General features: G+C 45.7%; 3 protein-coding genes across 15 annotated transcripts in view; 2 read left to right on the top strand and 1 right to left on the bottom strand.

The window, feature by feature from the left end:
• Positions 1-97,289, top strand: part of EXTL3 (exostosin like glycosyltransferase 3) — a 147,212-nt gene extending 49,923 nt beyond the window's left edge. For 2 of the 8 annotated variants that reach the window (XM_036379655.2, XM_036379651.2), the window contains exons 3-8: positions 43,940-44,042; positions 65,629-68,253; positions 89,222-89,349; positions 92,119-92,263; positions 92,698-92,826; positions 93,990-97,289. In XM_036379655.2, the coding sequence (XP_036235548.1) occupies positions 66,106-68,253; positions 89,222-89,349; positions 92,119-92,263; positions 92,698-92,826; positions 93,990-94,199 (2,760 nt within the window). In that variant the 5' untranslated portion in view covers positions 43,940-44,042; positions 65,629-66,105 and the 3' untranslated portion in view covers positions 94,200-97,289. Of the gene's footprint in view, positions 1-23,798; positions 23,934-24,420; positions 24,468-43,066; positions 43,163-43,939; positions 44,043-53,942; positions 54,050-59,452; positions 59,577-65,628; positions 68,254-89,221; positions 89,350-92,118; positions 92,264-92,697; positions 92,827-93,989 lie in introns of those variants that run through there. The other 6 variants (XM_036379654.2, XM_036379657.2, XM_036379656.1 and 3 more) reach the window with 6 other exon arrangements.
• A 3,621-nt stretch (positions 97,290-100,910) lies between these two features.
• On the bottom strand, positions 100,911-162,469 carry INTS9 (integrator complex subunit 9). Its single transcript, XM_036381021.2, has 17 exons — positions 162,398-162,469; positions 157,833-157,960; positions 153,548-153,608; positions 151,314-151,376; positions 147,694-147,833; positions 145,996-146,082; positions 141,750-141,870; positions 139,913-140,047; positions 137,201-137,312; positions 130,972-131,152; positions 128,699-128,759; positions 121,761-121,932; positions 116,852-116,976; positions 114,898-115,065; positions 104,239-104,337; positions 103,068-103,205; positions 100,911-102,164 (listed from the first exon to the last, which is right to left on the bottom strand). The coding sequence occupies exons 1-17, from the start codon at positions 162,404-162,406 to the stop codon at positions 101,988-101,990; spliced, it is 1,977 nt and encodes a 658-aa protein (XP_036236914.1). The 5' UTR covers positions 162,407-162,469; the 3' UTR covers positions 100,911-101,987.
• A 478-nt stretch (positions 162,470-162,947) lies between these two features.
• On the top strand, positions 162,948-284,099 carry HMBOX1 (homeobox containing 1). Of its 6 annotated transcripts, none has more exons than XM_036379709.2 (11): positions 162,948-163,024; positions 208,990-209,073; positions 221,445-221,924; positions 223,992-224,077; positions 232,319-232,429; positions 240,966-241,119; positions 261,420-261,502; positions 263,802-263,897; positions 265,301-265,389; positions 265,553-265,621; positions 268,651-284,099. In XM_036379709.2, the coding sequence occupies exons 2-11, from the start codon at positions 209,051-209,053 to the stop codon at positions 268,786-268,788; spliced, it is 1,329 nt and encodes a 442-aa protein (XP_036235602.1). In that variant the 5' UTR covers positions 162,948-163,024; positions 208,990-209,050; the 3' UTR covers positions 268,789-284,099. The 6 variants fall into 6 exon arrangements, with proteins under 6 accessions (XP_036235602.1, XP_036235598.1, XP_036235601.1 ...); XM_036379705.2 differs by having other exon boundaries at positions 265,553-265,654; XM_036379708.2 differs by having other exon boundaries at positions 265,298-265,389.
• The last annotated feature ends 1,906 nt before the right edge of the window (positions 284,100-286,005 follow it).

The following is a 286,005-nucleotide window of genomic DNA, read 5'->3' as shown; positions in this document are numbered from 1 at the left end:
GTGGCACATCACAAAGCCAGCAGTATGTGCTGGAGTGCTCCTGCTTGCTGAGCTTGGAATGTCAGCCTGGCTTCTGTTCTCCTCCCTTCCCTCCAGGAGCTGCTTCACATTTGGGGAGAATAAGTCACTGTTTGTGTGTTTAATTCATTTCTGCTCCCAGTTCTTGGATCACACAGAGGGTTAGAGGGAAGGAGCTCCAGCGAGGTGAAAGCCATCAGGTTGCTGTGAGATCCTCCATGGTGTGTTAGTGCAGGGCTGCAATTCCCCAGGCCTCTTCTTGCTCCCTGACAGGAGGTTGTGGGGAGGTGGAGGTCAGGTCTTCTCTCAGGTAAGAGGAAACAGCCTCAGGTTGTGCCAGGGGAGGTTAAATTTGGAAAAATTCCTTCATGGCAAGGGTTGTCAAGCACTGGAATGGGCTGCCCAGGGCAGTGGTGGAATCACCATCACTGGAAGTGTTCAAAAAATGTGTGGATGTGGCACTTGAGGACCTGGTGTAGTGGTGAGCGTGGTGGTGCTGAGCTGATGGCTGGATTTTTGTGATTTTCCAACCTTAAAGATTCCCTGATTCTTCTCTTGGTCTTGCTGTTTCTTTTCATTGTTAAATAACAGTGTTAACAATAACATTGTTAAACTCACCCTGTGGAACGGGATGAGTTTTGAGGTCCTTTCCAATCCAACCCATTCCATGAACTTGAGGCTTCATTTATCCAACAGCAGATACTGAGAGCCCTCTCTGGAACTCATTTCAGTTTATCTGACCTCAGACACCTGGGAAGGGAACAGTGCTGGGATGAGAACCCTGCAAGGAACAAAGCCTGAGAACAAATGAAAACTTCTTTGTGATATGAAAATGTTGCAGTAATTATTTATTATAATAAAACTGTTTCAAAGTGGTTAAAAATTATTAAAAGGGCTCCCCAGGAGGTTTGCATTACTGTAGCAGTGACTGGGGAGTGAGAAACAATGGCAGTAGCACAAATTTGGTTCTGTGAGTGAGCTCTAGAGACAGCTGGGTGTAAATGCTGGGTGTAAATGCTGGGTGTAAATGCTTTCTAGATCTCCTCAGACTTGTAAAAACTTGGGAACTTCTGCTGGGGATAAAAGTGGATTAGCTCACATTGGCAGTGAAGCTTTTTCTACACTGCAGGTTCACCTGGCAGTTCAGAGCGAGGCCCTTGGGAGTAATTGTGGGAAGCACAAGTGAAATCCTCCTTGCTTTTGTTGTAAGGAAGTTCCCAGCACAACTCCATCACAGAGGGCCCTGAAACGAGAAGGGTTTTACTTTGTGAATTGTTCTGTCATCACTCAGCAGGATAATTGACTTCTGATTAGGGAGGAAATCTAGCTGCAGGTTGGTGTCTGAGGTTCTGAAGTCCTCTTGAAAAGGCAGAACTCCTCCTCAAACATCCACGGCTCTCCCGAGAACAGGATGCTGGAGACTCCATTAAACTGGCATTGATGTAACAGCTGTTCCTGTTCAAACAAGTTTATTTCTTCCTCCTCCTGTTGCGAATCAAAGGAAGAGTGGGAATCAGTGGTGTTGTTGTTGTTTGTTCAGAATTAATAACAAGGTTATTAAATTTTTTACTGCTGGAGATGTTTTTGTCACGTGCTTCCTGCACTCGGTGGCTCTCAGACCTGCTGCTGCTCTCTGGGTGTTTTTAGCTGGTGATGCTGATGACTGAAGGATTCTTATTCCTTCTGTTCCCAGCTCCCAAGTGACTCAGGAGCTAAAAGCAAGCCAAGATCTGTGCCTCCCACAGGCAGCAGAAAGGCTGATGTGGAAGTCACGGGCATCTTGCTGTGAAGATGATGCTTAAAATTTTAGAAGAGGAGTTTTTCTTGGTCCAGAGTAGTGAGCAAGGGAGGCAGCTTTACCTCTCCAGGGAGGCTCCTGGGCAGAAGGAGCTGCCTCTGAGGCTGGCTTCAGCCTGGACCTGTATTAGGTAGTGCTGCAAAAAAAAAACTACCTGGAATTTAAGAATATCCTGAGCTGGAAGGGACTCATAAAGATTATCCAGTTCAACTCCTGGTCCTGCACAGACACTCCAGCAATCCCACCCTGTGCCTGAGAGCACTGTCCAAATGCTCCCAGAGCTCTGGCAGCCTTTGTTTTGCATATTAGTGTTTGAAAAGAGAGGGGGAAGAATTTGGAGGCTGGTGCTGAGTGGGGCTGGATCTGTAATGGGACCAGAGTCGTTGCACGGTGCCTCAGCCCTCTGTACCAGTGGCATTTTTAGAGGAGAGATTTAACCTGGGAGGGGATTGCAGTGCACTGAAACTGCCCCTAAGGAAAGGAGGATTTACTTCTGCCCTCTTCCCTCCCGTGTGGGGCTGCCTGAACTCTCTGCTTCATCCTGCTGGTCCAGCTGCTGCCTTTCCCTGTGGACAGATTTAGAGTCCTTTTAATTCTGTCTGGAGCGCTCACCGTGAGGCTGATGCCTTTGAGGAGGGAAAGGAGCCTTTGTCAGGTCTCCAGGGAGCTAATTTATACAGATCCTCTTGGGTTCACTGGCCAAGTGTGTCTTTGTTGCCATGTGCTTTTGCCTCTGAGATGGAATCCTAAGAGCAAGGCCAAGTGTCAGGCTGCTGCTGGTGGCGGGGCTGCAGCTGCACAGCTCATCCTTGAAGGAGGGAAAATTGCCAAAGTTTTTGAGCTGAATTAGCTGTCTCAGCCTTTCTGGTCAAAGTTGGCTTTTGTTGTTCCAAAGTTGTGGATTTTGTCAACCTTTAACCTTTAGACTAAAGCACTTTTTAATAATGAGTTTATTTTATCAGAGATATAAGCAGGAGATTAGAAGATGTGTGGGAAAAGAGTGATCTTGCCCTTGCCAGCTCTGATAGGTATCACTGGTATATTACTGTCTGCTGGATTTTATGGATTTTATTTTATACAGCTAAAAAATCATGAATGTTTAAAAAAGTGTTATAGCTGCATTTTTTTCCAAGCCACGATTATAAAAGGATAAAAAAATTGAGACAGAAATTGACTACTTGCTGTTGAACAGTGAGATCTGCCTAATAACCAAAATTAAAAGTTTTTATGAACAGTCTCTCCAGAAACTTCTTAAGAGTAGAGCTCAGCCTGAATGGGGAAAGCTTTTAAAAAGTCTGTTGGAAATCCCAAACCAGCAGGGGGTAGATGGAAATATCAACAGGAGAAAACAACTTCTGCACAGCCCAAATTTGTTTTTGGAGAGGTTTTCCCTTCTCCAGAGAAGGAGGAAATGCAGAGTGACAGAGAAGTGACTGGTGAAACCCAATGCCACTGCTGGGTCTCCTGATGGTTTTTCCTGCCCAAATGAAGGCCCCTGGTTTTTTTTTTTTTTCTTTGCCTCTGTTCATTTTATTCAGACTAAGTGTTCCCATTATCCGGTGCTGCGTGTGAAAGGCTCCTGGCCTGCTGCCTGAGCTGGATAATAAGGGAGTAAGCCAAGAGCAGCCTAATTTATAACTTGTGAAGTGATTCTCTTCAGAGCACTAATGAGCAGTGACCCAAGCACAGGTAAATTATCTGTAGGGTTTTTTTTTTTTCTCCCCTTTCCTCTTAAATCTCTGATCATTTCTCTCCCCAGGCAACCTGTCTTTCACCACCATTAGCGTTTGCTCAGTTTTTGTCTACGTTCCAAAGTTGAACCACTTTATCCACAATTGATGTGTGCTCCTCTAGGGTGGAGAGCACAATGTTGGTATAAAAGCATTTATAATAGCATGGCTCATTCTTGTGTTGGAGAGGAATAATGGATGTGGGATAGAGCTTTAGAGTTAGAAAGCTCTCTAAATTTAGAGTGTGCCTGTGCATTGCAGCTGAACTGATCTCATGGCAAGCTGGTGATGCAAGGAAAGGTTTTTGCTCCCACTGATCTTTTTGCACTGATACAGATCCGATTCCTTCCCTCTCAGTCCAGACAGTTTCCTTCCAGCCTAACTCCTTGATTCAGGCTTGGAAGTTGGGAAGGAGATCTCTCTTTTCAGCAGCACCAGGCCATGAGATCAGCTGAGCAGCAGTGCAAAACCACATCCTAAACAAAGCCTCTTGTGCCAGGAGCCTGTCACTGTCCTAAAGGTGTTCCCAGTAACTCTGCTCCCTCCCTGCTGGCATTATAGGGCAAAAATCAGGGTTTTCCTACTGCTTGGTTATCCTGAGTAAAGTTACTCCTCCTGGGAGTAGCTGTCTGTGAAAAACGCCAATCACTTGTTTTGAGAATTTTAAAAGTTTCAGAGTAATAGAATGGTTATAAAAATAGTAATACAATAAGAGTAATAATAATTTGGACAACTTGAATTAGGACAATAAAAGAAAGAGTTATGGATGTCTGGGTACCTTTTCTGGGAAAAAGGACACACATTAACAGAGGATTAACCCTTAAAAACAACAGTCTGTTGCATATTCATACTCTTCATACATGATGCATAAATTCCATTCAAACACAGGATTCTGTCTGGTCATCCTCAGCTTCTTCCTCTGAATCCTGACAGCGCCTTCAAGGTGGGAAGCTCAGTTTTCCTGATAATGGACCAATAAATTCTCTTTCTCTGAAAGATTCAGGTGTCCTGTGGCTGCTATTTCACTGTGAGTCCTTTCTTTATAGAAAGTATCCTACATAGCATGGTTTCTATTTGAACATATTTTATAACCTAAAACTCTATTTAACACAGTACTTAATAGAATGAATCCAGCATTACTTTCTAACACAACACATACAATATTCATTTGAATATTTGCGAAAAGCCAATCATAAAACACATGCATTTTTCACACTGTCTTTGCTGACAGTCCCCAAAAGAATGCAGAGAATTGTGGGCAGGCACATGCTCTGTGATATTCTGTGTGCTACAGCCAGCTTGAAAAATAATTAAAACCCGAATGTTTTGCTGTTTTTTTGATGGATGTTGTTGGATACTTAATGGAGCTCGTTGGCAGTAAACACTCCTTCCCTGGGGATCTTTCCAGAGTCATTAAATCTGGGGAGGGATAATCTGGAATAGTCTCCTGTTTGTCTGGAACATTTGCTGGACATAGGAGCTGCAAAAAGGGGCCCTGTCAGGCATCCCTGAGCAGCTGCAGGGTGAAAACAGAGGTGAAGGGCCAGCAGAGGGGTTACTGAAAATATTAATTACAGATGATGTCTGATTCTGTAAATAAGAAATACAGATGATGCTGTGGTGGTGAAAAAAACCCCAACCTTTAACTCTTAAGGGCAGTGTTGATCCCCCAAAGGAAAATTATAAAAGGCCACAAGCAGCGACTGAGAGTAACAAAGTGGCTTTTAGTCCGAGACGTGCAGATTCCAAACATTAATTTGGGTGGGAAAAAAGGGAATTAGTTCAACAGCTGCTGGGCTCTTTCTAAGCCATTTTTGAGGGGGCTTTGAGTTGGTGCCTGCAGCAGGTTGTACTTGATGTAGGAGGTTTTGAGCTCGTTTATATCCAGTGTCAAATTCCAGGCTACCAAGCGCTGCTTGTTTTGTGTGTGGTGTTTGCTCCCCCAGGAGAGGGTGAGCACAGGTGGGGACATTGATCTCCAGAAGGTCACAACAACAGCTGCAAGGTGGCCTTTGCAAAATGCTTCACTTGCAAAGGGATGTGCTGCAAAAATTCTCTGCTTTCTGGCTCACTTGGGGCTTTCTTTTGGCAAAACATTCACTTTTAAGAAGGATTTAAATAAGATTTCCAGATGTTAATGTGATAGTGGGTTTAATGCTGTATTTTGAGGGAGCAGCCTTTGCTGAATGTAACCTTGGGCAAAGTTTAAAACAAGCAACCAAAAAAAAAAAGCAGAAAGGGAAGTGATAAAGATCTGGCAGCCATACAAATATGGATTTGTGTGGGAAGGCCAAAAATGTGCTGGGTCTCTTATCGGAAAGTGTGGAATAACAAGGCCTGGCCCCTGCCCCTTGCCTGGAGCCCCCTGCTCCTGCTGCAGCCTCGAGTGCTGAGCCTCCCACCTCTCCTGAGAGTTTGGAACAGGGCTGCTCACCTGGCAGAGTGGCAGCAGATCAGAACCAGTCCAAACCCTTCAAAGTGTTTGTGGGGAAAAGCCCAGAGCAGCAGCCAGGAAAGGTCAGTGCAGCTGCCTTGCATTGCAGCATGTGTTAAAACACAGCAGCAGTTCCCAGCTGGAATTGCCCTAATTCCAGCCTTGTCATCAAGATGAAGTGGACTGCAAATACATTTCTATGGGAATTGCTCTGGATGCAGAGCACCTGTAATAATGTCTCAATATCTACCTCACTGTGTGCAGTTCTAATATAACCAAAAGCCAAGGGCACAGATGGAATTATCAGCCAAAATACTTTGACTTGGCTGCTAAAAACTGCACTAAAACATTATTTTAATGCCTGTAGTACCATGACTGAGCACACTGGAGAAGTAACTCTGAGCTGGAGGGCAAAGAATCACAGAGAGAGAATATCCTGAGTTGGAAGGGATTCATAAGGACCATGGAGTGCAGCTCCTGGCCCTGCACCAGACACCCCAAAAATCCCACCCTGAGAGCATTGTCCAAACACTCCTGGAGCTCTGGCAGCCTTGGGAGTGTCACCATTCCCTGGGGAGCTGTTCCACCCTCTGGGGAAGAGCCTTTCCCTGCTGTCTGTGCATGGGAAGGGCAGGAGCTGGGTCTGGGTGCTGGAGTGAGCCTGGAAAGGGTTGGCAGAGAGGGGAGCTGAATGCAGCAGCAAACATCTGCTGCCTCTGCTCTGGGTTTGTCTCCTGGCTGTGCCACGCTGCAGCAGCACAGGTGGGAAAAATGCACGGATTTTATGATTGGCTTTTGGCAAATATTCAAATGAATATTGTATGTGTTGTGTTAGAAAGTAATGCTGGATTCATTCTATTAAGTAGTGTGGTAAATAGAGTTTTAGGTTATAAAAAATGTTCAAATAGAAACTATGCTATGTAGGATACTTACTTTAAAGAAAGGACTTGCACTGAGATAGCAGCCACAGGACACCTGAATCTTTCAGAGAAATTGAATTTATTGCTCCATTATCAGAAGAAATCAACTTCCCACCTTGAAGGCAGCTGTCAGGATTCAGAGGAAGAAGCTGAGGATGACCAGACAGAATCCTGTGTTTGAATGGAATTTATGCATCATGTATGAGGTGTATGAATATGCAACAGGCTGTTGTTTTTAAGGGTCAATCCTTTGTTAATGTGTGTCCTTGTTCGGGCTTATTTTGCCCAGAAAAAGGTACCCGGACGTCTGTAACTCTTTGTCTCTATTGTCTCATATTGTCCTAATTCAGATTGTCCAGATTAGTATTACTCTATTGTATTACTATTTTTATAACCATTTTATTACTATTAAACTTTTAAAATTTTCAAACCAAGTGATTGACGTTTTTCACAACAGGTAGTGCTGGAATTGCACAACCTCCTTCCCTGGGGAGGTTTCAGGTTTCTCCTGGCTCTTTGGAGCTTCCTGTACCTTGGATTAGCAGTGAGGAAATGCCCCACCTGAGTGGGACAGTGACAAAGCTGAGTTAGGGGTGCTGGCCCCTTGTGCTGTGGCATGGACCAGCCTGGTTTTGCAAGCAGGACCTTTGAGCTCCTAAAGTTCCTGTGATCATGCAAGCTCCCAAGAAAGCCAGCTGATGTCACAGACATCTTTTATGAAAAATCCTTTCCTTAGGATTTTTTTTCTCCTGAGAAGCTGAGAGGCCTCAGGACAAAATGTAACCAATGATTATCTGCTGCTGTGGAATGCAACAGGTGCATCTGGGATTGGTCTCATGGGGTTGTTTCTAATTAATGGCCAATCACAGCCAGCTGTCTGGACTGTCTGCGTCAGTCACAAGCCTTTGTTATCATTCTTTCTTTTTCTATTCTTAGTCAGCCTTCTGATGAAACCCTTTCTTCTATTCTTTTAGTATAGTTTTAATAGAATATATATCATAAAATAATAAGCCTTCTTTTAGTATAGTTTTAATAGAATATATATCATAAAATAATAAGTCTTCTGTAATATATATCATAAAAATGTTTCAGCCTTCTGAAACATGGAGTCAACATTCTCGTCTCTTCCCTCATCCTGGGACCCCTGTGAGCACCAGCACAAGCTGAGGCACTGGGTTAGCCTAGGAAAAGCTTTTCAGCCCCTGTGCTTGCTCTGAATGCAGCTTGCAGCCCTGGACAGTCTCCTCAGCTGCTGGGTGCTGGTGAATTGTGTGCTGTGCCCTGTGGGTTACACTGCAAACATAAATGGAATATAAATACAGATCCATAAAACCATTACACACTGTGTGTGTAATCACACTCCTTTGTAATCAGTGTGTGCCTTTGGGTGTGAGCTCTGGGGAAGGGACTCTGTCCCACAGCATTTCTGCTGGACAGTCTTTGAAAATGCTCTGCTTACTCTTAGGTTTCCTTTGCAACTGCATCCTCAAATGTATTTCCAACTGAAATATATCCTAAATCAGCTGCTTCAGGGGTTTGGGTTGTTGTTTTTTAACAGGAAGGAACTCCAAATATGTTTATTTTCATGGTAAGATCACAGGCATCGACCACCACTGTGTGTTTTGGTGTTTTAGTTCACATGTGTGTTTATGCATTTTCTTCCTGACCTTGCAGATGTTCTCAGCTACTCTTTTATAGATCCAACAAACTGACCCTCCCCTCCTAAATACCAAATGTTCCATGTCCATTTAGCAAATACTGGAGTGGTTTTCTTCTGAGGAAAAGCTCTTTTTTCCAGGACACTTTTTTCCAGGTGCTCCTGCCCTGCCAGTGTAGGTGCCTCAAATGCTTTGTGCCTCTTTTGTCTTTTTTGGTAATGATTTCACTGCTCCTTTGTATTTCCACTGGTTCTGCCTGCTTTCACTCACTCTTTTGGCTTAAATTGACCCTATTACTGTTTCATCCTGTTGGGGAACGGTGTTTTATGGAATAGGAAGCTTGTTTGGAATGGTGGGAGCAGCTACAAAGAGGGACTGAGGTCACTGGGCTCTCCAGCCTGGAGGAGGCTGAGGGAGACTCATCAAGGGCTGCAGCTTCTTCCTGAGGGACAGCTCCAATTTCTGCTCCCTGTGACAGGGACGGGATCCAGGGAACAGCTGGGGCTGTGTCAGGTTTGGGTTGGATATCAGGGAAAGGCTCTTCCCCAGAGGGTGCTGAGGCTCCCCAGGGAATGGTGACATTCCCAAGGCTGCCAGAATTCCAGGAGTGTTTGGACAATGCTCCCGGGGGGATTATTGAGGTGTCTGTGCAGGGCCAGGAGTTGGATCAGTGTTCCTTATGAATCCCTTCCAACTCAGGTTATTCCATGATTTTAGACCTGGGAAAAGCTGTCACCAAAGGAAGAGCAGTTGAATTTATTTGAATTTTTTTCTTTTCCAACTCACCAAGGGTCGATGTTCTTTTAAAGCTCATTTGTAGTGCCCATATTCGTCTCAGAGTTTGGTTTTTCTGCAGAGTCAAGGCTTCTGTTGGGGCAAAAATCAGAGAGAAGTGAGAGGGGTCAGCTCCACTCTGGCTATGCTGGACTGGGAAGGTTAATTTGTGTTTTTAATGGTGCATCTGTGGGGCACTTCCTAACTACAAAGAGCAGCTTTAACCTTAAGTTAAAAGTGCCTGAGATACTCATTCCCCTCTCTGCAAAAGAGGGATAAATACTTCTTGATCTGCCAAAAAGGGGCTGTGTGGGTTTAATTAACATTTGCAAAGTGCTTGTGGATAACATCTTTCATCTGAGTCTCTGAAGCGAAATATTCTCGGCATCCTCGCTCAGCATCGCAATTATTCCTCCAGCTGTCGTGAGCTGTGCCAACAAAAACTACTCTGCTGTCATCAAGGGATTGTTGATGCCTTGTGACTTGTTTGGATTTTGATACTCTCTTCCCCCTTCTCCTTATCCCCATTGCTGTGTAAAATATCCTGTATTCTTCAGATCTGAGGGAGAGAATAAACCTGCTCCTTTCCTCCACAAACTTATTTGTGTCCTGTGTTTAGTTCTTGTTTGTAGCTCTTTTTTTGGTCTATGCCCTTGGAGTAGAACTGTCTTATTTTTTTTTCCCCTCTATTCTTAAAATACTTTTGGTCCTTTTTTTAAGCTTGGTTTTTTTTTGTATCTCTTTTTAAAATACTGCCATAATTTATTAAACACCAGTCACTCCAGAGAGGCTTGCTGGCCCATGCACTGTCATTTCTTATTTCAAGGTGGATGTGAAGAACCAGATGAATTCCTTCACTCCCTGGTCTTGAGTTCTCCCAAGTTCCCCACTCACAGCATTTGGGGAGTTAAAACTTCCAGCTTTGTTCTCCCAAATGCTACCTTTATTACTAACAGTGCTTTGTGAAATCCTCTTTAAAATCAATATTTCTCAAATCTACTTTTAAAGGAACGCTTGTACATGTGTAGTCTCCAAGGCAATAATACTACCCCTAAGAATTTATTAATTTAATAGCTCCAGGTCCTAGCCAGGTTGAGGTTCAGCCTTTCTGCAAAACCAGAAGCACATCAGAGCCCCCCCCCCAGTCTATCACTCGGGTAACTGTGGCCATTGCTGTGATTTCTGTGAGGATTCATTAATCCTGACTTAAAAGGCATATGACATCTAAAATGTGTTTTTATATATATATATACTTGAAGGAAGCACAAAGTATCATTTGAAGTCTTGGAACCTCTAAGCTCATAATTATCTGTGGGAATGAAGACTACAAAGAAATGACTTCAAGAGCAGCTGTGTACAGCCTCTTTCATCAACCTGTGTGTTAAAGCTGCCTCTGTTTGCTTTAGCACTTAAACCCTTGCTCCTGTTTGCCCTTCACATGGAATAAAGCTGTGGGAGAAGGAGCTGGGGTCTGTCCCACCCTGTGCTGCTCCTTTGGGAAGGGAGCTGGTGCTTAGTGACATTCTGTTGTTATTGGCAAGGGTTTTAGGGGCAGAAAAATGAAATGCAGCACAAGAACTCCTCTTCCCCTTCTTGAAATTCCAGGTCATAAATCGCAGAGCGCGCAGCGAAATGTGGTTATTCTCTGCCTGCTGCTTTTGGCTTGAGGGGTTTGATGCTCCAAATTGAAATTAATAGCCCTGGTTCCCACTGAGGGAGGGGGAGTTGTGACTTCCCCAAGATTTGTGTCTGTGTTTGTCAGTGTGAACTCCATTATGGGAGAAGGGATGTCTGACTCCCACGTCAAACGTGGCAAGTTTCATCTTCCCAGATGAGAGTTCTGAATTCTGCCAAGTGTGTCAGTGGTGGTTTTAAAGATAATAAATCTGACCGTGGTGCATGCACTTCCTCCCTACCAGGGACTGGGATGTGGTGGGTGAGTACAGCAGGAGCTGGGATGTGATCCACCACTGCCTCCTGTGCTTTGGGCTCCAGGGGGAATGGAAAACCTTTGAGTGAGTGATGCCTTAACCAACAGCTTTGATTAAAAACCGAGATCAGCCCATCGGAGCACCTTGAAAATCATTTGCTCTTCATGCAGCTGCTGAGATCTGAGCTTATGGCAGCACCTTTTCTGCGGTGCATGGTATCCAAGAGGGGCATTCCCAGTGCTCCTCTCAGCTGGGGGAGGTTTTCTAGTTACCTTTTTGGCTAAAAAGCTTTTGATGTCTTCTTGAGAAATGTCAGTGTGAAAAACACCAATCACTTGTTTTGAAAATTCTAAAAGTTTCATAGTAATAAAATGGTTATAAAAATAATAGTACAATTAGAGTACTAATAATTTGAACAATTTGAATTAGGACGATATGAGACAGTAAAAACAAAGAGTTATGGACGTCCGGGTACCTTTTTCTGGGCAAAATAAGCCCGAAAAAGGACACACATTAACAAAGGATTAACCCTTAAAAACAACAGCCTGTTGCATATTCATACACCTCATCCATGATGCATAAATTCCATTCAAACACAGGATTCTGTCTGGTCATCCTCAGCTTCTTCCTCTGAATCCTGACAGCGCCTTCGAGGTGGGAAGAAGTTCATTTCTTCTGATAAGAGGGCAATAAATTCATTTTCTCTGAAAGATTCAGGTGTCCTGTGGCTGCTATCTCACTGTGAGTCCTTCTTTAAAATAAGTATCCTACACAGCACAGTTTATATTTGAACATTTTTTTATAACCCAAAACTATATTTACCACACTACCTAAGAGAATGAATCCAGCATTACTTTCTTACACAACACATATAATATTCATTTGAATATTTGCAAAAAGCCAATCATAAAATATGCTTTTTTTCAAAGTCAGGAAATGTTGCCTGATATTTGGAAGTCAGTTTTGCTTCCCTGTGTTGGAAGGGTTGAGTTTTCCCTTCCTCTTTCCTGTCTGAGGCCTGTGGCACTGCAGGTGGCAACTTGGATTTTCATGCCCAGCAAATCTGGGTGGGGGAATCAGAGAAAGCTGGAATGGTTTGGGGCAAAAGGGACCTTAAAGCCCATCCAGTGCCACCCCCTGCCATGGGCAGGGACACCTCCCACTATTCCAGATTCCTCCAAGCCCCATCCAACCTGGCCTTGGACACTTGCAGGGATCCAGGAGCAGCCACAGCTTCTCTGAAGACAAGTGGCTGTGAGGAGAGACCTGGAAGAGGAAAAGACAGCGTGAAAAATGCATGTATTTTATGATTGGCTTTTCACAAATATTCAAATGAATATTATATGTGTTGTGTAAGAAAGTAATGCTGGATTCATTCTATTAAGTACTGTGTTAAATATAGTTTTAGGTTATAAAATATGTTCAAATAGAAACCATGCTATGTAGATACTTTTTTTAAAGAAAGGACTTGCACGGAGATAGCAGCCACAGGACACCTGAATCTTTCAGAGAAAGAGAATTTATTGCCCTCTTATCAGAGAAATGAACTTCTTCCCACCTCGAAGGTGCTGTCAGGATTCAGAGGAAGAAGCTGAGGATGACCAGACAGAATCCTGTGTTTGAATGGAATTTATGCATCATGGATGAGGTGTATGAATATGCAACAGGCTGTTGTTTTTAAGGGTTAATCCTTTGTTAATGTGTGTCCTTGTTCGGGCTTATTTTGCCCAGAAAAAGGTACCCAGACGTCCATAACTCTTTGTTTTTACTGTCTCATATTGTCCTAATTCAAATTGTTCAAATTATTGTTACTCTAATTGTACTACTATTTTTATAATCATTTTATTACTTTGAAACTTTTAAAATTTTCAAAACAGGTGACTGGCGTTTTTCACAGATAGCAAATAGAGCAGCTATTTGATCAGAGCTTGTTTCTGTAACCCTGAGCTCTGGTTGTGAGCAGCTCTGTGCCCTAATGACCCTCCCAGCTATGGGTGAGTGGAGCAGGATGAGCATCCAGGGGAGTTACTGAGTTCTGCCCCTGCACTGGGAGCCAAACTGCTTCTCCAGCGTGTGTCATCCTGTGGTTTTATTGCTGAAAGATGGGGCTCCCACTCCCTCTCTTAAGGGACTTTTTGATGTTCCAGCAGAGCTTCATCACCTGAAGAAAGCTCAGAATTACATCTGTGAAACTGTAATGTTGTCACAGAAGCACAGCCTTGTGTATCATTGGCAGATATTTCCTCTCTCTCCAAGTACCCCCAGCCATCAGTGTGTGCTCCTTTTTTAGCTGCTATTCACTCTGGGACTCTTCTCTTCCTGGAGCAGAGGTGATCAACAAGTGAGTTTGTCATCATTTGTTTCCTTACATATTCCTTAATTACTGCACTTGAGAGATTTTTCCTTTCCCTCCCTCAGTTTGTCTCATTGTAAGCCTTTTTTGGGGCTGGGTTTAATTGGTGAGCTGTGTCTCAGGAACTTCAGCTGGTCTTCAGAAATCCATTCCTAGTGTCAGACCTCTTCTCTGTCTGCCTGCCCCAGTGGCCTTTTCTCTTTATTTTGAGCAAACTGGCATTTTTAAAGCCAATTGAATTATTCCCCCCCACCTCTGGGCCATTTTTTTCCCTGAACTGCTATGATTGATTCCATCCACTCCCTTTAAGCAGCCCTTTTCATTTAGCAGAGTCAACACAGTAAAACGAACTTGGAAAACAGCTTTCTTACTCCTTAATATTTCAAACTCCCCAGCCTCCCATTTTTAGTTTATTTTAACAGAAACCTCCTCTGGAAATCTTTTGTTGGAGGATTTTATCTCGTTTGATGGCTGGCTCTGGGCTCCAGCACTCAACACACGTTTAATGGCCTTAAGCATCATCTAATGCTTCCCATTCCCAGGATCTGGGGGCCTTAGACAGCTCAACACTCTCAGCTCTGGAAATGCAACCATCTGGGAGGTTAATTGGTAAAAAAAACAATTATTGACAGGAAGAGCAGCATCAGTCTGGGAGCAGAAAGTTGGGCTGAGGGTGCTGGGGGGTTCATGTCTCATCTGCATTTGGATACACAGGCAAATTAATCAGAATTCAGCTTCTCAGGTTTGATTGTTTGAAGTTTATGAAATTTAGTTCTTGCTCTGAATTAAATTTGCCTGAAGGTTTGTCTTAATTTACTTCCAGAGGTAAAATTAAGGTAATTGGAAAGAAGGTCACTTTTGCAAATAGAGGTTTTGTATTGTTGGACTAATTGACTTGGATTAATACCTTTTTACCTAAAAATAGAGTAATTTTCACTAAGTGAAGTCAGAGCTGGGGCAGGACCCAAGTATTCTTGCTGTTTTCAAAGGGATTCTGATTTACTTTGATTTATTCCCCATTTCTGTGGTGGCTGGGTCCTGAGTGTTTGTCACTGACCCTGGGCTCCTGTGTGTTGTGCACAGCAAATCCACCCCATCACCAAGGAAAGTCTGCCTTCCCTGAGAAATAAAATGCTTGAGTCTTGCAGAGCAGTTTTAATTGAAAATTTATTTTAAAGCAAGCAGTGTTTTTTATCTGGCACAGTAAAGTAGTAAAGAAGAAAAGCTCCCTGGATGCTTGTAGGAAATGTCAGTTTTTGTTTTTAATTTTATTCTTTCTGAAATCTCTAATGAAAACAACATTTCTGTGCAATGTAAAGGTTTTAAAGACAGTCCAAATGAAAGCTTGGGCAGCTTTTCACGGATCTGTTTTCCTATGGAAAATGCTTCTTCCTTGTGGATGTAATAAAGGCTGAAAAATCTTGCTTACAATTTGATTCTCAGATTTCAGTGCAAGTCTGCTTTAAACCTCTTGAATCTACACACATAATTCATCCTCCTGGCAAAAGCTCTGGTGCTGATTTTCCTTGCAAAATCAATAAACAGAGATAAAGAGGGAAGAGATGTGCTGAGATCCTTGAGCGAAGGGGTGTGCTGCTGCTTTTGCAGGTACTTGGGAGAAATGAAATTTAAGGCAATTTCCTCATCTCAAGCTGCTGTTCTTTTTTGTAGGTATTGACTTTTAAATCTTGTTCCTTCTCCAGTTCCTGCAAGGAGAGGAACACTTGCACTGAGCTGAACTCGAGCAGATGGTGTTGGAAAAGTGTGAGCAGGAGAGAGGGACCTGCCACTGCTTTCAAGCACAGACTAAACTCAATTTCTCTCTGTGAAAGCCCCTCTTAACATTAGACCTTGGCTATTTTACCTTGAGTATCATCCTTTCCACTTGAATTGCAGTACTGCAGTTTAATTGTAATAAATTACCAAGCTTAAATGTGGTGAAATGGTGTTTCAAAAGCTTGGATTTTGCCTGCCTGATATTTGGCTATGGCTAGCTCTGATTGGCATCAGGAATTACTGTCTGGGCATTGAATTCAGCACAGTGGACAATCATAAAATCCCAGACTGGTTTGGGGTGGAAGGAACCTTAAAGTTCATCCTGCTCCACTTTCCACTGTCCCAGGTTGCTCCAAGCCCCATCCAGCCTGGCCTTGGACATTCCCAGGGATCCAGGGGCAGCCACAGCTTCTCTGGGAATTCTGTGCCAGGGCCTCCCCACCCTCACAGCTGAGAATTCCTCCCCAGTATCCCATTGAAATCTGCCCTCTCTCAGCCCAAAGCCTGTCCCCCTTGTCCTGTCACCTCATGCCTTTGCAAAATGTCCTTTTCCAGCTCTCCTGTAAGGCCCCCTTGGTTATCTGTACTGATAAGGGATGGACATTGTGCTGGCTCTTAGCACTTCTTCGGTCTTGGGTTGGTTTCAGAGAGGTTTGGGGAAGAAAAAAAGCATTGGCTTAATTTCTTTCCCTTCCCTTCCCTTCCCTTCCCTTCCCTTCCCTTCCCTTCCCTTCCCTTCCCTTCCCTTCCCTTCCCTTCCCTTCCCTTCCCTTCCCTTCCCTTCCCTTCCCTTCCCTTCCCTTCCCTTCCCTTCCCTTCCCTTCCCTTCCCTTCCCTTCCCTTCCCTTCCCTTCCCTTCCCTTCCCTTCCCTTCCCTTCCCTTCCCTTCCCTTCCCTTCCCTTCCCCCCTTTCCTTTTTCCCTTTCTTTCTCTCTTTCTTCTCTTTCTCTCTTTCTTTCTTTAAGCCAGAAGGTTTCTTTGGGCTCACTGGAAGCCCAAAGCTGCTTCCCTTGGAGCTGAGGTGTCTCAGGGTGATGCTGGAATATGCAGAGCAGAGAGAGAGCTTGAAGTGTCTCCAGAAGTGCTCAAAGAAGGAGATTTCTCAGATCTTTTCCAGTAGAAAGTGTTTTAGTCACTGATGGTGGCTTTTGGCAGGACCTTTGCAGTGAGGGCTCTTTCATCTCATGGTGGGATCAGAGTGGGACAGGCAGTCCATGGAGTCTGTCTGGTGCCATGGGGAGCAATTGCTGCTCTTGGGGGAGGATGTGAAGCCACTTCACATCTTCTCTGCTGAGGATTTGGTGTATTCCTGCTAGAATTCCATCAGCAGGGGCACTGGAGGGTTTTCCCCAAAGAAACTTTTACCTGCACTGTCCCCTCCATATCCACCCCCAGGCCTCTCCCTGGATGCTGTCTGGGAGCAGCTCTGGATGTCACTGGTGAGCGCTGTCAGCCAAGCTGTGACATTCCTGCCCTATCCCACCTGGCACAGCCTGGACATGATCCCACAGTTAAACTTCCAGCCCCAAAATCAGAACAACTTGGTCCCAGGTGCAAGGTCCTGCCAAGCAGAACCTGGACACGATCCCACAGTTAAATTTCCAGCTCCAAAATCAGAACACCCTGGTCCCAGCTCTCTTTTCACACATTCCCCAGCCTATCCCATTTCCTGATCCTTATCTTGGACTGTTTGGGTTCACTCTGGCTTGGTTTAACTCACTATTATGGGTACAACCCCTGGGTTTAGTCCTTGTCCCTGTCATTTAATATCTGATTATTGTGTCACCTCTCTGTGTGGGAACTGAGCCCTTCCAGGTGAGGGACATTTCTCCAGGATGGTGCCCATGGACCATGTTCTTAGGGTCATCTCTATTCACACTAATATTGGCAGGAAATTTGCTGATAATAAATAATTGGTGTTCCCATGGCAGGGTTGGCCCTTTTCTAATTTTTCTTGTCTGACTTGACTATGAAAGTGTTAAAGTGTCAGAGGCTTTCTCTGTAGTCCTTTCTGGAACCTCAAAACTGTAATTTTGTCACAACACAGGACCTCTCTGTGATTGGTCTTTATGCTAACATGCCAAATTCCCTCCTCTGCCAATGGGAATTAAATTAAACCATGGGAAATCCAAACTACTTCAGCAAAAAACTCCAATTTCTGGTCACGGGGTGGTTCAGGGTGGGTGGGGCAGCAGTGCTGATGGAAGTCTGCACCATCCAAGGGCTCCCTCAGCACAAGATGCTAAAATCAGCAGCAAAAGAGAGATAATTGGCTGTATATTTCTCAATTTGTGTGGTTTTAATCCATTCAATCATTTACAAAATGCAGTCCCAGGTGGTTTAAGGTTTATGGGGAGGGAGAACAAGGCTGCTTTCTCTTGGTGAGCAAAGAAATTCAAAAGCAATAGGTTGCCTTAGGTGGTACCTCACTAACTCTATTTCTTCATCCCATGGCTACAACTTCAGACTTTACAAAAACTGGTGGTTGGGTTTTTTTAGGGGTTTTGTTTTAGGGTTTTTTTTTTTTTTAGGAGAAATCCAAGACAAATATTGAAACATCTTAGGTATTCATATTTGAGGCATGTCAAACATCTCGTCTTGGCAGAACCAGGCACACTACATAAAAGTGTAATAAAATAGATATTTTGCTCCTGTCTACTGTGACTATGAAATTCCCATTTCAATTTCACTTTTTTTTGAACAAAACAGTACCTTTTAATGTTTAATCCAGATCTGTAAGGGATGCTGAGCTTTCAAGTTCATGTGCACCTTTCCTGGCTGGGATGTCTCATTCTAAGGATGTGGGACTCTGTGGGCTGTGACAGTGGAAGCAAGGAACTGGTTTTATTTCTTTAGTGCTTCTTCACAGTTTCTGCAGGCTGCAAGTGCCTCCTTCCAGAAGCAACATAAAATCAAAAGGAGATCTGAGGTTTTCAGTGTTGTGGTTCTTCTCTTTGCACAGCTGGTGCTTCTCAGAGATGTTTCAGATGGGGAAGTGAAACCCCCAGCTTTTATCTGTAGAGTGCTGTGTGTTGATTGCTTGAAGTATTGCAAACTCCCAAGTAGTTAAGTGAAATTTCCAGGAAATTACCATTATTTAGGTCAGCTAAGTGCCTTTGAGATGCCTTTTGTGCGTATCTGTTTCTTGTTGCGGCCATGCTTCAGAAAAAAGAAATGCAGCTGAAAGAGCAAACTGCTTTGTTTGTGGCAGGATCATGGAATGGTTGGGGTGGGAAGGGACCTGACAGATCTCATTTCAAACCCCTGCCATGGCCAGGGACACCTTCCACTGTCCCAGGCTGCTCCTTGGACACTGCCAGGGATCCAGGGGCAGCCACACCTTCTCTGGGAATTCTATTCCAGGGTTTCCCCACCCTCCCAGGGAACAACTCCTTCCCAATATCCCATCCATCCCTGCCCTCTGGCAATGGGAGGCCATTCCCTGTGTCCTGTCCCTCCATCCCTTGTCCCCAGTCCCTCTCCAGCTCTCCTGGAGCCCCTTTAGGCTCTGGAAGGGGCTCTGAGCTCTCCTGGAGCCTTCTCCTCTCAAGGTGAGCACCCCCAGCTGATCCAATTCCCACCATCCTCAAAACTTTGGTTTCTTCTGTGAAGTTTCCCAGGTTATGTTTTAGTGCAAGGGAAATGGCCTCAAGTTGCACCAGGGGATATTTAAGTTACATATGAGGAGGGGAAAAATCATCGAAAGGTTTGTAGAGTATTGGAACAGCTGCTCAGAGCAGGGCTGGAGTCACTAAAAATGGGTGTCCTCTTGTTCTGTCACTGGGCAGCACTGACAGAACCAGAGGACACAGTCTCAAGCTGCATCAGGGAAGGTACAGGTTGGATATTAGGAAAAAGTTTTTCACAGAAAGAATAATAAAGTACTGGAATGTTCTTCCCAGGGAGGTGGCAGAATCACCATCTCTGGATGTGTTTCAAAAAAGACTGGACATGGCACTTGGTGCTGTGCTCTAGTTGAGGTGTTAGGGCATAGGTGATCTTAGAGGTCTCTTCCAACCTCATCATTCTGTGATTCTGTGATTCTGTGTGGATGTGGCACTTGAGGACACGGTTTAGTGGTGACTCTGGTGATGCTGGTTGATGGTTGGACTTGATGATCTTGGAAAACTTTTCCAACCTTAATGATTCCAGGATGGTGTGAAACCCAGCAGAGCCTTTGGAGAAGTCTGTGCTGTGTGAAGTGTGTGGCACAAAATTAAATCAGACAAGGTGCTCCCCCCGTGCCGTGGGCAATGGAGTGTTGGAATTGAAGGCAGCAGGGTGTTAATGGCAGAGCTGCCTGTCCCTGCCTGGCTTGGTGGCACCTTGGAGCACTCCTGCCAAACACCATCAGTGTCACATCTCCAGGAGATCAGGGGGTGGAGGCTCTGGCAGCTGGGAGCGTTTATTCCATGAGCACTGTCTGTAGTGCTTGTTCTCTGTGGTGACTCTGCCTTTGGTGCTGGGATGAGGCACGAGGGTTTAGGAGAATCCAGGACTGAGTGGAGCTCTCAGGGTTCAAGTTCTGCCTCCCTGGCTTGGAGTGACCCCCATGGGCCACCAAGGGTGTGCTTCCCTAAGTTGGAATGATCCCCATGAATCACCAAGGCCATGTCTCCCTGCATTGGAATGATCCCCATGAATCACCAAGGCTATGTCTCCCTGATGTGCAGTGACCCCCATGAGCCACCAAGGCCATGTCTCCCTAAGTTGGAATGATCTCCATGAGCCACCAAGGCCATGTCTCCCTAAGTTGGAATGATCTCCATGAGCCACCAAGGCCATGCTTCCCTGGCTCCCTCCCATGAGCCACCAAGGCCTGGCTCAGAGTGACCCCCACAAGCCACCAAGGCCTGGCTCAGTGACCTCCACGAGCCACCAAGGCTGTGTCTCCCTAAGTTGGAGTGACCCCCATGGGCCACCAAGGCCTGGCTCAGAGTGATCTCCACAGGCCACCAAGGCTGTGTCTCCCTAACTTGGAGTGATCCCCATGAGCAGCCAAGGCCAGGCTCAGAGTGATCCCACGAATCACCAAGGCCATATCTCTTTAACTTGGAGTGACCCCCATAAGCCACCAAGGCCATGTCTCCCTAACTTGGAATGACCCCCATGAGCCACCAAGGCCTGGCTCAGAGAAATCCCCACAGGCCACCAAGGCCATGTCTTACTAACATGGAGTGATCCCCATGAGCCACCCAGGCTGTGCCTCCCTAAGTTGAAGTGACCCCAGGAGCCACCAAGGCTGTGTCTCCCTAACTTGGAGTGATCCTCATGAGCAACCAAGGCCTGGCTCAGAGTGATCCCTACGAGCCACCAAGGCCATGTCTCCCTAGCTTGGAGTGACCCCCAGGAGCCACCAAGGCCGTGCCTCGCTGCCCATGGCAGATCCATGGAGGCTCAGGGAAGCAGGGCTGGGCTCTCTGTGAACAAATGGCTCATTTGCATGGTGGGCTCACATGTTTGCAGAGTCTGTTTTGGGCTGGAAAGTGCTCAGCTTCACTTTCTGGTGAGCAGGTGTTTGGCAAGGAAGGAGCCATCACACCATCAGCTGGGAGAGAGGAGGAATCTGCTCCCTGAGTGTTGATTCAGAAGTCATGGCTGCTGTTCAGGAAACTTTTATTGAAAGAGTTTTCTGAAGTTCTTCCCTTGAAATTGAAACGAGACACCTGCTGGGCTCCCACTCTTGTGCTTGTAACTCCCTTCTTCCCTGGGAGAAATCCTGACTCCTGTCAGGAGTTCTGCAGAGCCACAAGGTCCCTCCTGAGCCTCCTTTTCTCCAGGCTGAGCCCCTTTCCCAGCTCCCTCAGCCCCTCCTGGTGCTCCAGCCCCTTCCCCAGCTCTGTTCCCATCCCTGGACACACTCCAGCCCTCAATGTCCTTGTGAGGGGCTCAGAAGTGTCCCCAGGGCTGGAGGTGCCTCAGCAGTGCCAGGCACAGAGGGACCATCACCGCCCTGGTCCTGCTGGCCGCACTATTAAATTGATAATTAAATTAGTCACTGTTGCCTTGTCTCTTAGTTACTGTGGAGTTCTCATTTATCTTTTTGGTGCTTGCAAGGTTTCCTTTAGGACTGAATTTCTGGACATGACTCAAAATAAAGCCACAACTCCAGATTTGATTCAGACCTCAGCAGGTGCCCTGAAGGGATTCTCGGGCTCTGTGGTGATTTTTGCTCATCCTGGTATATCCTGTTTGTATCTGGTGTGTTCCTGAGTTGCCAAATGGATGAGTTTAGGCTCTTTTGCTCTTTTTTTCCTGACTCCATGGATCCCTGAGGTGATGGCTGTGGCTGGAGCTGTGGGACTCTGTGTGGGCTCTTCCTCCTCAGCATTCCCACGTCCCTGTCTGTAGGTTTTGTTTGGATTGGCAAATGGGAATTACCATTTTTTTAAAACACTCCTGCAGCTTTGCAAGCTTTCATCCTGAAAAAATGAAGCCTGTCTGCCCTTTCCTTCTGGAATGATTACAGAAAGGTTTTAGCTTTAGGGAGCATATTGGACAGAAGCTGCTGTTGGAAGGCAGAGGTGCAAATGGGATTTCCTAAACGCTGCCTTGCTCCAGCTCTGCCCTTGTGTAACACAGTGGCAAAAATAGCAGCTCTTTCTGGGAAAACTGGAGCACTCTTGGAAGGTCCCACCTGTTCTGTGCTCCTTAGAGTTCCTTTATGTTCCTTACAGTGCATTTTCCAGAGGGATTTTGGCACTCTGGGAGCTGGGCACGGCAGCAGCCATGGAGCTGGGGCTGTTGCCTTTTTCTGTGGCCCTTTTGTGGGGATAAGTAGGTCAGTGGCACCAGTGCTGCTCGTGACACTTCCCCCTGAAAGCAGAGCAGAGCTCTGGGGCTGTGTCCTGGCCTCTTGCTTTATTCAGGGTTACGTGTTTGGCCTTCAAACTGGCCCAGGGTGATGACTCCGGTCTGCTGCTGTGGCACTGCCTTTCCTCTGAGGCTCTGAGCCCCTCATCCCACAGCACAAACAGGCTGAGGGACTCAGGGGATCCCTGTGCTGCTGCTGGGTCTGGGTATGGAAAGGTGATGGGAGAAAATGCTGGCAAGGGCTTCCCATTTCTACCGCAGCCTTTTATTCCAGATTAGCCCACGCTGCTTCCCCGGTGGTGAAGCCCCTGTGAAGGGTTAATACATTGTCTCAGCAATTTAGAGTTGATGTGGAGTGAGTTTTGGACTGGAGTTCTGTTATTCATTGTTTTGGCCTTCATTTTGAGGACCTCAAAGCATTTTACAAAGAACTATCCCTGCTCTGGAAAACCAGCAGAAGGTCCTGGGTACTGGAATATGTTCTCTTCCAAACAAAAACCCCAAACTTCAGAGCTACATGGCTGAAGGGTCAGCACCCTTTCCTCCTTCCTTTCATTCTTTTATTGTGTTTAACTTGTGGGTGTTCAATGCCTTTTTTTAAATTATTTTTTTAATGCTTCCAGTTTGAGTTTTTGTATGTTGCTGGCATTTCTTGCTCCCGTGCTCAGATTTTATTTCAGTCAGAGCTATGAAATAGTTGAAGTCAGACCAGCACAAGATGATTAATTTTTCCTGTCTCCCAAGATCATCTTTGGAGACTATCAAGACATATGTTCTCAAATAGACTCCCTGGTAGCGTGGGGGTTATGGGAATGGCTGAGCAAGGCTGTGCCCTTTCCTTCCTGTAAAACTTGGGATGGTTGGAAGATGCCAATCAATCAATTTTGTGTAGTGCTTACATCTTTTGCTCAAAACAAATTTGCAAGATGCCTTACATCCTGCTGAACAGGAAGTAGCTTTTGCTTATATTTCTCCTCTCAGCTGCTATTTGTGACCCATGAGCTCCCTGGTGAATTCCCAAGGAATGCTGCGAGCCAGGGAACAGGAGCAGAATTCCCTGAGGTTGTTCAGAAGGGTCTGAGGCACAGCTGGGAACCAAACCCCACACCCTGCCCTTGCCTTAACTACTGTACAAGAATTTCCTCCTCCTGTGCCTCTAATAGAAACTGCAGGGCCAAATGAAGTGGGCAGATTGTAATCACTGCTGCTGAGTTATCCCAGCGGTGGAATTACTGCAGCCCTCTGCTTTTCCCTACTAATTTGGAAAGTTTGCTGCCTCTTCCCTCCCCCCCTTCCCTCCCAGAGCTCCACCTTGCCACATTCCAGGCTCTGCCTTGTGGGAAAAAGAGCCCGAATGACCAGAAAGAGCCCAGATGTTGTGGCTGGGGGCAGGAAGCACAAGTCAGCTCTGCCTGATTTGTGAAGCTAAAAATAGTGAGAGCATTAATACAAATTTCTTCTTTCAGCTGGCTGGGCAGCCTGGCCTCTCCAGAGGCATCTTCCTTGTGGGAGTCCTGAGCACAGGGAGCAGGGCAGGCAGCTCGTTAGATTAATTCCTCAGTGCCTTGGTTCCTTGTTTTATTTGCATTACAGGAGTGCCTGCAGGCCTGAGTGCAGCTGTGTGAGCCTAAAGATGCTCGGGATGAATTTCAGAGTAAGGAAACGTAGTGAGTGACAGGGAGGGGACAGAACCTGCAGCCACGTGGCACCGACAGCAATAAACCTGGGGTGAGTTGTTTATTTTCTGTTACCAGCACAGCGAATGCCTTCAGCTCTTCCCCAGGCTCCTCACTGGGAGCTGTGGGATGCCTGGTGGATAATTGGGAAAAGCAGGCACTGTCCCCTTCCTGAAGCAGTACAGGAGGGTGGTTGCTTGGGATGGTCTGTCTGCATGGTGAATGTCCTGCACAACCTTCCAGAGTCACTCTAAATCCCCTTTTCAGTGATTTCATGTCAGGAAAAGCCAGTGGGAGAGCACATTTGGGCATCTGGGGGACTGGGGAGTGTCTGGACAGCATTTTCCAGCCTTATGGGTGGGGAGGGTAGGAACAACGTGATCAAAGTGGCTTTTGTTCCCTGCAGCATAGATTATAGTAATGTTGCTATGGCCACAAATCTCCCTCAAATTGCTGCAGACAATTCATGAATTTCCTTTTTTATTACATCCTAACACTGAAAACCAGCGAGGCTGCCAGAAACCTCTCTCAGGGAAATCTGTAACCGCTGGAGATGTCAGGAGCTGCAGGAGGGGCTGGAATACAGGTAGTGTGAATATTGCTGTACTGGGGGATGCTGTAAAAAGGGAATCTCTTGTTGCTGGAACTTTGGGATTATTTTGAGGTGAAGTAATTAAATTAACCCAAAATATCTAGCTGCTCACTTTGATCCCATGACTCCTGATTAATTAGTTATTCCCATCTCCAGGGTAATTGGAGTACCAGCATGCCTGAGTCATAGGCAGTGCAGCCCTGTAAGCTTTATCCTGTTTTGCTTCCTTTCCCAAGGAAGCTGTGTGGTCAGGAGAGCCTCACCTGGCACAGCAGTGGGAGATCCCTGGCTGGGAGATCCCTGGCAGTGCTTCCTGCTGCTGCTGCAGCACATGGGAAGTTTTATTTTTTCCTCCTGTTTGTAGCTTTGCTCGCTCACAAAGGAGCAGAATTCGGGTGCTCTGAGCACTGGGGGTGAGGGATTTGTGATTGGTTTCTTTCTGGTTTATGTCAGGCTGTACATCTTGTGTGAAATCACTCATCAGAAACTCTTGTCTTTGTGGGCAGAGAGGGAGGGAGAGGGGAGGAAGTCGGTTTAGGTTGCAGCAGAGCTTTCTCACCCCACAGCTCCCTGTGAATTGGTCTGTGGGGGTTCTCTCAGGGCTTGGGGAACAGGGCTGTGAACAAGACTCCTAAACACCACTTGGTCACTGCCTTCTGTGGCCCTGGGCAAGTCATTTAGCTCTCTCTTGCTTAAATTAGCCTAATTAGTGCCTTTAAGGTATCTCAAATTTCTGGTAATTGTTGCTTCTGGTTGTACACCAAGGCAGTGACCAAGAGCCCTGGGCATGTTCAGCCTGGTTCCCTGTTGGTCTGCAGCCAAATAAACATCAAAACTCCTTTTGCTGTTTGATGTGGCAGCTTGGAGGTGATGCCTGAGCTTAGAATCCCAGAGGTTTGGGCTGGAGGGACCTTAAAGCTCATCTCATTCCACCCCCTGCCATGAGCAGGGACACCTTCCACTGTCCCAGGTTGCTCCAGCCTGGCCTGGGACACTTCCAGAGGTGGGGCAGCCACAGCTTCACCCAAAGCATGGCTGTGGCCATTCCAGCACTCAGATTGTACTCCTGTGACCTTGTTTGAAAATCAAACCTCATGTTATTTTCATCCATTTGTTAGTTTGATCCCCGTTGAAACCCATCCTTGGTCCTTGTCCTCTTCTGGATCATGGGGTAGATTTTTTGGTTCCATGTGACAGAGCACGAGCTTTTCTCTTCATTTCACAGGCTGAGATTCACATTTTGTGTGTCTGCATTTTGTATTATTTGAGGAACTGCCAGATTTATGCTTATTAAATATGATGGAACCTTTCTGTCCAAGAGTAGAAATCACAGAAACACAGGATTTGGGTTTTCAGGGACCCTAAAGATGGAGTTCCAACCCCCTCCCCTGGGCAGGTTGTGCCTTTCAAGTGTCTGGGTAAAGCCCAGCCAGTGTTTTGGTTCTTTCATATTTATGGTTTATTCTTCTTGGGCTGCCTGGTTTTTGTGGGTATTGTGGGTCTCTTGTGTAGTGCTTCAGCAAGGATCAGCATTTTGGGGTGACTCTACACAAAGCTCAGGGAGAAATCCTGATGATTCACTGGAGCCTCCTGGAGCACTTCTGTGAGGAGACAGAGAAGGACAAATGTGTAGGAGCTCAGAAATGGAATAAGGATTGTGGTGGAGATGGAAGAAAGGAGGGAAGTGTCCTGGAGGAGGAATGGGGGATGAGGTGACACATTCAGTTTGTGGGCAGAGGCCATACACCCTCATTTCATTCTCTTTTTTTCTCCTGTGTTTTTTACTTCCTTCTCGTGCACTGCACCCGCACTTTTCGTTAATTTCTAAGAAGAGAAATAAAATACTGAAACTGTTTTGGCAGCTTCAAAAGCAGGAAATCCACATTACTGTGGTGTGGCTTTATCAGCCCCTTCTCACACTGGTGGCCTGAGCTTTTCCACCCTCAAGTGCCCTTCCCATGGCACAGTGAGCTCAGACTGGGCTGCTGGGCCTCTCTGAGCTCCATGTCTGGCTGGAGAAATCCAGACTATCCAGAATGGATGGGCTTGGACAGCTCCAGCACCCACTGACCTGCTCAGTGCAGTTCTGATGTCCCACATCCATGGTGAATTCTCATGTTCACCCCACACATGGTCTTGTAACTGATTGAGCAGAAAGATTTATGTTCAGGGGAAGTCATAAATGAGCTCTTTAGTGTGCTAAATGTTAGTGTGATGTTTTTCTTCTCCAGAACTGGAATGCTTGGCACAAGAAGGATGTGGATCTCTTAGAGTGGGTCCAGAGGAGGCCATGGAGATGCTCCAAGGCTGGAGCCCCTCTGCTCTGGAGCCAGGCTGGGAGAGCTGGGGGTGCTCACCTGGAGAGGAGAAGGATCCAGGGAGAGCTCAGAGCCCCTTCAAGGGCTAAAGGGGCTCCAGGAGAGCTGGAGAGGGACTGGGGACAAGGGATGGAGGGACAGGACACAGGGAATGGCTTCCCAGTGCCAGAGGGAAGGGATGGATGGGAATTTGGGAAGGAATTGTTCCCTGGGAGGGTGGTGAGGCCCTGGAATAGAATTCCCAGAGCAGCTGTGGCTGTCCCTGGATCCCTGGCAGTGTCCAAGGCCAGGCTGGGACAGGCCTTGGAGCATCCTGGGACAGTGGAAGGTGTCCCTGCCCATGGCAGGGAGTTGATTTTTTAAGAGTCTCCTACAAGATGATCTTTCAGGTCCCTTCAACCCAGACCATTCTGTGATGATTTGAGGTGTCACAAATGTGTGTCAAATGCGGGTCCTTTGTAGTCTCTCTGGCCACATTTTGCAGAGGACACAGCATGCAGCAAACAGCACACGTGGCTCCAGGTATGTTCCCTGTGAGAGGGATGGATCCATCCTCTGGTGTAGGGAATTCTCTGTCATGCAGCAGGTGGAATGTGCTGCTTCTCACCCAGAACTTGCTGATTTTTCCTCTCCTTCTTTTTCACGGAATTCTTCACTTCCAGGCTTGGGTGGGCTCAGGAGCTTTGTCATAAAAAGCTTCCAGCTCTAATCCCTCAGTGTGCCATCAAAACACAGATAAAAAATGCTACAGTTCCTCCTTGGTGTGTGTGTGGAGGCAGAGAGGGGCTGGGAGGTGGATTTTTGGAGGAAGGACTGTGTGGAAATCTTTGCCAATTCCATTCCTGTAATCTGTGTTTAACATTCTTGTTCTGTGCTTCAGCCCCTCACCTTTAACTGCAGAGCTCTGAGATTGCTTATCTGAAAGAGATGGAGGTTCATTATGTTAATTGGCTCTGAAATGACTGCAGCAAATATCAGTAATTGGTATTATTATTCTGCTCTTGTTGTGGCCTAGGGTTTCCAGGGAGCAGAAGTGAATATGGAAACCTGCTCTTTGTGCTGTGCTTGCTGTCAGAACCTCACGTGAGGCTGGGGTTTCAAGAGCTGTTCAGTGATTCTGGTAGCAAAGAGTGGGACTGGTGACATGGAGAGGGGAAAGATCCCTGCTCAGAAATGTTTGTGTTTAATCCCAGCTCCAGGAGAGCCCCCTGCAACGACTGAGGGGAGTCAAAACTGTGAATGCAGCAAAGACACGGCCACTTGCCTGATGAACTATGGATGTGTGGCTGGAAAATTGATTTCAGGAGGGAGCAAGCGTGGAATAAACTGGTGCTGCCACTCCTGACTGTGCTGCCTAAAATTGTTTGGAGAAGGGATAACTCCTCCTGGCATGGTGTGTCTGCCTGCTGCTGACAGCACTATTTCTACCCAGTTATGAGATGGTTTTTCCTCAAAACTCTTCTCTCCCAGCTCTCTGCTTTGTCCAGAATGGTTTTGTCCCTCATGAGGCAGAGTGGAGCTTTCCTGCTGGTGCTGACAGGAGTGAGCTGGGGCATAACTTGATCCTCTCTAAGCTGCAAAGCAGAGCAGCATTTTGGTAATTTGCTCTAATGGGATCTCTGTGCTCAGCAGAATTTGTAATGTCAGTTGGGATTTGGTGTGGATGGGAGGACATCAGAAACAAGGGAGAGTGGCTGGATAATTCCTCCTGAGGGGCAACAGTGGGGCAGCTCTGATCCCTCTGTGAGCAGGGACAGGACACAGGGAGTGGCTGGAGCCAGGAATGTCCAACCTAACCCAGGAAGGTTTAGGTTGGATATTAGGAAAAGGTTCTTCCCCCAGAGGGTATCAGGCACTGGAACAGCTCCCCAGGGAATGGGCACAGCCCAGAAGCTGCCAGAGCTCCAGGAGAGTTTGGACAATGCTCTCAGGGATGCACAGTTGGTATTGTTGGGGTGTCTGTGCAGAGCCAGGATTGGATTGAGATCCTTGAGGTCCAACCCATGATATTCTATGATTCTATAATGGATGAGGAATTTAAGAAATTCGGGGTAGGAGGCAGAAGCTGGAGTAAGGACAGCATTAGCAGGTAAGAGATCAGCTCCACAGGCAGGAAATGAGAGTGCTGGTGTTCACAGGGGTCCCAGGATGGGGGAAGAGATGAGAATGTTGACTCCATGTTTCAGAAGGCTTGATTTCTTATTTTATGATATATATTATATTAAAAATATACTAAAAGACTAGAAGCAAGGATTTCATCAGAATGCTGACTAAGAATAGAAAAGGGATGATAACAAAGGCTTGTGACTGACGCAGACAGTCCAGACAGCTGGGCTGTGATTGGCCATTAATTAGAAACAACCCCATGAGACCAATCCCAGATGCACCTGTTGCATTCCACAGCAGCAGATAATCAATGCTTACATTTTGTCCCTGAGGCCTCTCAGCTTCTCAGGAGAAAAAAATCCTAAGGAAAGGATTTTTCATCAAACATGTCTGTGAGAAATGAGAGTGAAGGAAATGTGAAACTGCTTCTAGTTCCTTTCTTTCTAAGCCCATCTGTTTGTTTCCACTCTGTTCCCAGGTCATCCCTAGGGGTCTGGCTCTGGCAGAGGGCTGGAGGGTGACCTGCTGAGGAGTGCTGGGCTGCTGTTGAGCCATGGATAGCCATGACTGGGATATGGCCAGGACACCCAGGAGGGGTTTGGGAGAGGGATGTGGCCATCCTGACTGGAGGGAGAGTAAACCATGCTCAGTGTGAAAAACGCCAATCACTTGTTTTGAAAATTTTAAAAGTTTCATAGTAATAAAATGGTTATAAAAATAGTAATACAATTAGAGTAATAATAATTTGGACAATCTGAATTAGGACAATATGAGACAATAAATACAAAGAGTTATGGACGTCAGGGTACCTTTTTCTGGGCAGCAGGAGCCTGAAAAAGGACACACAATAACAAAGGATTAACCTCTAAAAGCAACAGCCTGCTGCATATTCATACACCTCATCCATGATGCATAAATTCCATTCAAACACAGGATTCTGTCTGGTCATCCTCAGCTTCTTCCTCTGAATCCTGACAGCGCCTTCGAGGTAGAAGAAGTTCGTTTCTTCTGATAAGAGGGCAATAAATTCTTTTTCTCTGAAAGATTCAGGTGTCCTGTGGCTGCTATCTCAGTGCAAGTCCTTTCTTTAAAAAAAGTGTCTTACATAGCATGGTTTCTATTTGAACATTTTTTTATAACCTAAAACTGGATTTACCACACTCCTTAAGAGAATGAATCCAGCATTACTTTCTAACACAACACATCTAATATTCATTTGAATATTTGTGAAAAGCCAATAATAAAATACATGCATTTTTCACACTCTGTGTGTAGAGCACAGGAGTTATTCCTTCTGCATCGTGGAAGAGCAGGTGTTTGTAACGATTCCCCTCCTGTTCCCTCCTGTCCTGTAGCAGCCAGGCTGGAAGTTACCAAGGGAGTTGCTTTTTCCATCCCTGGGGTCCTGTAATCAAGCCCCAACTACATTTGTCCAGACCAAATCACAAATACCTGAGGGTATTTGTATTATAATAGCTGTAAATCAAGCCAGGTGCTGATTGCACTTTTACCCTCATCTACAGCTCCAAGCATCCTGGTTTCTTCTCCCTGCTTTTCCAAGCATTAGTTTGCTTGACAACACCAGATCTGCATCACCTATCCAGCACTGGAATCACTGCTGATGCTCATTAAAAGCTGAGTTCCACTTTTGGAGGTGCTGTGAGTTGGGAAGAGTGTTAGAGCCATGTTACAGCTGTATGGGATACTTAAAAAGAATGGAAAATACTGATTTGCAGAAGGAGAGCTGCTTGGAGGCAGTGGATGAGAACATGGTGGGCAAGGGAATCCTTTTTTTCTCTCCAGCTGCCTCCTGGATGCCTGAAGCTTTGTGAAGAAATTTGCCACAGTCTGATGCACTCATTGGGGAATTAAGGACAAACTTTGATGCTACTGTTTTAGGACTGTTTCCTTATTATTTGAATCTTTGCTCAGAAAAAAGTCTCAAGGTTTTTTTTCACCGTGTCTCTGAGCCCTCTCTGAGCAGCACAAGACACTGCTGACCTTTCAGCAGACTCAGATTTTCCGAAGTTTCACCACTTTTTATTTAATTTTTTATTTTTAAAAATAAATTATTCCTTAGATTGAAGCTGGAATGATACAACTTCCACCTGGGAACTATTTTAGATGTAATTTGAAAAAACAGACTGTAAAACACACACTCATAAAAACAGTTTGTCCTTTCCAATGTACTAGAAAATGATTCTCAGCAGCCTCTTAACGCCCTCTGCTCGCCTGTATTTAAGCTCCATGGCATGCTCAGAGACACAGTTACAGTGGATTTTAATACTGAGTCATACATAAATTCCCAGTATGGATCATTTGGGGGAGATTAATATGGAGGATATGTTAATAGTAAAGAATTTGAAGTCATTGCAGATTTTGCAGCACCGAGTGTGCACGAGGAGCTCGGTGACTGTAAAGTTGCTGTCCGGTTTGGCTTGAAAATGAGATCGCTCAAAAAATGTGCCTTTAACTTTGGAAATTCTGTGGGTGTGCACAAATATTCCTGCCTTAGAACCATGGAATCCCAGAGTGGTTCGGGCTGGAAGGGACTTTAGAGGTCATCTCGTCCCTTGCCATGGCCAGGGACACATCCCACCATCCCAGGTTGATCCAAGCCCTGTCCAGCCTGGCCTTGGACACTTCCAGGGATGGACAAGCCACAGCTTCTCTGGGCACCATGTGCCAGGGCTTCCTCACCCTCCCAGCCAAGAATTCCCTCCCAATATCCCATCTAACCCTGCCTTGTTAGATGGGATATTGGGAAGGAATTCTTGGCTGGGAGGGTGAGAAGCCATTCCCTGTGCCTGGGGTCTCACCACGCTCCCAGCCAAGAATTCCCTCCCAATATCCCATCTAACCCTGCCCTGTGTCCTGTCCTTGTCCCATTCCTTGTGCCTGGGGTCTCACCACCCTCCCAGCCAAGAATTCCTTCCCAAATCCCATCTAACCCTGCCCTGTGTCCTGTTGTCCTGTCCTTGTCCCATTCCCTGTGTCAGGAGCCTCCCCACCCTCCCAGCCAAGAATTCCTTCCCAGTATCCCATCTAACCCTGCCTTGTGTCTGTGGGAAGCCATTCCCTCTGCCTGGGGTCTCACCACCCTCCCAGCCAAGAATTCCTTCCCAAATCCCATCTAACCCTGCCCTGTGTCCTGTTGTCCTGTCCTTGTCCCATTCCCTGTGCCTGGGGTCTCACCACCCTCCCAGCCAAGAATTCCTTCCCAAATCCCATCTAACCCTGCCCTTTGTCTGTGGGAAGCCATTCCCTGTGTCAGGAGCTTCCCCACCCTCCCAGCCAAGAATTCCTTCCCAATATCCCATCTAACCCTGCCTCGTGTCCTGTCCTTGTCCCATTCCCTGTGCCTGGGGTCTCACCACCCTCCCAGCCAAGAATTCCTTCCCAGTATCCCATCTAATCCTGCCTCGTGTCCTGTCCTTGTCCCATTCCCTGTGTCCTGTCCCTCGTGGCACTATCCAAAGGTGTGGATCAGTTTTTTGCAGGTTTCTGGAACCCAGCTCCCCACTTTTTGCTTTTTAGCATTCCTTGTGCCTCCATCTCTAGTCAGGGCAATTTTTGGGCACGAGGCAGGAGCGAGGCACCACTTACCAGCTTAAGGATTTACCAGCTGATCCCATCAATTTTCCATAGGGTGCCACTGATTTCCCAGGCTTTGATTTGATGCTGTTTTTCGTGAGCATCTCCCTCAGCCCCAGGGAGGTCCCTTGATTAAGTCATTAGTGCTCTGTGGGACCTCATGGGGAGCCCAGGCTGCCTCAAATAATGAGCTGAGACAAGAGTGGCAGCATCAGATGGATCCTGCCCCATCCCTTCTCCTTCTGGTTCTTTATTTTTCATGGTGGGCTTGGTTACGGTGCCATTTGATTTTTGTGAGAGGGATTTTTTATGTGGAGAAATAAAATTGTGCAAGGATCATGTAAAAATAATGTCTGGCCATGTTTGGCCTGCCCTTCCTCTTCTTCATCCCCAGCTTCAGGGTTTGCTGGAGACTTAAAAAAAAACACAAACAAAACAAACCAAACACCAAATTGCTTTTGAGTAACGTGAAATCCCAATTATGGAAATGTGAATAATGTATCACAACACACATTCATGTTCTGCCTGCTCAGAAATCCTGTTGGTGGCCTGTGCATGGGCATCTAAAGGGAATTAAAAAAAAAACAAACTTGTTGGGGTGGCTGTGTGAAACCAATACCTTCATGATGGTTTTGGGTGAAAAGCAGCACTGATGTGTAATTTATGGACAAATAAACTACTGAGGTCTTTTCTAAAGGACCAGGCAGCCTGAATTGGGTATTGCAGCAAAGCCAAGCAGCAGAGAAGGGTGGGTGAGGAGCCCTGAGAGGGGATTGATGGATGTTCTTAATCTGGGAGAGGGGAATGGTGGCGTTCCTAAGCTTTTTCTGTGTTTGAAAATCCTGTTTTCAATTGTTCTTATCATGCCAAACTTCAGGTAGAACAGAACATTCCAACTAATTGCTTGCTGGTGCTTTTTGGGAAGACTGTAATGCAAACTGTTCAGCTGTGTTGGAGGATGAGACTGAGCAAATACATTTCCTCACAATTAAAAATAAATACAAATAAAGGCAGGGTGACCAATTCAAGTCACGGTGCCTCTGCACTTGGGAGCAATGACTGGATATTTGGCAAATACCTCCTTTGCAGTTCCCATAAAAATCCACCAAAGCTGGGCCAGTTTGAAAACACTGAGGGAATAAGGGCAGGGAATTCAGAGGGAGAGGAGGGAGAAAAGTTGTATTTCTTAATCATCACTGAATGCCACCCTCGGGTTGGATCCTGTCCTCACTGTTCCCATTGCCTGTGTCATTTTGGGGAATGCTGGAAACAATCTCTTCAGAAATATTCTTCCCAGAGCACTGGTTTTGAACAGCCTGGATTTAGTTTTTGTAGGGATGATGGAATTCAGTGGGACCTGCCCTCTCTGTGTGTGCCTGTATGTGAAAATACGTATTTATATCTAGGTGTATGGTGGTGAAGGTGATAAAATATCCCTGTATGTAAATGTGAAAGTCTTTAAGGATGGGGTTTGGGGCAGCCTGGGGTAGTGGAAAGTGTCTCTGCCCGTGCCAGGGGGTGGAACTGGATGAGCTTTTGGGTCCCTTTCAACCCAAACCATTCTGTGATATATTAAAATCTGAGGCATTTCCTCATGAGCAGAAGCTGCTGGTCCTTGCCCATCCTCTGTGGCTCCTTGTGGAAGGACAATGTTGGTGCTTTAAGAGCTTCATCCTGGGCCAAATTTGGGTTCAAACAGCTTCAGAAGATTTTAGAAAACACAGCTGAACACATTTTATTTCTGTAGGAATCCAGGCTGGAGGTGGGATGGTGCATTGGGCTCTTGGCTTGGAGCCTCATGGGGGACAGTGGGGATAAAAACCTTTATTTTTCTTTTGGTGGAGGTGGTGACCTGCAAGAAAAATAAACATGGTGAAGCATTGAAGAGTATTTTGGACCTATCTTCCTGATACAGGAAATTTTTCCTGGCACAGCAGCTGAGATGACCACACATGTCCCCCATGCTCACTTAACCCAGCAGGAATTAGTGCAGGAGATGCTCCTGTGTAACAAACCAAACCAACAAAAACCTGCTTGGCTTTGAGATGGAGCCTGTGGCAAAATGAGCAGAGCTCTGGACTTCACAGCCTCCTAATAAAGGTTTTGCAGGTGTTGAAGTTACAGAATTAAACACCACTGCTGGTGGCACCACCCACTGTGCCTGTGGTGACAAAAGCCTGCAGGAATTGCAGGTAACAGGAGGAAAATGTGAGAGTCCCTGAAGGATGATTTGTCTTATCTGCTGGGCAAACACTCAGATTTGCCAGTTTTTCACGTTATTTTTGTTTGATAGAGAGCAGATAGGCAGATTCATTTTTTAAGCACCTCTTCTTGTGCTTAATCAATTTTCACCTGTCTGTAGTGAAAAGAAATTGAGTGTCAAATTTGTGCTTAAAGGGAGGAGTGGGTTCTCTGTGAGCTGCTCTGAACAAATCCATCTTTGTGTGACCAGGCAGCATCAGAGCTGTCATGAAGGTCCTGTGAGCCCCTGTCTCTGCTCTTTTTTTAATCAGGATAGGAAATAAAAGTCATGGAAAAGCTGTGATAAAGCTGTAAATGTGATCATGGGAGTTCTTAGGAGAGTAGCTGCATCCTGGCCCTTGTGATTTTCATCAAGTACAGAGAACAAGAAAATCTGTGGAGTTCAAAACACCAGTGGAGTAATAAATAGTTCCAAGAATATGATAAATGACTTGGAGCAATGCAGATGATTTTTAAACTGGAGGGTGGAGTGAGCGGGGTGGGCTGTGCCTGGGGCAGAGGGCTCAGCCCTCCAGGAACTGTGCAAAGATACTTGTGGTTGGACTGAGCAGCCAAATCTCCTTCAGTTCCCCAAATAGCAAGTGTTTAATGCCATCTGTGTCAGCTGGGAAATAGGAACAAAGAATGGTTTTACTGCAAAAACTGAATTTCTGAAAATACTGATCAGGTGTTAGCTACGATACCCGTGTGTTAAAATAGATGTGGGAAAAGCTGGAGATCCTGCAGAAGGAGCAGCAGGGCAGCTTTTGGATCAGGGTGAAAATATCTAGAGTTGAACTTTTAAACTCTCCCACTGTGCTTATGGGTCAGGAGAGAGACGAAAACTTGAATCCCTTCTCTTGGAGAAGCTGCTTGGAAGGTGACATTGAAAAGTAGACATGGGCTGGGATGAATCACTGCAGCAAACTCCCAGGAAGGGATGGATTTGCTGCCTCTCAGTTTATCTTTAGAGGTGGAACTTGCTTTTTCTTTACCTGTGGGAATGCTGAGATATCCAGAGAGGGTGACACCAGCTTGGTGGCAGCAAGCAAAGGAAGTTTCCATTGCCTTTCTTGAAGACAAAATCTCATGGCACATTTTCTGCAGTGAAAGCAAAATGCTGTCATGGAACAGAGGGTGGCTTTGCACCATAAAATCCTGGAAATTCTTGCTTGGATCAGTTCCTTTCAAATAAATTTTGGCAGTGGGCTGGGAGCTTAGGAGAATTTTCTGGAAGGGGATTGTTGTCACTTCTATGTGTTCTTCCTGCTGGAGAAGGAAGAACTGTGCCAAGACAGATTCTGGTGCGCCTCGAGTTATTCTTTGCAGCAATTCATTTACCCCTGCTGAGCATCCCTGACTTCATGGTAATTCTCTGTGCCACTCAACTGGTTTAAGGTGAAAAGGATTTGTAAAATCCCCAGCTGTTGGTTCAGGTGAAAAGGAACACCAAGAACCTTAATTTGAAGGTTCAGTTTTTATCCCTGAAAGTCTTGAGCCTCTGGAGTGTGTGCAGAGTGATTCCTTTAATAAAGTTTTTCTGAGTTAGATGGGAAAAAATATTCCTTCTTTCCTCTCAAAATTAAGTCCTAATCATGGAATCATTTAGGATGGAAGACTACTCTAAGATTATTGAGTCCAGCTCTGCCAAAGCCACCACTGATCCTTGTCCCCAAGTGTCACATCCACACAGCATCTAAATCCCTCCAGGGATGGGGGCTCCACCACTGCCCTGGGCAGCTGTGCCAGGGCTGGACAACTCTTTTGTTGATATTTTTGTTTAATAAGAAATTATTCCTAATACCCAATTGAAATAATGTCTTTTGTCTTGTTAATCCTTGTTGATAAATGTAGGAGTAACAGTTCCATGGTAAATGTCCTGTTTTCCTTATCCACCCTCATTTCCACCTTGGAAATCCCTGTTCATTCCTTCTTTTCCTCTCTATGGTTTTCAGACTTGAGCTTGCTGAGGAAATTTTAAAGGGAATTTTTAAAGGGAATCTTTGTCCCTTTGGGATTTCAGTGGTCACTTGGCCGTACAAAGGTCAAGGTTGAGAGTTGTGTCTCTCCTGCAAGAGGGCAAGAAAGGAGAATTTTGGCACCTGGGGTGGGTGATTGGGAGCACACAGAGCTCTCAGTGGAGCATTTCCAGCCTGAGTTACATCCTGCCTTGTGTGCTGGCAGCCTCCTGCTCAGCTGAAGGTAAATTAATACCTTAAATCCCTTTCCCTTGTGGTGACTCAGCAGCTTTTAGGGCATCTCCAACCTGCCTAAATTTGGATCTGAGTCTGAACCCAGCCCTGCAAAGTCTGTGAAGGTGCAGGATAAGGACAAGGAAAAACTTGGCAGGTTTGGACTTGACTCTTGGGGCCAGGGAGGATAATTTCCCAATTTGTTTCTGGGAAATCACTTGGTTTTGTTCAGGTTTATGGAAGAAACTAACAGTTTATCCTTCACCAGCCTCTTAAAATTCCTTTCTCACAGCGGGATCATAAAATCTTTGACTTTCCTTCTGCTTGCAACAACAGGTTTTGATTTCCCTGTTTGTGGGAAATTGGGGCTCTCTGGAGTTTTCTTGTGGGGATTTCTCCCCCCACAGACCCCTCCTGTGTTATCCCACTCATAATATCAGGATTCTCAAGCACCCCTTCATTTCCAGCTCTGCTCTACATGTCCCTTTCTGGAGGATTAATGTGCTGGGTAACCTCTGTGCATAAACAATCCAGGAGCAAATGCTGGAGAGCAAATGCACTTAATGGACCCTGATGGTTTTTTGGCCATTTTTATGGGACATGATGCCTGAATTAGCCTGGGAAATTTTTCTGCTCTTAAATATCAGAGCTCAATTTAATGTTTTGTGTTGTCCAAACATCTGCTGGACTTTGGCATCTCCTTAATGGCACTTGGAGTGGGAGTGCCAGGAACGCTTTCCAGAGCTCTGGATCTGGGCTTGTGTTGCTCTGTCTCCATCAGGTTGGCCTTCAGCTCAGGTTGGAGAATCCCAGGATTTATTTCCTGGTCATATTTCTGTATTAGGTTGTAATATTTGTCTGCACTAATGGAGGAGAATGAGTTTAAATAATTGTACTGAAACCAAATTTTAGATTTGCAGTGGCACGTCTGACAGTGGGAGAAATAATGGTGGTGCAGGCAGGTGAGGGAAAGAAAAAAACAGTCTGGATAAGAGCCTTGAAAGAAGAGAAAATAGGGAAGCAAGTGGAGATAATTGTCAGGGAAGAGTGAGATGGAAGCAGATTGGGATGTTTTTGTAACCAGGAGTAAAGGAAAAAGCTTTTTGGTGAACTGTGCGAGGATGAGCAGAGGAAAATGGACAAATTTCTCTGGCTGGTGACAAGATGAGGTGAGAAAATAAAACTGAGAGCATTAAAATATCCCAAGATGCCATTTAGTGCTATGTGTTCCCTCCCCCATGAACAGGGATTGCTCCAGGCCACCTGGGGCTGCAAATTCTCCATCCCTGTTTCCTGTGGGGCAGGAGGAGATCTGTGTACATATCTGAGAGGCTGGGTTTAATTTCCAGGAGGATGTAGGTCTTGTTTATGTTGGAGCAGCAAGCAGGAGAGGCCAGGAAGGGACCATGTGTGTAAGAGCAGGGCTGGATTCCCTGTGGAGCAGAGGAGCCTTCCTGGGCATCTCTCCACAGCTGCTCTCTGCATCAGGAATGGAAAAAAAAAAAAGAAAAAGGCAATTAAAATGTTCTTTAGAAAAGATAACAACAGCAAAGTTCTGTTTCAAAGGATGGAAGGCTCCTTACCCACTAAATTCCTCCCATCACACAGATTCCTGTGATCTCCAGAGACTTTTAGGAGCTGCAGCTCACCACATCAAAGGAGTGTCCGTGGGGCTTGGAGTGCAACCATGGAATATTCAGGTGCCATAGGGGGTTCACAAGGCTCTGAGTCCGTGCCCAGGGAACAGATATTCCCTTGCTAAGACACCATCTGACAGCCTCCCTCTTCCAGACAACTCTGCATCAAAGGTGACCTGGAAAACTTCTTTTTAATACATTAAAACATGTCCCAGACTTAAAAATGCCAAAGTCCAGGTTTAAGAACTTTCCCTCTGCTTAAAAGATGTTCCTTTGAAAGGAAGTTTTGCTTGTCCTCACAGATTTTAAGCTCTGGGAACCATGGACCTCTCCTGGCACAATGTCTGCATGTGCTGATGGGGGACACGGAGGGACCCACAGCAGGGGACAGCTGAGAATGATCCATGCTCCAAAACTTGGGTGGCATCATCTGATATCCTGCTGGCTTCCCACTTGCCAGAGGGCAGGGCCGGATGGGATTTTGGGAAGAAATTCTTGGCTGGGAGGGTGGGGAGGCCCTGGCACAGGTTTCCCAGAGAAGCTGTGGCTGCCCCTGGATCCCTGGCAGTACCCAAGGCCAGGGTGGATGGGGTGAGGATGAGGATTTCTCCCCTCTGCCCGTGGCACAGAGTGCCTGGGGTCCTGCAGTGTCCCCTCTGTGCTGAGTCAGGATCAGTGCAGGTCCCTGTGAGCCCTTCCAGCCTTGGCTCTCCCTCTCTGCAAGCACCCCAAGAGCCGGTTTGGGGTGACCCGCGTGTACTTCACGGCTCACTGTGTGTGGGTAGGAGATGGGGACCTCAGGAAAGCTCAGCACCCTGGGGGACAGTGGGGACACCAGGCTCAGTCCCACCACTGTCTGCTGCCCAAAGCCCTGCAGAGCTTTGACCAGGAATGGCCCTTGTTCCTGTGACCTGGAATGGCCCTGGAATGGCCCTTGTTCCTTCCACCCTCCCACAAAGGACCTGTTCCAGATTGCAAGGCAAGATGTGTTCTGTCACCATCTGTATGGCAGCTGTCTTGTCAAGTGGGCAGCTTGCCTTATCTCTTCCACACCCACTCCTCCCTCTGGAGGGACATCTGCTGATAACAGCTATTGAATGTCACTGCATGGCTGATAAGAACTACAGCATCCCATTGGGAGATGTGAGCCCAGAGGGAGGAGCCAAGCATTGCTACCCGGATATAATCTGGAGATCCTGGCATACCAGCACAGCTTCTGCACTGGATTCCCAGAGGAACAGCAGCTGCCTCTTCTGGATCTTTGGAGGAAGACGACCTGTGAGGATGAGGCTGAGGGGTCTGAGGATGAGGGAAGAGGCGAGGATCTGACTCCATGTTTCAGAAGGCTTGATTTCTTATTTTATGATATATATTATATTAAAACTATACTAAAAGAATAGAAGAAAGAATTTAATCAGAAGGCTGGCTAAGAATAGAAAAAGAAAGAATGAATAACAAAGGCTTGTGGCTCGGACAGAGAGTCTGAGCCAGCTGACTGTGATTGGCCATTAATTAGAAACAACCACATGAGCCCAATCCCAGATGCACCTGTTGCATTCCACAGCAGCAGATAACCATTGGTTGCATTTTGTTCCTGAGGCCTCTCAGCTTCTCAGGAGAAAAAATCCTAAGGAAAGGATTTTTCATAAAAGATGTCTGTGACAACTGCCCCCTTTTCTACAGGATCCCTGCTCCAGCAGATCCACCCCTGACGCTGCAGGAGGGCTGCAGCCACATTTCCAATGGGACTGCTACCTGACCCACACGGTGTCAGGTTGTGTTCTGACTCTGTCAGTGTTGTTTTAGTTTACTGCATTGTTTATTTTATCCTTTTATTTTTCTGCCCTATGAAAGAACTGTTATTTCCTGCTCCCATATTTTTGCCTGAGAGCCCCTTAATTTAAAATCTATAGCAATTCAGAGGGGTGGGGAGGGTTTACATTCTCCATTTCAGGGGAGGCTCCTGCCTTCCTTAGCAGACTCCTGTCTTTCCAAACTGAGATATTTCCCTGTTTTCCTGGGATAGTTTCCCTAATGGGATGTGGAATGGAGTGCCAGGCAAGCAGCCAGCAGACATCTCAGCATCTCTGTGTTCCTCCCCTCCAGCCCTGCAGTGTCCAGGGCAGCTGGCTGAGGCCACCACTGAACGAGTGAGTGAACAGAGCAGCCCCTCCTGTCCCAAACCTGAGCTGTGCTCCCATCTGGGAGCAAAACCTGCATTTGAAAAATCCCACTTTTACACCACTCCACGGCATTCAGTAACAAATAAATCCCACCAACCTGGGGAGGGTTTTTACTCCAGCATGTATAAAGGAGATGTTGAAGTGACAGGGAACTTCCCTGCCTGCCTTTTGTGGGGACAGCACAAACCAGCAGAGCAGAAAGAAATCCAAAACATCCCTTTTCAAAGCAGCAACAGATCTTTGTGTCAAAGGAGAGATTTCACAAGGATGGGCATGGCTGGATTCATGGCAAAACAATCAATGGGGATGAAAACCAACATTTCCCACCAGCCTGGGGTGGTGAGGCTGGTCCCTGAGTTCAAGGAATTAATTTTATTTTGATCATCCATAGGGAGGAGTCCAGCAGAACCCTGGGCTGCTGCTGGGACAGGAATCCTCAAAACATTTCTCCTCTGGCCAGCACTCCTGGAGGCTTTCCTGGACTGGGTCTGTGCCAGCCTCCTTGTGCTCCAGTTTGTCACCTGCCTTGCTGTGTCCCAGCAGAAGTGACAGAGCACTGCTGGCTCCTGATGGTGGGAAGAGTTTCTGTGTGTTCCTGGGGTTTGGCAGAACTGCAGAAATCAGCATTTCCCCCCTGTTTTATTGTTTTATGCATCCCCCTCCCCTTCTGCCAAGTGGGAATAACATTGCAGAAAGTGCCTGGAGTTGCTGAGTCTTGAGCAGCTTCTGCTGGTCCAGCCAGTTCTTTGAAAGTTGGAATTTTTTGATTTTTTGGGGACTTTTTTTTTTTTTTTTGCTCAAATAGCAGCTTGTGATGGGCCAGGAACTTTTGTGGCAGTGCCTCTAAAATCCTTAAGCTGCTTGAATCACTCCAAGGAGCCAGGCAATAAAAGAGCTGGAATAAAATGTATCCCTCAATGTCCTTCACTTCTGCTGACAACTGCAGTTTAAATTACTGGTGCAACCCTTTAGCATAGCTGGCTTGTAAAAACTATTAAAATATAAAATGAAGTTAGAACAGAGACTTGCCACCTCTTCTCTGGTGGAGAGCAGAGAGAAATCACACTTTTTTTGGGGGGTGAGCCTCTGCTGGGGTGCTGTTACTGCTTTAATGACAGTGATCAGAATAAAATATTAATATATGCTGGAATTTTTACATCATATTGATTATATAGTGTTTATTAGACAAGGGCCTTGACTTTGACCATAAAGTGGCATTTATTCTATGAAGAATCTGATGTTTTCCAGAGCTTACATTAAAATTAGGCTTTTTTAAAAACACTCTTAAGCTCTCTTCTAGTGGGAGGTGTCCCTGCCGATGGCAGGGGGTTGAACGAGATGATATTTGAGATTCCTTTTGACCCAGACAATTCTGGGACTCTCAGGAGAGTGGTTTGTTTGGGATTTGGGCATCCCATTGCCACCTGCTCTGATTCTCCTTTGCCCCAAGTGACCAGAGTTTCAGGGACAATACTTGGTGGCTTTGAATGAAAAAAAAAAAAGACAGATTTTTATTTTGTAAACTGTCAGCATCCCAAGATTCCAGATCCATGAAACATCTCCAGGGTTCCTTTTAACCCAGACAATTCTGGGACTCTCAGGAGTGTGGTTTGTTTGCCTGATGGATTTGGGCATCCCATTGCCACATGCTCTGATTCCTTGCTCCTTTGCCCCAGGTGACCAGAGTTTCAGGGACAATACTTGGTGGCTTTGAATTACAAAAATGGCAGATTTTTATTTTGTAAGCATTCCAAGCTTGCCATGAAACATCTCCAGAGCTGGGAGAGGCAGCGAGGGCTGCGCAGATGCTGCAGCGTGGGTGAGGTTTGGAGTGGATATTTCACAGGTCACCTTGAGATGAAACCCTCAGCTGTGGCTGTTGAGAAACATCTTCACTCTCCTGGAGATCCCTGGGAGGAACTTTGCAATCAGGGAAGGAAGGAGGGTTCTGTAGAAGGGTCCTGGCTGTTCTTGTTTCTGCAAACATTTTGTAGCTGATGGAACCGTGCCAGGACCTGCAGCCTGCCAGGAGGGACCAGCTCCCATCACCAAGTGTTTCCTCCTTTGTATCCCAAAGATGTGGGCACTCAGGAAGTGTTTTGCCAGCTGAAGTGAAAGGGATGGAATTGAAAGGGATGGAAGGGGTTGGAAGCAGCCTTTATAAAGCAGCAGCAGCATCCAAGGACCAGCCCTGAGTCCCTGCTGGGAGCTGGGGCTGAGGAGAGGCTGCGAGTATGGAACACATTAGTGAGAGTCAGGGTGGGGAGAGGGAGGTTGGGATGCTCTGCTGTCCCAGAGGCTGTGTGGGAGGATGAAGGCAGGATGTGGATGATCCTTTTTGTTTTAAAACAAAGGGAAATGCCACTGACTTCACCCGAGAAGGATAATCCTGGAGCCTTGGGATTTTCTTAACAAAAGGTATTTTATTTTTGTTTTATTTTTTTTTTTCTGTTTGTCTGCTTAGATCAGAGGGGTTGTTTGCAGCAGAGGTGTGGCTGAGAGAGGATTTGAGCTAGGGCAGAAACTGGATGAAGAATTGGTGGGAATTGCTGGGCTTGAGGCTGGACTTGGTGGGTGGAACTCGTGGTGTGTCCTGGAACAGGTCGGCCTGGGTGGCTTGCAATGATCCTCTTGGACCTTGGCACTTATGGAACAATGGAGATAATGACTTTATTTAATGTTTTTGTGGGAAATGATCCCATGGGTGTAACCTGAGAGCTGTCAATTATCAGGTGTTGTGCTGGAAGAATTTTGGGTGAAGTGAGGAAGTTGAGAATGCCTGGAAGGGGCTCAGAGCGGATGGAGCAGGGAGCTGATGACCCTCATCTGATCCCTTTTAGATTTGCAATGTCCCTTCTCCAGGTGGTCTCATTTCTGCCTGATTCCCCCTTCAGCCTCCCTTACTCCCCAGCAGCCCAAATTGTCAAACTTGTGGCAGCTTCCAGGCTTAAGACCACGTCATAAATCACAGAATGCCAGAATGGTTTGGGAGGCAAGGAACCTTAAAGCTCATCTTGTTCCACACCCTGCCATGGGCAGGGCCACCTTCCACTCCCCCAGGTTGCTCAGTCCCTGTTTGGAGAGGTCCAGAAGGAATGTTTGTGTCAGAGTGCCTCTCTCGCACGATGCCTCGAGGCCATGCAGAACTTATTTCATGAGTCCATGTGGTTTTGTCTGTGTTTCTCTGTTAAACAGGAGGGAAACCCTTGAGATCAGCACTGGGAGAAAGAAGAGAGGTGGAGAAGGAGTCGATGTGGGATGTGGGACAGGTCTGAGCCAAGGAGCTGAGGGACAGCAGGTAAAGCACAAAGGAGCTCTGCAGTGTCAGGCTGCCCCATGCCTGGGGTTAAGTTGCTTCTTCCCTTGCTGGATTTTAACATAATTCACCAAAACGTCTCACACCCTTCTAAAAACACTCTCCTCCTCCCCATAGTCCAGTTGAAATAATGTTGAGATGAGAAAAGCTTGTAAAAATAGGGCAGGACCAGTACAGTGCCACCCCCAGAGCTTTAATCAAGCTCCTTACATATTTTTTGGCCATCAGCTCTTTCATTTAATCATCCATTAATTGCTGAAAGTTTTAGCCAAATTCATTTGGCAGCAGTTGCAGGCGAAGAAGCAGCATTTCACAATACTCTGGTTTCAGCACTTTTCAATTCTGATTTTAAAAGCAGTGTTGAATGTCACTAATGGTCTGAGCTCAGTGTCTGGGTGCCTTGGGATCCAAATCCCTGCACACAGCTCAGGGAGAAGTTGGGCTCTGAACATTTTTCTTCTTTAGCATCATTCTCTGGGCAGATTCTTGTCCCCAAAGTCTTTGTAATCAAGGTGTGAGGATTAGTCCATGGGTGCTGATCACAGCTCTGGTGGGGTGTGTGGTGCTCTGGGAGCCTTCCAACCTCACTGCAGAGGCTGGAATTGCTGCCAGCAGCACATTTCTCCTTCCCCAGTTTTCTTCTCACTCCTGTAAGGAAGCCAGAGGATGAGATGAGATTTTGTGCCCTGTGCTGAGCTCCTTCAGGCAAACTCAGGCTCTGGAGTATTGTCAGAATTGCTGCTGAGTTTGGGCTCCAGCAAAGGTGTCAGGAGTGAAGCAGAGGAGTCAGGGAGTGGCATTTCCTGGCACAGAGACACAAGGACACCACGGGGCAGTGGCATCCTGCACAAAGCTGCTCTGTCAGCCCAAGTTCTGGAGTGGAAGCAGCACGTGGATTGTGACTGGGAGCCACCAGAATCTGGCTGCTAAATCTGATTCCTGCTCTCAGGAAAACTTGGATGAGGTGTGATGGGCTGTGGTTCAGCACAAAGCACACGAGGTGCTCTCAAGGTCCCTTGTGGCCATGAACTCTGCTCCTCTGTGAAGAGATCACAGCTGCAGCTCCAATGACACACACACATGGCCAGTCCAAGCCCCTGCTTTGATTCCCTGTCAGAGGATTTCTGCAGGAGCACTGTGTCCTTGGGAGCCGTGCTTGGAGCATCTGCTCTGTGTATTCTTGGGCCGAGCTGCTTCCAGCAGGCTTAGCAACTGTGCCTGTGATTTCCTGCAGGAAATCCAACCATGCAGGGTGGTGTTCAGCTTATGGGACTGTGACTATCAAACCATCATGGCATTCTTAAGTTGCCTTCCTTATTACTTTTAAAAAAACCTGTTAGCTGTCTCCCCACCCCCAACCCCATATCTGTGCATCTATGGAGTTTTTCTTTCCTGCCTTGTTCAAGTGCAAGAGTAAATCCTTTTTGATTTATTCCAGAGCAGCCCTCGAGCTCAGCTCCTGTGAGAGCCTGCTGACTTGGAGTTCAAAAGATCTCACAGCTTTGAGGCCAGGCTGTGGTCTTCCATCTTGCCTCAAAGTTAAACTGAAAGAGAAAATTCCTTTTCTTCTTGAAAAGAAAATCACCATGCTGTGTAAGGGAATCAGACTTACCTGGAGCAGCAGAGAGTGCCAACATGCAGAATTCCAGGTTAAAAATCTGGTTGTTTAGCAAGGCTTTATTTTCAAGCACTGAGCACGTTGTTTAGGAAGTGTTTTATGGAGATAAATACTCCTTTAAAAGCAGTGCTGTTGCCTGGCTGGGATCCAGCCTGTGATCCTACATTAAAGCATTTTTTGGGTGTTTAAACCACTACATTACCACGGTGGCTAGAAATGGAAGTTCTTATCCCTGACTTCCTGCAGATCTGCAGGGTTAGATGACATTTTAGGAAGAAATTCTTTACTCTAAGAGTGCTGATGAAGTGAATGGAATTCTCAGAGAAACTGTGACTGCCTCTGGATTTCTGGGAGTGTCCAAGGCCAGGTTGGACAGGGTTTGGAGCAACCTGGGATTGTGGAAGGTGTCCCTGCCCATGGCAGGGGTGGAATGGGATGAGCTTTAAAGTCCTTTCCAGCTATAATCATTCCATGATTCAATGAGGTGCAGACATATCTGGCAAATATATATATGTGTTTGTATGATTTATATACATATATAGAACAAAACAAACCTGTAAGAACTATTTATATCCTATTTCACTTCTACAGGGCCCTGCTTAGTCCAGATTTATGCAGTTGTGGCTGCAGCTGTGAGCTTGGAAGTGCAGAGATAATGGATGGAAGACTTTTAATAACTGTAGGGACCCTGCTTTTAAAATCCAGCTCATCTGAGCAAGGTGACCTTGGCTCTGACTTGGAAATCCAGCCCTGCAGGGGAAGGAGATGCTGATCCACAGAGCAAAATCTTGGCCAGACAGCAGCAGAAGAGCAGCCCCAAAGCACAGGTTGGGCTGGTGGAGTTTTCAGCACTCTTGAAGTTGTCAGGCTTGCAGTTCAAGCTATGGGTGCTCTCCCAAATTTGAATTTACACCTGGCAGTGGTGTATCTCTGTTTTTACAAAGCTCCAGTCCTGGAGTGGAGAGAGAACCAGCTTTTTTACAGCAGCACAAAGGACTGGCAGCACAAGTGACAGCTCAGGGAGCCCTCAGAGGTGTGAGGGAAATCTCACATGGTGTTTTGCCAGCCTTTCTCAGCAGAACTCTTCCAGAAATCCTTTCCTTCAAAGTTTTTGGGTCTGTGAAGAGTGTGCATGGGAACACCTTGGTGTTTTATCCCCCCTTCCAGGAAAAAAATGTGCAGAAAGCTGAAAGTGCAGTGATTCTCTGGCATGTGTGGGTACAGTAAAGGCACAGAGCTCAGGTGACAGGAAAGGACAGGGAGCAGAGTGGCTCTTCTGCTGTTCTGTCCTGACCTTTCCTGTTCTTCCTTCAGCAGAGAAACGCCACATCCTGACCTTCTCCCGTGTTCTGAGCCAGCAATAAAGTAGGAATATGTTTTTTTTTCCCCCCAAATCTAATTTGAAACATGATGACTGGACCGTTCTTAAACAGCTTCCAACTTAACAATAAAGAAACTTCACAGAGTGCTTGGCAGGAGCCTCTGTACATAATTTAGATCATAATCAGATGCATTAACACATTTTATATGGATCTCATGGGGGCCAGGAAGATGAGATGTGCTGGGTAATTTCTTTCCAGATTTCTTTACCTGATTGTTTATTACTCTTGGGGACTTCATTTGTGGTCCAAATGTCACCATCAGAATCCTGCTGCTTCATGTGCCTGCATTCAGAGTAGCTGCTAGTGAGGCTTCCAGTTCCTTAATTTCTCTGTTCTCCTCAGTCTTTCCATCCAAGGGGAGGATGGGGAGGGAGAGAGGGAAGGGGAACAAAAGGAGGGACCCAAATCCTGCAAACTGCTGAGCTTCCCCTCTGCCTGGAGCTCCATGGGAGGGAAAGTGCTGAGAGTGCTCCTTGTTTCCCACTGAGTACAATCAGAAGCTGCTGCTGGAGAGCTGCATGGGGGAAACACTTCCTCTCCCTCCCTTTCCCTTTGAGATGTTCAACAGCAGCAGCTTTAATTTTATAAATCTCCTGAAAGCTTTTCCACTCTCAGGAAAGAGAAATGGTCGTGTGTCTCTTGCTTTTGCTTGATTGTTTTGCCATGAATCCAGCCATGCCCATCCTTGTGAAATCTCTCCTTTGACACAAAGATCTGTTGCTGCTTTGAAAAGGGATGTTTTGGATGTCTTTCTGCTCTGCTGGTTTGTGCTGTCCCCACAAAAGGCAGGCAGGGAAGTTCCCTGTCACTTCAACATCTCCTTTATGCATGCTGGAGTAAAAACCCTCCCCAGGTTGGTGGGATTTATTTGTTACTGAATGCCGTGGAGTGGTGTAAAAGTGGGATTTTTCAAATGCTCCCAGATGGGAGCACAGCTCAGGTTTGGGACATGAGGAGCTGCTCTGTTCACTCACTTGTCCACCAGTGGTGGCCTCAGCCAGCTGCCATTGATTCACAAGTTGGCAAAACCAGGAATGAAACCTCCAAGGCAAGTCAGATGTGGCCTGGCTGTTTGGGCAGGTGAGAAAGCTCAAGAATATGAAAATGGCTGGCTTACACCCCTGGATTTGGGCCAGAGAACACACCCAAAACAGGACCACAGCAGCCCATAACAAAAACACAGAGCTCCTTCTTCCCCTTTTATCAGTGCCTGATAATATGTACTGATAAAAAAAAACCACCCCAGGCCAGAGGAGAAGGATTTGTTTGCCTCTTTTTTATTTTTTCTCTTCAATAATTGTTTATCAACATCAGGTGATGATGCAACAGCATCCCAGATCAGCTGAGCTTGTAAAGTGGCTTTTACCACAGAGCATAATGATGATTGAGAAGTGAGTATCCTTAAAAATCAGAGTTGATGGGGCTGCTGAAGTTCCATTTTGTGTGCTGAGTGAATCCCTGTGTCTCACCCTGTGCCTCCAGTGCCTTGTGCTGTTGAAATGTCCACAGGGAGAGGGTGAAGAGCTGAGAGTTTGGGGCCTCTCTCACAAACTCCTGCCTTTCCCTGGGTTTTCCAGCTAAATGCTGAGAAATGGTGTTACTTGCAGGATATTCTCCCTCAAGATATAAAAGTTACGATTGTTTTGCTCTCCTGACAAACCCTTTAACCTCCATCTCATGATTGAAAATTGGCAGGAGAGCCTCAGAGCAGCCTGATGCAGGCTCTGAAGGGTTTGTGTGAGCAGGGCAGGCAGGAGAACACGAGAGGGAGAAAATATCCCCAGTCCCTTTGCTGTTTATAGCCATGTCACAGACATTTCCTTGCTGCCAGTGCCCAAGTTCCCAGCTGGAAATGATGAATTCTCCTTAAGTCAGTGGCACACACAGTTTGGACAAGCTTGATGGCTTCTGGGTCCAGCCAGCAGAGCTGCTGCTGAGCAGGAGGAATGAGAAATTCAGGTTCTGTTTAGCACAGGAATATACTCTGCTACTTTAAACTGACAGAGGGCAGAGTTAGGTTGGATTTTAGGAAGAAATTATTTACTCAGAAGGGGGGGAGGCCTGGCACAGGGTGCCCAGAGAAGCTGTGGCTGCTCCTGGATCCCTGGAAGTGTCCAAGGCCAGGCTGGATGGGGCTTGGAGCAACCTGGGATAGTGGAAGGTGCCCCTGCCTATGGCAGGGGGTGGCACTGGATGACTTTTAAGGTCCCTTCTAACCCAAACCTTTCTGTAATTCTGTGATTCTGTATGGGGAATACACAAGGAAGGGAATAGACATAAATAAGGCAGAATGGAAAGATGAAACGACTCTTCTGGTGGTTGGGAATGGGAACAAAGTGCATTTTTGTGTATCAGGCAGAAGGATGCTGCCTGTTGTCAACGTGTGTGGTTGCCCTCCTCTGGTTGGAAGCAGAAAAACCTCCCAAGACTGGAGACTTTTTTGGGGGCAGAACTGTTGAGTTTCTTCAGAGTGACTTTGAAAAGAGTCAGGATCATTTTAGATGCTGGGAGTTGATCAGTGCAAGGTCTCATCCTTCATCTGCAAAGCCACCCTGGGCAAGGGGTGACTTCTGAGCTGCTGCATGGGGACAGATGGTGCAGAGCCAAGGGATGCACCAAAGCCAGAACGTGTCACTAAGCACAGGACAGACTCTGCAGAGGTGGGTGCAGGGCTTGGAGAGGCTGCAGAGCACAGCTTGCTGTAAGATGTGGCTCTGAGGAATCTGTCACCAAGGCCTGGTGACCGCACAGCCCTGTCACACCTCAGAGCAGGCAGCTGACCCCTGCCTGCCGCTCTGCTCGGCGGAGCTGGCTTGAGTTACGCATCAGGCTGAGAATGATGTGACAGATTTCATTAGCAAATCATTTGCTGACCTTCAGTTTTATGAAAATAGTCTGAAAGTTGAGTTTATCAGCAGTTAGCTGTTCCAGCAGAGAAGCAGAGGCTTAGAGGATTTAAGGGAGCTGCATCCAGCACTGGTGATTTCCACTCGGCTGTGTTAGACCGTGTCCTTGAAGGATGCTGATACTAATCCAGGTAATCCTGGTCAGCAAAAAAACTGACTTGTGCTTTTTGGGATTTTTTTTTTTCCATCTGGATCAGGACCAGCAAAGTCAGGGAGATAGCTGTGTGCCTTGCTAGAGTGTCTTAAGGGTGAAGCCTTTGCTCTGCATTTGGAGCCATTCCAAAATGTGAATCCTAGGAACTATAGATTTTGTCTTCTATGGATTTTGGCAAGACAGTTGGAGCAGCTGAAAGGGAAATGAACCTGAGAGGAGCTTTTGACTTTGGTGAAACTCAATAGTTACTTTCCAGTAACAGAGAGGCATTAAAAGGCCAAACCTGGTGACATCTGCAATTCAGACAGCATCTAATCCATGCTTTTTTTTCCTTCCACTACAGCAACCAGGCAGGATCCAGGGTGGGATGTGCACACCTTTTCCCTGCATGTTGGATACATGGAAGGATCTGTGGAAATGATTGTGTAGTGGCTGAGCAGAGAGCTGGTCCTTAAAAGGCTGTCCCTTGAATGTCTTTTAATGCCAGCCCAACCCATTTAGTCTCACAGCGTTGCTCTCATGAATGTTTTATACCTCCTACAAGTATTAAGTCCTACAATACCACTAAAACACGTTGAATTTTAGTGTGAAAGTGGTGAAAATGTCTTAACTGAAGAGATGGATTCCTGTGTCCAGAGGTAAATGTTAAAGAGAGGGAAGCACAGTGTGCTGGGAGGCTCCTCTGCCACCAGCTCATACATCCAGTGAAAAACTCACTAAGAGTTATTTTTATTATCCATTACAGCTTTATCTAGTTCAGATGTCTGCAGGAAAGGCTTCCACCTTCTCTCTGTCATTTCTGTGAATTGTGAACAAACAAGTTTGGAAGGGATCTTTGGAAGTCCCTAATTCAATGTCCTGCTTGTGGCAGAGGTAGATGAGATTGCTCAAGGCTTTGTCCAGTTCAGGTTTGACTCTGCTGGGCTGGAGGGTCCACCAGCTCTGCAGGCTCCTCTTCCCATCATTGGTTTTCCTACTGAATATCCACACAGGAGGCTATTCAGTAACCTGAATAGCCACACAGGAGGCTACATCAGAAACCTTGCTGCTGTCAGGGTAATCAGCATCTGCCAAGGATGGTTTCAGAAGACAAATCAACGAGGTTCAGTTTGCCCACAGCACATCTCCTTACCCTTCATGGCCATGGGAATGGATTCCAGGAGGATTTGCTGCATTCATCCCTGCCCACAGGCTTCAGCTGGCAGCAAGGTGTTGCTGTCCTCTTTACTCCAGGTACAACCCCTCTGCAGGATGAGTTTGTGCTGTCAAAGTTAATGCTCAGAAAGTGAGTGCAGGTAACCTTGGCTTCCTCTTGGCTTGGCTGCTCGTGAGCTTTCATTGCCTTCTCTAATAAAACCTTCACAATTGCTTAGAGACACTTAAAAGTTGTTAATGTTTAAATAAAGGGATTAATTTCAGGCCTCCTGCTGCTAAACTTGTACATTGGAATTTTGAGGAAGTGCCTTTTCCCCGCGAGGTGTGAGCAAAGCCTTTGATCAGCTAAATGGGCTGGAGCTCGTGGTGAGGAGCCACTGAACTCCTCAGCATTGATCTGAGCTTGCCAGGCAATGGAAACTATTAAAATGGCTCCAGGAAGAGGAAATACACAAGGATTTTAGGGCATGGATATAGGCAGGTGCCTCAGGAACACCTGCCCCTTAAACCTGTTCCTGCTGTTGATTTTATTGATGATTGAATTGGTATTTTAACATTTCCATGCCTTTGTTTCCCCACCTATAAATGACTCGTGCCTTCCTTTTGGGTTATTGAGCTTGACACATATAAAAATTGTCAAGGTAGGGTGCCAAGAGCGCACAAACTATTTTATTTTTAGTGTCTTTTGAAATCTTGGACTTTTTGTTCTCCCTTTTATCTGTCTCTTTTTAATCACACCAAATGGAAATAAATTCAATCACAGCTGGTGCTGGAGAAGAATCATTAAGCCCATCCAGCTGGCTGTCTCGAGGCCAGAGTGGGATTGTTCCCTGTGCTGCATTTCCAAAGTATTTTATCTCCTTTAGCCCCGTGTTTGTGGAGTGATGAGCTCCTTTCACTTCTGTCTGCTCCCGTCATCGATCCAAACGGGAAGGGCTATTTTTAGGTGGCTGTAAGTAAATGGACATCAGGCACCGTGGAAAGGGGACTGGGTTATTTTTGGAAACCCATCAGCAGCCGTTCTGGCAGGTCCTGCTGTGGGATTTGTCTTCAGCTGGGCTGTCTCAGGTTGTGGTATCAGTTCCCAAGGTTGTGAACCTCATTTCTCGGATGTGATCTGCACTCTGAGTGTGGAATTAGCAGCTGCTGGAGATGGTGTTGATGGCATCAGTTCCTGGGATTTAATTCCCCCTAGGCCAGGTTGGATGGGGCCCTGAGCAACCTGATCTAGTGAGTGGCATCCCTGCTGGAAGGAGATGAGCCTTAAGGTCTTTTCCAACCCAAACCACTCTGGGATTCTGGGATTCTAAACCAGCGTGGATGGGAGGGATGCAGGGTGGTGGTTGAGCTGCAGATTTTGGGGCAGAAGATGAGGTTGGCTTAGGGGCAATGTGGGAAATGCACCTGGAGTGGAGCCAAGCCATGGAGATGATCTCACAGTCAGAGCCATTGATGAATGTGCAGACTTGGCATCTGCTGGTGGCCACAGGGCAGGTTTTGGGGTGCTCTTGGGAGTTTGGGCTTGTTCTGCTTCAGTGGATCGCAGAAGGGTGATGTTTCCTTGGTTTTGCTTAGTCCTTTTCATAATTTTGTCATTTGGAGACATGGTTTAGGGTGGGCTTGGCAGCCCTGGGTTGTGAGTTGGACTCAGTGATCTCAGAGGGCTTTTCCAGCCTTGATGATTCTGCGATTCCATCAGCATTTTGGGACAGCTGTGGCACAGTTTATGTGTGGAGCTGATGCTGCTTGGAGCCTCTGGGCTCTCCAGTCACTCAGCTGTGAATGTGCAAGTTGGAACCTGGGGGCAGTGGCCAAATCAACACCAGCACTGTGGGGAGCTCAGAAAGCCTGAGCTGAAAACCTCCTGTGGGGGCTTTAGCTGCGCGTTATCTTCTCTCTCTGCCTCAGCAAAGACCCAAATCTAATTTCAAAGGTCAGAACATGCTCTCACCTGGGTGTTCCCAGACTTTTATAGAGTGGTTGAAGGCCATTTCCTAAAATTAGCTGCTGCAGGGGAAAGCTGATACTGGCTCTGTATCAGACCCTTTCCAAAGCTCTGGATAATCATTTACTTGATTACTCCTATTGACACTCATGGGTAAAAGGTAGAAAAATGGAAGAAAACCAGAACCTGGTGCTGCTTCCTAACAGAGAAATACAACCATGTGGGTTTTGGGGCAGAATTCCTCTTCTTGGTTGTTTTTGGAGGTGTTTTTTTTTGTTTTCCTGAAGTTTTCCCAGGCAGGCCAGTGGCCTGCCTTTAGAATCAGATTTATTTTTGTTTTCCTCAAACTTCCTGGTGATCCAAACATGCTGGGGAGCTCTGGGAAGGGGAGCATGTGACTCTGAAGGAGGCTGAAATGGTAAAGCACACTCAGATCTGCTAAGCAACAGCATTGACACGTTTAAATAAATCTGCTGTTGACTAATATAGAGTGACATATTGAGAGCAATTAAAAATAAAAAATAAAAAGGAAACTAGGCACAAATTTGGGAAATGAGTGGAATGGGAACAGAACAAAGATGTTAGAGAGGACGCTGGATAAAAGAGAGGGAGGGCTGCTCCACAAAAGGAGTGTTCTGGAGAACCAGGGTGTCCATCAGGAAGGGGGAGACAATAGCAGAAGTGCAGATTTGTGCTGGAATTATCCTTGGCAGTAGGATCCTTGTATTTCTGCTTCCCTGCCAACTCTGCTGGCTGCCAGGATTGAAAAGATTTGTGCTGCCTGGTGCAGAGAGGAGCATGTGGTGGGATGTCAGGCAGCTTGGAGAAGGTAAGGTGGCTCTTCTTGTGCTCGTGGTGGCTTTGGGACTGTTGTTCCTTTGGATCTGCTGTGATTTGGGTGTGAGTCCTGTCATTCCACATCCCTGTGGATGTGTGTAATGCTGGAGAAGGGAGCAGGGACTAAATTAGGAGTGTTGGGTTTGAAAGGAAAGGAAATCCCTTAAAAATCACAGAATGGCTTGGATGGGAAGGAACCTCAGAGCTCATCCCATTCCAATCCCCTGCCATGGGCAGGGACACTTCCCACTATCCCAGGCTGCTCCAAGCCCTGTCCAGCCTGGCCTTGGACACTTCCAGGGATCCAGAGGCAGCCACAGCTGCTCTGGGCAACTTGCAGAACTCATCTGTGGAAGTTGCTGCTGCAGGAAGCTGTGAAACTGAGTGCTTGGTGTGTTTTCCCTTCCCCTTCCCCTTCCCCTTCCCCTTCCCCTTCCCTTCCCTTCCCTTCCCTTCCCTTCCCTTCCCTTCCCTTCCCTCCCCTTCCCTTCCCTTCCCCTTCCCCTTCCCTTCCCCTTTTTTCTTTAACAGCTCAGACTCTGTACTATTAAGAATGTATGTGATTGATTGCTTAAAAAAAAAAAAAAAGGTATTTTGGTGGACAGCTGTTATTCTTCAAGGGCTCCTACAATTCCTATTTGTTAATGGTTTGGGGGAAATTGTCCTGAATAAACTGTTCCATGCCCATGATTTATGGTTATTTTACACCAAAGAGGCTGGAAATGAGGAGTGAGGGGCTGAAGTGAACGGATCATTGGCCTGATCTAATACTGTTTTATTCCAATGTAACACAGCCATCCTAGTGCTTCCTTAATATTTTTTTTGGATTCTCTACAGAGGCCAAATTGAGTTGTGAATTTTGTGCCCATCTTAATGACTTTGTTCCAGGCTGATGCCTTCGTGTCCATCCTCGTGGCACCTTCACAGTGGAACTGTGTTTGCCAGCAGCTTTCCCACCTCTGGGAATGGCTTCCCTTTTCCATCAGGTGTTTCCTCTGGCCACCACCAGCAGCCTTTGTGCAGTGGGTGGCAATAGAAAACTCACACACTGTCCAGCCTGGGATGGTGTGAGGCTGAAAGGGAGAGAGCTCTGCTGTCCCTCAGGGAAATTTTGTGCAATCAGAACCAGCACTGAGATGAGAGTGAGATGGCACAGCTTGGGGCTGGCTCTTCTGTCCAAAATAACTACTGGGAATGGCCAGAAGAGGCGTTTGTGGATTGCTCATCCATTAGCACCTCTCACCATCTATTTTCCAAATGGTCCCTGAAGTGAGCTGGAACCAGTTCCGTGAGTTGGAACCAGTCTGATCTTTGGGATGATGGCTGGGAGACAGCAGCTTGTGTTGGAAGCAGTTCCTTCATCTGCATGAGCCTTGTGCTGGCACTGTGGCCCATTTTTTGAGCTGCTCTGAGGACATTTGGCCCCTCTTCCCTCCAACAATAGCTGCTGTGTGTTGGAGATTCCTGCCTGGAGGATTTGGGAGCCAACAGGAGCTCCAGCCTTCCCAGATGTGCCCTCTCTGCTGACATTTGGGTTCCCTCCACCCTGTGCTGTGGGCAGGCAGGGGGGACTGCATGGTGAGGGTTATTTGGGTGCTCTCTGGAGTGCAGGGTGTTCCCACAATATCCATGGTTCCTCTGGGATTTCCCCTCCTGGCCATGGAATCACATTTGTGATGTGAACTATTCAAAACCCTACCAACAAGCTCTGTCCTGAAAATCCTGCTGCCAGTCCAGGGGAGCTGTTAAACCACTAACTCTGCAAGAACTTGGCTGCTTTGAGGTGCTCAGTGACAGCAGCAGCCTCAGCACTCGTGGCTGAAGCATTTGGGCTTGCTGTGATTGCAGCAGACAGATTGTCTCAAAGCCACAAGGTATTAATTGGCTTTCATGTTCGATACCAGTTAATAAAAATTTCCTTTAAAAGACACATTGCTTAGCTTTAGATGCTCTTTAATGTTGTCAGAGGGTTCTAATAAAACAGGGCTTTGGCATCTGCTCTTACCTGTTAGTCTTCCAATAACTGTTGAATCCATCAGCTGTTTGCACTCAGGTTTGAGGGATGGAGCTCACCAAAGCAGTAACTCCGTATAAATGTTCTGGAAATAAGGAACTGAAAACTCTTTATGGGGTACTGGAGAACCCCATGGAAAACTGAAGGCATCAAACATTAAGAACTCAGCTTATTTGTGCTGCTGTTCCCAGAACTCACGGGGGCACGTTGACACCACAGATATTTTTCTCAAAATACCACGCTGAGCATTGCAGGGCCATTAGAAGCACTTGACTAAATAATCATTCCAGCTCCTTCTCCAGCTAAGAGGACACCATTAAATTCAGGAGAGCAGCTGGGAAGTGCATTTGGACCAGGCTTTAAGCTTGACAAGTTTTGGGTTTCAAAGGCATATTAAAAGTGCTCCCCCAGCTCACACAAGGAGCCATGCTTTGGTGCCTTGGCCTGGAAGGCAGCGTGGGAGCTAAGAAATCTATTAGTGAGCTTCAATTTACTCAGGAAAAATCCTTCCCTGAGGATTGCTCTTGTTCTCTGGAATTACAGGGTTTGGTTTTTTTGATAACATTTTTCTCCTTAATTTGTCCCTTTTGCACTTCCTTGGTGCGAGCAGGGAAAGCAGCAGCAAAACTCCAGCAGGAGAGAGGTCGAGGGTTCTTTTGGACCAGGAGATGTGTGGAGGGTGCAGAAGGAACAGTGAGGCTGCAGAGCTGTGAGAGAGGGAGGACAGGAAAGACCCAAATGGGTGGAAGTGGGATTTGGACAGCAGGGAAAAGCTGGTGAGAGAGGGGGGCAAAGAAAACCATCTCAGCAGCTGCATTTTGTGCGGCCACTCCTGTATCCTGCAGCTGTTCATTAGAAATTCTGTTTATGCCACAGGGAGTTTTGGAGTCTCTGAAGCTGACACAGTTTTAATAGACAAAGACATTTTGAGTGCAGCACATCTGCTCTGGGATGCTAAGGAAGAGGCTCCATGCAGTACTGCCATTGGTAGAAGCATTTCATCGTGCTTTTTTTAATTTTAAGACCTCTCTTTTATCCTAAAAAGTAAATTTTGAGGTCAAAAGAAGTGCTGTGTTTGCTCATTAAGTTTGCAGCCCTTAAACTGAGAGTCCTGCTGTATTCTTCCTAATATCCCTAAGTTCCCAGCCCTGGGAGCAGGCAGAATCACCTCTGACTTGGGACGATCCTAAAGCACTTCCCATCACAGAAGCACAAGCACAGGCCTGGGGGCAGGAGGGTGCTGCTCCAGAGCAGAGACCTTTGGCCAATGCTGCATTATTAAATATCTGATGAGTAGGTCTTAAATTGATCAATTGCTTTCTCTGCAGGCTCAATCTAACCCTCAGCTTAACTTTTATAACCCGTGGCTTTCCAAAGCCCATCTCATCTTGCTCGGTGATTGAATCCACCTTGTGCAGCTTTAAAGTTAATTCCTTCCTTCACCTCCAGCTCTGGTCAGGTTCCTTGGATCCCTCCTTGCCTGACCTCTCTCTTAGCCTTCCAATAAACAGAACAGTGTCGCTTTGCCCTTCCTAACTGCTGTTATTGCTACATCTGCCCTGCAGCATCTTCTGGATATTTTCTACCTTCCTGTCTCAGTAGGAGCAGTTTCCATGCTGGATGCACGTCTGAGTGGGGTTTGCCATCTCCCCTCCTGCCTTTTCCAAGTGTGTTGGACTTCTCCAGCCAGGAACAGCTTGAGAAGAGGTTTCTTTTTGTTGTATTTCTTGCTGATCTCTTGGAAGGGAAGCACTGAGCAGCAGTGACAAGGCAGAGCACAGCGTGTGTGGAATGATCCGTGATCCAGCATCCCAAATCCAAGCGGTGGCAGCGCTTTGTAGGAATTTAATTACCATGGGTTGTGGTGCTGCTTGTCTCCTATCATCCACTCTGCTGCTGGTTAATGATTTCATCAGGCACACACACAAACCTCATGTGCTGTGTTCTTTCTTCTTGGGGTGTTTTGAAGTTTTTGGCCATGTCCGCATCTGCATGTCCTGTGGAGTGGAGTGTCCTGCAGGGACCTTGGTTAGGTGTTATAGAATCCCAGAATGGTTTGGATGGGAAGGACCTTAAAGCTCATCTTGTTCCACTCCCTGCCATGGACAGGGACACCTTCCACTGTCCCAGGTTTGGATGGGAAGGACCTTAAAGCTTATCTTGTTCCACACCCTGCCATGGACAGGGACACCTTCCACTGTCCCCAGTTGCTCCAAGCCCTGGTTCAGCTTTGCTCAGGAAGGAGAAATGGAGATACACAGAGATGCTCCAAGGACTGGAGCCCCTCTGCTCTGGAGCCAGGCTGGGAGAGCTGGGGGGGTTCAGCTGGAGAAGAGAAGGATCCAGGGAGAGCTCAGAGCCCCTGCCAGAGCCTAAAGGGGCTCCAGGAGAGCTGGAGAGGGACTGGGGACAAGGGATGGAGGGACAGGACACAGGGAAATGGTTTCCCACTGCCAGAGGGCAGGGATAGATGGGATATTGGGAAGGAATTGTTCCCTGTGAGGGTGGGGAGGTCCTGTCAGAGGCTTCCCAGAGAAGCTGTGGCTGCCCCTGGATCCCTGGCAGTGTCCAAGGCCAGGCTGGACAGGGCTTGGATCAACCTGGGATAGTGGAAGGTGTCCCTGCCCATGCTAGGGGGTGGAGTGGGATGATCTTTCAGGTTCCTTCCCTCCCAAACCATTCTGTGATGAATTTCCAGCTTGCTTTGCAATAAACTGTGTGGGATAAAGCCCCACCTGCTCTATAAATATGGGTGATCCAACACTTCAGGTAATTTAATTTTTCTGATGTGATTGATCAGGCTGTCTGGAACAGAACAGCTCCCATTTAGGTGGTGATGAAGCATCTCCAGAAAGTGCAGAAGACCCTGATCTTGACATTGACCCCATGCAGCTAAGAGAGGAGGGAGCAGCTGGAGCTGGGCACAGCAGCAGGGATAACATGGGAGCAGGTGAAGGAGCTGTTTCAGGGAGGGAAGGTACATTTGGAGCTGGTTAATTTGGCCATGTGGCACTGATGAATGTCACTGAACCTTGCTCAGATGTAGCAGCCAAGGCTCCCAGGTTTCTCTTGGCTTTCCCTGGATGTGAACTTCCCGCTGTCCCTGGGTTGTGAGGACTCAGTGCTGAGCTGCCTCCTTGCCCCCTGAGGTGCACAAGAAACCATCTGTGTGGTTTCATGTTTGTTAGAGGCCTCTCAGTGGAGGTGCTGAGTCTCCAGAACTTTATTCCCTGTATGCAGGAAAGGGGCAAACTTCCATAAACCCCACACAGATGGATTATTTCCCATAGAGACCCACCCTGCTGAGTGAGATGCTGTTAAACTCTCTGTGTGTTTCTGTGCTTTTCAAGCAGTATTTCCTTTTCCTTATCACTTCCCCAGGACAATGAAACTTTTAAATTTGTGCTTAATGATGACCTGAAGCTTCTGTCGGAGAGCAGGAGCCTGAACCTGCCACGTGGTTATTTCCAGCTGTGGGAGCAGCAACGAGGGTGTTTCAGGGGAGGTGAGAGAGTTTTGTGGTTTTGCCTTGGGGAAAATAACGTGCCTGAGCAATCTAGGGCTGGAAACCACAAAGAATACCAAGGATTTGAGCTGTCTCATGGAGTCAGGGTTTGGGAAACCAGTCCTCTCTTCCTGCCTGGAGTTGACCTCCTCCTCATGCTTCTTTCATGTGACAGGGAGCGCCCGGCTCTTGGCTGTGGTTTAACCTCAGGAGAGTTCTTGTTCATTAATTACTTCAAGGTAAAAGCAGAGAGAGGCTTTGCTTCCTCCCACACCTAATTTATCCCTTTTAGAAGCAAGTAAAAGCTTGTGCCACTGCATCCTGGAGCATCCTTGGTTTGCTTCCCACGTCCCAAAATATCTCCAGCACTTTGTCAGTGGGAATGTGGTGAGCACTGCAACATCAGCCAGGATGGTTTTAGGGATTTTCCAGCTTTCTTGGAAAACTCTGCCCTCTGGTCCCTTGCTCTGAGCTTTGGAGAGGAGAGGGGTGAATTCTGCATCCAGGATTTTCTGCCACTCCATCCCACAGGACACAGAAGGATTTGCTCCTATGCCGGATGTTCCTTTGAGCAGAGAAGTGCTTGTGCACAGCCTGGAAGAATAAATGAAACACTGTGACTGCTTTATTACCAGAAAACAACACTAAATAATAAATTTAAGAGCTAAAAGCTCTATATGTAAAGTAGATTTCACTATGCATTATGCAAAAAGCAGAAAGGCACTGGAGAAGGAATCCACTGGAAGAAGGCAGGCTGGGAAGATGGATGATCTTGCAGACAGGACGAGGAGATGTGGAGTGAATCCCAAGCTGGCTCAGCCTCTCAAGTGACCTTGGGCAAGTTGTTTCTCCACACCTCCATTACCTGCTCTCTAAAACCAGGATGTGGTTTTCCTGTCTCCAGGATTTCATCAGAATAAAGGAGTGTTTGTGAAGCGCTGGGCTGAGCTGGGCCGAGGCGCGGGGACAGCCTTTGGCAGAGGGCAGAGCTCAGGTATCTGTGAGCACCTGGGGGAGAGGTTTCTGTGTTTTCTCAGCACTTGGGGGAGAGGTTTCTGTGTTTTCTCAACACTGAGCCTCTCCTGGAGCACGCCCTTGTCCCAGTGCCCAGATGAGAACACAAAGCTGAGAGCCAGACTCAGTTCTTCACTCATCTGCCTTGAAGAGTTTGAGGTCACCTTTGCTTTGTGGAGACAGAGATGGGGGCCTGGGGGTGTCTGATTTCCTCTGGGTGCTGGAGAGAGGTGGTGTTGGAGCTGGGGGAAGGCCCAGGACATCTTAACTCCAGGTTTCCCCTCACATTTCTGAATTGCTTCCCCTTGGGAGCCTGGACACTGAGCCATGCAATCATTTAGGTGGGAAGGGACCTCGGGATGTCTCTGAACGTGGGCATTGTCCAGTGAGTTTTGGATATCTGTTAGTCTCAAATCCTCCTTCAAATCCTATTTAAAGCTCTTTCCCTGAGCCCTCCTAACTCCTGCAGGATGATCCTTTTCTCCCTTTGAAACAGCTGAACCCTGTCTGTTGCCACCAGACCTGGTGTGGTGTAAACCAATCCATGATCCAAAGCCCCAAAATTCCACCTGCTTGGAGCCAGGTGTTGATCTGTTGGCTCTTCCTGCTTTTCCCTTCATCATTCCCTGCAGCTGGGAGGAGAGAGGAGAGCATCACTTGTGTGCTGTGGTGGCAGGAGTGCCCTTCTTCCTCAAGAACTTGATGTGGGAAACTCAGAATTCCTCAAATGTCACTTCTAAAGCCCCTGCCTTCTTCAGCACCTCTGGTTTCCCACTTTTTCAGGATGAGCACATGGAGGGGCTCTTGGAGCATTTTTCCAGGATCCCTTTACCCCACACATGCCCATGTGGATGAGGAGCAGGGCCGGGAGCAGGTTTGGCTTTGCGTGGAGCTGCAAACGTGCAGAATGTTCCTTGCTTTGGATAAAACTCCCTGAAGGCAGGGCTGCAGTTTATCCCTGGAATTTCCAGATTACAGAACCTTTTACCTGTGCATATAACAGCATTGATCTGAGCCTGGGGGAATTGCTCTGTACCTGTGAGCTCTGGAGATGGTACAAATCCCTCAGGATGATCCCTAAGACTGCTGCTTGCAATCTCAGAGTGAATTTTCCATCTGCTCCTTTGATGGATCTGCTCCCAACCAACTGTACCTTAAAGCACACACCTGATAGATTTATTCTCCTTGTTCAACTGCTCCTGTTCCCAAAGTGATTGGGAGATTTGGGATGTAATCCTTCCCTTTGAGAGCATTAGGAGACAGAAAGCTATCATTGCTGAAGGGTTGTTTGGAGTTCATTTTCTTCCACTACGGCCTGTTCTGAAGGGTAGAATGTGCTGTATTTTTATTTTCTCTCTTTGATTTCATTCCTAATGCTGATGAAAGAGAGACTTGGCAATAGAAGGTGTCTCTCCAAGCCCAGATAAAGCATGGGAGCCACTTCCACACTCCCTGAGGTCCTTGTCTGTTTGCCAGGAGGGAGCTGGCGTGGCAGAGGTGGGTTTGTTCTCCGTGGAGAGCAGCAGAACTTTGTGGATGATAATACTGTAGACCCCTCATTTCTTAAGGAAAGGGACTCAGGATGAATATGGATGCACACAGAGAGTTTGGGAACTCTGATTTAGCAGGTGCAGGAGGATCCCTGTGGATTTTCCTCCCCACGGTGCAGTCATGTTCTGCCTCATGGTTGTGCATTGCTCTGCTGAGCTCTGAAGGACCCTAAGTTTAAATTTTCCAGGCTCTGTTCACAAATATGCTGAGAAAGGAGCAGCATTTCCCTGATTTTATAGCAAGATGGGTAACAGAAGTGTAAGCAGGGAGGAGTAGGTGTGCTCAAGTCTTTGAATATTTGCAGAGTAATGGCTCCACAAACACTCACAGATCAGACCAGCTGGGTTATTTCTAGAAATGCAAAAAGAGGGAGAACCTCAGGTAATTCCCATAACTCCACTGGCACAGGGAGTGCCTGCTGTGGAGCTGAGGAAAGCTGGGAATGCAGCCCAGGCTTTGACAATGTGCTCTGAGCAGCTGAGTTTGGTGGGAGGAGGAGCTGCAGTGTGCAGACCTGTGGTGCCTGAGAATTCAGTCAGGTTGGCATTTGGGAAGAGGCTCTGGTAATTATTGATCTTCTGATCCCCTAAGAGCTCTTCCTGCCTCTTTCTGTGTGTGTGTAATCAGCTCCATCAGGCAGCAACATTGTGCTATAACACCAACAAGAGTTTTCAGCGTGGAGTTTGGTGAGTTTAAAGAACTAAACAGTACTTGGGAGTGAGAGGGATGAGTTGGCTGGAAAGCTCAGCAGCTATCCTGCTTCTCCTCCTCCCAGATTTCTTTTTGGGAATGAAGGGAAATCAGCAGCCTTTTTCCCCAGGGCTGATAAACACAGCCCTGAAGTTTCTCTTGATAAAATCACAGATTGGGTTTTTACTTTGTCTTTTTTTTACAAGTCCTAAATGGCAACATGTGACAACCTCAGGCTCGATTGAGTTGATGAGGAATAAAGTCTTAATAGTGAAGAAGAGTCCAGGAGTGTGTTTAAAGTGCTCATTTTATCACCAGCACATATTTCATACTGACAGTCCATACTTTTAGCTAATCCCAAGCCACGTGTGGTGCATTTTAAATCCGTCCTCAGCCTGCTCTGGTCTTTCCCTTGTGGTGTTTTCCAGGAGAGCAATGGAGTCACATTGGCAACCTTAGACTTCTGAGCACACAGAAGTTTTTAATTCACAACCCATATTTTGAGGTGAGGAGGATGAATTTTGTTCTGTGTCAAGGAAGAGAAGGAGCAGAGGAGCCACTGTGGCAGAACAGCTGCTGAGGATCAGGCATGGGGTGATGGATTTGGCTTTTCCGAGACCCCAGTTGCCATTTTAGGGAGTCCAGTTTGCCATTTCATTACCAATTATGGTTTATAAAAAGCCAAAGTAGCCACAAAGGAATAAGGTTTTGATGCAGTCTTACCTTTGGGGCTCCAGTGCCCACATTTATGATTTCTGTGTTGCCTCAACACCCTGCAGCGTTTGACCCCACTTACCCCATGGCACCCCAAATAAAAAAACCCAGCAAAGCTTGTTTTCCCCTTGAAGTTAAGCTGATTTTTAGATTCTGGTGGTGTTCAAGTGAGTGTGTGCTTTGGCATTTCTCTCAGGAAAAGCATTATTAGGGCAGCTCATCTCCTGGCCAGCTGTTTGCAGAAAACTGGTGGCAACTGGAGGATCTTTGCAGCCCCCGTGAGACCTGAAATAGCAGGGACTGGCACACACACACCCAGCATGAGCTTTGCTTCCTGCAGAGGGCCTGAAAAGGGGGGGAAAGAAAGAATGAAAAATAAAATTAAAACTTAAAAAAAAATTAATATTATTATTAGTTTTTTGCCTTTGGTTGCTAAAATCCTGCTGCTGGGCAGAGCAGTCCCAGAGGCTGGAGCCTCCCATCTGCCCACAGCCATGTGCTGCCAAGATCCAAGAAAGCTGATTTAGCCTTTTGCTGACTTTTTAGCCGCTTTATCCTCCTGGCTTTCTGAGATTTACGCCACTGCTGTTTGCCAATGTCATGAATTTAAAATCTGCCTTAGTTTTAGGCCTTCATTCTGCTGTGCAACTGGGTTGTGGGTCACGTTGGTGGGAGGGGATGGAAATCCCATTTAATCATGGGGTGTTAAGTAAGTGACAACAAATGGCTGTGTATCAATAGCCCTGGGGATTGTGCTTTATTACCCCACATATTTCCCCTCTTCATGATGATTTTTCATGGTTAAAATCAAATTTCCCCTTTATTTTCTCTGACGTGTGTTGAGTACAAGGCTGAAAATTCCTCCTGACTTCTCTTTGCTGCTTTAAGGTGAACTTTTTTGCCTTGGCCCATTTCCAGATCTCTCTTTCAGCTGAGATTTGCATCCTCACCTTCTTTCTGGGAATTCTTGATGAGTAGATGAGAAGGGCATTAAATAGATTTAGTGAAAAATGACCGTCACCAGCATGGATGACTTTCTTCTAATTAAAAATTGAAACGGAAATGAATGAGCTCCTCTTGAGGCTGTGCAGGAGCTGGTGCTAAGCCCAGCTCTATATTCATCAGTGCTGTGGGAAGTCCAGTGTATGAAAGAATATCCCAGAAGCTTCAATACCTTGGAGGATGCCAACAAAAGGGGAGATTTTCTAGTGACAGCATATTGATGTGGCCTAGATTTAAATCTCTTGGCCTAGAGCTGAGTCAGAGCTGAATTCCATAGAATCACAGAATGGATTGGGTGGGGAGGGACCTTAAAACTCACCCAGTTCCACCTGCCATGGGCAAGGACACCTTCCACTATCCCAGGTTGCCCCAAACCCTGTCCAGCCTGGCCTTGGACACTTCTAGGGATCTGTGGGCAACCACAGCTTCTCTGGGCACCCTGTTCCACCCTCACAAGGAACAATTTCTCCCAAGAGGCTCCCAACAGATCCTAACTTCAGCATCTTTGCTTTGATGTACGGTGTAAACTTTTCTAGTGTTGACCAGAAATTCCCTCATACACAGCCAGCCATTTAAATCGTAACCAACACAAGTACGTTCCCTTTAAACTTCCTCATGCAATGAATCAAAATTTTCCAGCAGGAAATGAAAGCAAAACACTTCATCTAAAAATTCCTCATCAGCTCTAGTCACCAGAGCAGAACAATGGCGATTACACTCAGTTATGCAGTGCAAATTCCCAGCACTGCTGCATCCCGGGATCACAGCAGGGCGGGCAGGGAGAGCAGGTGTACGTCAGCGCCTCTGGTTTGGATGTGAGGAGAGGTGGGAAAAACAGGGATCCAGGTCCAGAGCTGAGGAGGTTGTGTGGTCTGGAGCAACCCTACACAACCCTAATGAGGAGCAGAGCGCCTGGAGCAAGCTGTGTGTCCACATGTCATGGATCCCGCCACCTTCTCAGGTGACAGCCCAGAGGTTGTTCTTTTGAGAGAGGACAATTGCTTTTAAATCTAACCATGTCTTAGGTCACTAGTGGGTCGTTTTGGTTGTGTTGCCTGACCATGTGGTTGTTCTCTTGTAGGAATGGCAGAGCTTCACCCTCCCAGCAGCGATGACAGAGACTGACAGTGCTACCAGTCCCTTCTGGCTCCGTCTGCACGACGGCTGCTGCCTCTGCATATTCATTGGATGGTAATGCAGGATGTCGGCAGCCGCGGTAGAGTTTGGCTCGGTCCCACTGCGTTTTTCTTCTGCCGGTTGTGACTCTGAATCACCATGACAACGCTGTGACACTTCCAGCAAAGGTTGCCCGCGGACCAAGGGTGGGCTGGGGGTGGGCGAGAAGGTCAATGATCGAGTCTAACGGGGTCAGAAGTTGCGCCTGCAGCAAAGCGACTGTGGAAGAGCCGCCGGCACGGCAAGAAGATGAAATTCCCCTTCCATTGGCTTCTTGTTGAGCAGGCACAATAACATTTCCCTTTGAGAGGTTCGCTGTAAAAACTCTTTTGGTTATGGCTACTGATCCAACGTGATTGCGCGCGTGGCGACTTTGGAACTCATGACTGGCTATACGATGTTGCGCAATGGGGGAGTGGGGAACGGAGGCCAGCCGTGGGTGTTGAGGTGGTCCAGTCGGATCCGGCTCACCTGGCTTAGCTTCACCCTCTTCGTCATCCTTGTTTTCTTCCCCCTCATCGCCCACTACTACCTGACCACCATCGACGACGCGGACGATGCCGGCAAGCGCATCTTTGGCCCCCGCACCGGCAACGAGCTGTGCGAGGTGAAGCACGTGCAGGACCTGTGCCGCATCCGCGAGTCGGTCAGCGAGGAGCTGCTCCAGCTCGAGGCCAAGCGGCAGGAGCTCAACAGCGAGATCGCCAAGCTCAACTTGAAGATCGAGGCCTGCAAGAAGAGCATTGAAAATGCCAAGCAGGACCTGCTGCAGCTGAAGAACGTCATCAGTCAGACTGAGCATTCCTACAAAGAGCTGATGGCTCAGAACCAGCCCAAGCTCTCCTTGCCCATCCGGCTGCTGCCAGATAAGGACGATGCGACTTTCCCCCTGCCAAAATCCAACAGGAACTGCAGGCTGCACAACTGCTTTGACTACTCACGCTGCCCGCTGACGTCTGGCTTTCCAGTCTATGTCTACAACAGTGACGATTACCCTTTTGGTAGTTCCTTAGACCCTTTAATTAAACAGGCCTTTGAGGCGACTGTCAGAACTAATGTTTATGTCACTGAAAATGCAAATATTGCTTGTGTGTATATAATTTTAGTGGGGGAAATGCAAGAGCCCGTTATGCCAAAACCTACTGAACTAGAGCAACAGTTGCACTCTTTGCCATATTGGAGGACTGATGGACACAACCATCTCATCATCAATCTATCGAGGAAGTCGGAAACTCAGAACTTCATTTACAACATCAGCACGGGGCGCGCCATGATCGCCCAGTCCACCTTTTACGACGCCCAGTATCGACCGGGCTTTGACATCGTGGTGTCACCTCTGGTCCACGCCATGTCCGAGCCCAACTTCCTGGAGATCCCGCCCCAGGTGCCGGTCAAGCGTAAGTACCTGTTCAGTTTCCAGGGGGAGAAGATCGAGTCCCTCCGCTCCAGCTTGCAGGAGGTTCGCTCTTTCGAAGAGGAGATCGAAGGCAACGCCCCGGCCGACTACGACGACCGGATCATCACCACCTTGAAGGCTGTTCAGGACAGCAAGCTGGACTTTGTTCTGGTGGAGTTCACGTGTAAGAACCAGCCTAAGGCGAGTCTGCCCACTGAGTGGGCTCTGTGTGGAGAAAGGGAAGACAGACTAGAGCTACTGAAGCTTTCTACTTTTGCACTGATCATCACCCCCGGGGACACCCATTTAGTGATCTCCGCCGGGTGTACCATGAGACTGTTTGAGGCTCTGGAAGTCGGGGCCATCCCGGTGGTTCTCGGAGAGCAAGTTCAGCTACCCTACAACGACGTGATCCGGTGGAACGAGGCAGCCTTAATCATACCAAAGCCACGTATCACAGAAGTGCACTTTCTTCTGAGAAGCATTTCTGACAACGATCTCCTTGCCATGAGGAGGCAGGGCCGCTTCTTGTGGGAGACCTACTTCTCCACCTCCGACAACGTCTTCAGCACAGTCTTAGCCATCATAAGGACTCGAATCCAAATCCCAGCTGCTCCTATCCGAGAAGAACCCGCCGTGGAGATCCCCCACCGGTCTGGCAAAGCTGCTGGTACAGACCCCAATATGGCAGACAATGGTGACCTGGACTTGGGGCCCGTGGAAACAGAGCCACCCTACGCCTCTCCCAAATATCTCCGCAATTTCACCCTCACCGCGATGGATATCTACAGGAATTGGAATTCTGCCCCAGGGCCTTTCCACCTCTTCCCCTACACTCCCTTTGACCCCGTTTTACCATCAGAAGCAAAATTTTTGGGGTCTGGGACTGGATTTCGACCAATTGGTGGAGGAGCAGGTGGCTCTGGGAAGGAGTTCCAGGCTGCTTTGGGTGGCAACGTCCCGCGGGAGCAGTTCACGGTGGTGATGTTGACTTACGAGCGGGAGGAAGTGTTGATGAACTCCCTAGAAAGGCTCAATGGTCTCCCCTACTTAAACAAAGTTGTGGTGGTGTGGAACTCTCCCAAGCTTCCCTCCGAGGATCTCTTGTGGCCGGACATTGGCGTCCCAATCATGGTAAGACAGATGTAGCTACAGTGGGCTTGTTCATGGTGGGGTTTGCATGTTAGAGTCGTCTGTGTCAGCTCAGCTTCAGTCCTGGGGGATGGCTGAAGGTGTCTGTACCTCTTTTGGGTATTTTTATCAGTGGGGAAAAACAAGAGGTGCCAGGTATTTAGCACTCAGTGAATGAGAATTGCTTTTGAGGAGCCTAATGTGAATTTTGATGCTGAAAGCTAAAGATTGTTGCTCGTTGGAAATCTTTGCTTAGGCTCTTTTAAGTGCCTCCCTGTGAGGACAGTTGACACCTTATAAATTCCTAAGTAGTAACTGTTTCTGCACTTTGCCAGATGAATTTTTTATTAAAACAAAAGAGGGACCCACTGAATTAGTGTCGACTGCAAAGACCTCAAAACTCAATTCTCACATTATGTTACAAGGGTTGGCAGAGAAGAAATTACAAGCCAAGGCTGACATGACTGTGAGAGCTTCCATGCTCCCAAGGTTGTAGCTGACTTTTGCATATATTTGAGTTGATTATTTTTTTTTCCTCAGCCAAACTGAAGAAGTGACACCTTCAAAAGCCAACATTCATTTTCAGACCCATGAAAAATGTACTCACTTGGACATTGACTTGTAAGGAGTGAATTCTACTCCAAATTTTTATTTATTTTAGGTCTTCCTTGTCATCCCAGCATAATCTCCTTCACTGGCCGTTGTTAAAAATCAGAATTAAATATAAATCTCCCCTCATAAAGAGAGCAAAGGCAGGGAGCTGCTAACAAGAACTGAGTGCTCTGAATCTGGTTGTGTTTAGAGGACAAATGGAAGGATAATGCCTTACAAATTAGGGAAGGGAAAAATAAAAGAGGGAGATGGTGCTTAAATACACAAACTGCGTGTGGTTTATGTGACAGGATGCTACTGAGCTTAATAGCAATGTGAGCTTTATGCTGCATGCAAAGAGATTCATTGATTTAATGTTTCCTTTTATTATTATTGTGATGAATAAATCCTTCTGCTCACATTTAAAAACCCTTATGGTCCGGGAACAATGAGGAGAGAAAATTGCTTGGTTAATTGCGAAATAATCTTTCACATTAGTGCTTTTGAACCTGCGAATTCTACAAAATCTTTGCATTGTGTCTGCCGAAAAAACCGCGTCCTCCTTCGGAGCAGGGATTGTTCTCCTTGGAGCTGCTAATGGGTGTTATTTGTGAAAGAAAAATGCATTTGTGTTGATGGAAGATAATGGCTTTTTGTACCTGGCTCTCATCTGCACATCTGTTGTGTTGGAGCCCTGCTGGTTTTTTGGGGACTTGACACACACAGGAGTTGCTTTGTGTCACCTTCGAGCCACGCGCTGTGGGGAACGTTGGGGACCAACATTTGGGAGCGTGTGCGGTTCCAGAGGAGGGAATTGTTGTGGGCCTGAGTTGGGGAGGTGGATGGTGACACTGTGGAGTGGCTGGGTCACAGGGAGATTCTGCAGGTCCTTTCTGAAGGTGTGTGTTGGTCTCATAATAACTCTGCTTTCTTCCCGTTTTTCTAAATCTCAGTTTTTAAAAGAGCCCAAATCTGGGATTTCTCACAGGAGGGTTAACCCTGAGCAGCTTCCAGGCATCCATCCCTCTGTTGCTAAGCCCATCTCCAGACTGGGTGTTTAATCCTGTTGGAAGTTTGTACCATTCCTCTACAAGGATGGTTTGGTGTGGCAGTGATGGAAAACTTCCCTGTTGGGAGTTTGTGCCAAGGATGGAAAACTTCCCTGTTGGGAGTTTGTACCATTCCTCTACAAGGATGGTTTGGTGTGGCAATGATAGAAAACTTCCCTGTTGGGAGTTTGTGCCAAGGATGGAAAACTTCCCTGTTGGGAGTTTGTACCATTCCTCTACAAGGATGGTTTGGTGTGGCAATGATGGAAAACTTCCCTGTTGGGAGTTTGTACCAAGGATGGAAAACTTCCCTGTTGGGAGTTTGTACCATTCCTCTACAAGGATGGTTTGGTGTGGCAATGATGGAAAACTTCCCTGGGCTTCATCAGACAGTGAGAAATCCCAAAGTCTGCTCTGGAAAAGGGTGGCAAGAGCACTGGGAGCAGAGGTGAGGCTCTGTTTGAGCCTTGCTGGCTGAGCTGTGGGATGTGCTGGCCAGAAGAAGAGGCAGCTGGGGATGTGGGAGTGGCAGGAGACACCAGCCAGTGTGTGCCAGTGTCAGAAGAAAGTGAGGAGCTGTGATTCTGATTTCCTTATGAGGGAAAAAAGCTCTTTTGATGGGGAATATCCAATTCTCTCAGATCTGCCAGTGCTGCTGCATCTCTGTGTAACAAATACGTTCCCAGTGACTTTGGGATGCAAGGAATTGCTCTGTGTTCAGGTCCCAAAGCACAGAGCTTTGTGGGGAAACTTGAGGGAGAGAAGAGAAGGGGATGAAGGTGGATTTGGGCTGTGATTGAAGTGGGTCCAGGCACCACCTGGCTCTGAGGAGCAGCACAGCAGCAGCACATGTGTGCCAGCATGATCCAGGATCAAAGCACCTGGAGCCAGAAGGTCACTGAAGAAAACCCAGCCTCAGAAAGATGTGGAACTGAGTCCAGAGGAGGCCATGGAGCTGCTCTGGATCCAGGCTGGGAGAGCTGGGGAGGTTCAGCTGGAGAAGGGAAGGCTCCAGGGAGACCTCAGAGCCTAAAGGGGCTCCAGGAGAGCTGGAGAGAGACTTGGGACAGGGGATGGGGGGACAGGACACAGGGAATGGCTGCACACTGCCAGAGGGCAGGGATAGATGGGATATTGGGAAGGAATTGTTCCCTGTGAGGGTGGGGAGAGTCTGGAATAGAATTCCCAGAGAAGCTGTGGCTGCCCTTGGATCCCTGGAAGTGTCCAAGGCTGGGTTGGACAGGGCTTGGAGCAACCTGGGATGGTGGAAGGTGTCCCTGCCCATGGCAGGGGTGGGATGAGATGGGCTTTCAGGTCCCTTCCAACCCAAACCATTTTATCATTTAATGCAAATTACAAGCTAATGAGACAAAGCACTGTCTGTAGCACGTTAAAGAGCCTTTGGAAACAAAACAGAGCCCTGAACCCCAGCAGGGCCTGCTGGTAGCAAGAGATGTGTGGCTCTGGGCTAGCAGAATTCCCCAAAGGAGAGCTGGAGTTCTCCTTCCTCCATGTGTTGACCTTATTTATTGATGTGCTCCTTGAAACAGCGTTTGCAAACTGCTCTGCTTGGCTGTGATTTGGGGCTTGTCCTCCCAAGCAGAATTCTTTTCCCTGGTGGGCTGGGAATTAATCAAGAGCCAAGCTCAAAGCTGCATTGAAACTTTGAATCTTTCATGGATAACGAGATAAACAGGGCTACAGAATATATTTGATTTTTTTAAAAAAATACTTTGACTTAAATATAGATGGCATAATTTACTAAAACATCAGTAAAATTCCTAAGCTGCACAGGAGTCTGATCAAATATTCTGTCCCTGTCCCCAGCCTGAAGTGAGTAGGTGGAAATCCAGTGTAATGTGAAGTAGTTTGTAGTCACTCAGGTCTGCCCCTGGAACAGATGCTGGCACTTTACCCTCACATTTAAAGCTGTAAAAACTCTTCCCATCTCCCATTATTTGGGATTGCAGCAAAACCCAAAGGCTGTGAGTGAGAAATCTTGTTTGTGCAAGCTCAAAACCTGACTTTTCCCCAAGTGTCTGTATCTCTAGCACTGCCTTAGGAGACCTCCCCAGGACAGGAGTGTGACAGTTCCAGCTCCAGCAGCCACGCCACAGCCACTGCTGAAGTTCTGTGTTGTCCAGAGGATCTGTGGCTGCCCCTGGATCCCTGGAAACATTCCAGGCCAGGCTGGAGGGGGCTTGGAGCAGCCTGGGCTAGTGGAAGGTGTCCCTGCCCATGGCAGGGGGTGGAATGCAATGAATTTTAAGGTCCTTTCCCACCCAAACCATTCTGGGATTTGAATTTCCAGCTTGCTTTGCAGTAAACTGTGTGGGATAAAACCCCACCTGCTGTATAAATATAATATAAAAATATCCAGCACATTAGTGATTTAATTTTTTTGGTGTGATTGACCGGGTGAGCTTTAAGGTCTTTTCCCACCCAAACCATTCTGGGATTTTGTGATTTGGGGCTAAACCTTATTTAGCCCAAAGCAGTATTTTCACAACCTCTGCTCACATTCCAAGATGTGACAGCCAGATCTTGCAGCTCCTCTCCCTCTGCTGGGTTTGTGAGGGCCCTCAGTGGCTGGAAAAGCCCTGCAGCAGTTTGGTTTCTCCTCCTGCTGGGGGCTGAGGTGGGCTGGGAGTGCTGGAGGCATCTCTGAGCACTTAGGCTGGGTTCAGTGCCAGCTCCTGTGCCTGCCAGCAGTGACTAATCCCTTCCTCCAGCTTTGTTCCAGAATAAGTCGCCGCCTTTGATCCCTGCAGCCACTTCCAGTGGTGTAACATCCTTTGCTGCTGGCCTGGTGGCTGGCTGAGAGGGCTCATTCCATTCACAGCTGCTTGTTTGAAAAGGAATCAGCTGTGGAAAAGGGCTCATCTGGAAGCTGCTGGGCTTGCAGACCTGTTTGGCTGCGCGTGGCATTTGTTAATCAGGAGCAGGCTGGCCAGGGAATGCTGTCCTGACTTTCCCTTCTCTTTGGGCTCTGTGAATGTGCTGGCTCTGAAGCTCAGATGCCTGAGTCCTTTCCAGCAGAAGCACTCAAAGGGTTTTTCATATCTCCCTTTTAAGGAGCACGGCAGAGTCTGTGGGTGATGCTTCTGAGGAGGAGGAGGAGGACAGAACCTGGACAGGCTGGTGGCCATGGTGGCACAATGAGCTTCTCTGCTTGTCCTTCAGCAAGCAGCTGGATCCTCAGGCTTGGTTTTCTGATAAGAGCAGCATCAACCTTCCAAACTAACCAGGAGCTGGAGATGAGCTGCAGTGCTGTGTGTGATCCAGAGTGAGATCATCACACTGACCAGGAGTTAAAAAGAGAATAAAACCTCCATGCTGATCAACACCATCATTTCAGTCAATCCTTTCCCTTCCTGGGAGCTTTGCCTAAAATCCAGCTCAGGGCCTGGTTCAGCTTGGTAGTTCAGCATTTACCAAACTCTTCCTTGCTGATGTGACTTGGGCTTTTCTGGGCCAGCTCACCTGCAGGAACTCTTTGGTGAGTCCCAGCTTTATCCTGCTTTTCCCTGCCTTACTTGGACTCACAGCTCTTGTGTTCCAAATCAGGAAAAACCCAACTTTGCTTTGAGGTCCTGGATTACATTTGGGAGTGGGGAGCTCCAGGTTTACTTCCAGGAGGAACAATTCACACAAAAGCAGCTGAGAAAATCCCTGTTTCTTAGCACTGAGTCACTTCCCACAGGAGATTTGCCCCATCCCTGGGATGAACAGCCTGTATTCAGTGCACCAGCATTACCAGCAGTGCATCCCAGGTTTGTGGGCTCAGTTTCTCCACGGGAGCAGTTTCAGAGGGCAGGGAGATGTTCCACAGAAGTGCTGGGTGCTGCTGTCAGGTTTGCAGCACCACCTGCTGCCCGCGGAGCCGGCACTGCCGGGGAGGCAACCGAGTTCTGAAATCCCTGTGAGTTTCACCATCTCCATATGTGGTTTTTTCTGTTGTGTAGCAGCAGAGGAAGGAACAAATTTGCTGCTTAGTTTACCTGGGAATCCTAAAATCCAGATTCTTGTCACTGCAGAGCCCGAGCAAAGGTGCAGCGATGTGTGACCGCGGGATGATAATGAACAAGCAGTGCCGACTCCTGGGAATGTGCGCTTGGAATATTAACTCCAGCACCCTCCCAGTCCTCTCTGCTACTGCCTAGAGCCATCCCTTCATTCTCCCCCGTGCCATGTGCTGGTTTGTGGTGGCTTTTCCACAGATAAAACCCAGCTCTCCGAATCCCCTTGGCTCGGGATGCAGCTGATGGGGTGGGTGACCCGAAGGAAGTGTGGTTGGGGCACTGGAATGGAGAATCAAGGGAGGGAAGTGTCCTTGCATGGTGCTGGGGATGTAATTGGGTGGGTTTTGTCACCTGTGAAGGTGTCACAGGGGCCAGTCCCTGTGCTGAAGCCATTAACCATCACCACAAAAGCTGCCTGTGCACCTCAAACTCTCCCTGTTTGCAGCAGCTCTGTCACAGCTGCTGGGGGACAAAAGCAGCACGGCAGGCCTTGGCAGCAGGGGCAGGGCAGCAGCAAAACCCACACTGATTTTCCAGGGCTGCATTGCTGCTACTTTTAGGGTTTGAATTGTGACCTGTTGAAATACCAACAGAATGCCAAATGTCCCCAGATTGTGCCATGTGCTGGTTTGTGATGGCTTTTCCACAGATAAAACCTTCCTGGAGCTCCAGCTCTCCTACCAACAGAATACCAAATGTGACTTGTTGAAATACCAGCAGAATACCAAATGTCCCCAAATTATTCCACTGGGACAAGCGTGGGGGGAATGGAGTGTATGGGTGCATTTTCTCTCTTTTTTTCCTTTTGTTTTCACCTACTTTTCATCCTCTGTGACTTTGTGATGATGGAACTGAGTGTTGACATCCACTTCCCATAAAGTCCCAGAGCCTGGATATCTGCATTTCCTTTCTTCCCAGGCTTTTATCTGTCCTGGTGGAGCAGTTCTGCTGTGCAGAGCCATTTGATTGTGCATTCTGCACAGGCTGCCTTATTTGTGAAGACAGCCTTGTCTCCCAGAGTGGCCATAAGTTGATGTTGTGCCACAGGACACGGATGGATCCCCTGGCACAGGAGCAGGACTCGCTGAGGTCAGGAATTTGGGGTAATAAATAGAGAGGAAAAAAGAAAATCTGTGTTTGCTGGAACAGGAGGGACCTCGTGGGGCATTGGGACACCAAAGAGGCAGCTGTGAGGGACACGAGGAGGTTACAAAGAGGAAGGTGCCTCTTGGATATGAGGTTAGGGGAGCAGGAGACAGGTTTTAATCACTGCTTGTTGCTGAGTGTCTGATGGAGCTCCCAGCTGCCTCCCCAGGCTCTGTGGATCGATCAGCAAAGACATTGCAGCTCTCAAGGAGAAGGGGGTGATTTACTCCCAGGGTTTTGGGACACTCTCCTGCCCCTTTTGCCCACAGTTCCTTCCCCTTCCCTCACCTGTGCCTGGTGAGGAAGCAGATGCTGCTCTCTTATCAAACCCATGGATGCTTTTTTTCCCATTTTCATGAAGTCAAACTGTGGTTGGTGATAAAACCTGATGGGTCTCCCTGCCCTCCTGGGCATATGGAGTGCTCCCCTCTCCAAAAAGCAGCACCTGGATTTTCCTGGACTTCTGGAGAAGTTTCATCTCCTGTGAAAAACCATTGAGAGCAGGTGATGGAGCAGCTGGATTCAGAACCAAGGGCTGCAGTTTGTTTTCCCCTTGTCTCCAGAATCCCTGGAATCAGTTGTTTCCCTGCAAGCCCCCAGGGAGGATGGAGCTTTTTCTGATGACAGTGAGGGGATGTCATCTTAGAGCCTATGAGAAAATCAGACACTTCCATTTATTTAAAGCTTTTAGTTAATTCATGAAAATCTGTGTAAGTCCTGTAAAAAAAAGTGAGGATTTTTTTTCCTTCCCCTGAAATTGGCCAAATTTCAGCATCAGCAAGGAGCTAAGGGCACTAGAGGGAAACTGAGGCACAGAGAAAGCCACACCTGGTCACTGAAATATCCATTGTATGTTTCCATATAAATTCACAGAAATCCTGTTTTCAGATTTTTAGAAAATCTGTATTCCCAGATTTTCTAACAGCAGAAAGATGGGAAATCTGAAGCTTTTATCTTCCCAGATAACACTTTCACATCCAAACAGTTCAGCAAAGTCTTCAGCTTCCTGAATGCTCATTTGAACTGAACTCTGAGGGGTTTGAGCTTCATGGAGGGAAGAGAGATGGGTTTTGTTCTTCACATTGAAAGCATTTGGGGCAGGGAAGTTCCATTTCCAGCCTGGTCATGGCTTTGATCTCTGAGCTGCCCAGAGCCTGGCTTGTGGGAGCCTGGCTTATCTCTGTGATAAGGGACTGCCACTTCTTGGCCTGTGACAGGAGAGACCTGAGAGGGAATAGAAAAAGCTTCAGGGCAGCCATAAACTGAATAATTCTTTCCACTAGGGCTCATTTTCCTCTTGCTCTCAGTGCAGGTGATAACACAAATTGCTTTCAAACCACTGGTATTAATTCGGTTGATTTTATCAGAAATTTATAAAAGGAATTGTTTTGAATTGTGACTCATTTGTGTGATCTCTGTAATTTCTAACACATGCTGGTCCTTAATTCCCAACTCATACTGGTTTGTGGGAGTCTGGATTCATCCCAGCCATGTGTTTGGCACTAATTATTGATGGAAGCATTTTTTCCTCCTGGATTTTGTTGGAGCAAGTATTAAAAGCCTTGGGATAAATCAAGCTTTGAAGGGCACGACATTGCCCATGGCTTGAGTTCTCTGCTCTTCTGGGTAGAAGAGTGATGAGCTGGTGTGAGACATGGACCGGGTAAAGCAGGATTTAGTCAAGGATTCCAGCAATTAGGATCCAGAAACTGAAGTTTATGAGCAAAGGGAAATTCTGTAGAAACCTGTCTAGACCTGGTATCCAGACTGGCTCTGCCACCTGGAGGGAAAATTGTGTGTTTGTGGAAAATGCCTCTCCCTTTATTTGGCCACATTCAGGGGGACATCCCAGCCCTGTCCTGTGCTGTTGGAGCTGATGGAAATTGCAGTTCTCCATGAGTTGTGCTCCTGGAACAGCAGGAACAAGGGCCAAAATTCCCATTTGGGGTTTGTGGTGTGGGTGCTGGGACAGTTCCATAAAGGAGCTCTCGTCCCTCCACGATGGATTTGAGGGCAGGCATGCTGGCAGCAAAGCTGTTCTCATTTCACCCAGAGCTTCCCCAGTGAGATCTCAGCCTTCTCATCTCAGAAGTCCCTGGAAGGCTCCTGGTCTGGAATCCACCTGGAAGCCAAAAGTGAGTTTATGTGCCTGAGTGCTTTATGGTTGCTGCTCCCAGGCACATAAACATGAATAAATCCACTGTCTTCTTCCCATCAAAACAATAACCTCCCTGCAAACTTGATGGCTTCTTGGCTCTGCTTCTGTATCAGAGTCTATATTCCAGGTTTTTAGTAGCTGCTCAGTGAGTTACAGCCTGACTCCAATTCCCTCCTCCCTTTGTTGGGCTGTGATGTTCATTTGGATGCCCTCAGATACAAATTTTTGCACTGAAGCTCTTGTGGGATGGGTCAGAGCAGCTTTGAAATGCTGGAAACATCTCGGAGCATCCTTGGGTGTGATGTATTCCAAAGAATGAGATGCACCAATGGGAACAAATGTACAAATAATGGCACCTGCTCTGTCAGGTGTTTTGTTTTCCTGCTGGGGTGGAAATCCTGTCTGACAGATCTCCAGGAGGAACCTGCTGAAGAAGTGATTGCACAACAATACAGAGGATTTGCACTGAGAAAGCCTCTGGTAATTAAAGCAGCCGGGCTGTCAGCCAAAGAGCAAAGTGTGGAGAGATAAGCTCTGCCTCACTTGGTGAGCAGAAAGGAGGTATTTCCAATAATCCCCTGGGACCACAGCCCTTGGATTTCCAGCACTCTGCTGCTCCTCTCTGCCTCTCTGCTGTGCATTTCTGTGGCTCCAGCATGGAAGTTGTGGGATTTCCTCCCATGCCATGGCCTGGTGCTGCACGGCTCCGATGTCCTGGCAAGGGGAGGAGACCTCAGGGGTGCTCCTGATCCCCCTCCTGACTTTTCCATCTCCTGTCTCACAGATGAGATGTGACAGCCCCTCTCAAATCCACCCCAAGCTCCCAGTCTGTTTGCTGCCAGACTTCTCAGCAGGGATCAGGGGACTGGCAATGTGCCTTTTCCAGGGAAATCGGAAGTGCAGGAATTAGCTGAGGGAGATCTGGGCTTTCAAACTTTAGAAGTTTTGGGGTTTTGATTCTTTATTGAAATCTGGTTTTGGGGAGCTGCAGCCTGTGAATGGTTCTTGGGCTCTTGTGTAGCTGTTCCAGGCTCTCCTTTGGCTCTTCCAGGGGTAACAAGGAGCTCCTACCTGCCCTGACACAGCTCTGGGTGCTCCACTGGGACAGTGAGGCAGGCAGGGAAAATGAAGATGTTTGCCAAAATAAGGCCAGGCTTCCCCAGTCAGTTCCTAGTGCAGCTCTGCCCTGCCTGGTGCAGTGGCAGCTTCCCTGTGATTCCCAAAACAGACCCAGGAGATGGAAACCAGTTCAGAACAAGCTGCTGTGCTCCTCAGGCTCTCTCTGCTCCAGGGATCTGCAGCTGGCCCTGCCAAACTCCTGCTGAGTCCCAGGGCTCTGAGTTATGTCAGACAGGAGGGTGGGACCTGTCCCCAGGCTCACTGGCTGCACACATCATTCCTGAGCTGTTGGTGTTTGCCAGGCTGGGAAGTTTTTGCTACCCACAAGTGATTTGAATCCCTCATCCCTGAGCTCCAGGAAGGATCACTGCACCTTTTGGATGGAGTTAGGAGCTGCTGCCTGCCCTTTTTGTGTGTTCTCTTTCTCAGCATTGGTCCCAAATGGCATCTCTGTGTTTTCTCTGATATTAGCAGAGTGGGTTTGGTACAGGCAGTGTGAGGAAGGTGTCCCCATTTCATCAGAACAACCTCTCTGCTGTTAAAATTGCCACTAAAGCAGCCAAGGGGTATTTGGAGAGGAAGAAGAGGCACAGAGGATGAAGCTCAGAGTTGACAAATAACAGTGTGCAGATGTCCTGGTGGTGCTGAATCCCTGCTGGGGACACTCCTGCTGCCATCCATTGTCACCCTGGGGTGTTCCAGCTCTGGCATCTGGGACTGGGCAGAATTCCATTGGAATTTTCAGGCCTTGAATACCAAGACAGGATTTGCCAGGTGAAAACAGCCAGGTTGATCCAGCTGCAGCTTGAGAGAGAATTGAGAAAGAACAGTGACATCTGTCAGGACATCACACGTGGCACATGCTGGGGCACCTCCAATGCCAGGTTCAGTTTGGGGACCCTTGTGGCAAGAGAGACCCTGAGGGGCTGGAGAGTGTCCAGGGATGGGAATGGGGCTGGGGAAGGGGCTGGAGCACCAGGAGGGGCTGAGGGAGCTGGGAAAGGGGCTCAGCCTGCAGAAAAGGAGGCTCAGGGGGGCCCCTGTGGCTCTGCACAACTCCTGACAGGAGGGGACAGCCAGGGGGGTCGGGCTCTGCTCCCAGGGAACAGGGACAGGAGGAGAGGGAACGGCCTCAAGCTGTGCCAGGGGAGGGACATCAGGAGGGATTTCTCCATGGAAAGGGTGGACAGGCACTGGAAGTGCCCAGGGCAGGGCTGGAGTCCCCATCCCTGAGGTGGTTTTAGAACATGTGGATGTGCTGGGTGTGGATCATGGATTAATGGTTTGATCCCCTTTGATCTCTCCAGCCTTAATGATTCTGTGATTCCATGAGGACACCTTTGGGAATTGCCCATTCCACTGCAAAAAAAACCTAAAAATTTGGGTTATCAGTATCAAAACTCTCAAAAGAGCGAGCTCTTTCTTCTTGAAATGACTTTTTTTTGGCTTCCCAGCAAACAGCAGCTCATAAATCTGGCTCGTGGTCCCAGACCTGCCAGTGGAAGTTGGATCATGAGCTTTGCACTCTGCAGTTTTTCCCTGTGAGCTTTCATGAAAAGCACACACAGGAATTTTGGGAAGTTGAGAAGGGAATGAGCTGCAGCAGTGGAAGTATTGGAACATGACAGCGTGTTATCCCAGGGACCTTCTTTGAGCCAAATAATTACAATTAATTGTAAAATAAATCTAATTGGACAGCCAGCTCCATGTGCATCTCTAATTGCACAGCCACTAACAGCAACACACAGAGAATAAAAATCAGAATCTGCATCCCTTTCATGTTAAAAGGAGCATCCTTCTCCTTTCCTTTCTCTGGGAAGATGCACAGCTGCTCCTGTATGAAAATGAACAAATAATCAGTTTTATTTGGATCTCAAGCTGTTTTCTCCTCTCAGAGATGAGCGACCCACTGATCTCAGCTGAGGAGTTTATAGGGAGACCAAGTGTTTGCACATTTTCTGTGCATGGACACAGCATCATAAAAAAAAGCCTTTCCATGGTGTCTTCCTGTGTGGTTTTGTTCTCAGCAGGGGATAATTTATGCTGGGTTTTATGTTGCATTATTTAATTACACGTATTTTTAAAATGCCTCTGTTTTGCCAATTTACATTCAGCCTGCGCTGCCTTCGGATGGCTTTGGAGCTAAATACCCTTCTGATACCTCTGGAGATGAGTCTTAAAATAGTCTATAAATCCTTTTAATTCAGAGTTGGAAAATGCTCTAAGTCAGAGGTAGCAAAGCTGGGGGTTCAGGGCATAAAGGAGGGGCTGTGGCTGTTTCAAGGTGAAGAGGAAGGAGCAGGGAATAATTAATACAGGACAAAGGGATAACAGTAACTTCCCAATCCATCTTTACAAGGCAGGATTAAAGGGAAAACAAGAAGGTGAAGAATTGCCAGGGGAAACCACTGTAAAAACCAGGGACAGCTCCTCAGGCAATGCATGACTGAGGAAACATCCTGCTAAGAGTGTCAGGGCTGGGCTGGATGCTCAGATAAATGGATTTTTTTGGAAATCCAGAGGATTTCTATGGGATGGGTGAGGACCGATGTCCCCCTTGGACACCACAGCTCCATCCAAGCACGTCCTGGGACTCATCCAGTCCTGGAACAAAGCTGGGAATGGTGAGGGTGGTTGGTGGGGACAGACCAGTCCCGAGAGGAGCACATCCCCTGTGGCTTTGCCTGGATGCAGGAGGATCCAGGATCTCCCTCAGGATGGATCTGGATGTGCCTTTAGGAGCTGAGGTCCCAGCCATTCCCATTTATTGATTTATCAGGATCGTGTTAACCCCAGGGTAACACCCAAATATCTTCGTCCAAACACCTCAGAGCTGCTTTTTGTGTATCTGCGATTTCACCTCCACATCCCAAGTTTTTTAAACATTCATTATCACAAACACAAAAGAACATCTATTTTTTTTTTTTTTTTTACAAAATGCCAGCCTGCTCAGTCAGATCTGGCAGTGTGTCTGGAAGGAGCTTTGACACCCTGCTCACACAGTGTCAAAGTGCAGGGCAGCAATTCCTGCTGGATTTGCAGCTCATCCAGAGCTGCCACCAACGCCCTGGAGCCCCGTGTTGTGCCAGACTCATTTCCTCGAGTTTTTGGGTCTGTCTTGGGAAAAAAGAGCGTGGTTTTGGGGAGGAAAGGCATCATCCCAGGGGCTTGGCTCTGGTGGAAATGCCATGCTGGCATCCCATCTCCTCCCTGCCCATGAGCCTCACATTGTATCGAGCGAGGCCAGATTATTTTATTTCTCATGAAATGAAGAACTCCTGGCTGAGCCAAAGGCCTGGATCTGTGCTGCTGGCTTTGGAAAGCAGGATGCTGGCCAGCAGGAGCTGGATGAATTTCTCTCCTCTGAGGGTTTTCTCATGGTGGGAGTTGAGGTTGGCAGGAGGGAGAAGGTTCTGCCTGGGCAGGGCAGGACATCAGCGCCGCTGGGTGTGAGGCTGCACTTGGAAACCTTCAATGAGCACCACCATGGTTGTCCTTGGTAGGGGCAGCCAAGCAGATTTGAGGTCTGGGCTGAGAGCCACAGTGATCCCTGCCAGCTTTTGTGGAGCAGCTCAGCTTGCCCAGAACAGGTAGTGATAAAACACTGAGAAAATGGAGTTTAAAATGTGGCCGTGGTCAGGCTCACGGGATTGCCTCCAATGTCATCTCACTGGGATTGGGCTGCAGAGATCTTGGGTGGCACCTCTGGTGGTGACAGAGCTCCTTTGGCTGCTCCTTGGCACCTGCCCTGGCAGAGAGCTTGGCTGCTTGTCATGGAGCCAGCGTGCCTGGACTCAGCCTCTTCTCTCCTTCCATGGAACGAGACAGAGCTCAGAGACACCAGGATCAAAGCAAAGGGAACCTCAGGGGTGTAGTTTCCATATGGAGCCTCGCCCAGTGCCAGAATTCCTGCTGGAGCCAGGATGTTGAGAGAATCACAGAATCATTCAGGCTGCAAAAACCCTTCAGGGCCATCGAGTCCAGGCTGTGCCCAATCCCCACCTTGTCACCGAGTGCCACATCCAGCCCTTCCCGGGACACCTCCAGGAATGGGGACTCCAGACCTCCCTGGGCAGCCCCTTCCAATGCCCAACCACCCTTTCCATGAGGAAATTCCTGCTCTTTACCCAGCCTGAGGCTTTGTCCCTGTCTGACACCCCACATTTGTTGCTTGGCTCAGTGCAAACTCGTTCTGAGAGCTTCACTTCCAAAAAAAATGACCCAGCTTCCAGGAGATGCTGTTTGGTGGCACCAGGCAGAGTTTTTGTCTTTCTTCTGCCCATCTCTGGTTTCATTTGCAGAGCAGAAAGTGCCAGTCTGATCTCACACCTCATCTGCAGGGGAGCAGGAGTGGGAGTAAAGGATGTGATTTATTCAGTTTATGGATCTGCACGCCCTTCCCTCCTTCCAGGGAGTGTTGTCAATAACCCCAGCACTTGGGCCTGATGTGTAGAGGGAAGGGACTCTGGTGGATCTCAGTCTGTGGGTCTCAACTGCCAATCCAGGCAACTTTCTTAATAAAAACATGTCTGGATTTGGCCAAATTCAGTTGTTGAAAATAAAGGATGAAAATAAAAAATTCAGGAGTTGAAAAGAAATGTATGTGACAGGGTGGCTTCAGGGATACTTGGGACTCATTGTTCCCTTTTCCCAGATTTGCCACCTCCCAAAGTCCTCCAACAGAGCCCTTCCTGACCTCTCTTAAGCCTCAATTGGCTGATTTTTAATTGATTTCTTCCCCACATGTGCACATAGGAGAGCTGGAGAAGCCTTGGCAGAGAGGAAGGAGGGTGGGAAGGGACCCTGCTCAGCTGGGAAGGAGGATGTGGGTGGGATGAAGATCAGCAATGGTGGCACCTCTGGAGCCAAGTTCCAAGCCTGGGCTGCTCAGACTGATCACCCACTGTGAGAAATGGATTTATAAATAATTCCCAAAACCTGACAGAAGGCTCACACAGTTCTGTACATCTGGATGCAAAGTCTGAGATAAGGTGAGCTGCCTTAGCAAGGCCATGGAATAGAGATGACATTGTTGAGAGAGAGATTGAACCAGGAACAAGTTTCAACAAGTTTCAAAATATGGCCTTGCAAAAAGACCAGATATTTTAATGAATTAGAACTGTGCAAGATGCATTGTGGGGTAAAAATAAAGGTGATTGGTGTTAGAAGTGTTAGCAGCATTGTGTGGCAAAAGCTGGGAAACATTTCTAAGGTATTGTAACCAGGAAATAGGGTGGCTTCTGCTGGAATGATGTTGAGTTTTACATCTCTTGTGTCTCACCCTTCTACAAGACTGAAAATGGAATAAAATTGTTTAAAAAGCCTCTCAGCTGCCCCATCTCTGTAAAAGCTGGGAAAACCAAGAAGTGTCCTGATCCAGGAGATGAGTTAACCCTTTCTGATCCAGGAGATGAGTTAACCCTTTCTGCATGGAGAGGGTCCAAGTCCTGTTCTTCAGAGAAGCAAAGGGAGCTCGTGGTGTCCCCACCCCACCCTGCTTTTCCCCCCAGCCCATTGGGGTAGAATCTCTCACCTTTGGCAAAGATGGAAATTTGGTTCCTTCTCCTGAGAGCTCGTTCACAGCTCTCCTAAGGGCACCCTCCAGGCTTTTTTCCCCTGACAGAGACCTGACATGAGCAATGAGGCACCCAGGTTCTTGCAGAGTTTGCTCTTTGCCCAGGAATCAATCCAGTTCACTGAGCTGAGCTGTCAAAACTTCTCCAAGGGCACAGGCATTCCTCATGTTTTCACCATCAAATGATATGTGACACTTAATTTAAAGCTTAAGCATGAAGCCTCACCAGCAAGGAGATTGCTGGAAGGTATTGATTTTGCTGCTTTTTTTGGTGTTTATGTATAAAAATGTACTTTAAAGTATTGGTAAAAGGACATTATTGCTGGGCAGACTCTGGATTTATGCTCTGGTTTAGTTTTCTCTCAGTTTTTTTTAAGATTCATTTGTCCAGTGTGTCTGTGAACAACAAAATAATGGCAGGAAATGGATGTGATGGATTTGTGGGGTTTTGTGCTCCTCTAATCAAACAAATCCCAGGTTGTGGAACTGAATCACCTGGAACTGATTTTCTAACTGATTTTCTTCTCCTTCTAAAAGGAGTAGAAGCTTCTGATGTGGTCTCTTGGGTGCTTAGAGGCATTTTAGGTGTCTCCAAACTTTGCAAAGTGCTCAGGAGATTCATGGGTTTGAGCTCTGGGCCTTTTAGCTGATGGCAAAGCATTTTAAAGAGAATTAGTCCCAAACAAAAGTCAAAAATAACCAAAATAAGGCAGAGTCTGGGGTCTGGAGGAGTTGGAATTTGGTGCAGGACCCAGCACTGGTGCTCTGCTCTGAGTTTGGAGCTCTTGCTGTGAGGGGAGGTGGGGGCTGGTGATGGGCTGGGGTCTCTCTTGGGATTCTCTGGCTGATTTTGTGTCCTCCTCACTGCTTGAATCCCCTTGGGAAGGAGAACTGCTGACTCCCTGTGCTACAGCTAGGGCTGAGGGAACATCTTTCCTTGGGGTTCGACAAAGCTCTTGGCTCCAGACCATGAAGGAGCAAAGTTGTGGCAAAATTGGTCATTAAAATGATGGAAGGGCAGGAGAAGCAGTGCTGGGAGAGAGACTGAGACCTCAGAGTCTGAAAAAGGACAGAGAGAGGGTTGGTGATGGCATCTCTGGGCTCTTCTGGGGGTGAGACCCACCAGGGCAGGGGTGGGAGCTGAAGGGAGACAATTCCCAAGGAGCAGGGCTGGTGTTTGAGAGGAGAGGTGGATTCTGCCACTCTGGCTGGGAGCTCCTGGCAGAGCTCTCCCAGAGCCAGCCCCTCTGCCCTGGAGCTCACAGGAGGTTCATGTTGGTGGCTTTGAGGGTTCCAGAATGGTTTGGGTGGGAAGGAACCTTAAAGCCCATCTCATCCCACCCCTGCCATGGCCAGGGACAGCTCCCACCATCCCAGGTTGATCCAAGCCCTGTCCAGCCTGGCCTTGGATACTCCAGGGATCCAGGAGCAGCCACAGCTTCTCTGGGAATTCTATTCCAGGGCCTCCCCACCCTCCCAGGGAACAATTCCTTCCCAATATCCCATCTATCCCTGCCCTCTGGCAGTGGAAGCCATTCCCTGTGTCCTGTCCCTCCATCCCTTGTCCCAAGTCCCTCTCCTCTTGTATTTGCAGGGTTCCCAGATAAAGGAAGGAATGATGAATCTGACTCCATGTTCTTAGAAGGCTAATTTATTATTTTATGATACTATATTATATTAAAGAATACTATATTGTATAAAAGAATACTATACTAAACTATACAAAGAATACAGAAAGGATGCAGACAGAAGGCTAAAAGATAATAAAAACACAATAAAGAAAACTGGTGACTCTTTCCAGAGCCTCGAGACAGCTTGGCCATGATTGGCCAAAAGTCAAAACAATTCACATGAAACCAATGAAACAATCACCTGTTGGATAAACAATCTCCAAACACATTCCAAAGCAGCAAAACACAGGAGAAGCAAATCAGATCATTATTGTTTTCCTTTTTCTCTGAGGCCTCTCAGCTTCCCAGGAGAGGGATCCTGGGCAAAGAGATTTTTCCAGAAAATAGGATGGTGACACTCTCCAGCTCTCCTGGAGCCCCTTTAGGCTCTGGGATGGGCTCTGAGCTCTCCCTGGAGCCTTCCCTTCTCCAGGCTGGACTCACTCCAGCAGATCCAGCTCCTTCCCAGAGCTGGACACAGAGTGTGGAGTTGTCTCCTCCTGCTTCCCTCCTCACCCCATCCCCACCCTGATTCCTGCATCCCCTTTTCCAGCAGTTCCCAGGCAGAGAAGGAACCCCTGGGAGCATCCGCTGGCTCTGGATAACCCTTCAGCCAAGCCAGACACTGAGCTGAGTTTTGTGATGCTTCTCCACCTTGGGAAGGAGCAGGATCAGGAGCTCCTGTGCCAACATTGTCCCTGCTTTGTCCATGTCCTGATGAAACCACAGAGCTCCTGGGGTGGGAATGCTGCTGGCTCAGCTCTGGCCCTGCTTTTCCATAGCCCAGAGCTGCCCAGTTTGCTCACTTGCAGTAAATTGTTGGTGCTTTTGATGGCTCTTCAGTGCAATATTCAACATGTTTCTGCTGAGTTTTCCATCCCCCCTGGAGCTGTCAGCAGATGAAAGCTCCAAGACTGGCTTTCCATGGGAATTTAATCATCCCAGCTGTCACGCAGATCCCGATACAAATATTTCCACTGTTAATGGTTTCAGCGTGGGCTTTTTTGTGGGATCAGATGTAATCGTATTTAATGGAGTTCTCTTGCTGTGATGCTTTGGTCTTTTCACCAGGCTGGGCTTAATTTTTTAAATTAAGATTGTTCAGAGCAGAAGCAGGGAAAGGACTGGAGGGATTGAATGGGGTGGGAAATGTGGCATGGACAGAGTGGCTTTGGATCAGCTGAAAGTGTAAGAGCAGGGGAAAGGATGCAGGGTGGATGGGGCTGTCAGGAACGATGTGAAACTGTGCCAAGGGAAGGTTAGGGTGGATATCAGGAAAAGGTGCTTCCCTAGAGGGTGTCAGGCACTGGAACAGCTCCCCAGGGCTTGGTGACATTCCCAAGGCTGCCAGGAGCATTTGGACAGTGCCCTCAGGGGTGCACAGGGTGGGATGGTTGGGGTGTCTGTGCAGGGATTGGACTGGGTGGTCCTGGTGTGCTCCTTCCAGCCCCATGATTCTATCCCATGATTCTTGGAAGAGGGAGAAATTCAGGAGGATTTTCCAGGTGTGTGGTTGAGGTGGGGGAATTGCTGGAGCTGCTGCTGGGCTGAGCCAACACTTGGTGGCTTCGGAGCACTCCCCATCCCAGGGCCACTGTGGAGACCCTGGGGGACATTCCCTGGTTTAGGGAGACCCAAGAAGCTTTCCTCGAAAAGCTGTTAGACCCCATTGGCTCAGAGACCTTGGCACGGAGTCACAAACACCTGTGCCTTTGATTTCAGCCCATGGAAACAATTGCCAACTTTGTGTGAAGAGTTACAAGCCACAAGAGTTTGAGTAGAATGATAGTGAATTTGTCATGGGGTGAAAATGTAGAATTTTGGGGTTTTTAGAATGGGGGTTCAAGAGGCAAGATGGAGGAATCTGGGCGTGTCCTGTCCTTCTTCTCCTTCTTCTTGGCCTCCATTTTCTGCTGTGATGCTGGCACTTTTGGATTGGTTTAGAGTAGAAGCTCACTGTCTAACATAGGTGATAGGTACTGGAAAATTATTGTAAATAAAGTACACCTAATTTTTAGTTTAAAAAGATAACACCACCCTGAGGGCGGGCACTGTGCCACAACCCAACCTGCTGGACAGATCTCAGCAGGTCAGAGAAATAATGTAATAGATGTATTAGATAAGAGAAAATGTAATAGATAAGAGAAAATAAACAACCTTGAAAACCAGAGCTGAGGAATCTCGACTTCTTCTTCGGTCGCAGGGCTTGGAAAAAAGACTCTTTAATACCTCGGGAGCCATTTCAGTAACACAAAACCCGAACCTCACCTTGTGTCCTGCAGCCCCATAAATGTCACTGCCACCTGCAGTCCTCAGGGCCACCACAGCTGGCACAGCCCAGCCCCAAACCCTCACCTTGTGCCCTGCAGCCCCATAAATGTCCCTGATGCCACTGCCACCCGCAGCTGTCTGGGCCACTCTCGGAGTCTCTGTGGTCAGGATGAGCCCGAGATGTGTCAGAGTCTCTTTTCCCAGCCTGGCAGCTGAAGAGGGAGTCAGGATTCTTCTGTTCTGGTTTTCAAGGTTGTTTATTTGCTTTGTCTATAAAATTCTTTCTCTGGCCTGCTGAGGTCCGTTCAGCAGGTCAGACAGCGGCACACTGACCACCTCAGGGTGCTGTTATCTTTTCATACTAAAAACCACGTGTACATTATTTACAATAATTTTCCAATACCTATCACTTACGCTAGACAGTTTGTCTCCACTCTAAACCAATCCAAAAGTGCCAACATCACCCAGAAGATGGAGGCTAAGAAGGAGGAAGAAGGACAAAGCATGCCCAAATCCCTCCATCTTGGCCTCTGAACCCCCATTCTAAAAACTCAAAATTCTACATTTTCACCCTGTGATAAATTCACTATCATTCTATTCAAACTCTTGTGGCTTGTACATCTTCATATGAAGTTGGTAATTGTTTCCAAGGGCTAAAATCCAAGGCTCGGGTGTTTGTGACTCCATGCCAAGGTCTCTGAGCCCCCTGCCAGGGTCTCGAGTCCTCCAGGGCAGCCAGAGGAATGTCCTTGGTTCCCACAGGCCACCACAGCTGGCACAGCCCAGCCCCAAACCCCCACCCTGGGCTCTGCAGCCCCATAAATGTCAGTGCCACCCACAGGTCATCAGGGCCACCACAGCTGGCACAGCCCAGCCCCAAACCCCCACCCTGGGCTCTGCACCCCATAAATGTCACTGCCACCCGCAGTCCTCAGGGCCACCACAGCTGGCACAGCCCCAGCCCCAAACCCTCACCCTGGGCTCTGCACCCCATAAATGTCACTGCCACCCGCAGTCCTCAGGGCCACCACAGCTGGCACAGCCCCAGCCCCAAACCCCCACCCTGGGCTCTCACCCCATAAATGTCACTGCCACCCGCAGTCCTCAGGGCCACCACAGCTGGCAGCCAGCCCCAGCCCCAAACCCTCACCCTGGGCTCTGCACCCCATAAATGTCACTGCCACCCGCAGTCCTCAGGGCCACCACAGCTGGCACAGCCCCAACTCCAGCGCCCCACCCCTGGGCTCTGCAGCCCCTTAAGTGTCACTGCCACCCGAAGGTGTTCAGGGCCACCACAGCCCCTGCCCCAGACCTCCACCTGGTGCCCTGCAGCCCCATAAATGTCCCTGATGTCCCTGATGTCACCGCAGGTGGTGCGCACGGAGAAGAACAGCCTCAACAACCGCTTCCTGCCCTGGGATGAGATCGAGACCGAGGCCATCCTGTCCATCGACGACGACGCCCACCTGCGCCACGACGAGATCATGTTCGGCTTCAGGTGAGCCCTCCCCAAAACTGCTCCTCTCCACAGCCAGGATCTGCCCAGGGAGCAGCCAGGGGCACAGACAGGGCGGATCTGCCCAGGGATGGGCACAGCAGGCACAAATGTCCCTCCATGATGTGAATGTCCCCCAGCAAAGGGAGATGATGTCCCCCTTGGAGATGATGTCACCCCAAAGGCAGAATGTCCCAGCAAAGGGAGATGATTTCCCCAGCTGGGAGATGGTCCCTTTTCAAATGGAGATGATGTCCTGTGGCAAAGGGAGATGATGTTCCTAAAGGCCCAGCAAAGGGAGATGAGCCACAGCAAGGGAGATGATGTCCCCAGGGGAGATGATGCTGCCTCCCTGTGACACTGGGTGTGACAGTCCAGCAGGCAAAGGCAGATGATGTCCCCCAGCAAAGGGAGATGATGTCCCCCAGGAGATGATGTCCCCCCAAAGGGAGATGATGTCCCCCCAAAGGGAGATGATGTCCCCAGCAAAGGGAGATGATGTCCCCCCAAAGGGAGATGATGTCCTCCAGGAAAGGCAGATGATGTCCCCCAGCAAAGGGAGATGATGTCCCCCCAAAGGGAGATGATGTCCCCCCAAAGGCAGATGATGTCTCCCACCAAAGGCAGGTTGTGCTGCTCTCACTCCCACCCTGTTCTGCTCCACATCCAGCTTTCCCCTGACTTTTCCCTGGCAAAAGCTTCCTGCTCACAGGGATGAGGGGGCTCCTGCTGGGGAGCTTTGTGCCAGCTGCTCCTGCAGCTCCTGCAGCCAGAGCTCCCTCCCTGCCAGGAGCTGCTGGGGAGCCACAAGGAGCCACAAGGAGCCACAAGGAGCCACAAGGAGCCACAAGGAGCCACAAGGAGCCACAAGGAGCCACAAGGAGCAGGGGCTGCCATTCCCAGTCAGAGAACACCCAGCAGCTGCCTGGGGGTGGGAGATGGGGACCAAAACCTGCTTGGGAGGGGAATTTAAAGGCACAAAATGCCTGGAAACCCACCAGGCTCCCTCAGAGAGATGAGAAATGAGGTGTGAGAGGGATTAAAGTGCAGGAGGAGGCGTCAGAATTCCTGGCTTCCTTTCCCTGCCCCATTCCAGGCTGTTTATCCAAACTTGGCTGTTTTCTCCCTTTTTTTGGTCTCTGTTTTGCTGATTAGCCCTGGAGAGCATCAAATGAAGGCCATTAAGTGCCCTGTGTTAATCTCACTCATATCCTTGCTTACAGACACCAGTTCCCACAAAGGCTCCCTGTGTTAACACATTCCCAGGAGCTGCCCACAGCAACTGTGCTTTGTCAAAACCTTGCTCCAGGCTTTGATTTTTGGGGCCAAAAGCATCGTGTTTGCCACTCAGGAGGGAGCTGGAGGCAGCTCTCTGAGCACCCCCAGAACGATTCTCCAGAGAAATCCTGATTTTTGTGGCTGAGCTGGGAGGGAAAAAGTGAAGATGTGGGAGAAGTGAAATGGTTTCAACTTCCAGCTTTTCTAAACAATCACCCTGGATTGACAGAACTGCAGCAAACAAGTACTGGGGGGAGGACAGAGGCAGGGAAGCTGCTGGTGGTGTTGATTCCTCAGGATAATCTTGGAATTTCGTTAATTGGAGGATTGAACAACAAACAAGTTTGTGCTCCGTCAGTGTAAGGAAAGCTCAGGGAATCTTCTGCTCTCCTCCTGTAGCTCTCCCAGAACAAGGCTTGTGGGAGAAACTCACATCCAAATGAGGGAAAAACCCAAAACTGGCACTTACTGCCCAGTTTTGTGCCTGGCAAGAAGGGAAAACCCTTCTGTGTGCACAGGGAGTTCTCTCCTGCAGTCTGGAGTCACAGCTTGGGCGCTGAGCAGCAGGGAGGGGAATGAACCATCCAAAGGAAGCCAAGCACCCCTGCCTGTGGAAGCTGGGTTTGTTTCCCAGCTCAGGCACCAGGCAGTGACTTTTTCCCTAATTATTGCAGCCAGTGTTGCAGCTCTCCTGGGGGATTTCTCTGGAGGAGCGTGAGCTGCAGATGAGAGCAGAACATTAAGCAATCCCACGCTCCACATGCAAAATTCAGGATTTCATTCCCAAGGCTGGACTGTGAGCACGTGTCAGGGTGAGGGAGGCACTCAGGGCTCTGGAGGCTTTTCCTCTGGGGCCAGAGCCCAGGGAGCTGCAGTTTGGGATGAGGAGCATCCTTGGCAATCCAGGCCTTCCCTCAGGAGACACTGGGGCCTTCAGCATCTCAGCAGCTTTTCACAGAATTATGGAATTACGGAATTTCCAGAGTCCTGGAATGGTTTGGATAGGAAGGGACCTCAAAGCTCATCCAGTCCCACCCCTGCCATGGCCAGGGACACCGTCTACTATCCCAGGGTGCTCCAAGCCCCGTCCAATCTGGCCTTGAAGCTTTCCTTAAGGGAGGTTGATGTTATCTGGGCTTTACTGAGCTGCTGGGAGATGGAAAGTCCCAGCGATTTGGGGAAGAGGCCAGGAGATGTTGGGCTCCTCCCAGGCTGAGCCTGGGCTGCTCTGGCTTTAGTTTTCTTTTAAACCTCCAGAACAGCCCTTATGAGCTACAAAATCCCTGATTTATGGATTAGGAGCCCTTTCCCTGTGCATGAGCAGCTGGGCTGTGCTCTAGGACAGGAACACATTGAACACATTTTCCTTTTTGCCCTTTGGGCATTCCTTGGATAAGCAGTTGCCAAACTCCTTTATGTACAGACCCCTCCATCCCTCAGGAGCTCTGGGTGGGCTCCCAGGTCAGGGTCTCATGGGCAGTTCTGTGTTTGCAGGGTGTGGAGAGAGGCCAGGGATCGCATCGTGGGCTTCCCGGGCCGCTACCACGCCTGGGACATCCCCCACCAGTCCTGGCTCTACAACTCCAACTACTCCTGCGAGCTCTCCATGGTGCTCACTGGTGCTGCCTTCTTCCACAAGGTGAGACCTCCCCACCCAGGGCTGCCCCTTCCTGCTCACAGCCACCTGAGGCTGCAGATCTGGGGGGTTGTGGTTTTTTTAAGGACAAATGTGGGAGCTTTCTGCTCCTTCCCCCTCACTTTCTCCAAACTGAAGCACAGCCAGAACCTGGTCCTGAGAAGGATCTGCAGTGGCTGTTCCTGCTGAATCCACAGCAGCATAGAACAGGATCTGAGGGGGCTGGAACCCCCATTCCTCAATTCCTGAGCTTCCAGGAGAGGGTGGTGGCTGTGGGAGGTTTGCTGCTGCTGTGGATCTCAGTGCGGGATCAACTCCATTATGGGGAACATCTCCACTGGGGTCCTTGAGTTTTGAGCCAGCCACACCCCACATGTCCCACGTGTTGCTGTCACCTGTGGGGCACCTGGAGGACACTGTGCCTTTCCCTGTTGCAGTACTATGCCTACCTGTACTCCTACGTGATGCCCCAGGCCATCAGGGACATGGTGGACGAGTACATCAACTGCGAGGACATCGCCATGAACTTCCTGGTGTCCCACCTGACCAGGAAACCTCCCATCAAGGTAAAGCACTGGCAGCCAGGGCCTTGTCCCAGGGCTGGCACTGCTGGAGAAGCTCTGCCTGGGAAGTGGGTGGTGTCTGCTCCAGGGAAATCCAGCTGCAGTGGGAAAGCTCAGCCTTTGGAATCAGCCACAGAGCAGGTGAAGTGAGGTTTGACATTACAGGATTGATCAGACTGAATTCCCTGTCTGGTGGAAGGTTCCCTGCCCATGACAGAGATGATCTCTGCTCTGGAGCCAGGCTGGGAGAGCTGGGGGTGCTCACCTGGAGAAGAGAAAGATCCAGGGAGAGCTCAGAGCCCCTTCCAGGGCTCTCTCCAGGAGAGCTGGAGAGGGACTTTGGACAGGGGATGGAGGGACACGACACAGGGAATGGCTTCCCACTGCCAGAGGGCAGGGATGGATGGGATATTGGGAAGGGATTGTTCCCTGTGAGGGTGGGGAGGCCCTGGCACAGGGGATCCACAGAGCAGCTGTGGCTGCCCCTGGATCCCTGGCAGTGTCCAAGGCCAGGCTGGAGCACCCTGGGACATTGGAGGGTGTCCCTGGCCATGGCAGGGGTGGGACAGGATGAGCTTTGAGCTCCCTTCCAACTCAACCCCTGCTGAGGTTCCCTCTGTATCCGAGCCCCCTGGCAGTGCCCGGGCTGGGCTGTGGGCAGTGTGGCACTGACACCTCTGTCCCTCCTGGCAGTGCCCGGGCTGGGCTGTGGCACTGACACCTCTGTCCCTCCTGGCAGTGCCCGGGCTGGGCTGTGTGGCACTGACACCTCTGTCCCTCCTGGCAGTGCCTGGGCTGGGCTGTGGCACTGACACCTCTGTCCCTCCTGGCAGTGCCTGGGCTGGGCTGTGGCACTGACACCTCTGTCCCTCCTGGCAGTGCCTGGGCTGGGCTGTGGCACTGACACCTCTGTCCCTCCTGGCAGTGCCCGGGCTGGGCTCAGGCACTGACACCTCTGTCCCTCCTGGCAGTGCCCGGGCTGGGCTGTGTGGCACTGACACCTCTGTCCCTCCTGGCAGTGCCTGGGCTGGGCTGTGGCACTGACACCTCTGTCCCTCCTGGCAGTGCCCAGGCTGGGCTGTGGGCAGTGTGGCACTGACACCTCTGTCCCTCCTGGCAGTGCCCGGGCTGGGCTGTGGCACTGACACCTCTGTCCCTCCTGGCAGGTGACCTCCCGCTGGACCTTCCGCTGCCCCGGCTGCCCCCAGGCGCTTTCCCACGACGATTCCCACTTCCACGAGCGGCACAAGTGCATCAACTTCTTCGTGAAGGTGTACGGGTACATGCCCCTGCTCTACACCCAGTTCCGCGTCGACTCGGTCCTCTTCAAGACCCGCCTGCCCCACGACAAGACCAAATGCTTCAAGTTCATCTAGGATGGGAGAGCTGGACCCTGCCAGCTCCCAGCTGAGGCAGGAGAGGCCGGCACGGGGCTGCTTTGGTGGGCTGTGAGTGCAGAAGGCTGTGGCAAATGGGCCAGCCTGGATTGGGATGGGCTCTTCCCTCTTCCCAAAGTGACTCACCCGGACAGGGAATGGGACCCTGTGGCTGCTGTGAGGACACACCCACGGATCATACACTGAGGAATGGCTCGCTGGCCACTGGCTCTGCCCCTTCGCTAGCCAAGGGCAGCCGTTCTTTTTAATTATAATTATTGTTATTTAAAATGAAAGTGTTTTAGATTTGCCACGTGAGGCGCTTTTTTTGTTTTCTTTTCCCTCCCCTCTCCCCACCTCATTTCCCCCTCTGGACCCTTCAGCCCATCCCAGGGTGCTGTAGCAAGGCCAGGTTGGAGGTGTTTGGGTGCAGCATCAGGGCAGCTCCTGTTATCTTCTGTCCCCATCCTTCCTCCCATGGCACAGCCCTTCCCACCCACCAGATCCTGGCTTCTCTTGCCCTGTGGCTACTACTGAGGCCTCTCAGGTGTCACCTGGTGAGGAGCCCTTTGCTCTGCTCCCCACTCTGATCCCCTGGAGAGGGGTGAGGTTGGCCTGGATGGTCCTGCCTGGCTCCAGCTCTGGCCCTGTGCTGCAGCCCAGGGGGTTCAGCTGCTGCTGTCTCAGTGTCTTTTCCCACCGTGTCCTGCTGATCCTCTAAAGACTGAGAATGTGTTTGGGGCTTAGGGAAGATCCACCTGCAGCACAGCCAGGGCTGGGGGTGCTGCAGGCTTCTGGAGGCTCTGACCCTTCTCTGTGCTCAGCCTGGGTGTGCCAGAGCTGCAATTCCCATTCTGCCTTGTCCCCATCCCAGAGCACACTGTGCCCGTGTTGGGTTTGCCATGGGCCTCAGCACAGCTGCCTTAACCCCAGCCCATCCTCACAGCCTGGCTTTGGGCTGTGTCTGAGGTTTAATGCCAACAGGAGCTTCCCAGAATCCCATCTTCACTGAGATCCTGTTGGGATCAGGTTCACAGCGTGGGTTTGGAGCTGGTTCCTCTCCCCCAGAGCAAAATGCTGTCACACTGTGACCACCCGAGCTCAGCTGCTGCTCCATCCTGCCTCAGCCCAGCTGGACATGAGGGAAGCACAGGAGGGAAGGGCAGAGCTTGGCCTCATGTGATGCTCTCCCTCAGCACATCCCAGATGTTTGTGAGCAGCCTGGAGAAGCTCTTGCTGGGTAGGTGGGAAGGTGACACTTGTGTGGTCACCTCAATGTCCCTGGTTTTCCTGGATGTCACCCCTGGTGTGTCTCTGGTGTGTGGGAGCAGGGATGGTCCAGCAGCAGCTCCTGGGCTGATTCCCAAGGCCAGCCCTGCCCATGTTCCTCCTGCACTACATTTTGGGGCCTCTCCAAACTCCTCTCCCCAGGTTTTCCTATCAGCACTGACACTTCCACCGTGGGAAGGGGAGGGAAGGAGCAGCCTGTTCCCAGCAGAGCCCACAGCTCGTGCCTTCACCAGCACCACTGACCACAGCAAAACACGGATCAAGAAATCTTTTCCTATGGTTTTCTTTCCCCCCTTTCCATTCCCTTTTTGTTTTAACATCAGATGCCCAAAATGCAGCACATGAAGTCTCAGAGTCTCCTTAAAAATGCCACGGGAAACTCCTGCGAGCTCTGGAACACCTGGAAGGATTCTCTGCCCCTGCCAGGGTGGAAATGTGGCACTTGTGAGGAGCTGTGTCAGCTCCAGCATTCCCAAGGGGCCTGAGCTCCTCTTGCAGGGCTTTAATTCCTTCCTCATTAGTGGAGGTTCGTTAGCAGTGATGCCGTGGCTCAGGTCCAGCCCAGGCCCGGGGTCAGCTCTGCCTTCCCAGCCCTCCTGGAGCACAGAGTGATGTGGGATGGACTGAACTTCATCCAAACACAGGCACTGCTCAGCAGCCTTCAGCCTTCCAAAATCCACAGGGAAATGTTACTCCAGGGAGAGCCTGGGGGAGCATGGATGGGAAGGGAAGTGTTGGCATTCCTTGTGGAGCTCAGGATGCTCAGGGTGTCAGAGCCCCAAGGCTGGGAATTCTGCTCTCCCTTGCTGAGTTTCAATTTGAGTTTCAATTCTGCTCTCCCTTGCTGAGTTTCAAGATGAGGCCAAATTGAGATCAGGGATCAGCAGAACAAATCCAGCTGTTCTTCCTCCCTCTCTTTGGCATTTTCCGAAGCTGTTTTTTTTTGTTGGGAGGGTCCCCCTGTCCACTGTGCTGGAGGAGGGACAGGATGTGCAGTGGGATCTCTCTGTCATGGGATGAATTCCTCCTTGCTCAGCGCCCCTAAAGGGAAGGATTTGGGGTGAAGGGGTAAAGAGGCTGCTCCTGGGAGATACCTGGGCAGCGGCAGCGTTGGGAGGGATGGAATTCTGTGGGGAAATGAAATGCCAGCAGGAACATCTTCCCCACCACAGGGCTGGTGCTGCCCCTCCCAGAGCTGCTGCAGCTCATTCCCAAATCATCCCAAACACCATGGAACCTCCTGGGTTACAGGATTGGCCTTCACAGCCCAGCTTTCTGCTCCTGGGACATGCCAGCACCTGAGCTGTCCTGAGGCCCCTCCACCAGGGAGGAGCACACTTTTCCAGAGAGTGCTCCTTCCCGTGCCACCATCCCAAACATCCTTCCTTGCTCCCAACCCGTTGTTCTCCCGGGATTTTCAGGGCATCCCAGGGTCACTCTGAAGCTCAGGTTTGGTTGGATGATACATCCCAGCTCCTGGGGCGCGTGGCCTCCACCATCCCAGCCCTGAGGAGCCGGGGAGGGCTCTTGGCAGCTGCACCTTTTCCCTGTTGCAGAGTTCCTGCTGCTTCCCCCGGGCACGGAGCGAGGCCTTTCCCGCTGTAAATAGCAACGACCGAGGTGACACGGCCCCGGCCCCGCCCATGTCACACGGCCCCTGCCCTCCCCTTGTGCCCACGGTGCTGCGAGCACCGGGATTTCAAATCCAACAGGAACTGAGAGACAAGGAACACTCCTTCGACACGAGCACAATGTTGAGTTTTTTGTAAAAGGTTCCAATAAATGGAGAGTTTAACTTGGGAGAGTCTTGGTGCCTCTTTGCTGGGGCTGGGAGAGGGGCCCAGCAACGGGGCTGTTGCTGCTCCTGGCCCTGGGACACCCCAAAACCAGGGACACCCCAAAACTTGGGACACCCCAAAACCAGGCATCTCCTGGGCTTCTGTTCCCACGGGGCAGGTGAGCTGGTCTGGCATGCTGGAAACTCCTCAGGGATGGCAGTGCCTGGAGCTAAACCCCACCGTGTCCCTGGTGAGCTCATGGCTGGGCCAGGAGAGCCCCTGGGAGGGGTTGGACCCTGAGTGGCTTCCAGGGATATCCCATCCCAGTTGTGCTGCTTGGGTGGGTGTTTGTAGGCAATTAAAGCAAACCTGCCCATCCTTGCCTGGGGATCCAGAGCCCAGAACCTTTAGGGACAGCTCCTGTGGCATTGCTGGCTCAGGATGCTCCTGGTTCCTCCTGTGCAGGAGGCTGAGTGGAAAATCCAAAAGGATCCACGAGGTTTGTAAAGAGATTCCCAGCTTCAAACCTGCAGGGCAGGAATGGAGCCAGCTGGGCCATGAGCCATGGGATCCCCTCCATGCTGGGCTGGGAATCCCCCAGGATTTCCTGCATGTGGCTGGATTTCCTCTCTTCCTTCCGGCTGCCTTTTGTTTTTTGCCCTCCCTCCTGAGCAGCTGCTTCCTCTGTGGTCACTTTTTACCTCTGTTGTCATTTTTCACCTCCTTTCACTTCCTGCCCTTGCTGCTGCTCCCACTGGGAATTGTGTCCTTTCTTTTCCCTTCTGCCTTGGAGTAAGGCGTGCTTTGTGCTTGGGTTTGTTTCCAGGAGAGGTTTCAGGGAAACTCCAGAGGATTTTAGTCCTGGAGGGAGGAGGTGGATGCTCAGCCTCCCAAATGCCTGTGGTTTCTCCCCAGAACATTGCAGGGAGGCAGGGCCATCCCTGGCAGGGAAGGGCACAGAATTCCCCACTCCAGGACCCTGGCCTGGCAGCAGCAGTGGGATTTTGGTTTGGGATATGGCTCCCAAATGAGCCCAGCAGCATCTTGGGCACGGACTCAGGTGGAGCCCATCTTCTCCTGAGGCTTTTCCTGAGGTAAAAATCTCCTGATCAATATTTTTTCCTGCTGTAACTGCTGTGTTTGGTGAGAGGAGCCACAGCTCCGGTTCCATTTCCGTTTCTCTGTGAGGGTTTGTGCCCTGGGATGAGGAAACAGAGGCAATAAATCCTGTTAATAATTCCCTCCCCGCTCCCAGAGGGAGGGCAGGGTGAAGTGCTTTACACTCCACTCCTCTGCACTACAAAGTGCCCTCCATTTTCCCTTCTGGATGATGCACTCCTTGATAAAAACCAATTTCACTGGAATTGCTCCCGTTCCCCTGTTCTGAGCAGTGCCATGAAAGCCACCAGCTCCTGCTGGAGGCCAGCAAAGGATCTGATGCCACCCATTCTGGGTGACTGGCCCCAGGTGATGGCTCCTTGAGGGAGCACCTGTCCCCTTCATGGTCTTCTGAGGTCACAGTCCATGGATCCTTGAGGGATGGGGTCACAGTCCATGGATCCTTGAGGGAAGAATTCACAATCCATGGATCCTCGAGGGATAAGGTCACAGTTGATAGATCCTTGAGGGATGGGGTCACAGTCCATGGATCCTTGAGGGATGGGGGTCACAGTCCATGGATCCTCGAGGGATGGGGTCACAGTCCATGGATCCTCGAGGGATGGGGTTACAGTTCATAGATCCTCAATGAGTTGATAGTTCATGGATTCTTGAGGGAAGAACTCACAATCCATGGATCCTCAAGGGATAAGGTCACAGCTGATGGATCTTTCAGGGATGGGGTCACAGTCCATGGATCCTTGAGGGATGAACTCAAGGTCCACAGATCCTCAAGGGATGAGGTCGCAGCTGATGGATCCTTGAGGGATGGGGTCACAGTTCATGGATCCTTGAGGGATGGGGTCAGTGTTCATGGATCCTAGAGGCCTGAACTCACAGTCCATGGATCCTAGAGGGGTGGGGTCACAGTTCATGGATCCTTGATGGATGGGGTCACAGTTCATGGATCCTCAAGCACTGAATTCATAGTTCATGGATCCTCGAGGGATGAACTCACAGTCCATGGATCCTTGAGGGATGGGGTCACAATCCATGAATCCTCGAGGGATGGGGTCACAGTCCATGGCTCCCAGGTGACAGCTCACCTGTGACAGGTGACAAGGCCTGTCAGATCCCACCTTTCCCACCATGAGCCTGCCCAGGCCATGATGTGCAGCCAATCCCAAATCCCTCTGCTTTCATTCCCACTCCTCCCAAAGGCTGAGCTGCTGGTGGGGCACAGATCCAGCACCTGGCCCCAGTTTCCCTCTGCTCCTCCTGTCCAGGTGCCCACAGAGGGGACAGATCCCAGTGACAGTGACTGAACCTGGGCAGGGACCTGGCATTGACTGAACTGGTCCAGTTGTTTTCGTTTTCACTTCACATTAATGGAGTGAAACCACAATGAACTCCTCTCTACCCAGGAACAGCTGCTCCGTAAAAGCCATCCAAGAGCAGAAACCTGATTTTAACCTTTCCTCCCCATTATTTCTGTGGGAGCACAGGGTTGGGAAGTCACTGGGAATGAATCACTTGCCACTAATTGTGTTTAATGAGGAGAGCAGCTCAGGGAGGGATGTGGGATCCAGGGAATGGGGATGGCCATGGCACAAGGGCCAAGGGGATTTATTTTCCCTTCTGGAAGAAGGAGAGTGAATGAAGCCAGGAACATTTGCTGTTCTTTGGCCATTAAATTCTGGATAAAGCCTGGATTGCATCCATGGTATTCTTCCCCTGGCAGCACCCTGGGCTGCCACAGTTCCCTCTGCAGGACTGACCCAGCCCAAAGAAATGCTATTTGTTTTTCTCTCTCTGTGCAGAAGGAACAAGCACTTCTTTTTCCAGTTTAAGTAGGGTTTCTCATTAAAGAATTCCCCTCCCAGCATGTTCGTTTCTCCAGCACACACAGCTTAAATATAACAAAGCAATCCACTCTCAGCTGCTGGACTGATGGAACAATGAGAAGTTTTCCTGCTCAAAATGACAGGAAGAAAAATGTAAAAGCTTTTAATTTTGATTTTCTCCCCGAGGAGGGTGGGAAAGCCTTGGGAATGTGAAAAGGAAGGCACTGGAGCAGTGGGATCAGTGCTGGAGCTGAGGTAACCAGCAGAAAGATGAGTTTATCCCACTACTTCTCTGGGTTAGGAATAATCCCTTTGGAGTTTATTAAAGTGAAATTATCCCAGTCCTTTGTTTTTAAGTGATGCTAAAGCAGCAAAGCTGCAAACCCTGATGAGGATTTAATTCCACTGCCCCAAGTTTTTCCTGCTGGTGACACCACTCCTCACACAGCCATGACACACACAGGATAAAGGTGTGGGTGCTGGGATCTGCACACCCAACCCAGCAGAAATTCTTCATGGGAATGAGATGGGATGGGGGCACTGCAGTGGCAAAGAGATTTTATCACAGAGCTGCTTCCACTGCCTGCATCTCCTCAAAGGGATGAACTGGAGGAGCTGCTTTATTTCCCAAAGGTGTCAGGACAAGGATGTGGAATGGGCATGGAGAGGCTTTTATAAACCACAGGATGTGCTCCCTCCTGGGCAGTCTCACTCTGCTTTTTATTTTTAACATCAAATAAATACAAAACAATCCAATAAAAAATCAACAGCAGTAAATCTGAGAGATGGGTTGTCTTTAAGAGCAATACTATTGACTGAGGTGAGGCCCCAAATATGAGATTTGGGGAGGGAAAAGCCTCCCCAGGTCTGCAGTACAGATGGCTTTGGATAAATGACTCAGAATTCCATCCAGGATTTGAGATGGGGGGGCTGAAAGGACAAGTTTTTGGAAGGTAGAAACAAGAGGCACTTAAATCTCAAAAGGTTTTTTATGAGCATTAGGAATTTTCCTACTTTATGGACTTCCCTAAGTGGCCTCCTGAGGTGTTCCCTCCACTGCTGATGGAGGAACCCAGGAGGAACCAGCTTTAGTGAAGGGCCTGGAGCTCCATGGACAGATCTGGATGTAACAGGTGAGGCTGCAGCATCAATAAACACTTGAATTCCTACAGGATAAAGCTTTTCCAAAGTGCCTCTGCTGGTGCAGGGAATGGCCAGGCTCTTCCCACTGTTCTCCATGTCCACCAGACCCCCTTTTTTCCATTTTTATTTGTACAATCTTTGCCTCACCAGCTCTCCTGTTCTTGTGCCGGGGAAGGACACATGAAGAACACACAGGGAGGAGAGGCAGGGAATGGGATCTGGGGATTGGGAAGAAGCAGTGGGAGGAAAAAGGCCATTGTTCCAATATTCCTGCAGAGTTCTGTCAGGTGAAGGACTGGGGCAGAGACTGCTGAGGGACACAGCGGAGCAGCAGTTCACCCTGGTGGAAATAAACACTCCAGTTATTTACTCTGCAGCTCCTATCTCCTGTAAGATTCCCAGCTCCCAATTTTACACAACAGGAATCTCCTCCAAAGTATTCCAAAACAGCTTAAAAATAAGATTTTAAAAATAGATATTAAAAAATACTCCCTTGCTCCTCCATGAAGGGGAAGGTGGTTTCTGGTCTCTCTGAATCACAAAATTCTCTCTCGCTCTCTCTCCCTCTCTCTCCTTGGACTCCAAGTTCTGCTGCTCCAGGCTCTCTCCTTGCAAAGCCTCCTGATGTCCATGAGCTAAAATTTCTGCAGGAATTTGAGCACCAGGTCCCTCAGTTTGACCCTCAGGGGCTCATCATTGTCACAGATGATGTGGGTGGAGTCCTCCTCCAGCTGGATCAGGGTCTCTGCCTCCTGCAGCAGCACAATGTGGCCCTTGGCCGTGTCCTCCACCTTCACATCACTGAAGCCGTGCTGGATTTGGGGTGGGAGGGGGAGAGAGAGGGAAATCAGCACAGCTCAGGAAAACTGGGACAGAGGAGAGAGGGAATTTTCCCCAGGGCACAGGGGTGAGGGAGTTTCATGGAATCACAGATTGCTTTGGCTGGGAAGGGCCTTAAATCTCATCCAGTGCCACCCCCTGACATGGCAGGGACACCTTCCACTATCCCAAACTGCTCCAAGCCCTGTCCACCCTGGCCTGGGACACTGCCAGGGATCCAGGGACAGCCACAGCTTCTCTGGGAATTCTATTCCAGGGCCTCCTCACCCTCACAGGGAACAATTCCTTCCCAAATTCCATCCATCCCTGCCCTCTGGCAGTGGGAAGCCATTCCCTGTGTCCTGTCCCTCCATCCCTTGTCCCAAATCCCTCTCCAGCTCTCCTGGAGCCCCTTTAGGCCCTGGAAGTCTGCAATCTTTTATCTCCTGCAGGTGAGAATGAGATTCCACAGAGCAGCAACCAAATTTGTGCAGCTTCCTCAGGAGGCTCCTCCACCAATGGAGACATTTCCAGGATCTCTTCTTCACTTGGTCACCTTCTTACTAATCTTGTGGAAATTTAAATGCTTTTGAGAGTCCCTCAGCTGCTGAATCCAAAAGTTCTGTGAGGCAAATCAACCACCCAAAAGCTCTGCTTCCATGGGAAACAGGAGGGGATCACTGACATGAAACCTGCACAGCAGGACAAAGCTCCACAGGGAACAGTTCCCTCTATTCTGAACTGCAGGGACACCCTGGAGCACTTTAGCAACTCAGTGGCCTTTCTCCATTTCAAGCTGCACTAAAATGATTCCCCCCTCTCTCTGCTACCAGAGCAGCACCTCTGAGATGTGCAGAAATCTGCTGGAATCCCACCTGCCACCAAAGACTCCTCACCTTCTCCAGAGTCTGCACAAACTGGTCCATGGGGATGGAGCCACTCAGCAGAGGCTTCAGAGATTTGCACTCGGGCACATCATCACTCACCCGCTTCCTCTTCTTGCTGGCAGGAGGCTGGGGAGGTTTTGGAGGGAGCTGATGGATGAGAAGGAAAAAAAAAGGATACAACAGGTTGGGAAACAGGCAGATTTCCCACTCTAAAGGATGCAACAGGTTGGGAAACAGGCAAATTCAGAGAGAGCAGCTACTCAGGGAATGAGAACATGGCTTAGCTCCAGCCATTTATGAGGATTCTGGCATTTTAAGCCCAGGTCTAAGTTTATTTGGCAGCAGGAATGAGTGGAGAAGGGAGAAAATGAACAACAGCAGCCTCAGACCAATTCCATTGCAGCACTTCAAGGCTCCCAGAGCTGCTGAGGGTTTCAGGGAAGCAGCTTGGGAAGAGGGGGGCAGCCTGTCTGCTGTGCTCTGACAGAAACCCTCACCAACCTTCACATCCCTGACATTTGCACACTGGGCTGTCTCCCCAAGTGTCCTGGGCCCAGCCAGCTCTGCTGCCCAGTGTGGGAAGGGTTGCTCAGTGAGGCCCTGCAGGCTCATGGCTCTGAGAGAAAGGGGACCAGGGCAGGTCCCTGGACATCACCTCCTCCTGCAGAGCACTCATGCCAGGAATTTCAGTGCCAGCCTGAAGGGGGTGGCAGGAAGGGAGAGTAGAGGTGTACAGCCTCCAGGGAAACTGAAGGCAGATGGTCCCTTCCCAAGCAGGAAGGGAGAATAGAGGTGTACAGCCTCCAGGGAAACTGAAGGCAGATGGTCTCCCTTCCCCAGCCTGATGTCCCAGGTCATCTCTCTCCTCTAACCCTTGGTCCTGAGAGGTTGACTGATGCTGCTTCTGACTGTGGAAGACAGCAGGATGATCTGTAGCCTCTCTTCAGGAATTATCTCACTTCCCCATTCATCTCAGCCAGGCACATGGCCAAGGAAAAGAGGGCAGAGAGATTTATTTGCATCCCACTCCCTGCTCTGGGTGTAATTCCTCACCTGCACATGCCAGGGCAAAGCCTCTGCCAAGGGCTCTGCCCCAGTGGGAAGGAGCTGCAGGAGGGGTCCTGGATGGCAGGAGAAGCCAGAGTAAGGATATTTTTCTCCATTCCCCATCAGACTGTACCTGCAGCACGTGTTTGTTGTCCTTAGTATGCAGCACAGCAGAAACTGTTGCCAAGGAAATACCAGGCTTGATCTCCAAGGGCACGAGGGAATCTGCAAGCTGAAGCAAAAGGAGATTTTGTTCAGCAAGTGATCAGCTCAAAATGTGCATGAACCCAGCTGTGAGATAAATTGGCAGTGTGGTATTTTTAAACATGGGCTAATGAACTGTAAACACAAAGCCACGCATAGACTGAGAGCTCCTCGGACCTGCCCAGCCTCCTTCCAGCTCCCAAAATTATGGATTTCACACCATGAGCAGAGCAGCACGAGGTTTGCAGGAACCAGGGCTGGTCTCAAAAACCATAATAAACACAAAGAACCCTTGTGTGAAAAGACAATTGCTTCATTAATAATTTTAGTTAGTAAAACTCGTGGTCTAATCCAGCATTAGTATGTTTGTGATGCTGATGGACAATGAAAAATCAGTGAGTTTACTTTCAGTCCCTGGCTGCAGAATATCTGGAATAAGAACTGTTTGTCCTTAAAACCCCAATGTTTTCAATCAACCCACTGTTGATTAGTTTGAAATTATTCCAACAATGCTGCACAAAACCCTCTTCACTGCCTTTTTATGTAATTCTTCCCTGAAAGACATAAAATCTAGTTTTGGCTTGGAGCTTGGATCTAACACTGCTGGCAGTGCCTGGAGTGGGCAGTGCTGCACCTGCTGAGTCCAGAGGAAGTTGGCCAGTTGGGAAGAACCTCTTCCAGCCACTTTTCCAAAGGAATTCTACAGAAAACAGTGCTCATGAATGGAGGAAATGATTCCCTTTTCCCCTCCAAGGGAATTGAAGGTGCCAGGATGCCCAGTCCTTTTGCCATGAAAGCACTGAGAGAGTTTTTCCGTTGGCTGGATGGGGGCAAAGTTCTTTTAATAAGTTCTGCAAATCTCACCTGCCACTGTTAAAGCTGCAGGAACATTTTTTAGAGCAGCTCTTTGGAATAAAGCAGTTGGTGTGTTGGAAAAACACAGGCTACATTAAAAATCCCTAAATTCTGTCTGTATTCAGCTGTGGTGAATCCTAGAAATCCAAACTGGATGGGGCAATTCAGCTCACTGTTACTCTGGGACTCTGTTCAAGATCTTTAAAGCAGGCAATTTGAATACAGCCTTTATGATCTGTTGTTGAAGGCAAAGAGAATGAAAATATAATGACAATCATTGCTTCAGATTTCTCCTGGGATCTAAACACAGCAGCACTTGCAGCAGGGAGTTCTGCTGCCTTCCCAGTGGTTGTAGGCACTTTCCATTCCAACCACCTTCCAGAGGAGGATCGATACAAACCAGGCTCTGATGGAGAGCAAAATGACAAATCCTGTGAAGAGAAAGATCCTTAAAGAACAGGGAGTGGCTTGGAACCAAAGTCTTCTCCTGCCACTGAAGTATTTTGCTATTAACATTTCTGCAGGCTTTAAACAGGCTAAATAGCAACACTGGGATTCTTTACAGTCAGAAGGACAGTAGGACAGGCATTCATTTTGATTTCCTCCCCAGCTCACAGCCCTCTCCATGTGGCAGCCAATCCTTTTATTACACAAACTCAGTGACCCAAAGCAAAAAGGTCATTTAATCACATCCAGTAATTCACCCACCAAGGCCAGGCAGCACTGCTCCACTCCTTTCAAGTGACCTCCTGCACACACAAATCACAGAACTCCTCCAGAATGCTGCATTAAAGAAATCCTTTTCACAGAGGCAGCAAGTCTTGTCTGAACTCCAAGCTATGGCAACTCCACTGTTTCCCCTCACAAATGGTTTCAAACTTTAATTCTCCTGGCAGCCAGGAAGCCGTGTCTCATTTCAAGGTTGAATTTGTCCAACTTGCAGTGGCTGGCTCTTGTTGTGCCTTTGTGTGTGAGATTGAAAAGCCCCCCACCAAGCAGGAGTAAATGAGTCTTCCTTCCAGTCATTATCCCGAGCCCAGTGTCACATGCTGGCACCAGGAAAGCCACCAAAGCCGGGACACTGAGATCTAACAGCACATTAATCAGTCCCCTGCCCATGGATGAGCACTTGGACTGCCTTAGGAGAAATCTGGGGGGGGATGTGTGCAGTATTTCAGTTTTTAGCTTGGGATGTTCTCCTCCGGTGATCAGAGCTGTCCGCCCACGCTAAAGCAGAGGAAAGATATTTTTACCATGAATTTTTACCATGAAATATTTTTACCCTTCTTTCCTGAAGGGTTGCATTTCCCACCCCAAAAGAGGATTTGACACACACCCTGTGAGCACAAACACTGGCTGTTGGCTAAACTACAGATGTTGATAAAGAACAATGTGGGTTAAGTCACTCTTAAAAGTCTCCTGAAGACTTCAATGGGGACAACTCTCCCCAGGTTTAAGTTGTCTTCAGTCACCAGCCAAAAATCCTCTTGTTGGCAATGAGGTGCTGAACAACCCCTGAGGATGGGACCTGAAACTTCACAGTAAAAATAAAATGAGGCTGAATAATCAGTGAATAACATCAGGGAAGGACCAGACTTCCAGCACACATGGTCTTGGTTCTCTGGAGGATTCTCCCAGGGACAGACATGCTGGATGTAAAACAGTATTTTAACATCCCAGTTCCAGTAATTTCTTCTTAGATTTTTGGGACACCTCCCCAAGCTCCTCCCTTTTCCCTTTTCACCTCTGGCTTACACTGGAGAGGGTGCAGGAAGGCTGACCCAGCAGGGAGAGGCAAAGTTTGGGCTGGGTGAGGTGAGCTGGATATGGAGAACAAGCAGGAGCTCAGCAAAGTGACCAGCAGTTAAAATCCCCTGAAACTGCAGGATCTGAAATCACTGATGTGTACATTAGATTATAGCATGTGTATTTAGAAAGGGGCCCTGCTGGGTATTTACATCATTAAATGTGGTTTCCAAATTTTCAAACTCAAATTTTCAAATGCATAAATGTGGGATCTCTGCATGAAAGGTGGGATTAAACCAGAGAAGCAGATGGGAAACCCCAGACTGCGGATTCCTCTGGCAGTCCTGAGGTGGGGAAAGCTCTGGCTAAAGGAAAGAGATTCCCAGGGAACTCCTGGGCTGCTGCTGCAATTCCTGAAGGGCCATTAATGAAACTCCCAGTTTTTATTAATGACCTCAGCACAGAATGAGGAGGAGTGTTCAGAAGGTCCCACTGAAGTTTGTAGGGCACCTTGAACAGAAAACAGGACCAGGCTGTGAGAGAGGAAAAACTCAAAGACAAGAATTGGATGAGAAAACCAAGATGAAATTCAATGGCACAAATGAAGGCCAAGGATGGGGCTAATACTGAGAATTTCTGCTGTGGGCTGGCAGCTGCTGCAAAGGACAGAGCTCAAGGGTTCAGGTTTATTCGTCCATCCCAAGAGAGTCACAAATGTGACATGGCCATGAAAAAGCTAAATGCAAGCCCAGAAAGTATCAGGTAATTCTCTCTGAGATGAGCTATCCCACTTTACATTGGGCCTGGCAAGATTTCATCTGAACTACTTGCAAATTGTGGGTAATTTCAGTTCAAGTAAGAGATTCTGAAGGGTAAAATAAGGCAGGAGGAGCTGTCTTGTAAGGGAAAATGAAATACCTTGGCTTGTTTAGCCTGGCAAAAAAGAAAGCCAAAGGGAGAATTTGATTATTCTACATAAACACCACAGGGAAAATACCAACAAAAGGGAAAATGTATTTATGCCCAAACATGATGTTAGGAATAAATGTGTGCAGGCCAGCAGTGAATATGTGTAGGCTGGAAATTAGGATGTTTTTGGCCATCAGAGACAGTGGGGGCTTGAACAGCATCTATTGAGAACAGCAGGGGCAAAAGTCTCTGCAATTTCAAGTCTTACATTTTTTGGAGGCACATTATAAACACTGTTGGTAACTGCAGCTGGGTTCTGGCCACGTGAGCCCCGAGGGCACTTCCATTTCTAGGTGGGAATGATGGAATACAGCCTTGGAGCTTGCTGGGTATGAAGCAATTCAGATCCCTGAATAGGATGGAATTTGTATGAGACAAAAAAAAAAAAAAAATCTCCTGCCAATTACTAGAGAAGCCCAAGGATTTTAAAATCTGCCTGAGTTCAGAGAAAGCCATGGAGGTCACACCTGCAGAGGTTTTTATTGTAACCACTCCTCAGCAAAACCTGAATGGAGAACCTGCCCCATCCTCCATCCCTCCACTCCCCTGCTCCTCACACACACCAAATCCAGTTTCTAGGTGCAGGAAAGCATCTTTAGTAGGACAAAAATTGCTTCAAGGCTGTGCAGCAGCCTTTTCACAAGCAGGGAGGGTCTGTAGAGTCAGTATTGTAAGCAGAATGAAAACCATGGTCTTTGCCATGTCACTTAAATTTGGATGGTGGTCTGAGGAGAGAAGGATAATTTCCCTCACCTCTTACTTCCTTGCCTCCTCTCAGCCTTTAATTTTTAAAGTATTTTAATTACTAATTTATTAATTCTTGAAGTACCAGGAGCTCTGATGGCCAGGCCCTTGTAGCCAGACACAGGAGGAGTCTCCAACAGATCCATCCTTGGTTTTACAGCCCCAGCTAAACCAGGGGCCAAGAGCAGGAATTCTGCAAGTATCAGATCCTTCAGAGTGACAAAAAAATGTGGGGTCAAACACAAGGGGTGAAAGGGGAATTGAAATGTGCCTGTGGATTTGTGAGCAGCAGGCACAGGGAACAAGGCACAGGCACACTGCAGGCAGGATGGAAATTGGGGAATTTTGCTTCGGAGACCTAAAGGACCAAAGGCTTTTCCAGCAGAGAACAGCCCAGAAATGAAGGGCATCTATGGGATCATTAGTGGGTGATCTGAGGCAGGTGCTGTTGGGCTTTCAGCCTCACATTTGACACAATCCAAGGGTTTTAATTCAGCTGCTGAGTTACCCCCAACTTCACAGAGCTGTCACTCGCTGGGGGTCTCCCACAGCTCTCTCTGGAGCAGATTTTAAGGTCTCATTAACTTCAGTGGATAAAGAATCATACCATGAATATCTAAAGGTTTTGCTATCACTTGCAAAAGCCCAGATCTTGGCTTTGGGCTTCCACAGAGACCAAATTTTTTCATCCAGTGAAGAAATAAAAAAGCCTGAGGTGCAGTCTGCAGATTTGAGCAATGAATTGAAGCTCTTCTTTTCCATGGGCATATTCTATGTGCAGCTACTGGACCAGGGCTCCAGATCAGCAGGAGGACCCTTGTCCCCAAACCCTTGTCCCCAAACCAGAGACATCAGCCAACCACCAGGGAATAATTCTGGGTGGGATTCCAAGCACCAGAACTCACTCTAACCACTCAGCACTAACTGTAACCACTGCTTTTGCCAATCCTGTGCCAAAAAAGCAGTTTAAGGAATATTTAAGGAGTGCAATGAAGGAGATTTATGGCTGTTTAATGAAGCTCTTCCCCAGGAGCCTGGGAGCAGGCAGGGAACAGTTGTTTGAGAAACTTAAGAAAGGATGGTGGAAAACAGAACCAGCAGAAAGAGAAATTAGGCTTGGATTTGAATGAAAAATGACAGGTAGGGGAAGCAAGGACATGAAATATCTTCAAAGTAAAGGCAGTAAAGCTTGCAGATGCAAGAGATGAGTCATTTGAAAGACATAAAAACTGCATAAATCAAAATATTCAAAATATAGTAACCATTTTATGGGTCAGAATGTCAAGTCAGGATGGGATGTTGTTGTTGAAGCTGACTGGGAAGAGAGAGCTGAGTGCCTGCCTAGAAAAGTGTTATCTTACAGCCAGCCATCAGAAATGAAAGGAAAAACAAACCTAGACACTAATACAGGCAGGCAAAGGCAGGCTGGAAGCAGAAAAGCAGATCTGAGTTCCACCTGACTAAACAGGACAACCTGTGGGTAAGACCAACCACAGAAAAGGTACAGCAACAAAAAAAAAAAAGGCAAAGGAAATGAAGGATAACACATTCCAAGCACAAAAAAGAGAGGAGGAGGGAGGAGAACTCTCTCAGGCTGAATGGCCAGGAGAGAAGAGACACCAGAGTGAGGTGGGAGACATTTCTAAGGAGAAAATAAAGGCTGCACTGAGCTCTGCTGATGTAAATCAGGGGGATTTATCAGCGCTGGTTCTGGCTTTGTGTGAGGAAAGTTGGTCAAAGCTGGGAAAGAACATTTTTGGTGGAATGTCAAAAGGTGAGATCCAGCTCAGAGAGAGACTCCAGGCAATTCTGCAGTGAGCTGGGAGCTGGGGCAGGGCTGAGCAGCAGAAGCAAACAGGTTTTATTTCACTTCAACAGGTTCTATTTCATTTAAACAGGTTCTATTTCATTTAAACAGGTTGTATTTCACTTACTTCTTGTGAGGCTACAGCACACTGGACCCAGGGGGAATAGTCAGGAAAAAAGGAACACAGAGGTCAGAGATTGGATAATGTGGGGTCACCAAAATGAGCTGAGGGTGGGAAGAAGGACAGAATTCAAAACTCTTTAGTCCCTGAAACACAGAAGAAGTTGGAAAGGTCAGGTAAAAGTCAGGAAAAGGAGTCAAGATGAAACCTCCATAATTATGATGGCTGTTTTGCTAATTCTTCTCCGCAGTATTTTCTGATAATTTCACTTGCTGTCAGGCTGTGCCTTGTACACTGACACTCTCCTGACTGGGCTGTGTCCTGAAGAACACAAAATGGAGTATTTGAAGAGCACAGAGCCCTGAGTGAAGTGTCAGCTGCAGGCACCGAGTGATCCGCACCATTGTTCAGCTGTAATTAAACTGGAGGCACTTTATTTGCTCAGACACTACTGTTTAATTTTATCTGTTTGCTCCAGAAGGTGTTTTCCATTTTCCCATCTTTCTCTTGTGAGCAGACAATGCCTAACCAATTTCCAGGAAGCAGTCTTTTTTTATAATTTTTTTTTTTTAAGTGAAAGGCAGACGCGGAGAAGAAATTATTTAAAGTGTAAAGGTTTGCACAATCCCTGGAAGAGCCATTCCAGCCTGATGCCTTGGGATTGTTAAAAACTCTCTCCAAACAAAGGCTGCTGTGAGTGTAAATCTCATTATCATACAACAGGCCTGCCTGACCTGCCTTTGCTCCTCGCTGAAGTGATTGAAATATAGACAAGGTCCAGCAGTAAAAAAGTAAATTTCCATTAGTCTGACAGGCCAGGATCTGAATCACTGCAAGTTTGGGGAAGGAAATTTCACTCCACCATAGCATCAGACTGCACTGAGTCTGAGCCATGCTGAGCCAACCCTTTGGTTTTCAAAAGCTGGAAGAATCCAGGCAGAACTTTGAGTTGGGAAAGGGACTGGGGGTGTCAGGAGGGGGCCCTGATCAGGATTTCACTGCAGCAGCCATTCTTTTATGAGACTTTCAGGTTTACTTCACACACAAATCCCAGCCCTGCAGCACATCTAGCAATTACTGGTTTTTCCAGGGTGGATTTCATCATTCCATTTCAGGCTAACATGGTTTTGACAAATAACAAGCCACTGCAAGGTTTCTAGGAGCTATAAAATGCCCTTTTCAATTGCCACTTGAGCCTGCACAGAACCCCAGGGCTGGTGGGAGCCCATATTAAACAAATGCCCTTTCCTTGCACTACAGAAATTCCTATATTCAGAAACCCTAAACTACTGAAAAAGGAACATTAAGCAGCAAATACTCCCACACCAGGGAGCCCCATCCATCATGTCTGAAATCTGTCTTGCACAACCCACTCAGCAGAAGGGGAAGCTGTATCCATTTTTTACCAGGACCATGTAGTTCCCTTAAAAAGAAGGAGCAAGATCCTTTTTTTGGAGGATGATTTGCATGTCTTGGAGCTGGGGAATGGCATCCTGTTAACAGTCCTGAAGCACAGCCTTGCTCTCAGGAGTCTTTTCAGGAGCATCACCACAGACCAAGCAGATTTGTAACGAGTTGTGAAGAGCAACTTTGGAACCAGGGAAATCCCAGAATGGATTGGGTGGGGAGGAACCTTAAATCTCACCCAGTGCCACCCCCTGCCACAGGCAGGGACACTTTCCACTATCCCAAGTTGCTCCAAGCCCCATCTAGCCTGACTTTGGTCACTTCCAGGAATCCAGGGGCAACCACAACTTCTCTGGGAATTCTATTCCAGGGCCTCCCCACCCTCACAGGGAAGATTTTATCCCCAATATCCCATCCAACCCTGCCCTGTGGCAATGGGAGCTATTCCCCCTTGTCCTGGCACTCCACCCCTTGTCCAAAGTTCCTCTCCAGCTTTCCTGGAGTCCCCTTCAGGTGCTGAAAGGTCACTCCAGAGCCTTCCCAGGCTGAACAATCAGCCCGAAGAATCCCTGGATATGGACAATCACAAGATATTTCTCCTCCCTGAGCATGGATAGCTCTGAAATTAGGACTGTTGTGTGAATATAATTGGATTTTAGTTGTTAAGGGAGGGGAAAAAAAGGCCATTTCTTTCCTTTTTTCAGATTTCTGCTGGATCTCTCCAAGTTAAAGGGAATGCAATAGAAACCAGCTGCTTTTCCTAGGTTGGTGATGCCACATTCCATGCAGAGCATCCTCCCTCCCAGCAGCTTTGGGAAGCGCAGGAGAGCTGGAATCCAGTCCCTTCAGAGGCTGACACAAGGGACAGGCTCTCACATAAAGGCTGCACCTCAGAGTTTAGGTGGAAACCCAAAGCCTCAGTGGGATTTGAATAATCAGTGAGCCCCAGGCTGGCTCCCTGCACTCTGAACTCAGGATTGGTTTCATGCTGGTGAATTGAAGCCAAGTTTCACCAGTCTTAGGTTTAACAGGATCCAATAAATATGTAAATTTCCAAAACAATTAAATATACATGCCAAGATGGAACTGCAGCCAAGCATATTTTGAAATTCAAGCCCTCTCCTTGTCTCCAAGCAGTGGGCTGGGCAGGCTCCTCACAGAAATGGTGTGAAATGGTGGCAGTGGGTGTTGTGGGCTGGCTGAGGGATTTGTTACTGGGTGGCTCCCAGTTCTGCACTTCATATTAGGTTCACCTAAAGGATGCTTCCTCCTTCTACACTCCAATGAAAAGTCACTCAATATTCCAGTTTCTAAAGGGCAGTAATGCCTGTTTGCAAAAAGCCACTGCCACCTTTGATCCAAGGACACATTTGTGCTGATTGGATTGTCAAAAAAATATTTTAAGCTCATGTCTGTCAGAATATGGGTCACCCTTGGTAATATGGGTACATTTGGATTTGACTTAAGGGGTTAATAAATCATTAATAGATGTTGTGGGGATAAGTAATCCACATTTTAGATGGCTACAGGCAATCCATTAACCTGCTGGGCTCCTGCAGCCTGTAGGAATTAACCATTTATAGAAATTGTTGGAGTACAAATAAGCCTTTTCATTGCTTCTTTATCATGACTGAAAGCTGATCCTTAATGGGAAGGGTATTTCTAACAGCAGGTGAGTTTGGGGAAGGAGAAAGACAACTCCTGGGTGCTGACTCTGGATTCTCAGGATCCTTTCCATGGTCCTGGGGCACTAATTCAAACTGCTCTGCCCAAAACTTCCTCATATTGAAACTGGAGGTGGCTGGTTACTTCACACATGGCAGAGATCACTGTTTGTCTTGTGGGATGGGATTTTCTTGCAAAGGACAACTCATCTGAACACAGTTTTTGCCTGCTCACAGAATCATGGAATGGTTTGGGTTGGAAGGAACCTTGAAGCTCATCCCACTCCAATCCTGACACCTTCCACTGGCCCAGGGTGCTCCAGCCTGGCCTTGGACATTTCCAGGGATCCAGAGGCAGCCACAGCTTCTCTGGAAATTCCAGCCCAGCCCCTCCCCACCCTCACAACCAGGAATTCCTTCCCAAGATCCCACCCTAATTTCCTTTTTCCCAGCAGGAAGCCATTCCCTGTGCCCTGTCCCTCCATGCCTTATCCCAAGTCCCTCTCCTGCTCTCCTGGACTCCCTTTAGGCTCTGGAAGGGGCTCTGAAGTCTCCTCCAGGCTGAACAGCTCTCTCAGCCAACCAATGGGGTTTTTTTAGCTCCCATTAGTTTATAGAGTGAAATTATCTCTCAAAAGTGGTTCTTTCCTAGCTCTCCAGTTGACAGAATGTGCTTTACATGATGAGAGTCAACTGTAAATTTCAGCCACAAGACATCTTAGGGACAAATACTTTTAGTTCTGAGGCTGCACCTCCAGTCCTGAGGACACTTCTGGGTCCTTCAAGACAAGAAGGACATTGATGGGCTGGAGCATGTCCAGGGAGGGGAATGGAGCTGGGGAAGGGGCTGGAGCACCAGGAGGGGCTGAGGGAGCTGGGAAAGGGGTTCAGCCTGGAGAAAAGGAGGCTCAGGGGGGCCCTTGTGGCTCTGCACAACTCCTGACAGGAGGGGACAGCCAGGGGAAGTTGAGCTCTGCTCCCAGGGAACAGAGACAGGAGGAGAGGAAACAGCCTCAAGTAGCACCAGAGGAGGTTTAGGTTGGATATTAGGAACAACTCCCTCATGTAAAGGAAGGTGGAGGAGTCCCCACCCCTGGAAGTGGCACTCGAGGCCAACCACAGCAGTGGTGCTGGCTGACAGATCAAATGATGCCCTGAAGACTTTTCCCAATCACAACAGCTCTGCCATTCCACGCCTTCCCAGAGGCTGCTGAGCTGGAATCTGGCTGTGTGAGCAGGAACCCCCCACCATGCCTGTGCCCTGCAGGGACTCACATCAGGCATGATCTCGATCTTCTCGTAGCGGCGCTTGTAGGGCAGCGTGAGCACCTCGGCGCGGCGGTAGGACATGGCCGGGGGCTGGCAGTCGATCATCAGGTCCGTGCGGTGGGACTGCGTGGGAGGGGGCTGTGTGTACTGCTCAGGGCACACCACGTGCAGGGGCTGCAAGAAAACAGGGTGGAATTCCCATCAGCATTGCTAGAAACTGCTCCAGGAGTTGGAGGTGTGTGCAGGGTGACCCGCCCGGAATTTATGTCTTGTCGCCCCTTTGATATCGTCCTTGCCTCAAGGAGAGAAAGATAAAAATATGAAATAGGTTTTCTCCCAAATCCTTGCCAAATTAACTGGAAGGCAATGCTAACATCCCAATGTCAACTTGTGGGGCTGCAGAAAGCTCGGCCATCAATAATCAAGGCTGCAAAAACAACTCCTGGAGTTTTGCAGCAATATGTTAAGAAAGCATAAACAGGCTGGTTGCCACTGCAGGGTTTAAGGAAGCCAAAGGAGAAGCCAGTTCTGCAAACTGGAAGCCAAAGAGGAAGCCAAAGGAGAAGCCAGTTCTGCAAACTGGAAGCCAAAGGAGAAGCCAAAGGAGAAGCCAATTCTGCAAACTGGAAGCCAAAGGAGAAGCCAGTTCTGCAAACTGGAAGCGGCGACTCTCCTGGAATTTATGTCTTATCGCCACTTATCAGAATTTATGTCTTGCCACTGTGGCAAGATATCGTACTTGCCTCAAGGAGAGAAAAATAAAAATATGAAATAAGAGTTTTCTCCCAAATCCTTGCCAGATTAACTGGAAGGAAATGGTAACAGTGGTGGAGACCATCCCAATGTCAAGATGTGGGGCTGCAGAAACCTTGGCTGTCAATAATCAAGGCTGCAAAAACAACACCAGGAGTCTTCCAGCAATATGTTAAGAAAGCATAAACAGGCTGGTTGTCACTGCAGGGTTTAAGGAAGCCAAAGGAGAAGCCAGTTCTGCAAACTGGAAGCCAAAGAGGAAGCCAAAGGAGAAGCCAGTTCTGCAAACTGGAAGCCAAAGGAGAAGCCAAAGGAGAAGCCAATTCTGCAAACTGGAAGCCAAAGGAGAAGCCAGTTCTGCAAACTGGAAGCGGCGACTCTCCTGGAATTTATGTCTTATCGCCACTTATCAGAATTTATGTCTTGCCACTGTGGCAAGATATCGTACTTGCCTCAAGGAGAGAAAAATAAAAATATGAAATAAGAGTTTTCTCCCAAATCCTTGCCAGATTAACTGGAAGGAAATGGTAACAGTGGTGGAGACCATCCCAATGTCAAGATGTGGGGCTGCAGAAACCTTGGCTGTCAATAATCAAGGCTGCAAAAACAACACCAGGAGTCTTCCAGCAATATGTTAAGAAAGCATAAACAGGCTGGTTGTCACTGCAGGGTTTAAGGAAGCCAAAGGAGAAGCCAGTGGCTCTGCAAGCTGCCCTGGAGACAGCACAACACATCAGCAGTAACATGAAGGAGATGTTTATGCAAAGGCAGGCAGGGGCAGCTCTGTGAGTTTGCAGTGACAAGCCAGGTTGCAGAACAATGAGATAAAGAGATGCAGGCATTGTAAGGAGGTTTGGGAGAATGTGTATTTCAGAGTTCAGCAAGATAGAAAACAGGGAAATACTCAGCCAGGAAAAAAATCTGGTTGTTATTTTAATTATGTCATGAGTCAGAAAGCAAATTTTAGTAGAATCAAATGGGATGGGCCACTAAAGCACAAAGCCTTGAGAGGGAACAGCAGATACTACAAGAACCCTCTTTTTCTTAGACCTCTTCTAAAGCAGAGCTCAATGCTGTATTTTCTTCATGGAGAAAAGGATGTGGGTGTTGTCTCAATATTTGTTTAAGGCAACATTTCCCCACAATTCATTTATTTAATTTCAGCTGTGTGAAGAAATGTAAGAAAAGGCAGCAGAAAATTGATTACCTGGACTTCTTTGAGTAATTTAGACACCTGAATAAAGTTGAGTCTTGTGTCAATGGGACAGTAAACACATTTCATTGCCAAGGGCTGATAGGGAGCCAGAGCATCCAGGTAAGAGAAATCAGGTTCTGGAAAGAGAAATGTTGAAAACACTCAAAGCCCATTAACAACAAAAATGACCCAATTCCTCTCTAATTCCACTTTAGTCAGAGCTGTTGCTCAATGTTAATTCTGTTACAGATTTCTCTTCCCTTCCTCCTTCCCCCACCCATTATTTTCAATTAATTTGATGAAAATTACGCCCACAATTAGTCTTACCTTAATCAAGCAACAGAGCAATACTATTTCATTTGAACACATTATTGCATGACTTTTAGAACAAATTTAATCAAGACAAAACCATCGTCTCTTATTTTTAATCAGATCCTGTAAAGGAAGGCAAAATGTAGGCATTTTGAGTCTTGTGAGGTGATTCAAATGGCAAGTTGGTTTTCACTGTGACAAAAATGCAGCATAAATATGATATCCTGATATATAAATATATATATATATATATATATATTCTTTTGAATCTAAGAGTCAGGTTTAGACTGGTGGGAAACTAAGGTTTCTTTTATTACTGGATTAGAGGTTTGCCAGGGAAAAGTCAGGCACTGAATGGGCTTTTACTCCCACAGAGAGTAATAAAACATTGAGAATACTACAGAAAAAATTTTTTTTTGGTGAATGACAAATGTAGATCTCAGGTGACACAGTACAGGTAACCTCTTGATTCTGAGGGCCACCAACTAATGGTGGAAAAGATTATGCCATCCCTATCTCTCTGATAATTGTGGGATAGATGGGACAAAGGGAATGCTGGAAAAAAAAAAGGAACTGGTATGAGTTTGATAAGTAGAGAATGGGAAAAGAGAAGGGGATGCATAAAAGTCTCATCTGCTGGATTATCCTGAACCACAGGGCCCCAAAGGACACCAGGCAGAGCAAAGTGCAGTTCAAGCCTGGCTGGAACACAGCAGGAGGAATTCTCTGGGACCTGCTTTACTTGAAAGGATGAAATTAAAGGAAACTGAAATTCAAAGCCCCCATACAGGGGGGGCTTTGATTCTAGATCTTTGAATCTAAATGCCTCAGATTTAAAGAGGCATCTAAGATGTTCTGACATGGCAGCAGAGCAGAACACTGGTTGGATTTCTCATGCAGACAGCAAGAAAAAATCTCCTTCAAACCTTACCAGGGGAAGTTCAGCACCAGTGTGACATCCAACAAAAAGACAGGTTAATTGCTCACCTAAAAATCTAAAAATCTCCAAATCTGCTGCTGGCTAAGCAGCACTGAGCACCAGGTGGGGATATTTACCCTGAGAGAGCAGAACATAGCACCAGGCAACGATACAAATGTTTGGAACTGTCAAAGGGATAATTTCCCCAAGTTTAAAGCAATTGTCAGAGGAGCTGCCTGGGAACATTAAAGTGAGAAATATTAACAAAAAATGAATGTTGTACAAGGACGTGTACATGAAGCCATGAATCCACAAACATGAAGTAAAATTACACTGGGCAAAAAGCCATGGTATTAAAAGCAGATGTGGTGGTGGCAATAAAACAAAGCCTAAAAATATCGATGTAAAAATGGCATTTTATGTCAGTTAATAGCCATGAATAGAAATGTAAAAATAGGAGTACTGAGAAAGTTGCTGGTTGAAGAATGATCAGTTAGGGTTAAATGACAAGGCATTAAAAAAGTAGTAAGGGGAAAACAGAAAGTTTAAGTCAGGCAGAGGTTCTCTACTATAAAGATGTGCCATGAAATTGTAAAAATTGAGTTAAAAAAGTTACCAGAAGGGAGGTTTTCCATCCCATCTAGCATGTGGAGGACACAGAGATTTGAGGCAGCACCTGTTCAGCATTTCTCAATCAGCAGGTACAGGGAATGGTACAGACATGGAGTTCTGGTCTAGGAATCCCATATAAAATCCAATCCAAAGCCTCTCTGAACTCCTAATAAGGACAGGAGAGCCTTGGAAAAGGGAGAAATTCTAGGGAAGGAATCCTAACACAGGACTGGGGAGATTTAGAATGTTAAAAACACAACTTGAGCTGGGCTCACGGGGAACTCATGTGACACACAGGAGCTGCTGTTTTGAAACCACCCAAAATCCCAAAGTCACCTGTCTGGAGGCAGCAAGTGCTTGTCAAGGACACATATTGACTTTTCCTGACAGAATTACAGGTCTTTAGCTTCTCCCCCAAGACTCCTGATTTACTGCTGCATGACACTGAGTTATAAAACCTTCCACTGTACAGCACTGACGTGCATGAGCTGGTTTTAACATCTCCCAGGGAGTTGGTTTTTAAAGGAGACTTCTTTATACCGTGTCTTCTCCTAGAATTTCTTTGTGGTTCAGAGGTATTCGATATTTTGAATCAATAATCTCCTCAATACTGCTCCAGCAGTGATGGCTGCAGGTGACACCAGCCAGCAGAGTAGCACCACAGTTCCCTCACAGCCAGGTCCTGCCTGCTGGCAGCTTTAATTTATATTCTTGTCATTGGTTTTTTTACATTACAGATTGGAAAGGTGGAGATTGACTGGTTCCTGTGGACTGAACAAGCAGTGCTCATTAACAATGCAGGATGGTCTGGAGTTTAAAGGTTCTAATTACCAGAAACCAAGAGTTTTTCACAGGAAAATCTACAACATCATCTGCTCTCACACACTGCTCCAATGGACTGAGGTTCTTTTAGATCCACAGGAGATTTCAGCTTAAAACAGAAAAGTAATTAAATAATGGAAATCAGTGGCATCAGTGGAGGTGCTTCAGATTTTCACTGGTACTAAGAACAGGAGAATTTAATCTGCTAAGAATTTCTACAGACATAGAATCATTTAGGCTGGGAAAAAAACCTCTAAGGTCATCAAGTCCAACTGCCAAACCCAACACTAAATTCTGTGTTTTGTTCCAGCTGAGACAACCATAAGGAAATAGGTCTAGGACTAGACAGTCATAAGGCACTGGACTTATGGATAGTCCATAAAAGCCATGGATAAAAAGAATTTAGGGAAAAAAAACCCCACAAGCATCTGGAATCACTGTGCATTCCAAGGTCACCCAAGTAAAGCATCTCTCAACTGGAGTTTCACTAAGTACCAAGTGGGAATGAATCTCCAAGCCCATGACCTGCTGCACCCCCAGGTTGTCAGGAGTGACATTTCCATGCCTTGACAAGCTGCCAGGGCCAGGCTCTGACAGAAGTGCTCGATTGCCTCGGCTCACTGAAGGATTGGGATCTCACACAGAAAGGTCAAGTGCCTCTCCTTGCAGGAGACACAGAGGAAGAGTTCCTGCCATTAAAGGCCAGTTCCTGACACCCTGGGCAGCACATTCACAACGTGATTAATGCCACTGCTTCCCCTGGGATTCATGGAACACACAGCCCAGCAAAGCTCTGCAAACTCTGGCTTCATTGAAGTCCTGACTGGAGTAAAATTCACTCTTTTCAGACAATGCATATCCACATTGTAATTTAACCCAATTACTGTAATTAGGGCATGTCTCCAGAACTTCCTCAAAGGTCAGGAGGGGTGGGCCCTGCAGCAGCTGTACCTTTAGTGCTGTGGTACCTTGCACCATTTCCCAGCACAGAAACAGTCTGGATTCAAGTTCCCTGCAGGAACTCCCTTGTATCTCCCCTCCCATTGAATAAGGTTAATTATACACTAAAAATATCCCCAAATTGGCTTAACAGTATCATGCTACTCTCACGCTTTTTGGTGGCAATATTGTGAAAAGGACTTGCTTGTCACTAGCCTCAAGTCTACAGTTAAAAAAAGAAAGAAGAAGGAAATAACCCTTTCCCAGCCCTCTTTTCTTCAGGTTTTGTGCTTCCCAGCAGCTTTCCTATTCACTAAAAACTGGAGGAAAATAAACTTAACAGTGGGACTCCACTGCACCCTTGCTGTGGGAGTAGCTTTGATTTGTTCCTCAGGGCTCTCCTCCCCAGTTCTAATTACTTTGTCCAAAAATCCACACATTTTTTACCTGGCTAAGTCATATAGAGCACACCTCCCATTATCTCAGAGCTCCTTAGACACAAAATCAGGAGTAAGGACCTGAAGGATTATTGTTTGCCTTCTCAGATCAGGACAATGCCCACTGCAGGGCTCTGTCAGGGTGACACATCAGGTACAAATACACCTGCACAGAACCTCAGCTCCAGGGAAAGCCTTGAAGGATTTTTAATCAGGGTCAGCACTAGAAGCAGATGGAGAGAAATGGAAGAACTTAAAAGACCTGTTGAGCACTGAGAAAGGAAACAGCTCCCCTGGGGAATGAGCCAGAGCTGTACCTTCAGCTACAAATGTGTCTGCCAGGCAAAAACCATCTGAACAAAGCTCAGCCCAAAGGCAGGAAGAGCTCAGATCCCTGTGCCAGGTCTGTGTGGGGTGCACACTTCTGGGACAGCAGAGAGGACAGAAGCCTCTTCAGAAACCCTGAAAGATGAAAAGGCAGGAGAAGGGATGAGGGGAAGTTTCTTCCTGGAACAGTTTCTTCCTTTCTGACCAGCATCCATTAGGTCTTGCCTGGGTTTAACTTGCAGCCAGCTGCTTTTAATTCAAAAATTAATTTCCTGTAGGCATTTTACTGCTGTGCATAACGAAGACTTTGCTCAGACGTGGCAGGAATAGACTCTGCATGGCAAAGGTTGACTCTGCAGGGCTACACTGAATTAAATGGCACAATAATTACATTTGTGCCTGCAGTCAGTCCTGGGGCCTTAATTTAGATAAGCTCCTACTGAAGTGAAAAACTTCTGTCCCAGAACAAATGAGTAAAGCCCCAAGGATGTGGCCACACTTAACCAGAGTGCATGAACTGTTAATCTGATAATGATATCAGCATTTCACTTACCTGTGAATATAACAGTGTTCAAGCTGGATTTTCCCCACAGCTCCATGAAATGCACCACATCCCCAAATCTGAGAGAGGGATGTCCAGTGAACACAACACAGGGCTGCTTGAAGTCATTGCTGAAGTCTCCATGGATGCTGGGGTAATGTTTCAATTTGTTTGTCTGAATGAGCTGAAAGAAAAACAAAAAAATCCAGACAGTGCAACTTTTCATGCCTCTGTGCTTGAGTGTGTTTATTTACATGAGATTATAAATGTTCTACAATTTATTCCTAACTCATCAGAGAGTCCCTTAGATTTTCCCAACAAATTTACTCATGACTGTCATAAATGTTATGAAAGGGAAATCAGAACATGGGGCCTCCAAGTCCCTGCTCTCACTTCTTTGGTACCAGCAGGGTGGTGACTGGGAGGAAATTCTCCAAACACTCCCTGCTTCGACTTCCCTGTTGTGAGCAGAGTGCTCAGCTGCCAAATTCACAATAAGCTCCTTTTTTCCTATTTGCCATGTCTGCAAAGAGCTCTGGGCTCATGTTTAACCTGCTTTTCTTGCATCACAGCAGTACCAGGCACTTTTGCCTTCAGCAGAATGTTGTTGAGCTTCCCTGGTCTAAAGGGTTCACACAAAGTCAAAGCAGCTGAAAAAGAACAGACTGACTTTCCCTTCCTTAACTGTCTCTGAAACCAGCAATAAACATGAACTAAGAGCAATAAGATGTTTTGCAGACACAGTGCAATCAGCTCTGCAGGTGGAACAGATTTCTTTACTGAGATGGAGAAGTTTATTTATCAAGGCACTATTCAAAGAGTTTTGCTTTATTTCTCCTGCCACTGTTTTCTAATCTGCAAAACAAGGTGCAACTTAAAAAGCAATTTAACAACCAGGCTGTGAAGCACTTTCATGCAATATTTTGCAAGTTTTTCCTTGGCAGGTATATGCTTCCATCTCCAGCATGAAAATAACTGTAAATACAGTTTAAAAAGCAAGGAATTTAACACATGAAATCACAGACTGAATAGATGAGAGAAAGATCATGGAGATAAAGAGTGTGAGGGAGGGAGGGAAGGGGGCTTCCTTTGTCAGCCAATTTCCAAAGGAGGTTGGGCTGTTCAACAAATCATAGAATCCTGGAATGGTTTGGGTTGGAAAGGAACCTTAAAGCTCATCCTGTTCCACCCCCTGCCATGGGCAGGGTCACCTCCCACTGCCCCAGGAGCTCCAAGCCCCCTCCAGTCTGGCCTTGGACACTTCCAGGGATGGAGCAGCCACAGCTTCTCTGGGCAACCTGTGCCAGGGCCTCCCCACCCTCACAGGGAAGATTTTCTCCCTAATATCTCATCTAAACCTTCCTCACTTCAGTTTAAAGCCATTTCCCCATGTCCTGTGTTACTTTTTACCATGGCTGATCAAAGGTGCCTGCATGGAAATGAAGAGAAACTGAGAATTCTCAGCAACTTGTGCACCACAAAGCAGAATTCAAGGTTATTACACAATTCTGTAGATGCACATGGATCATTTCCACGTGGATCCTTGAATCATGGAGGAAGTAGAAACTGGACTACATTTTCTGCAGTTTACAAGGAATAGCTAATTCCCATTTAATCTTCAAGAGGGAAATTGGAAAAAAACACCCAATAACTGCTCTGGCAGTTGATAGGCACCGAATCTCAAAAACATTCCTGCAATTATACTGGTAAAGATTTCTGATTAACACATCTGGAGTGCAGGGTTTAGAATCTAAACTTAGCTTCAGTAATAAAAGCTGCAGTTTAGCAGACAATGGGTAAAACAAATTTGAACCCATAAAATACAGACATTTAAATGAACTTGTAGGAAATGACCTCAAAAAGCTTTTTTCTGTTTGGTTTTTTTTTTTTGAGGGAAGTCAAGTGTCTCAAAACTGAAATTGCAGAAGCACTTCCAACTGGGCAAACTGGAAGAGGAGGATGATTTCTATTTCAAGCATTAAATGGGATATGTGACATTCCAGGGGAAAACTTTTCCAGAGACAGGCAGATTGGTCAGGGAAAGACATTTCTACAGCCAGCATTGACCTAAGACACTCCTGAAAATCACAGACTGTTGTTCCAGCATCTTCTTTCACAGGTTTCTTCAAACGATATTTATTTGCATGCAGCATTCGGATTTTTGGGAAGATGTGAGGGCAGCACTGGATGTGGAAAGCAGTGAACAGCTCATTTCCCTGCCATCCCTCCACAAACATTCACTGCTCAGCAACATAAAAGCTGTATTTTCTTCAAAGCCTTATGGAAGCTTCAAATCCCCTCCTATTGCTTTGTAAAGAGACACAGGAGCTCTAATCCAGTTTTCAGGAGCTCGTTGGTGATGATTCTTTTTTCATCTTTTCTTTTTATCTTGCCAGATCTTTTCTGCTAAGTCTGGTGAGGCTTCAGAGCTCAGCTCACAATCCCTGACTCCCACAGGTGGACAGAGCAGGGGTGAAAGGCTACAAAAACAAGTTTAGAGACATTCTGCTCACTCCAGGGAGAAAGCAGCTGCTGGATTTTAGTGTCTACAGTAAAGTCTCTTCTAATCACCCCATCAAAAATATACGGAGCTGAACTTGCACAACAGGTCCAACAAAATTTCCCAGGTCATTAAGGGGACTGAGTTTGTAATGATTTGTGCAGGTTTTTTGTATCTTCAGATGAGATGGGCTGTGTAAACTTTGCTGTGCCACGGTCAGACCTCCAGCTGGGCCAAACCCAATGCCTGGCACTAAGCCAGTCAGTATTTCCACAGTGGGCTTGGTTTCTGGAAAGCACAAGCAACATTCAGAACATCTTTTTACAGAAAGAATCACTATTGACTGAAAGCTTAAGAGATAGGGGCTGGTAAAGTACTGAATCAGGAGTGAGACCTGCGTTTTTCTGAAATCCCAAATGGTTCTGTGCTTCCCTTTAAAGCTGTACACTTGATTTACAGGGTCAGCAACTGCTGCTATAAACAGGATCCATCTCCAGAGCCTTTGTGTACCCTTTGTTGAAGTGAGCCAAAATACACTGATATTTTACTGTGTGTGTGTGTGTGTGTGTGTGTGTGCTCTGTATCCAGAATTTGGAACAGATGTGGCTCCTATCAGGGAATGAGAGATGCATTTATTACTTCACCTCCCTCACTCCATCAGATCAACACTAACAAAGACCTAATTTTATCACAGAATATCCAGAGCTGGAAGGGAACCTCATGGATCATTGAGCCCAACTCCTATATGATAGTATTTATTATAAAACAAACCATAATACTCCAAATCACCTGGTTCCAGGTATTTATTGAAATGTGTTATGCAGGAACTGGTAAATGGAGGAGAGAATCAAAGATGAAGAAGACACATGGTGGTTTTTAAGATCACAAAATCAATATTACTCCCACCCTGGCTCTTTTTTGAGTCAGAAAAAAAGGGGCTTTGCAGCCATTTCTCTTAGATCTAGCTAACAGAATCCTTAATAAGAGCACGGTAAATCCAAATCCTCCCTCCACTGGCAAATACTGATCAATACAAATTACCTCTCAAATTTTATTGTTGCAGACATTTAGAGGAGTCTGGATTCACTTATCTTAGAGCCTGAAATTGTCCATGTAAAGATCGAAGGGAGAGGACAATTCAGCTACAACAATTGAGCCATTCCTTTATAAACACAAAGCCTCCACCTCCACAAAAGGGATGGGGCAGAGTGCACAGTCCATGGATCCTGTTAAAATGATCAAGGAGACCCCTAATTGCTCATCTGGGGCTGTGCTGGGATGGGATATTGCCATATGGAATTTGGTGAGACACCACACATTGGTTCTGGGATACCAGAATAACAAATCTAAGGTAAACAAATTACTGGTTTGTGCTCCACAGTATTTAGCAAGGCACTGAGGAGCTTCAGTTTGAGCCTATTTGGACAGTTGATCCTTGGATATAATGGATACAGGGGCTTGGAAGTGAAAGCCACCCCCTGCCTTGCCAGCTGTGTTGACAAATATTTGGGATCTCCAGTTTTTGACTTTGCAGTCAGAGCAGCTCTTCTCTCAGAAACACCTTTAAAAAGAAGCTCTTTTAGTTAGTGCACCACTAAAAGGCTGCAGGAGAGACTTCAACAAGAACCTGGACACTCCATTTTTACTAATTTTAGTATGAACTGATGTTCAAATCCATCCCTATAATCCTGAAGCACTTCAGCCCACATTCCTTGCTCCTAAGAGAGGGAGAGTATTCCCTATTCACTCAGACTGGATGTTAGGAAGCAAACTGCCACCACAAGAACTGCACCAGGACTGTGTAGGAGGAGGTAAGATGAACATCTACTGCTCCATTAAAGTGGGATTAAACAAGGAGGGAGAAATGTTTTAGGTTCTCTGCAGAGCTGAACATGTGTCTGGCTTTATTCAGCAGAGCAGAACAAGGAATGAGTTCAAAACACGCAACATAAATCATAAAATGAAAATTTCCATGCAGAGAGAATGCAAAAGCTTCAAACAACTGAGTGTAGAGAGTGAGGAGAAATAAAAATAGTAATTGTAGAGACAATGAAGATGCTTTTATTTACCCTCTTGTGACAATAATAAAGGCATAGTTAAGTGAAATGCCAAATACAATCACAGCTGATTAAAGGAAGGAATTATTCTGTTCTATCACACATCAGGCACTGCTGGAACTCATTGCTGCAAGGGACAACATCGAGGATTTGGGGGATTTTTTGCCTTCTTTGTTTTTAAATCTTGCTGTTTATACAACTAACAGGAACATCAAATTTCAGGACCAGCAGCATGCTGGGCTGGGCTTGTTCTGTGGATAATTAGAAGCTTATTTTCTGGCCTGTCCCTCTCTGATGTATCATGCCAGGCATGTTATTAATGCTTCCTAAGAAGTAAGAGGCATGTCTGAGTAATTCCCTATTTTTCTCCAACAACTGAGCACTTAAGCACATCTTTTCATGATGGGCAATTTCAGCACAGGTTACATTGCACAAGCCTAGCATTACTTTGAAAAAAGGCAAGCAATTCTCCACTAACAACCTCTCTGATAGAAACCATCATTCACTGTCTGCTTCTGATACTCATTAAAAATCCCCTGAAGTGCCAGTAAGCAAAGCTCCTGCCTGGGGAGGGGGGGTTGTGGAGGCCCAGGATTATGGTGGAAAGAGATTTTCTGGATGTGTCACACTGTGTGAATGAAATACAGTGTCAGGTGTGAGATTTTGGAGATTTAACAAGGGACACAAGGCAGGTGCTGAGCACTGGGGCCTGGTATGGACATCCTGTGGGATGTTCCATGCTGCACCTGGAACAAACACATTCCTCCCTCTGTGCAGGGAAGCTGAGCTGGGATCCACTGCTGGGAGGCCTTTCCTACATAATTACCCTGATCTATACATGAAGCACAGAGTAGTTCTTGCAAAGATGTTCCAATAATTTAGCAAAATCTCATAATCAACAGGCCCCAAGAGAATATAAAATGTCCCAGGAATTAGAGGACAAAGTTATCACTTTATAAACACAAAGACCCATTGTATAAGATGGGTTAATTAATCCAGTCTTTGACAGCTGCATGTTTGGCTTCTCAGTTTTGGATGGGTTTTCACTTAAATCTGCCAGTTCCAGTGAATATTGTAAATCAGAATATGGGCTGTCAGTGAATCCAATGACACTGTGGATCAACAAGGACATCCCAGAAAGCAGGGATGGAGGGCAAGACAGAAAGCACAGCCACAGCAAGGCTGCAGAGCCTCCTACTCAGAGAATCTGGAATTGATTTATCAGTAGGAATGAATTTTTTGGTTATAAAATAAGTGGTGAACAGGTGCTTGCCCTGCAGTCCACATTATTCTTGGTAACAGATTATACATAATTCACTGCACATCCTGCTTGCAACACATTCAAGCATCTGGAAAGAGTGAGGGCTCCTGGTCAGATCCTACTTCCAACAATGCCTTTGAAGCACCTACAGATGATAGATATGACGGGTTATGGCAATTTCCAGAACAAGTCCCTGGATGAGATATCTCAGAGGAAAAAAAAACACCCAGTGTCTGTAAAAGCATCGAATTTCTGGGCTCTTAAACCTGCCATGGCCCCTCTGCACATCTCATCAAACAGTCTGGACCACAGCAACTGAAAGGGCCAAGTTTCTGCACGTCCCAAGTGGTTCAGTGGCTCACAGGAGTGGGATTTAGGTAAAATTTTCAGTCCTGTTTCTTCCTTTCCCAGCTTGCCTGTTGTTTACTTCAGTGGGAAAGCTACCTGTTCCCAGAGGAGAATTTCCTGTCCTGCTGTGTGAGGTAACTCTGAAGGCATCAGTTATATTTAATATCTGCTTGGCTAAAGCTTCCCCTAAAATTATGGAATTATTTCGTTGCAGGAAAATCTTCCAAATTTAGGAGCCTCGTTCCTCTTTCCTTCATTACAACGCTCAAGTAATTTCATTTAAAATTGCCACAGACGGCACTCAGTGCTGCAAACTTTAAATTTTGATATAAAAATCTCTCTCTCAAGATATCATTCCTCCTGCAGCAGACATGATGCCTGCTTCAGTGAGGGAGGAAGGAGCTGGCATGACTAAGCTGTCTCTGATAACAAGCTCTTAGTTTCACAGACTTGGAAATAAACTGCTTGGACAAAGGGAATGCTCGTGGTTGCAGCTGATAAGAGCAAACATCCCACACCAGATCTCCTTCTGTGGGGGAAGGAGTGAACCAGGCCAGCCTGTGCAAGTGATAGGCTGGAATAAACAGGGTAATTTTGGAGTTTAGGGAACACCATCACTCATTCCTCCCCCATGCTCCCAAATTCATCACAGAAATCAAAGGAAAAAAACACTTTTATGAAAAATTAAACAAAACTTAAATAGCTGTAGAAGGGTTCATGAGAAAAATGACAGCTACACTGGGAGATTGTGATCCAGAAAATGAACAAGACCATGGTAACTCACCTCAGCATGGGGAAAAGGAGGTTCTGGAAGATACACCTTTGTTTGTTTGTTATGACACAACCTTTAAAAGAAAAGGAAAGCAGCCAGAGTTAGAGGTGCAGCACATCCTGCAGCATCTGCTGCCATCTACTGTTACACTCTTGGAGCAAACTGGTTTGGATCTGAGGCACCAGGTGCAAAATCCCCAATTTGTCCTGTTGCTGCCAGAGCTTGTGCTTGGAGGCCCCACACCTACAGGACACAGCACATCAGTCACAGCAGGATCACACAGAGATGGTGCAAGGCAGCTGAAGGTAATTCTGCACACACTGGAACACAGCTCCTCTGCTGCTCAAGACAGATCTGTAACCCAGCATCCACAATGGATCCAGATCTCAGCAGCTTTTGCAAAGCCAAATCATCTGTCAACAGAAAAATCCCACTTGCCTCATCCCACTTCTCAGCAGTGACTTGGTCTTTTTGGTCATTCTAATCCAATTTTCCTGTGCATTTTATTATTGGTAAATTGCCTCTCCCCATGGCCCAAGGCTCACAGTGACCTGGCATTTTCCATCAATCACTTATCTTTAAAACAGATATTGAGAGCTGTTGATGAGCTCTACCCAGACTCCTGATTCATCCTATTACAGCAGCTAAAAAAAGCTGCTTGTCAGAGGTCTGGGTGATGTGACAATGATCTGCAGTGACACTGTCCTGGTGGCTTTTCTGGGAAACACTGCCTGGCTCATGCTTGCACTTTATTAAAAAGAAATGAGCCTGGGTCAAACTAATTTTGATAAAGTCTAAGGGATACTTGATAAAGTCTAAGGGATACTAAGAGCAAGGCACTTCCTTTAGCTAAGTAAGGGGTAGAATTAAAGGCTGGAATCCCTGAGTATCAACCACAGCTCTGACCCCAAAGTTCTATTTTACAGATGTTCAACCTTTGCCTGCATTTCCATGTAAATCCACCAGATTTTAACCATCTTTACAATTCTCCTGAGGGATCAAATCCCACAAGATTTCCAGGATCTGTCATTTCTTTCCTGAATTCCAGAATCTGGAGAGGAAGAAGAGAAGAGCTACCTTATTGTATTTAATACTCTAGAGCATGTCTCCATTGGTAAGAATTTAGAAAGAGTTCCAAGGGGTTGGGTTCTGCTTTCCAGGGCTCAGAATCACAGAATGGTTGAGGTTGGGAGGGACCTCCGGAGATCACCAAGTCCAAGCTCTGTTCAAGCACTCGCAGCAGAGCAGATCATCCAGGACTGTGTCCAGCTGGATTTTGATGTCTCCACAGCAAAGTCTGCATGACCTCTTTGCACAGAGGCTGCAGTGTTTCACAGAATCATGGAAAGGTTTGGGCTGGAAGGGATCTGATCATCAAGTTGCAACCCCTGCCATGGACTGGGACACCTTCCACCACCCCAGGCTGCTCAAAACCCCATCCAACCTGGCCTTGGACACTTCCAGGGGAGGAGCAGTCACAGCTTCTCTGGGCAACTTGTGCCAGGGCTCACCATCCTCACAGGGAACAATTTCTTCCCAATATCCCATCTAACCCTGTCCTCTGGCAGTTTGAATCCCCTGCCCTGATGGAACTTCACGTGTTTTGATTTGTTCTGCCAGTGGGCCCTGCTGAAGAGACTGAGCCCTGACCCTCATTACATCCTAGCAGGTATTTCTACACAATGATCAGATCCCCCTCAGCCTTCTGCTCTCCAGGCTGGAGAGTCCCAGCTGCCACAGCCTCCTCTCATCTCCTTGGCCCTGTGCTGGCCTCATTCCAGAAATGCCACATCCTTCTGGTACTGGGGAGACCAGAACCACATAGAACACTGTCCCCGTGCCCTCAGCAGTGCTGAGCAGAGCAGGATCTCCTCTCCTGACCTACTGGCTCTGCTCTGCCTCATGCAGCCCAGGACACTCTTGGCCTTTTCTTGCCATGGCTCAGCAAAATTAAGCCTGAAAACTCTATTTTGCTTAGCCAGGAACATCATGGTAGAATCTGGGGGGGCTAAGACTTGCAAACTTGCACAGCTAAAACTTACTCAAGTCAGGAACATAATTTCCTCATATGGGTAAGCACCAAAAAGCAGAGATTGAGTTTGCACATTCTGTAGGAAATGATCCTTCCCTAATTATAGAATATATTCTTACACACACACACACACCCCTGGTGACTCCAGGAACATGTTCACAATCCTAACCAGGTGTATTTTAGAATCTGTCAGGTAGAGATAACCTGCACCTGCCTCTTCCCACAGCTGAGGGTGTTGCCCTGGCACACTTACCACTCAGCAAAAATCTGGGAGAACTCCAGGGAGCTGTTGGCAACAGGTGAGATGAAATAAAAGGGGACATTGGAGAGTCCTGCAGAGTCAATGTACTGATAGAGGCACTCCAGCAGGTCGTAGATCACTCCAGAGGGGTAACAGGGAACCAGGACATTGCCTCCATTCCGGACAGTCATCGCTAGGGGAGAGACAACGAGAGAAATCAATTCACTGCTTGTGAATTTAAACTTTTAATAAATTCCTTTCACCCAAATTTATAGAAAAAGCAACTTTTGCATGAATTATGCACATGAGTTGGGAAGAAGTTTGGAAGTAACAGGGAACCAGGACACTGCCTCCATTCCGGACAGTCATCGCTAGGGGAGAGACAACGAGAGAAATCAATTCACTGCTTGTGAATTTAAACTTTTAATAAATTCCTTTCACCCAAGTTTATATAAAAAACAGCTTTTGCATGAATTAGCACAACACATTATGCACATGAGTTGGGAAGAAGTTTAGAAGTAACAGGGAACCAGGACATTGCCTCCATTCCAGGCAGTCATCGCTAGGGGAGAGACAACGAGAAAAATCAATTCACTGCCTTTGAATTTAAACTTTTAATAAATTCCTTTCACCCAAATTTATAGAAAAAGCAACTTTTGCATGAATTATGCACATGAGTTGGGAAGAAGTTTGGAAGTAACAGGGAACCAGGACATTGCCTCCATTCTGGACTGCCATCGCTAGGGGAAGAGACATTGAGAGAAATCAATTAATTGCCTTTGAATTTAAACTTTTAATAAATTCCTTTCACCCAAGTTTATATAAAAAGCAGCTTTTGCATGAATTATGCACATGAGTTGGGAAGAAGTTTGGAAGTAACAGGGAACCAGGACATTGCCTCCATTCCAGGCAGTCATCACTAGGGGAGAGACAACGAGAGAAATCAATTCACTGCCTTTGAATTTAAACTTTTAATAAATTCCTCTCACCCAAATTTATATAAAAAGCAGCTTTTGCATGAATTAGCACAACACATTATGCACCTGAGTTGGGAAGAAAATACATTTATTACCTGCCATCTCCAGGCTAAGTGGAGTGATTCTACTCCTTTAGCTGGAGGCACATGGAAAACTCCTGACAGGAGAGGGCAGCCGTGCACTGGCACAGGAGGATAAAGGAGTGACACAAACCACCTCACCATCGAAATAAACTCTGCTCCACCTCTTAGCTGCGTCCAGAGGGGAAGGACAACAACTCCCAGGTCTCAGCCAAAAGCACTGCACATGGTGAACTGTTCAGTGCTTGGATTTCAGATGAAAAGCTGAAGGTTTGGTTATTTCAAACAGCACTCAGAGCCAGAAATGGGTGATGGAATGTTTGGCCTTTTTAAAAACTCTAAATATTTCTGTCCTTTCTGTATAACAAGAACAATTTAAAACTTGTAGACAGCGTCAGACTAGATAAATATGAGGAGAAGAAAAAGGAAATATAGGTTTACTCTGTAATTGAGACAGATCTGAGCACAACAGCAAAAGCAAGCAGAGCAAACAGTTGTGTTCTTTTGGTAGAATGAATTACAAAAATACTGCACCTTCTGGGAAAGCAGAAATACTTTGTTCAGCTCAGTGAACAATTTCACCTGTGGGGTAAAACCATCCACTGCTGTTAAATGCAGTGCAGCAGCAATAACAGAATGCACCAAGCATTCCACAGAAGGCTGTGGAAGAGTCTGAAAATACAAATATTGCATCCCCCCCAAATCCCCTCCTTGACTTCAACTTCTTGCTGAGCTTTGCTGGGGTATGGATTTAACACTTTAAGGGTCTTTTTGCCCCTGATGGGGGCAGAATCTTCCTCAAGGAAGACTTTTCTGGCTGAATGTTTAAGTTTTATGGAGTTCAGGGAGATGCACAGCCTAGCAGGATTTTCCACATGCATTTGGGGTTGTTTTACTCCTTGTAGCAGTCAGTGCCTCTGACACTGCTATCAACAACTGCTGATCAAAGGCCCCTTGTTTATCACTTCTAATACAACTGCAGGGTAGTGGATTTATTTCTCCAGGCCATATGCAAACTATACCACCCAAATATTTGTGGAAATGAACAGCAATAGCTCACATTTGTCCAGAACTCGAGATGTTCCCAAACATCCCAGCAATGTGTGACATTATCCCCCTCACCTGGGCAAATCTAAACTATCCCAGCTGTAAACAGGATGTGAAGAGAGCAATGAGGAGGTTAAGAACAACATTTTCAAAGCCATCTGGAGGTGGAAGTTGAGGCTGTGGCTCCAAGACTTGAATTTACACACAGACATCACACACCCAAAAATTCTGCAGAGGGAAGTACCTACACCCACTGCAGCAGGAATGGTGCACAGGCCAGGGATGGGAGGCAGAACAGAGGTTAAAGAATGTGTCAGGCCACAAAAAAAGTGAGTTCCATTCCTTTGTGGTGCTTTGACCCTGGCTGGAGGCTGGGTGCCCACCAAAGCTGCTCTATCACCCAGCTGGGCAGGGGAGAAAATGGAACAAAAAGCTTGTGGGGAGAGTTAAAACCAGGGAGAGATCAATGACTAATTACCATCATGGACAAAATGGACTTGACTTGAGGAAATTAGCTCAATTTATTTCACCTCTCTCCACAGGGCACAGCCTGGCCAGGACCCTGCTCTAGTGTGGGGTCACAGCTCCTGCAGGCATCCCCTGCTCCAGTGTGGGGTCACAGCTCCTTCAGGCATCCCCTGCTCCAGTGTGGGGTCACAGCTCCTGCAGGCATCCCCTGCTCCAGTGTGGGGTCACAGCTCCTTCAGGCATCCCCTGCTCCAGTGTGGGGTCACAGCTCCTGCAGGCATCCCCTGCTCCAGTGTGGGGTCTCCAGGTGGATTTCTGCACCCCCTGGGCCCCCACGGGCTGCAGGGGCACAGCTGCCCCTCCCTGGGCTGGGAATCTCAGCTTTGGTGCCTGGAGCAGTCCTGCCTCTTCTTCCTCACTGCCCTGGGGGTCTGCAGGGCTGTTCCTCACTAATCCTCACTCTCCTCTCCCCTGGCTGCAACTGCTCCTGCACAGTAACTTCCTTCTCCCCTTCACTCTGATATCTCACAAGTGCTGCCACCCCTGATGGGCTTGGCCTTGGCCAGCAGTGGGTCCATCCTGGAGCCAGCTGGGATGGGGGAAACTTCTGGAAACCCCTCACAGAAAGCAGCCCTGTAGCCCCACACTATCAAAACCTGGCCATGCCAAAGCCAATACAGCCTGAATTCCCAGCTCTCCCTTCCCCACAGCCACTGGTTCCCTGGAAACCTCAACATTTTCTGCTGGAAACAAGCAGAAGTTCAAGATTCCTGGGGCCACAGAAGAAATAACAGAGGGCAAAGTCTTGGAGGAGATGTCAGCTTGAGTTTCTGTCCCCAGCAAAACTGCAGAGCTATTTTGAGCAATAATGGATATAAAATCACAATCCTGGCAGTGGAGAATGTTCCAGCCAGGTGCCCACCAAGCCAGGGATCCACAAAGGGATAAGAATCACCTCCCAGCTTCTGCAAAACAGGGGTGAAAACCTTTCCAAGAATATTGCTTTCCACACAAGCAGCAGGTCCAGTCTGGCTCTCTGCAGCACTAAAACAACTTTTCAGAGTTGTCAGTAAGAGGACACATCTATCTGAAAGTTGTTTAAAGCCCAATTTATCTTGGTGACTGATGGATGCTCTCTCCTGATAAAAGTTGTATAATAATCTTGGCATTTCAAATTTAGTCTCCTTCAGCAGCTCCATAACAAGTTGTTCAATTTACAACTCACAAAGAGATCCTTGCTTTCCCAACAGCTGCTGCCACAAGGTCGAGTTGGCACCTAAAAAGCAAACTGTGCTCTTTTCTGCTCTCTATAAACACACACAGCCTCACACTCACACAAAATATCACCAACTGTCCCCACAGACAGACTGGCAGCTTTGCTGCTGCTGCCCAAGGCAATGTGGAAATAAAACTGCTCTCCTTAATAAAGCTGCAGAGTGCTGGTGCTGCAGAGCTGAGCAGGGAAAAAAGGGGCTTGGGGTAAACTGGATGAAAACAGAGACTGAGGTGGAATTTTCTGGGATGAAAACAGAGACTGAGGTGGAATTTTCATACTTCCATTTCTGTGCCTCACACCTCTCCTTCACAAGCCTGCTGGTACCCCCTCATACACACTTTTGGTGAATTTTGGTCTGCTTTAGAGTTTTTACCTTGAGTATTCTGAGCTGCTTGTGCACTCCCTTGAATATTTTGGAAGTGAGAAAACACAGTAGTAAAAACTACTGTGCTCAGCCTGGCTACTCAATTGCTTTGCCCAGTCCATTGCTTCTGGACTTTTTTACATATTTGAAAGAAAACTGATTTTCTCTTTTCCTGATATTGGGTAGATAAATATAGCTGGTGTCATGTAAAAGACAGCCCTAAACTGCATTAATATAGAATTATTTAATTTCTTCAGATTGCTGGTTTTTGGCAAGAATCACTCAAATTCCAGGTTCTTACAATGGCATTATTTTAATGATGTATCTCCCTTTGGTCTTTAATGCTTTTCTCATTTCTCCGAGTTTGTCTCATTCAAGACAGAAACTGGCTTGAGGACCTGCAAACCCCTGAAAATAGTTCAGAATGTTTCTGTAAACCAGAACAAGTTGTGCAGACAAAAAGCCACCATGCACTGACACATGTAACATGTTTATTTATACACAGTCAACTCCTGGATTCTGCTTTGGCTCAACTACAGCTCTAAGACTTTAATTTGTAAATGCATTTTAATTAACAGTCTCACTCTTGTTTACTCAGTGTTATAGGAGGGGATTGTGCCACTGTTTGTCAGAGGGACAGTGACCCCCATGAAGGTCCAGAGAAGGGCAGCACATCTGGATTTAGCAAAACAAGGTCACCAGAGCTGATCTGTGGCAGCTCACAGGATAATAAAATTGACAGTATTTAAAAACAATGAAAAGGCAGGTGAGATATACACACACACATGTAAAAAACCACACATTTAGGAAAGGAAGTCACAGGTGTTAACACAGCTTCAAGGGGAGGTTGAACAAAACCACTGGGCATCATTAACTACACAAACACATCTAATTCAGGAAATTCCTGAAATAAAAATACTTAAAGATCATGAGAGCAAAGTATCCCAGAATCCCACCCTGCTCTCCTGCTCTTCTTCAGGCATATGCACACAGTTCCTGTTGGAGCCAGGATGCTGGCAGAGAGGATCTTTAATAAGACCCATAATTATCATTCTTATAAAATGCCAAAATGTGCTCTATTAACAGATATTTAGGATCATTGAGTGGGTTGGGTTGGAAGGGACCTTAGGGATCACCCAGTTCCAACCCCCCCTGCCATGGGCAGGATCCCATTCCATCAGACCAGGAATTTAGTCTGATTTAATTTTCTCATGTCTTTTGGTAACCTTTGTCAGGATCTTCCTATCACAAGCTTTTTAGTTTTATTTGTAAAAAGTAGTGAATTTAAAATAAAGGGAAGATTTCTGATAAAAGAACAGGGAACGCAGGGCAGGACAGCCATGGAAAAGTGGTTTGATGAAAGAAGGATGAGAGCACAGACAAACTGAGCAGGGGGAAGGGGAGAAAAGGAGAGAACAGCACTGGATGTGACATTGCAAACAGGCTGGAAAATGCTGCCATTCACACTGATATCACAGCTTTGCAATTATCAGCTTTTCCAGCTGTGAAAGCGTCTGATTAGGTTTTATATATCTGGGGGTCTATAAATATATCTTGACTTTTTTTTTTTTTTAAACAGAGATTGTGCTGTTTGCTTTTGATATATTTAAAAGTCAGGTGTAAGAAGGGAAGCAGATGTGCTTGTTTTCAAAACTGAAAGTCATAAAAAAGCATAAGAAGATTTTACTCTGGCTGATACACAGGAAGGAAATAGTAATATTTCAGCTGGGAACAATATCCACATAGCCTGTTGGCAGCCAAGTGACATACTTAGCAAACCAGGAGCAGCAAGTGATTAAATCTCATTATACCTGTTCCATTCCAAAACATTTTAGGTACAACTTGTGTCTCTCCAAGCACTTACTGTATTAATGACATCAAGAGCACATCGTAAAATCTAAACAGGTAGTTTTATGCCAGGAGCTATAGCTGGACAACTTATTCAATTCCAGGAATCTCAGAATTATTTCCCACCCAAAGCCATGAATAAGATGATAAAACAGGCAGGATATTTCTCTCAGTGACCTACCCAGGTTGCTGCAGAACTCTCCCACCATTCCATCGGGGTTGGCAGTGGGGATCTGGGTCAGCCCTGTCAGGATGAGAACATCGCTGTTTTTCAGAGAAGCCTGGTCCATGGGCTGGAACAGAGCACAGGGAAATAAAATCAGGAATGGCAGAGTTTCTCCAGGCAGGACAGGATGAAAACAGTCACCAAACATTTTACACTTCACACTCCTCCACCTGTGGAAAACTAACTTGTTTTATTAAAGCAGAATGAAAATGCAAACCCATTTCTCTGCATTAGCAAACAGAGAGTAGATATTCAGAAATTAGATGCTAGTGTGACACTAAATACATATTCTTGACACTGAAAATGTGGCATGATCCAATCTTGATAAGGTAAAATCCAATTCTCTGTCTGCAGATTGGGAAAAGGTAACTTTGAGCCTCACTCTGGGTTGGGATGCCCTTCCCACAGCTACTGATTAAGCAAAAGTGGGCAACTGCTTGGCAGCTGTGTGGTATTTTATGGTTATTTACTCTCAATAAACAACTCTCGACAGTCTCACCAATCAGGAAAGATTTCTGCCAGAAGAGACAGATGAAGAGATTTCCTCTGCTGAACCTCCAAGACCACTGTAAGGTCAATTCCCCTGCTCACAGCTCTCCAGAGCCATTCCGAAGCAGTTGAGAAGGACCCTGCTCTGTTAAACATGCAGGGGAGTTTCATATTAACTCTGACAGGAGTTGAAACTGTGCACCCCCTTGTAGGATCAGACCTGACACGTGAGATTTATCACAATCTTTGACTCTCTCCAGTGTGTCCATGAAAATGAAATGCCAATAATGCAATAAAAAATAATATGGAATCTGTCTGTGATAATGTACATAATGATTATGGTATATTAGATCCACATAATTTCAGATGCCATTGCACTGAGAGGGCCTGCATTGATTTTTGTGGGTTAATGTAAAGAATATGTCTTAAAAGGCTTTTAGTGACATGTCTGAACCTGTGCTGTCAACTGCTGTTCTCCACTTCAGTGGCAATGGTGTCAATCCAGCATCAGGAGAGGGGGAGACAAAATTTCAATGGAAACCTTCTGCCAGAAGAACAGGGAACAGACAGTGGTGCCAGGTCTAAATCCCAATTCACTGGAAAAGCAGCTCTGGATATGTTCAAAGTAAATTCTATTTTAAAACAAAATGCAGTGACTTTTTTCACACCCTGCTAAAAAAAAAAGGGAATTTCATGATGAACTTTTCATCGTGATCATATGGAGAACCAGGACAGACAAACAACTTCTCACTCCCTGAGGAACAACTGATTTGTTGCTCACAATTCTGACTCTGTGCCACTTGAGATACTGTTATCATTACATATTGTCTGTCAAACATCAAAGAGATGATGAAGAGCTGGTTGGAAGCTCCCAAAACCCACACACAGAAACACCAGATTGTAGCAGCCTGTGCTGGTGCTCCCAGGGATTAACACCAGGACAAAAACTATCCATTGTCCTCAAAAAGCATCTGGAAGCAAATGCAAGACAGTGATGATATGGGGTAACATCTGTGATGTGGTAAATAACAAGAAAGTACAAACTGAATGGGATTTTAACTATCTGTTAAACTATTCCTTCTAAAGATGTGTCTGTGAGCAGTTCACTCACACCATTCTCTGCCACTGGGACTTAATTTCCTTAAAAACAGATTTTACCAGAAGCTTCCAGAGAAATGTTCACCTTTGGAAAATGATGAAGTCTGATCTGATAACCTGAATCCCTTTTCATGTCAGTGAGGAGAAAACATTCTCAGCTACCAAATTACTTTGTACAGGGCAAAGTTTCTCCTCACAGAAATGTTGCATTCACACATTATTAAATACTGCTGCTCCTTCTCTAGGAGGGGATGAGAGCACAGCCCAGGATGGAATGAGGCTGATGAGAAACAGGGATTTAGAGGCTCTGATACATTTTGTGCACCTAAGGATGGCCATACTATTAAGGATCATTTATCTACTGTAGTTTCTCAGCTGAGAACAAGCTTTTAAGAGAGGGATGCTCAGAAGCAAAGCTCTCCAGCAGACACCCACCTTGGGGGAAATCACTTAGTGATCAAAAACCTGACACATCTTCTAAATTATTTTTAAATACCTCCTGCAATAATGCTTTTAACTATTTTGACAACTTCTGAAGCGCACGGCACTGCAAACTTCAAGCCTTTCTTTTCAGTAAGAATTTATGGATCTAGAGAGAATTAATTTACTGGAAATTACATCTACAGCACTATAAAGACTTTGCCCTTAGCAGAGCGGGGTGGAAAAGTTGGCAGCCACTGAGCTATCATTCCTCCTAAGGAAGGATGTTTCAGAAGTGATATAAAGCAGTCTGTGAACTGTCTGTGAAGATTCTTCAGTCAAATATGGATTTTTTTTAAAGTCACTAATGCTCTTTTGTTTAACTCTATTGAAAATTTCCTCTCTAGAGTGAAAGACAATTCCACAGTTTTAAGTGAACATCAAATCACCAATAACAAAGAATTTTAGTTATCTTTCCCTCATAACTATTGATACCTGTCATTTGTCAGGGTATGTCTTATCAATGCCCATTAAGTCCAGGCACTGATAACGCAGTTTCCTTAGAGTAGCCTCTACCTTAAACCTGATCCCAGCTGGAATAACCCCTTTTTTTTGGAGCAAAAATTCCTCCTAAAGACTAAGAAAAGTCAGGGGCTGTACCTGAGGGTGTGTTGTAAGCAGAGAAGATCCTGAAACATAAGAAACCTTTTCATAGTGTGACTGGATAATCCAATTGGAACTCCCAAGAGCGTAGCCCGAGCTCAGAGGGGTGACCTGCACAGCACCAAACAGCTCCTGAAACACACAGTGAGAGACATAAACTTGAGAGAGCCCCAAAAGAAATCAGGACAGGTCATTTTGTCATCAGTGATAGTAATTTCAAAAGCAGTTCTGCTGCTCAAAGCCTTTGTGGAGCTGTTCTCCTGAGAATTGCATTTGCTGGTTTTACTCACCCATGTCTAGCAGGACACATGCTCTGAGAAAAACTTTTCCTGAGGCAGGGCCTCCATAAAGTCTCTCTTGCATGTGAATTTCATGGCATCTGAGTTCACACTGAACAATACCTCAAAATGAAGGAATCAATCTTGATCCTTGATCCTCTGCCTGTCTCTGCTGTATTGAAGAAGTTTGTGGGAGCTTTGCATCTTTGAAGACCGTTCTCCTTTAGTCAAATTAAATTGGTATTGGCCAGCAGGAGAGAAGGAAGGACAAGTACTTCTATATTGATATAAAAACTCTGCTTGGGTTGCAAATTTTACTGTGGAAAACAAACTTAACCTCAAACTCACTAGCTTTCTAACTTTATTTCTTTTCAAATGCTACCTGCTGGTAATTTAGCAACAACACCCTGCAAACTCAATCCACATTTTAGTTTCAGTGTAAGCAACTTTACAGTTGCCTACTTTCCAGGTATCATTAGGAATTGTATTCCTTCATCTGCACCCAGGAATGTGGAATACTTGTTTGGAGAAAGGAAAATAAACCTCCCTAATGTGATCTACCTTCTGGTTACTGAATAATAGAACAAGCATCTGATTCATGCAATACAATGATTTTTCTAGTATTTCAATACATATTTGGATGCCTTGAAAAACAAGGCAGGGTGCCTTCATTCCTCAGAGTGTGTAAGCCAAAGCTCTAAAGTTTGATTATTTGAAAAGTTAGCTTTGGGAAGAGAAAAAATAGAGTTTTTTCCCCCAGTAACTACAAAAGAATGATTGGCTCAGATACATACATCAAAAATTAAGGGAGATGCATCCACAGTGTGAGGACAGTCAAAAATTAACTGAAACAATCCATGGATAATGAGGAGTCACAACTTACTTTAACCCATATTTTATTTTTAAGGCCTTTGAGCAGCAAAAGCAGGTATCACAGCCCAAACAAGAGCAGGTTTCATGGCACACATGCTGCCAACAATCCATATGGGATCTGCAGACTATGGAACTGTGGGTTCACTTCATTCTGGAAAATACACTGGATTATAGTCAACAGCATTACAGTCAATAACTGTTAGCTGGAAGCCCTGGGAAAGGAGTTTCTGAAGTTCACATTCAACCATTAGGTTTTGTTTACAGTCCCTAATTTACAGTATGAAACAAAGTGGAGGCTAAAGCACTCTAAAGATTCCCAGAAGTGAGATTGGGGAGCTGGGAAGGGGATGTGGCTTAGAGACAGAGAGGATACATTCACTCCCTGCATCCTCCCAGCTCTCAGTGGGCCAGCCATCAGCTCCAAATTTGAGGGCACGCTGCCTTAAAATTGGCCTCCCCAAGGAAGAGAAGAAACAAATGGAAATTCCCTGATTTCACCAAACAAGAGCCCTTCCTGGGAGGCAGACTGAGGGGCAGTCTGTGTAATCCTGTCTTGCTTGCCTGTGCCAGGGTAACTAGATCCAACCAACGCAGGATTTGGAGGGGGAAAGCTGGGGAACAGCTGTTGAGGAGTTGCTGAGGAGTTTTGGTGTTGCCCTGAGGGCAGCTGTCCAGGTACTCACGATTTTCTGGGAGTAGCCCACCAGCTGGATCTTGCTGAGAGCTGCGTTCACCTCAGGCATGGTGTAGCACTTCCTCCACATGGACACCTCCACTGCATCCTTCAGTGGGGCTGGCAGCAACCTGTGAACACCAGTGGGAGGTTCTGTGGGGATCCAGACAACAGCTGGTGCTGGACCAGCTTCTACAACCATTTATATTCTCCACATCTTTCATTTTACCCTTTTAAATTTTTATCTTCAGTGTGCCTGGTGCTTCAAAGTGAGGAGCAAAGCCACACTTCCCAGTCTGCCTCACCCTGAGGACTGCTCTCCTCCAGCTCTCTTTGCTGCTGTTCTGTCCAGCCCTTGCATCAAAGAAGTAGCTGTGATCAAGGTGTTACCACAACTCTTGGGGTATTTTCATCACTGATGAAAGGTGCTGGCTGATCTGAGATGTCAACATGTAATGTACCTCCAGCACTAGGATTTCGGATCAGTGCCTATTTTTTATATCATAACAATATCATTTTTTATATCACAATAATCTGAATAATACCCTAATAATCTGTAACAATCTGGTGATTAAAGTACAGTTACCAGATCACGAGCAGGGATGGCCCTGCCCTGATTTCTGCCACTGGTCTCTTCCAAGAGCACATGTCCCTGCAGCTCAGCTTCCCTGCCTTCAACCCCACTTCCCTTCTGAGTGCCCTGGCAGGGACACACGAGCTGACACTGCAGAGCTCTTTGAAATCCCCTCCACGGAAGTATTTAAGATGTTCTACACCAAAGTGAGATCCATCCATTCTGCTCCTCACAGACACTGCAAGTCAGCTGGCCGGCGTTGTCAAGGGAAGAAGTGAACTATAATGTCACAGGCTGGAAGAGGGATGGCTAACTTCTGGGAAATAAATCTTCCTCAGCAACATGAACTGAGGGAGGAAGCAGCACAGCTGCCAAATGCATAAGAAGAATAGGATTTTTTTTTTTGTATATTAAACCAATGCTAAATCAAAGGCTAATTCAAACCAATTTCCAAAGATTTATGGAAATTGGTCAAGTTTCTTTGATCAATTTGTTTAAAGGAATTTAATTTATTGTTATATCTACTAGGTCAGTGAACTCCTCCATAATTTAAGATACTGAAGAAAGGATTAAGGACAGCTCTTGCCAAGACCACAGCACAGGTCCAGAACGATAACTGCAATTCCAGCACACGCTGGCTGAAAGCACCCTGTGCTTCAGGAAACAAACAAAGCCTTCAAGGTCTTTTTTGGGAAGTCGTAAGCAACAAAAGGAGACACAATGTGGAGAGTTGTCCACCACTGCACTGAAGCAAATTGCCTGTAAAAGCCTTTAACCTACCATAAGAAGCATTTAGTGTTGGATGCTTTCAGGAGCTTCTCTTCTGGGAAGAGGAAAATGTTTCTCCAGGTAATGGAGAAAGTGGGGAATTGTCCTTGGTGAAGGAAGCTTCTCTTAGCCTCGACTGTGGCTACACTGAAAATACTCTGATCCCTGGCAGAGACCAGTGGCACCAGTCTCCAGTGGTTCCATGAAGCTGAGTGACAACGAGGTGCTGGTCCCTCAGGTGCATTGAGTCTGTCATCTCACTTCTAAGATTCCCACAGAGTAACCAGAGGATATTTTGTGGTCTGGAATAAATCTACTGCCACCATGGCAACATCCTGTAAACGATCACCTCCCAGCAGCCAGATGTGTGAGGGCAGATGCTGGGACAGCCATAAATGGGGAGGTACCACGAATCCACATGGTTGAGGATACAAAATTCACCCTTAAAAAACTCAGGGATTTGTATTTTCCCCTGGGATCTGCATGGAGACAGCCCCTCCTGGTCAATGCAAAGGGTGGCATTTAATGTATGATGTAAAATCCCAGAATTGTTTGAAGGGAGAGGAGGATGGCAGCACCAAACTACATCAGGCCACAGACTCTCTCGTGCCCTGCTCAGCCTCAGGAAACTGCCTGTTTCAAACACTTCAAAAGATATGGGAAACCATCAAACAAGAAGTCAAAAAAATGCCTTTCATAAGGCAAACTTCCTCTTTAGCCCCTGAATCCCCATCAGTGTGAAAGATATCCTGGCTGACATCTCCAGAGCTTCCATGAGACTGCTCACTTGAAATAAAAGCCAGTGGCAATAAAACAGGCTAAGCAATTAGTTCAGACTGGATCTGATAATGGAAAAATGTAAACCACTATAATGAACTTATTATATTTTATACAGTATTTGCATTTAAAATGCTCCAGTGCTTTATCTAATGAAGATGATAATACTTTGTGTTTTATACTAACTGTTTGGAGGAGAACTAGCTGAACTGTAAAGTAGTAATGGGGATTGATCAGCCTGAAAAATTAAAGTTAGGCTCAGAAGTAATAAGTATTCTGTTCTAGCAACAGCCAAGTAGGAAAAAAAAAAACCCAATTCATCAAGATCACATTTTCTTAAGTAACGGATGTCAGTCCAAGGCTGCATGTGCCATTAGCCAGGTGCTAATTTGGGGATCAGTAGATGTTTTGCTCTAATAATCAGTTCCATTCACGCCTGCGTGACACTTGTCACCAGGCATCTCAAAACACTTTGCAAACATTAATTAAAGTCCCCGGGTGCCCTCTGTGCTGGATGGGAGCTCTGTTTTACAGATGCACACAGAGGTGAAGGGGGAAACTCGGGGCACAGGTGGGGCAGAGGTGGAGAGGGAGGTCACATTTGTCCCCTTGTTCCAGCTCAAAGATAACATTGGTTCATACCAGCAGAGTGTTTTATATACAAATTTATGTTATTAAACTGATGTTTATAGCTCCCATCTTCCTGCTAGCCCTTTACAACAGCTACAGGATGGAACTGTGAATTTTGGAGGACATGCCCAGCAATAGGAGAGAGGAACATGTATTTTAAGTACCACTTCAAGGAAAAAAAGGCTCCAGTCTTCTACAGCAGCTGAATCAGAACAAAAATTCCCTCTCTGTGTTCTCCTCTGGAATAATCAGCAGCATGCAAAGTGCCAGGCAGCACTTTTCCTAAAATACGACCACCAGGAAAGTGACATTATATGAGCTGCAAGATATATGATTCTCCTTTAATCCATGCATACAAAACATGCCTGGTGTGACAGGAATGATGGCTCCAGTCCTCTCTCCCCACACACTGGGAGTATCAGCAGTGGCTCTGGGCAGGCCAGTGGACCCCAAAATTTAAAAATAAACCCCACTATTCTAAAAATCCTGCTGAACTTCAGTGTATTTAGTTTTGCTTTACATCCAAGTTGACATCTGCTTGTGTTCTTCAGAAGAGTGAGAGTTACAGTGTAAAGACTGCTCCTAAATTCAGCAGGGGAGCACAATATACAGCTAAAACTGTGATAATTTGGATTTTCAATTTTTGCTTCGTGATATTGGGAAATATCAAGGCTACTCTTCTAATGTAAGAAATAATTCACTTTTAGGAAACTTCTAAATCAAACCATCTTAAGATTTAGGAGTATAAAAAGGGAGATCAATTTAAAATGCACAAAGCAGCTTTTAAAAATAACTTTTTAATCAACCAACCCTATCTTTAAAATGTGCTAAAAACAAAACTGTCTCCTCCAAGGAACATGCTGTGCACCTGAAATTGTTTTTATTCCCAAGGAAAGCATCAGCTACAATTAGTAAACTGTATGGATGATTTTTAGATTCCATAGGCTTTCAAAACTTTGAGCATCTTGTTTTGATGTATATCTGGAATAATGGACATGGTGCTTCCAAATAAGCTTTTTTATTCAGATTTTAATTTGTTTTTAAGCTTTGAAAAGCCAAAAAGCCCACCTCTGCTGCTCAGGTGTAAAGATGGGAAGAAAGGTAACACCAGTGACCTCCAATAGCTGTGTCTTGACTTTCTTAGTATGCCAGCAAACATAAATGTAAATACCATTTAAATTTAAATTATTCTAATGCAGTGTCATTAAATTTAAAGAGTCTTCTCATTTCAACAACTTTTTATGATGTTACTACCAAAATCTCATGGGTTTATCTACCATCATGGAGCTGAACTGTGTGAGGGGAGATCAGGGGAAGCTCTGCTGTTACCAAGTCTTTCTGCAGAAACAAATTTGTGAAGTTGGAAAACCAACAATGTGCAGAAATGATTAAAGAAATAGGAAGTCACAGCAGCAAATCTCAAGTGGTGGGAGCTGAGCCATCCTCAAAGAGACTCCCAAACTTTGGTGCTTTGGCACAATCACCTTTCCTGGGACTCGTTCCTTACCTTTGCACCTCCTTGTTCTTCCACATGGAGGCAGACTGAGCCTTTGGCACGCGTTCAATGGAATTCACCAGCTCTTCCATCAGGAGCCTGAAAAAATCAAACCTAAATTAGCAGTGCCTCCTCTCACACAGGAGAGAACTTTGGCCCAAATCTTTCCAAAATACCACAGAAATTGTAACACTCGGAGGGGGGTTCTTCCCACAGAGGCCATGACCAGCACTGCCCCTGTTTATCCAAGGAGTGTTTCCAATTCCATCTGCTTGCAACAGAGGAGGATCTGGCCCACTGGGTTATGGGCTATTTGGATAATTTCTTCATTACTGACTGCTTGTGATAAGTAATGAGACAAAACACACAACAAAACCTCCTCAGCTGCTGCCTGTCTATCACTTAGGGAAATCAAGCATGCTGTCAGAGTGAACTCTCCTCATCTGCCAACGCATATTTGAGACAGGAAAAGGTGTCAAGCCTTAGAAATTGTCACTGCAGATTTCCCTGCCCAAAACTAAACAGCATTTGTGATTGTGTGCAGGCTTTCCCTTGAAGTTTGGAGCACAAGGACAGCATCTGGAATGACTTGGGGTGGGGAGAACCACACCAGTGCACTCTCCCACAAGACTGCACTTGCTACCTCCAGCTCTGGAGCAGTAAAACCCAGAGGTCTACTACTCGTTCCTATTTACACAATTCCTTTCACCTACAAGGGCCTTCAGTTTCTGTTTGTTTTCACACAATGGGGGAATTACTCTGGCATGGGAAGTTTGCACAGGACCTTCAGTGGACAAAGATTCCTGCCCTAAAGTGCTTACAGAGTAGTCCAGATAGGAGGGCCTAATCTGGCTCCTAATTACTGAATGTAGCAGCTCTGCAGGAGAGAGGAACAGAGCTCAGTTCCAGTTAGGCCTCACCTGCAGCATTTGGTGTTGACCCATCCAATCAACAAGACAATTTTGTAAAAATAAACTGGCAAGTTTGATGACTCTTCTGGTTTTGACTGCACTGTCATATCTTTTTCTATCTCAGTCTCCTATTTCTGCCATTTTTCTTAGTGCTTCTCTCTGGAGTTCAGAGCTCACATAGCTCAGCTGTCATTTGAGATGATGTCAGCCTGAATTCCTTTCTGTGGGGTGGAGGAAGGTGTGATTATATAGAATCATAAAATCCTAGAATGGTTTGGTGGAAGGGACCTTGAGGATCATTTAGTTCCAACACCTGCCATGGGCAGGGACACCTCCCACTAGACCTGGTGGCTCTAAGTCCTGTCCAACCTGGCCTTGAACACTTCCAGGGATGGGGCAGCCACAGCTTCTGTGGGGAACAAGTCCATTTTCTGATTGGGAAGTCTCCTTTTGGTTAAGGGGAACAGAGAAGAGCAGGAGAGCTCTTTGATCCATGGTTTTTGAAGGTCTGAAGTTGTCTATGTGGCAATTACTGAGGTGTCTCAGCCCACTCAAATTCCACTGTCCCACATCTATGGCCTGGACTCAACACAAAGCACCTGCTGGAAATGCTGATGGTTCCAGAGGTTGGGAAACATGGAGTTAACACATTTGCAGCACTAAGGACTTGGCTGGAGTTCAGCTCCTGCCTGAAAGCCTCTTTGCAACATTAGACACCACTCCTCTCCCCACATTGTCCTTTACACCTTCTCCTCAGCAGTGATGAAAGAGGAGCAGAGAATCTGAAGGGGCTTTTTACCTGCCAATTTGAACAGTGGGCTCTGTGGCATAAACTGTTCCAGTGAATCCTGTGTACTCTGTGATGTAGGGCAGGGCCATCATGCAGTGATAGTTGGAGATCAAGATTACATCCACTGTGGAGAGGTCAAGCAGTTCAGTCTGAAAACAAGAGCAGAGATAAGCAACTTGTAACCCTTTCGTGCAGTTTAATAAATGGCAGAAAAACTTCTTCTATTTTTTTAAACTTTATTGCAAGAATGTAACTGGTTTATAAAAGCATCTCTCAGCTGTGGCAAAGATTAATGTTGCCTTTAAATTAAGAAGATTTATTTTAAAAGCCCCCTAAAATTATTCCATTCTCCAACCTGGAGAGGAAACCATGTCCTGGGTTTTTCTGTCTTTCAGGTGATGAAATGGCTGCTGTTATGAGATCCATGATTATTTTACTTGTAGCAAAGAACTGATGTATGCACCTCCTTAGGGAGGAAGAGACACCAAAATTTCTGCATCAGTGAATTAGGGTATCTCTTTTTTTTTATGCAGCACATCTTACTGTACCCCAAGAAAGAGATGAATGAAGATTGTATTTATTCATATGCTTAAAAATAATCCCCATATTTTCCCAAAGTAAATGTTTGGCATCTTTCTCATTCACATTTTCTACAGCAGGAGATAAAGCCCATTCACAGGATACAACAAAATGGATGGGTGGGCCCAATTAGTTTTGATGTGACAGTTTAGACAAGAGTTCTGAGGCTGAAAGAAGATTTCACACATTGTTAAAAGAATTTTAATTAGAAATATTTACTGGTAATGCTATAACACAAATGGTGTCAAGTCAGAAATTTACAAGATTACTGACCTCTAACTCAGTTATTATAGAGCAGCTAATGGAATTCAACACTCATCAAGCACATATTATCTGATTACAAGGCTTGGTCCAGCAATTTGAATAAAAAAGGCAAGAAAGTAGGTCAGTCTGCTTTGCAGAGGGCTGACACAGTGCTCTGGTGACAAGCTGCTTAACTCCTCCTAAGCACTCATGGTTTCAATCCATGATCAGCAATGATCTCTGAGCTGACAACAGGAGGTGAAACATCACCCTCAGCTCCATGGCAGGGCACCTTTTATCTTCCTGGGCTTCCTGGCAGGAACATACTCCTGCAAGGTATCAAAGGATCTGCTGAAGCCTGCTCCTGCCAAAGCTTGGATTGTCCACACCTTGGTTTGGACAGCTTTCAGCTGTGTCCAGACTGTACAGGATCAAATTCTGGACTGGTTTGATTGAGAAGGCCTTTAAAGACCAAACTGTTCCACCCAGGGACATCTTCCACTATCCCAGATTGCTCCAAGTCTCATCCAGCCTGACCTTGGACACTTCCATGGATCCAGGGGAAGCCACAGCTTCTCTGGGAAGCCTCTGCCAGGGTCTCCTCACCCTCCTAGCCAAGAATTCCTTCCCAATATTCCATCTATCCCTGCTCTCTGGCAGTGGAAAACCATTCCTTGTGTCCTGTCCCTGAACATCCCTTATCCCAAGTCCCTCTCCAGCTCTTCTGGAGCCCCTTTAGGCTCTGGAAGGGGCTCTGAGGTCTCCCTGGAGCCTTCTCTTCTCCAGGTGACCATTCCCAGCTCTCAGCCTGGCTCCAGAGCAGAGGGGCTCCAGCCCAGGAGAGCCCTCAGGAGGATACACACCAGCACTTTCCAACCTTTAGCATGCTGCATCTCAGCACCCTAGAAGCAGCATTTACTGATAGCATGAAAAGGGTGGCAAAACCAAAACAAAGTGAAATCTTCCCTGGGGCTTCCAGCGATTTCACTGAAGTGCCTTTGAGCTGAAGAGGCTTAAAAATGTTTCTTGCATGTGAAGTGAGAGAGCAGAAAGTTGCCAAGCAAAGAGAGGGCTGCACCCTGCACTCTGACATATGTGAGAGCACTCTGCTGCTGAGACAGCCTCATCTCACCTTGTGGCTGCTGGATTAGACCCAAATCTTGGCTTGCTCTGGCAATGGTGTTCTGGAAGGGATACAGAGATTCTCTGGCTAACTGCTTCTGCAGACAAGTTTGTTCAAAAGAAGTGGCATGGAAGGAGATAAAGTAAAAGCCTCTTTCACACAAGCTCCCTCTTATCCCGTGTTGCCAAACAGCAGCAACACTTCCACTCTGTTTGCAGCTGGCCATGACTCCTGAACCTCCTGCAGACAGGTGAGCTCAAGGTGTGAGCTGGGTGTCACAGCAGATCTCTTTCCAGTGTTCCTGGAGGAGATGTGGCATCTGCTGGGAATTTTGGGAAACATCTCAGAGGCCCTTTTTGAAGTTCCTGCAATGGTGATGTGCAGTTGGTTGTCATGTTCTGGTTGTAGGATGGGCTGCTGGGAAGCAGCTTTGTGCAGTGGTAACAGGAGTAAGATGAAGCAGTGACTCCCTGTCTCTCATATTCAGAGCTACACATGTGGGTATTTTCCAGCCCAAAATAACCAGAAAGTCTGGCTGAAGCACCCTAAACCCTAGCAGATAATCATTCCAAAGACATAAACCCTGTCCTTCCCAAGATCTGGGCCATAATAGCACTTACTACACACACAGATGCTTCCCACATCCCTCAGTTTCACAGGACAGTAACCAAAAGGCTCACAAAAACTCAGAATTATTAGGGTTTTGGGCTGGTCTTTTTTGGTGTGATTGGATTATGACAATTCCAGCTGAGTTGGAACGGTTGTAATCTGTTGGAACCACTTGCCAAAACCAGTACCAGAGCTGCCAACTTGTTGGGAAGAATCAAGATGACAAGAGTGATGCCAGAGGTGAGTTCCATGAGATCCACACATGGGAACAATATTGCCAGAACCTCAGCAGGCTGACACAACCTTCCAGGAGTGTTTTGGGCTTCCTGTCTGCAAGGTCAGGCAGAAAGGAAAAAAAATTTTGCCCTCTGAACACACTGAGGAAAGGGATATATTCCCATGCTACTCTCCATTATTTATCCCCACCTCTCTCTGCTCAGCTTTTTATATCTTTATTTCTCCTACAGCACTCCCCATATCCACTGGGTGATTCCAGGTAATCCAAACATCTTCAATGGTCTTGCTTGCTTTTTCTAAATCCAGAAATTCCAGTAAAAACCAGCTTGAGCAGCCACTTGCATGAAGGCCTCTCAAAGAGGCTGTAAAAGTTTTTAACCTGAAAGTGCTGCTGGCAGAAGTGCAGCCAGCAGAATCCAACCTGGCTTAACCACAGCTGGCTCCCCAGGCATGTCCTGCATCTGTGGTTAGAGACAAGCAGCTTTCCTCACCTTCATGCCCTGCCCTCATCTAGATCAGCACATGGAACCTGTCAGTCAGCCCAGCTCAGTCTGGTTGTCTTTGAAAAGCCCACAAAAAGGGACAGTTCAGTCTTATTCTTGTGTCAGATTATTTGTTCAAGGAGACCTTCCATGTCTCCCAAAACCATGGTTGAAAAGGGTTGTTTCCATCCTTTTTCCAGTGTCATAGGGCTTGAAAGCACCTTAACAACACAGAGTTTTAGCAGTATTAATACTGAGTATTAATAAATTAGCAGGAACCTGGTAATAACTCCACAGGTTTCTCCCATGTGATTGAATGGAGTCAGATTTTTCAGTAAGGCTTTGAACAAACTCACCTCTGGCAAGCAGAACTCGGGCACAGAGTCTACAAACACATGGCCAGAGCACTCCTTCAGTTCCTGTAAAAAACCACACCAACAGAGGAGGAACAAAAATACAACACAGTGTTAGCCAAGGCAGCACATTTTGGATTTTCCAGACACTTTCTTTATCACAGGTAATTTCCAGCCCATTACTACAGGACATTTATCCCCCTTCTAGACACGGTTTGGTGCAGGCAGATCTGCTGAAATTGCTTTCATGGCAGATGAGGCTGCTTGGTACCTGAAGGGATCAAATCCTCCTTGGGAAGGACAGAGAGAGCACTCTGGTAGGTAAAGAAAGAGCCCTGGGAATGACCAGGAAGGCAAGTTTGGAATTGGTTCCAAATAACATCCAACCTCTTCTGTCTTACTAGAACCTAAGTACAATTTATAGCCCCTGTCTCAGAGTATTTGATGACACAACTTTTGGGGATCTAATTTCCACATGGCACATTTTGTTAAACTCTATTCCCTATTTTCTTCCTCTTTTTTAAGGCTGACATCAAAAACTTTTGTCACATGAGAAGTCACATTCCTCAGGGGTGGAACAAAAACATTTCCAACTCTACTCCTAGCACAACTCACAGGTTCCCTACCACCCACCCTCCTTCTCTCCTGTCCCAAAGCAAGTGGTCTCAGCCAGCTTCAGACTGACAGAATTAAAGATTGAATCCAATTCTTAATAATTACAGTGCACCTGCCAACTAATAACGAATGAGCAATTACATCTAGTGGCAGAAGTCTCCTAACCTCATCTCAAGGGAGTTCAAAATGATTAAAAGTAGATCACAGCACATTTCAATGCCTCTCCAGGACTGAAGTTTTAAAACTGAGTGCTGTAACAGGAATGTCCACCTCACATGATAAAACACCCCCCTTTGACTCCTTCCCTTGGCTTTTTCCAGCATGGGTCAAAGAATTTACCATTCCAAGCACTTACAGTAGTCAAGGTGAAGTTAAGAGATGCTGCCTTTGAATTTTTAACATGATTTCCATTGCCATTGTGTGAGTTTGGAGGTTTCTCCTGAGCACACATTGCAGCAGCAGCATCCCAGAAATTTAAATATATTCCAAATAAAACTACAGTGACAATCTGTCCGTTCTTTGGAGCCCAAAGCTCTGACACCAAAGCTGGGGTTCAGGAGACACAAATTTCCAGGGAATTCAAACTGAGCAACTCCATTTCTGCCCCTGAGCCTCTGCAGCCCTGCAACTGCCAGTTAGCAAGTGCTCTGAATAGAGCTGTTACTATTTTACCAACAGAAATGCTGCCTGCACAGTTTCTTTTGTCTCCAATGAGAAGAAAAATCGGGTCTTTAATCTATGATCTTCAGCTCCCTTGTCTGTAAAAATCAGATCAATCCATTTTGTCCACCTCAAAGTCCCCTACAAAAGCAACTATTATCACTGTTTGCTTTAATGTTCCCATAGTCAGAGAACAGTCTATTAAGCATTTTCTCCACTGGTACCTATTGCTGCCCACATTTGAAATGTATCTGCCTATTTTACTAACATCTGACATATTTTTGTGCTCATTGTTCCCTTATGGCAGATCAAGCTGGCCGCTGCAGTGCCAAGTTTTGGTTGAAGCCTCAGATAAATTCTGCCTCCAAAACTGATGCAATGAAAAGAGGGGGGAAAAAAAAAAGAGCAATTCTGTGTCTCTCGTGTTGCTGAGGAAGTTCTGTGTCTTAGAACCAGGAGGCTGGAGATAATATCCTCCCTGCTATGTCCAGCAGCAGAACACATGTTGATTTCAGAGGCCAAAGCCATGCTTTTCCTCTCTGAGAGACCTCCCATAGGCAAACCATTGCCTTTCTCATAGCTCTGCCTGAAAAAGGGTATGAAACCAACCTCATTTATAGGCATGCTCTGAAGCCTCAGTGTCAGAAAAGTGAGACTGTGGAATAAAAGGCACTCTAAGAAGGCGAAGCACTATTATTTATGGAGCTTCATGAAATACAAAAATATTCATACTGACGACTTCTGCATTTTAAGCAGATTTTTTTTATAATCTAGGCTACCTCTGAAGCCTGAGAGTTGCTATTAGCATTTTGTTTCAAAACGTTCTCTGCTCTGCAAGGACATCCTGGCTGCTAGAGGTACACAGAGAAACCTTTGGGATGAGTCAGCTCCTGCAGCACAAGCTCTCAACCTGTCAGGTGGCTTTTTGCATGGCAAGAAAATTCCAAGCATCACTCCTGTACCTTGTCCAGAAACATGCTTCCATCTTTTAAAACCCAGCCGGGAAGTTTGGAAAGCCTGGGGCTGTGGAAAGAAAGAAAGAAGAAAAATTATTTCAATATGAACTGAATTATTATCAGTGGCTAAGCACAGACCTTCTATTTGGTGTCATACAGGCAGAGAACACAATTCCTGTCTGAGGGAAGTAACAGTCCCAATAAAACAGACAGACAGTTTCACTGTGGTTAAGTGTTCACCAAAATGACTTTTACAAATCATGATTATGACACTTATAAGTAAAAATAAATCAGAGGACAAAGCACACAGGGAGTTTTTAGTCATTTATGGTGAGGATTTTAAAAAGGCTCAGTGCTGCTGAGTTCCCTGTGGTGAAAGTGGATGAATAAACAGAAGTTAGGGCAGCAACAAACTCTGTGCTTGAAACAACAGAAAAGCACCATAAAACTGTTCTGGGACAGAGGACAACAGACAAATATTCCCATCAGCAGTGGCAGGGAAAGACTGATGCTCTGGACTGAGTCATTTATAGACACAGGTTGGGATTTTATATCCACATAAAGCATGGCTTTGTGCCTGGGTGTCACCCTGAAGACCCACACCAACAGCTGTACAGGACACAGGGGCAAGGAGGCTTTGCTGTGAACTGCAGGTTCTAAGCAACAGCAGAGCCCTATTTTTCATTGTTTCAAATGCTAATAAAGGAATTTAAAGGTAGACTGAGTTTACAGCAGTAATGGCTGCAGCATTTCTTGCTACATAACTGAGAGACTTATTTATATTTCATAGTGACATCTGATTTTTGTATGAGCCTACACCTTAGCTCTAAAGATACTCTCTGCCCAGACTGAAGTTTATTTACACAAATAAAAAAAAACTATTGAGTAAACAAGAGAATTGAACCCACCTGAAACCAAACCCTGCAACAAGTTCAGATTTGGACACAGAACCTGGTTGCAATGCACTTTGCAAGTGCTGTGCACTAAGCTCTACAGCAGGCATATCCTAAAAGCACTTTCAAATTCAACATCTTGAAATTAGGAAGTGATTCAAGGAATCACTCAAAGGAATGCTGTGTTCAGACTAACAGCAGTATAAAAGAACAAATTCTGACACCCCAGTAAGTCACAAGGAAGGAAAAAGGGGAATCCATGAGTCAAGGAATGAAGGCAGAAGGTAAGAGGTGAGAGCAGAAGGATCTGTCATGGAGGAGCTGTGCCAGAAGGGCAATTCCCTTCTCAGGATAAAGAGCAAGGCTGAAGAAATCTGATGACAGAAAAGATGAAGTGACTAAATGTGCTGCCCAGTGCATTGTTCAAAAGCACAATTTAGGAGCAGTAATTTGGAGACTGAGGGGGCTGAGTAGAATTGGTGCAGTGAGTTTAAAAGAGTTATGAAAAAAGCAAGAAGAAACCACTCTGATATGGAACAACTCTGTCAGATACAGGGGGATAGGACAGGAAGCTTGGCTGGAAGGGCCACCTGGAGAGCTGCAGTCCAATGTCTCAACACCAGCACAAGGTCAGGTCAGTGCCTTGTGCCTTGCAAATCCCTGGATCCATCTGTGGTTTCAGCAGCATGAGGCAGAGCAGAATAAACTTCACTTTTTTGTCCTACTCCCCATAATTTAACCTAGCAAAAGTTTTGCTTTATTCATGATGAAAGGGCACTAAACTTGTACTAAACTGGCATCCACTGAGGAGTGAAGAGTCAGGGGAGGCAAAATGAGCAGGTGTGTCTTGTGTGTAGCTGAAAGCAGAACAAGCAACACAGGACAGAAAGGACTCTTTACCTTGAAGCCAAGAAGCAACACAGCTCCTCCTGACATCGTTTTGACATTGTAATAGAGTGATTGATTAATCCAAAATAGCTGGAACTGTCCCATAAATAATGTGAGCAAGTGTGTCATGGCTAGACAGGAAAGGTTAAGAGCTCCCCACATGTTCATTTCACCGTTTTGCATTTGACTTTGGTGCAAGGGAGAAAACTCCAGTTGACAAACCTCCTTTAAAGTACAGGAGCATAAAGGGCTGGGCAGCTGCAGGTGCTCAGCACATGCTCCATGGGCTGGTGAGAACAGGGAATGCCATTTCCAGGGCAAGGGGGAATCTAAATACCTTTGCACTGGCATTTCTTTGAGGAGCAAAGAACTCTGAAAAATGCCCAGTCCCTTTAATGCCACAAACACTGCAGCACTTTCCTCTCTCATAGATTAGAGCACAGGCTCTCAAAATATTTGCTCAAGGAGGGTCCCATGCCAGGTAGGACACAGGACTGAGCTGTGTAGCAAAGATCCTCTGTAATATCACACCTTTGGGCAGATCACATACTGAGATTTGCAGAATCCAAAGGGTTCATGGATCCTGCTGGAATCTCTGGCTAAAGACAGCAGAGAGAAGCATGGCTGCTCTCAGGTTAAGGTCTCACTGATGTCCATCTCCAATAAACACATCAGGTTCTGAGAGGATACAGCTGGACAGAACACCAGATCTGTGTTCAAATCCCTCAGGCAGTCAGTCCTTCCTGTCACCTTACCTGGCATCTGATGACAATGTCAGCTCTCTGTCACCCCATGTTGTGTTGATAGCACACATTTGAATTTCAGAGGTGTTTGGACATCATGGTAATGGACTCCTAATCTCAAATGGTACAACTATGAGTACTACAGAGATAAGGACTTTGCAGTGGCAGCCACATTCCTCCTCACATTTCTGACTTATTTCCACAACTCTCTGCAGGACACCTGCTGTGCAGAGGAGATCAATTACTTGCCCAAGTCCATGTGCTAAGGCCAATCCTTGCTCTAAGGGGTGTTCAGTCAACTCACCGACAAGATTGATTGGATTTAAATCCAAATGTTTGCTCCAATTCCACTGGGCCATCAGGGGTCAAATCTGACATCCTCTCTTATTGAGTTTGAGTCATTTTAGTGCCGACATTCTGGAGGGGCTTGGGGAATTCCAGGTTGTGACCTGCAATTTGGCTGTTCATTCCCAGGGTCTGCTATCAGCAGACAAAGCTGCCACATCCCAGGGGAAAGCTGATTCCTGCTGCTCTAAAGAACCTCTTAAGCCTTTGTTCAATCACCTCATTTTGCTACTTCTTCCTCTCTCCATTTCCTTTTTTTGGGGGGGGGGGGGTGGGAGAAAGCAAATGCAAGGCAATTCTGTTTGTACCTGGATTTCCAAAATTTGCTGGATCTGTTAAAAATCTATTACTGCACCAGTTGGTGTAGTCAGCAGCTGCACTATGGAATGGGACAAAAATGGGCTTTCCACACTGATCCCTCTGAGGGCATCTGTTGCCTCTCTACAGCACATCCTGAACTCCAGGTTCTTGCAGAACAATGCCCACATTGTCTATTCCTTTCCTCTACTTTCCAAAAAATAACAAATCATAGGAAGTGCTGGACAAGCTGCTTTAACCTCACTTGGTCACTTAGGAAACTCCCTTTTCCAATTGTATTTTCCCCCTCTCAATCAAGCCTTCCCTGAACCCAGAATGTTCCTCACTTATTTCCTTGTGGATCAAAGTTACTGAACGGCTTTTGAGAAAACTCCTACTCCTCCCCATCACTGAGAGTGACTCATTCCCACCTTTCCAACTGCTAATTTTTGTCATTTATTCCATTTACACAAAACATGCCAACCTAACTTACTACCCAAATTAGTCTAAAAACCTGGGGAAATACAACTTTGCAGCAGGGCACAGAAAGGAGATCTCAGGATTCTGTTCTAGACTCTATTTTTGTTTCTCTGCTGTTCCAATCCCATGCCCAGCTGCACAGCCCTTTTATTTATTTAACTTTTTAAAAGGGAACAATTATGCCATGCAGGCAACTGACAAGGGCTGCTAAGTGCTATTTTTCTTTGCATTAGGCCGTGCTCTGAAGAACAGCCTGAGAAGATGGTGGTTAAACAGGACTTGCTGGGCTCCACGCACTCCATCTCAGTTACCCATTTATCTCATCTTGCATGAAGAAGCCAGAAAGATGACAGATATGTGACCTCACTTGTGCTGAGCAGTTGCAGCAATACTTTACTGAAGCTTAGAATAAATTATCTAGAAAAACCAATCAATAAATCCATAAAATGTCTTCCGTCTACCGAGCCAAAGGACGTTATTTTGATAAAGAGAATTTTTAAGTGAACAAAGTCTATTTATGATATCAGATGATGCTGTTCATTTGTACCCATCCCCTCCCTCCTTCCAATACACCATTTCAGGCACAGCACTCCAACTGCAACCCAAGAAGATGCAGACTAAGTGCTGACAGGCCACAGAACTCACCTCTGGACCAGAGGCAGGGGGAGGAAATTGAGGGTAGACGTCATATCCAGCCCACAGTCCAGCATGATGGTGGTGGATTTGAACTTGAGCACGTTGCATGGCAAGGTTGGATGTCCTGACAGGCAGTACTGGAAGAAGAATGAGGAGGAGTTACTCAGGACCCTTCAGACCATGACCCTTCCCTGCGTGCTGGGCACGGTGAAGCCACACCTTGAATCCAGTGCCAGCTCTGGGTCCCTCACTTCAAGGACATTGAGAGGCTGGAGGGTGTCCAGGGAAGGGAAGGGGGCTGGGGAAGGGGCTGGAGCACCAGGAGGGGCTGAGGGAGCTGGGAAAGGGGCTCAGCCTGCAGAAAAGGAGGCTCAGGGGGGCCCTTGTGGCTCTGCAGAACTCCCTGACAGGAGGGGACAGCCGGGGGGGTCGGGCTCTGCTCCCAGGGAACAGGGACAGGAGGAGAGGAAATGGCCTCAAATTGTGCCAGGGGAGGTTCAGGTTGGACACCAGGAAGAATTTCTTCATGGAAAGGGTGGACAAGCAGTGGGAGGGGCTGCCCAGGGAGGTCTGGAGTCCCCATCCCTGGAGGTGTCCAGTGAATGACTGGATGTGGCACTCAGTGACAAGGTGGGGTCAGTCCCAGGTTGGACTCGATCATGGGGGTCTCTTCCAACCTCAGTGATTCTGTGAATGGAGTTCACAAACTGCCTTTCCCCCCTTGTTTTTAAACACAGCTCCTTACACACCAAAATAAACCATGACTGCCCATGAATCTGTGTCCCCTGAGATTTCCCCATGTCAGGGTATTAAGGGGCAGATTTTCTTCACTTTTTCTGATCCCAAGGGTTGAGTGGATGGCAAAGCTTTTCTCTCTGGTTTAGGACACATGCAGAATATCTTTTTTTCTTGCAATCACCTATTTCCCCCAAAACCCAGGAAATCAGCTTCTTCCAAGCTCAGTCCTCTTGGCAAAACTAGAAAATTTAAAAATGACTCGAGGTGGACAGGGAGGCAGAGAAGCCCTGCAGGAACACCAGTTTTTATTTTGGTAAGAATCCTGCCCCAACAACCCCTGCACAGGTGCAGCAGCTGTGGGGCAAGTTCTCACCTGCTTTTTGTCTTGCTAAACACAAACAGGAAGCAGGAGGGACTGGGCAGCCCCACCTGAATGGAAGGGTTTGTGTATCCAAATCCCAAAGGCTTTGCAAGCTTAATGAGCCGGTGAGCAGGTGATGTAGGGGGCACTTGAGCATCATTGGGATGCAGCCACCTCCTGTCTGCAGTGACAAACATTTAACCGGGAGCTTTGAGGGGGAGCAGAACAGAAAGGTCGCCTTTAAAACGAGGGATTAGAGACAAAGGTCTGAGCGCAGCGTGGCCACCTCTGCGGGAAGGTTCCTCTGCCCCGAGGAGGGGTTTTTGCATCTCCACTCTCCCAAGTCCGGGTATCTGGCAGCACAGCCACGCTCAGGTGGTCAAATTGGAGCTTTTAAATTCAAGTTTTTGTCAATGGAGATGAAAATTATCACTTGTTCGGCCGTGCACTGCACTAAAAACAGACTTGGTCTTTTTCTAAGTCATTTATCCCTTAAGCTTGTGTTCTATACTTCCCTCTACCAAGTGGGAAAAAAGGGAGATGAATAATTTTATTTTCTACCTCTGCTCACAATAATGTTAACACAGGATTGCAACTGTCTGGATTAACAGCGCTCAAGAAGTCTATTTACGTACATTCCTCAAAAACCTGCTTTAAACTATATTTAAATAGTAAAACCGACTAAGCCTCAAATATTAAATTTAAAATATCACAGAGAGTTTTGTTTTAAATTCACAAAGCCTTAATTATTAAGGGGTTACATCACACTTTGTCTTTCTTTTAGTAAAGTTTAATAAAAATATGTAAAGCCAAGCTGGTGAAGGAGTGAGGAATTCACTTGGTTTATTCACAAATGTAACACTCTCACGTGAAATTAAGTTCTCACCAGACCAGAACTTTGACAAATGAAGCTATAAATTGAAGTAAATAGAAAGAAATGAAGGGAAAAATAAGTTCTATTTTTGTGGCTTTTAAACTATTGGTAATTAAAAAAGGCAATGAAATAGCACCACTTTTATCAGCAAAATATTTTCTTGCCTTTTTTTGTAACCATGAGTGGTATCATGACCCTTACATCTATGACCTAACTGGAAAATCTTCCTTTTTTCCTTCTTTAAAAGCAGCTAAAATCATCTCTCTCTGTGGCTGTCATGTTGAGGTAAATGGATTCCTGGGAGTCAATGGATTCTTTCTACCAGATTCAAACAAAGTGACAGAAAAATAAAAAAGGCAATTTATATTTTCTATACAGCTGTTTGCACAGGTGACATTGCTGGGCCTGCACCTCTGTTAGAATTTTGGATTAGGAATCCAGGAATAGAAATGTTTGCACTGTGTGTGTCTCTACACTTTATAAATGTGATCATTTCCACACAGTTTATATGTTACTGTTTAAAACAGATCCAGAGCTTTCACTCATGTTCCTGGCTGGACTAAAATGCAAGTTTTTTTATTCCAAGATTTGCTTGCTTCCAGCTTGATTCCCTCATGGCTAAAGGCTGGTGCAGCCAACACACAAAGGTGCCTCATCTCCTAACTCCAAAAGTCACATAAAAAAATAACACAAAACACACAAAAGGCATAAATATGCTCAGCTCACAGCTCTCCTGGCAGGATTTGCAAATTGGATGAAAGTTTGGCAGCAGGGGACAAGTTGAGGGGCTGGTTCCAGATGCTCAGGGCCTGGGAGAGGCAGGTTCTCCACAGACATCCCATTCCATGAGCACCTCATGGAGGGCAGAGAGATGGTGGCTCAAACTTGCAGCTCCCAAACACTCAGAGCTGTGCAGGTTAAAGGCAGAGCTTGGAATTCCAAGTGAAGCAAACAAATCCTGCAGTGCATTCCTCCAGTATTAGTATCACATGCCAGCTTAAAATCTGGGGGGAAATGAGCACTGAGGCTTGCCTGAGTCAAAGCACATTTGAGTTGTGGGAATCTGAGGTTCTCACTGGATTCTGAAGCAGACCTGGAGTCAAAATCCCAGAATGGTTTGGGTTGGAAGGGACTTTGAAGCTCATCTTATCCCAACCCCTCTGCCATGGACAGGGAACATTCCTCACCTCTACCCTGTTCTTCCAAATTCAACCCAAATCTATGAGAAAAGAGGATAAAAAGCATCTGACTCCTCTCCTTACAACCCCAAATTTAGACACATCTCCAGAGGAATATAAGGTGAAGAATCTCATCTTATAATTCTCACTACCTAAATTTAAAAACTGGTCTAAAAATGCTCCGACTCCAGACAGTTTGTATTTCCCTTCTCTCTGTCCCCATGCAAGACTCTAAACATTAAAAGAGCTCTGCATTTCCATTGGGGTCTTTAAATAAAGATTTTCCAGTTTGCTTTTCCCCACTGAATTCTATCAGCCTCTACAATCACACCCAGAAGTGCTTGACTTTGTAGTGTTTGTCCCACTGGAAATATTCATCCCTGCACAGATCCTTATCACACAGGTGAGATTAAGCAGGATCAAGCTCCTTGACCACCTGCCTCTGGAATTAATTGTACACACTTCCAGGGAGAGTACTTTCCTAAAAGTGTTAAAACAGCACATTTAATTCTATGAAGCTTTGTTATAACACACTGCTCAGTCTCAAAACCAAGAGACAATCTTTAATTGAATAACGGTGTCACTTCAGATTAAATAAATCAAATATTATGCTCAGGTATGTTGAAAACTGCTTGGGTTTTCACCTCCAAACCAAGAACTGCAGCACATTATGTGAAACTGAAATTTTTCCTGGAAAGCAAAGCAGCTTCTGAATCCAAGGTCTCCAGGAAAGTGAAACAGTTCAAGAGAGGAGACCAATATCATGGGCCATGTACTTTCTGACAGAAGACTGCCATATCAGAACCAAAACCCCTGTCAGAAGCAAGGTTGGCAAAGCTGTTCCAGGCTGATTTTTTATTTCTGTTAGCATCTCTCTGCATTATCCCACAAACCACGGGCATTTATTCACGTTCCTTGCAGAGCCCAGCAGAATCCACACGTGCAGGGGGGACAGCTCCAAGCCAGACTCATGTTTAAGGCTAGGAAGGCTGAGAAACATTTTCTCCTCCTTCTTCTCCAGAATCCTACTAAGATTTGATCCCATCCAACACCTCAAACCTTGGTAACCCCACCCCCCCTTACCCTCCTCACTCAGGGCCGACCCCCGCCTTCCCCCACACCTCAGGGCCGACTCCCGCCCCTCTATCACCCCCTCATCCCTCAGTCCACCCACCAAATCCCTCAGCATCTCCTCCCCGCCCCACTATCACCCCCTTATCCCTCAGTCACCCCCCCCCCCCAACTCCCTCAGCATCTCCTCCCCCCTCTTTTCCCTCAGGCCCCCCTCCAGCGCCTCAGTTTCCCCTCACGCCCGGCGAGGCTGAGACTGCGCAGCCCGGAGGCGACCGCGGGAGTCCTCCCGCCGCCGGGGGAAGGCCGAGCCCCCTCCCCGCCCTCATGGCCGCCCGCCTCGGGCACTCACCAGCTTCATCGCGTCCCCCGGTTCTATTTACCGGGACAATCCTGCCCCCCTTCCTGCCCGCCCCGCCGCGCCCCGGGGCATCATGGGCGTTGTAGTCCCGCCTCCCCTCCGCCCTAGATAACGTCATGGCCGCCCGATGCGTGCCGGGAGTTGTAGTCCGCCCCGAGCGCAGCCCCGCCGCCCCATTGGCGCGCCGCGCGCCCGCAGCACGCTGGGAGCTGTAGTCCCGGCTCCGCGGGTCTCCCCGTCACCCTGGGGAGGGGGGAACTACAAGTCCCAGGGTCTCACAGCTGCAGCAGGTGGGGGCTCGGATGTTGATATCAACATGGCGCTTGTCAGACAGACAAAGACAGTCGGTCTGGTGTGATTGAGCCAAAAAAAAAAAACCACCCCAAAAAAAAAGAGAGGGAGCGGGCGAGGAGGAGGGAGCGGCAGGAGGAGCGCCGGGCGGGGAGGGGGCCGTGTCCTCGGGGGGCGTGGGGGGGCTGAGGGATTTCCTCCCCCCTATTGTTCTCGTCCCTCCGCGCCCCCCGTTAATCTCCCCTCAATCTGGGGCGGGGGCGGGCGGGGGGACCCCCCCAGTTCCGCCCGTCCATGGTGAGGCGGAGGCGCCGGCAGCACCCAGAGGTGAGTGTCGAGGGGGGATACGGGGGGGTGAGCGGCGGCGGCGAGGGGAGGGGGCGGGCGGGTGGGTGGGCTGGAGGGAGGGAGGGCAGCGGGAAGGGGTCCCCCCTCCGCCGGCACCGCCGGGAGTCGCTCCGAGCCGGAGAGCGGGATGTGCGTGAGGGGGGCAGCCGGGGGCGGGCAAGGGTGGGCAGGGGCAGCCCCTCAGCACGGGCGGCAGAGTTGGAGCCGCGGCTTTGGGGGGCTCCGCGGGTGCCCCGGATCGGGGAAGGAGGAGGAGGAGGAGGAAGGTGTCCCCGAGAGGCTGCAGCGGGAGGGCAGGGCACCTTTGGGGTTCGCTGTTCCTGCCATTTGTATATTTATTCTGATTCCTCCCATCTCCCGGGTGTGGGGCACGGAGTGGCAGGCCGCGGAGCCCCCCTCGGCCTGGGTGGGTGCTGCGATTTGGGGGTGTTCGGGTGTTGTTCGCCGCTGAGTTTTGGGGTGGGCTGGTGCGACCCCCGCCGCTCCTGTCCCGGGGACCCCCGGGGACGGCGGGGGAAGTAGGGAGGCTCCGATCTGCGGGGATGGAGCCGGGCACGGAGCCCCCTCGCTCCGCCGGGGAGCTCTGCCCTGTGCGAGGGCTCCGGGGGTCTCCTTTTCGGGAGCTTTGTGGCACTGGAGGTCGGGGAACGGGGCTCAGGGGTGCCTCAAAACCCGCCGGCTCTCAGATCAATCTGGCAGCTCTCGGGGCTTCGGGAGGTTTTCGGGAGGGCAAAGGCGTGAAAGCCCCGAAGGGTGTCGGTGTGCCGGAGAGTTTAACGTGGGAACGGGTGGGGGAGGAGGAGGACCCGGAGGGAAGTCGTTCCCAAAATGTGCGAGGAGAACTTGGGTGGGGTGTCAGACGCTTGTTTGTTTTGTACTTCTTGGGAAGAGGTGGGTGAATGCTTTTGTGTCCCGTGTCCGGGATGGTTTTGGGTCAGAACGGTTTGACCGCAGGAGCGGTCGGGGGAAGCGGCAGGACATTTCTGCTGGAGTGTTTGCCTCAGCTTCGGGGTTAAAACAAAACAAGATGCGAGTGTGTTTAGGTGCAAAATACACATCCGAGCCAGACCCCGCCGAGTTCCTCGACCTCAGTTTTGTCTGATGGGTTCTTTCCTTTCTTTCTTTTTTTCTTCTTATTTTTTTTTTCCCCCTAGTTGGTGGAGTGTCTTTTGGTATGTTTGCAGAGCACTTCTTCGGAAGCATTTTGTTCTTTGCGATAGGTCTGGAAAAGGCTCGGTTGGACGTGCTGTTTTTTCCCTAGTTCTTTCGTGTTAGGGACAAAAAAATTTGCTGTTTTGGGGGGTGGGGAAGGAAGAAGGAAGAGGAAATGAAGGTTTAAGTATGTTCGTGGAGTCGAGTCTGTCTCAGTTTCTTCAGGTAACACTGGGAGCGTGATTCGGTGGCTTTTAAGTCCAAAACGTTTATGAACAAAAAACTGGGGAGATTGAAACTTTTTAGGGAGGAAAGCGTTAAAGTGATGGCCAGGGAACGCGGATCTGGGAGACGCTACCTACGTCTCCCTGCTTCAAACTACTGGGGATGGAGTGAAGGAAAAAAAAGAAAACGCTGGGGAAAAATATCCCTACAATTTGCATGAATGATGCCATGTAAAATACCGGAGCGAGGAATTGTGCTCTGCAGACGATTTGTGGGCTGGCGAAAGCCTGAAGTGCCTGCTCGGGTCCCGTGATATGACTCGCTCATTTCTGCAGGGCTCATCAGGTACAGGCTCTGCTTCCTTCCTGGGATGGTGCAGCTGGCATTTGATTTCCTCCATGGATGGGAGAGGAGGAGTCCTGTGCAGTTTTTTTCCCCGAGATGATTGCATTTTCTTTGGCCTTGTTGTACCCTGCCTCATTAGTAGGAACTGCATCTATACTTATTTACCATTATACCGTGTCCCTTGGGAAGCGGGGTGTAGTTTGGAGTAGGTATATATGGATTTATCACGCCTAACATTTTTTTTCCTCCCATCGTGCCATCAACAGCAGAGAACAAACTTAATTTATTTCTGTGTTTTGCATCTCCCTTTTTACCATTTCTCTTCCAAATTGCTAAGAAAACATCTCTGAGATGGAGAGAGGGGAGAAGAAAGAAAGGGATGGAAAACGTTGTCTGTGCAGGGATGCATTTGTTATCTGCATGTCTGGGGAGCCACCAGTGTGGGGAAGGGCAGGGTTTGTTTCTGCATGTGAAAACTGGGATTTGGGAATGTTCTTTTCCCCTTATGTGAAGATTATTCCTTAGCCCTGCGACAGCCACAACTTTTTCTGTCTGGTTGACAGAATTACCCGAGGAACCTGGGCAGGAGGCTGGGAACGAGGAACTTGTGTTTCACTCCGTGCTGCCTGTTCTTCCTCCCCTCGTTCCCTTAGCACCAGTGCAAGCACCAGAACAGGCATCAGCATTTTTCCTCCTGTGTCATCCCACTGTTCCGAGCAGGTCTAGACGACATTGTGGTATGCAGGCTGCCAGCTGGGTTACAGGAATGCTACCCTAGGTGAAACGGCAGGATTTTTAAGGAGGGGTAAGGAAATCTGGGAGAAAATCCTGTGTGAAAGAGGCCTGGTTTTCTCTAGAACTGCTTCACTGAGCGGTGTCAAGCAATTCCTTGGGTTTATTGACCTTTCTGGACAACGTGCATCTCTCTAGCATTGTGATTCTGATAATTCCATAAAATCTGTAGCTGCTGTCAGATGCAGGGAGCTTGTTTTTTAAGGCAGTTTCTGTGTGGGTCTTACTGGTCTCTTACAAAGGGATATTAAAATTGATAGCTGTGCAGTGTTTTGAAAACTAAATTATCATAAAGTGTTTACTTTATAGTGATAATCCATATGTTCATGGGAGTGTTTGGTATGCTTTTTCATTCCTGTCTGGATTTGGGAAAAGAATGGGGCTCTGACATTCATTTTTAACACTAATCTACTTTTTAATAAAATGCATTTTTATTGAGCATGACTGTCAAAAATTGTTCTGTTGTTAACTTTTGGGACTGATCTTTTTGTGTTGTGTGTCAGTGGGGCAGGGGTGAAATTTGGGTCTTTGGGTGGAGAATTGGGAATTCCAATGAAACTGAACCATGAGAAAGGAGGAAGCTGTACTGTTCCTTATACCAAGGGATCTGGGAAGGCGTTTGGTTGTATATGATAGAAAACAAATGAATTTTCAGGAAACAACAGCACATTTTAATCTAAAGAAAGCAACTTGTACTTACCAGTGATTTCTGTGCAGAGCTTTTAAGGACATTACAGAATGACAGGCTACAGTATTGGCATTAGTAGCAAATCTTTTTCATCTGCAAAGTTTTAGATTTTTTAAATCAAAATACTGTCAGCTTAAGAATCTTATTGCAAAAAAATGAGATGCCTTTGTTCCTCCTGTCGATAACTTCATGCAGCTTTGATTCTCAAGTCCCCAAAGTTTATTTCACGTTATGCTGATTTTAACAGAGCGGGATTGGATTCTGCATACATGTCCTCGTGGGATTGGGCTTTAATTATACCTATGCTGATAATATGATCTTGTGGGTTATCAATGCAGTGAGACCAATACTGTGATTACAGCAGGATTTTTAGGACATAATGAGGAGAATTTGATTTTTTTAAAATTTTTTTTAGGAGGGGGGTCAGTGTAACTCGTAACCCTAAAGCTGGTTTTATTTGTAAGATTAGTAATAAACTGTATTTTAGCATTCCTGTATTGACTAAATCTCCCCTCTGACTCCTATTAAATTAGGATGGCTGGGTAGCAAAGTGTACTAAGAGTTTGTATCTGAACACTCAGTCATGCAAACGGGTGGTGTGGTAGCTGTGAATGCAATTCCCAGGGTTAATGCTAAAGATAAGTGTTTTGACAAATGCTTTTAATTTGGGGAACAATACAAGCAAGAATGACAGGATATGAAAAGAAAGTGCTATTTTTTTGTCTCGCAGGTAGCAAACAAAGGTGTAGAGGGATCAACTTGCCCAGGTTTCTACAGGGAGTCTGCAGCAGAACTCGCATCAGTCTGTGATCTCAAGGGTTTGTCAGGGCTTTAATCAGTTTTTCTTCCTCCCCTCATTAATTGGCTAGCTTTGCCATTTTGAAAATAACATCTAGAGATTATTTCTCTTTTCTCCAGTTTCAAACTTTATCGCCTGAAGTTTTTTTTTTATTTTTTTTTTTTTTCATTTTCAGTCAAGCCTTGAAAACACAAGGTTGGAAAACTTGATCTGAGCAGCACCTCCCTGACATATGATACTATCTCCAAACAGCCCCTGACAAGTGAACCCTCTCATTGAAATCATGTGAGGAATTTTATTACTCAACTCTGAAGATCTTCTGGGGGAAAGGAGGTTGCAAACTATTAACTATGTGGTCTTCATTGCAAGTTGGCAGATAAATTGCTCTTACGTATTTGAGGCTGTCATGTGGTCCACAGCCAGAAGTAGAGAATCAGCTTTGTAGTCGCTGACCAACCGAAAATTTCATCTTGTCACTGTGAGAAACACATTTATTTTTGTGTTGTGCCTGCAGATTTCAAGTGAATACATCCCTTTCTTTAAACATGCTCTTGATTATATCCTTCCCCTCTTAACTGGGCGCTTACACAGCGTTATCCTGTGGTCATATGAGCACGTGGAGAAGCTTTTATCCTTGATAACCTTAAAAAGTCTCTTGGGTTTGGGCAGCTCCTGTTCTTTGCTGTTGCACTTGGGTTTAGCAGGGGTTTGTTGTTGGTGCAGGCTCCCTGTGTGACACCACCGAGCTCAGGGCTCATGTCACAGTCCCAGAGCCACTGCTGTGACGATTACGGTGTTGTAAAAGCCCGACCTAATCAGGGCTGATCGATTTATGGCCAGAGCAGCGCGGCTCCAGTGGCTCCCACTCAGCTGAGCCGCTGCCCTCCTTTGCTGTTCCATGCCAAAACAATACTTTGTACCTCTGTTGGTAGATCTCTAGAAGTGCTTGACAGAGGTACTGGTGTTTAACAAATGGAGAAACTGAGGCACGAGGGCCGAGTGACTCACGTAAGGTCACGGACTGGGGCAGCAGCACTTCAACACAGGTGTCTCCTCCCCATCTGGGGCACTTTCTATCTGTGATATATTGATATACAGAAACCTTATAAGGAATGTATTTGCTGGTCATCTGCTGTGGTTATTAGAATATCTAAGTCCAGAGATTATTTTTTATGGTGATAGGAGGATACCGTGCTGACTTCTGTGGCTTGACACTTCTCATCCTTACTTAGTTTTTTTTTTGCTTTTAAATCCTTATATTCCACCTCCCATCAGGTGAAAAGCAAACTTTCTCACAAGACTGTGAGGATTCCCTTCTTTCTCACAAGACTGTGAGGGATTCCCTTCTTTCTTGTACTGCTTTTCTTCTGCTTCATTTAATAGGATTTTTTTGGTGTTGGACTTCTGATCTATGTGAGGAATGCACAGGCGTGTCTGTTACTTGTTTTACTTCAGCCCCATGTTAATACAGACACCAGCAGGTTGAACAATGGCTGTTTTAATGTGCTTTATTAAGAATTAAAAGAAATAATCTATAACTGGTTATTCTCCCTGTCTGTGTGGAGGTTTCCCTTTCCCAGTTCTAAATCAAAGCTGCAGGCAGAGTCTGAACTTAAAGTCTGCTCTTAAAACAGGGAACTGCTGTAGTGCTCCTGACAGAGTGAGCTCTGCTTTATCTTCCTGTGCAGCCAACCAGGAGCCGTGGAAGGTCAGTTCACTTTTTCCTACAGAATTCCACTCTGAATGTTCACTTCATCATCTCATCTTGGTTTCAGTGCAATTACCAGCCTGAAACTCATTACCAAGCAGAGCCCTTCCTGCAGGTTGTACATGAATATACCTAAATCACTTCTGTAATAGGGCTTGACAACGATCCCTCTTGGTGTGTGTGTCCATGGAATGCTGGCAGGTAGTGCTTCCAATCTCCATTTGCCCAATGGGTGGAGTGTTGCTTCCAGGGAAGAGTTTCTTCCAGCCTGAGGAAACAAATTTTGACACCTACCTCATGCACAGAGGTGGCATTTTTTTGTTCTCCATATGTATAAGTTGCATTTTTAAGCTTTATTAAATTTACATGAATCCCATTCACTGCTGTGGTGGTAGATAGGATTTTAACGTTGGGTTGAGGAAGGAATTTACAAGCCAGGCATAAAAATTCTATTAATTATGTTTGGCTCTGCCCCCAGTTGAATCTTGCTTGTCCTGAGTTCCTGGTATAGGTCTTCTCTCCACTTCTGAACTTAATATTTAAGAAGCCTTTTCTTCTCTTCACTTCCTAAGAATTTTTAAGTTCAGCAGCAGGATAACTACCACTGAAACAATAGTGTAGGCTACTCTTTTCAGTGGCCTTGTGAACAGCCAGTTTTGTTCTTCTGATAAGCCCTTGCCCTATCAATTGGGAAGTGCAGCATATAGTCATTTCCTGCATTTTGAGCTGCCCGTTCCTTCTGAGCTCTGAGGCAAGCCCTGAATCTGCTTTTTGTTCTTGCCATGGCTTTGTACTACTGATGGCAGCAGAAAGCAGTTAGTTAGTTCATCAAATACAAGCGCTGTTCCTGCTTGGATATTTATTCTGACCTTTACTTTGGACAGTTTCTCTGCCATGATCAGATTCTCTGATTACAATGTCAGCTTTCACCAGAAATCTCTTTGTGATTTAACTGGCTGCATTTGGGGCTTTGAGCAACTGGGTGTGCGGCAGCTCTGGCATGGAAGTGGTGCTCGAGTGTTGGGAAGTTCTTCCTGACAATGAAATTTCCTTTCTAGGCTCTACTATAGGTTGAATTTTATGACCCAGGGAAAACTTTTTGACTTGTCCCTGTTCCAGTGTGGGATATGGAAATAATCCTTTCAGGGCTGTTGAGATGCTTTTATATTTAAGAAGTATGTGGAGATTCTTGGCTAGCTGTTAATGGGTGCTGCTACTCTTGGGAGTATAACCCTGGGTGTCAGAGCTGTAGTTACCCAGAATGAGAACTGGTTATGTAAGCTAATACTGATTTTTCCTGGCCCAGGTGGGAGGAGTAAGTAGCTGATCAGAGTTTGCCCAACTAAATTGCATTACATGTGGTTTCCAGACATCATAGCTGGTCAGTCCCTGTTTGTATTTCATGGCAGCTCTGTCTGCTTGGTGGAGTGGTGCTGTTTAGTGATAAGCCTGAAAAAGAGGGAACTTGCTGAACTTGAAACTTATTCCTCCCTCTTTAATTTCCTGGTCCACAGAAGTTGAGTGATGTTAACATATTGGAGATTCATAAAATTTAAGGCGAGAACAGATAATTAAATTGCCTTCCCTGATATGTTTTATATGCTTTGTATCACAGGCCTTTAAATTTTAATCATTTACTCTGAAACTGAGACCAGTAAATGATGTTTGGCTAAAAACAATTTGAAAGCTTTCCAGCCTTGAGTGTCCATCACTGGTAATTTCAGGCTCATCACTTCTCTTGGTAGTTATAAGAGGCTGATTTCTAATTTGAATTAGTCTAAGTTGTGCCGCTGGTTCTTGTTAGGATTTTCCTGACAAGATTAGAGCCCTTTAGTATCCAGGACTTTCTTGCCATGAAGGTACTTACACTCTGTAATCAAGTTACTTGATAGATAAGGAAACAGAGTTGAGCTTTTAAGTCTCACTCTGAGGCATTTTCTCCAGCGCTCAGATCATCTGGTGATTCTTCATGATCTCCGTTTATTTTCAACATTGTGGAGACCAAAAATGGGGCCTGCTCCAGCCTGTGCCTGATCCATACCAAATTCTGAGGTGCTTTTAGCCCTTTTTGCTGCACAGCCACTGAAAGGGTTCCCAGGAGCCCCTTTGCATAGGGAAATCCTGTTCATGAGCCTCACTGCCCCAGCACTGACATTCTTTACTCAAGTAAAGTCTGCCATTTAGTAGTTACAGTCTGCATTTTTTAGATTATAAATTAGCCTTTGTATTCTGATGGGTTTGGCTTTCCTGAGCTAACTTAAGGCAGGTTTTCAGCCTCCTTTCTCCTTCTGTCCTTTCTTCCTCATAACGTCCTGTTGTGCTACAGTCCTGGTGTCACTCACAGATTTTTATCTGCAGTGATAAAAATGTTGAACTGCATCAGACCTTAAATTTAGTGACAAAAAAAAAATTAGCATGATGCAATCCCAGGAAGTAGATGAAGAAGTGTCTGACTGACAGCTCTCGGATATGAAGCAGCCAGTGTGGGTTTCCACCAGCACCAGAGTACGCTCTGTGCGTGCACTTGACTGTGCTCAACTGCATTTGTAATCTCCAAAGAACAAAGTTAGTCCTTTATCAAGACATTTACCATTAAAACGTGCTGACTGGCACTACTGGTGTCCTTGTTCTGGTAATTCTTTACTGGGAAAACAGATTTTTCTTTTCCTGTTCTCTGCCTGGATGGATACCCAGCTTACAGCTTTGCTCCATCCCCTCGCTGAGCACTGGTGAAATTGAAACATCCACCTGGCCTGGGGTGAGAGGCATCTTCAGTGCATGGCTTTGAGGCTGATTTGAATGTTTCCCTGCTAATGGATTTGCTGGGAATCATCTTTTATTGCTGATGAGTTAAAAGGTGTTTCATGTGACAAAGACATGTTGCAGTCTCCAGAAAACTGTTCCCAGTGGTTTTTCCTTCCACTAGAAGGCTACTAGGGTTTAAATTTTCTTACTGGTACTGTGTTTGTTTTTTAAGATACCTTGAGTCTTGCACTTTTGCTTTTGAGAGAAACATCCCAAGGCCTTTTTTTCCCTGGATGTCCTCAAGTGTAAAATGTCAGCGTTTTTGGGGTGGTTGTGGTGCATCTGCTGTGAGATCCTGTGGAATTGTGGAAGTGATGAACTTCCCACCTTTAAAAGCAGCTACTTCTGAAGACACTTGTGAATTACCCTTCAGTTCATGGGCATTATTCTCATAAATACTGGTGTCACTCCTCTGTCACACTCAAGGAAATTCTGATTTATTCATAGCACTGTGCCTTCTTGCTTTTTGTTAAAAATGCAGCTGCCTTTGCTTGCTGGCTGTTCCCTTGAATTTCCCTTTTCCTGTCCCAAACTGATTTAGCTTTTACTCCCTCGGTATTGCAGCTGTAATCAGCAGTGCACAGGAATGTTGTCTTCTGCAGGAGAGGCGGTATTTTTGCCATTGGTTTTTAGGATCCTGGATAATGTGGAATCTTAAAACCAAACCTCATTTAAATACCACTAACAGGAAGAAGTAAAATGTGTGGTGTTTTAGGTTGGTTTGTTGGTTTTTGGTTTTTTTTTCCAAGTTGGTTGTTTTTAAGGATTTGCTCTCTGAGAAAAATCTCTGTTTTGAAACCTGCAAATTCCAGGCAGATAAATTGCAGTGAGGTCGGGCCAGTATCTAAAGTTTGGGGTGTCTGCTTCCCTTCTGGCTATCGGGTGGGAAGCTGGCCACAGTGATAGGCTTTGAGGAAAGATTGGAAACAAGAGAAGAAAGGGGAGAGAGCACTGAGGCACAGGATCTTGGAGGCTGGGAGAAAACTCTGAGAGAGCCTGTGCCATTTGTGCTCCTGCACTCTGAGGTGTGGAAGGCAAGTGATGAGGACCCAAAGCTGAGGAGTTCTGGTGGACGTGGATATTTCCTGTCATGGCAGCCTCTGAGCTGAGCCAGCAGCTCTCCTGCCTCCTGGTGAAATCAGGATCTGATTTCCCTGTTCCTCTGCTGTCTTCTTGCAGGAGTTGTTTATTGACTGAAATTGTTTCCATATGGCTGCAACGTAGAGCTTGATTACATTAAACGTGGTGCTTTCCTGTGGCATTGCAGGGCTATGGAAAGATCATCCCTCCCTCTCTCCCCTTCCAGCCTCCTCTTCCTCCATAAAACCTTGGGCTTGGAACATGGAACTTGTTCAGGTATTAGCTTCTTTTCCCCTCTGAGGCTTGTAAAACCAGAAAACTGGGATCCAGATCTTTTTTGGGTCGTTGTATTTGATTGCTTAGGTGGGTTACCTTGGCGCATAAATGACTCATAAAATAGTTAAAATGAAGATTAAAGTGGCAGCAATGCTGGGACTGGGCCTCCAGGGTGTTAAACACTGAACAAGCAGAAAAGAGTCTCTGCTTCCAAAGAGGTTTGGGACAGTCCATTTGGATTGTATTTGTTGACACTAATGATCAATTTAAATGCTGCTCCAGGAAGGTGTTAAAATTCCTGTACTCTGGATGCTGGAAGGCAGATTCCCTTCTTATCTGGAGCCTGGAGGCTGTGTCCAGTTAGTGGGAAACAGATCTGTTTAATGGCAAATGGATGCATCTGTATCTTTGATAAGAATAAAAGCTGATTGCTGGCTAAGTTGGCTGATAAAACCAGCAATGAAGCATCTCTACCTTCTCTTTGTAATTACACCTAAACCTGAGTTTATAACCGGAATTCAAAATCTGGTTTTCTATTGAAAAACAGTTTTCTTTTTAAATCGGTTAAAATATAAAAATGCCTTTTTCTAAAGCCTAAGCTTTTTGCTGTAATGCCTCTGCTCTTGTAATGGACTCCAACAGAACCTCAGCATGGTGTTTCTACTGCCAATATCTCAAATCAAGTCAAACCAGGTGGAGTGGTGAGTGTCACTCCTGGCTGAGCACATGGAACCAGAGTCTGATGAAACAGTAAACCTGGTTTTTGTCAGAAGTAGCCTCTTCTGCATGTGCATAGAGAATATTTCCTTTATTTCTGTGTGTTCAGATAGTTCATATCACAGCCTATTTAATTCAAAACTGAGAAACCATTTGGGAGCTGTAAATGCCGAAATTCTTGTTTTCCTCCCCTAACATAAGGTGGAAAAAAGAACAATGAGGGAGGAGATTCACTAATACTGAAATCTTTCCGTGGAGGACACAGCAAGGTTCAATTCATTTAATAAAGAGAATTCATTTGTTTTCACTAAAGCATTTTAAAATGCAAACCATGTTTCTGTAACCCTTTTATGCATCCTGCACCTATGATGTATCATTCAAGATTAATAAAACTGTAATACATAAAAGCTGGCATTTTAAAATTGTTTTATAAACAGTCTGGCTAATAACCCAGGGTGGAAACTGGAATGCAGGTATGCTGCTCTTCAGGCCTTTGCCTGGCTAGAGGATGAAGCTCCAGATTTTGGTTGTTTTTTTTTTTTTTTTTAATTTAGTGGAAAATCTTTAGGGGAAGATTTAAGCCCCGAGCATGGGGTATCCAGTGATGTTCAGGGTGGTGTCAGTCACTCTGAGGTGTCCATGGCTCAGAGAAAGGCTCAGCAAATGGCCCTCAATTAATGTCCCTCCTAATTTAGAGGTGTCTGACTCATGAGCTGGCAGGTAAAAAGGGAGACAGTGACCATGGAGTTGTCATGGCCATCTCCTCTGCTTGTCCTTAAAGGAATTGCTGCTGTCCAATTCTTGGAGCAAAGGATGTGGGCACCTTCTCCAAACTGGGATATTGCAAAACTTAAAATCGTGAGAGCTGCTTCCTTTTAGCCCACGCTGAGACATAGCACTTAGGGAGGGTGGGTTTAAACCCTTCCATTCTGCTCTGTGTTTCAGCACTGCTGCTTGTCCAGCATTTCCAGTATCAGGAGGAATTTCCTCATGGAAAGGGCACTCAGGCATTGGAAGGGGCTGCCCAGGGAGGTTTGGAGTCCCCATCCCTGGAGGTGTCCCAGGAAGGGCTGGATGTGGCACTCGGTGACAAGGTGGGGGTCACAGGTTGGACTCGATGATCTCAGAGGTCTTTTCTAACCCAAATGATTCTGGGATTTTGTCTTTTGTGGATCCTTTGATGGATGGCTTGTAGACATTGTGAGGAGAGCGCTTCTTACAAAAGGCTGAGGATCCTGCAGCTGGATGCCTGCAGATCCTGATTTATCTGGGAAACCTCTCTACTCCCTCCCTGTTTTCCAAAACACTGTGGGAAAGGTAGGCTGGAGGAACCTGAGTTTTCTTCTGTCCCTCACACAACCCACTGGCTACGTGGGAGCAAAAATTAAGACAAGGGCATTTAATTTTAAGTGTTGTCATCTTCACAGAAAGTCACAATTTATCTTTCCTTCTCCCTGTCACAGAGCTTGTCTGTGCTACTTCTTGCACATCAGAGCTGCTTTCTGCTTCTTACCCACTGCATGACCAGCTGAAACAAAAATAAAATTTCACTGCTTTGAGCCCCTCCAGAACTGCCTTCAGGTAGCAGCTTTACACTAATGAAGGTTAGTTGGCTTGCCAGTTACTTTTCAGTGATTTCCAGAACTGCTGAAACACAATGAGTTGGTGAAGGCTCTCTTGTGTATTTTGTGTGAGCTCAGATATTTGAGTATGGAGTAGATGAGTACTAAATATCTGCAATTTCCATTAAATTTCGATATGTTCAAGGATGAGTCCTTAAAACAAGCTCTTACTGATGTTAGAGGCAGTGGGATTGCTCTCTGTTGGCTCTCACAAGAACTGAACTGGAACTGTATTGTGGATATTTTGGTTTTAATTAGCAGATCACTGAGTTCTAGGTCCTTTCATATTTAAGAATAATTAATTCTCCACTGTTGTTGCTTCTGACAGACTTTTACTGTCAGCCTTCCAGAGGAGACATTGGCCTTCCCTCCAGTTATCTGACAAAACAATTTACTGTGAGCAGCCTTTCCCCCACCCCTCATGGCAGAAATTTGCCTCTGGTGTCTTCTGGGGTGGTGCTTCCCAGCTCTGCTTTATGCTCTCCATCTCTTCCAAATAAAACCTGCACAGGGATGGGATTGAAACACTTAAACTGCCCTTGCCCACTCCTGACAAGTTCCACAGTGCTGGCTTTCCAGTGAGCAGGGTGTGTTCCATGTCCTGCAAATCACTGGATATGGGGGATGATCCTTCAGTTTTCTTCTAATGAGAATGACTTCTGAGAAGGCTGCAGGCTCAGGGCCATGCTGCCATTGCAGTATTATCAGTACATTTTGGCTGCAAATGTGATTTCTTTTTTCCTTTAATATTAAAGGGAGGGGTTATGACTTCTGAGCTATAATTGTGTGGAGACATTATTTGGGCAGACCTTCTAAACTCTCCTGCATTAATCTGGATTTGCTGGATATGAGCTCTGTGCTCTTACAGCTGCTGAGGAGAGTCTTGGACTGTGACTGGTGTTTGCAGAAAGCAGAGAAATTGCAAATTATGTGTTTTGATGCTGCACCTTGAGTTTCTCTTGCCTGTTTTCCCTGCTATTGTTGATGGTTTTTCTTTTGTATCCATTCCTGTGCCATTTGCAGTCACAGTTCCCAGTTCTAAATTTAACTTAAACCCAGTTTTGACTTGACTTTTTGGTTTTGGCCTTAGTCAGCCACCAAACAAAAGTGATTTAGCAACATTCCCTGAGGTTTCAGAAACCACCCTGCTGGGCCATGCCTACCCCAGGGCTCTGAGGCTGCTGGGCTTTGTAGGAAGATGTATTTTTGTAGCCCAGTCATTACCCCAGCACCAACCTAAATCCATGTGGATCATCATGTTCCTGCACAGTTATTTTTGGAGCAGGTTGCACTGGAAAATTGCACTTAAGGTGGGGGTTAGACTGGACAAGCTCAAGAGGTGCTGTCCAACCTCTGCAATTCTGTGGTCTGTGCAAAGGGGGGAATTAAACAGATCATTTTCATGGAGATGCATCCTTGTGCTTTTCATCCTGTCCCCTGTTCTCTCTCTCACCTTATTTTTGAAAAGGAGAGCTTTAAAGTGTTTTATTCTAGTTCTTAAAGACATGCAACTCTTACTGGATTGAACACTGGCTGGCACAGGGGAGACCTAGAATGCAGTTGTTTAATTGGTATTTTACATGATAAACTTTGAAATGGAGGATTGTGTGAGGCTCCTGCTTTGCTGCTCTGTTTCTGTAGGGCAGAATGGTACAAAAGTAAGGGGGTATGTCCTGAGAGTGCTGCCTGGAGCTGGTTCTGAGCAGCACCACCACGGGGTGCAACACAGGTTTGTAACTCTGCATTTGGGCAGCTAGAAAGCAATGTTTATGCAAGAATTGCAAAACTCAGCAGAGGAACTGAGTTCAGTTAAAATCAGGTGGAAGAAATGTGCTGTTGGGGTCAGATCAGGAGTTTGTCTTACCTCTGGCACAAGGCTGGATAGTGCAGTGGTGGATGCTGAGGAGAGCCTGGAAGAACAAGGCAAACATTTGACCCCTCCTCAGCACATCCTTGCAGCCATCCTCACTGTGTGCTGCAGGTGTTCTGGATATTCTCTGTATCCCCCCTTTTCCACCCAGGGGGAGGTCCAGATGTGTTTGATCCCAAGCCATGTCCATTGCAGTGTTTTCTTGGCAGTGTTTTCCCCTGCTGAATGTCCCAAACCTGGAGGCCAGGTAGCTCTTGTGAAGGGAGATGTTAGTTCAGTTCCTAGTGAGCAAGTGTCCTTAATTTCTAATTTAAGTCACCTTTTTTTTCAATTTGGCTAGTTCCATTCTTTTTGTTGTCTTTTTCTTTCAATCCCTGTTCAGTCCTGTGCCACTTTAAGCATGAACAAATACAGTATTTAGACTCTGTGAGCTGGATAGTGAGTCCATCCCATTCCCATCCTCACCAATGTGTTCACAAGGCTGTTTAATAACTCTGCTACTTGGTTCACATGGAATCAGTTGGGAGAACATGGATGTGTAACTTCATGGTCTGACTGGAATAAGAGATGGTTTTGCTGGAAGTGATCAGGGGAGTGTCCAAAGTTCAGAGCCAGCAAGACCCTACAAGTGCTCATCCCTGGCAGGGAGGGAGGGCAGGGCACAGCTTGGATTTCTGGTGGATCTGCATCCAGAAAAACACACCTGGCTGTGTCCAGAGTGGCACAAACCTGAGGAATAAGGGCAGGGAATGATTTCTCTCCATTTTGGGTGCTCTCCAAACATCTCTTGGACTCTCAGTTACTGTTTAACTCCAGCTCTGTGTACTCTTCATACGCAGGGACTAAGTCTGCTGTCCTTTAGAAAATGAAGGTTTTTTCTGACCTGTCAGTGCCTTTTTGGTGTGGATGTGATTGCCATTTGCCTGTCATTTCTCTAACTTGTAAAGCTGTCTCCAGTGTATGCAGTTTTATATCCCATTAGCTCGCTCTTTCTCATCTTATCACACAGCACTGTAATCATCTGTTCTCTTTCTACCTCCAAATACTGGCTTTAAATACTGTTTTCCAAAAACCTTCCTCCTAAAAACTGCCTCTGTGTGACATTTCCGTTGCATACAGTGACATATGTAAGACTTGAACAAAGAATTTCATATCTGTTTCATTGTATTTTTTTCCCCTAGATAATGTATTTGATAGTTGTGCTTTTTGGAGCCTCCTAATTTACCTGAAAGGTTATTTTTTTATAGGGGATGTGTAAACACACTGTTTCAAATGCTGTACAACAGTGGTGATTCTTTAGTGGGGGGAAGGAGCTGAAAGCAAAGGAAGTTCTGTGAGTTGCATCACTGAAAGCACAAGGGTTAATGTTTTCTTCTTGCCAGTTGTTAAGTCTGTTTCCTGCTTTTACTTTAATGTCTGCATATAAAAAGATTTTGGTTTCTTTGTCCCCTTGCACTTGAACTAGAAACTGTAATCTATTTGTGGTGCATCGTAGAGAAGTTATTTTTTTTTTAGTACTTTTGGTTTAACAGTTTTTCTGTTGAGAAAAAAAAAAAGAAAAAACAGATTGAGGCATCCTTCCAGTGAAATATAAAATGAGAGGATTGTGCTATCTGAATTTAGCAATGCCTCTGCTAATGGGACCAAAGATGACAAACCAGATTGAATAGTCCCTTATCCCTCTGTTTTGGAGAGAGTCAGGCTGACGAGAATAATCTGCAAATAAATAGCTGAGAATGACATTTGCATTTCTCCTTGTAAGAAGTTGGTAACAGTTCTACAAGGAATGGATTGGAAATGAGTTTTCTTAACCTGTAATGAGTAGGGAGCTTAAATTTCATTGCTGCTGAGGATTTCTAGCCAAAGATTTCTGTTTTACAGCTGTTATTAAAAATTTATGGGGCAGCTCGAGATCAAAGCAAATATATATTCTCTTTATTATGTAAACTTGGTTTTGTGCAACATATGCATTGCATCTATATAGTTTAGGCAGGATTTTTTGTTCTAACAAAGGCAAACAGCCTTTTCATGGTGCAGTTATATCCCAGTGACTAATGGTGGTCTGATTCTCTCTCTTCATTCCTTATTTCCCAAGTAACTCAGGAAAAGTGAGGTGCTGCACTTTCCTTGTTTGCTGGTTGAAACCTTCTGTACTGTGCTTCATTCTGAGGTTTTGTTACAGGTATTTTTTTTTTTGGTGTTCCACATAACCCAGGTTTAGGTTTCCCACTGGTGTGCTGAAGGACTTCCTTGGACTAACTTTCACTTCTTAAAGCCCAGACCTGAAAATATTTATAGAGATATTTCACCTTATGGGGTGGATCACCCCACAGTCAGGGCTTTAGGCTACAAGAGGTTTTCAGGAATGGGGTGGCCTGGCTTTTGTGCCACACTCCAAGTACCAGACTCCTTATGTTCTCTTATGTACAGAACTCCTTCTGTTCATTCATATTTCTTCTCTGAATATCTCCTCCTTGCCCTCCATTCCCACCTTGCTGCATATGAAAGCAAGCTGTCAATATTAACATCTTTTATCAAAATTTTGGAGTGAGATTTTTTTTTTATGTGTTAGCTTTGAGAATATATTGGTTGTCAATCTCAAATATTACCAGGACCTGCGATCTCATTTTCAAAGTGAAAGCTTAGACATGAACCCTGATGGTTCAAGTTGGAGAAGATAACTGGAAAACCTAAAAACACAGGATCATTAAGGTTGGAAAAGACCAAAGAGATCGAGTCCAACCTGTGACTGGTCCCCAGAGCTCTGAGTGCCACATCCAGGCTTTGCTTGGGCACCTCCAGGGATGGGAGCTCCAAACCTCCCTGGGCAGTTCCAATGCCTGGCCACCCTTTCCATGAGGAAATTCCTCCTGATGTCCAACCTGACCCACCCCAGCACAGATTCAGGCTCTGTCCTGTTGCCATGTCATGGTTTCTGAATGGCTGTGGTTGCTGTACTCAAGCATCTCATAGAGATTGACACATTCCAGTTCTTTTTTGGTTTGTGTTGCTTGTATCCCACTTCTGTCCCCTGTTCCCAGCTGCCTGGTGGTCTCTGAGCTCTCACATGAACTGCTGCTGCTTTTGCACTTGCTGGGGTTTGTGTGCACAGCCCTGGGTGTGTGTGCACAGCCCTGGGTGTAGCTGAGCCCCTGGTGTGCTGTTACTTTAAAGGCTGTAGAATATGGGAGGGAGGAAAGGCAAAAATCTGAAAAGCTGCTGGATTTTAAAGATTAATCAGCCTGGTTTAAATAACAAGCAAAGCTACAAACAGCCTTTTCTTCCCAGCGTGCTTTCTTCCATTGCTTTTGCAAAGTTGTTTCTCCAGGGGAAGATTTCAAGCTCCATAAGACTTGTGTTCTTATATTAGTGTCAGGACAAGGGCTAAGATTATTTGTGTGAATATGTACAAAACAATTCCATTACCTGGGGTTCCTTTCACGCTTTCTCCCCGGTGGAATTATGGCCTCATATTGCATGATGGTGGATCTGTTCCTGTTTGTACAGATGGGTATTTACAAACTCAGGCCAGGGAGCTCCTGTGCAGGAGCTCAGAGAAGGGGAAGTCAGTGTAAATGACAGCCTATGACACAAAACCAGACCTGTTTATAAATTTAATGAAGGATATACAACAGTGCTCTCACAAGAGGGGTGCAGGCAGACCTAGGGTTGCTGTAACATGGGTGGTTTGTAGGGTTTTTTGTCTTTTTTTCAATTGAAGAGCAAATACCTGTGAACAGCTTCCTGCACCCTTTTAACTCACAAAGATTTGATTCAGTTCTGCTGCAGGGAAGGAAGTGATAGGAGCAACCTGAAGATGGGGGCAATTCCCAGAACACATCATCCCCCAACTCTGCATTGGCAGAACTGGCAGCCCCTTCTCCTCCCTTTGCTGGGGCTTTTCAGCTCCTCTGCCTCCTGGGTTTGTCTGCTTCCCCAAGCAGGCTCAAAGAAGGTTTGTAAAACCATGATGGGGGCAGGGGGAGCAAGGGAAGCAGGTAGAAATGATAATTTATTCCTTCACATTTTCTCCTCTTTTCCAAATTGATTACCAGTTGTGCTTACAAAGCACCATTTACAACAGAAATCAAACCTGAGGGGGTCTCATTCAGATCTGGATCAAACAGCACCTTCCCATATTGGTGGTACTGACTTGCTGTCTCTTGGTGGACTGTGAAGTATTAGGAAAAGGTCCCTGAAATAATTGCAGCAAATGTGAATGTTCTGTCTCCTGGGCACGTTCTGCAGCACGGTCGGTGTTGCTGGGATTGTCTGAGGAGCAGAAGCGATGCAGGTTTTTATCAATATTTGTAATTAAGAAAATGTTCTGGCTCAAATGGTGAGTGGTTTTATGAATCTGCTGTGTCTTGAAGTATTAGTGGGATACAGGGTGGCCCATGGAGCTGTTTGCAAAAAGTTGGACTTTTTTTTAAGGTTAAGAAATGTGATCTTAACCCAAGGCAAAGGGAAGAAGTGTTGTACACAGCAGCCAAGGTGGACAGGGCATCTGAGGTTGTTGCCAGATCTTTTTGTGCCTGTAAAGTTGATGTGTTTTACCATCATCAGAGGTTGAGATGAGAATTAATAATTTGGAGTATGCTCTGCTGATGGAAATATGTATATATATATATGTATATATGACTCACAACTGAAAGTGTGTATTCATTCATTGAACAGCATTTGATACAAGATCAGAGTTTATGTTTAGAGAGATAAAACAGCTTTTTTTTAATCTCACCTCATGAAAAGCAGAGTGAGAAGGGCAGGAGGGCAGGCGTGGGAGCAGCTGGAAGCTGGACTGGGAGGACTGGTTGTGCTCCTTTGTGGGACAGTGGGGCCCAGGAACGTGGTGCTCCAGCATCCTGCCTCTGTGGCAATGCAAAATGTCAGCAGTGATAAGTGATGGAGGGAGAGATTTCGTGCTGGTTGGACATTTATTAGGAAGGATTTTTGCCTTAGAGAGGCTTAAATCGTGATATCCATCAAAGAGTGGTTATTAGATCACCTGGCAAGCAAGAGAAAATAAGGAAAAACAAGAAATTGTGTTTTCTAGCACTCGCTGTCCTGTTGCTTCTCTAGTCAGGATTTTTTTGGGAAAATTGTTTTTGCTGAATATTGCATTCTCAGACAGGCAGTTAAGGGAGAAGAAGACTATTGCTTTTATTTGAAACATCTTGGAAAGGAAACAGTCTTAAAGGCAACAATAAATGTTCTGGCATAATGCAGACTAAACCATCCTTAAAACAAGTCTATATCCATCACTCTGATATACTGGAGTCCCAGTCTGCTGATTTGATGTCAGGATGATGAATTATGACCTTTTATTATTTATTTATTTCAAGGTTTAGTTGCAGACTTTATAAAAACATAAAGTAGGTCTGGATTTGGTTGTGAGGTTTATGGAATGGCTGGGAGAAGCTGATGGTTTTGGAGCACAAGTGGGTGGCTTCTTTTCCTGTATTTGGGTATATTTTATATACACCCAAATGCATTTGTATGTACATAAAATTTATTTATATATACACACACCTTACACTGGGTGAAATTACAACCAGGTGTAAATCACTTTTACTTCTGTACATGGCAGTGGTTAGAGGTCAATTTGTGGGTGTTGCCTCCTGTGCTCAGCAGGGCTCCTGTGTGTGGAGACACAAATTTAAGCTGATGGGGAACCAATTTCAGATGAAGCTTGGTGAGGCACTCACAGTGACACTTGGGTTGTTCAGATTTATTTAAATTGCTCTGAGGTCTGCTTTAATCCTTCCAATTTGTGTAGACAAGGCCATTGGAGAACATCCCTGAAAGTACCCTGCAACTGCTCTGCACAGCAAACACGGTGCTGCAGTTCTCCCAGGCCATTTCAGTGGGGGGATATTATGGGATGGATCCAAACCCCATGGCTTTCCCTGTGTCCCTGCAGATGTGGCTCTTGGCATGCAGGGCTGCATTGTTCACCTCTGCAAGGCTGTGGAGTCATGGAATGGTTTGGGTGGGGAGGGGCCTAAAGCTCATCCCATTCTACCCCTGCCATGGCCAGGGACACCTCCCACTCTCCCAGGCTGCTTCAAGCCCCATCCAGCCTGGCCTTGGACACTTCAGGGATGCAGGGGAAACCACAGCTTCTCTGGGCACCCTGTGCCAGGGCCTGCCCACCCTCACAGCTGAGAATTCCTTCCCAATATCCCATCCATCCCTGCCCTCTGGCAGTGGGAAGCCATTCCCTGTGTCCTGTCCCTCCATCCCTTGTCCCAGTCCCTCTCCAGCTCTCCTGGAGCCCCTTTAGGCTCTGGAAGGGGCTCTGAGCTCTCCCTGGATCCTTCTCTTCTCCAGGTGAGCACCCCCAGCTCTCCCAGCCTGGCTCCAGAGCAGAGGGGCTCCAGCCCTTGGAGCATCTCTGTGGATTCCTCTGGACTCTCTCCAGCAGCTCCACGTCCTCCTGCTGCTGGCCCCAGGGCTGGAGGCAGCTCTGCAGGTGGGGTCTGACCTGAGAGGGGCAGAATCCCCCCCTCCCCTGCTGCCCACACATGGGAGCCAGCCCAGGACATGGGGGATTTCTGGGATGTCAGTGCACCCACCTGGGCCATGTCCAGCCTCTCATCCAGCAGCACCCCCAGGTCCTTCTCCTCAAGGCTGCTTCAGATTTGGTCAGATGTGCATGGAGAGGTTGCACATTACCAGGCCTTTGTTTTAAAATAAAACTCTCAAACAGCTCTCCTGACCAAAAACCTCATGTTTTTCATCCTCTTTTGAGATTGCCAGTGTGGCTGTTGGAAAGCTCTGGCCTTGGCTTGTGATAGTGTTGATGTCTCATCTTGGTGACTTGAATAGATCAGATACAAAATTTCATCAGTTGCCATATTCCTCATTCAGACTAAAACCTTCTCTACTTTTTGACAGTGAGTAAATTTTCCCCTAAATTTTGTGACATTGCTTTTGCAACTTCCTGGCATGGGAGTGACCAACTCTGCTTGCTCACAGCAGTTTAATAATTTCTAAACAACTTCTTACACCTGTTTGAACATTTCCTTTATATTCCATGTGATACAAAACTCATGCCCAACCCCTTCTAGTTCATATTTTTAGAAGGTGTCAGAAAAAGTGGTTTGATTTTAACTTGCATGTTTCTTCCTAAAGGAATGAAGCATTTGTTTACTCAAAGATGCTCAAGAGCCAAATTCCTCAGGTTGTCCTGTTGTCTTCTCCCAGCATTTCCTTTGCTGCTCAGGGCAGAAGTAGGACTGTCTCCCAGGTAGATAAGATCCATGAAATCCATCCCAGAAGTTCTGTTTCTCCAATAAATGCATCCCATGGATGTTGCATGGACCTGAGCGTGGCTTCAGAGGGTGGGTACTGCACAAAGTTAACGCTGCTGCACGTGGATCGATGCGAATCAAAGTGGTTTAAAGAGCAGGCAGGAAACTTTGGTTTGAATAATTGATCCTTACTTTTGTTTTGCACTTGTATTTCTTGGGCTTTGCAGAGAACTTCAGGGGTTTGTAGCAGGTGTCAGGATGTAACCTGAGCAATTACATTGCTTCCTATACATTTATTAGGTGCTGAATTAGAACATGGTTAATCCTGCATATTTCCCAGCTGATTCCTATTTAAAATCGTGTCAAGCTCCATTTGGATGGAAACTAATTCAGTTGAAAGTGCAGTTTTACTTGATGTTAAGGCTGTGTTACACTTCTGTCAAAATAGAGCTTTTCTTCTAAAGTACATTTATTAAATACAGTGAGTCTTGCTAAGTTAAATTTCACCTAATTTCTGGTTACCTTGTCCTTCAAAACCGTAGATCTGGCAGACCTCATCAACTTACCTTATTTTTATTCCTCATTTAAAAGCGAGAAACTGTTTTTCCTGCTTTCTGAATTCCCAGCTGATTTCTCAACTTTGAAAGCAGCAGTCATTGAACTGAGCTAAATAAGCAAAGTAAAAAGAAAATGTTTGTTCTTTTGTACTTGCAGACAAGGATTCTGCTTGAAAGATGGGTTAGCACTTCATCAGACACTGGTTCCCAGTGCTTACCCAGTGACTTCCACTGCTTCACTGCCTTGAGATTCCTCTCCCTTGGAAAATTTTTGCAAAATACGCATCTTAAAATCGTTTTTCTAATTTAAATTATTTCAATTTAGAAAGTAATTTTCAAGCTTTTATTTTTAAACTGCATGACTCTGCAGTGATGCAGATGCACCTTTGCTTGTGAGTATTGCAGCTGTGTTTGTGAAGTCAAGGGCACGTGTGGCAGCAGCCCCAGCCCTGCTCTGTGGATAGCTTTGAGCTGGATGTGGGATTGGCATCGTGCTGCTGGCTGGGGATTGGTGAACACACAGCCCAGCACTGCTGTGCCTGCTCCAGGACCTCTTCTCCCAAATTTGGGAGCTCCTCTGAGATCAGCCTTTCAGTGGGACGAGGAACCAAGGACTTGGAAGTCATTGAATTATGGATTCACAGAGTGGTTTGGGGTGGAGGGGACCTTAAAGCTCATCCTGTCCTATCCCCTGCTATGGGCAGGGACACCTTCCACTGTCCCAGGCTGCTCCAAGCCCTGTCCAGCCTGGCCTTGGACACTTCCAGGGATCCAGGGGCAGCCACAGCTTCTCTGGGCACCCTCTGCCAGGGCCTCCCCACCCTCTTGGAGAGCAATTCCTTCCCAATATCCCATCTAATCCTGCCCTTACATGAAGTAAGGAGAACTCCAGCTCTCCTTTGGGGAATTCTGCTAGCCCAGAGCCACACATCTCTTGCTACCAGCAGGCCCTGCTGGGGTTCAGGGCTCTGTTTTGCTTCCAAAGGCTCTTTAACGTGCTACAGACAGTGCTTTGTCTCATTAGCTTGTAATTTGCATTAAATGATAAAATGGTTTGGCTTGGAAGGGACCTGAAAGATCATCCCATGCCAACCCCTGCCGTGGGCAGGGGCACCTTCTACTATCCCAGGTTGCTCCAAGCCCTGTCCAACCTGGCCTTGGACACTTCCAGGGGCAGCCACAGCTTCTCTGGGAATTCTGTTCCAGATTCTCCCCACCCTCACAGCCAACAATTCCTTCCCAATATCCCATCCATCCCTGCCCTCTGGCAGTGGGCAGCCATTCCCTGTGTCCTGTCCCTCCATGCCTTGTCCCCAGTCCCTCTCCAGCTCTCCAGGAGCCCCTTTAGGCCCTGGAAGGGGCTCTGAGCTCTCCCTGGAGCCTTTTCTAGACTGAACATTCCCAGTTCTCTCAGCCTGGCTCCAGAGCAGAGGGGCTCCAGCCCTGTGCAACCTGGCCTGGAACATTTCAGGGATGGGGAATGTCTCCATAACCTCCCTGGACAACCTGGCCTCACAGGGAGAGGTGATGCTGTCCTGCATCTGCAGAGAGAAAATGTTCCCTGCTGGACACACAAACTCTGGGTATTGCCCAGCTTTGAGTATCCCAGGGATTTTTCCTTGAGGGGAAAGACCCTACAACTTAGAATATATTCATGGCATGTCTGGACTTCAAAAATACCTGAAGTATTTTACTTTAAGAGCTAAGAGTGAGCTCTTCATGTAATATCTGTGTGAAGGCCTTCAGCTGTTTCAATTACAGGATTTGGTTTGACTTCTTTGTTGTTCCTGCTCTGAAGTTTTTAAGCTGAGTCTCTGGAAGATTGGTGGGAAGGAACTTCCTGAATTGTTCCAGGATCCATGTCCATGCTGGTGCTGCTGGCTGACAGCGCTCTACTGGCTATTTTGAGCTCGTTTATCTTTGTAGATAATGCTTGTCCTGGCATCATTCGTTGCACTCCTTTAACTTTTAAAGGCTCTAAATGTGAGTTAAACATAGACCATCCACTTCTGAATCCTCCTTTTGTGCTCACGTGAGGCATTAGAGGCAGCAGCAGTATGGAATCATGGAATTGTGGGATGGTTTGGGTGGGAAGGGACCTTAAAACTCATCCTGTTCCACTCCTTTCCTTGGGCAAGGACACCTTCCACTATCCCAGGTTGCTCTAAGCCCTGTCCAGCCTGGCTTTGGACCCTTCCAGGCATGGGGCAGCTTCTCTGAGCACGTCCTTTTCCTAAAAAAGCAGTGGGACTTTGGCAGGTGGCAGAGCTGTAAAGGTTAAAATTGGAATTACTGTGTAGAAAAATAATTTCTTATTCAGAGATGGTTTAACTCTGCTGAAGGCAAGGCAGGCAAGTCTCCCTGCAGTCTCTTGAGCAGGAGCTCTGCTTGCTAAAAGAGCATCCTCGACAGATGCAGCTTCTGTGCAGTAGTTAAAAATAAATTGTGAGCAGTTTAACAAGAAAAAAAAAGGTTGAGAAACAAATCTGGGCATCAGTTTATGACAACTCTGGTTTTCTGAGTGCATTGGGGAGTGAATTTTTAAGATCTTGAGGCAGGAAGTGTCTGTACACAGCCATAAGAGCAGCTTCTGCTTTCTTTTTGGGATATTAACTTTTCCTGTTCCTTAGGTCTCGGTTGTTTGTTCTCCTGGAAGGGGCTAAGCTCCATCTGCTTTTTAAAAATGGGGAAAATACTGTTTGCTACACACAGGGATTTGAGGTAGGGTTTTTTTGGTGGTTTGTCCAGCAAGGATATTTTAGGTCAGCAGAATAATCTAATATTAATAAAGTTTGGGTCTTTTTGGGTTTTTTTTGGCATTGAACAGAAAACTACCTTTAGTGTGAACTGAGTTTTGTCATCTAAAAGTATTGTCATTTCCTACTGCATATTTTGTTTTATTTACCAATTACTGATAACTGAATAGATCATGAAAACATAGATTTTGCTAAAACTCCTTCACTAAAACACAGAGTATTTATTTTCATCCCTCCCCTCTTAGTTTGAAGTCAAAAGCATAAAGCTGCTTAGGATCAATATCTTCCTGGTTTTCTTAAGAACAGAATTCTTTTTCCTCCTGTGTTTTTTTGTCCCACATGTGTGTTGGAGATACCATTTAAGCTCTGATCCTGAAAATGCTGAAGTATGCTGGTAATCCTGCTAAATCCACTTTGAATCTCCCAAGTGGAAAAGCTCACGCAGTCAGGACTGGGCCTTCTCTAACCAAGAACTTTACAGCATGGTAACTTTAGATGGAGAAAGCTGCAGCACTATTTAATCTTTAAAGTACTGTAATACTTTAAAATGTATTGTAATTGGATCAAAGTGACCAGGATAGAGTTATTGGCTTTGTGCTGTTGCATTAAAATGTTTGCTTTTAAAAAAACCTGCTTGTTACTCGAGACAGTCGTGTTTTTGTGTATGCCAATAAAATAGGTAAAAGCACTCAGTGGTTATTCTCTGTTTTTGAGAGCTGTTATTTGCATAAAATGTGCGAGCAGAGCATTGTTTGAATTCTTAGTAGATTCCTGTGCTTGGAAATTCGTAGAATGCCAGAAGGTTTGGGTTGGAAGGGACCTTAAAACTCATCCCATTCCACCCCCTGCCATGGGCAGGGACACCTTCCACCATCCTAGGGTGCTCCAAGCCCCATCCAGCCTGGCCTTGGGCACTCCCAGGGGCAGCCACAGCTTCTCTGGGAAATCCAGAGAAGCTGGAAGGAGGTGAGAGCACAAAGGATGGCAGGATGATACAGACTGAAGCCAAACAGTTCCAGCCCTCACAGGAACTGTTTGGCTTCAGTCTGTATCATCCTGCCATCCTTTGTGCTCTCACCTCCTTCCAGCTTCTCCAGCATTTCCTTCCTTGTTGTTCCTTGAAGCAGAAGCTTCAGGAGAGAAGGTAGAACCAAGGGGAGGAGTTGATATTTTAAAGGGCTTGGACAGTATGAGAGTGATTGGAAAATTCAGGTGAAGAGTATGAGAGTGAAGGAAAGACACAAAAGTGATGGTAGCTGTGAAGGATTTCACAAATCAAAAATAGTTTTTGTAGTAAAGACCAAAGCAAGCCAGCGAGGACTGGGAGGAAAATCCAGGTTTCACGAGATGAATAGAACCATACAGAATGGTTTGGGTTGGAGGGACCTTAGAGCTTGTCCAGTTCCACTCCCTGACATGGACAGGAACACCTTCCAGAAACCCCAGGTTGCTCCAAGCCCCATCCAGCCTGGCCTTGGACACTCCCAGGGCTGGAGCAGTTCTGAGTAACCTTTGCACTGCCTTCAGCAAAGTCAGTTTTCCTGGAGTGAAGGAGCTCCTGCACTTGGTTAATCCCTGCCTTGCTCCCGTGATCAATGCAGGAAAACAGCCTGCTGTGAAAATTTACCACCAGAGATCAATAAGCCCTGGCTACCCAACTGTATTAAAGGGAATTGATGGGCTGAGGGATCTTGTAAACACTTGTTTGTCCCATCAGCATGTTTGTGTGTGTGTGGTGATGGGCAGGACGTCTCCAGGGCCCTGGCAGGGGGATGTGGCTCTGGCTGTACTCGGGATTGCTGCGGAATCGCCTCCGTTTATCTTTTAAACCACTTCGGCTGCCCCAAGATGATTGCGCATCAGGAATGGAAATGTTAGGGCTCATAGGGAATTTTATAAATTTTTAAATAAGGACACACAAGCTTTATTTATGCTGGCTGAATTGAGATTTAGAGAAATACCCAGCTAACTTTGGCCCCTAGATGACATTTTAAGGGATAAACGATCAATGTTATGCAAATGAGTGAATTGATCAAAACTGGTGATTTAAATCACTTTGATTTACATCAGCAAGAGGGAAGCTTTGATTTAAATCATTGATTTTAATCTTGTTTTGGGATTGTACTTTCATTATTTTCCTAAAGATAGGTTGATTTTCATTGGCTGGTAACTATTGGAAGCGTGTTTATTCACAAACAGGTACAGCTCTTAAGTTAATTCCTTCATTTCTTTCGTTGGGCAGGAGCAGGAATGCTTAGCTGGTAGGGGAAGTGGGGTAGGAATATGTCCTGAAGCAGGTACATAATTCAACAAATCCTCATTTAAATTCTGTAACGTTTACGTTTATAAATGAACAAATTATTCCTTAAATCTGCCAAAGAGGGCAAAAGTGCTTTAGCACTTGACTCTCCTTCCCAGTGCTTCTGCTGTAGTTTTCACCAGCCAGGACTGGGATTTATTTCCCTTCCTTTCTTGCCTTCCAAAACACAGCAATAGCTAATGCTGCTAAATATTCTCCATGTAATTTTAAATAACATTGTACTAAGTTTATGTTTTGTAGTAGTTGATCAAAATTGTAATGTAACTGCTAAAAAAATTAAAAAACAATTAAAACCCTTTTTTTTTTACATCTTGCTTTATAAATTCTAATATTAATTCAGGTAGGTTTCCTAGTATTTTTCGATGGTGAATGTAATCCTGGTTTGGTAGTCAAGGTGAAAAATGCACTAAGCTATGGAATACATATTGAATTTCTTATTTCGTCTCTGAAGGATTTCAGCAGCAGATTTTTTTAATTTGAGTGTGGAGTGTGTCTCGCAGACGAGTTCAAGTGGTTTGGTCACTGTTTAAATTCCCCAAGTGAACGAGGCAGGCAGATGCTGCTCTGTGTTCTTGTGATTAAAACCAAAACTCTTTCACACTTGGATTTTTTTTTTGTTCCTGGGCCACAGGATTTACTGCAGCCTAAGAGCAGCTTCAGTGGAGATGGAATAAGCACAGACAAGAGATCCTGGTCTGTTTAGGTTTTCTATTACACTTTGTTAACATTGATGGGATGATGATAGCTTTGTCTCAACTCTAAAGAGCACCTTAAATCCTTTGGTAATTAACTTTTTGTTTATTACTCTGCATCCTCAGCACTGTGTAAATATTTATGTTTAGGAAAAAAAGGCAACAGTTTGAGGTGTTGAGCTGATAATTCCCATCTTCAACAATATCAAACCTGTGATGCTGCTTAGAGTGCAGAGCCTCTGCTGAAAGTTGCCAGCATTTGGGTGAAAGATGCTACAGAGTTTCCCTTTCCCCCTTCCAGAAAATGAAAATTAATTCTTTTAATTGTATTTTTTTTGACTTTTGTAGTACTCTAAAGCAAACTCCCTCCCCGTGCTGATGAACCAACACTCCAGTTGCTGGACGTGCTGCACTGTAAATCAGGACAAAAGTGAGGTCCCAGCGTTTTGTCACTCTCAGTTTCACTTGAGTTCTGTATTGTCAGGTCATTCATTTGCTGCTGTTTGTGTTCCTTGGTGATGGGGTGATAAATAGCTGTCCCTGCCATCACTCAAGTGCCTTCTGCTGGAAGTGACAAAGTGATGCAGGAACCAGGCTCTTGCAGATCTTAAGCTCTGCTTAATAAGTTAGAAAACACTTAATTTTTTTCTGATGAGGACAAAATGTCTTTATATGAGTGCAAAACGCTGTTGCTGCTCAGATCTGTAAAAGTGCAAGGGGGAAGTTAATGGTCCATGTGACCTTACACCTCTGGGTGCTTCTGTCCTACATCCTAGATTAGGTTTTTAATTCTGAATCAAAAAATTCCACCATATATGACTGCAAATCATATGTTAGTGGCTGAGATGGTTTATATGTTGGAATATCCCTTTGCAATAAAAACAAGTTGAGATGGAATAGAAATGTCAAATGATAAAGGGAAATTAAGTGAGAAGAGCTGTTTCCCCATCCTTGTAACACAGAGAATGGTAGATGTAAAACAGAGTGGAAGGATATCCTTCAGGATACGTGCCAGCCTGCATAAAAAAGATGAGGATTTCTTGTCCATTGCTGTGAAACATTTGATTCTTGGTGGTGTTTTGTGTCAGGTCCCTTGAAGATGTGGATATGGGAGCTGCAGTCTTTGATCCCTGCTCATCCGCCCCTGTAGATGCAGCTGCAGCACACACTTCCTCTTGCTCAGCTGCAGAAGCAAAGCAAAATGGGATGGGAGTGTGGGGCAGGAACAGGACTGGAAACAAGATGTGGTGAAGTTCATGTAGAAGCTGAGAATGTGGCAGTAAAAGGATGGAGAGATGATGAATTCTGGGAGGATTCCTACAGGGGAAGGAAAGAGCAGAGACCTTTAAAGTGAACCTTTCAATAACCCACCCCGCTTGCCAAGAGTTGAGCAAACCCAACGTGGAAGTTTCTTGTAGGGAAATGAGGAATATGATGTTTTCTTATCTTCTGTGGGCAGTACAAAAAAGAATCAACCTGATTTTCAGCAAGAAAAGGATATTAGGAAAATAATTCTGTGCTGGACTTCTGAAATAGCTCACTTGACGAGTCTTAATATTCTGGTTGCTGTTCCCTGAGTTGCCATAAGCTTTTCCTGCCAGTAACTTCATCTCAATGCAGCAACAGTTATCTGTAAAGTCTAAGTGATCCTGCAATAAAAGGGCCTTCTTAATCAGAGATGGTAACGTCTGAGACAGTCAGTGCTTTCAGCATTGGCATCCTGTTCTGCTCAGGCAATCCCACGTAGGAGGAAGACAGACACAAAAAGTGATTTGGCTGTAATGCAGCAAAACAAATTCTGGCCAAATTGTGGACTTGGAGTTAATGGGTACACAGTGTTACTCTGCAAGTCTGCAGCGCTGCCTGGAAATCAGGGGCAGTTTTGTAGCCTGTTAACTACTTAGGACTGTTTTGTTATTTCAAGTTTGGCTTCAGCCAGTGAAAAATGGGGCACTTTCACGTCTTATATTTCAAAAATAAAAACGTTTTAAGAATATTAAGGGCAAGTCTTACTCGATTGCTTTAGAGCGGGCGCTGAGGCTGTGATCTCATCCATTTAAATGCCGTGTGTGTGTCATCCCCCTTTCTCCCCCAGCCAACTGGATGTTGACTTATGGTGTCAGTTTTCTCCTTGTGGATGTGGAGAGAGCTTTTCCTGCCGTTCCATGTTTTACAGTGCATCCACGCTCCTCAACGGCTGCACATAAATTGTGCCCAGGCCATTTCAGAACATCGGATCCTGCAGGGTCAGACTGGCTGACGAGCCCAGGAACCAGTCTGTGATGGCAGTAAAAACACTCCTTGCACAAAGTCAGCCTTCAGATGGCAGAAACCACACCCAGGGCTTCAGTTTCTGGGGTTGTTCAACCTGGAGAAAAGGAGGCTCTGGGGGGACCTTGTGGCTCTGCACAACTCCCTGACAGGAGGGGACAGCCAGGTGTGAGTTGGGCTCTGCTCCCAGGGAACAGGGACAGGAGGGACAGGAGAGGAAACGGCCTCAAGCTGCCCCAGGGGAAGTTTAGGTTGGACATTAGGAGGGATTTTTCCATGGAAAGGATTGTCAGGCTTTGGAGCTCCCCCAGTTCCAAGATGGCTTGGATTCCCCATCCCTGGAGGTGTCCAAGGAAGGCCTGGATGTGGCTGGCACTCAGTGCTCTGAGCTGGTGACAAGGTCATGATGGGTCACAGGTTGTATGTGGTAATCTTTGAGGTCTCTGTGATAATCTTTTCCAATCTAAATGATTTTGTGATTTATAGATTGACTGGCAAAATTTGGGCCATCAGGTGTCGTTTCTCTGCCCCTGCCCAAATGTCCCCATTATCATTTTTCCTGATAATCCCTAACCCTCATTCTAGAGCTCTTCCTCTGTGAGCTCTTTTCAGCAAAGGCACTTGCTGGTTCTTGCCTGATCAGTCTCAGTCACGGTAAAAGTGGCTCCAAACTAGTTTTTACAGGTTAAGAGAATTTTTTAGATCAATTCTGTTTGGTTTTTTGCCAAGACCTTTATATTCCAAAGTATTAAGACTGAGTAGTCTTTTGATATTAACTGCTGCTTGTTATTTACAGCATCAAATATACCAAATAAATTCTTATTAAGTCAGGGTTTGGCAAAGTGAAGGACACAGGAAGGTATGATGTATTTATTTACTTTACATCTCTCAGCTTTTATTTTTTCTCTTCAGATCATTTGACTCCACGAGCTGGAGCTGAAATAAGAGCAAATGTGAACTTTGTGAGGACAGTGGGAGAAGGGCTAAGATGTTTCACTTTCTGCTTTGGATTGTAAAGGAGATCCTAAAAAAGGGACTTGTCACAGTTACCCCACTTCTCCTTTTCTTTCTCAAATCCTGAAATGGTTCTGTTGGTGCAAATCCTTGGTGAGAACTGCAGGGCATCAACCAGCACTGTGCAATTATTAACCCCTTCCAGTGATCCAGGTATTTAATTATTTCCATCACCCCTCTCCTGCAGAGCTCATTATGTGTAGTCTAGTGCCAGCAAGAGGGGAAAAGCTAAAACAGTTTGCTCCATCCCTGGGAATGTCCAAGGCCAGGTAGGAGGGAGCTTGGAGCAACCTGGGATGGTGGAAGGTGTCCCTGCCCATGGCAGGGGGTGGAATGGGATGAGCTTTAAGGTCCCTTCCAACCCACACCATCCCAGGATTCTGTGATAATCAGATTTTTTTTTTTTTTAATACAAAATCAGTCTAGGAAGATCCATCGGTTTTGACTACGAGATGAGAACTTGTAGCCAGTGACTTTTGTGCTGTTCTGTTCTCTAGAGGAGCTTGCAGCAGTCTTGCTGCTGTAACTTTGGAATGTCTTCCAGGAGTTGTTTAAATGGGAATTTGAATTTGGCTTTGCTTTCAGTGGTAAGTCATGTTTCAGCAGGGGTTAAACTGGCTTAACAAATTGTCTCCTTGGGTGGATGATGACAAAGATAAGTGTGCCAGTGTGCCATTCTTCACTGGGTGTAAAGAATCATAAAGAACTAAGTAATAAATGAAGTTGAAAGTACCCCTTTATATAAGTCAGTGTTTTGGATAATATTCTTAGAACTAACTAAAAAGATAAAAATTCATCCTCCCGTCTCCTGTGCTTGGCAGCAGAATTGTTGGTCAGCAGGAATGTGCAGAACTTTGTGAAAAATTGTTTTTTAGATAATTGCCTGTTGCAGACTGTCTAGAGGAACTCACATTTTATTTTTGGCATATTGCATTAAACAGTAGCTCTTATATTTTAGGCCTGATATACTGATTTATATATCCTCCAGTCCTCTGGTGGACATCCAATTTCCAAACTTGGATACCTCTCTTGAGTAACTAAAATTTTTAGTTCTCAGACAGGAAGAGTAACTTTCCAAGTCAGTACCTGTCCCAACTCAGAGAAAAACCATAAGATGGGGATGGATCTAAAACGTGCACAGGAGAGGCTTTACACTCATTCCCACCTGGATTTTGGGGTGAAGACCTTTGGGCATCTTGGCTGTCCTTTTGCTCAATACCCATGCACTTGGAGGAAGCCTGGAAAATTATCTAAAAGTTCAGCATCAAAGTGGAAGTCAGGTTTGAATTAAAAATACTGGGCTTTTTCTTTCATTGCCTTAAAACTGGAAGCTTGTTAACAGCAGCTCATTGTTCTTTTGGAGATACTGCACAGATATTTTTGAATTTTACTTGGTACAGCCAGTTTTGCAGGAGAAAAATGCAGTTCCTTGATGGTACAACCACAACTCTTGAAATATATTTTAAGGGGATGCTGCTGGCTCATCTTGGTACCCCAGCAGCTGGAAAGTGAGGGATGGAAGCATTCACACCACAGAAAGATCATGCACCTATTTTTAATTGACAGTTATTGTAACTTTAATTAATATTTGAATGATACCTGTGTAAATATGGGTTGTCTCCAATTGCTGCTTCTCTTGTTTTAGAGTGCAACTGAATGGGATGAAATTAATGGTTTCTTCCATTTATTTGGGTTGAAAATAAAATATGTACATAAAAATAAAGTTACATAAATACAAACCTCCCTCTAGGAGCCTGAATGGCCAAATGTAAAGAATCTTCCCAGATCTTTGAAACACAGGGTGAGGTGTGGAAATGGAAAAATGTGTTTGGAAATGGTGGAAGACAGGGCTGGTTGCAGAGTTCTTTTCTGTGGGTTGTCATTCCAGCAGGTAACACAGGTTGAGTTAAAGAGGGTTTGGACAAACCCTGATGTCAGCAGCTCGCTGATGTTACAGCTCAATGCTTTGGAATATACAAAATATCTGAATGTGGGGTTTAGATATTATTTTGGCCACTTTGCTGCTGCTTCCCCCAGCACCAGCCTGGACCTTGTGCTTGATCTAAGCTCAAATGTTTGTTTCATAAACCAGCTGTAGTAGATAATGCATTTTCTTCTTGTTTCTGGAAATGCAAAAACTCCATAATCAATCAGCTTTGAGAATAAATTAGGGGCAAGTCTGCCTATGTTGAGCACAGATGATTTGTTCCTAATTCTTCCCATCCCTTTACCTTCTGACTGGCACACAGTTAGCAGGTTTCCTGCAGACATTACCTGCATCCACTTGCATTATAGATGGAAAAAAAAGGAAGTTTTCAGAGAAGTTAGCAAGTGAAAATGGAGGCTGTAATGGCAGCCAGAGCTGTAGCCTTTGCTGCCAGTGACAGCTATAATTATATATGGGGCACATACATTCTAGCAGATCCTTCCATTTAACCACCCTGGTTTAAGCACAGACCAAATTTAGGATCTGAGCTTGGTGACCATGGCACTCACTAAATCTCTAATTCCATCTTCTGCCATTTACTGTCTTTCTCAAATGCTCAGTGAGAGTTTTTTTTTCCCCTAGTTGTTCTATGGAACAGCTTTGATTTTTCTCACTTTGTGGTTATTTTAAGCTTCAGAAAACAATAAGAATGTACTTCCTTTTTTTTTTTTTTCCCTCTTTCCTCTGTGCTTTTATGAAAGCAGAATCTGTGTAGATAAAGCACAGTTGATCTGTTACGGATTACTGTTTCTCAGTTATTCTTTTGCTCTTGCATATCATGCCTTTATGTAGAAGAATATTTAAAGGTGCCGTGTAGAACAGTGAGATGAAAGATTCTTTGTGCATTGAAGAATTCTGGTGTCACAGGAGTCCACCTGTTCTCCCCTAACTTTTTTTTTTTTTTTTTTTCAAACAAGTTTATTTAAAGTGGTTTTTAGTGCTTAGAAAAGCTGCTGCCTTTTGACAGCCTTCAAGATTGAAAGGCTGTCCCCACAGGTGGTGGCAGCAGCACTGTGGCCTGGAATTCAGGGCACAGGAGTGGGAATCAGAAGATCCACGTTCTGTTCTCATCTTTATCTCAGCTGACCTTGAGCCAAGTAGCAGCAGCTGAAGCTCAGCTTTCTGTGGGGAATTTTACCCCAGCTCACGAGGACAGAGTTGTAAAGATTTGCTGCTCGCTTAGGGGAGAGAAGACAAAGGATGAAAACTCCTTGCATCATCATCAAGCAGCAGAGCTCGTGTCCATTCTGCCAGCCAGGAGAATAATTGGCAGTTTTCAGGAGAAGATGTTACCAGCAGCCTGTGGAAAACCTTGGGATGAGTGGGAGTTCTTTTTGTCTGTGGAAAATTGTCTCAGAGGGGCTAACAAAGCCAAGCTGGTATCTTTTGGTGTGTCCTGCATGAATGAAATCGTGGTGATTTCTGTGGAGAGTTGAGTTGGATCAGCCCAGAGAGCCATTGGGTGTAGCTTTGTGTGTCACATTGTGGTCAGTATGGGACAATTAATGCACCCATCCAGCTTGCAAAGCTCCTCTGATTAAGCACCAGAGGAGTTCTCTTTTTGACCCTTTCAGGCCATCAGCTTAATTCCCAGAAGCTTCAGATTTAATTACCCAAATCATTACCACAGCATGCGTAGCTGCAGATTTTATTAATGACCATAAAATTACTGAATCCTCTGTAAAATGAGTGTGGATTCCCAGCCAGAAGTTCCCTTCACACCTCAGCTCTAGTACAGGTGAATCCCACAGGTTGGTGCAGCACCTTGGCAAGTGCCACCTTTCTGCCCCTGATTTCCTCCAAATTTACTGCCACTAGTAATACCCTTCTGCAGTTCTGCCACCAAATTCAGGTGTTCTTGCCTCTCGAGTGGTAGCTGAGCTGAAGTTTTACAATTCTCAGAGCCTGTTCTTATGCCTTTAGCAGCAGCCTGACCTTTACACCTCTCTGTTTCAGATTCCTTCCACTCACTCTGCTGCCTTTGTGCCTATCCCTAAAATGTTCTTTAATCCATTTCAATTCCTTCTCCCTGCACAATACTTTATGACTTTGTAAATCAGCCTGAGTGGTACAAAATCAAATGCTTTCCTGAGATCCTGATAACTTATGTCCACTGTTTCACTCTTGTCTAACCTAACGATTTGGTCGTATAATAAAAAGGATTTCAGCAGATTTGTCAGGCATGACCTTCCTTTTATGAATCCGTACTGAATGTCCTCTACTAAATTATGCATTTCCAAATGTTCTGCAATTTTGGCTTTTATCAACACTTCCAATACATACCCACAGCTGAAGCTGGATTTCCTGTTGGAAGATTCAGCAGAACTCTGTCACAGCCCAATGAAATTCATCAGTTTTTCAGAAGCCTCCATCATACAACTTCACCTTCTTGTCCTCGTCTTACTGTGTGGTTCTTTCTGAGAAAGAATAGGTTTAGATTGGATATTAGGGAGAAATTCTTGGCTGTTAGAGTGGGGAGGCCCTGGCAGAGGTTGCCCAGAGAAGCTGTGGCTACCCCTGGATCCCTGGAAGTGTCCAAGGCCGGGCTGGACAGGGCTTGGAGCAACGTGGGATAGCGGAAGGTGTCATGTTAGGAGCAAGGTGAGCTTTAAACCACCTTTCTGTCCCAGACTATTCTGTGGTTCTATAATCCTTGACATTGAAATCAGTATTTTTGTTTATAGAGCTCTTACAGTCCTGAGTGCTCAGGAAATACACAGGATTGGTGTCACACATGGGATGAGATGCTGAGTCTCAGCCCACTCACAGGTGAGGAGGTTTAGGCCAATAACTCAGTCTAAATTTGGTCTCTAGCTTCCTAAATAGTTTCAGTGAGACTGGAGGTCAGTTCACCTCTCTGTGCATCCATTTATTTTCCTTGCCTGTTTCCTAAAGAGCATTTTCCATTGCATACTTGTGTTGTGCTTTTGGCTGAGTATATATGTGTGAGGGGGGATGGAAAACTCCAAATCCTCTGAGTGTTCTTGCATAAAGCCCTTATGTTTGTGCTTATACCTACTTTGAACGTATACCTTGTCACTTGGGCTATGCTTCCAAATCTGGATTTCTCTTGGAGGGATGTTCTGACCCACCTACTTTGCACTGCTGATATATTTAGCAAAGTTTTGCCGTAATAGTCCTCTGGTGCTGTCCCAAAGCTGTCACCTGCTCTGCTGCCTCTCTCCTTCCCTGGCCCCTTCCATGCGTCAAAAGCCACCTGCCAGAGTTCTGCACAGGACAAAGGGAATGGTTTTAAGCTGAGAATAGGTTTGGAGAAATTCTCCCCTGTGAGGGTGGTGAGCCCCTGGCACAGGTTGCCCAGAGAAGCTGTGGCTGCCCCTGGATCCCTGGAAATATCCAAGGCCAGGTTGGACAACGCTTGGAGCAGCCTGGGATAGTGGAAAGTGTCCCTGCCTGTGGCAGGGGGATGGAATGGGATGAGTTTTAAGGTCCCTCCCAACCCAAACCATCCTGGGAGTGCATGATTCCTTGTCCCCAAGCGTGGCTGATGCAAAGCAAAGGTGCTGCTCAGCCTGGTTAGATTGAGAGTGACACAGGAGGGTCCCAGCTGGATCTACAACTCCCTGACAGGAGGGAGCAGCCAGGTGGGGATTGGCCTCTTCTCCCAGGTAAAAACAGACAGGACAAGAGGAAATTGCCTCAAGCTGTGCCAGAGGAGGTTTAGATTGGATCTTAGGAACAATTTCTTAGACAAAAGGGTGGTCAGGCATTGGCAGGGGCTGCCAGAGAGGAGTGGAGTCCCGTCCCTTGAGGTGTCCAAGGAAGGACTGGAGGTGGCACTTAGTGCTCTGGACTGGTGACAAGATGGGGATCAGTCACAGCTTGGACTCAGTGATCTTGGAAGTCTTTTTCAACCTCAGTAATTTGGGATTCTGGGATCCCAGTGCTGGAGCAGAACATCTGGGGATGGAGTATTTGTTAAGACTACAGGGAGTGGTCGATTCTTTAGCCTGGACTCAGCTTTTAGAGTACAAGCACCAATAGATCCCTGCTTGGGTCTGTGTCTGCCCTGTATCTGCTGCTTATTGAAGGAGAAAATTGGAGTTATGGAGATACTTAACTTAAAATTACAGAAGATGCTCAGTGTTATAGATTGGCTTTTCTTTAAAAAGCCAGGTTCTGCCTCCCTCCTCCAACCTTCCTGTTAGATGTCATCCAAGATGGATTCCAAGTGCAAAAAAAAAAAAAAAGGAAAAGAAATAAAGCAAGTGAACCTGCAGCAAGTGAATCATTCCTACTAAATTTAAACCACTTATTATGGGGAGGGAAAAAAAAAAGAGAGAACTCGGATTACAGGTTTAGCAAGCGTGAGCACATACTTCAGCATGTATTGCTGGATTTGCAATGGCCAAACTACTGATTTCTTGGAACTCTGCTATTAGCATTGTTAAGCAGTGTTCCAGACAGTCACTCCTATAAATCCTGTTAAAATGTTAAGCAGGAGAAGGACTTTGAAAGAATAATATTTAGCTGGCAAGTGATCTTCATTAGGGTGTGTGGTCTGGGCTAAGGTAGGGGAAGTGACTGTGCTTGCTCTTGGAATGTGTGTCTGGAGCATCCAGTTGATGTTTGCTTGGATGTTACTGCCATTTCTAGTGGGTGCTTGGGAATATTTTATTTATTTTTGGGAGAAAAGTGTTTAACAGGGGGTATGAAGGGGCCAGCAAGAAAACTGGAGAGGGACTTTGGTCAAGAACCTGAGGGACAGGACACGAGGAATTGTTTCCCCCTGCCAGAGGGCAGGGCTGGATGGAATATTGAGAAGGAATTCTTGGCTGTGAGGGAGGCGAGGCCCTGGGATGAAATTCCCAGAGAAGCTGTGGCTGCCTCTGGTTCCCTGGCAGTGTCCAAGGCCAGGCTGGATGGGGCTTGGAGCAACCTGGGATCATGGAAGGTGTCCCTGCCCATGACACAGAGTGACACTGGATGAGCTTTAAGGTCCCTTCCGGAACAAACCACCCTGTGATTCCATGATTCTCATGACTTTGGAATTAGTATTTTGTTTCACATGGCTTTGAGAGGGACTCTGTGCTCAGATCAGGGTACCAGCAGCTCCCACCTGCAGTTCAGCAGGGTGGGTGTCACACATGGAATGAGTGTCTGAGTCTCAGCCCAGTCACAGATCAGTGAGTTCCAACCCCCTGCCCCATGCAGGGACAAGTCATCTCTGGCCTGCATGAGTCACTGGGTAGAAACAAGATGAAGTCTCTGGTATAAAGTCACCAGAGCACAGCTTCACCTTGGACTAAAAGCTCATAAAGCTCATCCTCTCCCTTGTCTTTGCTGCTGTTCCTCTGCAGGGGTGGCAGAGCCCCTCAGGCTTTCTGGCAAAGCTGTGAAAAAGGAAACTTTGATCGGCCTCTTTGCTTGCCATGGATAATTCCTGTAGAGGGGAAGCTGATCAAAGTCCAGGTCAGCTGGGAGGAAGAAGAGGGGAAGCAGCAAAGGACGGTGGAGCCACAGATCGATATTTTCAGCACAACAGGTTGACAAGGGCACGGGGTGGAGCGGGGAAAGGGGACGTGTTTGATCTGTGCTGCTGCAGTGGGGACATGTCTGCCACAGCCCAGCCCTGCTCCAGCGTCCCTGGCAGATTTAGGATTCTCAGATAACTCCTTGTGTTCTGAAGTGAACAACACATGGGTGCCCTGTGACCTCCAGCAGAAATGACCACCAGACCCTGGTGACACTGCCCTGTTCTCAGCCTCCTTTTATGGCACAATTTTTATGTAGACTTTTTTTTGGAGGTGAAAAAGAGCTGCATTCTTATTTTATTACAAGTAACTGAGAGCTCACAGCATTTTTTCAGAACACCATTTTATATTTTGTAAAGTTCCTACCAAGTTTATTGTTTGTACAGCATTTTATCACATTCCTTTTTGGGAAAAAAGTAATGATGATCTTAAATCCAAAGCCTGTTTTAAAACAGATAATACTTAAATTTTATGCAGTGAATTTGCTATTGTCAAGCAATACTACTTTCCTCCAAATACTTTTTCTTGTGCCATAGAGCAGTGCAAAAATAAAGGATAGTGAGGCATGACTTGTTTCTCTTGCTTGTTTCTGGTACAAGTGATGGCAGATACAATTCTGGTTTCTTTTTTTGGGTCAGCAGCCGGGTGTAGGTTCTTGAATTCAATTCACCTGAATGTGTTTCTTGTATTGAGCATCTTCACTGGATTGTGTAGTTGCAGTTCTCTGTCTCTGCCAAGGGTTTTACATCCATGCAAATGCAAATTCCAAGCGTGGTGGACCACTCTAAAAAAATGCAGCTTTTGGAAGTGTTCCCTGATTTGGCACAGGAAAAGTTAAAATCAAGTCAAATAAAAAGGAAATCAAGTTTGATTCAATCAAAACATTTCAAAGCCCTTGTCTTGCAATTAATCTCCCTTTGTCAAGGACCCAGTGCCAAGTGCAGTTTCTGGAATTCCACTAAAGAGGGTTTGGGGCATCTACAGAGGTGTTCCCTGGAGAGTCATGGATGAAGGAATCCTTCGTGTCCAGTTGGATTTCTTGGAGCTGTTGTATCTTCTGCAGTGTCCCTTGTTGACCTTACCCTTTCCCACACAGAATCTGTGAGTTCCTCTTCCTGGTGGACTCCTGAATCCCCTTTGGGACAAGCAGCCTGGTGGATTCATGGCAATGCAGAGGTTGTGCTGGGCAATAGAGCACCTCACTTCACTCGGCATGTCCAGGGCTCCTGTGTCCCTCACAGAAAACTGTCAAGGTAATTAGTGTTAATTGGATGGTTTTTGAAGGAGCCTCTCATTTATTTGATGTTTGGACTCAAGGACTTGGCAGTCTCCCATCCATCAGTTTTGTGTGTTCCTTAGAGTGTGCCTGGAGTTCAAGGTACAAACCCTGCTGGTGTCATGTGGGGGCTTTAAATCTCAGTTCCACTCCAGGGCCTGTCTTGCCTCTTGCAGCTCTGTAGGAGTCAGGTGGCTCCTCATTCACTCTTCCTCTCCCATTTCAGTGCTCAGAGTGATCTGAGGAGGCTGAGAACCTGTTTGATCCCTAAGGAAATGGAGTTGTAGCAGTCATTGGCTGTCCCTACTGGTCAGGAGTTTGTGCCTTGCTGCCATTCTTCTGCTGGTGACATTCACATGTTATTTCAGCTGGAAAACTCAATTCAAGTCTGGTCTTTGGTTCCAGGCACATTCTTAGCCATGACTGGAAAGGTCAACATACAGCAATCCAGGAGATAGAGCAATGTAGGTGGTTGGGATGTTAAGGCTGGAAGCTCAGTTGTAAGCAATAACCAGAGTACAACCCAGGTGCTCTGCTCAAATGGGTCTGCAGGGGTGGCTTGGGGACAGAATTTCGTTTCCAGCTGCCATTAAGACAAAGCAACATCCTTTTACTGAGATTGCATTGCCTTTGATGGATCTCTGGGGGACTTCTGGTGCAGCTCAGGGTCCTTTCACAGATGGTCATTTCTGCCTTTCTGGAAACCTTGGAGTTTGGGGAACTTCATGATTTTGTGACCTCAGTTTTTCTGTAGTGGGATGTGTTGCCAGTCAGCCTCAAAATGGAGCCTGGCCTCTACCTCATGCTCTAGGAAATTCCAGTAAATCTGGGCAAGGAGGTTTCTTTAGTATGGGGTTTGGGAGGTAGAAGAAGGGAGAAAGAGTTTTGACTGTGATCCTTGGCTAATTGTCCTGTGCAAATGTGCTGCAGGGCATATTGTAGGAGCAATAATTTATTTGCTTTTCTACGTTTACCTGTAATAAATGATAAGCTGTGGCTGTATCATAAGAATGAGGTGTTTGTTTTCTAAAGGGGAGAGGTTTCTGTCGATGTTTTCCCTTCAGAGTTCAGAGAAAAAAAAAACCAAGATTCCATAAAAAAATTGTAAACTTGTTAACTTGACAAGGAGCTGCTGCATTCCCTCACCATAATCCCAAAATATGGCCTGCTCCAGGGTTGTACTGTGAAAGGTTTGGTAAACAACACAGTCACAGTAAGAATGAAAATAGCAGTGGCTGGAGGTGACTTCTGGGCACTTTTTCCAAGGATTTTTGTGTTCATAAAAAGTGTTTCCGCTCACTGATGCAGGTTGCTCAGAGAAAATGAAGTCTTAAATTTTGAAGATACTCAGGACATGGTCCTGAACAACTGGTTTTGGTGGCCCTGCTTGAGCAGGGAGCTTGGATAAAAGGATTTCCACGTGGAACTGGAAGCTGCACGTCACCAAGCTGTGGGGTGTGCTCAGGAGGTGGCAGTGCCTGGAGAAGGTTCCTAGCCTTGCTTCCCAGGGCACAAATAAAACACATCCTTGAGTCATATGGCAGTGCTTTTTTTACTTTTTTTTTTTCCTAATATGCCTATTTTGGGAAAATGGGCTAGAGAGTCCTAGATTAGCTCCAGTATTTTGGACATTAGTCCTACTTTTGTGCGTGTACCCAGAAGAATTTAAGTTTTTATACAAATGCAGTACCTGGACTTTGAAAAGCACTGGGTAAATAAGAGCCTGTCTGAACATCTCCCAGGAATAAAGGACTTGGAACAGGCAGAGGAGGGCTGGAATGTGAAGCCAGACACATTCAAAGTAGAAATCAAGTATGAATTTGTAATGGAGAGGGTGATTAAACACCAGAATGAACTGGAGTGGAGGGATCCTTGGTCTCTTGCTGGTTTTGAGGCAGGCTGTTCTGGGACAGAAGTTAAACCAGGTTACAGCTTTACTTCACGCTGGCCTCAGTGTAGAGAAACCTACTGAATCCAAAATCATTTAGGTTGGAAAAGACCTCCAAAATCATCCAGTTGGAATGAGTCCCACCTTTGGGAGATGCTTGTCACCCAGACTAAAGCATTGAGTGACGCATCCAGTTGTGCCTTGGGCACCTTCACCACCTCTCTGGGCCCATTCCAATGTTTAACAACCCTTTCCATGAAGAAATTCCTCCTGGTGTCCAGCCTGAACCTCCCAACACATGTTCATGGACATGTGTACACACATGTGCACAGGGTCCACCCAGAAGACCTCACGATTCCTACAGACCTTAGGCTGTACATTGAGTAAAAGACCTAAATTTTCAAATTTTTGTTGTTTCTAGGAGAGTATTGGTTTGTAATTATGCGTGGAGTTGGGGATCTGCCTTTGCTGCATGTTCAGCAGTGGTAGAACTTTGTTCTTAGGGCTGAATTTCTTCACCAGCCTGGACCTTGGTGGTTTCTGTATTTCAGGAGTGATGTGACAATTGTAGTGCTGGGGCCTCTGCTGTGTTCAGCCACTGATACTGCCCTGGATGGCTTTTAGCCAAGAATTCAGCCCCTCTGTTCATGTTTTACTTAGGTCAAAATGTTGATGTTTGTCTTCCCCAAGGACAAAAGCTTTTAGTTTGTTATTTGTAAATCCCATTTTAAGAACTCACCAAGGAAGGTATTAGTGAAATACGAAATGATGGCTTTTAAAAAAAAAAATTTATACTGTGTGAGTCACTCAGAAATTAAAAGAGAAAATTAGTTTCTCTTCCAAATAAGTGATATCAGCCTCATCTTTACCAAGTGACTTTCTCCTTGCTTCTGCTGGGTGTTGTGGATCAGGGTGAACTCTACTTCAAAACATTTAATTGCACACAGTGCGAAATGAAGAAAACTGAAGGGGATCCCAAGAATGTATTAAAAATCAGAACTAAAATGAGAATGATTTCATGTCAAGTGAGACAAATGCAGAGTTGATACTCCAGTGCTTCACACTTCCACTTGTCCTTGGCACTGAGAAAATGAGATTTTTAATATCTGAAAAACAGATTGCCATGAAGACTCATCCATTGTAAATTTAAGCTGCCTTTATAGCAACTTAAGCTGGGAACAAGATTGTTCATTACATCTGATTCTACAACTGCAGCCATGATTTCCATATTAATAGTGACTGTTTTTTTTTTTCTTATTGTCTCTACCAGAAATAGGAAGGGGAGCTGGTTGTGTTTCCCCCCCAGTTAGCAGATAATTTATTTAATGAATAATGCGAAAAGGGCAAAGGTTTGTGAGTTCTCACTCCCATATCACCGCAAAGAGTGGTGACACCTGCCTTGGCCTGCTGTGCTCAGACTGCTTTGGTGCTAAAAGGAGATTGAGGAAAAGAGGGATATTGACTCATGATTCAGAGTCAGGATTTGTTGCTGATGGAATTTATGTTGGTCGGGATTGAATTGTTTTGACTCCGATTTTAGGTGAAGGGTTTGCTTGTTCCCTGCCCGACGTGCCCTTAAGAGACAAAACCATTGAAGCAACTTCTCACATGTGTCTGGGGGTGGGGAAGGTATTTCTGTGCCACTGAACTTTAGACCAACGTGGAGTCAAAGACTGTTTGTGCCCCTTTTCAATAGCGGCCGCTGGGGCTGGCAGCGGCCGGAGGAAGCACCAGCTTCCTCTCCTTTCTCTGGAGCTGGGTTTCCTTTCACCAGCCCTGCTCCCAAGGCAGACCTGAGCCTTCCCTGTCCTTCCTTTCTTCATCTGGGACGGTTTGTGGTTGCATTCTGAGTGTAGTAAACCTGCTTGACACTTAAATGTAACAAAACCAGAGAATTATCCCTATTTTCTCATGGATTTGCTGCTGTTTATTTCTGCTGAAATCCTGACGTCCTCTGTCTGCACTCACAGATCTGCAGTCTCTTGAAAAGCTCATCTTCCTCCTCTGATCACGTCCCATATTTGGTCTAGATCCTAATGGCTCTTCTCTTAAACCATCTGAGGTCCATACCAGCTTTTTCCTCTTTCATTGCTATCACTAATATCATCCTCCTCCCTTTGTCATCTCAAAACCTGAGTTACAGCAGCCTTTTCTTTGCTTCTCTTATCTCATCTCCTCATGTTCTACTTTTAATCCTGCATTTCATGATGATGGAAGGTGATTTTTTTTTTTCCCTTTCTGGTGCTACATCCATACTCTTCACCATGAATGCAGATCTTTCTCTGAGGAATCTAGTTCTTTATCATTAGCCCCTCTGACCTTCAGAAAGTTTGTATATATTCAAGTCTAATTTGTTCCTCTTTGGAAAACAAAACAGCTCTCTGTATTAAAATTTGGCAAGAAGTCAGCAGCATGATCTCATATTTTTTGTGACTGCCTCGGGGAATATGTTTAAAATGCAGTTAAGAGATTTGTCAGAGGAGGGGTTTGGTGGGGGAGTCTCTCTAAAAGGTTTGGGGTGGCTGACAGGGAGGGCCCTGGGTGTTTGGCTCTTCATCCATCAGTGGTTTGGTGTCGGTGATTCTCTCCCAGCTCGCAGAACGTGGCCTCTGGGGGTCTGCTGGGACCATTCGTCTTGGTCACCTCTTTTCCTGGAGAGAAGGAGGCAGCTCAGGACCTCAGGGTGGGCCAAATGAGTTGTTCTGGAAGAGCAGCAGCCAACTCTCAGCACCTCCCCTCCCTGGAAACACCCAGAGCTCTCCCTGGCCACAGCTGGGTGGCAGAAGGCTCTTGTGGACAGGCTTAAACCTCCCAGGAAAGCTGGTGGTCAAAAGCTGAGCGCTTCCACTTCTGGGAAAGCTCATTCAGCCCAGCCTTTGGTCCTGAAAGTTCATGAGGTTCTTCATGGAGGAAAAATGGGTGAAAAACCACATAGAGATGATATCACCATCTCTGGAGGGATTTAGGAGCCATGCAGATGTGGCACTTGGGGACAGCCTTGGCAGTGCTGGGGTAACAATTTCACTTCATGGTCTTGATGGAGGTGTTTTTCCTCCTGTGCTCTGCTTTGTGAGACCTCATGTGGAATTCTGTGTCCAGCTCTGGGGTCCTCAGCACAGGGAAGATGTGGAGATGTTGGAGTGAAACCAGAGGAGGCCACAGAGCTGCTCTGAGGGCTGGAGCCCCTCTGGAGCCAGACTGGGAGAGCTGGGAATGTTCAGCCTGGAAGAGGCTCCAGGGAGAGCTCAGAGCCCCTTCCAGGGCCTAAAGGGGCTCCAGGAGAGCTGGAGAGGGATTTGGGACAAGGGATGGAAAGACAGGACAAGAGGGAATGGCTTCCCAGTGCCAGAGGGCAGGGATAGATGGGATATTGGGAAGGAATTGTTGGCTGTGAAGGTGGGGAGGCCCTGGCAGAGGCTTTCCAGAGAAGCTGTGACTGCCCCTGGATCCCTGGAAGTGTCCAAGGCCAGGCTGGACAGGGCTTGGAGCAGCCTGGGACAGTGGAAGGTGTCCCTTGGCAGGGGGAGGGACAGGATGAGCTTTAAGGTCCCTTCCAACCCAAACCATTCTGGGGTTCTGTGATCTTAGAGAGCTTTTCCAGCCTAACCAGCTCAGTGCCTCTGCATCCCTGTGCGCACAGTGGGCTCCATCTGGGAGAGGTGCAGTTCTTCCCCAACATCTTCAGCAGGTGTTGAGGGAGGAACAGTCATTCTCTGGTGTCTGGATCACTTTTAACCACTGAGAAGAGCCAAGATGTGTCCGTCCATGGCTGCTCTCCATGGATTAGCAATCCACAATTGCTGATGTTACAGATGGAGCAGAGGAAAATTATCCCATGCATCTCCCTGTGCTGCTGTATCCACTCATTTTCTATCCCAGCTTTGCCTGGATAGAACATCCTGCTTTTCTCTTGCCTCTTGGTTAATAGTTTGACTTTTGGAGCACTTTCAGTCCGTGTTAGTTTGTGGAGAAAGTCATCAGCAGTGATAGCTGAGGAAAATTCTATTAGGTCATTCCTCCTCAGAACACAGTACCTGTCTCCTGAGCTCTTTGAGGATGTTGGCCAAATAATCCTTTTAATAGCTTTTGTGAGTTAAAAGGGTAGGTAACTGTCATAAGGCTAAATGATTGCATAGATTAATTTACTTGTGGTCGAAAGAAATCAATTGTAATTTAAATTTTTGTCTCTGGACTGATTACAACACCAGACATCAACTTTCTCCATAAGAATCTACCGTGTGCATTGAGGTCTGTGAGTCTGGATTAGTGACAGATTATCCAGAATGATGTGATTGGATCCCTTTGCCTCCCCCAGACATCTCTAATGTTCTTGGATCTTTTCCTTGTGTCTTCCAGAATGGTGAATAACACTGAAGACCCTCAAGAGGCTTTGTAACGTCCCATCCTCATGTAAAGTATGCTCAGAACTTTTCCAGTAGTGTAAGTACAAGCTGAAGAAACTCATAATAATTAAGAGTAATTTTGTGGTGTTGTTCTGTTAAATTGTCTAAAAAGAGCAGAGAAATGGTTACAACGATTATGAGCAGTTTGCTCAGTTGGAGAGTGTCACTGGTTTAGTGGAAGATTTAAACCAGAGAAGACATTTAAACCAGAAATAGTAAAATAACTGGACATTTAAATTAGGGAGTAGTAACATTGAATTGCTCACTTGGTCTGGCTCATGTATTGTTTGTGCTTCTGCATTTCTGTCACTGAAACAGAAGGAAAATGATGCAGTTCTTAGAAAATCAGTCTTGATCAGAGAAAAATCAGTGTTGAAGGAGAGATCTCCATACAGCAACTGAACAAATAGGAGGGATAAAGAGTTTAACTCCACTCTAGCTTTACTGAAAGGGATGAGCCACCTTCAATTTAGTTGCTTCTGGCAGAGACAAAAAACCTGGGGCACCTCACTTAATCCTGGTGCTGGATGCCTTGGTCCAAGCAACTCAAGTATCTTCAGTGCCAACCGAGGTTGTCCAAATCTCATTGTGTAATTTCAAATCAGTTCTGTCACATCTCTTCAATTTCATTGGTTTCCATGCTGTTTCTTCAATAAATAAGCAAATGAATTCAAATTTTGAAGCTTGTCAGGCTGAAAGGAAGGGCTTGACCTGCACTGTGCTGTCACTGGCCAGTCCTGTATGGCTGTTCACAATATCCCTGTTACAGGCACAACCAAGTGCTCATCCCCTGCAATCAGATTCCTGAGATACTTTGACCTCTTGATTTCAGATTGTTCTTTCTGTCAGGTCTGGAAAGAGAAACCTTTTCTGCAGGATAGGTAGCAAGGAACTGGGCTGCTGGGAATGCATCACATTTTCCCTGATGGATTATCTCAAGGATGAAGATCTATCCCTGGACAGTGATAGTGCAAGTGGCAGTGCAGCCACAGCCTTCTGTAGAAGGAGTCACAGCAAAAAATAATGACTGACAGGGATTTAGTGTTGGAAACCAAACTCCAATGGATTTCAAAAAGCCATTAATTAGTGATTTTCTGTTGCTGGTGGTTTAGGGTTCTGTTCAAAACTGGTGGTTTCCTACTTTGCTGCCAGTCCCTTGAGCCACCTCCTCTTCTTCCTTTTAGCTGGAAGGATGTTGGAGTTCAGTATTAAAATCACCACTTGAAATTGTAAAGATCTGGTTCACAGCAGGAGAGAAGTCTGAAGGTAAGGCCACATCACCCTGGGCATCTTTGTTATCCCAGTAATTTGGAGTTTGCTGGGTGACCTCAGAGCTCCTCTGTGCTTTGAGTGAATACAAGGACATCTCACAGCTTTGTGTCAGGCTTTGGTCAGAAATTTCCAGACTGGGAATTGCATAGCTTGAATTTCCTGTGCTTTAGCTCAATTTCAGTCATGTTCTGCCCCTGTGCAGTTTTCTGCTGCCACCTCCCAGCAGAGCAGTAGCAGCTTCCTTGATTTATTCCAGTGTATGTGCAGTTAATATGGCCATGGAAGATGCTGTAGAAGTAGAGGTTAATCATTTTTGACTGAGGGAAAACTGGGGGGAACTTATTTGGAGGGGATTAGAGAGTATTAAATTAGAGGAAATGGGCCAAGATGACCCATTTAGATAGAAAGTTTCCAGATTAAACCACAGATATCTTTTAAAAAGGGTAAATGGGATTGTGAAGGGGAAAGAAGAAAATGGAGCCTTAAAAAATTTAAAAGTTTGAATTTAAAATTGTGATTAAGATTGAAGAGTTGCAGAACTGCTATGGTAAGAGAATAGTTGGGTTACTCCTAAGAGTAGGAGTTACCTGGGTGCAAGTTATCATTTCACTGCCTCATTTTACCCTTAGTAGGATGAGTCAGTGCTGGAGAGGAGTTTGAGGTGTGTGAACCCAGAACTCTTGATCCTGGCCTCACAGGAATTAAGAATTCATCTAAAACTAAGCCCTGTAGCCAACAGCTTTATCTCTATTGGGCTCCCCATAAATATGGGAGTAATTACTTGAGCTTTGTACTCTATATTGATTAATTAATATGTGTTAATAGTGATCTATGACTATCAGTATGTTTTACATCCCTCAAAGTATGATTTCTGATAGAACCAGACAGTTTCACTGTTGTCACTTCAAATTTACCAGGATGATCAGGCCAGTGCTTATGAATTTAACTGCCAGCAATGGCAGGGAAGTCTGGGCAGTGAATAAAAGAAAATCAGGGTGAATAATGCAGGTGGAGAAGGACTGGATTGAAGCCTTGTCATCATTTGGGAAAAATAACAGGAAGAAAAGAACAAGAGTGTAAACTCTACCAAGTCAGCACAGATTGAAGAGCAAGCACTGGACTTGGAGTGCCTCAGAAAATCACCACAGGCTGAGCTGTGCCTGTGCAGTGTCCTTGAAATGTGACACAGAACAGGTTAATTAAACTCAGGTAACAGAAAACTCAGCTGATTTTCTCCTTTTGTCTTCGGTGACAAGGTATTTTGTAAATAGTGGGTGACTCTGGGAGCATTCATTTGGCTTTTTTAGCTTCTTTAACTGAAACAATGTCCTGCCTGAGTCCTTGGTTTCACTTTAAGATAAACCAGATGAGTTAATTCATGATTTCATAGCAAAAGTGACCTAAAGAAAAAATCTTGTTGAATGGTAAAGTTCTTTTCCTCAAAAGGGTTTGGCACAGCTGCCCAGGGAAGTGGGGGATTCCCTTCCCTGGAGGGATTTAAAAGCTGTGTGGATGTGACACTTGGGGACACTGGTTAGTGGTGGCCTTGGCAGTGTGGAATGTAGACTGGGTCTTGTCTGTCATGGAGGAGATTTCCCTGGTTTGGGTCTGGGTTACACAAAGACATGTTTGTTGCTTAATTAAGAGCATTAATTAGGATATTAATTTCTTTCTGAAATGCTTTTAACTAAAATAAAACTCCAGTATGGAAGCAGCAGTGGCCAGAAGCCCATGGTTTTTGCTGTTACGATTTATTTTCTTCAAGGAGACACTGTTATCTATTCCTAAGTTTTCCAAGTGTAATTTCTGTCTTCACTAAGGCTGTGCCAGTAATACTGCACCTACAAACTGTTTTTCTAGTGGAAAATGATTTGCTTTGTAGTTAAACACAAAAACAGGGGTAGGTGACGTTCAGCTGTTTGCTGGGTTTGGATTTTAGTTTCTGAAGTAATTAATTTCTCTTTTAAGGAAGTGTTTTAGTTAGTGCTGGTGATAGGTCCTGAAGGAGAATGAAGGTGCCTGAAATACTTCAGAATGTCTCTTTTTCTTTATGTGTGGAAGAGGTGGTGGAAATCCTGGTGATGGCTTTGCTTCAAAGTTGTCCTGCACTTTGTCATGTGTAATGCTATAGATGAACCCTGTATGTGGGGTAAGAAAATGCTCAAGAGTTTGGCCAGGCTCTTGTTCTGCCTTCTTGCAAAATTCCTGAGTGACTTTGAAGGAGTCATTTGGACTTGTCCAGAGTCCAGCCCCTCTCTGGGAGCTCTTGGTCGCAGAAATTACTGTAGTGTTACTTGCCTGCCTCACAGGTATCTTGTGATTGGAGTATTTAGATACCCCAGGGGGCAGAATTATTGGGGAAGAGTTCTGAGACTCTGCCTACGTTTTAATAAAGGATTGGTCAAATTTTGAAATGAAATGGAGGAGGCAGAAGACGGCACTGTACCCTGTTATCTTGACGGCTGAAAATGATGAATTATTGTAGAATCCCAGAGTGTTTTGGGTTTGGGTTGGAAGGGACCTTAAAGCTCATCCTGTCCCACCCCTGCCATGGGCAGGGACACCTCCCACTATCCCAGGTTGCTCCAAACCCCATCCAACCTGGCCTTGGACACTTCCAGGGATGTGTCAGTCTGGTGTCTAGGGCAGGCCCATGTCTCAGTTTTATTGATGACTTTTTAAATGACTGTTTCTTCACATGGATTACACTATTTCAGTGTGTTCATGAAATTTACTGTAACTAAAGCACACAAGTCCTGCTTTGAGAGCTGTTACAGAGCTTATATATCCAAAGTTTAGTCTTTGGCTCCCAAATCCAAGAGCTCCTCCTTGCTCTTGGCACAGGTTTGGGCTTTGGGCCCTGGTTCAGCACTCAGCTGCCACTACAGTTTTTCTCTCTGTTTGTTAGTCCTGCTGTGATCCCTCATTCTGCCCTTGAATCCAGGCTCAGAGTTTGAATTCCTGCCTTGTTGCTGAAGAATTGCAACAATAGCAGGAAACCCAGATTTTGGAAGTAGGGAAGGTTAGGGTTAGACAGATAAGGTGTCAGTGTGAATCAGTGCGTGCCTTGAGTAGAATTCAGAAGTATCTGGCTGCCAGCCCTGTGCTTAGTCAGAGGTCAGTCCCTTTTGTAAGACTTGGATTATGACAATAATTGCCATTTATATTATATTTTTGCCTTGTAAGATCAATCTCAAGTTCTCTCTCTCTTTCCCAGAGATGTAAAGCAGAGTAAGTTACTCACCCAAGTGGCAAAACGACTGGGTGTGCTCACTGCCAGCATCCATTAAAATTATTTTATCAGCAGAGAATTTCAGAGAATAAGTGGAAGAACAGCTTGTGTAGAGCAGTGACTCGGGGTTTGGGGCTCTTTAACCAGCTGAGAAACTTGAAGCCTCCTGAAGAAACGATGTGTTGATATTCTGCTCTCAGCTTGCCTCCTCTAATTTGTGTAGCGGTGAGTATTTGATTACGCCGGATTTATTTTCAGAAGTTTCAGGCTGCTCTTATTAATTGTCCCCATTTTGATCGAAGGCGTGTGGCAGAGCTCTGCATTCCAGAGCTGCTGTTTTGCATCCCTAAACAGAGCTGCTGATGCTGGGGCTCTGGGGCTCAGCTCAGAGCCTGATTTCCCTCCTTGCTGCAGCACGAGGCTCTCGTTTCCCTGGCATGAGAGCAGTCATTACAAGAATTACATTTTGTTTGTGAATCAGGATGAATGGGAGTAAAGGCCTTTTTTTTTTTTTTTTTTGAAAATCAGAAGCCAGAGATGCAACTGCAGGAGATAATTATGCAAACGTATGGGTGAGGATGGCTCTGTGTTCGTTGACATGATGAGCACTTCAGGCCTGAGGTTTTTTCTTTTTTTCTCTCTCTCTCTTTTGAAAACTGATACAACTCCTCTGAAAATACTGGAGTTGCAACTGATGAGCATAAGTGATGAGTCAGATCCTTAATCCTCTGTTATGCCTCAGAATTCACAGCATCAGCTCCTGGTTTTGAAGGCAGCTTTGCTTAATATGGTGCAAAGTTTTAGGTGGTTCTGAAATATTTATATTGCTGTGAATCATTGAGGCACACAATGGTTTGTGTTGCAAGGAACCTTAAAGATCATCTCATTCCAATGGCAGGGATGCCACTCACTGTCCCAGGTTGCTCCAAGCTCTGTCCAACCTGGCCTTGGACATTTCCAGGGATGCAGGGACAGCCACAGCTTCTGAGAAACTTCTGCCAGGCCCTCACCACCCTCCAAATTGAAGGAGATTAATTTGTTCAGTAAGAACAGAAAAAGCCAAACCTTGAATTTCAGAAGACTAGATACTGTTATGCCCTAAATGCCCCAATTCTATTCCAGCAGTGCCTTAGAGCTGCCCTGGAAGGGTCACAGTCTCTGCCTCTAGGCTTGATCCTTGTTTGTCCCTTCTAACTCAGAACATTCTGGGATTTTTTTGGTGATACATGTCAGTGCTGTTGGTGGAACAGCTGTAGCTCAGTGAAAGCCCTTCCTTTGAGTGTCTTGTAAGAACCAACTGCATCCTTTGGGATGGAGTGAAGGGTTGGATGGAGCCCTGATCAGCCTCATCTCTCAGTGCCATCCCTGCCCATGGCAGATGAGCTTGAAGCTCCCTTCCAACCAACATCAGCATGGAATTCTGTGTAGAAAAGGAAGGACTGAGTTAAACTATACTTTAAACTATACTTTTGGATCTCATAAATATGTGTGGAGATAGAAAAAAGCTTGCATAACCTAAAACAGGGTTAAAAAATCACCGTGGGCAGCTGGAAGTGGAGTTTCTTTGTAGTTGCTGGTTCTTATAGGAAGCATCTGGAGCAATACTTCATGTGGATTTGGTGCTTGAATGTCAGACTGGGTGATAAGCAAATTGCATTGCTTTGGAAATAGCAATGCCATCCTTAATGCCCCTTTTTAATATCAGGAGGACATCCACCTCCAGAGCTGCTCAGGCTGCAGTTCTCACCAGTAATGGATGCACAGACACACAAGGAAAATCTGGCAGGTTAAGGAGTTCAGCTTCCAAGTGTGATGGTAGTTAAAACTCTGGTTTAATTAAAGAGTTGTAGAAAGTGATTTTTTAACTGTGTACTTTGGAAGAACCTATTTCAACTGGAAAGCCACAATTTATGTTGTGATTTTCCTCTTCCGTTTAAATGGTGAGATGGCAGTGAATGACACTAAGGAGGTGCCTCTGATGTTGTGAAAAATGCTGGTGCTCTAATAAATGAGATGACAGATGCTGGATGTCCCTGTGAGCAGGCCAGTGCAGTGCAGAGGTGTCCTACCCTGTGCTGTGGGTCAGACAAGGGGAAATGTTGGCATCTCTCCTCATCCTGCTCTCCTCAGTTGATGGGACTCGATCAGAATCATTCTTAAACCAATTACCAGACTTAGGATCCTGTTCTGAACACTTTGGCTCTTGCCCACATCCATATTATGCAGATTATATCAAATATAGGTCTTACAGCAGAAAGCTCAACTGGTTTTGTAAGTCTTAAGCTTTGCTTATTAGATAAAGCTGTGAATTTTAATGGGAATGGAGAAGGACCTCTGCAGAAGAGCATCTCCTCAGTGATGCTAGAGTGCTTCCTACTCATCTACAGTGAGTAGAAGAGTGGAAAAAATGATTTCTTGTGATCATTAAAGGGTCCAGAGCCATTTTCTCAAGTGTTAGAGGTGTTAAGGCTGCTGTCTGGCCTTATTCCCAAACGGGTAATTGAATTGCTTTGAACTTCTGCGAGTTCAATTGGACATGGACTTAACTCGTAGCTGTTTTTATGGGATTATTCTGCTGTGCTCCATCACCTAGAAAGTTAAGTGTTGGGTAAATGATTCTTGTATCAGCGTGGGCTTGGGCTGTGAGAGTAGGTGAGAAACCCTTGATGTGTTTTTCCTTACTTTTCTCTCTACATTGCAGGAAAATAAGGGAAGAGAGCACTCTGGCCATATATCCCCACTGGAGATCAGAACAGTCAGACTGGGGAGGGAACCCCACATCCAAAGGGTGAAATTAATTAAAAAAAAAAAAAAAGAGGTTAAATAAACCTTGATGGAATGAGAAGGACAGGCAGTGCTGGTGAGAGCAGCCCTTGAACAGCCTCACTCCACAAAGTCCCCTCAGAAGGGGAGGAGTGGTGCTGCATTGGGCTGGTTGGGACCTGCTGGATATTTTATATCTGTGGGTTTGGGCTGGAAATAAATTCCTTTTTATTCACCTCCTTAGAGTTCTCCCTTCAGTCTGATATTCAGGTACCTCAGGTTGCTTGTGGATGAGCCGTGAAAGATGAGCATGAAGTTTTAATGCTTTAGAATGGTACAATTGGACCATCTTTTGGGGGGATGATTGCCAACTTAGTGTAAGGAATGTAAATAAATTTGATATTTTAGGCTACTTAGATTTTTTTTTTCTGCCAGAACTTAAAAGAAACTTTGTCTTAAAGGGCAAGATTTAGTTGTTAAAAATCAGTCACTTTTAGTTTTGAGCTTAATTAGAAATTTGCAGAGGTTTTGCTTGCAAAATTTCAGGGAGAAAAAATTTACAGCTGTTCTCCCTTGGTTATCTCGCCTTTTTTTGGGTGTCTCCCCAAGGAAATTTGACAGCCCATTGTCGGTGGTGAGAGTATTGATAGCAGATAAAGCATGGGATGTAGAGGATATTTTGCTACACAGGCAGCAAAGTTTGCCTACAGCAAAGTCAGTCCACAGACCTGTTCTCAGGAAAAATATTTTCCATCCTAATTTTCTTCTATACCCCCCAATCATTCTGCTTGTCTCTATCTTATTTTATTCCTTGCTACTTTTGCAGTTGATTGTATTTCAAAAGGAAAAAGAGAGGGAAATAAATTGAATTACAGGTAGCCAGAGGAGTGCAGGAGGATAAGAGGCTCTTACTGCAGTGTGTGGGGGGGATGAAGTGCTGGAGAATATTCACTCTTTAATGAGGTGAATGAAATTAGGGTGATTCTAAAATGGTTGATTTAATTAACTGCTTTGTAAATTGATCTTTAAACAGGATAAGTTTATTAAAATATTTTAAAAAGGGAAAATAACCAAAGCCCTGCTCGAGTAACAGTTTGAAATAATGCTTGCTGTAGTTATTCATTAAAAAGTTGTGGATAGTTGGCAATGTTGGAACACGTTCAATAATACCACATTTTGCAATATTTGTTTTGGGGTTTTAATGGAAAATTCCAAGTTCCTGCAGCTGTTTTCAATCCTAAAAGTCCCTCAGGAGCATTATTTCTAGATCTCATGGCTGTGGAGAAAAGCACATGAAGATGGGAACGGGAGTTCCAGATCAAGAAGACCAATGAGATGTGTCAGTGCAATATTTGCTGAGTGTGCAAATATAAGCAAGGCACTTTGGGCATCTCTGTATGACTTTAGTGAGACCAGCAGGGAGATGCTCTAATTTTGGTTCTTACCTCTTAAAAATTACCCAGAAGTTGCCTTAAAAGTTATAGAGGGCTGGACTAATTCTTTGCATGGACAGACAAGCAGAAAATTGATTTTAGTTTGGGGTTTTTTTCAGTTTGTCCACATTTTTCCAGTGCTTGTGTTAAATACGATATCATGGAGTTAATTTGACATTAAGTTTGCTGCTCTTACATTACTTTCTGCAAGGCTTTAAAGTCCATTGATGAATAGGACTTCAGAACACAAGTTGGAAATCACTGAATATCTTATTCTTGGGGCAGAGGGTGGCCTTGCCCAGCAGCTTTTGCATCCTTGTGAATTGAAATTCCTGCACAAGCTCAGCTGTGTCAAAGAGGGACAAATTGAGGCCATGAGCAACAAGAGGTCAACCGCTGCCCCTGCATCTGAGAACTCTGTACTTCATTAGCTGGAATTCACTAAAGGACACTTAGGATTCACCAAATCATTGTGTGTAATTCACTAAAGGAGATTAATTTGGCCTGGGCACCCAGATCCAGGAGCTGAGCCCTGGCACTTCAGACAAATTAGGAATGACACCCAAATTTTAGAGAGAGTCGCTGGCCATGGCCACCAACTGCTGCAGGAGGTGGTGAGGCCCTGGCACAGGGTGCCCAGAGAAGCTGTGGCTGCTCCATCCTTGGAAGTGTCCAAGGCCAGGCTGGACAGGGCTTGGAGCACCCCAGGATAGTGGAAGCTGTCCCCGCTCATGGCAAGGGGTGGAACTAAATGATTTTACAGCCCCTTTCAATTACCCTTCTGTAATTCCACGATTCTGTGTTGCTTGACATTCTTGAAGCCATCTGGAAAGTCTTGCTTTTGTCAGATGGGAGTTTTTTAGTTCACGGGGCTACAAGGACAAAAGTTCTGGGTTTCTGCATCTGTGATAAATTAATGATTAAATAATTTAAAGTATGCTTTAGTATTAAATGCTGAAGAGTGGAGGTAATTCTGGTTGGAGGCTCTGGCTCATTAAATTCTCCAGTTCAAACAAAGAACCTGAGCACATGAAACTTGGTATTGACAGATAAATGATCTGGGAAATGGTGACATTAGAAACATCAGTAAGAAATGCCCAAACCAGGTGTTGCCCTGAGGAAGGGTGAGCTGGCGTATCCAGTGAAAACCACCTCAAGGCCAGATGTTTAAAGAGATTTTTCTGCTTGAAAATGGTGCTGCTCAGAGCTGGCTGTGATGAGTCAGTAAGTCCTTGTGACACTTCTCCCAAAGCTGGGAGAGGAGGATGGAGCAGCCCTGCCTCCTCCACAGGCCAAACCTGGAACACAACGTCTGGTTCCAAATGCTCCCCGCCAAGCTCCGAAGGTCTCAGCCTGGGATGCCACTTCCAAATTGGGGTTGTTACAATTCCAGGTCAGTTGCAGGTTGACTGCTGCATTGCCTGCCATGCCCTCCTGTGGTTCAACAGTCTGGGTGCTTGTCTTGGAAAATTTTAAATGGCCTGGACATTTCCAGTAATCAGTTTTCCAGAGGACAGCACATTCCCGTTGGGCTGAAGCGCTGATGTGGATGTAGAACGTCTGTCTTCTCACACAGGCATTTTCTTGGATGGGAGTCATCCCCTTGCATTGTCCTCCTGCTTCCTTCTCCCACAAAACAATCTAAGGAGCTCAGTAGTTGCTGGATGAGGGCAAAGATGAGATTTTCTTCTCATTTCTGTATTTCCCAGGCTGCAAGTGCCATTTTTGTGGATTTGTGTATCCTGGCTTTGTCTTTACAGCTCTACTTCAGCTCTACTCCAACAAGCCAGTTCTCAGTGTTGTTCTTAAGCCCCAACTATGGATCTTGAGTCATTCCATGATTCCTGTTAGGAACTTCTCTGTGCCAGGGCAGAAATCACAGAATCACAGAATAATGAGGTTGGAAGAGACCTCTAAGATCATTGAGTCCAACCTATGCCCTAACACCTCAACTAGAGCACAGCACCAAGTGCCATGTCCAGTCTTTTTTTAAACACATCCAGAGATGGTGATTCTGCCACCTCCCTGGGAAGAACATTCCAGTACTTTATTATTCTTTCTGTGAAAAATTTCTTCCTAACATCTAGTCTATACCTTCCCTGACATAGCTTGAGACTGTGTCCTCTAAATGGACATAAGGAGTCATCCTCAAAATTTGTGGGGAGGAATAGGCAGCCCTGGAAGGTCTCTCAGTCTGACAGCCTTTTTCACAGGGTCCTTGGAATTCTTCCTTGACTTTCCCTCAGCTATGATTTGCTCTGGCTCTCAGGGATTGTACATCAGCTCTGTCACGTCTCCTGGAGTTTGAGCGATCTCTTCACCCTGCTCTCCTGCAGGAATGGCAATAAACCCTTGACTCACGAGAAGATTCCCGAGAAGGATGGAAAATGCCATATTCTGCTTGCCAAGTTCTGCCTGCCCTCCATCTGCCATCCCTTCTTCTCAAGATCCAGAGTTCTGAAGGAGGAGATCTTGTTTTTTGTGTGACATTTGGATCTGTAGCCAGGAGACTTAGGAATGAAGCGCGATTAAGGGAGCATACTGGGATTTTTTTTCAGTTCCATTTCTGGGCTTTGCAGCAAATAATATTCATTGTTCTGGCACCTTGGGAAGTTTAGGAGTTAAAAATGATTTTGTTGAGCCACCAGGATGGTCAAGTTACCTAAGGAGCCAATCTTTAGAGGAGAAAAAGCTGAAGACTTATTTCTTTAAATGAAAGCTGAGGAGTAATTGGATGTGCTGCACTTTTCCTTGTCAGGGCAGGCAATCTGTGACAACATTCCAGGTTCAAAAGTTCCTAACTTCAGAAATCCAACTTCAGTCAAATCAACTTGGGTCCTACAGGCCACTAGAATTTCCGCTGGGTGTGTTTTTATCTTCTTTTTTTTTTCAAGGTAGCAACAAAAGTTAGGGCAACTTGAACTCTTTGTAGTTAAGATTTGAAAGAGTAGAGATTCATAAATCTCATGTCATAACTGGTGAAAACTTGTCCAGAAAAACTCAGATCTGTGGCCCCCACAGAAATCTGAGATTCCTGTCTGGTGGGTACTTAACACTAGGCAAAATTTTGTCTGGGATCAAGTTGCAGCCATAATTACTGAGCAACCACAGTCTCTGTAGCTGTGGTTTATCAAAAACAAAAAAAAAAAGGGCACAAACTGCAGGGTGTGGGGAATGTCAGGAGGGGTCTGAATTGCTGTTGGAGCACTCCAAGGAAAAGAAACCCTTTGCTGTGTAGTGAGATTGGCATTCATGGCAGGTGTCCAGCTGAGGTTGGTTGGAGGTGGATTTTGGAGCTGCCGTGTGGAGGTGGATTTTGGGGCTGCCAGAATTTATAAAGTACCTTCCACGTGCCATGTAGAACTATTGAACTGAAATATTTTGTATTTTCCCTCATTTCCAGCCTGCTGGAAACCATGTCTCACTACACAGACGAGCCAAGGATTCACCATAGAGCACAAAAGGGCACAAACTGCAGGGTTGGTGCAGGTATGGGGAATGTAGGGAGACGTCTGAAATGCTGTTGGAGCACTCCAAGGAAAATGAACCCTTCTGCTGTGTACTGAGATTGGCATTCATGGCAGGTGTCCAGCTGAAGTTGATTGGAGGTGGATTTTGCTGTGATTTGCACTAGAATTCATAAAGCACCTTCCACGTACCACGTAGAACTATTGAACTGAAGTATTTTGTATTTTCCCTCATTTCCAGCCTGCTGGAAACCATGTCTCACTACACAGACGAGCCAAGATTCACCATAGAGCAGATCGACCTCCTGCAGCGCCTGAGACGCACTGGAATGACCAGGCATGAGATCCTGCACGCCCTGGAAACCTTGGACCGTCTGGACCAAGAGCACAGCGACAAATTCGGGAGAAGATCCGGCTACGGAGGCGGCTCCTACGGCAACAGCACCAACAACGTGCCGGCATCGTCCTCGACGGCCACGGCTTCCACGCAGACGCAGCACTCCGGGATGTCCCCGTCCCCGAGCAACAGTTACGACACCTCCCCACAGCCTTGCACTACGAATCAGAACGGGAGGGAGAGTAACGAGAGGTTGTCTGCCTTCAACGGGAAGATGTCGCCCACCCGCTACCCCCTGGCCAACAGCCTGGCCCAGAGGTCCTACAGCTTCGAGGCTTCCGAGGAGGACTTGGACATCGACGACAAAGTGGAGGAGCTGATGAGGTGAGTGATGGTCTCTGTAAAAGGTGTGGAGGTGAGAAGTGCAGCAGTGGGTGTGTTGGAAGATTGCTCAAATGAGGTGGTAAAATGCTGGCACAGTTGTCCGGGGAGGTGGTGGATGTCTCATCCCAGGACATATTAAAGGTCAGGTGGGACAGGGCTCTGAGCAACCTGTTCTAGTTGAAGATAACCCTGCTTATCACAGTAGGTTTGGACTAAATGACCTGAAATGGCTCTTCCCACCCACACCATTCCATGAGGATTTGGTGATGATGATGATGATAATGATGATCAGGAGAGCATCAGACAGTTGCTTCAGGCAGTTCTTCCTTCAAGTGCTCCAAGGGTCACCGTCCCAGAACCTCTCAGCTGCCTTGTGGAAGCAGCCCCAGTCCCACAGTCTGACTGTTGAAATAATTTTTCCAGTGCTATACCAAAAATTTGGATTGATATTAGAGCACTCTTTTATTCAGGATTCTGATCAAATATCAATTCACATGACTCCTTCTCCACTATTTCACACCCATTGTAATTCCTTCCATATAGAGGGAGAGTAGGGAATCCAACTTGGACTGGTCAGTGCTTTCCAGTGGGATCTGGAGAGGATGCATGCTGTTTGTTTATAATTTGTGGCAGGGATTTGCAGAATGATGCAGAAAAATACAAATAATGAAGAAGCAGAAGTTTTCTCTGAGAGCCTTTGGGGTGGTTTTTTTTCAGGGCTGACCTTCCTTTACTTTTAGAAGCTTTCTTTTCAGCATTATGGCAAAGATGAAAGGAGGGGATTATACTCCTGAGGATGAAAGTCAGTCAGTGGGCTTTGAGAGCACAAAGAAGTTAAGAGGAAAGGCCAAATGTCTCCAAACAATTTTGGTCATAATGTTGGAATTTATTCCACCCCCCCCCCCCCCCCCCCCAAACTACACAATTCCTGAAGTACCTGTGGGAGGACTGGAGTCCATAAGCTCCAGAATGGAAATGTGTTGGACGTAGTTTGGAGATTTCAGGGAAAGATGTGGCTTTTGGGGGAGAGGATTAGAGATGAGCAGTATGAAAAGCCGATCAACCTCATTTGCTGTCGGCTGCAGGATGATGGAATTGTGCAGGAAGGGGGTGAGTACAGCAGAGTGCCAAGTTCCCATGGCTGAGGTTTGGGTTCTTGTGCAGTGAGTCTCAGGTAATGCTTTTAGTGCTTATTTAAACTGAAATTGCTTGTGTTTGCAGGCATATGGATGATGAGTGTTGGGTACAGAAATAAAAATGAACCCACAGCACAGCATTCATTTTGCATTTACGTTTGCAAGCTTGAGTCTGCCTTCAATGCAGCTGGGGCAGGAGGGGAGAAGGGGAAGGAAAATGTCTCATAAGGCCTAATAAAGGCTCATTTTAATTGTCTGCCCTTCTCAGAAAGGGAGAGAGGAAGAGGAGGGGCAAAGTATGTGTTTATTGCAGTTGAAATTTGCTGTGTATCACAGTACTTTTGCAACGTCCAATTTATTTGCTTTTAGCACAGTTTTAGCCCCTTCTGAACTACCTGTGCAGACCTTGTAAAAATGACACAAAAACCTCAGTTCATTCAGTGCAAGCTCTGGACTAAGTAGGGGACTGAAGGAGGGGGTGTGAGGACAGAGGCTGCAAAATTTTGGATCTTTTCCTTGGGATGCTGGTGGAGGTTGGTCTATGCATATTCATTTGGGCAACTAACCATGCAGCCCCTGCTATCCTTTATTTTTTATTTTTCTGCCTCATTTTTACGAGTGAGGTTTTTATGCTGGTATGAGAGATTTATTCATCCCTGTGTAATGAAACTTTGTACATTCCATATGGCAGTGCTGCACCTAATATGAATTATATGGGACATGAGTCATCCATTCTCCTGCTATGGTACTTTGATCAAACGTGACACTTGTTAAAAGAAGTGTCCAGCACCGAGGCACTTGGGCTGTTTTAATGCCAGCCTTCCCCACTCCTTGCCCCCTGAATAAAGGAAATAAAGGCATTTTGCATCTTGCAGGTGCACTTTGGTCTGTCCCTCTTTTTGTGTGTCCTGTTGTTGTTTTGTTTTGGTAGGAGGGACAGCAGTGTGATAAAGGAGGAAATCAAAGCCTTCCTCGCCAACCGCAGAATTTCCCAAGCAGTTGTTGCACAGGTAACAGGTAAGAGCTCGGGGAGGGGAGTCCTTTCCTCATTTTGGGAATCTCTGTGTCTGAACTGCCTGTCTGAGCAGGGTGCAGATGTTGGAATATCACTTGGCTTTCTGCATTGCAGTGCAGATCTGTCAGCTTAGTCATAATAATGTATGCCTTTGATTTAAGACCCATTGTCCTGCACATCATGGAACTTCCCCAGTGAATCACTTTTTCTTTTTTATTTTTTTTTTCCTGTAGCTTGTGCTGGCAGATTTTATTTTACAGCATTATAATAAAGCCTGAAGTTCTTATCTTAAAATGAAAACGGTTTTCCTTAATTCTTAAATTGTTGTTGAGTGCGGCAAATAGATGCATATCTGCATCTCTGGGTATGGAGAGAGAGAGATAAATGTGTATTTATATATTAAAAAGTATATGAATAGTCAGGAGACACAGCTATAGCTGGTACCACTGCAGCCAGGAGTTGGAGGATGAGAGTTGAAAGTTTTATCCATCCTTTGAGTCACAATTAATGAAAATCCAAAGGGAGGTTGAGGGATGACCAGACCAGCTCAGGTTTTACCTGGAAAGAGCAGCAGTTCTGGGTGCCCTGTGCCCTGAGCCTTCTCTCTCACATCCAGACAGGTGAACTCACTGCAGTGGTGCCACTTCTTCCTGGGTGTGTTCCCTGAGCTTTACAGAGAGGGTAACAAAGTCCTGTTGCTCCTCCATGGGGTGAAGTGCTGTTATTTCTCTCTTCCAGGCACACAGGCCTTGCCTGGAACAGCCTCAGAATCATTTTGGTTGGAAAAGCCCTCTAAGACCATTGAGTCTGATCCCTCCCCCAGTGCTGCCAAGGCCACCACTGATCTGTGTCCCCAGGTGCCACATCCACAGGGATTTTAAATCCCTCCAGGGATGGGGACTCCACCCGTGCTCTGAGCAGCTGTGCCAGGGCTGGACAGCCCTTTCCAGGCAGGAATTGTTCCCAATATCCAACCTGAACCTGCCCTGGCACAGCTTGAGGCTGTTCCCTCTCATGCTGTCCCTTGTTCCCTGTCAGGGAGTTGTGCAGAGCCACAAGGTCCCCCCTGAGCCTCCTTTTCTCCAGGCTGAGCCCCTTCCCAGCTCCCTCAGCCCCTCCTGGTGTTCCAGCCTTTTCCTCAGCTCCATTCCCTGCCGTGGATTCACTCCAGCCCTTTCTTGAGGATGAAGATTTGATGATAAAGTTCAGAAAGCTCAGTCCTATGTTACACCTCTAAGATTCGTTAACTACTTAACCCAAGCTTGGATAAAAATCTTGAAATAGGTAATTTTTAAGGTAGCTAGATGTCTGGGAATGCCAAAGCAGTAGGAGGAAAGTTGTTGTTTTATGATATTTCCAGGATTTGAAATGTCATAGGAATCCCCCTGTCTGGGAGCTGTGGCTTTGCAGACATGGCAGCAGTTGAGGTGGGCAAGCACAAAGTGGTGCTTGAGCCAAAGAGCCAGGAATTCTTTTCATTTCTCCAACTCTTCTGTGATCCTGGATAAAATGACTTGTCTTTCCCTGGGCTCAGTTTCATCCTGAAAATCATGAGATTAACAATTTATGTAAATGTAAGGGATGTTTTTGGCCTTATCAGATGTTAGCACAAATACTTCAAAAATGAATGTATAAGTTGAGTTGCTTAAATTGTATGTGAACTTTAAAATTTTGGTAGTTAGTGGGTCACTCTCCTGCTTTTGTTCATTCCTTGCCTGAATATAGTCCTGGAAGAGCCCATCTCTGAATTAACCTCTGTGTAGCACCCAGCAAGTCAGGCTGGCTTCCCCTGCAAGAGAAGGAGTGCAAAGAGGGGAAAATTGCACAAAAGGAGTCTTTCCAAAGGGAGCCAATGTTTGGGTTTTTTTGGCCAGTTGTGGGTCATTGAATCAGAATCACCACACCAGACCCAAGTCTGTGTCAGTGAAAGGAATGGATCTAATTATAATTAACTGATTAATTATAATTAACCCTTGATGCATGTGTTTGATACCCTGCAAGAAGCTGTAGGAAAGGCAAGACCAATCTCTTCACACCTGATCCTTTCCCTCCTTCCATCCTGAGCCTGTTCTCTTGGATTTCAGTGGCCATTAAGTTGGCATTTAGCTTTTGGGAGCTCTCTTTATTTCCTCCTGTGAATAAATGACACCAACCCATCCACTTGAGATGTGGCTGCCTGGATTTCACACCCATCCCACTCAACCCACTCTGTGCTCACAGAGGGACCAGAGAAATACTGCCGGGTGTCAGTGGGACAGAATGGGGGCTGAGCTGAAGGCACTGGGTTATTATCTTGTTTTGGAGCCAAATCCATGGGAAACCAGTACATCTTTACATCTCAGTCATCCTCCCTGGGCTTGGTGGGAGCTGATTAATTGTAAATCAACCCCTGGCCTTGTGTATGCAGATGTGTAGCACTTATGTGCCACCCCTAAGTGCATATTAATGGCTTATCTGAGGAAATGGTAAATCTCAGAGAGATGTTTGGAAAAACCAGATTAAAGAGTGTGCTCAGCTCTAGCAGGGAGAAACATCAGCTTCCTCTCCAAAGCAGGGAGTGGTGAGGAGTGGCTGAAATATCTTGGGACAGAGATCCGGGGCAGAGCATCCCAGGGCTCTCCCTTCCAGAGCTGTCTCTGCCTGATGAGTGCTGGATGGCTTGGAATATTCTTCAGATGCCTCCAACATCCCTTTCAGCTGGGGAAGAGACTCCCAAGGAATGTCTGGAAATCGCTTCTGGTTCAGTAAAAAACCAGTTTGTATAGGCAGAGGCTTTGCAGAGTGTGTGATCCCAAATGGCATCACCTCAGGATTTACAGCCTTAGTCTTACTGATAAAGATTTTCTGTAAAAAGTTACTTGTACAAGAGGAAAATAGAAAAATTGGCTTTTAGTCTTCATCTCTTCTGCCCTGGGAAAGAGGCAAGAAAGAAATGAAAAATTTATGGCTGGTTCTGTCCAGGAGAGTGGCTTGGCTTGGCTACCTCTGCTGGCAACTTTTCCTTACAACCTCCACCAATTCTCTGTTTCCTCTGTCCTTATGACCTTATTTATCCCCATTCTGTAACTTGCCATGTTCTGTCCTTGGTGCAGAAACCTCTGCTGCAGTTGTGACCCCTCAAAACCTCCTTTTTGCCTAATTTTGCTAATTCTTCAAACTACACTTTAATTCAAAACCACATTTCTCCTTTTTCCCATTTTAATTCTAACCTTGCAGAGCACTTACAGAATCCATAGTCCTACAGAGCAGTTCTGCATCAGTAAACAGGTTTTCCTCTTGTTTTTCCTGTTGTAGCACAAGGCAAGTGATGGAGAGGGAGGATGCAGGAGAGAGGAACACAGAGCTGAGGGTTAAAGTCAGCTGTTGCAGTAGAAAAATGTTGAGGCTCTCTTAATCCTTATAAAATTACCAGAAACTCTAAAAGTCATTTAGATAATGAATCTGACAGGAAAAGTTAAACCTGGAAGACATTCTACAGGGCTGCCTGGTGTATGGAGAGGACAGGGCAGGTTGAAAAATAGTAACAGGGTATTAAAAAGTGACTTGAAAATAAAGAATGATTGATAAGCAGCAAAAACTTAGCATAACACTTACTAGTGCTGGTCCTAAAAACAGGAGCTGCTTTTTATAGAAACTTTTTTAATGGTGTCTGTAATAAGATAAACAAGAAGCACTTGGGTTGGGCTCTGTATAAATAATCTCCTACTGATAAGAAAAATGACAGTATAAACAGGAGCTAATAATAGTTCCTGCGGAATTTCCTCTCCTGGTGTTTGGAGCTCCTTTTAACATCACTGCAGCCTGCTCAGGGCTGGGGGTTCAGCCCCACTTGGGGCAGGTGAGCTGCCAAATTTTTATCAAATTTAAGTCGTGTGGAATTTGCTTAAATTGCCACAAGAATTGTACTTGGGCACCAGGTTATGGTCAGGAGGAAGAGGATGAAGAGAGAAATGTAAACTTCTCTCAGAGATGCTGTCTGAGCTTCCAAAGTTAGATGGAGGGTGGGGAAACATTTTCAGGAGCTGATGTCTTTCTGTTCTACAGTAAAGGAGAGAGGGAGGAGAGCACAGGGATGAGCCCTCTGCAGATGGGCTGAAGTGGTTTGATGGATGATGCCTCTGCAAGGTTTGGAAATATTACCTTTCCTGTTTTTTACCCATAGGGAGGGAAGGAATAAAAAAGCCACCCTTATTTTCCTGAAGTTACAGAGCAAAAATTTCAATTCAGTTTTTTCAGTTCTTAAAAACATAAAACCCAAGCTACCATTAAAAAAATCCCCAAACCCATCAACAGTAAAACGCAGAAGTCATTTTTTGGGTTGTTTTTAAATACACACAGAGCTTTCCAGGGTGCAGTTCTGGTACCCTTCCCAGTTATTCTGCTTGTACAACCCAGCCCTGTCCTCCTGTCTCTGCCTTAATTGATAGGAGATCTCCAGGACTTGGCTTTAGTTTATGCTAAACACACGTGCAGTGGAGGGCAGCCTTGGAGCACTGCTGGAACAAATAAAATCCCCACAGGTTTGGAACCCACACACAGGGATGCTGAGCAAATGCCAATACACAGGGAAACTTAACTAGTTCCACTCTGAAGAGAATTCAGAAAATTCCTGAATTATTGATCACTCAAATGGCATGAAGCTGCATTTTCAGAAACATTTTCCTTCCTTTTTGTTTTTTTTTTTTCTTAATACTCATGACAACACAGAGATTTGTTTTTTATGATTTTGATCTTTGCAGGTTTTCTGTAAACAAGCTGTGCTAATCTCCTAAATTGATAGGTGTCCTTTGCAAGCACTTGTTCTCTGAATCTGGGACTTTGCTTACAAAGTGAAGAATTAAAACACAGTCAGTTAACTTTCTTCTCCAGGCTCTGACGTATTCCAGGTGCTTCTAAAAACCTCTCCTGAAAGAAACATTAAAGAAATGCAAAGCAGAGCTGCTGAACAAATATATCAGTGAAGGTGAAAACCAGTTCTCAAGTCAGACTTGATGAATAGCAGAGTTGAGGGTTATGAGCAGATTTCAGCTGCACATAGCAGTGGCCTTCTCTTGATGATGTATTTTGCCATTTATTTTATATATTTGAAGGGGAAACTCTCCCCTAATCAGTTGTGTAGGAGACAGCAGGGCTGGCCAGGGGAGTGAGCACAGAGTGGTTTGTTTATCACTGGGAGGTGTGACCTGCTGTGGGAAGGAGTGAGTGTGACACAAGCAGTCAGCATCTGAGCTGCAATAATCCTTTGTGGATAGCACATTCCTGCAGTGTTTTCTGTGAGAAAACTGCTGGTGTCCATAACCAGGTGTGTTCCTGGCCCTGCTGATGCTGAGCCCAGAGCCCTCCTTGAGGTCCCTGCTTCACTTGGAGAGTGAATTTCCTCAGCTCAACTGGATTTTCAGTACTCCAGAGAAGTTATTTCATCAGTTGTTTCTGGCAGCAGGGTGATTTCTTTTTTACTGCCAGTGCAGTTCCCTAAAGCAGAGTGTGATTAGAGACAGTGTGACAGGAGGGTCCTGGTGGTCACTGTCCTGTGAGTCAGCTGTGTGAAACCCACTTGAGATGCAAGAAACTCTGACATGACCATTTCAGGAATTTGCTTTTTTTTACAATGAAAGGAGTTAAGGATGGGTTTGGATCCCACAGCACTGGGATCTGGCAGACCCTGGATGAGTTCTTCTGAAAGACTTTGCATGTGACCTTGGGTTGGTCAAGCTGTTGGGATAGTTTTGAGGCCTCAACCTTGCTGAGGTACAGATAAATTTTATGCCTTAAAAACATTTTTCAGAAGCAGCTTTATGAACTGTGAGGACTTGCAGTAGGTCACAGGCTCAGCTGCTCTGGCTAAATGACAGCCACAAAAAGGATCCCAGCACAGATCCAGCTCTGTTTGGGAGAACTTTGATGCAGTTCAGGACATTGGGACAGTGCATAATTTGTGGAAAGAAGCTTTTTACAATGAGGATGGCACAGGTTGGTCAGGAAATTGGTGTCTGCCCCATCCCTGGAAACATTAAAGGTCAGCTTGGACAGGGCTCTGAACAATGTGATTCCAGTTATGTCCCAGCTCATTGCAGGGGGTGTTGGACTAAATGACCTTTAAAGGTCTTTCCAACTCAAATTTTTCTGTGATTCCATGAAAGTGGACATGGCAAGGCCCAGCTTGAGTTTTTTGGCTCCTGCTGCTGTGCCCTGTCCTTGAGCACATTGTCTGGAGTGGTGACATCTGTGCCACGTGTGACAGTGTCAGGCAGCCTCTTGAGCACGATTCAGATTTTCCACTCATGGCAGACATTTAATCTCTGTTTATAATTTTTATCTACCAGTGCTTTGTGTTTGTATCTTAGGTTGTTATCCAGACACTCAACACACACTAATTCCCTGCAATGAGTGTAAGTGGACCATAGTAAACAACAAGTAAATGACTGGAGCTGTTACCCAGTGATTAATTAATGGGAGCAGGGCAGCCAAAAGCAGTGAGACACAAACCTTTGTGTCCCACAGCCCAGGACAAGAAATGGTTTTTATAAATCATAATAGGTCAAGAGTTGCACATTTTCAAACCTTGGACTCTGCACTGGTGATCAGGCATGCAGATGGCAGGATTTCAGCTAGGCTGGAGCCTGAGAGTCTTATCAACTTACACTGCCTTCTTCTGCTATTAACTTGTGTGCTTCCACAGTTACTTGATGTAAACTTGGCAGGGTCTGAGGGCTGTGTTTGGTTGAATAATTCCAGTTCCCCAGTAGTATAAACTCAGTTTGAGATCCCACTGTAGGCCCTGGGGATAGGCAGCTCTTCTTGGCTGCCCCAGCTGTTCCTGAACTCTGCCAGTTGAGGGCAAGGCAATCTCTGGGAGTGGGGTCTGGGAAAATCAGGCTCTGTTTTGTGGGCAGAGCTCTGCTGAGCAGCAGTGTGCTGCTGTATCTGAAACAAAACACACCCATCCCTTCCCCCAGGACAATTAAAACTTCATAGCCTACAGAATTCTGTTTGAGGAAGAGCAATTAAGAGCACAAACCCAGTGATTTTAAAAATCTGGTTGGTGTAAACCCAGCTGAATATGATACCTGAGAGTCAAGTTGAGACATTCCGAAGTTAACTACCTTCAACACACCAAAAAAAGCATAATAAACCCCCACTTTAGAAGTGGTAAAACTACAGGGGGCTGTTTTTTATGAGTTAAATATGATTATGAGAGCTTATAAAACCTTGATGCATCTCTAGAGGGGGGAGGTAGTTTGGTTTCTGTGTGCAAACCAGCCTCTACCTGCCTGGGTGATATCACCAAGCAGGTGGTGGCACAGGTGGTGTTGGCAGTATATTGGTACTTGGAGCACCTCCTAAAACTTCACTTCTCAGGAGAGTTTGGATGTTGTTAACCTGTTCTGATAGCTGAAGGGCCTTGTGGAAAGCACAGGGAGTTCTGAAGTAGTGCTTCAGTTACTCAGCAAACTCTGCATTTTTTACATTTTCGGGTAAACCTATTGCTGACCTCTTCATGCACTTCTAAACCTCTGGTTTTATTTAGTTCCACTGCTGATCTTTTCTTTTTTTTTTTCCTTCCCTTCCTGCATTGATCCTTCATTCCCTGCTTTGGAAATAACTGTATTAACTTCTAGGAATTTTTTTCCCCTTCTTACAGTTTTCTTAGAACTCTTGCTTTAAAAGCAGCAGTGTTTTGTCCATGATCGTGTCTGGGTACCTTGAGTTTGGCTCCTGCTTTGCTGACAGACATCTGCTCCTTCTGGGTTGTTACAGCTGCTGACAGTTGGTTTGCTCCATTTCTGGGCTGAATGTGATCTATATCACATAAACTGTTTTCTGTGTTTATCTCTGTTCTTATTCAAGCACTGAATGATAAGGATTTCACTGTAACAGTCATTATTTATAGGTAATAGTGGGGAAGGGACTTGTTCCCATTTCACAGAATCAGAGAAGGTGTGGACAATTCAAGTCTATGATAGCTTTGGTTTCCCAATTTTTCCCCTCTTTGCTTTGGGGCTGATTATGCAGACTCCAGGGTGTTCCTTGAGTGAGGTTGAACATAACCCCAGGGACAAATTCAGGCAGTTTGGGACAGAGCAGGGAAGCTTCAACTCTGCTTTTTCTGGGATTGAAGCATCACAAGTTACTGGGCTTTGTAAGACACCGCCTTTTATCAGTAGATAAACCACTTAAAAACGTTTGGTAAAGAAGAAATTTTCTCTTTCTCTCTCTTTTTGTTCTGTTCTGGTTTTTCACAGGTATCAGTCAGAGCCGGATCTCCCATTGGCTGTTGCAGCAGGGGTCAGACCTGAGTGAACAGAAGAAAAGGGCATTTTACAGATGGTACCAGCTTGAGAAGACAAATCCTGGTAAACAAATGCAGCCTAAACATCTCCTGCTGTTTATTTACAGAATGGAAGCCTTTTGTTTATTAGCACTGATAATTCACTTCTTGGTTTGGGGTACTCCAGAGGTTCTCCCTCTGACCAGGTTAATTTTTAGGAGGGTGGGAAGAAATCTGCTTTTTGCTTTGCAACAAATGATGCAGAGCTGCCTCATCCAGAGCTGTCTGTCCAGAGCTGTCTGTCCAGCTCCTCAGCCACAGATACCTGCCCTACCCTCCCACCACTCACTAAATCTGGGAATCAGAAGCAGCCAGTGAAGTTGTAGTCAGTTCATGTGAAATATAAGCTGAGGCTCTTCAGAATGAACAAATAAAAACCATTCATAATGGCTGCATAATATAAAGTTTCAGCAAAAAACCCCACACATTTTGTCAGAGAGGATCTTCAGAGGGTTTTGGGTTGGATCTCAAGCTCATGGATGGGATGTTGATAGTTACAGTGATAAGCTGGAGATATGTCTTTCAAATCCCACCTGCTTCTCCAAATCTCAAAATAGATCTTGAATACAAAAAGAGAAGTAAAGCTCCTCATTATCTTTAACTAACCAGCAATCTTCAAAATCACAGTTTAATTAATTTCCTTGTATTGTTCTTCTCCATAGATTTTGTTTGACCACAGTTCTTATTTTTCCCTTTTAACAGTTTTATTGTAAAGATCAAAATGTTTATGTTTAATTTCCTTTAAACATTGGCTTGATTAAATTAACTGTGTAATTGTTTTAAGGAATTTAAAACTCAGGCTCTCTAATGTGAACTTGGCTTCAGTATCCAGAATTCTATTAAGAAAAATTCCAGGGGAATCAGAGCCTCAAAACTTTTGCTTTGTGTGTAAACTGAAATTCAGGAGGCTCCAGCTGACAGTTGGCCTGAGAATAATTCAGATTTAAGTTGGGTGGGTTCAGAGGAACAGCTAAGCCTGTTTTTTCTCTTAAGCATGTTGATGCTGTTTTTTCTTAAAGTTGTTTTAAAGAGTAAAAGTGCCAAGAAGCCTTGATTTTTGCACTGGCTGGAATTGTGATTCTGAGGATCCCAGAATTCCTGGGTGCAACCATGCAGTACCAGCTGCTTGGAAAGGCTCAGGTTTTACCCTACAAAGTAACTCCCTGACATTTCCCTTTGATGAAAGGTGTTGCCTCCAAAGTAGTGGAGAAAACTTGAGAGTTTTTGGAAGGTGTGAAAACTACCAAACCCCTCTCCAGATGAAACCTTTTGTGTGGATTTTTCCCAGCCTTGCATCCTTTATTTGCAGTGTCACATGAAGCTGTTTAGGAAACAGTATCTTGTGCTAATAACAGAACCCTTGTTCAACTTAGCTCTAAAATCTTTACTTCTTCCTCTTTACCTTCTTTTTTCCCTGTATCCATGAGCTCACATCTTCTTTGTCCTTTTGCTCTTGAAAGGTGTCTAAGGAAGGAGGACTTTCCACACTGAAGGTTGTGACTGAAATTGAAATGAATCAGCTTTGGCTCTGCTTTGCTTTAGACATGGAAAAACTCCTTGAAGAGTGGTTGTTTGAGTGTAACCTTTTTCCCAATAAGAGATCTTAAACAGCATTTTCAAGGAGTGTAAAAGGCAAATTGTTTCCTCTGCCTAAGCCAAGGGACTATTTGGATGCACTTAAATTCCTTTTAGAACCAGACAGCACTTGGTTTCTTTTTAGAGGCTGAGGTAGAGGGAGGAACCCTCAGTTTTCTTGTTGCTGTTGGGAAAATTTACCTGAGGAAAATGGGGTTGTATTTATTTATTCATTGTAGGACAATATAACACTGCTTTCAGTTATTGCCATCTATTATATTGCAGGTCAGCCCAGGTAGCCAAGAAAAATTAGCAGGGGTATGAACAAGTGTGTAAAGGGAGGTACCAACCTTGTCCAGAGAATCCTGGATGTAAACCACTGTTACAAAACCAATCTGCAGCTGAAGTTTTGGCTACTACTCAGAGAGTATCCTATGATTAGTAGACAGAGTAATGGGTCTGGTGTCCTCCTTAGGGCCAGAAAATGAGGAAATCAGTGGAGCTTCCTGCCACATTCCCAAAAAAGGGATGCCATCACCACACTCTGTAGGGTGTGAAAGATTGTCTTCTTTGGAAGAAACCTGGGAGATGAAATGACTGCCACGTGTTTTTTTCCAGTTGCTAGCTTACTGAGAGGTGGCATCTGGCTTTTTGTTTTCATACACCCCATCTTTTCCAGTTCCAGCTGCTGGGAGGGAAATCTCAGTCCTTTGAGAGAAAGTCAGGTCTGTGTGCTGAGGGACCTGCAGGTTTGAGTTATCAGAGGGCCAAGCGAGGCTTTTGGGAACTATTGGTTCCCCAATTTCTATAATTCCTTATCTTGGAAAACTGGATCTTCAGAGTAAATCCATTTTTTTGGACTGAATCTGTGTAGTAATAGAAAGAAAACCTAAAATTGAAACAGTTTTGAAGGACTAGGACAGCAGATGTAATCAATTCCTAAATTGTGAAGGGGGAATAGTTTGGGAAAGGACTGGAGATCTCTTGGCAGACTTTCCCTTGGCTCTGCCAGTTTTTCTGTGCAACTTGCAGAATTCACCTTTATCTCCCTTTCCCATCTCCTGGGTGCAGGTGAGACTTTTCCCTGTGGGTGACACTCCTGCCTTGCCTTCAGCTCCTCACAGCAGGACCTGTCTTTACTGTGCTTATAGAAGCAAATTATGACTTACAAATATATCAAAAGACATTTTATTTCTCTTTTATTTCTCTTTTTTTTTTTTTCTTTTAATGTGTTATGTGAGGCTTTAAATCATCCACAGGCAGTGCTGCATCTGCAACCAAAGGACTTGGTGCTGGGAGCTTTAGGGCAGTTGTAGGGCATTGCTGCTGTTCAGATGCTGGTCCTATATGGACAAGACTCAGCAATTCCATCCCTTCCATTCTTTTCCAGCTGGCTTTGAGCTCTTGAATGTGCTGTTTGTTATTTGCCTTGGTTTGATTGCTGGTTTGCATGGGCAGTTTCTGCATTTCTCCTGTCCTTGATGTGGTGGGTGTTCAGACAGCACCAGACTGGAATGTTGCAAAGGAGACTTGGAGTCTCATGGAACAGGAGAAAAACACCCACTTGTCCCACTGTATGCAATAATCTTGCTCAAAAAAAATGTCTTAATCAATGTTTTCTTGGTAGGAGTGATGTCAGAGTTAATGGCAACGCTGTGAATTCCAGTGTGCTACTGATTGTAAATTTTTCTGGAAGGAGTTGCCAGTTAGGGTGAAAGGCAGTTTTTTTTTTTTTTTTGTTGGAGGGAAAAAGTAAATGCTAAATGCTGATGTTTAAAAGATCTTTATTCCAATTAATAGGGATGCTTTTCATTTAGATGGAGCTTTTTTTTCACACAGGCACCACTTGTCTGTCCTGTGTTTTGTGGAGGACTGAGAACATTTTGGCAATAGATAAATTTTATGTATTTCAGAAACTGGTAGTGCTACAATGTTCTCACTATTTTTTCAGAGCTCATAGGTTTTAAATAATTTTTTTTTTTTAGATTGGTAGTTATTAGCCTGATTAGTTTCCAGGGCACTGGGTGTTGGGCAATGTGGGAAGTTTGTGATGGAGTAACTTCAGCTTGTCTCTTGCCTCTGTGTAGTGCAAACTGAAGCTGGCACCTCAAAATGCTGTGTTAAAGTTACAGATGGATACAGACTGCTTCCACTTAGGCTGGGCATTTATTTCTGCCACTCTTCTCTAATAGGAAGGCAGCTGTGGTCACCTTGGAGAGAAGCATGGGCACTTCTTCCTTGAACTAAAGGAAAATAAAATGAAGTTAATATCAGGATGTAGCATCTCTTCTGTAATTTTCAGAGTGGTTCTTGTTTAGCTGTGAAAGAAAAGCCAACCCAAAATCAGGGGCTCTCCCATGAGGTTTTCACTGGGAAGGGATGGTTGGTGATGTGCTGTTCCACAGAGCTGCAGAGCAAACAGTCCCTGCTCTGCTCCTTCTCCTCCCCTCCCTGGGCTCTGTAAGGGAACCTTGTGCTGCTGCTGATTTCAATCCAGCATGGCTTACTCTGACCAAGAGGTGTTTTTTGTGTGATCTGGGGTCAGCCTGGCTAAAAATACAGTGAGGCATCTGTTCTTATCAGGATAATGTACAGCAGGTACTTGCTGCAAATGAAAACTTGCCAGGAAATGGTTTCTTGGAGCTGGGAGACACCTGAGGCTTTTCTGTGACTGCTCCATGGCAGGGCCTTCCTGAGCCCTGGGATGGGGGGCAGTGAGTGCATGGGATGGGGGGCAGTGAGTGCAGGGGATGGATGGAGGGCAGTGAGTGCATGGGATGGATGGGGAGCTGTGAGTGCATGGGATGGATGGAGAGCAGTGAGTGCATGGGATGGGGGGCAGTGAGTGCATGGGATGGATGGAGAGCAGTGAGTGCATGGGATGGATGGAGAGCAGTGAGTGCATGGGATGGATGGAGGGCAGTGAGTGCATGGGATGGATGGGGAGCCGTGAGTGCATGGGATGGATGGAGAGCAGTGAGTGCATGGGATGGATGGGGAGCAGTGAGTGCAGGGGATGGATGGGGAGCAGTGAGTGCATGGGATGGGGGGCAGTGAGTGCATGGGATGGATGGAGAGCAGTGAGTGCAGGGGATGGATGGAGAGCACTGAGTGCATGGGATGGATGGGGAGCAGTGAGTGCATGGGATGGATGGGGAGCAGTGAGTGCATGGGATGGATGGAGAGCAGTGAGTGCATGGGATGGGGAGCACCAAGTGCATGGGATGGATGGAGAGCAGTGAGTGCATGGGATGGATGGGGAGCAGTGAGTGCATGGGATGGGGAGCAGTGAGTGCATGGGATGGATGGGGAGCAGTGAGTGCATGGGATGGGTGGGGAGCAGTGAGTGCATGGGATGGATGGGGAGCAGTGAATGCATGGGATGGATGGGGAGCAGTGAGTGCATGGGAAGAGGAGCAGTGAGTGCATGGGATGGGGGGCAGTGAGTGCATGGGATGGATGGGGCAGTGAGTGCATGGGATGGGGGGCAGTGAGTGCAGGGGATGGATGGGGAGCAGTGAGTGCATGGGATGGGTGGTGGGCAGTGAGTGCATGGGATGGATGGGGAGCACTGAGTGCATGGGATGGAGAGCAGTGAGTGCATGGGATGCTCTTAGAGCAGCTCCCTTCACTTGAGGATGAGGTCTGGGATATTCAGGCCTTGGCCAGGAAGAATTTGGAACGTGGAGAGAGCTGCATTCCAGTTGGAGAGCACCTCCCCTGCCTCCTCTCCTCCAAAATCTCCAGCAGCATCTTCAGTCACACAAAAAATTCACAGAGAAAAGGCAGTGCTGTAGGAAAAGGTGCTGAGCACTGTCAGGGAGTGAGAGCTGTCTCCTTTCATTTCTGTGTGTGAAAGGAGCTCTTCCCAGGCGCTTCACCTCTGCACCCCTCAGAGGTGTCTTGCTGTTTGATGCATACACTGAAAACCTTGTAGTGCGTCTTCTCCACTCTGTCTGCTCAGGAGAGAAGTTTCACTTCTCCTTAAAAGCTGTTTGAGGGGTTTAAAAAAAGAATCTGAACTGGTGACTAGGGTGTAACTTGCTAAGTTATAAAGAAGTGAAGCTGGGTGGCGAGAGTGTTGTGATGGAATGTTGGAACAGCAGAATAAACGGGAGCTCGTTGAAGAGAGGGGGATGAGGAAAAGCTCCATAGGTTCCTTATCAAATGTGCATGTCATAAATGATGAACTTGGGTTTGAAGTAATCTCATTCCACTCCCCTGCCATGGGCAGGGACACCTTCCATTATCCCACGTTGCTCCCAAGCCCTGTCCAGCCTGGCCTTGGACACTTCCAGGGATCCAGGGGCAGCCACAGCTTCTCTGGGCACCCTGTGCCAGGGCCTCCCCACCCTCACAGCCAAGAATTCCTTCCCAATATCCCATCTATCCCTGCCCTCTGGCAGTGGGAAGCCATTCCCTGTGTCCTGTACCTCCATCCCTTGTCCCCAGTCCCTCTCCAGCTCTCCTGGAGCCCCTTTAGGCTCTGGAAGGGGCTCAGGCCATCCCACGTTCCCTTTTTTCCACATGTTCATCCAAGCCCATTTTGGGCCTCTTTATGCATTCAGGTCCTCCTCTCTTGCTGTGTGGGGGTACTTGCTTGTAATTCTCAGCATATTCCTCTCTTATCTGCTGCTGATATTGATGTTACCCCATAGAAAAGAGAAATGGCTAAATTGATCTAGGAAGGCTTACTAAAACAAAAAAAGTGTATTATATTCAGTATGTGAACATACCTGTAGCAGCAGCAGAAAATTTATGCTTTCGATGCAGATCTTTTTTCTACCGTTGTCTGAAAAATCTCAGGCAAATTTAATAGAAGGATTCTGCACCTCTTGGCTTGATGTGAGGGATCACTGATACTCCTGTACTCTCCCTTTGAAATCAAATCTTCAGGTGGGGAAAGTATATTGCTAACACAATGCAGGAAAACCTAATTTCTATTCCTGTTCTCCCCTGCCTCTTTGTAAAATTGTAATTTTTAAATTTTTTTTTAAGTATTTGAAGTGTATTTAAAGCCTGGCAACTTGATAGCCACCCAGCCCCCTAAACTGTGCAAGTAGCAGAAAGACTAGATAAGGAGCTCTCCTTGAAATGGCCTCCCAGTAAGTTGGCACTATAGGAAATATTTCATGTTTCAATGGAACCAAGTAATCTGTGTGGGCTCGTTAGCTGGGAATTAGGGAGAGGCACCGTGCCTTGTGTGTGCAAGGCAGAGATTGTGGGCTTCACTTCCTACTGACTCCTCCTGGGGAGCATTTGGAAATTATTTTGGGCTCCAGTACCTAACACAGATGCAAGCCCCTGGCAGGAAGGGAAAGACTCTGTGTGCATTTCTTGAAAGGAACACGGCCAAGTGCCTAAACAGCTCATTTCTTGCTTTTTAGCTGTAGGAATTTGTTTATTGGTTAAACTCTTGGGTTCCCTTGACCCTTTCACTCCTCTGTGTATTAGAGGAGCAGTGTGGTTGCACTAACACTGTGTGGTTTGATGATAAATCCCAACCATTCTGAGTGAGCCTGAGCACCCAGAGGGGTTTTACAGCCCTGCTCTTGAGTGTTCCCAGCCCTGTGAGCAGGGCTGCTGCTTCTCCTGGGTCTGACCAGGCTGGCTCAGTGCAGAAATTCCACTGGAGCTCAGGATGCTTATGGGATATAGGTGGTGATTTATTTTTCATACAACTTTTTTTTTTTTCTTTTTTTTTTTTTTGTATTTTTTGCACCCTAGAACAGCTCTCTCTTCCCTGCAGGGGAAGTCACTGAGCACAAAGCTGTCCTTCAGAACATAGCCCTGGTTTCTGTCCTCGTGTCCTATCCCAGGTTCCCATCCTCACCAAGGGATGTAGGACAGATCGATCTCCCAGTGTTGTCTTGATTTATCTTGATTTATTAGCTGAGAGGCTGTTGTGGAAAGGATCAGGGGTAAGTTTCAAAGGGGCCTTTCCTGAAGGCATCTTGCCAAATCCTGTCTCATGCCTGATGCTTTCCAGCTCAGACTCAGGGAAGAGAGAAATACATCCGTAGAAAGGGAGCAGGAGAGGAAGGTTGTGATGTTAATTTGCCTTCAGCGACTTTTTCAGGCACCCTGGCAGTCGTGAGCCCATGTTTGCCCAGTCCACAGGGTGTGTTTCTGTTGGTGGAGCTGCTTCAGGTATCTCCTCAGCTCTTCAGACACACTGAAATACCTTTGGTATAAAGCAGATTTCCATTTTGCTTCTTGAAGCTGCTGTATAATTAAATAGAAACTGCTATTTCCTACTTTGTGACAGTTCAGGTGGCAGCACAACCTACATGAATCCCACCTGGGGCACAGCTCACCCTGTCTGTGTGATCCTTTCCCTCTTGATGAAGACAAGACAGATTTTCCTAAGTGCCCATCAGCTCCTTGGATTTCCTTCTACCTTGGAAATAGGAATTCTAGCTGCCTTTGTGTATCTTTAGGGTGTCTTTGATAATACTCTATATTTTTTTCCATTTGAATGGTTTCATCACCTGTCTTGTGGTTTGTTTTTTTTCACGAGCAGGAGTGAGAGGATGGGCCTGACTTTAACCCTCTGGGAAACACAGTGTTTATTGTCCTTAGGGGCTACACTAAGCATGAGACCTGCTCCCATCCCAATAGAAGGAAGCTGCTGTTTCCTACTTTGTGACAGCTCAGGTGGCAGCACGACCTGAATGAATCCCACCTGGGGCACAGCTCACCCTGTCTGTGTGATCCTTTCCCTCTTGATGAAGACAAGACAGATTTTCCTAAGTGCCCATCAGCTCCTTGAATTTCCATGGTCATGCCCTCTGCCTTGGAGGTTGGGAAATAGGAATTCTAGCTGCCCTTGTGTATCTTTAGGGTGTCTTTGATAATACTTTATGGTTTTTTTCCATTTGAATGGTTTCATCACCTGTCTTGTGGTTGTTTTTTTTTCACGAGCAGGAGTGAGAGGATGGGCCTGACTTTAACCCTCTGGGAAACACAGTGTTTATTGTCCTTAGGGGCTACACTAAGCATGAGACCTGCTCCCATCCCAATAGAAGAGCCAGAATGGAGACAGACGCCTCCCCCAGTCACAGCTACCTCTGGGACCTTCAGACTACGGCGAGGCAGTCGGTTCACGTGGAGAAAGGAGTGCCTGGCTGTTATGGAGAGGTATGTGCTGGCTCTCTGAGGGGGTTTGGAGATGGGAGTTCTAAAGGACTTTTCCCTGCTCTGGTGAACACCAGTGTTTTTTTCATTAAGCTGTTGTAGCCTCGTGCAAGCCTGTAAGAATTGGATTTGTGATGATGGAGTGGGAGGAGCTGTTTTGCCTCTTGGGTTGTTTAAAAAATTGTAACACTGCACTGGACAGGAGCTCTTTATTTTTGTACATTGTGTCCTTAGCTCAGTCTGAGCTTGTTGGTGTTCAGCTCTTTGCTTTTGTAGAAACTTTTCCACTAATCCTGATCCAGGCTCTCTTGGGAGGGTCTTGCAAGCTCTTTCCATTCTGCATTTCTCCTTCCCACTTTCCTGACTTTTCCCCATGACGCCTCGTGGTGGTTTAAAGTGAATACCGTCATTTCAGCAGCACTGTAATTGTTTGGGATGCAGAACTTTGCCTCACAAGCAGTAGATTCCTGGTCCAAAAAGGCTCTTAGAACCCTCTTACCTGAGCTGGGAGCAGCACAGAGCAAAGTGGATCTTTCAAATCCCTATGCAGAGTGGCAGGTGATCATTAGAGCTCCCAGCTCTCCTCTCTGAGCCCGGGCATGCTTTGCCTTTCCCTCTCCTTACAGGAATGTCTCTTTTGTGGATAATGCTGTACAGTAGAAAAAAGGCTGGGGAATTTGGATGTAGTTTAGGGAGAAATGTTTATTTCTGTCCAGGGCTAAAAGGCTGGGAGGAGGTTTTTCCCCTCTGAGAGCAGTGAGGAGCCTCCTTTCCATGGAAGGACTGGATGACTGTGTGTCATACTCCTAGGTTTGCATTCCCAGTGAGATCTCAGTCAGCAGATTTGTAGGATGTGTTTTTACCATTTCTTTAATGCTTTCCTTTCCTCTTGCTTGCTTGGGGGTCTTGGGAACTGATTAGGAGCAGGAGAGCATCATTTGCCTGAGCTGAGGCTGAAATCCTGAACTCCCTCAGGAACACAGGCTGGACACACTGCTGTGTCTTTGCAGGACTGGAACCAGTAACTTAAATGTTTGTTTGCCTGTTCTGCCCTGGCACTGATATTTTATCTGACATTGATATTTTTGGCTTTGCCTGGATGTTTCCCCAAAGGAAATAATGTAAATGTTTGAAATCTGTTCTGCTTTGTTAGACCCAACTAATGCAGTGCCCTGTGATCTGATAGTGTGTTTTTCTAGTGTCCCCCTCCACAGAGGCAGAACCAGGGGCAGGACAGCATCTTTAGCACTTTGAAATGCTTGTCTGACTGTCCTGATTGTGTGTGCAGAAGGACAGAACGACCACAGCTCTGTGTGCCTTCAGGGCAGCAGCATCTCCTGATCAACTCTGTGTGTGAAATGCTTATTGGGAGTGGAATTAGAGCTCTTTGGGCATGGCTGGTTTTGGGCATGGCTGGTTTTGGGCATGGCTGGTTTTGGGCATGGCTGGTTTTCTCCCTGGTTTCTGTCTGGCCCAAAGTGCAGTAACTGCTGTTATTTGCTGTTTGAACCCTGATTGTGCCTCAAACTCCTTTGCTGGGGAAACTGCTGATAGAGAGCTGAGCAAGCCACCCTTTCCTCATCCACCTCTCTCCTCCAGCCAGTCTCTGCTGGGACACTCTAGAAATTAAAACTCTGGTGTTTTAATGCATCTGTTAGAAATGTGTGAGATTTGGGTTTGGGTATTGAAAGAATCAAGTTGGTCTTGACACTGGGAATCATCCAGTTGTGAATGCAGATACATAATCACTCAATCTAATTTTTCATTAAATTCTTCTCTGTGTCTTGTGCTCTGTAAGGTCTTTGCTGCCAGGGTTTTCTCCTTATTCTGCTGCTGCCACACTGCCTTAATCCTGGCTTTTAATATTAATTTGCCAAGCCCTTGGCTAGGTCACTGTGGGTGCTGGGTTTCACAGCCTTGTGTGGGGTACTGAGAAGCAAAGCTGAGGAGTTTTACTCGAGGCAAGAACACAGTAAAAGTGTTGTGTGGCAATAAAGCTACACCATAAAGCAATGGGGATATGGTTGTTTAACTGTTGTGCTTTAATAGGCCTCGTTGAGCTATGAGGATGAGCTGTTTTATGTGACAAATTTTGAAAGAGTGGGAGAAAAACGCTCTTTTGGAAGCCCTTGGAAAAAAAAAAATCACTAATTTCACTTACAGGGCACTGGAGTTTTCCAGGCTTGGCCATGATATGACTCATAACAGCAGCAGGATGAAGGTAACCAGACCCCTCTGGCCCAAGCAGATCAGGTTTCTCTGATGCCCCGGGGTCAGGAATAAGCATTTGGCCACTAAAATGGTGTTTGGCATTGCCTGTGGGCAGGTGCCATTTGTCTGGTAATTTGCATTTTCCTCTGCAGGATTAAGTTTTGACGCTTAAGTGGAGGCATCTCAGTTTAATGGACTGTTTTCCCTAATGAAATTCATCTTTCAGTGCACTGAGTTTGTGTGTCCTGCAGCTTCTGGCTTTGATGTTGGTGCACACAAGGATTTGGGCACCTGGTCTGGAGCTGCTGCTCTGGGAACCTCAGGAAAGTGCTCGTTCATTTGGGCTGATACCTGTCCAGGAAGGAGAGACAGAGATCCAGGAGACAATTCCATCCCACTAATGCACTCAGAGGAGGACTCTGTGCTTTCTGTCCTCTCTGGCTGCCTCCTGCAATTAGAACTAACTTTGATGGCTTAGTTTAATGCCTGAAGATAAGAGGGAGGAATCCAGACCTGAGAGGAATCTCTGCAAAACTCCTCCTTCCCTCTGAAATGCTTTTGTGATGCTGTAGAAACATTTTTTTGGCTGAGGATGGGGGTGTTGACCTGCTCCATCACTTAATTGTGCCCCCTGCTTTTGCTTTTGTCTTGGATTCAGTCAGTAAAAATTGTAGTTGCTAAGAGTCCATGTGTCAAACCAGCTGAGAGCACTTCAAGGGAAGAATCTGAAAGCAAAATAGCAAAATTTTGAGGGATTTGTTTCTTAGGAGCAGGCTCTCCAATTGAAAATGCACAGCACCGGTCAGGATTTGATCCATAAGCTGAATGAGAAAGGTGAGGGTTGAAGGGACAGTTTCTCTTTTTTAAGAAAGATTTAACTCAACAAAAAAATTCCAGTTCAATTAATTATTATATTGGTGCCAACCTGAAGATTAGAGTTAGGGCCATATCCTGAAATGTCTGATGTACCTGAGGGTCTGAGTACAGGGTATGTGTATTAAATGAACTAATTGGTTTATACTGGACTTCCAGGATGCTGCTTGTGGTTTCTGTAATTCAATTCTCCAGCCTTTACTGCTTTTTTGGAATCCTCCCAGGGTAGTTTATTAATCCCTGCTCTGAGATTTTTTGGACAATAGATTCAGGTCTCTTTATCCCTTTACTTTTTATTTTTCTGTAGATATCTCCCTGAATATTTATGTTCTGAAGGTTAAGAGGAGCAGTGGTTCCAGAAAGTAAAGTTCTATATTTAACTGCAGACTAGGTGTGGTTCAGACAACTGCAGTGCTACTGATGCCAACCTTGACCTGTTCTCTTCTGGAGCCTCCTGCTCCTGGAATATGCTGAGTTTTGAGTGTGTCGAGGTTGTTGTGTGGCTTTGCCCTCCTTTGGGAGAAGAGCTAAGACTGCAGGAGTCCTTTCTGTGCAAACCTGAGGTTAAACTTGAAAGCCTCTTTCTGGTTCACTTTCGTGTTCTTTTTTTGTTACGTCTTGTCCCACAGATAATGTTGTGTTGTGTTGTTTTTTTTTTTTTTTTCTCTTTTCTCTGCTTTGCTTCTTCTCTTCAACCCCTCTCATTAGAAGTATGAAATTGAAAATTTCCCTTAGGGCTTTCTCTTTTTTTTTTTTTAATGAAGCTGTGTTGTCTTGTCAGTCTATTTTTTTATTATTACTTTTTTCCCCTCAGTGATTTATGCTTCTCTTCTAATCATATGTTGGAGTTGAGGTTTATCTTCTTTTTCAGGCAAAAAAATAACTAAGATTGGCAGCAGAATCAGTGATTTTATACCCATTTTAAGGCACTTTTTATGAGGGCTGTTTAAGACTGGGGGGGGGAGTTGAGTGTTGTTTTTAAGTATATGCTTTATCCGAAGATTAAATTAAAATAACTGTAAATTCTGCCCTAAACAAAAATGAATAATTCATCAGTTGAACGTATTTCAGTTTGTCTAGGGAGCAGGGGCTTTGCTTTCTGGTTGAGGGTTATTTGGTTTGATTTTATGGCTCTGGATTTTTATTTTAACACTTGTCTGTGCTTCTGAAGCTTCATTTGTAAAGGTGTATTTAGATTAAAAAAGACTGAGATGCTATAGATCCCCATCATCCCCATGTCCTAGGTGGCAAAACAGAGTCAGGTGTTTCACTTGGCTTTATTCAGAAGAGAAATGGGTGTAGATTTCCCAAGATAGGGGGGTACAGTTTCGTGCTGCAGCTCAGCTGAATTAACATTTTGTCACCAGCTCATCCTTAGGTGTTACCCTGCCTCACCACCCTTCTCAATTCCTCCTCCTCAGTTTCCCTGCTCCTGCCACCCTGGGCTGTGCCAGAGATGTTTCTTGTCTGATGGAAATAGCAGCCAATTCAGCCTGCTTCAGGAAAAATAAATCCTTTTTATTTCCCCTTGCGTTTTCCTGAATTGTTTTGGCTTGCTGTGCCAGGGCCGTGCTGGGGCAAAGGACAGGAATGCACAGCTGGGACCACCAGGAAGGGCAGGTTTAACAAAAAGATGGTGATTCCCTCAGTTTGGAGTTGTTTGGTCTGCTTGGTTTTGTTCTGATTTTGTTTGGTTTGTGTTGGGTGAGTTCCTGGTTTCTTTACAGGCACGGTTGTACTGGCATCGTGGAAGAGGGGTCCTTTGATTTTTCCATGGTATAGGAAAGCATTAGGTCCATGAGGATCAGAGGGATGGAGCACCTTTCCCCTGAGAGAATCAGGAGTTTCCAGCCTGGAGAAGAATCTAGGCAAAGCTTGGAGCACCTAAAGGGGCTCCAGGAGAGCTGGAGAGGGACTTGGGACAAGGATGGAGGGACAGGACACAGGGAACGGCTTCCCACTGCCAGAGGGCAGGGATGGATGGGATATTGGGAAGGAATTGTTCCCTGTGAGGGTGGGGAGGCCCTGGCACAGGGTGCCCAGAGAAGCTGGGAAGTGTCCGAGGCCAGGCTGGACAGAGCTTGGAGCAACCTGGGATAGTGGAAGGTGTCAGAATTGTAACAAGATGAAATTTAAGGTCCCTTTCCGAGTCAAACCATTCTGTAATTCCATGATTGCTGTGGCATCACTGCCCATCTCTGTCTGATTTAACCATTTGTGGCTTTGTTTCCCTTCCAAAGCTGAGGAAGGTCATCTCCATGCCAAGACCTGCTGCATTCCCATCATGGTGCTGGGAGATTCAGCCTTGTTTCCCTCCTGGAAGAGGCAGATCCCACCCTGGTCCTGAGGCAGTGCCCTGGGCATGGTCCTGGCCCCAAGTGAGATGAGGCCTGACGTGCCTTATTAGAAATCCTTCCGACTGTGAAAGCGCTTTTACTGCAGCTCTCCTGAGCGCCGGGGCTTCCACGGCTTCCCTGGGGACCAAGAGAGCTCTATTAGCTCCTGAAATTCAGTTAGGAAATTTTCTTAGTTAATTTCATCCCATTACTCTTAGTTATGTCTTCCAGCAGAACCTTAATACCGGCCCCATAGGGGATCTAAGTTTCCTGTGCAAGGCTTTGGAGGAGATTTAAGTTTGGGATTCATTGCGTTTCTCCCTTTCCAAGCTGACAGCAGAGCAGGAAGTAATGTCCTTTGGCCCCTTCCATTAGGCTGCTACATTGTTAGAAACAGAACAGCAGCTTCTCATCAATATAACCATGGCCACGGGTCGGCTCGGGAATGCTGCTCGTCTTTCCTGGGTTTGCTGGGAGGTCAGCAGGGCTGGGAATTATCTCTGCTGTCCCTGTGACCCTCAGGTGTCCTTGAACCTTTTGGTGACTGCTTGTTCTCAGCTGTAAAATATCCACTACCAGCTTCAGAGATGAGTCAAGCCCAGGGAAAAGTGCCAAAAGCCTCTAATTCTTGGGTTACCGAGGAATATTGGCGTTAGGAAAAACTTCCTGACTTCAGGAATGGCACAGCACTAAGCAGGTTATCTACAGCAGCTACAGAACATTTCTCAGGAGCAAATCAGCTGAAATCTGTCAGGATGGCTCTGAGATACTTGATCTTAATGCAGAGAGAAACATCAGGTGATTTCTTTATATTTTTTCCAGCTCTTTCAATCCTGTCATAAGGTGTTCATTAGTCAGCAACTTCCAGGGGGAGATTCAACTTCATTAAATCCTTTGAGATGCAGGGAATGGGTTTTTTTTAGGATCTTTGCTGTTTGTGCTCCTGAAATGCTTCGAGATCTGAGCGAAGGCACTTTGCAAAGGCACCCAGCAAAGTTCACTTTACCACTCACACTAAGGCAAGATCATGTGGCTGTGTGAAGGTTCAAGTGGTTTGGCTCAGGGTCATTGCTCTGTGTCTTCATAAAATGCAAGAGCAGCCATTTTCTGCTTGGCACACAGGATCTGCCTTATTTTGCATTAGATCAAGCTCTGTTCCCTCTCAGACATGCATAATATACAAGCTTCCTATTCTAATCAGCTGTAAGCAAATCCCAGTTGTTTGGCAGATTGCAGGCAGTAAAATAGAATGTAAGGATATCTGCCCAAAGCCTCACCAGACTCTGGTTTCTTCAAGGATCCAGCACCTATTGAGTTATTTTGCTTTCTAGAGAGCTCAGGTGCTTTTTGTATCCTTGTGTTGTCTCTCTCTCTTTTTTTTTAAATAATAAAAGATGATCTGTGGGAGGGGCAGCTCCTTGCAGCAGACCTCAGATAAAATTCTTGTGTCTGCCAAGGTCAGAATAACTGAAATCAACATTTAGAAAATGCAACTTTGTCAGTCTGGTCTGTAACAGCTCTGGCTGGTGCAGCAAACCCACATTTTAGAAATGGGAATTCTCCTCTAGTCCAGATACTCTGCTGCATTTCTCCAGCACCAGTTGAGATCCTCAGTGTTCTGTCCCCCTGCTCATGAAGGTGACAAGCAGGATCTCATCCCCAGGTGATGATGGTTGTGATGTTTATCATTTTTTCTACCTCTGCTCTTCATCCTGTGCCTGGCTCACACCTGGCCAGCAGCCATGTGGCTGTGGACAAAAGCTCTTATCTCCTATCCTGTATTTTTAATCCTGTTATTGCAGCTCTGGGCGTTCTTATTATTCACATAAATATGTAATTCCTTCTAAATCCTGCTGAGGTCTTCAGGGTACTTCTGGAGAACTAATTATACCTAGTTTCATTTTAAATGCTAAAATGTGTTTAAAAAGTCAAAGGTCCCTTTGGCATGAGTATCATGAGAAAGAATAAGGCAGAACTTTGCATTTATCCAGGATCATTCTCTGTATGTGCTGCTATCAATGTGCTGCTCATTTATCTCCTCTCTGAACTTAACAGTCACTCTCTTATCTCTTCCCAGACACCAAGGCTTCCCTTGCCTCTAATAATATTAATTGTCACTCTTCTCTGGACCTTTTCTATTCTTACATTCAATTTCTAGTGACCTGGGGCAGGTGAGTGGGGACCCAAGCAGAGCTGATTTCCATATTTCCAGGGTAAATATTCCAGCTGAATCCAAGTCCTCTTGTTCTCTGACCTCCAGCCTAACATCTGGGGTTTTTTTTGCTGATCACTTTTGTGTATTGATTGAGAGTGTCTCATCTTGGAATAGTCTTTCCTGAAGAGCTACTACTGATTTAGACCTGGTCATGTACGTGAGGAGTTGGAATTTGCTCTTTTCCACGTGCAGTGCTTTGCTTAATGCCAAGATAACAAATGAAGTTCAGTCGTAGGAGTGTTAATTGCTGTGAATTTCAAAAATACCAGCTTTATTTGTATCCAGTATAAATAATTCTCCTTTGCAGAACTTTATTTACTGTAACTGTTCATGCCAGTTGTTCTAGGGCACAGCTTGAGTGAGTCAAGGGCTTGTGCTGGGTTCATGCACAGAACCTCTTGCTCTTCGCAATCATGTTGAGACCTCTAGATGCTGCCTGCTGTAAGGACAGTGTGAAAACAGAGGTTTGGTGCTGTGATTTCTGTCTCTTCGAGCTTTCTTGATTTGCCTCAGTCCTTCGTGGTGTTTTTTTTCCTGTGATTATCCTGTTTAAAGGACACAGAAGGAATTAGGAACAAAAAGCTTGTATTAATCAGCTAAATTGTTCTTTTCTCAGGTATTCTAACGTGGATTCAGGAGGCAGGGAAAGCCATGACAATCTTGTCACACAAACTGTGTGAAGTGGCCCCTGGCAAGTTCAGGCTGTATTTTATGTGGTTGTTCATAATGTTTGGGCTGTCCAGAACAGCTCCAAGCTGTGGGAAGTTTCCCCTCCCTGCAGGATTCATCCAACCCGTGTGTAATGTTACCCCTGGAACAAACCCCCTGAAGTGAATTGTCAGGACCCAGGACATTCCTCTGACTACCCTGAGTGATTTGAAACCCCAGCAAAGAACTCAAAGACCTTAGCACAAAGTCAGAAACACCTATGCCTTCGATTTTAGTCCATAGGAAAAAATTACCAGCTTTGTGTGAAAATTTACAAGCCACAAAAATTTGAGTAAAATGATAGCTAATTTGTCACAAAGTGAAAAAGTAAAATTTTAAAGTTTTAGAATGGAAGTTCAAAAAACAAAATAAAAGAATCTGAGCATGTCCTGTCCTTCTTCTCCTTCTTCTTGTCCTCCATCTTCTACTAAGATAGTGACACTTTTTAATTAGTTGAAAATAAAGACAAACTGTCTAATATAAGTAATAAGTATTGGAAAATTATTATAAATAAATTACACATAATTCATAGTATAAAAAGTTAACACCACCCCAAGGGCAGTGGCTGTGCCACAACCCAACCTGCTAAAATAATCTCAACAAGTTAAAGAAAGAATGTAATAAATAAAAGAAAAATAAACAACCCTGAAAAGCAGAAGCAACAAATCTTGACTTCTTCAGTCGCAAAGCTGAAAAAAAAAAAACACCAACTTTCTGATACTTCAGGGGTCATCTCAACCACCACAAAAACCCAAAAGTGAATGACAGAATTCACTTCCTGAGTGGTCTGGGAAGTGTTCAGAAGGAATTCAGGACCAGGCTGGCACCTTGTCACTCTGCTTTGCTGCAGCCAGGGCTTTGCTGCTCCTGTCAAAAAGGAGGATCCAGGAGCACCACCCAGCCCAGACTGGGTTTATAATTTTAATTTAATTTAAGTTTAATCCCAGACAATAGGATTTTCCCATTCCTGCTTTCCAGAGCTGTGCAGAGCCTTCCTGCTGACTCTCACTGCAGCTCAGCTCTGAGCAGAGTCCAGCCCTACCTCAGCCAGAGGAAATTCTCTGCATGGAGTAACAGATGGGAGGTCTTTACACAGGTAATAGAGAGAGTCATTACCAGCATAGTGAGCGAGGAAAATTCCAAAGTCAGACTCTTAAGTTGTTGCATCATATATTTATGGGCTCTTGGTCAGACTGTGGAGCACTTTAAAAATGTTTAAATGGAGCACCTGAAAAAATGTTCTATCAGAGAACCATATGGGCTTTAGCCACAAAAGTCATTACCACATCCTAGATTATTTTTTTATTCTTTTGGGGTTGTTGTGGTTTTTTGGGGTGGTTTTTTTTGGTTTTTTTTTGTTTGTTGTTTGTTTTTTGGGTTTTTTTGTTTGTTTGTTTGGTTGGTTTTTTTGTTTTTTTGGTTGTTTTTTTTGGTTTTTTTGGGGGGGGGGTTGGGGTTTTTTTGTTTGTTTTTTGTTTGGTTTTTTTTTGTTTGTTTGTTTTTTTGGTTGGTTTTTTTTTTGTGATCCAGGATAACCCAGCTTTCTTATTTGTTTGATTTTCCTTTGGAACACACGTAAGATTTAATTTGTTCTGAATACTTTGCTGTGTGTGAGTGAGGAACTCTGTCAGCAGCATAGAAGAAGTGCCTTTTATAAAAATGCTTTTCTCTCTGGATAGGGAATAGCAGCATCCCCATCTATGTCAGGCTTGGCCTTTTTGGTGCTTTTGTTGCATTGTATCTTTTGGTCACAGTGACTTCACAAGAGCTGATCTTCCCAGCTGATGATCTTTCTGTGCCTGTGAAGTTGTTGTTCCCAAAGTGGGTGACCTTGGCTGCTGCACTGTTAAATTTCTGTTTAGTTCTTGCCCTTAGGATTCTCTATTACTTTTTATGGTGCTTCAGTTCAGTGTATTGATGTGGCTTCTGACTTTGGTCTCAGCAGATTCATCACCATGTGCGGACTTTCTGTCAGGATCATTAATTGGTTTTGTTTTTAAGATGCTCCAAAGATGATACTTGAGGAGTATCCCTGATTGTTGTCTTCAATACCATTATTTTTTCAGCCTCTTCTTAGTTAGATGTTTCCTTTCTACCCTATCTCGTAATTATGCTAACCTTTGTATTTCCCAAAATCATGAATAATTTCCCATTCGTCACTTTATCAAATACTTTACTAAAAGTCCAAAAGTGCTAAAAATAATTCGTTTTTCTGGTCAACAATTCCTCAGTTGGCTTTGGAGCTTTCCTACCAGCACTGTTTAAGTCATGCCTCCTAAAGGATTGTCCCAGGGAACTCAGCTGATCTGAGTGAGGGTGACAATGACATTTAAGAGGAAGCACATGGCAAAAACCATGGCTCAGGGCAAGGAGCACAAATCTTGGAGTAAAGAGCTGTGGATTGATTTAATCTGGTTTCTTGGCTCTGTATCTTTTAACTTTGATGCTCTTCTACCTGTAAATTCTTGTAATAATATTAAAGAGTAAGATGAAGAAAGACAGTTTCAGAATACTTTGAAAGGAGTTGGTGATCTGGGTATAAAAAGTGCTCTTGAAATATGAAACACGATGGATGTTGGTAAATGAAATAATCTTTTGAGTCTTTAGTGCTTATTATTTACAAGATAATTATTCACTATACTGTAGGCAAAAAAAAAAAAAAAGAAAATAGTAAAAAATTTGGATAATAAATGCAGGTATTTCCTCTCCCTATGGATGGTTAGTGGTCACTGAACAATCTTTAGCAAATAAAGAAAAAGATGCTTCTGCTGCCAGGTTTGAGAAATATTCTTTAAAGATCCCAAAGTTTCCTGATGGCTTAAAATGTCCCTTAAATCTCCTTTTTTGCTGTGTTGTCTTTGAAGAACCTCCTGAAGTTGGTCTTGGCACTGTAGTAGTTTAATTCACTGGCATTACTGGGTTCATTCATTATTTCTCATTTTCCTTTGCTTCTGTCCATCTCTTGTATTGTATTTATGTTGGAAGGGAAGAATAGATTGATATTTAAAAATTAAATACATTTTCTGCTACCTGGCTGTAAAACACTTAATGGGATAACAATTTTGGCCCAGATCTTGGAGATACTGTGTGTCAGGAAAAATACATGTATTGAGCCAATGTCAGATTTCATCTTGATTTTAGGTGCTGGATATCGAGGTGTAGGATAACTTCAGGTGCTGCAGGAATTGGCCTTGTCTGTGGAGTCCTGTAGGATCCTTTCATTTAGCTGAATTAATTTTTATTTTCTGAAAATGCAGCAGCAACTGGGGGCTCTGCTGAGCTGAACCAAGTCTGGTCCAAAACTGGAAACTGAAAACAAAACCTTGTGTTTTTTTGAGGGAAAATGCTGGTGGTGATGTTGGGAGCTGTCAGTTTATACTGAGATATTAACCCCAAATTTCATGATTGGTATTTTTCCTCTCCTGGAGGCTTGGGACAAAGGGAGGCTCCAAGATTCCCATCCAGAAGAACTAAAACCTCACTGAAGCTCAAGTGAGGAAAACCTGAGGGACCTTGGTGCTCACACTGACATTATTTACACACATCCAGTGTGGTGGTGTTCGCAGGGGTCCCAGGACGAGAGAAGAGAATGTTGACTCCATGTTTAGAAGGCTGATTTATTATTTTATGATATATATTATATTAAAACTATACTAAAAGAATAGAAGAAAGGATTTCATCAGAAGGCTGGCAAGCAAGAAGAAGAAGGAAGATAACAAAAGCTTGTGTCTGACCAAGAGTCCGAGACAGCTGGGCTGTGATTGGCCATTAGTTAGAAACAACCACATGAGACCAATCCCAGATGCACCTGTTGCATTCCACAGCAGCAGATAATCACTGTTTACATTTTGTTCCTGAGGCCTCTCAGCTTCTCAGGACAAAAAAATCCTAAGGAAAGGATTTTTCATAAAACATGTCTGTGACACATCCAGGGCTGAGCATCCCACTAAAGCAGAGTTTTGAGGCAGGGATGGGCTGTTATCAGAATACCCAACCAGATGAGCTGAAAACTGAGCTCTGCCTCTGCTGAGTGGAATGTTTTGTTCCAGAGAGCAAACAAAGATGTTCTGAGTAATGTAAAAACCCAAGTTTTGCTATTTGTTTATGTTGCCGTATAAAGCCTTGGAACCCTCTGTTGTCCCGTGAGGGGTGTGTGTAAAACCCTCAGTGCTGATTAGAGTTTGTCTGGTTGGAATTGTGGGGCAGCAGCAGCAGAGCAGCCCTTCCCAGTGGGTGGGCCAGGGCTGATTCCTGGTTCATCCCTCCTTGGAGATGTTTCACCCATGGGCTTGACCCTGCCTTGGCTTTGCTTGTGAGGACCAGATAATCCAAAATACAACTGAAATAAATAACTCTTGCCCTGTAGCACGTTAAAAAATGAAGATGAGATGTTTGTTTCACAGTTGTTTGCAGAAAGGTTTTGTTTATCACTCACAAAGTCCAGCGCATTTAAAGCACATAAATATCCCTGCAGCATGGAGGTCTCCATTTAAATATTCCAAGTAAATAAAAGGGAACAAGAGATCCTATTATTCATGCTTAGATGCCTTGTTAGGAAGAGCTTTGAAGATGAAGTTTGCTTACACAAACCAGCAGGACAATTCTCACTTTATCTTGTCTTGATGTGTTGGTTACTTGCTGGCTTCAAAAAATGTCCACTTTTATTTTATGAACAATTTAGTGAACTGTGTTGGCTTTGAGAGGCTGATGATGCCAGTAAGTTTAAGTTTAAGGATATTCAAAATCTCAGCTTTCAGTGTCTTCAAAAATGTCCACTTTTATTTTATGAACAACTTAGTGAACTGTGTTGGCTTTGAGAGGCTGGTGGTGCCAGTAAGTTTAAGGATATTCAAAATCTCAGCTGTCGGTGTCTTCAAGGTGCCTTAAGCAAAAAGTATCTGTGTGTTTCAAATTGCTGCAAACTCCAAATCTTGCCATTCAGGAGAGGCCTGTTGTGTAATTTCAGAAATGCTCTTATCACCAAATCCAATTAGAAGGAAGAGTAAATCGCCACCTCGGATGTCTTAACTATTCTTTTTTTTAATTGTTAATTATCTCGACAGTAGGGTGCTAGAGATTATCTTCTGCAAGTACAAGGCTTTCAGAGCTATTATCAATTAATTCTGCTTCTAAACAAATTCTAGGATAATATGAATAGCTTGATAGGATTGTGGTCCTCGAGACCACTGTCAAAATTCTGAGAAAAAGATGTTGAAAGAATGAAAACCTCGTTGTTCTGTCAGCTTTGAAGGTCATCCAGCTTTACCCACTCCCGTGCAAGGTGTATTTTTGGCATTTTAATCTACGTGGCAGAGGAGATTCCTGCTAAGAAACATCAGTGAAATGCCTCTCTTGGAGTTTAGACAGCGACTTGTAAAGCCAGAATTGAGAGTCAGCTCTGTTGTGTGAGGGTTTTTAATGTGTGCTGACATGGCTCTGGAATTTATGTATTCAGACACGTCCTGAGGTGTGAAATTATTTCAGTTTCTCTCTGTCTGGTGCTCTAAGTCATCTAGGGCTGGTGAGATCTCTCCTCTAGATTTGCACTTGCAATGAAAAGAAATCCAAGAATGAAACATTTCTTAGAGTGAGAGGCTTAAAAACTGTGCTGTCCCTGGACAGAGTGTGGCCATACCCTGGGCCTGAAAGCTCAAGTGGGGAATGAGAGAGCTTTTTAAAAACTGAGGATTTTTTGCAGTTTATTTCCAAAGGTGATATAAAGTTACAGTAGATTCTGCATTGGATAAATCCCCAGTTTTTTTGTGTTGTGAGTGGATATGTGTGCAGGTTGACAGAAGATCTGGGCTTAATTCTGGGCTTCCAGAATTGCTGGGACACCTCTTGTCAGTGCTGTAGGAAAGGTCAAGCTACAGTCCTGCAGTGGTTTCTCCATTCCTTCGAATCCATGGACCTGTGGAATCCATTGGCTAAGTGATGGTGCTGTGGAAAAAGCAGCAGAGAGCTGCAGCCATCGTGTTTGTCAGTGGTTTTTCTGGGCCAGGGACTTTTTTCTTAGATTTGTTTTGCTGCTTAGGTCTGGTTGAGCTGATGCCTCAACTGAAGTTCATCCAGAGAGCTGCACTTCCCATCCTTGCCTGGTTATGTTTTGCAGTCCTGGGGGAAGTTCTCAGCTCCATCAGAGTTTATCTGTGGAGGAGATATCTTAATTTTGCTGTCAAAAATAAAAATGACTTTATATCATGGGTTTAGTTGACACCCATGTCATTACTAGGGAATCAGTAAAAATATCAGGAGATAAAACTGGTGGTGTCATCTGCTGACCTCACTGAGAGTGGCATTAGTGATATTCTTGGCCAGTATTTACTGGGAAATAAACCAGTCATTACACTTTCTGATGAGATTATGCTCTGAATGTCACTCCTCTGACAGTCTGTCTCATGCCATGCTGAGATAAGATCTCAGGCACAGATGACAGACTAACTTCAGAAATATTTCCATTGATTTGACAGCCTGAATAATAGTTCTGCCACAAGCCACAAAGGCTGGAACAGTGACCTCTGGCTGCTGGGTGGTACTGGGGTGATAAATGTACTAATGAGAGATAAATAGGTAACTACATTTGAGTGTTTTCTGTACCTTGTCAGTGGAAAGCAGAGGAACTCATGGGAGGGAAACCAGATAGGGAGCTGAAATTACAGGCATCTTATCAGAGCCAAAGGAGCAGCTTTCACCTCATGTATTTTGAGACACCAGAGAATTTGGCAGGGAGCTCCAACCCTGGGGACAGCACAAGCTTCTGTTCATCCACAGGGGTGGGAGCTGGACAGTTCTGCTTTTCCATCCCTCTCTGGGCTGGTGGCCCAGCCTGTGGCTCTGGCTTTGCTTTCAGCATCCCTTGGGAGAGAATCTTTGGGAGCTGCTGTGGAAGGAGCTGGGCCCAGCTGCCTTTTCAGCCGTGTCCTCCCGCCTCCCTTGGCTGCACAACCGCTGCTCTTGGCACGTGGGGGGAGCTGGACCGGGGAGGCAGCTGGGCACAAAACATTCCTGCAAAAAGGGAATGAAGGAGAGGATGGGATCATTCCCTTTGCTCTGTGATTAAATTGTGTTAAGCTGGACTGCAGCCTGAAGATAAATCTCCCATTTCTGGAAGTGTCCAAGGCCAGGTTGGATGGGGCTTGGAGCAGCCTGGGATAGTGGAAGGTGTCCCTGCTCATGGAAGGGGGTGGGAATTATAGAAGGTCTTCAAGGTCCTTCCAGCCCAAACCATTCTGTGACTCTTTGGTCTCAAACAGAGGAGTTGGAGCCCCCACAAGAGTGCCAGGATATTTCACTTGCAGGTGAAGCTCTCACAGGGGTGGAAGTGGGAACCCAGGGATGCAAACACAAAGTGAGGGAGTGAGCTTGCAGCATGTCTGCTGTTCTTCAGTAAATATCCATCTGTGTATTCTTGCCACCCATTAATTTCAAGGTCAGTTGTCCTCCAGTGAGGGTGATCTGTGTCCCCCTACCTGAGTGACCTCACCTGGGAATGATTCAGCTGCAGCAGCACTATGGATTGTTACCTGCAACACATCTGAGCCCCTCCACTCTGAACCCCTGCCACACTTGGAAGTTCTAACCGTTAGGTTCTGCTGTAAACCATGCATTTCCTCAACTTGGGGTCTTTTGATCAGTTTTGGGGGGCTTTATCTCTTTCCTTATCTGGAAAAGCACCAACTCCACCCATCCTTCTGTGGCTGTCATTTCAGACACTTCCCTGGCAGCTGCAAAGCTGATAGGAAGCAACAAAACTTCCACTGTGGATTATCAGGAACACTACTGAGGCATTGCTTAATGCATCTGATATCTCAGCCTCGAGAACAGAAGGGCAAAAAAAAAAGATTGGCAGCTATAGCAGGAATTCAGAGAGGGGCACCTTGGTGAAGAGCTGGGGGGAGACTTCTCCTTCCATTACAGAGCCCTGGGCTGAGATGGATTCCCTCTCCATCATTGTCCTAAGCACATTATCCCTGAAAGAAAGAGGGTTTCTCTGAATCTGCAATTTTTCTAGGCTTCAGTGTTATTGAAATGAAACGGCTTCAAGGATATCTACATTCTTTACCATCATATGGATTCTCATCTCATGTAAATTATTTGGCCACTTTTCATTTTAATCCTCCACTGTCATTTTCTACAAAAGAGATCATTTGGTTTCTTCATGGAAGGTATTCAGCTGACAGCTGCCCTTTGTCTAGAAAGCAGTGTGCCTTTGCAGGAGTTACTTGTGCCTGTTCCTTTTCTTTTTTTTCCTTCCTTTTAAGTTCATATGGCTTCATATTTTTCATCTGTAGCTTTCAGAAACTTTTCAGACTGTGAACAGGTCTGTGGCTGTGAAGGGAATTTCAGACATCCTGCGTTCTTTCCCTGTGTACCTGGCTGATAAGAAACAGAACTAGAGGGCAGAATAATTAATTTACTGCGAGAAGAACTGTAGTCCAAAAAAATCACAGTGTTTTCACAACTTCTACATGAGCAAACAAAATAGTCAGTGATGAAGTCTTGAATATTTTTCCATGGCTTCTTATCTTGGAAACTTAATTATTCTCATCTGCTTCTCAGGAATCATAGAATCATATAACCATAGAGTCATTAGGGGTGAAAAAGACCTTTAAGATCATCAAGTCCAGCCATCAATCAGCATCATGTTCACCACTAAACCAGGTCCTCAAGTGCCACGTGGTGGGAGGTTTAAAATGTTGTGCTTTGTCACAAGACCTTGATGGGATGGGGATGAAATGTGATGTATTGGTAGAGTTTATGCACAGGGGATTTGGACGGTGAGGAGGAAAATCAGCAATTAGGGTTGGATATTTAGGGTTACCTGGAGCTGTGAGACCTTTTCCTTTCAGGTTATGAACTCTGATAAAGCAGCTTGCACTCCTTCAAACACTAAAAGCACAATGTGGTCATGGAGAGAAACAGAATGGCCTCAAGAACTGCCTTAAGCTGAAGAGGGGTAGATTTAGGTTGGATTTTGAGGAGAAATTCTTCCCTGGGAGGGTGTGAGACCCTGGCACAGGTTGCCCAAAGAAGTTGTGGCTGCCCCTGGATCCTTGGACATGTCCAAGATTGGGTTGGAGCAACCTGGGATGGTGTCAGGTGTCCCTGCCCATGGCAGGATGTTGGAAGTGAATTCTCTTTAAGGTCTCTTCCACCCCACACCATCCTGGGATTGAGTTCTGAGGAGGAGATTCAGTTTTGGGGAGCACAAGTTGAGGGCTGGCCAAGTTTATGGAAGTGTGGGGGAAGGAGAAGTCCCATCACTAATGAGGACAAGGAATAGTCCAGCAGGGGGAGGAGAGGCAGGTTTTAAAATTACTGGCAACTGCAGAAACAGAGTTTTAACTGCTCCACTAGTTCCCCTTCCAGGTGGTACCTACTTGACTTTGGGATCCCCACAAAAAGGACCAGGACAGCTGTGTGAGAAAAACTCACTGAGATTTTTGATGCTTTTTCATAAATTGAGATTTAGGGTGAGAGAAGAATTTCACATTTTCTAGTGAGAATCACTTTTCTTGTAGAAATTTTTAGACATTTTACGTGAAAAGATCAGAAATTCCTGTTTGAATTTAAAGAAAATGTTTCAGACTGATGAGAAATGTCAGGCAAATTAATTATTTATAACTTAGTTGTAAAATGTTTAGAGATAAGAATTACTGCTTTAGCAGTTTCTGAATCACAAAAATGACTGGAATACACAAAACTCCCTCATTTGCTAGAAGAGATGCCTCATTCCTTGTCCAGTTCTGAGAGTTTGCTCCATCACAGGGAGATTTCCTGTTATCCCAAAGAAATGTAAGCACGGGCTGAAGTTTTGTTGTTGGTAGAAAATATTTTTATTTGTTGGAGGCAGCAAAAGCCTGGCTGTGGCTTGGGAAAGGGACATTGTTGAGTTAGGTGACAAGAAAAGGGTCACTGGTAGCTCTGGTGTTGTCTTTGCTGCTTTAATTAGCGTCTCAATTTCTTGAATTAACAAGAATGGGCACTTCAAGGTCACCCTGATTGATAATTTTATGTATTTTGTAATTCTTCCATGAATGTTGTTTTTTGTACATGTGGTGCTGTTTAGGACTCCAGGGCAGGCAATATGTTCATGTAAATAACAGAGCAGCAGTTTTCAGCTGTGATCTCTTGATGCTCCTTTATCTCAGGGTGCTTAGAAGAGGAAATGATTCTTGGCTCTGGGCAGAGGGCAGTGCTCTGTAGGTGGGAGAGCTGAAATATTGCCATGGGTCTGCTGAACTGGGATCTTGAGCTTCTGCTTCCATCACTAACTACTGGAAAAAGCATTTTCTGCTCTGTCTTCCAAGCTCTCCATTCCCCAAAAATGCACCTTTGTCCAGAACCCTGCAACCCCTTTGAAGAGAAATTTGCAGGTTGAGATGGACACACACATCACTTCAAAGGCTGGAATCACACAAAGGGGATAGACGTGGAAGAGGGGAGAATACACTTTAAAAATTACCATGTCCAGAGGGCCTGATGTGCATTCTAAATTCTCATAAAGCTGAACAAAGACACCAGTCCTGTGTCAGGGAACTCCTCCTTTGATTCTTCAGTCACCTTAATTCCAGCAATTAGTTTGCTCTAATTTGACAAACTCCCAACTTTTCCAACACTTGAACTGAAGTTTGAGGCAGAGCTGCCCTTCATTTAGAGAAGATTGAGCTATTCCTGTGGTCCCATTTGCTCTCTCCTAGGAGATCACCTGGAAGTACATGAATGGTGCAACTCTCTGAGCTCATGTGAGATTCTGTTACTGAGCAGCAGCTTTGAAATAGGACCCCATTTTGGGCATAGCTGTGACTGTAAAGGACTCTGTGAGCACGGGGATGACGTAGTGGCACCTAAAATTCAACCTGAGTGTTCAAAGTTTGGACAGAAACAGTTCCTGTATGGAACAGAATCTGGATTTCCATAGAAAGTAACTGGGGCCATGAATAATGGAAAATAATAATTGCCTCAATATGCCTGAATCTCCTATTACCAAATGATCTACAGTTAAGGAAATAAATATTTTATTTTCAAATCCAGAGCAGCTGTCCAACAGCTGGGCCTGCTGCTGATCAAAGTTGATAAAAGAAATCCTAGGATTATATATTATGGATAATCTACATAAAAACCAGTGGTAGGCCCTGCTTGTGGTGTGATTAGCAGAGTCCATTGAAGAAAACAGGACTTTTTGTTGGTTTTAATGCAGATCTGATAAGCCCTGTGGAATGTAAATCAGTTCATTAAAATTTGCAGAACAGTTCAATGAGGTAAAAGAGGAAACAGTTTTAACTTCTATAGCATGTTTACTGCATATAAAGTACAATAAAATCACAATTATTCCAGAAAAAAATACTGTTAGAAACGTGCTGTACTCAATGTGTTGTTCTGAGGAAGATTGAAGAATTTTGAATTGTGGTTTTAAAAAAACAGTCTGACTCTAGAAATCATCCTGTGTAATTTCATGGCATCTCCACACCACATCTGTCTCTGCAGAATTTGTGGGGTTTTGCTTAATACAGATGTTAAAAGTATGTATGGATGTGTATATATTAACAAATACATCAAAATAAATGTTACACAGCTCCTTCTACCTAAGCTGGGGGCTGTGTCAGGGGATAAATAATAAATAAATGATGGTAAAATCAAAGGCCTGTGGTGTCTTGGAGATGATGCTTCACTTGACATTCTTAACTCTGATATCCATGGAATTGCCTACATTTTTGGGTGTCCTAGTACAATATTCTAAATTCTGAGATAATACTCATTTGTCTGAGGGATTTGGGAAGTTTCCTTCATTCCATGTGGACATAAGTGCAGGCTGATGTTACTTTACCATAAAATTCACTGTGGTACCTTTGGAGGAACGATGCATAAATCAGCAGCTGACACCTTTTAGTGCAGCTGCTTTGGAACCTTCATACTCTGATTTCTTAAGGAAAATGGAGGGTTTTTTTCTCCTTTTGCAGTTACTTCAATGAGAATCAATATCCCGACGAGGCAAAGAGAGAAGAAATTGCCAACGCCTGTAATGCAGTTATACAAAAACCAGGTGAGGAGCTGCTGGGGGGGTCCTTCCAAAACCAAAGAGGTTTCAGCACCTTGAGTTCTCAGACTGATGTTTGGAGAATCATTTGGGTTGGAAAAGACCTCAAGGTCATCAACCTTTGATAAATCAGGTTTTTGGAGGAGGAAGGAGCTCAGCTCTCCTGTTTTTCAGTGTTTTACAGCTTCCTGACCATGGATCTCAGATTAGAACCTGGGTGTGAATGGAGGACCTTCTCTTGAGGTCAACAAGTTGCATTTTCCCCGTTTTTGGAGAAATTATACTTAGGAGAGGAGCATGAATATTCAGTGTAGTGTTAGTGGATGCACCTGCCTTTGCTTAGTTTTGCTAACCAAACATTTACATAGATTTCAGAACTTGTGTTTTGGATATATTTAGATTTCTTCCAACCAGAATAAAAATTAATGAGAAGGCAACTAAAGTGTGAGTCATGCACGTGGAATCACAAAATTATTTAGGATGGAAAAGCCTCTGGGATCATTGAGTCCAACCATCCCCAGCACTGCCAAGGCCACCACTGATCCATGTCCTCAGGTGCCACATCCACAGGAATTTTAAATCCCTCCAGGGATGGGGACTCCACCACTGCCCTGGGCAGCTGTGCCAGAGCTGGACAGCCCTTTCCAGGCAGGAATTGTTCCCAGTATCCAATATCCCAATGTTGGGAACAATATCCCAGTTGTTCCAAATATACCCGAGCATCCTTGGTGCAGCTTGAGGCCATTTCCTCTTGTCCTGTCCCTGTTCCCTGGGAGAAAAGATGGATCCCCACCTTTTTATCCTTTCAGGGAGTTGTGGAGAGCTAGGACTGTCACAGGATAGCTGAGGGTCAGACAGTTTAGAATGAAAGTGACCTTTGGAGTTCATCTGGTGAGGCAGGACCAGCTTAGATGAGATTGTTCAGTTTTAGTATCTCCAAAACCAGAGGTTTTCCCATCTCCAGGCCTCTGTTCCACAATTTTGAGCACTCTCATGGCAAAGTACTTTTTCCCTAATACCTGCTGAAATTTTCCCTGAAAAATCCATCAGGTAGAGGACCAGAGAGCTGAGGATTTGATTCCTGGCTGTGTTGCTGGTTAGTGGAGCAACTTGGAACAAAGTGCTGCAAGGCCGTGTCGGGGAGCAGTAAAACACAGCCAGTGCTGCCGATGCAAAGCATTAGGCAGCAGCCAAGCTATCAATTTCCAGAGTTTTCTTTCTTTCACTTGTCTCATCTCTCCTAACTTATTTAAGTGTGCAGATTGCTGCAATTACATGGGTGCTTTGTATGCTGAATAAATAAACTTTGGAAAGGAGTCAGAAGCAGGGGGGGCTCAACCCTGTGTAGCCTGCAGAGGTCTGAGGATGCAGATGTGGGAATATTTTATATAGGGTCAAGAGAAACTAAGAGGTTTCCAGGATGTCCTTGGAATACTGAATCCCTCCAGTCTTCCCTTATTTGTGCTGATGACCAGATAAAGGCATAGTTTTCTATAGCTGCCTTCTGGTTTTTGGGAATTTTTTGTTGGTTTAAATGTAAAAATCCAGTTTCCAGCATCCACCCCCATTCTCCCAAAAGATCCTGAGTGTCCTGGCACAGTTGGGAGGGTGTGATGGGGGCTGAGAGAGAGGAAAGCAGATTGCAAGGGTGACACAAAACCGCTTAATTCATTTTACTGCTGTATGAAACAGTGAACTGTACCCTCGTGGCACATAGTAAGAGAAGGAGCCCCAGGGATGGGGTTTGTGGCAGGAATTTCAGTTTTTTGGAATCTCTATTTTGTGCTCAAACTGGAAAAGCAGCCCTTCATTCTCCCATGGCTCTGGATTGAGTTGGTTAAAGCTGCAAACAAATTCCTGTAATTCAGATCTTTAAAAAACAGAAGAAAAGGAGACATTTGTCAGTTAGTGCCACAGCACTTAGACACTGGAATGTGATCCACATAAAGTTCACTTTTTTCTCAGTTATAATAACTTATTAACTATTTAATCTATATCTATTAATTATTATAATAACTATTATAATAACTTGCCAGTGCTGTTTGTGTTTCAGGGGGTTTATCCTATAAAATCCCAGACTAGTTTGGGCGAGCAGGGACCTCAAAGCTCATCTAAAATTCCAATCCCAGAACAGGGACAGGGACACCTCCACTATCCCAGGTTGCTCCAAGCCTTGTCCACCCTGTTCTTGGACACTTCCCAGGGATGTGGCAGCCACAGCTTCTCTGGAACCCAGTGAGTAACACCACTGAAATATTATTTTAACACCACTGAACTATTATTTTTCCCTCTGTTGCTTTCCTAGGAAAAAAGTTGTCAGATTTGGAGCGAGTTACCTCCCTCAAAGTGTACAACTGGTTTGCCAACAGGAGGAAGGAGATCAAGAGAAGAGCCAATATTGGTAATGTATCACAGAGCCTGCCTGCAGGGCTTGGGGTTTGCTCAGGAGAGGTGGCAATTACGTAAGAATAAATTAGTGAAAACACCAGAGGTGCTGACAGCCTCGGGAGAAATGTGGAGGAATTATGAAAATGAGTCCCTTGCTGTTCCAGATTTTTTTGTGAAATACGTGTAATTTGTAGAATTCTGTCATCAGTGCAGGAAAAAGTGATGCAGTTACAAAGTTTTACTGGAAGATCAGCTTTAAAAAGCAAAGTGAGAATTTTATAGGTGGAAGGGGAGTTGCATTTCCCTCCTTTGAGTATCCAAACTCAAATCTGAAATGAAACCTCAAAATAAAGGAGATAGAAATGTTGGCAGGTTCACAAGCTTAGTGTGATTTTTATCCTGGTTATACCTCTGCCCCTGACAGCTTTCCAAGGTTTTGCCCAGGGACATGTGGCTAGAAAAAAGCCACTTTTTTTGTTGATAATCAGGAAAAAACAAAAATCACTTCAGAGTTAACCCTCTGGGTTCTTAGCTGATTGTAGGGAAATCAGAAGTGACTCTGAACTTGCTGGAAGGAGACCCTCTGTGATGTGGATAAGATATTCTAAAGAGAATAAATCACCTCAGTGATTTATTATTTTGTGGATTCAACAAACTCCTGCCATTCATAAAAAGTTTGATGCCCTTACTTCGATATTATGCAGAATTACTTTTGCAACACATGGGTGAACAGACATCCATATCTGCTCACTTCAGTATTTTTAATTATTTCAAATATTCCACTATTTTGACTTATTTCTGAATAATAAAAAAGCTCTCTTATTATACCATTTAACACGTTACTGAAGTTTAACTAAATTTATTTTTCTACAAGTGAAAATGGCTTCTCAAAGGGATGGGGGGATAAAGCAAACTTAGTGTTTGGAGAGGAGGTTTGAAAAGAGATCGAAAAGAATCAAGGGGAGGTTTAGATATATGGATCCTACTGGAAGATGGATTTTTTTGTTTTCAAATCCCTGAAGTGCTTTCAGAAATTTCTCCCATCTATTTTCAGACACTCCCCACCCCCTTGAGTCCTGCCAGTCCAAACTATGGGGGAAGATTTACAGGGAATGCCTTTGCCACCCCAGTACCTCAGAAATGACGCTGACTTCTGTTAGGACTGGCTGGAAGACAGGGATTTTTACTCTCAGACAGGTCTGGAAGTTGGCAGGGAAGGATTTCAGGCAAACCAGTGTTTGTACCTGTGCTACATTCCCAAATGTTGGAGAGTGACGAGAAAGGTGCTAAGAACTAACCCTGTTCTTCCAGTTATTCTAACTTCCTAAAAAAGCAAAAAAAAAACCCCTGAGTTACTTTAACTTCTCCAATGCATCAGATAAATGAGGGATCCATTTGCTTTTTTCGAAGAAGCAGCAATCCTGGAGAGCCATGGAATAGATGTACAGAGTCCAGGAGGTCACTCCAACAGCGACGACGTGGACGGCAACGACTACTCAGAGCAGGTGAGCACTGGAGCCTCATGGCCCAAACAGGGAGAGCTCAAACACCTCAAAAGGCCCTTTTGCCGCTTGAAAATCCTGTTTCGTTTGGCTTTTGTGTCATTGTGATGGGGAGAGGGTGAGAATACCCAGTATTGACCCACGTGGATTTGTTGCCTCACAACAGGACACTTGGCAAGTACGCAACGGGGAGGAGGAGGGACGATGTTCCGAGGGAGGCAGAGAAGCAGAGAAGGTAGAAGAAGACAGGAGGATCTGCTCCAAACAAGCAAGTTACACCCCTCACACCACACACAATGTCTGAGGCACGGCAGGAGAGCCTCACCTCAGCCAGAGCCCTGCCATATCCATGCTCTCCTTCCCTGTCACTCTGAGTTTCCCTCCCTCAGGAAGGGATGGACAGGTTTTTCACAGTCCTGTGTGTTAGGCACCAACAATTATCCCTAAAAAACCGGGCACCTCTTGCATCTCTGATTTCTTTCTGCAAGAAAGGCCCTGTTCTAGCCAGGGCCACCCCTTCTGTGAGCTGCTGACCCAGCCCCAGACATGAGCAGGAGGGAGCCCTGCCCAGGACCTTTCAGAATTCCTTGTGCCAGCCTTTCCCAGCAGGATTCTGAGCACTGAGCACCCTCCTGGAGGTTCCTGAGCTCCCTCTGTTCTTTCAGGAGCTTCTCAGGATCACCCCTCAAACACTGGCAGACAAAGGGTGAAGGCTGGGGGGAAAGGATTTGATTTACTAAGCTCTGGACTTTAATTGGCCTATTCCATATTGTTCTGCAAGAGTGTGCCACTATTTGGATTGTTTACATTGAGACAGAATAGAAATTTTTCCAGAGTATAAATCTATTTTGATTTAGGTGTCTTTATCTGTCTTTTTTGTTTGTTTGTTTTTGCATTTTAATCCTTGCCTGTTCTCTCTTTTTCTTGGTTCTTTTTAACCCTTGATAGTAACTTCTTTTTTAAATTCTCTTGCAAAAGAATACCCCTTCCCACACTGCCTACCCTGCCCTCACCTACCCTAAAGCTGGTGACCCTTCCTTCACACACCTTCCTGACAGGTATTGCATCCCCTTCCCAGTTCTCCCAGTGTTTGCCAAACCCTCGTGGTTTGGAACCAGTGATTCAACCAGTTCACTCCTGCTTTTTAGAGGAGATATTTTTGTGCTACCCCACAGCTGGGCTGGATCACTTTTCCCTGCCTCTTTCGGGAGAATCTGGGAGTTCTCCCTCTGCAAAGGCTGCTGCTGGAGTGGAACAGCAGCTGAGTGTCCTGGAATGAGTCCCTGGCACACTTGGCTCTGGCCCAGTGCAGCAGATCCCTGGCAGAGGCATCCCCAGATGCTCTGCTCCTGATGGGGATTGAGACCCTTTTTGTAGGTCAGCACCAGCAGATTTGGTGGGACCAACTTTTCTGGCTCTCAGTGATGAGAAGCTGCTCTGTGACTGCCATAAAATATTTAGAAACCACTGCCAAGCCCAGAAAATTCCCTGTCAGACAGACAGGACTGGAATACTGAGGTGGAGCATGAACTGAACTATGTTTTTCTTCTGTGCATTAACCAGGATACTTTGAAAAGATAAATAAATGGGTTGTTAAAGTTTAAAGATCTTTGTTTAGAGGCCTTAGAAATGACATTTCTCAGTAATCTGGGCTCCTCTACGAGGTGTAATTAGTCATGAGCAGCAAAGCAGATTAAATGGTAAGTTCTCCTGATGACCATTTAGCATCCCTTAGTTGTTAAACCCAGAAATTCTGTTTGCCACAGATACACTTAAACTCTTAATAAACTTTAAAACACAAAGTTCATCTGAATACTAACAAAGGGCCTAAACCCCAGATTTTAGGGCTCTGTATTTGTACCATGACAAAGATTTCTGAGTGGCCCTAAAATTTACCAGACCCTTGTTATAAATGAATGAATCCTTCTAAATAACCTCAGGATTTTACCAAATCCTGGGGTTTTTTTGTCCTCCTTAACATTTGCCACCCATCATCTTAATTTAAAAATGCTCTATGCATGTTTTAAATTTTAAATCACAAAAGTTCATCACTTGAAGGCTGTTGGGATACTGATAAATGTTTATCATTTCCTTTCTGTAAATGGTAATGATTTAAAAATCCAAGATCACAGGTGGGTAACTATTAGTGCCCTGTTTTAAAGAAGGGAAAGCACCATGATTTTTCCCAAAATTCCCTATTTGATTTATGGTGGTTCCAATCCCCTTCAGTCACTGGTTTTCTTAGCATTGGAAGAGTTTTCCAGCATCTTTTCACCTTTATCTGTGTGAATTCAATGTTTCAGAGGATGCTGACTTGGACCAAGGCTTAGGCTCAGTTTGTGTCATGGTTCTGGTCAATAATAGCACTTAAAGAAAAAATACTTCTCTAATGTATATAGAATTATTTCATTCTAGTAGCTTCCAGCTTCTGTAAGTCAGTAGTTTTAAGAGGCTTCCTGAGTTTCCATAATTTCTAGCAGACTAATTTCCCCTGGATTTGTCAAACATACACCTTTTAAAGCCATTTTTACTTTTGTCTGATGTAAAAATCAGTGAATCCTGAACTGAGCTGTGCTAAGTGAGCAGTGCTTCCCACTGCTGCCTTGGACCGCATTATCATTCCAGCGAGTGTCTTTGATTATTAGATCATAAAAAAACAAGGACAATTGTCCTCTTATTTTCCAATTATTTGTAATCAACATTTATCATATCAACCGTCAGCCATTTCTTCCCCAAACTGGAGGACTTAACTCTGTTTAGCTTCTTCTCATGAGGAAAACTCTTCCCTTGGGATGTTTTTTTTTCCTCTGCCTTTTCTTTTTCTGTTGTGGCATCAAATAGAATCAGAGAACCCACAGAATGGTTTGGGTTGGAAGGGACCTTAAAGTTCATCTCATTCCACCCCCTGCCATGGCCAGGGATGACCAGAACTGTATATTCCAGCTATAAGCATGGACCCGTGCCATGCCCAGTGATTCCTGTCTTAATTTGCTTTCCTGATTTAACCTTATGAATCACTTGTGTCTTTATAATTCAATATTTTCCTCCACAGCTGGGTCCCCCACTCCCTGCCTGGTTACCTTTGTCTGCACAGTGAGGGAAACCAGTCCTAAACCAGTTGGAAACCAGTCCTAAACCCACGTTATGACCCTGCTCTGTCCCTCTACAATCACTTGGCGCATTTTTTTTTTTTTTCTCCGCTGTGGTTTTCTGGACTTGTGGAATAACCCTGCTTCTCTCTGCTCCTTCCCACATGGTCCCCAGGATGACAGCACTAGCCATAGTGACCACCAAGACCCCATTTCCTTAGCTGTGGAGATGGCAGCAGTCAACCACACCATCCTGGCGCTGGCCCGGCAAGGAGCCAACGAGATCAAGACAGAGGCTCTGGACGACGACTGATGCCAAGAGAGGGGAGGGTCAAAGCAAGAAGTAACTTAGTTTTAGACGTAGCACCTTAGCAGACTTTCCTCAGTCCTTAATATGTGTTCTTACAGTATAACTTTGCAGTTTCTTGTACGTCAGTTAGCTGTTAGGGTCTTGTTCTGTGAAGATGGCATGGTGCCCTCAGCCTTTGCATATACTCTCTCAGTATTAATTCCCAATAAATAATCAATCAACCAACCAACCTCCCTCTCCCGGCCCCCAGTGGCTAGAAAGGTAAAACTAAAAAAAAAAAAACCTAAAAAAAGAAAAAAAAAAGAGAAAAAAAAAAATCTTGCTGCTCTGTCTTAGCATTCAAAGTGCTTCCAGGTATTTTAGACAGCCCTCAATTACAAGTCTTTAGGCTACACTTAAAATCTTGGATAACCTTAGAGATGGTGTTGAAACCGATAGTCCGTACGCTTTCCCTGCCCTGAGACTGGAAGGATGCAAGCTGAGGTAGTGGCACAGGGTCGATGGACACCAGACTGGGAGTATCAACAGAGAGTAAAAAGAACACTTAGAAACCCCACTCCAGCATGGGAATAAATGATTTCCAGCTGCAATAAGCCGTGCCTCACTGGTCACACAGTGACTCCGTTTACTTTTCGGGTGCTGTGCCGAGAATGTCCATTGGAAACACATTCCCACATTTCAGTTGATGCTCACATGTTCAGCACAGACATCCTCTGCTCTCACAAGCTGCGTGGCTTAGTGGAGAAGTGCTGCCTTCTGCCTCTGCGACCGTGGTTGAAGCCCAGCCTGGGATCAAATGAAAAATGAGCTGAATGTCTAATGGACAGCAGTCCACTTCTCAGAACCACTGCTCATTCTTGGCATGGCTGGCAGTGCCTGCTCAGAAGAGGTCTAGACTCTTGGCCATCTGTCATTAACAATTTCACCTTTAATTCCTCCTCTCTCACCTTTTCTGTCCCCGCTCTGCTCCCCTCTCCACTTTGCCACTTTCGAAAGCAATGTTTTCCAGGAAGGTTGTTAAGGTCCTAAAATGGGTGAGTGGATTTTTACACGCCTGTGTAAGTAATGCCTACGTCCTGACTAGCCTGAAAGGTTACTGGAGAATTTGACATCTGACCTTTGCTAGATAACCATCAGAGCATAAATATTCTCCTAAATATGAACTTTTTTTGTTTGTTTGAAGGCAGGAGGATCTCTTACCTGAGAAATGGGGTGTGAATGTTTTGTGTTCTCTTTACTCTGTCTTTGTTAAGGTGTGAGAAAGCTATACTGCTACGAGCAATTTAATTAATAATTGGAAGCCATACTGATAATGGATGTGGTAATATTTGTAAAGCAAACCTACTCTAAGTAGCAGGAACTAATGGAATTGTTTTCCTTGATCATATGTAGCACTTTTGTTACTTTTTTCTTAAAGATATTTATATTTGATAAGTCTTTTTTTTATCATTTGAGAATTCCAAATACCAAACAGCGAACTTGCATTACAGTCACCCTGCGATCACCTTGTCATCTAGTATCTAAATGATGAACTGTGTGTGCATCTAAGAAAATTACATCTGCTAGCATTGTGTGGAAATGATCTCCTGGCATCCTGATAAAATGATATGTTGCTGCCGGTAAGAGGATGGAAACAGCATGAGAAGCGTTAGAGACGGGCAGGGCTGTGTTGCATTAACAGAGAACAAATTCAAACAAACCTACAGAAATTTTTGTATAGAGACACATATAGACAAGTTTGCATAGCATTTCCTCCACATTCCTCTTTATCTTCCCAGTTTGTGTGGGGATAGCCTAAAGAGGGGAAAACAGCTCAAGGATGGGTTTCCCTTTGCTCCCCTCCGCTTTGGAGGTAGAGCAAAGGGAAATTCCTGCTACTCGCCTGTTCTCATCCCTTCCTCCCTCTTAACCCTCAGAGAGGTTCGTGATGGCTCCAGTATGGCTCCTCAGCAGGTTTTGAGCCAGGCTGAGCCCTCCAGGTCAGCTTTTCCTCTGTCCATGTGGAGCAAAGTGCTCCCCCACGTGCCAAGGGGATCCTGTGCTCTCAGAGGGCACCCCCGTGCCACCTCTCTGTCCCTTGGAAGATCTATAGGTAGGGCTTGGCCTCGACTTCCACTTATGGATTTCATTGGAAAATGTATGTGCTTTCCTTAGATACAGATCACTGGAGCAGAATGAAGCCGTCTTTTTTTCCTGTTTTATTGCATTTCTGGAGTAGGCAAATTCATGAGTAGCATCAGGGCGGACTCAGGAAAGGCAGGACTTGGATCAGTGACCATTGCACCACTGCAGTTATTTTCTTACTGCCTGTATGAATGTTTTGGTACTTAGGAGTGAAAGGATGGGGAGAGCTTTTATTTCTATTTTTGCACAGCAGAATGATCGAGCAAACTCGAGCCTTAGTGGAATTTTACCTACTTATTCATTCCACAGTCACACACTGAGCTGACAAGCAACATCCACGATTTATAGTAAGGAGATTTTAATAATCGATGACCTCTTTACGTTGGGCTTGCCACCACCATTTGTTCTGGCTGTTTCATTTTAAAAAGAACAGACTCAAACTGTTGGACAGCTGCAATTTTAAAAGAAATATTGCTTATTGCTTACTATAGTATCTGTAAAAAAAAAAAAAAGGCATTGTTTGAAGCTTTGCCTTTTTAAAGCAATAGGGAAGAATAAAAATAGTATTAGAACTTCTGTATCCTGATTATAGGTTCATGTGATGCAGGATCAAAGTAACACCACTGAAATTGTGTGTCTGTACCATCTAATGTAGAATAATCTGGTCTTAATTCTGTTTGTCACTGTCAGGAAGCTGCTGACATCCTACACAGTATCTTCTCTGAAGGTTAAACAGGTAAAAAACCCCTTGTGAGCAACTGCATATTGGCAGATCTTCCTGGGCTGTAAATACCCAGTTTTCTACCTTCCCACATTGTCATCTTACCAGAGAAAATATCAAATATCTGGGGAATCAGCCCCTTGGTTCCGTGGGGTCCGTGTTTGGGGTGTGTCTGTTCTGGCTTCTCCTTGGGCACCAGGAGGTACCAGGAATGAGTGGCACCTCAGAGGAAGGAGTGGCACCTCAGCTGTCCCCGGGGTGCTCCTGGCAGGTTGTTCCCTTCATTCTGGAAGTTCATAAGGAGCCATTTGCAGCTGGTCAATCCCTTTTTGGTTTGAGGTGAATTATCTGTAATGGGACAGGTGCTGATGGTACCGAGGCGAGCAAGTGTGATCTGGAGTAAGTGAAACAATCAGTGGAGGGTGTGTCCTGGAATTCAGGAATCCTGGAATTCTTTCTTTTGGGGGTTTTTCCACAATATGGGAGTTGTCTTTGTCTTTCTGTCTGTGGGCTGCCTTGGAAATGAAGCCTCATTTTGGTAGCACTGCAGTGGAGTGGCAGTTTGTTGTAGCCAGGCTGGAGTCACTGCAGTTTGTTCTCTGGGGGTTCCCTTGAAGTGGCTCTGGTGGCACATCCAAGCTACCTTTTTGTTCTGTGAACAGAGAAGAAGTTAATTTAAGAAGCTCCTCATCTGTGATGGTCACAGATTGCTTTTACCTTTGTAGAGTGAGTTCTGGCTGGTATTTTGTCCCTCATAAAGTCCTTTTACTTGAGTTGTTGTCTCTGACCATCTTCTTAAAACAACAATTTCTACCTCCACTTCTTTTCCGGATTGTTTTGGTGTTGGGTAATTTTTTAGATTCCCCCCACACACACCTTTTTCCTGAAGTATGAGATCCCAAACATTTGCAAAAGCCTTATGAGTTGATAAAAATCAGCAGATTTGTTCTCTGTTGAATACTCTGCAGACACACATGTGGTTATAGTGAAATCCTGTGCTGGATGTGAGTCTGCAGTTGCACCCTTGCAGCAATTAAGGAATCTCATTAAGAGCCTTCAGGAGGTCCTGGAAAGGGTTTGGACACCTCTGTCCATCATTTGTGGGGCCGTTGTGTGGGCAGGAGGGGGCAGATGGGAGGGTTGGAGCACATGTCACATGCTCGGAGATTGCAGGAGCTGGGATTGTCCAGGCTGGCTCTGGGGACATCCCAGATTTTGGGTTTTAACTGTCTTAATAAATTAGTTTTAACTTGGGGGTCCAGTGCAGGATCAGGAGCTGGACTTTGATGATCCTTGTGGGTCCCTTCCAACTCAGGATATTCTGTGATTCCAGAGAAGACAGAGCCAGGCTCTTCTCAGAGTGCCCAGCAAAACCCTGAGGGGCAGAGGGCTAAAGTTGCATGAAGGAAAATCCCAGATGAATAGAAATAGAAGTATTTTCATGCTCAGTGGTAGAAATGGCCCAGAAAGTCAGTGAAATTCCCATCCTTGGGGATACTCAAAATTCAGCTGGACAGGGTTGGATTAGAGACCTCCAGAGGTCTCTTCTGACCTAAATTATTCTCTGACTCTGTGCTGACCTGCTCAGGCTGAGGTGTTCCCTAGTTCTGATTTGTACATGTTGACTTGTTTAAAGAAATTCTGTTAATTTGTTGAGGGTTTTTTCTGTTTTGCTGTTCATAAAAATTATCTTTTCTAGTTTACTAATAGAGGGGAGCTTTATTTGCAGGGTCTGGCTCCAGGCTCCAATCAAGCCATAAGTTAGAGATTTCATTAATTATTTGCTCTGTTTACACAGTTCTTCAGGGATATTTGACTTATTCTGTTTGTTTCATTGCCTAACACCAGACTGGTAAGTTTTTCATGTTTTTGTAACATTTGTGATTTGTAGATCAGTTTTTGCCTTCATTTGTGAAGATTTATCTTTGTCTTGCTGCTGTGAGTGCAAGTGAGAAACTCCACATAGCTGAACGTATTTCAGGAAAAATTTGGATTAACTCAAGACCACTGGCGACTACTGTGGTGAGCCAGAAATTTTGGGTCAGCAAATCACAAATTGGTGATTATTAGGAGCTGAAAGGGTTTGATTGGGAAAAAGTCAGATTATGCTCACTTGGATCCCCCTTTCCTCATGCTGTTGGCCACTTCTAGGAAAAGCAGTGTGGTAGCTGAAATAGGTTTTATTTTTCATACAGATCAACCCACTAAAATTGCTGTAAGAATTTTTCAAACTCAGAATTGCTGCCCTCATGCAGGATGTTGGTTCCCTGTGCGTGATCCTAATTGGAATCCAAAGCTGGAGTCATTTTCCTTTGCAAATTACTAAATTCACTGTGAGACCCTGCCCATAATCCTGAGCTGGGGATGGTTTCCAACTCCTCCTCTGCTTTATCCCCACTCATTTTAATTAATATTTATAATAATGTTCCTCCTCCCACTCCAGCTCCATCCTGGTGCAGCCCCCCTTCCCAGTGCTCATCAGTTTCTTTCAAACTCATGGTGTGATTACCAGCAAATTTTAGGGGTTTTTGTCAAAACTTTGCTCTTATTTTATCTGAGTTTTCTCACTCAAGTAGCTCTTGCACTCTTTGAAGTTATTTAACTTGATAATATTCTTTTGATCAAAGTCTTAAGCTTGTAGGCAATAATCTTTGGTTTGGTGCAGCTTTTGGCATTTGGCAGGAATCTTTCGTGGCAGGATTGGTCTTAAAATTGTGTTACATGTCAGTGACCTTAATATATGTTCCTTCCATGGATTTTGTGTGTTTGTAGCAGCAGTCAGGGGTTGGATCCTGATCCCAGCTACTTCAGTGGAGTTTTGTGGAGTTTTCACTGTGATTCCTTGGAAGGGAAGGTTGATGGCCTGACCAAAAAAACACCTTGCAGTTCCCAAGAAGAGTTGCAGAGATAGTTCAACCTAAAACATTCCCCTTTGGGCTTTTGAGCATCTGGGATATTTACTCAGGATATTGGATCAGTTATTGGCCAAAAGGGATTTGGTACAGGCCTAAAACCTTCCTTTCAACCTCTCTTGCTGCTGTCAAATTTATGGGGTTTAAACTGTCTGACTAAAGACCTTGCACATTCATGAAAACCAGAGGCATTCTAGAGATGGCAGCTACAAATCCAAATTTAAAATACACTGAAATTATCTTTTTTTTTCCTTTGTGAGAAATGTGTTACAACTAGAGGAGCGCGGTTGAGTGTTTTGAGGACTGTCAGTAAGGTGACAGTGATTTGATGTTGGTTTTTGTCCAACAAACGTAAATCAAATCAAACCAATGGAAGTTTATCTCAGTGGCAGCAGTGAGGCAGAGGAAGAAAAATTTAAACTCTTTTACTAAAGGGTTTGTTGCCATCCTTGGCCTTAGGTTTTGTCACTTAAAAATAGCCTGGAATTGTTTGTTGTGTAGTTTATATCAGAGAATTGTGGAATGGGTTGAGTGAGAAGGGATTTTAAGGAGCATCCAGTCCCACCCATGCCATTGACAGGGACACCTTCCACTGTCCCAGCTTGCTCCAAGCCCCAGAGTCCATCCTGGCCTTGGGCACTTCCAGGGATGGAGAGCCCCAACTGCCACGGAGCTAGAAAAGAATTCGCCATTTGAAACACGGGGAGGGGGAAAAATTCACAGAACATTTTAAATGTCCCTTTTAATCAGGCTGGTGCAGCAAAAGAACCGATGGGCTCGATGGCTGCAGTGTGGAGCTGTTTCCCATTCTTTCAGGGAGGTCTGGAGTGCTCCAGCCAAGAGCTCAAGCAGGAATGAACTGAAGCCATTGAGCTGGAGCAGGCTGGTGCTGGGCCTTTGATGTTTCTGTATGTGCAGAACATCTCTCCCTCAGCTGCCTTGGCAGAAGCCTCCCTCTGCCATTTATTCCCTCTCTGCTCAATGGCAGCGGGTGTGTTCTGCTGATCAAAACACCCGGCACACTTGTGCTGAATCCTTTCAGGCTGCAGCCAGGGTAATTGGGATGGGCAGGATAAATGCATGGGAGTATGGCAGTCACAGTGATGGCAGAGCTCTTTTCAATGCCTGGGTGTCCCTGACGGGTAATTAGCAGCTTTAGAACTGTGGGGATTGGCATGGCCGTGATTAAAAGGATTTCTGTCTTTTCTGTGATTGAAAACAGAAGATCTCCCACCCCCTAATTCTCTTTTAATACCGGTGTTATTAGTGACACTTGGAACACAGCTCCTCTGTAAACTTAAATAATGACCTCAGTGAATGGTGACTTAAAACAGCAGGGACTGAACCGAGCTCAGTTTTCTATGCAAAGCTGCTCCTCCCGATTCTGTGTTCCTGCTCCACGTGCTTGTCACTCCCAGTGCGTTTGGGAGACAAAGAGGACATTTGGTTGTGTGACAGCCTGGGGACAGATTGCCCAGGGCCTGGTTTAGCTCTTCCGGCTCATTTTGGATTGAAGGAGATGAAGAGAATGAGCCGTGAACTCCACTGGACTCATCCTGAGTTTTCCTTGGAGCAGGGAATGTCCCTGGCTCTTGGGCACCATTCCAAATTCCCATTCCTTGTTTGGAAGCCTTATCAGCACTTGTTGCCGTGTTCTCCACCTCTGCTCTGTCAGCTAACACAGTGTAGTGACAGGAGCTAACTCCCCTTTTCCCTTCAAAAAAATCTCAAAATACCCCCAAAGAAGAGTTGGCTGGACACCATCCTTGCCATTCACCCAGGATATCTGGTGGTGACCCAAAATATCGTATTTTCCCCTGATCTGTAGCTGTAGTCTCCAAAAGCATCTGCCACAGGGTGTTCTGTGCCTTTTAAATCTGTTTTTGTGAGTGTCTGTTGCCCACTGAGCACTGCAGAGCCTGTGCTCCATTTTTGCCCTTAATTTTCTTGACCAGATTTTTCCATAGTGCTGTTCTCCACTTATCAGGCAGGTTTCCACATTTTGTTGGCATGTAAAGATGCTTAGAGGGACTCTTGAGTCAAATTTAGTAAAACTAACAGCTTCCTATCACCAAAAAATCCTCGAGAGAATTTAGGGACTTCCTTAGGCTTTTATTTAAATCTTCCAGTTACTTTCCAGCTTCTTTGCACTGACATCCATGTGAATCCCAGTTCAGAGCAGACCTGTGGCCGTGGGTACTTCAGTTCTTCGAGCACAGTTCCCACCACTGCACTCACAGTACCAATGGGAGCAACTTCTGTTTTAGAAAATACATTTTTAGATATTCACTTGCTGCTGTCACTGGCCTCAATTCAGCTTCCCTGTCCTCCTCTCCCTTCTCCTTAACTAATTAAAGTCTTCCATGTTATGGCAAGATGGCATATGTAGCTTAAATAACCCACCTCTTTAATTAAGAGGTTGGATTCAGCCTTCTGAGATATATTTGACACCATTTGAGATTTAAAAATACATTTTACTTACACAGTTTATCTGTCAGATCGCTCAAGGAGGGCAAAGAGATAATGAAAGTAAATTATTAATTAATATTTCTCACCCAGTATATTCCATTAAGAATATTAAGCATTTATTCCATTCCTCAAAGCACATTTGCCTTTGGATAGAATTTTTTTTTAAAGTCTGCCTGCTGATGAAGTTGCTGCTGTCTCTCTTTGACAGGGCTGTAGGGACAGGGTGGAAAAAACCCTTCGGGAGCTAACCAGAGCCAGGAATTCCCAATATCAACTCACTGACCAGGTTTCCCACTTCCTTTATGCATTGTGGACAGATCTTTTCAAGCCCAGCATGCCACAGACTGTCCCTGACACATCCAATCTGCTTGAAAACAGTTGGTGAAATTATGGAGTGAAAACAGCAGCAGGAGCATCTCCACCTCCAGGATAGGGGATGGAGTGGGATGAGTTTGGGTTTGGAATGGTGAAGGAATTCAAGATGTTGCTGGGAAGGGCCCAGGGGCATTGCACAGCATCTGGAACTGCTCCCTGAAAGGGGGAAACACCTTGGGATCTTTGTTGGTGAGAGAATTGGAGTGGTTTAGGAGCTGTCCCTGGAATTTGAGCCGTGCTTGTGTTCATTTTCTCACGGAGGTGGTTCAGAGAATCCTGGATTGGTTTGGATGGGAAGGGCCATTAAATCAATCCCATTCCCATTCCTGCCATGGGCAGGGACCTTCCACTGTCCCAGGCTGCTCCAAGCCCTGTCCAGCCTGGCCTTGGGCACTGCCAGGGATATCCAGGGGCAGCCACAGCTTCTCTGGGAATTTCATCCCAGCCACACCCTCCCAGCCAAGAATTCCTTCCCAATATCCCATCCATCCCTGCCCTCTGGCAGTGGGAAGCCATTCCCTGTGTCCTGTGCCTCCATCCCTTGTTCCAGTCCCTCTCCTGGAGCCCCTTTAGCCCCTGGAAGGTGCTGGAAGGTTTCCCTGCAGAGTTCCCTCTCAGTTCAACCAAACATTCCCACCTTGGCACACAGGAACAATTCAAGCAGTTCAATTCAGCACTTCCTTCCTTCAGAGCTCTTTACTTACACAAATCTTTCTTCTGGAGAGCTTTGTAAGTCTCAGTCCTCTTTTCCCAGGGCCTTGGAGAAAATAAATGCTGTTGAGATGTGGGAATGTTTATAAATCCATTGGATAGATGTGATAAATTTGTAAAGAGTGATGCAGAATAGAGAGACACTTTCAATTAGGGTTGGGTTTGTTTATTTTTATTTTTATTTTTATTTTTATTTTTATTTTTATTTTTATTTTTATTTTTATTTTTATTTTTATTTTTATTTTTATTTTTATTTTTATTGTTATGAAGTAGATGGAAATAGGGAGTTTGCATCAGGATTGTGGGAGGCCACTTGACCTTCAGGGTCTCCTTGTAGGTGACACACTGGTCCCTTCTGGCCTTAATTGTAAATCTGTGACTCCAAAGAGATAAAACGTGTCTTTTACCTTTAGAACTTGTTCAGAATATTGAATAGTTTATAGAGATTTGAGTTCTGGAGGGGTTCTCTGCAGCAAGAACTTTCCATCAGAGAACACGTTGTGCCTTATGTCTCTAACCCCAGTTCCAGTTCCATACAATAAAAATCTTGCACCATTACCCCAAAAAAATCAGCATAAATACAATTTGATCAACTACCACCCTTTTATTGGGCTGCAGTGCCTCAGCAGCTGATTTCCACAAATGCCATTTTAAGAGGGCTTCAGAAACATCCCACAGCCAGCACAAGCCCTCTTGCTAAACTGAAGTCTCCTTATTTCCTCCATGGAGCCTGCATTCCTTGAAGGAATTCCTGTGGACTCTGAGCTCAACCCTCCTCAACTGCTCTGAGCCATTTGCTTCCCTCTGAAGTTGATTCTCAGTACTGAATTTGGCACATTATTTTCCCAGATTTCAGTGCTTCTCATAGAAATAATTTATTTTATCTTGCATGCAAGCTCCAATAATCCCATTTTACCTGGTTTGCCTGTTCTGAAGTGCTCTGACCTGAAGCTGTTGTCCTTGCAGCCTCCTAGTAAGGGATTTATGTTGTTTCCACCCTATAAAAAGCAATTCAGTGTAGGGCAGAAACTTCCAAACTTTCTACTCTGGGGTTTCTCAGCTCTCAAACCCTTCACCCTTCCCTCCTTGCAGTTGGGATGATTAAAAAAAATCACAGAAATAGCAATTTTTAAGTATAATTTTTTTATTATTATTATTACTTGGTCTCTCTTCTTTTTTTTACTGGGAAGATTTGTTTACTGGGAGACATCCCCCTTTCCTTTGGCCTATTAGATGGTGCTGTATCCATTACTTACTTGAAGTATTTATGAAATAAATAAGAACAACTTTATCTACTTTGGCCGGTTTAAAAACAAAAAATCAGCTCATAAATTCAGCCAGTTTACAGCAGGTTCTTCACTTGCACAATCCTGTGTGAATCAGGGGGTTGGACCATGGGAGAGGGACAAGGTGGAAATGGTTTTTTTTTTTTCATACAATCATGGAATGGTTTGGTTTGGAAAGGACCTTAAAGCTCATCCAGTTCCTGCCCCTGCCATGGCCAGGGACACCTTCCCCTATCCCAGGTTGCTCCAAGCTCCATCCAGCCTGGCCTTTTTTTGTTCCAGTTTATTTTGCCTTGCTTGCCCTTTGTGTTGGAGCCTTAATTGGAGCAGTGGATTTTCCTGGCTTGGGTGCCTGCTTTTAATGTGGGTGTTTGGGACAGGATGCCTGGATTTGCACAGCTTTCCCAGGAGTCTGCTGCTTCCCTTGGACACTTCATTTATCCAGGGTTAGGGATCCCTCATTGCAGCCAGAGTAGCTTATTTTATTATTATTCTTATTGTTAATAAGAATAATAATAAAATAAGTAGCTTATTGTTATTATTATTATTCATAAGTTGGTTTAGGCTTGAAAAATCATTGGAAAATCTTGAAGTCACTTTTCCAAATGAAAACTTACAGTGAAAACAGAGTTTGGATTTTGAGCTTCCCATCTTCCAGTGTTACCCACTGAATTTTCTGTTCCTTTTTTTTTTTTTTTTGCTTCTGTGTGAATTTGGATGTCATCCTGAGCCTTATGCTGACCTGAAGCTGGGTTTTGGTTGCTGTGAGGTCAGAGCCCTGTCTGGTCTTTCGGGAGTGACAAATTCCCCATTCTATCGCCCAGTAAAAACCCAAAAGCAAGATCCCTTTTTCCTTGCTGTTGGCTCCTGGAATGTCTTTCTGAATGTCATCAAAGCCTCCCTGATTTTGCTGCTGGAGTTCTGGATGGTTCTGGGCAGCATCTCTCCCCTTAGTGCTGCTGGCTGAGGCTGGGAGAGCCCCGCTGGAAATCAGATCCCGTGGGATGGCACAATGGGACAGGCTGTGCCCTTGGGGAGAACCCAGATTTAAACTCAGTTTAGTTCCACAGCAGTTCTGTCAAAGGGTGACGAGTCAGAGTCAGTTGTGGCCATGGGGAGCACCATTTTCCTGCCACATTGCCTTGGCTGTCTTCCTCTTGGTCTTCATGATCCTCCCAAAGCCTGGAAGTGGGAGATTCGTGCAGTACTTCTTTCATTTTAGGTTTTGTTTTTTCTTAATGTCGATTTAAAAAGTGCCTAAGTGAGGAACAGGACTCCAGAGTGAGCTGGAGGAATAGGATTAGACCTCATTTCCCTCTTAAGAAAAGAGCCCTCCCTGCATCCCTCCACACATCCCTCCAGTGAGTCCAGAGCCCAGCAGAATTTGGCTGGAAAAACTCCCCTGTTCTTCCCTCATGCTGCCCCCCTTGGTTCTCAGTATTTTGGGAGGGATCTCATTCCTCAGCCAAACGTTTGCAATCTCTGGTCTGGGGTGGATGGCAAAGAGGATGGAATTCAGTAGGAAACTGCCTCTTGGATTGCAGATACAAAGAGCTCTGTGTGATAAATCCACCTCTAGAAAACCAGGTCTGGGTGGAAAAAGCTGATGTGCTTCTTTAATCGCCTCCTTTGGAATCACAGAATGGTTTGGGTTGGAAAGAACCTTAAAAATCATCCAGCCATGGGCAGGGACACCTCCCACTATCCCAGGTTGCTCCAAGCCCCATCCAGCCTGGCCTGGAACATTTCCAGGGATGGGGCAGCCAGAACCCCTCTGGAATCCCAAAGGCAGTTTCTTCCTATATTCTTAATTATTTCTAGGTTTATCATAGTGGCACCTGCTAAACATTTTGTCCAAATAACCCTAACTATTGGCAGGTGGTTATAATTTTGTAAAGGTGAGAATTCTATGTGGGTTTGAAGAATAGAGGTATCAGTGATAGTTGAAAATATTTCATTAAAGGAGGATTTCTTCTGACCACAGCGAGAGGAGGTAACAGAACACTATGAAGGAGTTGTAGTAACACTTGAGGGTTCAGCAAATGAAAGCAATCCGTGTGTAAATGTTTTATTTTTCATTAGCAACAAAATCTTCTCACTCTGACAACATCTGAGGTGGGAAGGCCTGGGAAAGGACTGTTGGCAAGGAAAGCTGTGAGGGCATCTCTGCAGAGGGCAGGAACTCAGCCTCTGGGGAGTGGATGGGTGCTGATAGAAGCAGTGATCCCGTGGGAATCCATTGCTGGGGTCCTGATGGAAATCAGGACATTTCCTGATGGAAATCCCTTTTTAGTGGAGCCTGTGGCACACACAGACCTTGGCCCTGCTCCGAGATGCCTTTTGGAAGTGAGATTTTCCCTGAGCAGTGATTGTCACTGTCAGTGGCTGTTGGCGACAGCAGATGGATGCTGTAGTTGAGTGTTGCAAGCCCACGAGTGAGGGCACAGTGGAACAACCTCAGAGCCACACAGGAACAACAAAACCCCAGTGAAGGCCGGGGAGGTTCTCACATCCAAATTCCGTGTGCCTCGACTTTGTCCCACTGTGCTCTCGGCCCAGGGGCTGGTGCCGGCCGTGCATCTCCTGTCTGGGCTGTGCTGGGATGGCTCTAGTTGCCTCCCGTCACTTCAGTGTCCCCAGATCCACCAGTGACCCCCAGAGGAGCCGTGTCCCATCCCTGCCCCGTCCGTTCCTCCTCTCCCACCCAGCTGCTGCTTTGCCCCAGCTGGGCCCTGTGTCTCATCTGCTGTAGGTGTCCTGCCTACCTCAAGAGGTAACCATGGGATCCTGGAGTGATGTGCTCATCCTCTGGTCGGTTTTCCATGAGCACTAGCGCACACTCACACTCACTCACACTCACACTCACACTCACACTGGAATGTATATTCTCCTTACCCCCCCCAGCCCCCAAATAACCTCTTGACCTGATCCTTGCTGTAGCCACCACCAACTCCTCTTGCAAATTGGATGCTGCTTTAAATGTGAAAACAAATGTTCAAGAAGCTATAAAACCTGAATGAAAGCTAAAGCTGAATTTATAAAGCCTTGTTGCATATGAGCCAAAAGTGCAAAAAGCTCTATATAATGAACTAACCTGCCACTCATATAAATATAAATATATATAAATATATTAAAATCAGACTGTTCTACAAAATTGTGTATTTGTATTTTTGTGTACGTACAATTTTCTGCTAAGCAGAAGGAGGATGTAGTATAGGATGATGTGAGAAGAGATTTTGTTTAATCATATTTCTTTGTTACTTATTTTTGTTAACATCCAGATGCCTGTCTTTGTCTTATGTGTATGACACTGTTCCAAAGGTGCAGTATCCCTCTCCTGCCGTGTGTCCAACCTCCTTCCTCCACAGGGAACGAGTCAGGTGATGCCCCTCATCATCCTCATCATCATCATCCTCATCATCATCATCCTCATCATCCCCTTCAGATCCACCCTGGTCTTGATCATAGAGGCTGCTTGTTCAGCTGAAAGATGAGATGTTTCATTCCCCAGCTCCTCTTCGTGGTGAAGTTGAATATTCATGTTCTGGTTGGCTCCTCTGCATGTAGTTGTTCCCTAAACACGTTCCCATGGCCTGCTGCTGCTCCTCAGCCTGACATTTTAGGGGAAAAAAAAATGGATTGGATAGGTTGGGAGGGAGGATGGGCAGATCCTCGTGGTGGGAAGTTGCTTGTGGAGAAGAAAGTGCTGGGGTGGTCCCAGGGGTGAACCTCAGTCCCACCCCTGGGGCATGGAGGAAGCACCTCGTGTTCCCCACGCTGGCTGCTCATGGAGGGCTTCACTGTCAGGAAGGAGGGCTGGGGAGTGATGGGTTGTAGCTCTCCCTGTGCCCCCTCAGGAACATCCACCCCTGGTGGCTCTGGGGCTCTTTGGCTCTTTGGGAAGGTTGGAGCAGCTCTGAGAGGGGCCCATCTGTTCTTGCCAGATGCCCTTGCAGTGAAGGCCCTGAGTGTTGAGAAGAGCATCCCAAACTCTTCTCCCAGTCACTGCCTTGACCTGCAAGGTGCTGGTGGCTCCCTGTGAGGAGAAAAGGAACAGTGTAGGAAACCTGAGAGCCCTTGGTGTGCTTGGGAATTGTTATTTATCCATCACAGAGAAACAAAGGGCCAGAGGAGACTGGATAGAACAGGATGTAGTGGAGTAACTGATGGGAAGCTTGGAGCAGGAGATGATGGAAGTTCACCTTCAGTCCCACCACAGCCCCTTGAGGAAACTGGTCCAGCCTCCATCCCAAATGCAGGTGAGGGTCAATATCCATCACACCTGCCCCTGGCAGCAGCTGCTGTGAAGATGAACCATCAACCTCTCCCCTTGTGCCCTTTTGGGTTTTTTTTTCAGTTTAATCCCTGTCTTTGTCAGAGCTGACCCGTGGCCGGGGGAGGGCGATACTGCACCTTTCTACGTAGGGCTCATATTTATAACAATGTGTAATGACTGTAGCAAAAGTCCTTGTTTCTGTATGTGAATGGACAGAGAAACAAGTGCTCTATTGTATTGATTAAAATAGTTCAAATGAGTCCTGTATCATTGTATCTCCTATTCTGGATTAGTGCCTTTTGGACAGTAGACTGTTCTGTAATTAAAATGTAGTATAACTGCTTTTTTGTACAGTTTTGTTTTAATAAAACTTTTTTTTAATTTGTGTTTATTTTAGTATTGTACCTATTAGAAAATAAAAACGTATAACTCAACACTGACTCTTTTCTTCTGTCATCCTTTTTGTGCAGGGCTTGTCTGAGACCTAAAATGTGTCCTGAGAGCAAGGTGAATGTAGAAAATTTGGATTTGTTTGGGGAAAAATTAATTCTTTGTGCACTCCCCCTTTGGAAGGGATGAAGGTGGTGGGGTGGTGGATTTGAAGCAGTGGAGTCACTTGGAATGTGAGCCATGGGTTGATTCCAGAGACCTTTTGGGGCAGTTTCCACTCAAAGGAGATGTTGAGAGTGGAGTTTTCCCTCCTTTGCCTGGGGTTTGTCCCAGCTACAAGTTCTGGCCGTACAAAGGTGCTGTGTCCCCTTCCCTTTGGGAACCTCCCCCAGCAGGCCCCAGAGCCTCAGGAAGGGCCCTGCGAGCCCCATCCCAACCATCCACGTCTCCTGCTGAAGCAGCTGAGCTCTGGAGGGAGCAGACCTTGGCTGACAAACCAGAAGATGCTGAATTATTGAGAAGCCCCAGGCAGGAGGGGCTGTGGCCGCCCTTTGGTCCTGAGCAGCTTGGGGGGGTCTCAGAGAGGATTTATGGGCTGGGAAAAGCTTCCTCAGAGTGGGAAGAAATTCCTGCAGGAGGTGTGGAAGCTGAGCTGGGTGGCAGAGAAGACACAAAGTCACAGGAATTGATTCATTCGGTGAAATGGTGCCCAGGTCCTGCCATCCTGGTTAAAATCAGGATGTGCAGCTGTGGCTGGGGGGTTTGCTCAGGATGGACACCCCAAAACAGGGAGGAAGGCAACTCTGGAGGGGTGCAGATGATTAATAATGAACTTCAAGGGGGGAAACACCTTTCAGACTGCTCCTTGTGCCTCTCAGATATCAAAGAGGGGGATAAAATTTATCTTAACCCTCCCCATCATCAGCTGCCAGAGCTGCTGTGTTTGCAGAGGGAATTTTCTGGAGAGAGGAGACTGGGGATCATGGAATCCCAGAATGGTTTGGGGTGGAAGGGACCTCAAAGCTCATCCAGCCCCACCCCTTGCCACCTTCCACTGTCCCAGGCTGCTCCAGGTTCCATCCAATCTGGCCTTGGACACTTGCAGGGATGGGAAAAACACTTCTAGGGGTGTCTGGCAACATCTGGCATGCTGGATGAAGCCCACTCCCTCCTTCACAGCTGAAAACCAGGAATAAAGTAAAAGCTCCATTTGGAGATGTTTTAAAAAACACAAGAGGAATAAATCCACGTTGGAGGTCTGTGCTTTGCAAAGAAGCTGCACTTCCAGCTCTTTGTGCCTGCTTTGGTGGGAAACCAGATTGATCGGGGAAAAACCAATAATTTCTCACAGGTTGGTGTCCAAAGGTGAGCAAAACACCCTTGGAAATGTGCCCAGCCCGTGGCAGGGCAGCTCCTCTCTCCACTCAGGGTGAAGCCCAGGAGCTGCTGCCTCCCATAGCAAAGTGTTTGAAGCCAAGCGAGGCCGATGGAAGCGGTGTTAATTTGAAGGAAAACGGGGAAAAGAGGTGTTCTTTGTTAGTTTTGGAGGTTTTAAAAAAATTATTTTCCTGCTCTTTTTGATGGGAGTCTTTTCAAGCCAGCTTTGGCTGCAGAACAGAACGTGGCAGCGCGGGGAAGGTGCCACAGCCACCTTCCGGGAAGAGCGAGGTTTGAACAAAGTGATGCTGCTTCAAACAGCTCCTGTGTTTCAGCCAAAGAGGGTTTTTTTTTTCTTTCAGAAGGTAAAACATAAAAGGGAAGTGGCTTTAAAGGAAAAAAAAAAAGCTGTTTTCGTGTGCTGATTGCAAGACAGTGCTGATAAAAATATCCTTTGCTCGCTGAGTTTCAGTGGGGATGGGGAGGATCAACGCGGTGTTTGTTGCTTTAGAAAAAAGCCAAGATAAACTGAAAAGCTACACAAAATAATCCCAGTCAAACCCTGCCTGTTGTTTCCAA

Source organism: Molothrus ater, chromosome 3 (genome assembly GCF_012460135.2).
Source record: "Molothrus ater isolate BHLD 08-10-18 breed brown headed cowbird chromosome 3, BPBGC_Mater_1.1, whole genome shotgun sequence".
In the NCBI taxonomy this organism is placed as follows: domain Eukaryota; kingdom Metazoa; phylum Chordata; class Aves; order Passeriformes; family Icteridae; genus Molothrus; species Molothrus ater.
This window is presented reverse-complemented; position numbering and strand designations above follow the sequence as displayed.

Coding starts and splice junctions, on each gene's coding strand:
- INTS9 (XM_036381021.2), bottom strand. Junction 121,933..128,698: donor CTCCTTTTCCCCATGCTGAG/GTGAGTTACCAT, acceptor TTTTTCTTTCAG/CTCATTCAGACAAACAAATT. Junction 116,977..121,760: donor GAACACTGTTATATTCACAG/GTAAGTGAAATG, acceptor TTCTCTTTCCAG/AACCTGATTTCTCTTACCTG.
- HMBOX1 (XM_036379703.2), top strand. CDS start 209,051: ATGCTCAGAACTTTTCCAGTAGT. Junction 224,078..232,318: donor AGTTGTTGCACAGGTAACAG/GTAAGAGCTCGG, acceptor GGTTTTTCACAG/GTATCAGTCAGAGCCGGATC. Junction 232,430..240,965: donor GCTTGAGAAGACAAATCCTG/GTAAACAAATGC, acceptor TATTGTCCTTAG/GGGCTACACTAAGCATGAGA.